Genomic DNA, 286,948 nt, shown 5'->3' on the forward strand with positions numbered 1-286,948 from the left:
AAAGAGTTGGAGTATAATTTCCTATCTGGGGAGGATTTTTATTTTGATTCTTTTTTTTTAAATAATGTCAACGAAAGTCAGTCATGCTTTTTCACCCACTTGTGGCCTGCTATTCTTAAATTATGGAGGATGACAAAACATCTGGAAGGAACTGTTAGGACTAAATGTGAATAAATCATGTTGGGTATAAGGAGCAAAAATTACCAGTATATAGGATTACACACACATGCATGCATGTGTCTGTTTCTTTCTCAATGCACTATTTAGGATGCGATTGAAACTGATATTTATTTTCTCCATTTCCTGCGAGTCATATCAATGTGTATGCTGCGCTGCATGTATGGGTGGGTAGCCTGTCACCTCGCTGTTGACTTCTTGAGCCTGCGTCAAGTGGGAGTGGTTGCCAAAGGCAGCTTTAATTCGAATGTGTCTGTTTGCGTGCCCTCAGTGTGGCAGACACCAAAGGTCCAGATGGTGATTCAATCAACATTAGTAGTAATGAATTCTTGGTATGCTGTAATCCTTTACCACTCATGTAAATCTAATTCTAACTCAGAGAGGACACTTTGCCAAACAGCTAACAGGAAAGTCCATGAAAGAAAATTAAAAATAATGTTTCAATTCAATTTTATTATACAGCCCAACATTACAACAATAGTCATCTCAATGGGCTTCATACCAGTAACTGTATAGTAAACATGAAATTATGAATAACATGAAGTCATAGAATTCAACAGGTGATGGCTAAACATACTAAACTGAGCATCCCTGGCCTTAGACCCTCTTCCTCTGTTAGGAAAAACTCATAAAATAAACCACATTCCGGGGAGAAAAATAAAAGAAACCTCAGGGGTGTCCACATGAAGGAGGGATCCAACCCCAGGACAGGCAAGCGGTGTAACAGAACTCTTAGAGAAGAATTTGCTTATGTAATGTTTCCATTGAAGTTTTTTTTTTTATTACATTCTTGGATGTTTGACCCAAAACCCTTGTTATTCTGTCAGATTACTCAGTTATTGAATTTGTTTAGTCCAGGGGGCTGCAACCTTTATCCTTAGAACCTTTAACTTATCGCCGGGTGATTTTCACCAGAGCACATGTATTTACATGAATTTCAAAATGTGGCGTGTCAAGGAGTCTGTGCCTTGACCAGGAAAGTCTCACATGTCCCAGGAATGAGTGGACCAAAGACCAAAGTTTGTAGGATCATTTTATGATTTTTTAAGAATTTTTTGTTTTCAAATTCCTAATTTTTCAGTTATTTTTTAGCATGTTTTTAGGAACTATGTTTTTCTTTATAATTTTGTCACACATACCACATTTGAAAATAAAAGAAAACCACTCTAATTCATCGTGTGTTGTCATGGTTTGATCTATTCATTAAGACAAGTACTTTTTGTTGAGTATAACATATCGGGTAAGAATTAATCAGCAAAAGTGATGGTGTAACTTTTAATAGGAAAGGGTTCTACGGTTAATGCTAAAAAAGCCATTTGGTCCAATTTATTACTGACCAGAACCAAGCGACAGCCCCAAAATCCCCCTTACCGTTTAGAAAAATACATTTCATTTATGTTTGTGACTATTAAGCCATTCATTTATGAGATGTAGATTTATGTATATATATTTTTATATATTTTTTTTTATATATTAGCCATTTTACATTTTTTCTTTAAATTACACACATACATGTTCCTTTCAAAATAAAATACACCTTGGAGCAAATAAGATCCTGCTGCTGCAAAAGATTTACTTGCATTTTGTACATTTTAGAATTTTGCCTCTGAACAGCAAGAAGACATTATTGTGCATCTGAGGTTAAGAATATGTGCTTTAAACTTATTCCAATAAGCTCTGACATTATGTTAAACTCAGTTATGACGTCTGCATTTTGGAGGTCTGGTAAAACACACAAGGCCTTTTAATTCAGTGTAACATTAGCACTGGGTGGAGTTTATTTTACCATTAAAAAATCACCTCAGGTTAAAAATTTAAACATAAATTCCAAAAAAACAGTAGTTGGCATTTTTCTTCAAAGCCAAAGAGTCACAATGAAATTATAAAAGAGCTGCATGTGGCTCCAGAGGCTGAGGCTGCAGACCCCTGTTTTAGTCAATATGGAGGATTGGGGCTTCAGTTAAAGCTCAAAATATTTAAATTGGCTTTACAAAAACATATAATCAACTGAAATTCTGCTGTGTAAACACATTACAGCGATGGGTAACCACAGCTCCTTCACACGGTTCTGAACAACCGTGAATCTCTAGCGTGCCCTGGGATTTTTGGCCTGCTTCTTGATGAGCCTGTGGAAAAAAAAAAAAAAAACTCCTCTAGGGATTTGCCATGATTGCGTGAAGTGGAGTATCCACATGTGAACAGCGTGCAGAGCACACTCAGTTATAAAAGACTTTTCCATAGTAATTATCTCCATCATTTAAAATGCTTTTTAAGTGTTCATGAGAATAACACTAAGATCAAACATGTTTCTAAGCAGTATATCCATATTTAACAATCATCACTGGAATGATTTTTTCCTCCTTCATGCTCCTCTTTGTAACTCATCTGAACTTTCATCCAAAGTGGAGATAAAAGGCAGATATGAAATATGGTTCATGTGCATAACAAGCTATGTAGGACCAACTTTATTTTGCATGAATTGGGGTTATATAACTGTTTTGTTTTCCCCTCACTAATTAGTGAGGAATAACAGCTGATTTGTTATCACATGCAGATGTCACACTCCCAGACCCAACATGTGCTGTGTGCAACCCGTTTTAGGCTATTAACCAGCAATGACCTGCTGTGGATCCAGTTATTTATTGAAAATGTATCTTAATTGGAGACACTTTAGATCCAAACTCTGCTTACTTCTTACTTATAAAAATGACTCAGTAAATGTGTGAAAAAAGACGCACAATAGTTTGGTAATAATAGAATAAGCAAGAATTCAGTTTTAGTCTTTTAAAAACTGCAGCATTGCTAAAACGTGCACATTTGGGTTTTGTCAGCGTGTTTTTCGTGCTCATCCTCCGAGGTGAGAGATAAATGTGCTTGCGTGCCTCCTTATGGAGTAGATACGTCAGCACTGGAGGAGGCGCCAGAGGGCTGGCTTGGAGAGGCTGCTGGGCAGGGGAGAAGAGTGCGCGATAACAAGAAAATGAACCGAAAGTAGCGTCAAACATTCAGTCTGGAGAGGAGAGGAAGGGAGAAATGCTGGAAAACTGACTGGGATGAAAAACTCCGAGCCAAGACGCTGTGTTTTACTACCAAAGAATAGTTTTTAAATCAGTCTCCACGTCGCACAGAGGAACTGAAATATTCAAATGTTTTAGGTTGTTGACCAAACTCCCGGCGCACCTCTCGCTGTCTGCGCGCAGAGAGAGACTGGATGAGCTTGAAGTGTCAGCTCCAGCACCTGAGGAGAGGACAGCTCCTCACTGTCTGCTTCTTCGGACCTGCTCCTCAGAAACTCTGCGGCTTCTTTTAGTGCTCGCCTTTGCAGCCTGACTCTCTCTGGCTGCTCCAAGTCTGGAAAAAGAAGCAAAAAGATCCGCCTGAGGAGAGACCCGCGGCAGACAGTGTTCTCAATATGTACCAGGGGCATTCACAGGTAAGACCCGGCGTTCCTCTCTCATTTTTGCACGAGGGGTTGGATGTAAACAGAGCTCATGTTTATAATTTACGCACGCGGCTTCAGGCTCGTTTGCTTTGATTCATTCATTGGAGGTGTTAAGTCCATGTAAATGGTTAATGTAAAGGAGTGAGGTTTCAGATCCTGCAAAAAAACAACAACCTTTAAGTCGCATTTGGACTGAACGCATGCGAGAGCGACTATTGCACGTGCAGGTGGATCAAACATGTAAACAAGAGTAAAGCTTGGACAAGAGCTGGCATCACTTCAATTAACGAATTTTAGTCTTTAACGCACTTTTGACGTCATTCAATCTGACGTCAGTTCAAAACATCATCACTAGAAGCAATCAAATTGAAGTATGGGATACAAAGCAACATAAACAGACAGCCCTGGCACATTGCTTCTAATAAAATAAGGGAATTTAATGACTGATCTGACAAAGCTGCATCCATGTGTTTTGCAGAAATTTGTTTTGCAATGTTGCATTCATGTGAGGTACATGAACGCCTCCATATGCATGCAGTGAAATTAATACTATCAGTTAATGGAGACACCTTAGCGCCAAGACAGTGGATTATGTAATATTAGAACGGCTCTTGAGTCAGTACTAGGATGCATTAAAGACTAAAATTTAATATTTCATGATATATTACTCCAGCAGAAAGATTCATTGAAAAGGTGAAAAGGCTGAAGGTGACCAGACGTGTTTTGGCAAGATTTCCACAGTGTTTTTGTTTTTTTGTTTTTTTGCTTTTCTGTTTCAGGGTCAGAGTAAAGCCATGTGTCTTATATTCCTTGTATGTATTTTCCATGTTTCATTTACATTTCAGTTATCACAGACTGTGCACGTTTTTTCCCCCAATGCATGATATCAAGTCATATCACTGAGCAATGGGAAGATCTTGTTTGAAACAGGATACCACCACATCTGAGCCGCTGACTGTGCATGGAGCTAATTTAGCAGCAGCAAATGTTTAATGGGTCTGTTTGTAATCGAACTGATGCGGTCATATTGATGCAGAAATGTTTTTTTCATCTGCATAGGACATTAGCCCAAGCCTTTTTTCTTTAATATTTTACAATATCTGAATACAAGTTGGATAATTTTAATTCATTTGGCAAATTAATTGCTTTTTTTAGTTAAAGGTTTTGTTCAATATGATCAGTACTCTCTTTTAATTTAATGTCTTTTCAGCAGATAAAATAAATGTATTTAAATTGTTTTGTTTTCAATTTGTTGCATTTATTTCACTATAATAAATAGTGATACACATTCAAATGATCTGATCTACAACTTGTGTTTTTCTTCGTTGATGTGACTTATGGATGGAAGTCTGGGGCATCAATAATTGAGAAATGCGGGTCCGTACCGTTTGGAATATTAAATGATGGGATATTTGGGCATCAATAAATGAGTTGCTCACTGTCCTACGCTTTTGTGTTAATATTTATAGCGTCATAATCAGTCAACGGGATTCGTGAATGTTGCAGCTTTGTAGTTATGGGTGTCCAGTTTTCATCTCTAACATTTCTTCTTCTGATGTAGAGGTTAAAACATAGACCATGGGACTTTCTTTCATAGACACAGCCATATGTTATCTAGGAGTCCTATTTAGAGGCAATGATGCGGTACCAGATAGATCAAATGTCTTGGCACGGGCTCTGCCTCATGTATGACGCCAGACGTTGTCCTCCAGGTTGGCTGGTGTGGATTGGGCTTTGCATGTATAATGTGAGAGGTTTGCATGATCAGTGCTAAATGCTAAAGCGATCCTCATTTTGTCAAATCCTTAAAAAGGTGGATGCAGTTATAAAAACAAAAACAAATCAGAGGTGTAAAAGACCTTATTCTTCATGGCAGAATGCAGCTTTGCATACCGTGAGATTGCTGAATAATCTTAATCGAGAAAGAACCGCTTTGTTGGAGGTGGTACATTTTAGAATAGTTGACAGGTTTTAATAATATACAAGGTTTGCCTAAAACACTTTGTAAAAAGACATCTATTTTGTATTTACGTTCACATTGACACTTGATATTGTACCACTTATAATATGTCAATGAAATCCTGGCTTAATGGAAGTGATACCCCAACGCCTTTAGATATTTGCTCTACTAATCACAACATGATTACATAATTTAGTTATCATATTCTAAGTCCTACTGGGAGGATTTGGATGCATGCAAATGTTGATCAGAATTAGATCAAGCCTCTTAAGACCTCAGTCATCCGCATGTTTTTTTTTCCTTTTACATTTGTTATTTATTCTATATTAATTTCTTTATTTTGTCAATTAAAATTTTCCTTATTTTAGTTTAATTTAAATATTTTTTTTTGTAAAGTGCCAGTTGACAGCCTAATGATGTCGTAAACCGCTACACAAAATGCAAAAACATCAGGAAGAGCTTTGTTTATGTTGGTGTTATAACTCTAAATTAGTTTGAAATACTTCAATTAAAACCAGATTGTCTTAAATGTGTGTTAATATGTGTGACTATCACATGAAAATAGAGGTTTTGTGGTGTCATCCCTTGGAAAGATAAAGGCGACAGTGGAGAGGGAAACTTGTTGACTGTATAGGAAAACTGGACTGTGAAACCCCTCCCCCTGGCATTCCAAACAGGAAGTACTTGAGGGCTCCAAGAAGCAAAAATCCTACAGACTGTTAGACATATAAATGGTCATTACTCAGTCATTATATTTGTCAGAATAACCATTCTTGCCCTGACACCTTTTTTAACATGTTCTTGCTAATCATAATTTTTTTTAAATGATATTTTTACTGTGATGCAAGTTATGCAACGTTTGAAAAGACAGATTCTCTGACATATTCTCTTGAACTCACTTTCAAGTAGTTGGGGTTTGGATATTCAACAAGCTCACTCCTGATTGGTGAGAGTGTTTGCCTAGGCATGACGACTCAGACCAATAACTACTGACGATGTCCGTCTCCAACATGGTGAAAAAGTGGCGACTGAATTGACTTTGTTGTGTTGGAGCTGGAACTAAGCCTTATTGAGGCACTAAGAGTGCATGGTGCTAATTTACGGAAGAAAAAAAGGTTTGGTTAATCCATTTGTTTTCCAACAAACGGGCGGGTCAGAAACTGCAGGAATGTGAGAAAATGAGCAAACAAAAATCATTTCAGGCAACTGCTGTAGGACCAAAGACATAAGTTGGAACCAGACAAGCCTTAATTCACCAAACATCTGAGACTGAGTTATGTCAGTAACTGCAACGGATGAAAGAAGACGATGAAGATGGAAGAAGATTTAAATTTTGTACCAAAGCGTTGTAGAGCTTCTTTTTTGTAGGTTTTTGGCTTTTGTGAAACAAATGGTTGGGGCTCTAAATGAACTTTGGAGTCATTTAGATTGCTTACCAAGTGTTTTCCACAAGGTTGTGTTGACCTATTAAAGCTCAGTAGATGTTTGTTCTTGGATGCAGTTGATGAAATGCTAAAGATCATCTCCTGATGATCTGAATACAAAAAGAAAAACAAAACATGTCATTTTGCAAAGAAAAAACTTGAGGAGAGACATCAATTGTAAGAAAAAAAAGAGGCAAAGCTTAAAGTGAGCTGAGTAATCAATCACATAAATCAATGACAGTTAGGGAGGGGACAACGCCTCACAACAACAGCGGGAGTCTTCACAAACACCCTCCAAGCAGCACAGCTTTGTGCTTTTCAGTCATAGTTAATTTGGTTTTTATTCCTTAATCCTGATCTGAGCTTTTTTCCTTGATTTCAAGACCACCATCAGGATTTTACTCACAGCTGTGGTGCTCAGATGTCAGAGACAAAGGCCTCTTGGAAGCTTTTATTGATGCTTGATTATGTGTGAATTTTTAGGTCTAACTATTTTTGGTAAAGTAAATTCAGTCGGGTGGTATTTAGATGGAACTAAAGCTCCACAGACAACAGACCACATGTGAAACAGCTGCATGTTCATATACAAAGCTTTTTCTCAGGGAGCTGAGAAATGAGACAAATTCTTATCTGAATTTCTCTTATCTGACAGGATTTATATGTGCAATAAAAGACTGCCACGACTCACTAAACTGAGAACTAGCCACATTTCTTAGATTAAAATTATAAAATCAGTCCTCTTGTTTGACTACAATGAAGCTGCTTAGCAAAATGTTGAAAGTCCCTCTCTGATCATATTTTGATCCATTTTAAAAATATTTCCAGAGATCTTTTAATTATGATTACTAGGGATGGATTGATCAAATAAATTAATCGATCTAAATCGATCCAAGCATGATAAATCAATAATCGATCCTTGAAAGTAGAGATCAATCATTTATGCCTTTTCTTATCCGGTGACATAACGCATATCAGCAGTAAAGCGGGGGCTTGATGCTAACGTATAATTGAATTTCCCAATGGACGGCTAATGCTAACGCTCATTCGACCTAAACATACATTTCTGACACCCTCAGAACACGCAGAACACAATAATTTCTTCAAGACATATATAGACTGTTATTGTATTTCTATGCCAATATCCCTAAATGTCCAATCCATTTAAATTCAAAATTGAATTAAGTGGATTGTGAATCGAATTGATCCAGGCTCTTGTGAATTGAATTAAATCGATTCTGGAAATGATTGGTCATACCCAATGAAACCTAATGATTATGCCGTTTCAGCCAAACTTTAAAAACCGGTAGTGTTTTATTCAGTAGAACACCAGGAGTTCATTCGAAATTTGCCTCTGAGTTGTCAGCAACCCCTTCTCCCCTTTCCACACCCAAAACTGAGGGCTCTCCATTTACACGCTCTCCTGCTAGCTTACAGGCTCTCAACCCCAACCTAACCTATTACCGGTGCAACAAAAAATGGTGAGCAATGTCGGAGCTATCCAGCCATATAGTTTTGAGCCAGATACCAGCTTGGTTTGGGAAACCGAAGAATCTATTAGTCTGCAAGGAGTTCGCGTGCAGGCCAGCCTATTTTCTAGATGACAAATGTGATCTTTTTCAAACGGCATTTTTTGGTTGTCTCCCGATTCATGATTTCAATTGATATTAAAAAATGCTTAATTTTCTTGTCCTCGTTTATAAAATGTCACCAGAACATGTTAATAGCACCAAAAACACAATTTTCCTCAGACTGGGTCTTTAAACATTGAAAAAGCACTTGCATTAGGACATTTTCAAATGTTGTCTTGTGAGCGCTGTGCTGATATCTAGGAAGATTAACTTCAGAACAATGTAGGAACCTGAGTGTCACAAGGGTTGAAAAAAAGCAACAACACAAAAATAAAAGAAAATATTGAAAGGCAGAGCAGCATGTAACTAATGTGTCGTGAGGAAGAATGTTTTACACCTATTTTCTGGTTCTCACTGCTCCTTTCCAATTATAAGGATGTGTGGGCTTCTGCTGTATTGAATATCTTAATGTAATGTGATACACATCATGAAAGAAACAAATTAACAGACCAAGTAGGAACAAATTTACTGCTCAACACTGTAGGACAGCAGAATTCTGATGCTGTAACCAACTTGCAATTATTGTAAAATCAGTTAAATAAACAACAAAATCATCTGTAAAACAGAAGAAAACCAAACTTTTGCTAAATTGATCTGCCAAGAGTAAAAACGTTTGAACTGAACTAAACATGCATGGGTTTTTTGTAGGCACTCTTGCTTCTTCCCACAGTCCAAAAACATCCTTCATAGGTTAATTGGCGTCTCTAAATTGCCCCTAGAGGTGCATGTGAGTGTGATTGTGTGCAATCAAAGTTCCTTGAAAAACCATAAGTCAATTGTGAAAACTGAATAAAAAGTCAACATTTATAGGTAGATAAAGTTTACAAGATGTGAGCACGGCTGAAAGGTCAAAGACAGGGGAGAAAAGGTTGCTGTTTCTGTCAGTTCATGCCATTATATTTAATATTTATATTCATGCATATTTTAAATGTAGCTGCTAGTCTAGGCTTCAAATGAATCTTTTCATGCAGTTTTACAACCTCTCTGACTAAACTGTTGTTGAAGTTTCTAAAACCCTGACGCCTAACATTTATTTTGCAAAATTATTTTTTATTTCTAAATAAGGGTTTAAGAAGAATAGAAATTTTCAAAGTTGTGCAAATGTTTTGCAAGACAAAGCAATACATTCATTGAGATTAAATTATTTAATGGATCATACATATTAAAAAAGAAAATGCATGATGCAATAGAGTCATTAGAAGATCTTTGAAATGAAAATAAATGGCTGAACTATGCCATAAAAACTAATTGTATGAGGAAGTTGGGAATAATTTGCTTGGTGATCACACAAACACTTTGTAAATTAACAGATCGTTTATTTTGCCTCCAATCAGTCACAGTTCTCTTGTGTTTGTCAGCAGCATCAAACAACATTTGTGTTATTACATAAGTCATTTATTACTAACTTACAAGCACTTAAAGCACTATTTGTGTCTGAAGTTGGGGTTCCATCACTTGTCTTGATTAGTTTGCTCTGAAACAGACCAATGATGACGTCTAACGAAGATGAGGGAAGGCGAGGAGGGAATGAATCTTTGGCAACATAAATGGAAGAAATGCGCTAAAGCTGCCTCATTGCCTGCATGAGAACTGGAATGAGGGAGTGAGTCATCGGCATTAAAAAACGACTTACTTCTGGTTTCCAAATTTAGGTTCATTAATAGTATACAGTATATATAGTATACAATATATATATACAGTAAACAGCAGCAAAATTCATCTCATGGAACATTTGGGAACCCCTGAGGAGGCGTGTATCACATATGCACTAGACATGTACAAAAACTTAAGCCATGGTCACATAAACCCGTATGGGGGATGGTGCAGTGGGCTTTGGGTTGTCTGGGTCTGTGGAAGGTCGTGGAGAAGAGCGGTTGCATCTTAAGGGGAGTGCAGGTGTGGCTTGAAGTTCCCTTGAGGCTCATATGGCCACCTCAAGGATCCTCATAAAAATGGAACATCTGAATTTCATGCACATGGTAGCTATATTCCGAAGTGTTAGTAAGGAGAATGCAAGTTGAACACACTTCTGATGTGCAAGGGATGCTGCTTTACGTTGCCCTTTATGCAGCACTTTAGTCATTAGTAAAGCGCAAGCACTGGCTCTTCAATGACCGTGCCAAATGCTGCACGTGCAGGGTGTGCAGGTGATATTTAAGTGTCCGTAGGATGAAAACTACTCTCCAAATATCGGATTTCTTCATTTCTATCAGTCAGGCTGCGTTTAAGGGGCGCTCATCTATCACTTGAATAGCACAAACGCAACCCTTGGGATGGGAAAGGTATCCAAAAAAATCTATACAACATGCCTGCAACTGAACCACTTCACCCTTACTTCCCTTGCGTAACTGTTCGCTGTGACCTGTCACCGACAGGTCACAGCAAACAGTGTGCATGAACAAATGTACATGAATATTTTCCCTCTACAAACTCACAGAGTGGTCTGCAACAATGATATTTCCTGCGGGCCACCCGTGTGCCCCATATGGATTTGACCACATTTTACCTGCAGACAGCCTGCATATACACCCAAAGGCAGTTTTGAAGAAGGCTTAAATGATATGTGCTCACCGTGGTGAAGGAGCAGCTCAAAAGGCACAGAGTCCAGGCCGTTGTGATTGTTTCATGAATGTCAAGGACAGCTTGAACTGAAGACATAAATCCACACACATACACCCATGAAGCAAATGCCAGGACTAAATGACAACCTCTGTCAGGGAACAAAACTAAAGCATACGTAGTGGAATGGTGTCAATACAAATCAAGTCTTTCTCCCTTGCATCCCCTCTGTTGAGCATCTTTGTGCTTTTCTGTTCTACGTCATCTAACACGGCCCCACGCAAGGATTCCCCCGAGCTACTGTAGGGAGCCATCTTCAGGAAAACTAGGACAGCCTCCACGATCTTTGTCACTACGAGTGGAAGGAACACGGGTAGCTCATCTATCTCTATTGCCCAACCCATTCATAATACTTGTTCTCCAACTGGGAATTAATTTGCTCCAGAAACCAGGCATCTCAGGGCTGACTGCACAAAGCATGTGGTGGGCCCTCCTGGGAAACATGAGCCATCACGGATGAAGGGTGTTGATAAACAAATATGTCCTTTTCAGTGTCAGATGTTACCAGAATGTTCACCTCAGAGGAACTCACATGGTGACTGCACTAATGTCGATGATCAAACTCTCCCGATTTAGGTATTGATATTTTTTTTTTAACTTTATTTTTATGTTGTAATATAGGGTTTTTCTTGAAACTGACTAATCTTTTTAGTCAATCGTTATACTTTGTTTTAAAATTTTATAATATAAATATTGCTTTTCCACTCCAAAAGGGGTCTTCATCCAGTTTTTACAAGCAGATGTTATCATGAAGAATGCTTATAACAGCTCTACAAAAACAATGACTTCAAGTGAGAAAAAGCACCCACAGCATGGTGTAATTGAATAACAGAAGATTAAATTACCAACACATCCCTCCCTGAGAGTTATGGGACATTAAATCTATAAACGTGATTGTGACCAATTTTGTTGTTGTTGTTTTTTTTTGTCTGACTCTACAAGAAAGTGGAGCCAAAGACCTCGGTATGAATTTGGAGTTTATAATAAGACAGTATAAAGAGAAAAATCCCTTTAAAATAGCTTTTTTCTGAGTTGTTCTTTAGTCAAACCAAATCAGGAGCAGACAGAAAAATTATGTTGGATAAAGCATGTAGCTGTAACACAGGTGCTACAATCGGCTGGCCACAAGTTCCCTGCTCTGCTCCACTCCAATCCATGTATGTCTTAATTTTCCTCATCTGAGCTGATATGTGGCTCAAAACTATTTAGTTAGAAAGCTCCAGTATGGCTCGCCATTTTTGCAGCATCTGTAATATTATGTTGAGGTTGTGAAGCTACAGCGGGAGAACATGTAAAAAGATGGATGATAGGAAAGGGGTGCACCTACTCTGTGCCAACGGTCCCGCCCACAACTAATTTTGAATTTTGAATGAACTATGTTTTAGAAAACAACACAGATTTTTGGATTGTGGACAAAAGTGACCCACTGGGAACGCTTTGAAAATAGATCAAAAGATATGAAGTGATTTTGTGCCATTATTTTAAAGAGCAATTATCACTGTTTTAAGTGTGAAACTTTAAAAGTTTTGTGTTGTCAAAAATTATTTTGCACTTGAATATATGAGCTAATACACTAACTTTACTCTTGAAACTTAAAAGTATGTGAAATCAAAACCATTTATGCTTTTGAAACTGAGAAATACATGTCTATGTCTGTGATTAGCTGGCTTTTGTTGTACATTTGTAACATAGTGCCCTGCTCTGTTTCGAGCTCAGAAGAGAAAATTTCTCTTGAGTGAAAGTTAATTTAAGTGCACATTTGAGTGCATTTTTCTGTTTCATCTGCAAAATAATTTTTCGAGCACACACAATTTTAAGAGTTTACTCTCAAAACTGAGTTTTGCGCTTGAAAAAAAAAAAATTGCACAAAAATCACTCCTTAAATAGATGGTTGGAGTGGGACTTTACCGTGTTTTTTAATTCTGTCAGAAAATCGAAGAATCCTCAAGAAAATCTTCTCAGCAGAAACTACAGAATTACAAAGCTTAAAGAAAATAACGTCTTTCTGTAAATGCAGTAAACAGAAAGAAAATCTAGATTTTTCTTGTAAACATACCGAGCACTTAGAATTTTTAAAACCCTCAAAAATGTATCAGCTCCTCAACAGACCTCTAAACTTCTTGTGTTCTTTTAATGGGTTTGTGAAATGCAGAAACTACAGAGAAACCTTACTTAACAAGTTCCAAATAAACCCTGGTTTAAAACCGTCTGAAAACACATAGTATTGGGGATCAAAATGTAATTTGTTTCCAACACTTCACAGCAGTTGTACACTAAATCCAGATGAAGTGCGAGTCGCCTGTTCTGTAACTCTTTGTTTTAATCAGAAACCTGCCAGGCAGGTCTATAAATATCCACAGCTGCAGTTAATGAATTTGTTGGCAGAACTTTGAGCTGTGCTAGAGAGCAGGGGGTTGAGGCGAAGCTGGATGTACAGATGGGATTTGTCTGTGTTCAGCAGCACAATAGCAGAGTCTGACTGTGTGACAGTTTATTCTTACAGGACCGACTCCTCATCTGCAGGAGCTATACGGGCAGCGACGTGACTCAAGCTGGGCTGCGCTTTGTGCTTTTCCCTGTGCTGACACACGTTAATGGATCTGTCCTACTGAGTGGATGTAAATCAGGCCATGATGTATAATTCATATGACACATTCAAACGGAACAGATCAACTAGATGCACAACTTTGGCTTTTTGTTTGATTTTAAAAAAAGATTTAGAAACCCGAAAAAAAACATTTATGCCTCTATTCTGGGTGTTGTGACTTTGTTAAGCCATCAGGCTTTTCCATCATTCTTTTTCCTGTTTCAGCATCTTCCAGCAGTTTGAAGCAGTATGCATAAAGTATTGCAAACACAATCACAACCCACAGAAGAAACTTCCTGTGCTAACCCACCGAGCTCAAGATGTCTATTAGATGCCTAATGTCCATCTATTGTAGATGTCTACTGGACATCTTTGGCAACTCTATTTTATTTCTCTGTTAGAGATCTACACATGTTCCAGAAGCATACAGAGGTCTCCTACACATTTACTTGTGCCCGTCTAATCTTGGGATATTTTTAGATGTTTATTAGTGTAGCTCTTAAATTATTTACTAGACATAAATCAACACTGCGATTTTACATTTAGTTTTATTTGTGATTTCCCTAAAAAAGAACTAATTGACCAATTCTACCATGAGTGACAAGATCTCGGAAACGTTATGTTTGAACAGCATTTTGGTTGTCTCGTCAGTAACCGCCTTGCAGCATGCCTCTGTCATATTAAAGCAGCAAGTCAAATTGACATTTCCAGTCTGACAGGTAGACAGGAGCACTTTATATTTTGCGCAAAAATAAAAAAAAACAAGACCCTTAGCAAAAAAAACATTAAGATTTTCAAAGGTTAAAATATAAATGTACTTTTTATAACTAAAAGTAGCTTCTGTTTCTGACATGACAGAGATCTGATTGTTATCTCACTTTGCTGTGTTCCTTACAGTAGCTATTTAGTTTTTGAAGTGACTCTTTTGTTATTTAGGAAAAACAAAGAAGATGCCCAAAACAGAAAAAAAAGCCCAGAAAAAAGGCATTTTTTTTCCCAGAGCAGCTGGGCTTTGTAATGTTTTACTTGCAAACCCTTTGCAACAAGAAGAACATCGTTCCATTCTGGCTTTTAAATCTCTGTTGCGTCAGTTATCCATCACTGACAAAAGCAGAGAGGGTGCAAGAGTCCTCCTGGATTTGGGACATTGTCTGATCCAAGTAATGTATAGTTCAATTCATGTTTGATTACAATCAGCTGCCATCTTTAGAGTCTAAGCCTATTGGAGCAAAGCTGATAATGATGAAAATATTCAAATATCTTTTCTTTTTGGTCCCATTCTCACAATGACAGTTTCTTTAAATCGATTCTTAAATCATACATCTTATCAATTGATCAGCCATAGAAAAGAAAAACGGGATTCAATCAACCAAATTTTATTCTGTAATCTATCTGACCTCAAAAATTATTATTATTAGTAATATTTTGACAATGTAATGCTTGTAAGTACCAATGTTCTGAACTTTTCTCAACGAATAGCAACAAAGCTAATGTCCAAAAAATTATATACAAGTGTGCTTTTCAATTCAATTCAATTTTATTTATATAGCCCAAAATCACAACAACAGTGGTCTCAATGGGTTATCATTCCTAAATGATAACCCAGGGGTGTCCACATGAAAGATGGACAGGCGATGGGGATCCCGGAGGGGGGTGGGAAAGAGGGCCAGTACATGAATCGCACTGCACCAAACAGAGGCATGAAGAACTGAATGATAAATAAATTATCAAGAATAAAGGAGAGGAGAGTAGAAGTAGATGTGAATAGAGGACAGAACCCCAGTGCACCGTACTTTCCCCAGCTTTCACTTCTAGCAGTCAATCAGGAGCAGATAGAAAAAAATTCCATCAGAAAAAGGTTGTAGTCAATACGTACAAACTATAATCGGCAAGGCACAAGCTCCCTGCTCCGCTCCATTCTGATGCATCTACTTGTAAACAAATAGATCCGTGTACGTCTTCAAGTACGTCTTCATTTTCCTCGTCTGAGCTGGAATCTGGATCTTAGCTGTATGGCTGGATGGGTCCAATATATATCGCCATTTTTATTACAACGGAAATTAAGAAATAATAAGGTGGTAAAAAAAGGTTTTTACTCAAGAAATTCAAAAAGACTCTCATAAAGTCATAGTTCACCCTCACCAAAAGGGTCTTTAGTATTAGTCTTTTACTTTACGAATGGTTAGCGACTATAGTAAGAACATTGTCTGCATAATCTCAACATGTTGTACCCGAACAACAAGTTTTTTATGTCTGTCTTTCTTATTCAAACACTGAATGGCAGGTAACCTTCCAACATGTCCTCAGTCAATCCCCTTCATGAATCCCCTAACCTTAAGAATACCTTAATGTCAATGAAAGCTGTCCTTCGGCCTTCATTAAACCTGTGCAAAGCTCAAAGAGGCTGAGGGAAAAAGGTCAAAATAAGTTCTGTGGAACTTATTTTCCATAGAAGAAAAAACAAACACGTGAGAAGCTGAAGACCTGACAACAGCTCTTCATTATTTTCTCCTCAATTTTTAAAATTTGTAACTTTTTAAAATTCTGGATATTAGTTTCAAAACATCTAAATCTGTCTGATTGAAGGCAGTTTTGCTCTCGTAATTTGATTAGTCTCAAACTTGAAGACATGAATTTCCTTTTTTGTTGCTTTAATACATAGATAGAATTACACTTGTATTTTACCTCAGATCATACTTTTTATGTGGGTAGCTGTTTTGGAAAACGTTTAGCAAGATTTTGCAGCGTATTGTCTATAATAAGGTGTTAAATTGTATATTTTTTATTTATTTATTTATAGATAAATCCACTTCTGTGCTCTGTGCGAAATATGTATTTGGCTCTAAGGAGCTTGAGATTTTTTGTCTTTTTCTCTTTTTTCTTGATGATATTTTTAAGATTGGTCAGAGACTTGACTGCAGGAGGACAATCAAGTACAGGATCATCAAACAGATGATTGCCTCTTCACAGCAGGCTCATTATGTCAGTTGTTCCACTTTGCATACATTTGCAGTATAAACTTCACCAAAGAAAGGGGGAAAAGGAGGGAGAGATTAAAACTCTCCAGCCTGGCAGAGGGTTAAATATGGCCAAAAAAAGGGACTGTATTCCATGATTGCCTTACAGCCTCTTGAGTAATCAGCCCTGCTGCCCACATCTAATCTTGTGTGAAGAGTGCTCCCCCTTCTTTCCCCATTGACCGCCCCCCCTCCCCATCTCCCCATCTCCGTTCTATACACTTACATGTGCTTGCATGCTTTTGGTATTACACAATGCATTTCCTGGCCCCGTACCCTAACCCAACTGATACCCATCTGTGGGCACTAATGTTTTCAATTTAGACTCCTAATAAGAAAAGCACACTCCATCAGGAAAAAGATTTGCCCCAACTGTCACTCTGGAAAAATGACATTAAAACATGACGAAGGCTCTACTGTAGTGCACTCATCTATTATTATATATGGAATTATAAAAAGCTTCATCCCAAAGAAAACAGTGCTTAATCAATTGGTGGGTTGTTGTCCTGATCAGGTAATAAAATTTTTTGTGGGGGAAAGAAAGATAATGATTTAATTCCACTGTTCTAGAAATAAAAATGTCAACAAATCTGAAACCTGGTGAGCAATCTGAGATTCCCAAGTCACTGGATGGGCAGCAAGCCAACTTTTGCAGAGGAATTCAAGCTCTGCATCCTCAGTGAGTATCTGTTTCCAATCAGAGACTGCTGTTCTCACAGAGGTGTCATTCAAATAATAATGAAAGATAACAGAGCTTAAAGACCCACTCCAATAAAAATGGTATTTTTAACATGTTTTGTGGCATTTTTCATGTGTCTTCATCATCATATATTAAAAAAGATTAAATTGCATTTCTGAGTATTTCCTAATTCAAATTGTTGTGAATCGGGAGCAGATAAAAAAATGCTGTTTAAAATAGTTGTGATGTAGAAAATACACTGGGCGGGCTTCAACCTCCATCCTCCGAGCTCTCAGCAACAAGGGAAAGGGGGGCGGGGTTGCTACATATCAACAGTCCCGCCTACAGTTCAGAGGTGAATTTCTGATAAACCACTGACGCTCCCCAGAAACTATAGCCAAATCTGAACTCCTTCGGCTTCTCCCTACCCCTACATTTAGCCCTCCAAGTGGAGAGTTATGCAAAAAATTGTGTCTTCAAATTTGTACGTTACCAACACTTAATGTTGTCATGATCAGTTGCTGGTCATCTGCGTTAGCGCATCGCTGCCGGCACTCGGAAAATACATAAGATGCGTTTTATAACTTTAAAAAGTCATGCAAAAAATCAATACTCACATTTATATGTAAGTCAGAGCATACCCACGTGAAGAAAAGCGTTTCTCTCTCCATCACCCTACGGCGAGGGGATACGCCCTTTAGGGTTCCCCCTTGAAGAACAAGTTCGGACATCATTACAGCTCCAAATGCCCCCACAATTGAACCAATAGGGAGGAGCCAGAGGGGTAGCAAATGAGATCAGATTCGGCCTAAGTCAGAGGAAATGACAACTGGGAACGCTTTGAAAACAGATCAAAAGATGATTGGAGTGGGACAATAATGTCATTTCAGGATCAAAACCTGGGATTCTCTTCCATCATTCATATTAGGATGTAAATGTATAAAACTATTTCTATTTTGTAACTTGTGACGGGGTCCCGCCGAGAAAGGATGCAGAGGAGCCAAGGTGAGGAGGTTCTGTGTTTATTCAAGACAAAGTTGCTTCACGCAGGGCCGCAGCAGCACGCGTCACCTCCGTCAATCCTCATTTCCACTTCCTGTGACACTTCCTTATGAACCTTACGCCCCTCCGACGGGCGGTGCTCTCCATTAGGCCACAGGAAGGTCACAGGAAACATGTTTAAACATAAAATATATACAAATACACAAACAATAAAACACGGTGTGGCCCCCCCTCGTCATCTGACGGTGCCACACCGTCAGATAACTCAAATCCATCATTGATGGATTTGAATGGATGTCAATTTCTGCTTCACACCATTTTTTATGGTGATAGGTGTAAGAAATAAATGGCCTTTAAAATACAACATTTTCAAACATTTATAAATCCATGCAGGATATATTAATGATGACTAAACCAGTGGGTATTGAAATGGAAATAACCAATTGCAGAGTGTCTGCCTTTGCACAGCTGCTCTACATGAACAACCTAAAACCTGGCTTTCTGTTTGGTTTAGTGTTAGCTGATGTCAAGACATCAGTCTTGCTCTGATAAAGAGCTCAGCCTGGTCTAAGATTTGCAGTGTTGAAGACATCTCAGCTGCACACTTTTTATTTCACCTTACTGCTTTTAAAAGAAGTAATGGCCAGAGTGATTCCTATTCAAAGATTGATTTACAACTATGTACTTCAAGATTGATTGCAAATCCCCAAACATGTGATTTTAGAGGAAGTTACCGACAGCATGCCGTCATGTCGCCTCCGAAATTTGATTGAAACTCCTGAGTGGCAGAGATTCATGGTTGTGTATTGAACTGAATGGCATCTCACCTCAAATGAGATCAATGATACTGCGAGAGAGCACACATCATCTGACTGACTTCATGTAATCGTGGGGGACAGGTAATAAGCTTCCTGCTGGAATTTTTATCTCTGTCTATTTTCATTTCTCTTTTAGTATTCTGGAACCCCTACCTAGCCGCTATTTCATCCACATAAACCCTCACGCTGAAGGGCAGACATTTTGCCGTCTGCAAAGGTTTAAACAGTTGAGCAAAAAATACAGAAAAGTTGCAAAACCACTGGAGGGTTACAAATCTTTGTTTGGACTGAAAATAATAAAAGGAATTTCTGTTTAAATATTAGTCTTTAGATTACTGACTGCACTTTTATTTATTTGCAAATGTAGTAGGAAATTCTGCTGTGTAATTCTTCACCGAAATTAACACGAAGAGTGTGGTCACCATCTTCCCTCAGATGAACAGCTTACATCCAGGGGACCTGCTGAACCTGTACAGTAAAGGCTTTTAAGGCATCAGTAGCCACAAATGATTTCCTAAGTGCACAAAGATAGTCCTAATGGCCCCCCTGGATGTGCTTTTACATTACATTTGCTGTGCATGTCAGGCTCTTCCTGACAAACAAAAATTTACAAATCATTTGTGTTTTTTAGCTGATACACAGCTCTGGGATCTGAACAGGAACAATTTGAGATAAAAAAAAAAAACTTTTTCTTGAAATAAAAAATCTATTTTTTTTTGTTCACAATAATGACAATGAATGCTACTCTGACTTGTCAACATTTATTGAACCTTTACAATCCTTATAGGGACAGTTGACTTATTCAAACTGTATTTTTCGATTAACAGTTTTGAATGTCAGGAACAAAACTTTTTACTTGTTACTTTAGTACGGCGAAAGGGTAATGTATGGCGGTTCAGGCAAGGAAAAGTGCCCTGTGTGCTTTAACTTAAAGGATGCTAGCAACTGTAGTCATTGGGGTGATGTCAGGTATGAAGGTACACTGCTAAGTGTTTTATGACATTTCAATTGTCAGGAAAACATTGTGAGTTTTACTGAGCATCACATTAAAAGTTGTTTTAATGAGCCTGCATTCACCCCACCACATTTCAGTGGGTTGCTGTGTCTCATGGCTGTGTTGTTATGACATTGTTTTAAGAGAATTCTGTTAAAGAAACTACAAGGTAGCTTTTAGGATGACATCACAGCAGCGCGTGCTGCTTAACGAGACACAGAAAAGCAAGTAAGAAGCTTTTTCAGCAATTTAAAAATAAATCTTCGAGTTTTAACAGTTAACGGTTAGGCAAGCTTTTTTTCTGTCTGATAACATGACAATCGTTGCTTTGTTTTTGTCCTCGGCTGATCTGGCCATTTTGGTCCAGCTGTTCTGCTCCGAGGACGGTTTGTTTTCAGACTGAGAAATCTCAGAGCGAACCGGAGCTCAGTCCGATTGGAAACAAACCGCGACCACCTCCAAAAATGGGTCATAAAATGGTTTCTGAATGGGGTGATTTCAGACTAAAGATTTGTTCCGAATAATCGGGGAAAACGAACTCTGGTTTCTATTCTATTCTCTATTTACAAGAGTATGGAGCAAAAGGATTTGAAGTAGTTTTAATAAAATTTCTTTATTTCTAGATCTTCTAGATCTAGATTTTTTTTAGAAAAAAATTCTTGACTGTGCTGATTCTGAGAAAAGCTTTTAATGGTGTAGAGCAAAAAGAAGTTAAAATAACTTAGAATCTGGTCAAGTATCTTAAATGTCTAAAAAAAAAACAAGGTTTTAAATATGTGCTAGTTTTAAATAGTTTGCAGTGTAGTAGTTCGATTTTGCAATGAAAACACTAATAAAATAGAATTTCTGTTATTTGTAACTCATCTCAGCTAATGATCCTCTGTGTTAAGAGACTGCATCCAAAAAGCATTCACTTCTTCTGGCAACATAAGCACAAATCCTCAAACAATAAGCCATTACTGGCAGCATGTTGTTTGTGCACAAGCGGACTTGAAAGCCTTCCAGTAAAGAGCGGTGGACAAAAGCCAGCCTCGCTAGCAGCACGGAGGTGCAGGGTTGGATTTCAGGTCCTGGAGGTAGTGTGATACAGAGTGCTGTTGTGCAACTGTGATACCGTTTCACGAGAGCAACACTTGACCTAGAGTTGCCAAGTACCTCGCCATTACTGAAAAGCTGCTTTATTAACATTTATTTATTTAAACAACAAAAAATACACCCTACTCAATTACTTTTACTGCTCTAATAAAGAGATTCTGAGGTTGATTTATGGATTTTCTGTCAGTCTTTTATGTGAGTCGCACATACTTGCAAATAGGAAACTGCTTCATAAGGCAAATCAATGAGTGCTTTCATAAGACTGGATTGGTATGGAGCTTGTCATCGGGCTTAAGAACATGTTATGTTAAAATCATCTGGATGAAGAATTGTTATGCTGCTGATGATTAATGATTCCTTCCTCATTTTCTCCGTTACCATGTCTTTTTCCAGTGTTTTCCTTTCCTGCAGCTGCTGTTTCACAAAGCTCTAATTAACCAAAGTCACTAAAGGTAATAAGGGCCTAACGGGTCTGTGCCTGGACAACCCAGTTTTCTTTGTATGCGTGCAGAGGTTACACAAAAGTACCAGAACAGGGGCACTGAAGTCAACAAGGATGAAGAGTAATTGCATTTGCCTGTAGATTTTTTTTACATCCTCCAAATGCTATTTCATTAAAAGCACACCTTTTTCTTCCTAATTTAATGTACAAACTCACAAAATATAAACCAGAATGGGTATTTATAAACTCCAATACTTGAAAATTTATATGGCATGATAGTATTTAATACCACAAACTATTTTTTTTTGTTTTAAAAGCAATGTATGTGTTGGACAAATTGTGTATTGTGTTGTTCACTAACATTTAATACACAAAAATTCAGCAATAATAATAAATAGTAAAAATACAAGTAAAAAAAGGGATATATGGATCAATTCAAATGGTAACTCAGTGTAAGATATGCAATTTGATCATAAATTTATGACTATGAATGAAAATGTAGAATGTATACAGAGTTAAAGAAGGTCACTGGTAAATACTCAAGCTTTCTGTATCTTTTATTTGTGGGTAAACAAAAAGAAGTCAGTATTTTAAACAGCTTTTCTTTGGTAAAAATTCTTACAATAAATAAAAACAATATGTTTCTGGGTAAAGTGTTGCATTGAAAATGTTTTGACAACAATAAACACAATTTGATTGAAGCGAAAAGTAGTTCAAGATTTGTCTTCCCTTTTGTCCACTCTGGTAATACAATACACTAATATAAAACACATCAAATTTAGTTTATTTTTTAAGAAAATTTACCTTGTCACCATTGATAAAAAGTGACCGACCAGGTGTGTTTGTATTCAAATTATTCTTTCGGGTTTTGCTTTTTTTTCTGTCACTGATTATTAGTGACAGAAATCAAGAACAATCAATCAAGAATCAAGAACACTAGAATAAAACTAAAAGAGAATTTTGTTTGTGATCTTTGGAGGAGGGGGCAGAGAAAAGGGGCACAAACCTTGAGATTCAGGGATGGTAGAATAAAAATATGACCTGCGGTAAGAAAACCACAGCAACAGTACTTACAGAAGGACAGGAGAAGGTGATGCTGGACACAAGGAGTGTTGATGTATTTATGGGCTACTAGAACTTCACTATTTAGTTTGAGGTAATTCTGAGCTTAAAGATCTGCTGGCTCGGGGTTTCTGTTTTCCCTAAATGCCACCTTCTTTGTGCTATCCGTCTCTTTCAGTAAATACTTTCAGGTCTATCTCTGTACCACAGGTACTCAAGACTGACCAGACAAATGAATAAACCTGGACAGAATTGCAAGGTTCTAATTTTTCTAGCTTAAGGCAATTTACTGAAAGGCCAGACTGAGATAAGCTCTTTCTTTGAAGTAGAACAACGTGATTTATTTTCTTCCTGCAGTCCATGTCTCAGCTGGAGCTCCCAGGGGAAAGCAGAATAGGGCAAAGTCATTGTTTTCTAGCAAAAAAAAAAAAAAGCAAACATAAACAACTTTGACTGTATTGTCATAAATAAATCAAAACACATTAGGAAAAATTGTCAGAGAAAGAGGGGGAAAAAGGATAGTTTTGCAATCAAAGCTCAAAGTCCTCATATAAACTGTGTTTGCACACATCTTAAAAAACACTGTAATAAACCTATTTACGGCCAGAAAAACGGTGCAGCTGCCTGAATCTAGGACAGTCACAGACTCTTAGTGAGGCTTACACCTGTTCAAATACTGGAACGTTGTCTTCTACTTGTTTGTAATCAGGTTATGGCCTTTTCAGAGCAAAGAGGTCACTTTGCTTTAGAGGCACAGCAGTACAGACATGCTTGAAATGTGTGCGATGACTTAGCTTAACTTGCATGGTGAACTTAGTAAACGTTACTAAGTCCTTCGCAAATCGTTTCAACAGGCACGGTAGGAACAGGGCTGGAAAACACTTGTGCAATGCAAAAACAGAATAAGCAAAGTTTAATCCGAGATTTTTCTATTGGGTGGAAACTGCCATTTACGCTAAAGTGGAAACAAAGCAACATTTACCAAATGAAGAACTAAACAGCTCCTAATCCTTTTTTTAGCATAAAGTTGGACTTAAAAAAATGGAACCAGGGTTAATTGCTCAATTTATAAAAAATACCTCAAGTGGTCTATTGGACTGGATTATTTGGTAACACATGGCTTCAAAACTCGAATCCGTGTGAGAGGCCATAACCCTTGGGCTATCTTAGATGACCTCAACCTTACGTTGACGTGTTCTCCCTACCATGACAAAGGTGGATAAAGGTGGAGAGGATATCATGTAATCCACGGACACCAGTGAGGATCACAAAACTTTGAAGAAAAAAGGGTTCAGAGCACTGTCTAATGGGTCTAGATGACCCTAATCCCAATGGTAAAGTGCCTAGGATAGCACAAGGGTTAAAGTCCCACTCCAATAATTTTTTTTATCTATTTCAAAAGTTTCCCCAGTTGTCTGTTAATTATGATTATATTTTTTTAGGCAAAATAAAAAACCTGTGTCGTTCTCTAGAAAATAGTTTCAACAACATGCCTCTGATTTGTAGGTGGGACCATTACCCTGCCTATATCCCATGATCCTTTTGTTTTCACTTTTTCTCGATATTATACAGGCCCTTACAACCCCAAGCTAACATTACCGGTGAAATACAAATGGCGAGAAATGTCTGAGCTATCCAGCCGTACAGTTCTGAGCCAGATGCCAGCTCAGATGATGAAAATAAAGACGTTTATGGATCTATTTGTGGATGCATCACAGCTGAGAGCTTTTTCAAAGTGCATTTTTGAATCTGCTTCTAATTCACAATGGTTTGAATAAAGGAATACTTAGAATTCTTTATATAATCTTAATATTTGTGCTCCATTATGAGAAAAAATAATCCTATAACAGCATGATAGAAAAAACACCAAAAACATGACTATGATTAGAGCAGATCTTCAAAGTGAGATGTTTCGGGATAAATCAACACACTAAGCTAAAAGGAACTAAAATCATATAGTTTATTGTCATCATTGGGCAGCCAACAGATTTGAAGACAAAAGAAATCTATTCAGACGACAACTGGGAAGTTTGTATTAAGGTAATGAAAGACAGCCAACAACTTGCAACCAGTAATTATAAGCTGGACTAAAGCAGCTAGATCATCCGATGTGGTTCCTTTACAGTTTCATAAAATGTAATGAATGAAAAAGTAAACCAACCTTGAAACCATCTACACTTTTGTACGCTTATGAACAAATCTTTGATCATTTATGTGATCAGCAAAAATCCGCTGATTCTGTTGTGGTGAAAAACAGTTTTTCACATCAACTTTGCACCGATATGCAACACATTTCTACCACAGTGTTGTATAACGGCACAAAGCCGCTTTTCTCCACGACAAAATCAGCTAATTTGTTAGGTAAGTTCTTCACTGCTATGTAGTGTTGCACATCAGCACAAAGCTGCTTTTCTCTGCTTCAGAAGCCACTGGAATTACTTTAATTGTGTAAACGGTTGAATAGTAACAGTAGTTTAAACGATGTCAACACTGGAACTAAATCTGTGGATAATTACTCAAGTCAGCTTTGTGTCCTGGATATTGTTTTAAATAGAACAAAGGTGCTCTATTTATTATTAGTTTTAGCGAAGAGACTGTAAGGAGGACTAAAATCACCAGTTACCAAAATAATAATCAGTTACTTTTTAAAACCTACTTAGCTATTTACAGAAACGAGAAAGGCATTGCTAAGAAACTAGTTTGAGTCTAATGTACAGAGATGGAGGAATTTAGTTTTGATTTTTGCATATTTAATACACAACAAAAAAATACATTAAAAGCCAAAAGTGCACTGAGAAGCAAATACCTAAAAGGCTTATTTAAGGTCTCTATGTAACTCAAATAGAATATACATAGGGAAAAAAATCTAATGAGTGGTAAGTAACAAGTGTTAAAATAAGTTTGACAATAACAAAGAAACAGTAACAATACATTCAATTAGTTAATATGTGACCAATAAAGTGATGTAATTTTGACAGATGTGTGTTTGTGTATAAAAAGCAAAAACACAATGAGTAATTTCCATTGACATAAAACATGATAAACAGTTATTACACAACAGAAGTGAAATGCTTTAAAGAAATACAGGTATTTGTTACTTGTAAAAAAAATCATTCCACAGTTTACCTGCCCTAAATCTTAATGAATATTGACCTCATCAAGCGAGAAACATAAGAAGATGGAGAAATGAGGAGGTACGAGATGAAGGAGAATGTAACTGAGAATCATCCATGAGTTGATCAGGAAAATTACCCTCCCTAAAAATGATCTTATAGGTAAAAACACATATTTGACAGATATTAACATTATTAATAAAGTCTCTGAAATAATGGAGCAGATGTAGAGTGTAACTCTGACCTGGTTGCAATTCTAACAAAGCGTTTCTGAACAATAAACATTTTATGAACAGTACTTGCCCAAAAAACATTATAATGTGAGAGCTATGGATAAATCAAACTATAACAAAGAATTAAAAGACAATTTGTGTTTATGAGCTGTCTCACCTTCATTATTATGCCAAGAGATTCATGATTTGTCTTACTAACAATATCAGTTTGCTCTCTCCAGTTCAAATTCAACAAAAACGTTGTGCTGGACACCTAAATCACTCCAACTTCTTGTTATGAATCAATTTGGTTGGTTTAGTTGCATTACTGAGGTGACCGCTTCTTGTGAAGAGGACATGTGATTGGTGAGAACATCAGAAGAATGGATGCTTCCTGTTTGGCCTTTAAATGTATTCACCTCTAAACATCAGCTTTTATACTTGCATGTCCAGCTTTAGCCTGTGTCCCTTTTGTGTGATGAAGCAGAAACAATTTCAGCATAAAGTCAGTCTAGAAAAAGATTCTCACTGAAAAAACTGAGAGGCCAACAAAGAATTACATTTTTTTAATATGGAAATTTAGCAAAAACAATCATAAAAGCCAAAGGCTCTAGTCATAGTTGACTGAAAATCATAAAGCGGATAAATTAGCCTTGTGTGGCAGCTGATGGAGAAAAAAAAATCTCATCAAATACTGCAGTTCAATGAGACAGACATTCCTTTGGGACAGTGTTATTAAATCACACAACAAAAAGGCATTCTTTATGCTAAATCTGAAATAACTGGAAAACAGCTGCAAAGAAAACAGTTGTGAGAATGTAGATTTTGAGGACATCAAACGATGAATTTAATGACTTTGTGGACAAAGAAACTGGCAGGATTGCTCTGTTAGCTTTTTATCTGTCCAGCCAAGACCACTCATCTGAGAAGCTGCTCCCTGTCTGTGAGACTGGCAAAACCACAAGGAACAATCAGAAAAGTCTTTCCACAGATGGACTTCCCTTTAAACGCTGCACAATTCAGTCACACTCTTCAGTTAGGAGCCTAAGCAAAGCCTATTATTTTGTTCCCTGATACCTGATAGCACAGTTGTCTCCAGTGACGGCATACAACTTTAAGTGAGGGGGGGCACGCATGTCACAAGGAAGGTAAACAAAGCAAACAGCAACTTTTAGTCCTCTGAGGTTTTGAATTAGCTCAAGCTCAGGAGGGGAATTTGATCAATCCATTTTAGTCTTGTGAAAGAGTGAAAATTTACAGATTAAAAATTATTACTTACTAATAAACATGGAGGACTCTTCAGCAGTTCCTTTAAAAAGACAAATAATTAAGTATATTATTAATTTGTTGATTTTAGTGATCATGCATATTAGTGGTTAAGAAGAATTTTCTTTTTTTTCTTTTATTATATGATTTACTTAAAAAAGTGGTTCTTTCCCTTTAAGTGAGTCAGTCCAGCTAACAATAGCAGGGGGTGGAGCTGTGGGGCCCCAGGACACCAATGCTGACACTTCCCGAGGTGTTTCCTCTCACCGCTTCAGGGTCAATCAGATGGATACGGTGTCTAGCGCGCATGCATATTGATGAGTCAAGCATACATCCTTCGGTGTAGGTTACCACAAACCCCTGAGTCAGGCATCCACAACGCCTTGCCATAAAACTCACATTGTTTAGTGACACGCTTGTGATCTGGAGTAAATATTTTATGAAGGACAACACGTTTTTCATGTTCCAGCTTGGGTCCAGAGTGTCGACACATCACTCTGAATCCGGGGTAAAAAAAGCTTGTTTTGAGGATCATGTTTGAGTTTCTTTAAGGGGTTGATTTGCAGCCTGCGGTTAGTTCTGGACAATTGATGTTCTGTGGGTTTCAGTCTAACAGACAAGGCTTCTCATGTGTGTCTAACACATGTTTATCCCAGCAATTACATTTTTCTTAACCAGCAACTGGGGAGGTAAAATGTCATCTATCCAAACGCATACTTTTTTAAAATAAAATATTCAGGTTACTTTAAACTTGTTCAGATTTTTGCACATTGAAACCAAAAAAGGATTTAAAATTTTAAAGATGTATTTTTCTTTCCTCTTAAGCTATTTGAGACAAATACAAATAATTATCAATATATGCAAAAATGTTTTTTTGCGTCAGGTTTTTAAGTTGCCGCCATCTAAATACCTCCTTGTTTTCTGAATTAATTAGTGGCCAACATGTTAGAATAAGCGAATTAAGGTTTTTCTTTTCCAATTTTTTAAAATTGTGTTATTTTTTATGCATTTCTTAACCTTTTGGGAAGAGGATCTGACAAGTGAAGATCTGAATAAAATTAGCAGCTTTTTTAATTTTGACTCGTTAAAGAAACAAAACCCTTTGACTCGTTCAGTCAGCTTGAATAATACAAATCCTCTCTTTGTATTGACTGTGGTTGAGTTTGCTGTAGTGACAGTTTTTAACATGTCTGCAGGATGCAGAGACACAGTCCAGTGATGGGATGAAGACATTCCTCATATTAGCCTGATTCACTCTCCACAGTTTGACACAGACACATGCAGAGGCTAACAACACACAAGATGATTTATGGATGACTATAATATGATTAATTCTGAATGGTGATTGATGGGGAGCTTATTAGAGACAATTAGGTCATGGAGCCCTCCTTTTGGACTAATGGATGAGCCTGTGATGCTCAGAGTGATTCTTTTCATTCATTTGTCATTATTAGAACAGCTGCACCATTCAATTACAAAGTTTCAGAGGTCAGAAATGACTTAAATATTTCATTTCTATCAAGCTATTGAGGTTTTTATTTAGCTTGTGGACAAAGAAGAACTTTAAAGTCTGAATGTGAATTTAGTTATTTCCTCACATTTTATTCGAAAAAAGTTTTGAAGCAAAATTTCTATGCAGACTTGACTTTTTTTGGAGTAAAAATTGGTGAGTGTTGTAAATAAGGATGGATTTAGCTGCCACCTGTGTCTGACGTGACAGTTATTGGTGAAATGATGCTGCCCTGAAGTGCAAATCACACCAACATATCACTAAATGCAAAACATACTAAAAACCCACGTCAATGAAAATTGTTTTTTTTTTGGTGTTTTTAAAATTTTCTTGTGGCTTTTTTTTTTCATGATGGAGATGACGTATGAAGAAAATTGAGATTAAAATCATATTTGTGTATTTCTTTATTCAAATCTTTATGAATCAGGAACAGACACTAAAAATGCAGTTTGACAAAAATTGTAGATGTGACGTAGAAGCTAGAGTAAGCCACAAGCTCCTTGCTCTGCTCAATTCTGATTGATCTGCTTGTAGATGACTTGTCTGAGCTGGTATGCGGCTCAAAACTGTACTACTGCCTTTTTCTGGTGCCTCTGCCCTGGAGCTCTCTCCAATCTCAACTGAGAGTTCACGACATCCTCTATTTTTACTTCAAAAACGAGCCGTCAGAATTGTACATAAAGCCGGATATCTTGATCATACAAACAATTTATTTCATCAATCTAGACTTTTAAAACTGCTTGACCTTGTTCATTTTTACACTGCACAACTTCTATACAGAGCCAGTGGGAAATCGTTACCATTCAACATCCAAAAACAGTTCTTAGAAAATGAAGGTGGTTACAAACTGAGGGGATGTAGGAACTTCAGGATCAAAGTGATAAGAACCACAAAGAAAAGTTTCTGTGTGTCCGTGTGTAGCACTAAACTTTGGAACGGGTTAAGTAATGAGCTCAAACAATGTTCAAATATCCAAATATTCAAGAAAATGTATAAAGAAACTCGGATTTTTGGATATAAAGATAAGAGGATTTAAGAATCAACAGGTGTTTGAAAAACTCCAAATCATTTCCAAAAATGTGTAAACTTGATTGTGGTGAAATAATCAAAGCTCTTTTAATTACAACCACTGAGTGTTACATTGTAATGTGCAATAATGATTACTGAAATGTTTAAATTACAATCAATAAGGTGTCAACTGTGTTTACTTGATCTGCAATGTGTAGCAATAATTACTGGTTTATTGTGATCATGTGTTCTAATAATAATCAATGATTATTACATGTTGGTTACCGATACTGTTTACTGAAATCATGAATAAATGTTTTTCAAAGATAATAAATCATTTTGTAACTTCAAAATAATCTATCGGATCAGAACAAGATTACAAAAACTGTAAAACTATAAAATGAATTATATCAGTAGGGGTGGGATTATATAAGTTTGCTTCTTCCCACTCCTTTTCAAGCAATAAATCAAGCTCTACTTGATCACTGTATTTACTTAAGCAAAATGTGATTTAAGTGACTTTGTTTTGTTTTACTTTCTTTTTAAACTATGCATTTCAACATTTCTCTAATGAGTTTGATAAATATGTGTAAATTCTTTATTGCTTTGACTACAATGCTTGAAATAAATCAATAAATCAAATCAAATCAAATCAATCAAATCAAATGGTCTGAACTTGCTTCGCTTAGATGATTCTGCTCCTTACTGAGTCACAAAGAAAAAGGGTTTATACTCGAATGCCTGGGTTTCTAACATGGGCCGATGACTAATACACCTTACATCATGCTGGTCACAACTTTTGCGTCCTCCAAATGGCTGTTCACGTATATTCCTATCTAAAATCACAAAGTCACTTTGTTGCAGCTCACTTTTAACTTTTTATTTCATATCATCATTCTGTTTTATATTTTTTTTTATTGTAACTTTATTGATGTGATGAATGCTGCTGACAGCAGCTCACCCTTTAAAAAGAGATCCTCATCTTAAAGGGTCTCACCTGGTGAAGTAAAAGTAAAAAAAAAAAAGCTGCTGGATACCTTCAATATTGCTCGCTATTTTAGTTTCGCCGCTAATGTTAAGTTGCGGGTGTGAGGGTCTGTAAGCTGGCAAGAGGGTGCAAACAGATGAGTTATGGGAAGGGGGTGGGCTTACTTTGCCCCAACAGTCTACACAACTCAAAGGTGAGTTTCCGATGAACTACTGCTGCTCTGCAGAAACTTTATGTCCTAGTAAATGACCGGTTCAGCTAAAACAACACCAACATAATTAAAATACCACGTGGAATGCTTTGAAACTAGATCAAATATGTTTGGGGTGGGATTTTAAAGATCACAACGACACTTAAAATAGCAAAAAGAAATATTTTTTGAAAAAATTACATTTTCAAAACTAAAATAAATTCTAGTTGCCAAAAAAAATTCAGAAAATAAGTTATCCGAAACATTAAAATGAAATGTTAAAAAACAAAACAATAAGGAATCTGAAAATTAAACTATTTTTCTGAAACAAAGCTCCTTTTTACTTTCTTAAGATTCCAGTTTTGTGGTACTGTCGCTATGCAGAAACTATGTCAGAGAAAGCAAGACAAGGTTTTTGATTTCGGCTAAAAATGGCAAATTCATAATCAAAAGATTATTTTGGGAATGCTTCTAAGAGATTAAACGATTATCAGTGTGGGTCTTTAAAATTGCAAAAAAATATAGAGGTGGGTTTAAAGATTTGGACCTCCATCTTATGGCACACACTATAGGCGGTCTGATGCTTTCCCACTGATCGACTTCCCTTTAAACCACATTTGTTTATCTGTCCCACAGGGAGGTTTTTTCACATCTATCCCCATTAAAATAGCATTATAGTCCCCGTTTCTCCCACAGTGTCACTTAGTTGTTTGCGAAGGCTTTGCCATGACACATCTTCTCCATAATGAAATACATCCATCAGCTCTTTACTTAGATTAACTTTATAGGTTTCAGTTTGTAAATCTAATTGTGAAACCAAATCCTGAGGCTTTAGAGTTGAGGAAACTGGAGCCAATTACCTCTCAGCTGATACATTCCCCACAAGAGAGAAAAAGGTCCTGTAGGTAAGCTACCATCGAACCTCGGATTCAGGAACAACAGTGCGGTTTCCGTCCCGGTCGTGGAACAGTGGACCAGCTCTACACCCTATCTAGGGTGCTGGAGGGTTTGTGGGAGTTCCCTCATCCAGTCCATATGTGTTTTGTGGATTTGGAGAAGGCCTTCGACCGCGTCCCCCGTGGCATCCTGTGGGGGGTGCTCTGGGAGTATGGGGTCCGGGGAGCCTTACTGAGGGCTGTCCGGTCTCTGTATGACCGGAGTAGGAGCTTGGTCTGCATAGCCGGCAGTAAGTCAGACCTGTTCCCGGTCCACGTTGGACTCCGGCAGGGCTGCCCTTTATCACCGGTTCTGTTCATAGTTTTTATGGACAGAATTTCTAGGCGCAGCCAGGGGCCGGAAGGGATCTGGTTTGGGGACCACAGGATTTCCTCTCTGCTTTTTGCAGATGATGTTGTCCTGTTGGCTTCATCGAACCGGGACCTCCAGCGTGCATTGGGGCGGTTTGCGGCCGAGTGTGAAGCGGCTGGGATGAGGGTCAGCACCGCTAAATCTGAGGCCATGGTCCTTGTCCGGAGACCGGAGAAAGGTAGTTTGCCATCTCTCGGTGGGTGGAGTGTTCTTGCCCCAGGTGGAGGAGTTTAAATACCTTGGGGTCTTGTTCACGAGTGAGGGAAGATCGGAGCGTGAGATTGACAGGCGGATCGGAGCGGCGTCCGTAGTTATGCGGTCGCTCTATCGATCCGTCGTGGTGAAGAGAGAGCTGAGCCAAAAAGCAAAGCTCTCAATTTACCGGTCGATCTACGTTCCAGTACTCACCTATGGTCATGAGCTATGGGTCATGACCGAAAGAACGAGGTCCCGAATACAAGCGGCTGAAATGAGCTTCCTCCGTAGGGTGGCTGGGCGCTCCCTTAGAGATAGGGTGAAAAGCTCGGTCACCCGCGGAGAGCTCGGAGTAGAACCGCTTCTCCTCCACATCGAAAGGAGCCAGTTGAGGTGGCTCGGGCATCTAGTCCGGATGCCTCCTGGACGCCTCCCTGGAGAGGTGTTCCGGGCATGTCCCACTGGGCGGAGGCCCCGGGGAAGACCCAGGACACGCTGGAGAGACTACGTCTCTCGGCTGGCCAGGGAACGTCTCGGGGTCCCCCCAGAGGAGCTGGAGGAAGTGGCTGGGGTGAGGGAAGTCTGGGCATCTCTGCTCAGTCTGCTGCCCCCGCGACCGGGTCCCGGATAAGCGGAGGAAGATGGATGGATGGATGGATGGATGGATGGATGGAGGTAAGCTACCATGTGAAAAACACTGTTTTTTTCAGCTTCTTCTCATATTGCAGATTTTTATCTAAAACTAATTTAAGTTTTAAACCACTGATAGAGCAGGTCTCTATGGCATATTCTTCCCACAAAGCCACGGTTACACACATTCATTTGGTGTTAAAGACCTCTTATCTGTAAGTGTTCCTTGTTTTCATGCTGAGATACTGCAGGGCTTTTCTTTAAACTCTGCCCTGAAACTCAAATTGCCCAGCTTGCACGCTCTGCTTCAGCTCAGAAATACTGCTCTCAGATTTGCCGCTGTTGTTCTATGGTCCTTTTTCCTATGTTCCTCTCAGGCGTCTGCAGCACACTTACAAAACTTTTGCAGATAGATTTTTCCCTCTAAGCTATAAAAATGTCTGTGATATACTCCTGTCAAAATCCAAGTCAAGAGAACAGCAGATATGACACTTAGCTGCCTTCAGCAGAGCACTGCTTTAAAAAAAAATCCTGCCCAGATGATTGACTGCTGGTTGTCGAAGCTAAAAAAGCAAATGAAGATAGAAAAGGGTGACAAGCTTAGTGTACCGTACTTTCGATAAAAACTACACCTAAAAAGTACACCTATTTAGGGTTGAAAAAAAAAATTTCTTTGGGTGGTTTTGGAAGGTGCTCTAGAAATTAATGAATAAATTAAACATGTGTACAAACAAACAAGTAAAGAAGAATGAATGGTAAATCCATTCACATTTTAGTTTCATAAAGTTCAGCCCACTGTTGTTTTCCCACATAAAAATAATCCAAGGGGAACATAATTAGAACAATCTAACACATTGTGTGGTCGCATGTCTTTGCTAAATTTATAGTCTTTCCACACATTGGACTGGAAAACATATCACATGTGTGTTGTCCACTGTTATGCACTTGGTCGTTTTTATGCTATAGTAAATTAAACCGACCGAAACTCAATCCAAATGGTATTTTCCAATATCGATTTATAATCAACATTTAATTTTGGAAAGTTTTTTTAATGGTAAAGGTCAATCCTATTAACAATTTGCTTCAGACAGATCGACCTTGTTGGATTTGAGGAATATAAATTTATCAATTAATTGTTACACCCCTAATTGTTTCTGTGTCTCATTTTTTGTAGTTTGAGATTTCTCTGTGTCACAAAACAGATGTTTATTTGTACACCTATAAATTCAAAATATTTAAAGAATATGTTTTTTTAATTTACTTTGATATATCCCACAACGGAGAAAATTGATCTCTGCATTTGACCCATCCCCTGGGGGGAGAGGTGAGCTGCAGGCTAGCCACTCTGGGGGGGGGGGGGGGGGGGGGGGGGGGGGGGGGGGGGGGGGGGGGGCAACAGCTGGCTGAGGAGAGTTGGGATCAATCCGCCAACCTTTCGGTTGTTAGATGACCTGCTCTACCGCCTGAGCTAAACTGCCATCCATATTGAAATACATTATGGTCATGAAGGATATTGTTGAGCCAAAATGTAACTCATGATATTTTATCTGAAGCAGTTGGTTTTGTGTCTTTTAGGATTTTCTCTTAAAAGGAAGCTCATTTTACAAAAATGGTTTTCCTTTGTAGCAGTTAGTCATCATTTTGAAGTTCTAAATGATGCCACTTTAAGGTTTTCAGTAAATGATGGTACGGATTCGTGACAGGCTTTAAAAGTGGGCTCTTAATTCAGAAAAATTGGCATCAATTGGCATAAGCTGGCGTCAACAGAAACATGTCCTGTGGAAGTGGTGCACGCTGTGGCACGCTTCAGCGAGTTTTGACAGTGATGTAGATGCAGCTGCATAGAAAACACACAACTGCAATTATTTTTCAAGCACATCTGGTTGTAATTTCCAGTGACTTATTAAGCCGACTGCCAGTCTTCCCCATTCATTATAAGAACCAAGCTCCATAAAGTGCATGTCAGCCAATAAACAGTGACAGAAAATGTCAGAGTGACAGAAAGCAGCCATGAGTCTCTGCAGTTTAAATGGCAGCAGTAGAAGTGGGGAACCACAGTCACATGTACAGGTGTTAACCCACCCATCCAGAGAACTAGCATTAGTGTGGCTTCATTAGTTCATGACGCTCCAGTGTGCCTGTAATCTATAATGTTTTTGGAATTCCTGAGACGTTTGGTGTTTTTGCTATTTTTATCATCAGCATTATTATTATTATCATCATTATTATTATTTTATAGAGAAACTTTGTGCTATTTAGATTTTCTTTGATAAGGCAAACAATATTATTTCTGTATTACCCGGGTGGCAAACCTGATTCATCATTTAGGAAAAAACTAAATACTGCACAGGAGTCTGCACCCTTTAACACTAAAAGAGCAGTTTGGTCTACCGACCAAAACTCAAGTCCCACCTCATTGTTTAGAAAAATACAATGTCCTTCCTATGGTTGCCGTATGGAGTGGGCCCCCCCTCTTTCGGTTTTATTTGCACCTTAGACATGTAGGGTCCTTGGTAGGGGGGGTGCTTGGACATCACTGCCAGCAAGCAGCAGATGTCCTCCTGGCACCCTACCCGCCAATTTTAACCGCACCTTAGACATTTAGGGCCCCTTGGTGGGGAGGGTGAGGGGACATCACTGTGAGTAATCAGGAGATGTCCCCTTAGTGCCCTACTCGCCAATTTTAACTGCACCCCCCTTAGTACACACACCCCTCCCCCTTCAATATATACATTCCAACATAAACACACACACATGCACACACACACCCTTTCAAACACACATACACGCACACACATTTTGCAAGGAAGGTGGGACCTGGGTCCATCTGTCCCCTACCCCTTCCCTGGTGGGGGGTGCAGGCCCCTTGGCGATGGCGGCCGTGTCCCTTGGGTGCCGGCTCCCTGGGCCCGGCGGTGCTCTCTCCGCACGGTGGGGGGGTTCATATTACACCTGAGCCGGGGGTGTTCGTGTCCCTTGGGGGTGGGTCCTGGTCCTTGCCCCTGAGCGCTGGGCCCCGCCAAACTTCCAACATGGCCGAGCCTGGTCGGGCCATATATATAACACCCCTTGTGGGCCCTCTTTTTTCCCCGGGGTTCCCCCCTCCTGGGCGGGGGCGGTGGGCCCCTGCCTTGCTCCTCCCTGGACCAACCGTGGGCCGGGCGGATGGCTACCTGGAGTGCGGAGCGGGTCTCCCTTGGGGGGTCCTGGCTCGTACCTGGGGTAGGGGCGGGGGGATGCCCGGAACTCCTGGGTGGTGGTGGGGTGCTCGTCTGGGGCTGTGGGCGTCCTTCTCCGGTGGGGCCCTGCGTTGGGCGCTCCCGGCGCGGCGGGGGGGCTGCTCTCCTGGTTGGGCTGGGGCGGCGCTCTCTTTCCCTCCGTGCCTCCCTGCTCTCTGGCTCTGGGGGCCTTGCGGCGGTCCTGCTGGCCCTGGCCTGGGTGGCGGGCTTGGTAGCCCGGGCGGCGGTTGTTCCCTGCCGGTTCCCGTGTGGCGTTGGGGGGATTTCGGCTGCCGCTGCTGCTGCGGTGGGGGTCTTGGGGTGGGGATGGCTGGGCACTCTCCCTCCTTCTTGTCACGTTCCACCATCCAATTTAGAAGAACATAAACACTCACCTGAGCACAGGTGTTAGCTCACCTTTGCACTAACAGTTTGCATGATTGAATGACTGAAATATTTCACACTAGTTGGTTTTAAGGTATGCGTGTGAACACTATCTGTTTTGTGTACATGTCGACAGGTGGACATTTTTGCAGCTAGCAGGTGTGTTTATAACATTTGAGTGTGTGTGTGGATAGGCCCCGCCCTTTTTGTACTACATTTGAACCTTACCATAATGATTAACAACCAGTAAACTTGTTGCTTTATGCTGCTTCATGGTCTTACCCCTCTTCCCCTCCTATTATCACCCTCCTACCCCCCCCCCCCCTCTCTAACGTCCCTCTCTCTTCTTCCCCTCTTTCCTTTTCCGTCCGGTCCAACATCAAAGATTTTCAAACATGATTGAAATTAATAAAGTTTGGCCTCAATTACAAAAGGGGTTTATTCAGACATACCTTTGGTTTGTCTGAAGATTAATAACCCCTCTTGTTAAAGTAAAATATGTCCAACACAAGAGGCCCTTAGCTCTCATCTGTCTGCCTAGCTGTTGGACAGGACAAGTAAAAAAAAAAAAAAAAAAAATACAATGTTTGTGGCAATTGTGCCAATTATTTATAAAAAATAAATAGTTGGAGCCAGTTTAGCTCGTGCTGGTTTGCGGCGCCTTCCATTTGGGAAACCTGGGTTCAAATCTGGGCTGCTCTCTATTCCCTTCTCTGCTCCTGTGCCAGTCCCAAGCCCAGATAAATTGAGAGGGTTGCATCAGGAAGGGCATCAGCATTAAACATTGCCAAGTTAACATTGCAACTCATCCTTGAAAGAGAGGTTGCTTCATTGTGAAGCAACCTCCTGATGGGAAAAGCCGAAAGAGAAAGAAGAAGATTTGTAAAAAAAAAGTTGCTTTTAAATATTTGAAATTTAACAGTGTTGTTTTTTTTTATCTTCTTTTGCTTTTGATAGCAGCACATGTAAATTCGTTTTAAATAAAATACTGCGTTAACGTACGATTCTCCTGGTGCAGCAAATCTACTCAAGTTGAAATTAAAATAAAAAGGCTAACATTACATTTTTCATCAAAATGACTTTGTCCACCTTTATCCTTTTCCTGCTTTTAATATTGAATATTATTGTGGATTCCAATTTTGAAAATAAAAATCTATACATTTAACTAGAGTAAAAGAGTAAAGTATATACTTTTAGACTTTTGACTCTGAGCAGCAACTAAACACTGTTGTGCAGCAGATGAGAATATTTGCTTTTAGCTTATTCTTATAACAGTAGATTAAAATTTTTACCATAAAGTTGCTCAGTTTTCTGAAACGATTAATACCTAAACATAAAGGCTTAAACTTAATAAACTAAAACAAATAAACCACAGCTACAAATCTTTCAAATTACTGACATTTTTCTTTAAAGCCAAAGAGCCACCATGGAAGGCCAAAAAGCTCCATGTGGCTGTTTAATGGGGCATGCTTGTACTAGACAAACCTTGAGCATTTAAGGATAAATAATAAAAAAAAAGTGGTTGCCTTGAAAACAACTTTTAATCAGGATTGAGCAAGAACCCTGTGCATCCCCTGTTTCACCACAGTTTCTGGCCATGTCAGAGAAGTTTCCCAGGACTGTTGAAAGGGAACCTTAAGGGATCTGGATCTGGGGGATCTGAGTCATCTACTGTGGGAGCCACACCTTTTCAGAAACACTGACGATGTTCAGATGAGTTTGATGCAGAACAAATTCACGATTGCAATGCAAGAAAGATGAAAAAGAGCAGAAACAGAGTATGGAACAAAAATGTAAAAAAAATTGTCACAAATTTGCGCGCAAAATTACTATTATTTCTTTTTTACTTCTACGGGACAATAAAAATTTACATTCAAAATCTTTGGAACTTGGTTTTTAAACAATATCCTTGCAAGTGTAAAAATGAACAGCTTTATCTAATCATATTTATTTCATTAAAAAACATTTTTTGAATGAGTGGCAGGTTTCTCTTATAAGCCTGGTCAAGAATAAATTATTATTTTTTACAACCATTTTTTTTTTAAAGAAAACACATTCATGTCCAGTTCACACAGTAACAAGTACAAAAAGAATAGCAAGAAACAAGTAATTCAATTGAGAATGTTAGAAAATTCATATTTGGGGGGAATCTTAGTCCTGAAACCACAAATGTGACAAATAGCAAAGGAAAAAACTACCCAAAGAAATAACTGTTGGAGCGTTGGACCTTCGGAGTTTAAAAAAATAATAAAATATCCCTCAAAACCATTAAAAAACTATTAAAGCTCCTAGTGATTGGCATATAAACAGCTTTGACATTGACTGCAGGTATTTTGCTTCCCATACTAGCTCAGAAAAAGTGGAGAGGTGGGATACAAATAAAATATTGTTATTGTGCCAAACTGTCCGAAATAACCTTTGAAAACATAAGACAAATAATAGTAAGTAGTTTATAGTTTTCTCTCAAGTTGGTCTTTGGTGGCAGGATGTTTTCTGAAATAGACTGCAAAGAGGAGATTTTCATAAACTTGTAACTCTTAAACGACTATCTGTATTTTAAGAACTGTATCAAGGTAAACCATTTTTTGCACCTCAATCATTCAGGCTTTTGCAAATAATTTTAATTCTAATGTTTTCTGGAGTTTGTAGCCCATTATGACAGCTATATTGTCCTTTTTTTAAATGGCAGATAGATTGGACAAAAAACCTGATGGCTGCTGGGTGTTTTTAGGCTATTATCAAGCTGACAATTTCAGACGTGGAAAACCTGAAACATGTCAATCAAAAGACGCACTCCCATTTGTGAGCAATTTTGTGGTCAAACTTAAAGTATGGAGGGAATTTTGTTGCATTATTCTAAGAGCAAAACAATTGTTTGCACTTGAAACAGAAAAACGCCCTTGAAACTCAAAACAACGTTGAAGCAAAACAATTTATTCTTGAAACTTAAAAATATATACAATCAAATCAATTTTCGAATCCTGTCCATTTCACAAACATGGACATGAAGGTTGATGTTGATTGGTCAGAAATTCTTCCAGTAAGCTCGTATCAGGTTTGAATTTCTGACTAATCAGCATCAACCTGCATGTCCATGTCTGTGATTGGCTGGCTTTTGTGGCACATTTGTAATGTGGTGCCCTGCTCCGTTTTGAGTTCAGAGGACAGAGAATTTATTTCAAGTGAGAATTGTTTTTATTGCACATTTTTCTTCAAGTGCAAAATCATTTTTAAAGCTAACAAAATTTTAAAAGTTTTACACTGAAAAGCGTGGAATAATGGCACAAAATTCACTCCATAATAAAATGGATTGATGAGGTTTGTAAAATGTTACACCAATGCAGTTGTCATACATTTTACAATCTAGCTACTGAAGCTAAAAGCCATGTTTGAAGCTAAAACTCTATGTTAATGTCTGCTTTATAGTGAGAACATGCTACATGGTTGTAAATCGTGGCTTGGCTGTTGGTGCAACAACCCACCTAGTGGTTGTATATAGAACTGTCCTGGCTCAAGTAATCCAGACGTCAAAGTGTCACATTTTTTTTGCCACATCTTTTGGGAAATAAAAAAAAAAGACCAGTGTAAATGTGGCAGGTTGTAGAAAAATGGAAAGACATTTATTTTAACAGCAGGATTAACTATGTTGTCTTAACTATTGAATCTGCAATGTAAAATGTGAAAAATGTATTAATAGTATAAATATTTTTAAATAAAAAAAATACGGAAAGCGTTTTATCCCTGTGATCTCTTTAATTCTTTGGTGCTTTCTTTGGGTCAAAAACTTAAAGTATTCCTGTTTAAATCCATTCTCATCACTATCTGCTGTCTGCATTGTGTGGTGAGCCTTTTCTCATTGCCATAGTCTTGTGGAAATGTCTTCAGTTGATGTTTCTGTTGTTAGTCAGTTTCCCTTCATAACATGGAAGTCTGTGCTTCACAATCCCCTGGACGGGGACAGAAAGCTGTACGTTGTCAAACTGTCCTGACACAAGTCGTTGTTGATTTTACTGTTGTAGGGGAAAGACTCTAGGGCTGCAGATAAGACTGTTGCCATGGTCCTGAAGGAGATACCCAGTAAAGCATCATCAGAAGGGAAGCCCCTCCTCACAGTGACTACCAAGGTGGGCAGATGCATTTCTGAAAATCCCCAAACTTCACCACCTCACACCTCAAAGTGGATCTTTGTGTTAGTTTCACTGACACATCGGCAAAGCTTGCTGACCTCTGCTGTCTACTAACTCATTACTCGAGCCCTGTGCTGTTTGTATCTTAACTAAGTAACAACTAATGCCCTATGTCCAGCTGCTCTATGGGGTATGAAACCTTTAATTAACATTTAACATCATTTAGTTGACGATTATATGCAAAGTAATTTTCTTTAAACAGGGACTATATTCTGCTGAACTACCGATACCTATAACACATAGTATTAATATTGACCATGTTTCTCAAAAACATGTAAAAGTGTTATATGTATGTATGTAAACTGACAATTCAGTGTTCTTACAACACATTTTCCGCTGCGTAAACTATTGTGAGGGTTCCTATTAGTGTATTCTTTCATCATTGTCCGTACAAGAAAACGTAGTGCTGACTTTTTTTACACCTCATGAGCAGCTAATTCAAACCGTTTACTAAATGCCATGATGTTCAGCATGGCATTACGCTACTGTCTGAGCTTATTCTGTTGTCATTTCTTTATGTAATTGCTGTAGCTGAGCTTTTTACTGCTCTCTTGCTTGTGATGGAGCTGGGTGGAGTTGGTGCTCTCTGTACGACCCAACTGGAACTTTCTTGTTGTGTTCTTGACTGCTTCTGCACAGTGTGTGTGTTTGTGTGTGCTGGTGTTCCTGTGTGTGACCTCTCTTGTATACCTGTCTGTGTCTTAATAACTCGTGGCACGCTTCATGCTTTGTTTGTTTAATTAGCCGGTTATAAAAAATACATGTTTATTAGTAGTAATGACTCAGTATTTTATTGAACATCAGCACAGTCATACCAAAAGGTTTTTAAAAGAAAGAAAGTAAGCACAGTTTATAAGAATTGGTTAATTACTTCATTGCCAGGAAGGTAACCAGGATCTAAAATCTGATGTTTACATGGAAGAAAATCTATGTTAAGCATAATGTTTTTGTAATGGTTTGTTGTCCTCATTCCTTTTACTTACAGCACCCTGTCATAGAAATAGAAAACAAGGACAGTCTCTCAGTCTCTCTCTTTATTGAACTGGTTCCTGTCTTTTCTCTGAGACAGATGTTGTTTATTTATTCCCATTATTATCTGTAAAACACCAAAATAATTTCTTACCACAATGCAGGTCAGCAAGAGGTAGAACAGAAAAAATAATTATCTATAATGTACATTATTATACATTTGAAGAAACGTTTAAAATTATAAAGAAATATTATTTTTAATTTCTTTACTCAAGTTAATTTTTTTATTGATGCTCAGTATGGGAAAATGCAAGTAAGGAAATTGAACTGTTTTTTGACATCATAAAAAATTGAACAACTATTGCATTGCAACCTTTGCATTTTTGTAACTTCACTCAATAAATAAATCCAGGATTACTAATAGGAAACAAATGTTCATTTGCTAAACGGAGCAAAGCCTTCATTTTATCCAAACTAGTTCAGCAATGAAGTCTAACTGGAGCCTGATGCCCCTACCTAAAAAAATAAAATAAAAATCTCCAGATGGGTTACTGATCCATTCCTTTACAAAACCAAGTTCTGGGATTTGTACATTAAAAATATGTAACAATTAAAATCCCTTTCATATGTTAATGTCAGAATATTTCACCAATGACATGCTGCAGCATACAAATAAATTGAAATTATCAGAATGGAAGTTTAAATTATCAAACATCAAACATTTGAATGTAAAGCATCTAAAACCTCATAATCTGCTTTCTTTCGTAAACTAGATTTATAAGAGGCAGATGCAGTCTTGTGACGAGGAAAAAGACAGAAGCTGGAGACTGGAGAAAAAGCTCGAAACCAACTTCAACGCTTTTTGAGTGGAAAACAGGAGGGAAATGAGGACCGGCAGGAAAAAATAACTTTCCACTCAAGGAAAAATATTTTTTTTCTTCTTTTATGTTGTCTGTCAGACAGAACAGTGTCTTCCACAGTTGCCTGTAGGAGATTCATAAACTATCTCACTTGTACAGTCCCTTTTACTAATCATGAGTTCCTCTTATTTCATTGTGCTCATTGACTGTTTGCATTTTTGTATAATATTAAAGGAAATGTCAAAAAGAGTCTTTAAATTCCCTACATCTAAGTTCATGTTGTGAGACAACAGTCTTTTGCGCACAGTTATCATATAAATTGACATCTATTTTAGCTTGTAACTAAAAACATTCTGAAACAGTTTACTATGTTTATGATTGCCCTCCCTGCTTTAGAACATAACACTGATGCATTAAAACTAAACTTTTTTCTTTTTTAGGTTTTGTATATAAAACATGTAATTCATATGTCAAAAAAAAAAAGCTTCTGCTGTTCATTCTTAAAATAAATTGTATTAGAAAAAATACTGAGCTAAAATAAAACGATGAAAGCTGTATTTTAACAAAAAATAAATTTGAGGCAATGTGAGCTTTAGACTTAATTAAAACTTTTATAAAAATCTATTCAACTCATTTTGGTATACCACCCATTTAGCCTCCATGTTCTACCTAAAACCTGCTTTGATTTGTTTTTTAGTGAGCCTTCCCTCATATCCTCCTCTTTTCCACTCACTCCACCTTCTCTATCCTCACTTCATCCCCAACTCCTCCAAGGCTACAAGGAGCCTAACTGGTACACAGCTCCCCTGACAGCAACTTCTGAGAAATCTCTTAGAGTCAAGCCCAAGCGGCACAATTAGAGGAAGTTTTCCATTACATAATTATCAAGATTATTGCTTAAAGCACTTGTAAACAAGATGCTGAAATGATTTGCAGGAAGAAGTGCTGCAAAAAGTGTGCATTCTTGCACACACAAAAAAATGTCTTTTTTTCCCATATCTCTCCAGCTCATTAAGTTATTTTTTTCCTGCTTATTGTAATGTGTATTATGATTCAATTAACTTTTCAAAAGAAACTCCTTCAATCTCAGGATTTGTCTCCCAGAGAGGTGGACAAGAGTTAACTGTCACAGTCCTCAGACAGTGTTATAATAAAGTCAGGAGGTGTATTATCTTGTCTAAATGTGTTTTGTGTATGTTAATTGCCAGTGTTGCAGCAGTTTATCAGAATATTTTCCTATTTTTACAATTGGAGCATTTTTCCTGAAAATGTGCTTTCAATGCCAATATGACACAAAACTGTCAGCAGTTCCTCGTTTATAAAGACACAAAAAACCTTATTCCGCCTGGAATGGGCAGGTTGCAACACCCAATGATTACAGGCCCAGAACATCCCTCATGCCCAGAAAGGAACAATCAAAGGTAATCTACTGGGTCAAGCAAAGCGGATGTTGGTCTGACTGTTGCTGGCAAATGCAGTGAAAGCTTTGAAAGCATCACACAAGGTGTCATTCTGTGACAGATATTCTTTCAGCTCATCATCCACTCCTTTCTCTGAGTTTCTCCATTCGTGAATTTCATTTACATTTTAAGGAGACTCTCAGCTGGGTGGGTTTTTCTGAAAAACTATTGGCATCAGATGACCAAGTCATTCAAGAGGAAGTTTGTAAACAGCAGCAAGCGATGCAGTAATTGGAAAAAAAATGCTTTTTATGACTGCAGAATCAAATTTTTTTGTCATTTAAGGATTTATACTTAAACTATCTCCTAAAAATCGACCAATCATTTATATAATATTAACTTTATTAAAACAGGAGTTTTCCCGACTAATTTGATCATTTTAGAACAAAAATAGTTCAATTTAAATATAATCCAACCCTGTAAAGCCATCCATATCAAAGAATTAATAGAAAATTCAAATTATTGGGAAATATGTTGTTTCTTAAACCTTTTGATGAAATACACACAAAAATATTGTAATATTATTTATGTAATAAGATATAGATAGTATCAATTATGATACTAGATGCATAAATATTAACACAAGCATTCAGAAAAAAAATAGCACCTTATTAATCCACTGTTTCAAATTTAAACCACAAACTCTTAACATGGTGGATCTTTGATATAAATAATTCATTAGCTATAAATTTTGCTTTTTAAATACAGGGAGTCATCATTAAAAAACAACAACAATAGATTAGTTATACGTAACATAAAGTTTTGAAAATCAGCAAAACCTTTCCAGCCAAAAGTTTTTTTTAAGATTTGACGGAAGCAAAAGTTTTGAAATGAGCAGAAAAAAAGCCTGTTTACTGCCCCAAGTGAAATAGTAATGGGCAAAGTTTGGAACAAGCTAATGAGATTGAGGTCTCATTAATGCATGCATCAAATACAATATGATTGGTGAAATAGAGTTAAAACAAACATTCTGATTAAAAGAATTGAACTCAAAAGGGTCAGAGAAAAGAATTTTAGACATACCTACATTATCTAGGTAAAAAAAAAACAACGACAGAAAACAGACCCACCGGAAATGTAATTTGTTATTTTAATCGTAATTCCCTTACCCTTCCCCTTAAAGGAAAGCACAGGAAGCACACAACTGAGAGACCAGCCCTCAGATTTAGTCAGTTTAGTCTGTAATTAAGATATATATATATATATATACTATGTATACTATAGAAACTGAAGCCTGTGTGTCTCGGAAAATACTACAAAATAAAAGTCACCTTTTGTTTGCTAAGCATGGGTACTACACTGAAAATCCTTAGATGTAATCTGCTGGGGATTTATGTAGGCCATTAGATTGAAATAATCTGGCCTAATTTGAAGTTTTTGGATTGAATTGGATTAATCATAATAGATAAATCTCTGTTAATTTCAGCACTTTGTGTAGCGCTTTGTAACAGATTCAGATATAAATTGGTGCCACACAAATAGTCTTAATTGAATTACAGTAAATGAGTGAATTGTAAAAAACTTATTGGGGAAACAACAAAAATGTAGTTTAAGTTTTTGGGTTTATGAAGCCCAACAGGAAATGCAGTCCAGTAAGTTAGGTCAAAAAAACATTGAGCAGAACTTGATTTTTGTGATAAATTTTTCAAATACTAATGCCTGCTGATTTGAACACTTACAGCTGGAGTGGTTAGTCTGTAAAGTGTGAGTTCCTAAAAATGTATAAGTAATACCCTACATCAGTGGTCCACGACCTTTTTCAGGCCACAGAACAATTTAATGTCAGACACTATTTTCATAGGCCAACCTGTACTGGGCTTAAATGGGCATCGGCAATATATCTATATCTATAGAGAGAGATATAGAGATAGATAGATATAAAGAGAGACAGAAAGAGAGAGATGGATGGGCGGATAGAGAGAGAGAGAGAGAGATAGATGGATATTTTTTTCTTTTTTTTAGCCTTCAGTTTTCCTTTTGAGGGTAACATTTGTCTTCATCTTCTGTCAATCATCAGATTTTAAAACATTCGATTTTGTATAGGAATCATTAAATGTGATTTTCCCGCAACCCATAACAGTCAAAGTGGAAGCTAAAAAAGAAAAAAAATCAGACGCCAGGTTCACCCTCGTCTGACTTTTTAAGTGCGACCAAAAAAAAACTTCAACAACCAAAACAGTTGCTAAAACTGGTATTTTTGAAGTGTAATAGATGTAAATCCACTGAAAAACTTTATTAGCAGCAACCTTGTAGGATGCAGCCAGTTAGTGATTTTCAATGCATTATGGTGTGTGGGAACAACCGTCACAATAAATCTATATTTTTGAGTAAAGATTCCTGTTTTTTCTTAAATCCAGCTTTCTATTTGTACTGCTCTTTGTAAAAAGAAAATTTCCAAAATTGGTTTTTGTTTAATTTGCTAGCTTGGAAGTTTTGACTTAGTGATTGGCGCTGCCGCTTTAAGAAAGTGGTGGATGAATTTTTGACACGTGAACGAGCAACTTGACATGCATCAAGAATAAGTCAGATGTGGTGGAGAGAAACCATTCATTTAACAAAAATAAAACTTCCTTCAGAATCAGTTTGAAACAGACAAAAAGTTGGATATGTTTTTTGTTCTTTGGAAGCCCATTACCAACTGTTAAACAGACACCATTATCGGCCAACAGCCTGGGGTTTGGGATCACTACCCTACACTACTTAGTTAAAATTAAAAATGTGTTTCTTTAATTTTGTAATGAGTTACTCAGTAATCGCCATGTATCCACATGATTACCTTACTTTAGCAATGGTCAATTTCTTAATCTTTATTTTAGTTGGTCTATTTTCCGGTTCTGCTTTAGTTGACTGAGAAATATTTTACCAATTAAGACTTTTGACATGACTCTAGTACTCATTAAAAACAGCTGCTTGCTATTCAGATTTTGTAAAGATGCCTCTCTGACATCACTCTCTGCTACAACTGTCTCAGCACTTTCTTGATCTGCACCTAAAACCAGCCTGAGCCAGCAGATGCTGTAAATGACTCAAGTCTGGCTCATCAGTCCATCTACATGCGCTCCCTTCCTATAATTGGTAGAACTCAGCAAAAGGAAGGAAAAGGCAGCTGCTAGAGGTGAAACCAGGTTTCTTTACACCGTGAGACCTCCTTTGAACCCCATCATTGTTCTGACATCAGAACAGTGAGAAGAAAAAAACAAAAAAGTTCTCTGGTTGTTCTGCTGGTTCAGCCTTCTTGCAGCACAAAACAATCTGTCAAACAAAACCAAGTGGGGAACTTTTTAAATAGTGTTCTGCAAAAAAACTCTAAAAGTTTAATTAATGCTTGGTTCTTATTGTTCCCTTCTGACATGCCAATATCTCTTTGGGATATTTGCTGGGAAGCAATAATTATCACATAGAAATATTTATGCATGGAGTGTTAAATAAATCTTGCTGTTTTATGAAATGAATAAAGCCTGTAAATTAGAACATTGACAGTATAGAAGTAAATTCTACTTTGTGATGTTGCAGCTCAGATTCGGTTTTCTTTACAGGTCTGGACTTTGGACAGCCAATAGGACCTACAGCCTTACATTCTTGGTTTAAAATATCAATTTCATAAGATTGCATTTGCAAGTTTTCAATCAAATTATATATTTTCAGGACTTTTTATTTATTGCTGCAAATATCCTGCTTTTACCTATCATTTTTGCCTTAGTTTTCAATAGAATATTATGGATTATTTTCCAAGTGGGTGAGCACTGGTGGTGTCTAACCCCTGGCAAGTCTGAATTTATATTATTCTTTTGAGAAATGAAAGGGACACATCCATTCCTTTTAACTTTTTGTGTAAGCCAACGAGACAAAGTCCTTCAAATCCTTCATTAAAGAGTATATTTAGAAATTGAAACCAATTTAATTTATGTTTTATCTTGTTAAGAAAGTACATGACATTGTGTGCATCATCTCCTTTAATGACCCATTCCTATGAAAATGGCGTTTTTGGTGTTTTTAACATGTTTTTGTGGCAGTTTTCTGATGATGGAGAACATATATTGAGAAATTGAAGCTCAAAATTGCATGTCTGAGTATTCTTTATTCTTTATTCTCAGGAGTAGATGAAAAAAAAGAATTTGGAAAAAGATTGTATCTGTAATGTAGAAAATATGTTGCTCCATGCTGATGCATTCATAGTGGACGACTATATGCATAAATTGCTTTGTTTTCATTTTCTGACGACTCATATAACTCAAAACTGTATGGGTGGATAGCTCTAATATTGCTCGCCATTTTTGCTGCACGGGTAATGTTAGGTTGGGGATGTAAGGGGCTGTAAAGTAATGGGGCAGATTGAAAGCACCAAGGATGGAAAGAGAATGGGGTTACCCCTTGTCAACAGTCCTGTCCACAACTCAAAAGCAAATTTCTAATGAACTACTGCCGCTCTGCAGAAACTATGTCCTAGAAAACAGCTGTTTTTTGTTGTTTGTTTGTTTGTTTTGGCTACAGACGGCATAAATATATTTAAAAGACCACTGGGAACACTTTGGAAATGGTTCAAAGGATGATCAGAGTGGGTCTTTAAAGCTTTCTAGTCTGAAGGCCTGTTCACACCGGGACGAATTTCGCCGGCGATTTTCGCCGACGTTTAACGCCTCGTGACTAAACAAAGGGCACCAACGAGAGTGTGCACACCGACGCGAAAAAACGCCACGCGTTAAAGCGTCAAAAAAAAAAAACGCCTCGGGTTCGTTTTTTTTTTTCGACGCGTCGCGTCGAAATCTACTCGACCAATGAGAACGGCGCTTTTGCTCACGTGTCTGGAGCTTCTGAAGTTACAGTAAAACACAACTTGGGGGCGCTCAAACACAAAACTGCCTTGCTGAGCACACATACCAGCGAAGAAGATAGACGCCAAGTAGCGTCTACACAGCCGCGAAGCAATAATGACGGACATTCTAAAACATCCCCGAACCAAGTACCAGTTGGAGCTACTGGTGCTTGAAATATTCATGTTTTCTTTGTTTGATTCTGACAAGCGTGTAAATACTTGCTCTCTTCTTCTGAGTGAAAAGCGACTTTAAGAAGCGTAAAGTTGCGCAGCGCCACCTTGTGTACAGGAGTATTTCTGTTTTACATTAAGCGCCATCTAATGTCAGGGAATGAAATTGCATGTTCACTCCACTCATCGTCAGCGAAAATCGCCTGGGTGTGAACACAAAAAACGTGGCGAAAAACGCTGGCGAATAACGCCTGGCGAATATTCGTCCCGGTGTGTACGGGCCTTAATGCTATAGCCCCAACCAACACTTATAGATTCTTGTCACATTCACATGTGACAGCCTCCTTAAAGCCCCCAAATTAAAATGATTATCACATCAAGCATGGATAATTGTGCAGCACAAACCTAAACATATCCATTCTTGATATTTTAGCGTATCTTAACTCTAACCAAGAATTTGGAAATGACATTTCTCAGTGTTAAAATTGTCAAAAGACAAAATTAACAAAAAAAAATCCCAGGTAAATTGGCAAACAAGGACGCAGCAAAGTACACTACAAACCATTGATGTATAAGAGAACTGGACTAAGTGAGTCATCCCCCCTCACGTTTCAAATAGGAAGCACCATTGCTTCCTGATCTATGGCAAGTACTGTCGCCATTACCATACGATGACTCAAAACAACTCGGACCAATTACTGTCGATTGGTTTCAAAATGGCGGTAGGATGTTGCCTCATTTCGTGAGAGCTGGAGGTAAGGCATTTCCTATGGGTAACGTCACACCTCAATTCGTCCATCGTCTTTACAGTCAATGGGAAGTACCTGCTGGGTCCAAGAAGCCTAAATTCCATAGACCTCTACTGAGAGGTAAAAAGCTATTACACAGTCATTCTTTTTGTTAGAATATCCATCTTTGCTCCGATACCTTTTTTTTAACATGTTCTTGCTAATCGTAGTTTTTTTCTTTTTTTCTTTATTGCGAGCTATCGAAGCTATAAACCGGCCAATCAGATGCCTCAGTAAAAGCATGTGGTGCCTGCTGGCCCTCACCGTAAACATTCAAAATGTTTGAATGACAGATTTTCCCGAGCCCACTTTCAATGGAAGGGGTGTGGACTTCAAACCAGCTCACTCCTGATTGGCGACAGTTGTTGCCATAGAAGCATTGACTCACACCAACTTGGACCAGTCACTGCTTATTAATCCTGTTTTGTTCTTAATGTCCGTAACGCAGAAAAATGGCAACTGAATTTGTTTCATTTTGCTACAGCGGAAGCTTTGCTTTGCTTTTATTTCCTTTTTCTGCTTTTATTTCCCACATTTAACATCTTCAGTGTTTTTGGCTAAATGAATACCTACAGGGTTGTTTTATAACGTATGCAGCAGACAGACAGATAAATAGAGAGAAAGCATATGTAATGAACACCTGCCACTGCTAATCAGCATATTTATGTGGCCAAAACCCATTCAGCACTTTCCATCAACCATATGGCAGGTTGTGTACAGTCCATTTCATGCTACGTAATTAAACTTTTGCACCTTCATTAAAATTCTGCTTGCGAGCACAGCCTGAAGAGTGACACCAGCAAATGTCATGTTTCCTCCCAACCATTTTCATATCCTCAGACTCTACACAGGCTGCCAGTTGTGGTGGAGGCTTACCTTCATTCATGAGACAAAACTTGTTTTACCTCCAAATTATGAAGCATTACCTGACAAATTGTTTCCAGCTGCAACATGACTACAGAAGCTACAGCGTGCTAATAATTTACCCGAGGTGAACTGTTCTGCAGCTCCATGTGGATGTCTGCTAAAGGATCCCACACTTGCAAAAACAAAAACTCAAATTTTTGGCAATTGGAGTAATAAATGACAACTAATAGCTGATTAAAATATGGTGACATCCATTGAGTAGATATGATTGTTTTAAGCTTGAATATTTTCTAACAATAGTGAAAAAACAAAAAATGAATTGAGTGTGTATAAGCGCAACATCTACCTGCACACCTCCAACTTTAAAATAAAATTATGGTCAAATGAGAAAAATAGATTTCGCTTGAATATTGTTTTTTTTTAACCCACTAAATGCATTAAAAAAAGAAAACTCAAATAGAATAGAAATAGAATAGAAATAAGGTGATGGGCAATTCTATATCTAAGCTTGTCTGCTCCGTTTGTCCTTTCAGCTGGTGAGTGAGCAACAAGAGAGCCGGCCACTTCTCAGCCCTTCCATAGATGATTTCCTCTGTGAGACCAAATGTGATGGAGTTTCCCGACCAGTGACGTCCAACACAGCTGGTATGTTTCTGACCTGCAGCTTAAACTTGAGAATATTTTTTTACACCTTTTAATTGGCTGTTGAGTATTTGTTGTAAATTAATTGAGGAAAAGCCCATTTTGGGCTGCAAAGTGGTGCAGTGGTTAACACTCTGGCTTCATGGTGAGAAGGCCTTGGTTCAAATCTTGGCTGGGACCTTTCTTAACATCTCCCACAGACCAAAAACATGCAGCTTAGGTCAACAGGTGAATCTATATTGTTCTTGGGTGTGAATGTGAGTGTGTGGCTATGTGGAAAGACTTGTATGGGATTCCATTTATGCCAAAAGTATGTTTTTGTCTCAACGATCTATGTCTTTGGTTCATTATCTACTGTTTATGTCTTCTGTCTTCATTAAATCATCCTAATGAACACAGTTAAACTTTTTAAACAATTTCTTATTTTCTACTTCCAACCTGTAAAGAAAAGGGAGAGTTTTTTCTCTTTCTTACCCTTTGGGTCCTTGGTGATGTCAGTATTGTTACAATGTAATTGATGATGATGAAATATTTTAGAAGACTTTTACATAATGCTATTACCAGATTTTTTAAAGCTGTTCTTCAAAAAACTTTTAAAACTTCAACTTCAACAAAAATTATATTTTCCATGTTCTGTGGCAGCAAACTTTGATACAGTTTTGAGCGCAGTCAGCACCAGGCTTGACAAAGAAAAGAACTGTCCCACAGAAGATCTCTAATGACAAAGTACAGAAAACCACCTACAACCATACTAAAGAGTTCTCTGATGACATAGGGAAACAACCCTGGCAACGGTTACCAAGGACTTTTCTGTCGACAACACCTAATGACGTACGGAAATGAGAAGATCAAACCACAAGTACAAAGTTTTATATGGAAAACAAGCACAAACATCACAAAGCAATCATCAAAGGTAGCATGGACATGCTTGAGATATTTCTTAGTCGTATATAAACATGAACAATGTTCAATAAACTTGTTCAGTAGACATTGGACAGTGGACCATAGACAGAAACAATGAACCAAAGACAGACAGTGGACATAAAAAGATTTTTGGCACAAATGGAAGACCATAGAACTGGCGACCTGTGTAGGGTGTACTCCACCTCAAATAGTAGCAAGGACAGGCTCCAGCAGCCCCATGAACCTTAAAGGGATTCAGTGAGTTTGGAGGACAGACGAATAGATGATTTTTAAACTACATCCTACTGAAAACAAACCCATTGATGCCTGATTTTTTTTTTAATATGGATAAAAAATGCAAATATGGAAAAAAATTGCTTATGTTTTGCTTTCAAATAAGCAAGATTAAGTTAGATTTAGAGCAGAGGCAGTTTGATCGATGTCACAGGGTTAAAATTATACAAGACAATGTTTTCAGTCTTGTTCCTTTTGAGTAGTTAAAGAGATCTAAGAGCAGAAACTTTAATCAATTGGGAAATAAAATAAACTGCATATGGAGCTGATGTTATTCTTCATTTGAATTTCATCTACATATCCTCAGGAGATGAAAAATGAAGAGGCCAAACTAATAATTTGTTTCAAACTTGCCTTTTAAAATGTGCATTTGTATACAGCCCACGTTCACAACAACCTTTTTAACTTTGCAAAATAAATGAGCTAAACTTACTTCAACAGATGCCAAATGCCATCTTTCTTTCCACATGGATGGAGACCTGATCAATGAGCTTCACCGTCATTTTCATAACACTTGGCAGAACCTAACTGCAGTCAACATGTGTCTTCTGTGAACTTCCCACCCACTGGGCTGAATCATGAATAAGAGCGAAATAACGGGGGAAACCCCTGCTGCCTGTGCTGACAGTGTCTGTCAGCACAGACACTGCCTGAACACAACTTCTCATAAAAATAAGTTAAATGGAAAATGTTTTTACAAAATGTTTTGTTCTTGCTTAATATTTGGATGAAAATGAGCTGTTTTCTCTGTTCACACTCCAAAAAAAAATCCTAAAAATTCTGATTCAGTGTTTAGAAACTGTAGAAACATTTAACTGAAGCAATATTTTTCCCTTGGTGAAAAGAACGTCTGAATTCCTCCCTAAAAGCTGGATAGTTGGATCCTCTCTAAGGCTGCTTGTCTGAGTCATGGGACTGAGACTCCACATGCAGCTGTTTTGTCATTGTTTTAGCATGGTTGAAAGTCCCCCTATAGTTTATTTGGATTATAACAGTTTACATCTAGAATTTTGTGGTTTATGATGACATTCAATAACTAGAACCCTTGATTGCATAAGGGAACTAGACTGAATCCGACTGGCTCAAGAAGCCAAAATCATACAATCAGTTTTGTTCTGCTACAATTTTTAACATGCTCCTGCTAATCCTTTTTTTTATTATCTTTTTTTTTTCCTTTTTCTTTTTTTTTTTAACTTGTTCTGTCCAACAACTGAGCAAACAGATTAGAGCTGAAGGCCTTTTGTGTTGGATAGGTTTTACTATTACAAAAAGAGGTTATACAGTATATGTTCGGATAGCCAGAGTGTAAATTTGTATAAACCCCTTTTTGTTTTTATTTGTTTTTTATTTATTTGTTTCATTTAGTGTGTGTGGGGAGGGAGAGGGGAAGAATATGGGGGGGGGGGATAAAAGGAAGAGAGTAGGAGAAAGTGGAGGATACAAGCGCTGATTTGAATAAGTTATTATTTTAAGCTGTGTATAATTATACCAGATCTGCTGAAAAGACAAATTTTACATCCAAAGGTGACACGAAGATGAGCAGAATATATCTGTCCATTGATACACTGTGGGTTAGAAGGAGGGATGAAACAGAGAGGGAGCAGTGTGCACGTGGGGGTGGAGATACATGCATGCTGCCGAAGTGAACCCTGTATTCATAAGGGGAACCAGATCCTTCCCAGCCCGCCTACCCACCCAGCCAGGCACGGAGGGGGCCCCCCCACTGTGCAAGGAGGGCCCAACGCAGGGCCCCGCCCCAGAAGAGTGCCAACAGCCCCAGAGGAGAACCTCATCACTACCCAGGAGTTCTGGGCATCCCCCCGCCCCAACCCCAGGTACGAGCCAGGACCCCCCAAGGGAGACCCGCCCCGCGCTCCAGGCAGCCACCCATCCTGCCCATGGTTAGTTCAGGAAGGAGCAAAGCAGGGGCCATCCGCCCCCGCCCAGGAGGAGGGCACCCAGGAGAAGAGGGGGTCCACAAGAGGTGTTGTAAACATGGCCCGACCAGGTTCGCCCACAGTTGGAAATTCGGCGAGGCCCAGAGCTCAGGGGCAAGGACCAGAACCCATACCACAGGGACTCGGACACCCCCCAGCCCAGTTGGGATGTTATCCCCGGTTCTTGGACTTGCCAGAGAGCTCAGGGATCCCTCTCCCTGCGTGGAGAGAGGGCCGCCGGGCCCAGGAAGACAGCACCCAGGGAACACGGCCGCCGTTGCCAAGGGCCCAGTACCCCCTACCAGGGATGGGGTAAGGGACAGATGGTCCAAGGTCCCACCTTGTGAAATGCGTGTGTGAGGGCGTGTGTGTGCATGTGTGGGTTTGTTTATGTTGGAATGCATATTTTGAGGAGTGAAGGGTGTGTGTACTAAGGGGGTGCAGTGAGAGGACATCTCCTGATTACTCACAGTGATGTCCCATCACCCTCCCCACCAAGGGGCCCTAAATGTCTACGGTGCAGTTAAAATTGGCAGGTAGGGCGCTAAAGGACATCTGCTGCTTGCTGGCAGTGATGTCCAAGCAACCCCCTTACCAAGGGCCCTACATGTCTAATGTGCAAATAAAACTGAGGGAGGGGGCCTATTCCATACAGCCACCATCGGAGGGGGACCACTGCCAAGTAGCTCCTCCCTCCAAGGTGCAACGCAGACTACACCAAACAGAGGCATGGAAAACTAAATGATAAATGATGATCAAGAATAGAGAAGAGAGGAAGGGTAGAAGTAGATGAGAAAAGAGGACAGAACCCCAGTGCACCATAGTTACCCCAGCTTCAACTTCTAGCAGCCTTTTAAAACAAATAGTTATTGTTATTAAGTTTAATTTAAACACATTAACATTAAGTTAAATAATCTCTGAATACAAGCTAGTCTGATAATAAGCCTGTCCAAAGAGGAATGTTTTCAGTCTAACTTTGAATGTAGAAACTGAATCGGCCTCTTACATGAGCTGGGAGCTTATTCCATAAAACAGGGGCTTGGTGGACATTTTTGCAGCTAGCAGGTGTGTTGATAACATTTGAGTGTGTGTGAGGACAGGCCCCGCCCTTTTTGTACTACATTTGAACCTTACCGTAATGATAACAACCAGTAAACTTGTTGCTTTATGCTGCTTCATGGTCTTATCCCCCACCCCCTCCTATTATCACCCTCTTAGCCCCCCCCCCCCCCCCCCCCTCTCTAACGTCCCTCTCTCTTCTTCCCTTCTTTCCTTTTCCGTCCAGTCCAACACCAAAGATTTTCAAACATGGTTGAAATGAATAAAGTTTGGCCTCAATTACAAAAGGGGTTTATTCAGTCATGCCTTTGTTTTGTCTGAAGATTAATAACCCCTATTGTTAAAGTAAAATATGTCCAACACAAGAGGCCTTCAGCTCTCATCTGCCTGCCCAGCTGTTGGACAGGAGAAGTTAAAAAAAATAAAAAAGGATTAAAAATGCAACCAACTGTCAATGTGTTCCCACAAGTTGTTTAATAGTATTTTCATAAGAATATGTGACAGTAACATTTTTTTTTTTAGCTATAAGTGTAATAATTTGAGACTTGACTTTGATTTGTCAGAAACGTTGGATTCGACTTGTAATTGAATGCAAAGACTTGCACAGGATGGATGGACTTGTAAGCATCTCTGATGCATTGACTCACTCATCCATATATCCTCAAAGCTTTTAAGGCTCAAATATTTGTCAGTTCAGCACAGAGTCTCGCGTTTATGGTAGAAGAGTGAACCACAGTTTACTATGAAGAGCAACATTTATCAGTCACTTGCTGTAATTGCCAAAAATATGTCTTAATTTTTAATCTGAAAAGTAAAACATTTACTTTATCACTTCATTGCATTACATTATGGGTCCTTGATGAATAATTGTTTAACACAAATTAGGCATCTCCTGTGTATCGACAAGTAAAAGTCTGGGTACAGCTGATTTTCAAAAGCCTCTCCTTAAAAAAAGTCTGCCCAGGGGAACAAAAATAGTACATGTTGTCAAAAAATAATAAATAAATGAAGGACATTCCTAAAACAAATATTACAGACCACAATCATGAAATCTTAAAGATGACCCTGTTGAAGAATTCCTCAGAAGGTAGTTTCTATTGGTGCATATGATGTGGAGCAAAACCACAATGTTGCTTAAAAGCATGTGGCGCTCTCTGCTTTTAATCTGAAGCATTCTAGCATACTGATTTAGGAATTTGAAGTGTATGTCTTTGAGTTTTCAGTACTGTCTGGTCCTCACTTACTCCTTATTTCATTTCTAATAGAATGTACTGTCTAGAATGTGAGTAACAAGACATCTTCTAAATGTTAAGGCTAGACAGACAGGACGAAACGTAGGAGCCAGAAGATACTCAAAGAAAGTAGATCCAATATATTTAATAATTAAAAGTACAACCAACCTGTCCAGAAACCAAAGCAGCAATTTAAAAACGAATTGAAATCTAACCAAAGACACAGATCCAATCATATTTTGATCTATTGTAAAAACATTCACAATGGTCGTTTAATTATGATCATGTCTTTTTTTAGCCAAAAAATCTGAAATCTGCCTCAGAGTTGTGGGCGGGATCATTGGTATGGAGCAAGCCTGCCACCATTTCCCATCATCTCTTTGTGTACACTCTCTCCTGCTAGCTGAAAGCCCCTTATACCCCATTAGCAGTGCAACAAAATTGGCGACTAATATTGGACTATGCAGCCGTTCAGTTTTGATTGAGATTGTCTGCAAATGGATGCATCGGTATAGAGCGAAGCAAGGAGCTTGTGGCCCGCCAATTGTAGCACCTACCTCACTGCTACAAGCTTCTGAATTTTGTTGTCTTCACCAGTTTCGTGATTTGAAAGACATTGTTGTGACTAAAAAAATGTTGTTGACTGAATAGAATCCAAATTTGGCTGTGGTATGAACAATTCAGACTTAACTTAGAATTTAGCTGAATTACTATCGCCATGTACTGCAACATCAGGGTGAAAATGAAAAACAAACTTCCAAAAACACTTATTTCCCATATCTCCCCCAAAATCCTATTATGTCAAGGAGGTGCAGAGTGACAAACACTTATGACATCTGTGCCTTTTCATGTCGAGCCTGTGCTCCTTTCATTGACGTGGAAACTGTTCATTCAAACACCCTCATGAGAGTGCTTCCTTTGATTTGCAATTGTGGATGTCATCTGAAGTGCACAACGCATAGAAGATGAACATATTCTCTTATCATGATGAGTTTCAGTCAACAAACGCTCAGTTGGTTTTCCTGAAGCAGCAGCACGCCAATTATGTCGAAAAGTGCTTGCAGGTTTGAGCGTTCCCAGTCCAAGAAACACAGCAAGGGTCCCTGGAGATGAGTGATCGACTATATGATTTTGTGAGTAATCAGTGTATAATTGAACTGTTTTATCAGAGTTCCAGCACTTAACCTACATTTTCCTGCAACATGTTGTTTTAATACCCATTAAATTCCAGCAAACAAACAGAATTTTTAAAGATTTTTTAAAAACTGGTCATGTTAGATACACTGACAGGATAGTCTTTACCTTCGAGCAACACACTTAAAGATATTAACCTCTAAGGATATTTGTTGTTTTTTATATGAAACTGATACTTAAACTATAGATTGAGGTTTATATTGGCTATTAGGAACGAACATTCCAAAAATACAAAAGCAATTAAGTAAAGCAAGTGTTACTACAGACATAGGTCTGTGAAGACTTTCAATTTAATGCAGTTATGGCCTTTTAATTCCAGTTGCTCTGGAACAGAGCAGAACAGAACATAGCTAGAATCACATAACATCCTTGTAGTTTTTTGCTCAAATGTATGAAAAGCAGTTGCTGACCGTGCATTACACACCTGGGCCTTTAGTAGTGCAACGTTTGAATCACTCAACCCGTCATTATAAAATTTTAAGCCTCTAAATAAACGGTAAACAAATCTCATCAACTACAGCCTGCAAAAAACATTGAAAACAACCACATAAATATGAAATATTATGCATTATGATATTTATCATTTCATTCATCAAAAAATGTGATTATTTGAAAACAAAATCATTTCGATCATCCTGTCATGTAGATTTTCGCACTTCAGTTCCCTCAAGAAGTCCTTTTCTATTGCCATCAAGCCCAGTGCTGAGAGTCGAGTCTGTCCAGTTGTCTTTCTGTGTAGGTTTTCATTCGCTTTAGAGCCGAAAAAGTCCGCTCGACAAACGCAATGGACACAGGGATGGTCACCAGCAAACACACAAATCTGTACGACTGTTTCATGATCTCACACATGATCTCACTCTCCACTGGCTGCCAGTTCATTTGAAAAGTAATTTTTAGGAATTTAGTTTTTACTTTTAGAGCTCTGCATGGTCAAGCTCCTAAAATCTTCTGATGCTTTTGGATCATCAGGTTTGATTGAGGTTTGTGAGGCTTTTAAAACCCACCTGAAGACATTTTTATGTCAGCAGACTTTTAGCTATGTGTAGGTTTATGTTGGCAAGATTTTGTAATGTATTAGTTTTATATTTAACACATTTTTTCTTGTTTTATCCTACTTTTATAAAGTTTATGACCCAGTTGTTAAACACTTGACATTTGTTCTGGGAAAAGAGACCAATAAACTTTGCTTTGCTTTCTTGGACTTGATTTATTGCACAGAGCTTGCTAATCAAATCAAATCAAACTCTATAAAAAGCAATTTTCATGCACAGCTCAAAGTGCTTAAGAACATTAAGATATTTTATTGTTATACTTTTCATAAACAGAGTCATACTGCATATTAACTTTGTATTAGATAAACAGTGTATTTATGCTGGATTTGTCATTACAGTAAGTATCTGCAATGACCTCTTCTTTAATCTGTCTGCAGTTTTGTCTTCAACACTGGATCTGCTGGATCTCAGCGAACCTGGTGAAAGGAAGAACAGCAAAGACAGGAATAGCCTCTTGTCTTCCCGGTGTGACGGGCAGAAGAACAATTCACACAAGAAAAAGACGGATGAGACGGAGCTGATTCAGGTGGAGGTGGAACAAACAGGATCAAGCATGCGAACCACAGAGAGGCGATCGCTGGATTCAGGTGTTTCACCAATTTCTTTCTAATGAAACAACATAATCATAATAATAACAATATTAGCAGGTATTAGCCACACTATAATTACAGGTTAAGCCATTCATCTTAATGGTTTTGTCAGGTAAAATCTTTTCTAAACCCAGTTTTTATGCTCTCCCACCTCATACTTCACTCCATTCTCCAGGAACTGACTGACACAAATGTAAAAAAAAAAACTGTGCCAGCTATATGACTGAGAACAGCAGTGTCTAATTACAAAGATTCAGCCCCTGCATCTTTAAATATAACCATTTTGATTTGATTATTTAACCACTTATGCCTACTGATGCAAATATGCATCAAACCACTTCAGCTCAAATTACGTTAATTTAGCATCTACTTAAACACTTTTTGCTTCTGCATTGGTTATTAAGGTGTAAGTGTTTTGTAGATGACTTTTGTCAAAAGTTAGAGCTCTGTCTCCCCCTTTGGTCACCAGCAGGATCCGTCTCCAGAGTTTAAGTGCACTTCATCTCCCAGCAACCCATGCTACAGTTTCTGGATCCCACACCCCTGACTTTCATTTGCAATCACTCACAGTATAGTTAAGCACTGGACTGAGCCTCACTCAGTGTGAAGGATTGTTTGTGCCACTCTGCATGCACGAGACTCAAGAACTCTCTCTTCCCTCTGCCATCAGACTCCTTAACAGCTGACAGGAGTCTGAAACAACAAACTGCACCTTTGCACATGCTCATTGTTCGCTACTGTTATTATCACATTTGCACATTTGCACTTTTAGAATTGCTACTCGACATCTTATGTTTTTATGTATATGTTGTGTGTGAATTGTTTCAGTTTCCTCTATACTTTTTGGCATTCGGAGCAAACAGCGAAGAAAGAATTTCATTGTGCAGGGAAACCTGTTTCTTTACTGTGCACATGATAATAAACCCTTTGAATCTTTGAATCTTACCGAGCGTTGTAATCTGGTATTCCGATCTTCTGATATCCTGACACTTGTTTTGTCTCTGACTCCGTTTGCCTGACGCCTACCTCGAATATCGCCTGGATCGTGACTCCTGTTTCTTCCCTGATGCTCTCATGACCGTTGCTATGCTCGACCCCTTCCTGCCTGACCCTGATTTAGCTTTGTGGACTTAGAACTGTGCAAATAAACCTGCTGCATTTGGAACCAGACGTCTGCCCCTTCTTGTGACAACTTTCCTGGCATCACTGTCAGAACTTCTTGTGTTTTTGTGGACCGTCTTTCTAACTTTTAATGAAGAAATTATCATAATTATTTCCACTAGTTTTGTATTTTCTCAAAATACCTACTCCAGTAGCACCGTTTTCTTTTAGTGTCATAAAGCACTTTAATTTGTCATCCAGCTGCCTCTACAATTTGCTCCTCATTTAACCCTTGTGCTATCCTAGGCACTTTAACATTGGGAGTTGGGTCATCTAGACCCACTAGACTGTGCGCTGAACCTTTTTTCTTCAATGATTTGTGATCTTCACTGGTGTCCATGGATTACATGAAATCTTTCCACCTTTATCCACCTTTGTCATGGTAGGGAGAACACGTCAATGTAAGGGTGGGGTCATCTAAGATAGCACAAGGGTTAAACCCAAATTAAAAAGTCTATTCCTTTAACTTTGTTTTTCATGAAATACATAAAGCATTACATTAACCAAAAAAAACGCATTTCAGTATGTATGTTTAAAGTTCAGGTTTATGTTTTTTTTTTAATGTAGAGATCCAAAAAAGAAACATTTTCATTCCATGTTTCAATTTTGTAAATCTGGATTTTTCTCTATCATTCATCGTTGTTTCTTTCTTTTGTCACATTATTGTCACCAGTTGGATCATTAGATAAATGGGAAGAGCTGAATCCCATCCCTGAGAAAAATGGCAACAGAAAGTGGAAGTTGGAAAGACGGCGTTCCTCTAAAAATTCCTCTAATGAGTTTCTTTGGTAAGTTCTGACCTTTTATAGAAACCATTTATTTTCATATTATTTGTTATTTTCATCAGTAAAATATTTCTACCAACAGGCTTTGTGTACAACATTTTGTTGTTTTTCTAAAGTACCATTTCTCAGCTTCTTCTCACTCCAGATCTTAAATTATCTTAGTTTATTTCAGTTTATGGTTTTGGCTCAAGGCCCCCCAATGTGCTGTTTCATACTTTAAGTTTCCTGAGATTTTTTTTGTATGGTTTTATTGGACAAAAGACAATTTTCTATTTCCCCAATGCTGCCATTTCATTCCGAAATTCAAAATACAGTGTAAAGATGCAAAAACTGGCATAAAACATTTATCCACAAAATATACCTGTTGAAGTATTTATCAGTAAAGCAGAGCGGAGAAACGATTGGTTCCACTGCAAGTCAATGAATTAGCATTCTATTTTATTTATTTATTTATTTTTCAATTTGTTTATCATCTCAAAGGGAGCTCTATTCCCACTGGTGAACACTTAAAACATATATAAATAACTTTTACGCAATTTAAAAAATATATAACATATATAAGCAATAACATTTTTTACAATTTAGGCTACAAGAACATATTTGAACTTGTAATGAATCACCATTTCATTTATTTTTTGTTCTTTATAGATGGAAATTTTGAAAAAGTCAAAACATGCATCTTTACAGAAATTTGTTTTTATCATGTACATTCAGGCCAATTCCAAATTCTTCCCCCACTGCTTCTCCCTACCCCTCCAATTGTAGGGGCGTTTAATCCGTCTTTTTAGGGCTAACCCTCGCAAGGGTGTTCCGCCTCGCGCTGCTCCTTGGAGAAGCGCTTTTCTTCACATGGGTGTGCTCTGATGCACAGAGGTTTACATTTAGATGGAGGTAAAGATTTTTTGTTGTAGCATGACCTTTTTAAAGTTGTAAAACTATTTTCCGAGCACTAGCAGCTCTACACTAACGCAGCTGACTGTTGATGACGTTATCAAGTGGGAAAAACGTCCAAATTCAAAGACATTATTTTTCCATAACTCTCCATTTGGAGGACTTAATGTAGGGCTAGGGGAAGAATTCGGATTGATTTTTATTGTTTTATGGATAATTTGATGCATTGTATTGTAAGAAAACGTTTCTGTCCTCTCCATAAGGTCCATAGATTGCAAAACCCAAATAGACTCATCAAATAAGAACACCTTGGAAGCGAATGCCAAAGTCGAGCCAGAGTCCGCCCTTGCATCACAAGTAAGTGTTGTTTGTAACAGTATCAGGAGCCGGTAATCCTGGCGTGATCTCTGTCTGCACTTGAAGTCTTTTAAAGTGCAAGAATACATATCTCAAATATGTTTTTCAAGCACTGTGATCAATGGTACCCTAATTATATTAACTCCATTACACTATGACTATAACACCCGCATGTTAATGCTGTCTGAATACTCAAGTTTGTATACCCTGTTGTGTTGTTGTTAACCCACCGTTTTGTCCTAATGCCTACAATTCTTCCATTTCAGCTCAACAGGCAGTATATTAGTGGAAGACATGTAAGCCTCCCTATGCATCCTTTCATATAAGAATGAAAGATTTATACACTTACACCAGCTCAACAGTATCACATCTCACTGATTTTTGTTTCAAATATATAAAAATATTTTCTGCTGAAACCAGAAGACTTAAAGCCCCAAAATGTATCATTTGTGGTGCTTCAAAATTCAAGTTTGAAGTATTTTTCTGCTTTGGTAATGCATATTTGTTGCTCTGCAATTTCGTTTTATTTTAACAAGAACAAACTTAATAAGTAATGGATCTCACCATCCAATATAAGTGTTCATCACCTTTTCATCATTCTAATTTATTATAGATTCTAGATTGAAAGATCACCATCCAAAATGGCAGACAAACACAGGACTTGTCTGTTTCCCCAGCGAGTTAAATAATAACTTGACGACATGTGGCTTATACCACACACAAACACACACCAACACAAAATGCATGCAAAGAGGAGACATGTCTTGCATGATATTTTCATACTGTCGACTAACAGAAACTGGAGTAAAACTTTAAACTTTAAAGGAAAAATCCACCCCAATGATCTGGTAAATTCTCATACCTGACAGAAATGCTACTTACAACTACTTAAAATTTTTATAAATAAAATGTGACCAAAAATTTAGTGGGGTACCATTAGGTAAGATTGAAGGCTATTTTTTAAAAGGTATTATTTAAATCATGACTTTATTAAGACTACGGTAACATGCCACCGCTAGGCGACCTGAGTGCAAGTTTTTCAGCAAAATCGGCAGGCGACAGTAGTATTTTTACACATTGGTCAGTGTTTTTACCCGGGCACATTTGGAGGTTGCGCGGTGGCAGTCCAGCGGCAGGCCGGTGGCAAGAAAACAGCATCGCGATAACTGACTGCAGGGTCTCCAAGGTCACCAAAATCATCTTTTGACTGGCCGATTTCAGACTGCCACCCTCCAGCCCACCCCCACCCCATGCCCCCATGCTGCCATACCACTGCCACCGTTCAGTTGTTAGAAATCGTATGGGGACAGTGTGGGCACTCGACGAGGGATGTTGACATGTTGACATTAATCTGGCGATCCCTGCCACTGTGGGCCCTGCTTTTAGATGGGGAGACGGCATTGATGCTACACAAAACTCATGGCATTCATAGCACCCAGGGATTTTGAGACCTGGGTATTCAAAAGTTGTGGTTGATGCAGAGAAGAATATAAAGAAAACTGAACATTGTGCTTACTGCGCTACTCATAGAAGAAGAGTAACACACAAAAGAAGGGCGAAAAAGAAGAAGTTGTTGGGTGAGGCCGTGGTTGCGGTGCAGTGTTGCTCGGACAGTGTATAGACTGTTTATATTCCACTGTTGCCACCGATACTGGGGGGGTGGCAACTGGTGGCTTCTAATATTTACTGCTGTTATGTTAGATCACCAGAAAAGGAAAGGCATAAGAGATCAATCTCTACTTTAAAGGCCTATTATTGATTTATTGAGCTAAAGCCCGATTCAGATTGATTAATCAGCCCTATGTGTGAATGTAGCATAAGCCCTAAAATGGGTGAAAAGTTTTAGTGGTGCTGCCATAGTTGGTGACTAAAATAGTTGCTTTGATGCAAGGTTTGATTTTCTCTATTAATCTTTTCTTTTAATCTTATTTCAAGTGTCCTTGGGCAAGACACTTCACCCTCCTTGCCTCCAGTGTGGCTCCACTGGTGTGTGAATGCGCATGAATGATCCTGGTGATGGTCAGAGGGGCTGTAGGCGCGAACTGGCAGCCACGCCTCTGTCAGTCTGCCCCAGGGCAGCTGTGGCTACAACCGTAGCTTACCATCACCAAGTATGAATGAGGAGTGAATGAATGATGGACACAATGTAAGCGCTTTGGGTGTCTTGAAAAGCGCAGATAAATCCAATCCATTATTATTATTATTATTATTATTTTGTAATATCCATTATTTTAAAACATTAAATAATTCTGGATTGTAGAAAAGTTCAGGGGTTTCTTTCTTAATAAATACAATTTTCATCAAAAAAAAAATCACAGAGTTTAAGATTTCTTTTTCCTCCTTTTCCTTTTTTTTTACCTCAGGAGTGCATTTGCTTCCCCAGCAGACTTTAAGCATTGGACAATAACTAAGTATTACTATGTACGTACTATTATATTCCAGTCTTTCCTCTTGGATAACAAAAATTTAAAAAATCTCAACTCTAAAGTTACATAAGTCAAAATAATAAATCACCAACAATCAGGGTTGGGATCAACTTTAAAAATCTTCCTGAAAAGCTTCCATAATGAACACTATGATATTTAGTAGAAATCCAAAGGAATTGCTGGAAAAAAAACACAATTTATAAATAAACATTTTTGAAATGGAATGTTTGGGTGGATTTCTCCTTAAAATATAAAAAGTCTGTGGACAGCATCCCAAAACGAGAAAAAGGAGAGAATAAAAAACACTAAAAGCACCAAATGCATTAAATGTTGCAAGATTTGCATCTAACCCTGCATGCATTTTTATTTTATTTTTAAACAAATGTGAGCGCCTGTGGTAAATTGAGGCAATATCTTCCATCTTTTCAGGACCAAATGTGATGTAAATTAATTTTTGAAGCATGATACACATTAATAACAGGAAATCGGTACAGGTAATAGCTTGGCTAACTGCCAAGCAGAGACAGTAACAAACAGAGGATCCTTTGCCTCTGTGATGGGTTTCCTAGTACTAAAAACACAACAATTCTATTGCTGCATGTAAAGGTGCTCAGAAAAAGCCCAGACTCAGGTGAAAAGGAAACTTGGACACAGCAGATCAGCAGCATGCTGTTCAGATGAGAAGCGGGGCTTGCTGGGATTGGGGTAGTGCTTACTGAAGTGATTTTGCCATCCTTCCTGAGCATGTCAAAAGGCTTCAATCGACCTGAGAAAGCAGAGCTGGCTGACCCTGCACACTCTCCCTGCCCGCCTCTTCTTCAAGTGGTGTATGTGTGTCTGATTTGTTGTAGAATGTGAATGTGTGCATTAAGTACAGGTGCATATATTGTGCTTTCTTTTTTTTTACACTGCATGAATGTTCATACTATTAAATGCATGTGTGTGTGACAGGCTCGCCTGACGAAGGAGCACCGCTGGGGGAGCACCCTGCTTTCCAGACATCAGTCACTGGAGGAAGAGTTTGAGCGTGCCAAGGCCGCCGTTGAGGTAAGACGAGTGCAGCTTCGTAAGAAGCCCCCCACATCTGCAGCCTGTCAAACGATGCCCATCTCCACTGCTGATTTCTAATGAGACTTGACAAGAAAGGCCAAGAAGGATTTCAGTCTCCAACAGGTGAAGTTTGCATTAACCATTAAATGTCCTTGTTGAGAATAACTTCTGTAAATATCAGAGTGGTCATTAATGATAATGACACAATTTAGTAACTTTTTCTGACCTTAAATCAGTTTAAACAAGAAGGAACCAATAAAGATTCATCTTTCATGAAATGTAAAAGCAATCTTTAAAAATTGTAATAATAAGAAATAGATTTTTTGCAGCGGATGAAACCCGGTTTTGTAAAAGCAGTTCATTGTCAGCTCAGTCGGCCTTTTTTGTCATTTTGTTCAGATTCTGTCTTTCAGTTTGCTTTGATGCTACAGAATAAATGACACCTTGCACCACAGACTTTCAGAAAATATGCAACAAGCTGAATGGCCAATGCTGTTTGAGAAAATAACGGGGCTTTTTTCTGTGGTTCCACATAAACTTATGAACTGATATTATCTAATCATGAATACTTTGTCATTGTCACATTTAGGGGAGACCAGGGTTGCTTGTCACAGTTGAACTTCTATGGGGACAACCAACCGCACACCCTGTGGGATCAGTATTCCTGATGGTTTTTACTTCTTGTTACAATGACTTCTAAAAGTTAAATAAATATATATCTAAAGCCAAGACCTCAAGCTTTCATTTAATGTAGAAGTTACTGATGAAAGACTTTTTAAAGATGAGCAATGCTAAGAAAATCTTGTGACAATCAATGCCAGTCTCCCCTACAACAAAATTTGTTCTCAGGTCAGTGAATCATTCATGAAAAAAAGAAAGAAAAAAGTAGATCATTTGCAGTTAATAAATAAAAATTGCATCACTTGGTTTGATTTACAGGTAAGAAATAAAAGTGCTTCTAAAATTGGTCCAGGTTATTTTACTGCCAAACAGCAGCCAGCAAAAAGAAGAAAAAAGACCTAAGGCAATTCTTTGTGTCTGGATGTGGGAGTGAACTGACAGTAAGCAGTATTTAAGATCCATACTGAGATGAGACTATAGACGTGGACGCTGAGGGTCAAGGAAAGGTTCAATGCCTGTGTAGGTGAGCTTCCTACTGAGCTGAAAAACAGATTTACTTCATTAGCTCTCTTGAGGGAACAATAAATCTTATTCCTCTTCCTGGTTAAAGCCCGCATTTTGTTTTTTTCAAAATCTGGTCATCTATTTAAAAAATGTTTTACACCTTAATTTTTGGGGGGCATTCTGTGAGGAATGTTCTCCTGGATTTGTTTCCATCAGTTTTGTTTCTTGGTTTTGTTATGTTCAGTTCCGAGTTGTTCCCCAGTCAGACGTTAATGATCACCCACACCGGCTTTAGTGTATTCAAGTGTCTGGTTTTCAGTTCTTCATGGTCAGGTCATCTGCTCTGCTTTGTCACCTTGTCAGTTCTTCATAGGTTTTGTCATGTTTACATTTATTATGCTACATTTACACCCGACATGTGCCGAGTGTTCGAGAACGCACATTCTTGAATGTGTGTTTAGCCCATGGTGTTCACACTGGAAAAGCAGGGTAGGGCTTCTTCTTTTTCTTCAGTTTACTAGAGCTTGTGTGCCACCTGCAGTTGGAAGAGGCCTTGTGCAAAATGTCTAAGGGATGAAATCTCGTGAATCTCACCCCAGATCTATTCTTTCACAGCTCTATTCTGATATGCAAAAGATTTGGTGTCGTAATTCCGGCCGGTCAAAAACCGCAATTATTAATTTCTTTTCCTTGATCAAGTTTCAAAAAGTTGGCATTTCAATAAATTAAAGTGGACTACATTCATACGTCACTATCAAATCAGAGTCTCTGATTGGTCAAATTTGACCTAGTTTGACTTTCAACAAGATATTAATAGCCGTACATTTTGTACGTAGAGGTTGAAAATAGTCTTGGAAACTTGCACAGAGATGCGTTCTGAGTTTTAAACGCGGATGCCCAAAAAGTGCATATACATAGACTTTTCATTGGAATTGGTCACTTGAACACGCGTTATTGAGCAGTGTGAACGTAGCTGTAAATGTTTAGGCTTCTGCCAGAGAGCCTGCTGCATAATGGGTCCTACTTAACCACCAGTTTGACAGATTCTCAGTCTTCAGCTTCGCTCGACCTCATTCTCCCCTCCTTTTTTTTTTATAACAGGCAATTATTATTTGAGGTTTCTTTTTGTCTTTTTCACCAACAAAAACCATTGTGTATTTCATTCCAAGCATTCTCTGTGCTAAATTACATTTGCCACATACACACACTCAAGTTCATGAGGTGGTTGACTCAGAAAAGAAATCTACTCTGGACTCCTAACAATAGGAGAGTAAATGGGTAAGAGATTTTACAGACATGTCAGAATATCACAAAGAGGAACAGTAAAGTTATGGTAACTAGAGTATTTTATCCGTGTTGACCCACTAACTGTGACATGTGTGTTTAGTCAACCATAATCTGGACCAGGGAAATATTTCTGGAAAGGCAGAAGCCTGGGATCCAGCTTTTGTTCCCCTTTGAGCTATGAGGGCTTTCATTGCCTTTACTCTTCAATGTCATTGTTCAATTATTGACCCAATGATGAAATGCATTTTTAAAAAGAGTGATTTTCCAGCAAACCTTTAATGAGTTTTCCCCTCTTACAAAATAGGGCCAGTTACTTTATTTGTTGGGGATTTTAAAGCATGTTTTCGGCTTTATGATTTTCACATTTTTTAGCTGTTTCCATTACACAAAACTTTATTGTAATTCTAGTAATGTCGAAAAAACACAATTTTGCAAATACATTGTTTTTAAATGAAATCATAGTTTTGCAAATAAACAAACCAGCTCAAGCGATAAGTCATTCAAAACATGGTGTCGGATGTAAACAATACATTGATTGACAGCAGATACATTCAAATTCATGGCACAGAACTAGCATTAATCAAAGGAGATGTCTGCATCTTGTTCAGGCCATGGAGCGGCGAACTCCTCCCACGTGAGAGCGGCCAAGGATTAAAGATTTTGGGAAATGATGGTTGGTGATTTTACAGAGGAGCTGTTGATCCAACAATTCTGCATGACACACTCAACTTTTCATGAGCTGTGTGATGCTGTGGGATCTCTGGTGATGCCCGCTCTGCGGCACCCAAGGCAGCCAGTTCCTACCAAGAATCACATTGCCATCTGTTTGTTGGTCGCGTGACTCATTTAATTTAAAAGAAGTGTTTCCATTGCAGTTTTGAGAAATATGTCAATTTCTATAAGACTCAAAAACTGCCTTTTCCAAGTGCAAAAACTTGTTTTCAATAAATGCGATTTTTTTCTAAATCGTCATGTTTGCATTAGGCCAATTTATTATCGCAACTCTAATTTTCACAATTTAATGGAAACAGCTTCTGTTGACATCCTTGTTGTAAGTTACGAAAGAACAAGATGTGGGGGAAAAAAAGAGGATAATGTGAGAATTTTTAGAAAAAGGACAGCTTCAAATGATCAGACAATGCAAACCTAAGTATTTTGTGGCTTAATTAAGGTGTTTACTGTAAATACCTCCACTTCAAATGCAACTTCAAGGCGTTTTGAGGAATGTGGGGTGAGGGCATCCTGCAGCCTCTATCTGGCAGACTCTCAGCTTTAAGTCCATGAGTGACGAAGTAACTACTTTTTTTTTTCCTTTGGAGTGGGCAAATAGGGGCTTCATGGATGTAGTGAACCAGGACATGAAGGTGCAGAGGAAAGGCTTAGATGACCCCTTAAGACAACAGCAGAGACGAAGACGAAGATCAGAAGAGGTAGAGAAACTTGAGCAAATTGATGCCTGGTGCTGGAACAGTGAATGTCTTGTAAATGACAGCTCTTGGAATCTCTCTGATTTTTATGCTTTAACAAAGGGAGGGGAAAAAAAACTCCCCAACATGGAAGAATAAGAATATCAGCAGGCAAAAACGGGGAGCTCAGCTTTTAATTTCTTTACAAGGTGGCTGATAAAGAGATACTTCGGGCAGACAGTGCTCTTTTTCTTTATTAAATAGAAGCTGCAGGGAACAATTCTTAAGTCATATAAGCAGTGAAAATCCCCCGTGGGGGTGATAAAAAAAGATATGAAGATGACTTTGAAGCTTTTTGTTTTATTGAAATAAGAGCTTAAAAGCATTATCTTAGTGAATATTGTCTGATCATTAGTAGTGTAGTTGGAGATCAGAGGAATTATGCTTGAGTACAAACTAAAATTAAAGCTTTGTGATCAAATGGTCAGTAGTCCACTGCACAGGGAAGCCCATAAAATTACATATTTACTTCATTGTGCTATCCTAGACACTTTACCATTGGGAGTTGGGTCATCTAGACCCACTAGACAGTGCGCTGAACCTTTTTCCTTCAATGATTTGTGATCTTCACTGGTGTCCATGGTTTACATGAAATCTTTCCACCTTTATCCACCTTTGTCATGGTAGGGAGAACATGTTAATGTAAGGGTGGGGTCATCTAAGATAGCACAAGGGTTATGCTCCTATGGGAGATTCCATCTGAACATCCCATTTACAATGAACTTTTTCTCATTAACCTTTAGTGAAAATAGAAAGGAACACTGGCAATGATGATAAATAGAAACTAGTTGAAATGAAATGATCATGGATTTAAAACAAAATTTCAACTTTAGTACTTCAAAGCAGAATTCAACACCAATTAGAATTCAGTTTAGCATTTGCTTTATTTTAGCCCATGCATATTACAAAAGTATTAGAAATGATTCAAAGCACCAGTACCAGTCACAGTCTTACTATAGTAGGTAACCATAGTCTGTAAAAATGCATTTGTAGCACTTTGTCCAGCAGAATGTCTTTTACTCCTCTCTGAGTGACAGTATCGGGGCTCCAGCTTTCTATTTTTGTCCTGCTGACCAGCGGGCGGCCCATTAACATTAAAAGACCTGGCTAGCCTCGCTGTGGAAATGAGATTTGTCTTTTTTTCTCTTCGCTGTCTCACCTGAGATAAGAAATCTGTAAAATGTAAGTCCCTCAGTGTAAAGCAGATAAGCTAATAGGTAACATCCGTTCATGTCTCGACATGATCCTCATGTGAATAGTGATGGAGCAAATGTTGAGATATTTAAGTATTACCTAAAATAAAAATCATAAAGAATGATAAGTTAATCTTACAATGCCTTCACAGCTAATTGTTCAGTTTATTAAATAAACACAACTGTAGGTTTGAAATCCGTGTATATAAATGTATGGTGGTCCTGAAGAGCAAAAACACATTGAAGATCTCAAAAGCAATAAAAAGAGCAAAGCAAAATTCCAGAAACCAAATCAATTTGAGGGAAAAAAAAAATATATATATATATCAAACTAAAATGAATTGAATTTTTCTGAGATCAAAATGAAATGTTAAAAAATGAAGCACAAGAAGAAAATGTGAAAGGTAGGTACTATGGAACATCGCTGATTCGATGGTGACGTTTATCCATCATTTTAACCCAAATTTCTTTGGCTACTGTATATGGCAATCCTGGAAATCCTCCATACTAATTGTAAAACGTTTATATACTAAAAGTATGCAGATATTGAAGAGGCATTTGAAAAACTCAAACATTATCAACCAAGTAGTGATGTCCCATCAGACTTAATTTTTCCAATGGCTTTGTTTCTTTATTTTTAACATTTAATTTGGATTTGTTGAAATTACTTTAGTTTTCCGAAACACTTAATTCTTATTTGGTTTCATCTTTTTGGAATTGTGATTTGGTTTCGGAAACTTTGTTTTCAATTTTAAAATGTAATGTTTTATCATTATTTGTTTCGCTTTTTTAATTGTTGTTTTGATCTTTAATGTGATTTTGCGTTGAGGGATTTGTTGGTGTGATTTGTACTTCAGGCTAGCTTATAAAATCAGACCCCAAAGTTAATTTTTCATATTGAGAGAAAACTCTCTTCAAAATAGATGAATGTTTGCAGAGGGGATCCTGCTGATGAGATTTACAGCATGTTACTTTTTCCCCCTCAGATAAAGCATTGCCTCTGTTCTCTGTTAACGGACTATTGTAGTAATTCTCTCTCTCTCCTGTTATCAGTGATTTGACTGAAATAATTCTGTGTTTTCTCCATATTTGGATTGTTGTTTTGTCGTGTTTGAATGTTTTTAAGATAATTTGAAATCACTTTATCTCTGCTGAAGTACTGTCTGCACAACAAATCCATTTTTCCTAAATGCAAATATGTAAAGTGAAAATATAAATCTGTCAGTTGTTGCTCCACATATCAGGCATTTTTTAATTGTTTTCAACATTCAGAACTAATCAAGAGAACAAGAAGAGGTCGCCTTCATAATTAACTGAGGAATTTACTCCACACTGAACTGTGCTAATTCCGAATTTAGCCAACACATCAACCATGGCAGGCTTCCCCTTCAAAAGATTGTCAGTGTACATGCATTCATTTTATATGTATTATAGAGATGGTTTTAAGGGGGCCTAATATAGAAAGTCTTACAGTCACATCAGTGGAAAACATACAAATAAAGTGTATATAATTAACAGAGATTATGCCCTTTCTAATGATGATACCAGTGTTTGTTTGGGGGGGGGGGGCACAAACAACACCGACTGACAGTCTCAATTCTCACAAGTTTCTTTTTCGCCTTAAAGAAACGGTGAAAAGTGACATATTTTGGTTACAAATCGACACTTTTTGAACAAAAACTTCATAAAAACGATTACTTGAACGACCAGACTAAGCACCTTAGAGGAGCAACCAACTGGCGAAGAATGCTGGGTCTGGATCTCCTTATGAAGGCAGTTGAGTTGAGGAGTTGAGTGTTCACAGCTGGTGATGATCGGGGAGTAGAGCAGAAAGGGGAGGGGGAGGAGAGACTGCCAGAGGCACCATGACAACAAAATTGCCAATCTGATTATAGTTTAAAGAAGTGGTGTCAAATATGCGGCCTGTGGGCCGTATCCGGCCCGCCAGCTGGTTTAATCCGACCCACTCATGAAGAGTAAAAAATTAAAGGATTTTTTTTTTTTTTTAAAAAGCACATTTCTAGTCCATTCCTGTGGCGAGTTAAGATTTTTTAAAGAAATAAACGAAGAGCGCAACTCCGCCACTAGGGGAAGCAAAGGAAAAGCAAAACAGGTGAAACAGCACATCTCTGCACGTGCCAAGGCGAAAGCTAAAAGCTCTGCGTCTGGATAAGACGATGAAGCTGTTATTTTGCTTTTATGTCCTGGTCCGGCCCACTTGGGATCAGACGGGTTGAATGTGGCCCCCGAACCAAAATAAGTTTGACACCCCTGGTCTAAAGGGTGCATGATTTCTCTGAAGTGACTTCAAAAGTTGAGGGTAAAGCAACAACCAAATCTACCTCAGTTGTTTTGGAAGAAGACAGTTCTTTGTCTCACAGCAGCTCAAATCCAAATCGTGGTCTACCGTCAGAATTTCTCCTCTCTGCTCCATTATGGGCTCGGGTTTCATCAAATTCAACACTATTAAGAACCATGAATAACTTTTAAATGAAAATATTTGCATACTGTTCAATATTCATTTTCAAACAACATGTCGCTGTGTTGTGGGATTAGAGGCAAATGAGTTGCACACTAAATGAGGGTTTTTCCTGCAAATATTTGACTGTAAGACAGCAATGATGAAACCATGTCATGGTGCAAACCGAGGCCTGCAGCACTCCAAGAAATAATAGAAATCATTATAGCAATATTACATAAATGACAGAAATGGCTGTGTTTTGAAAAGCACTCTCATGAGCACCACAATGAAGATTAAACACAGCTTGGAAGAAATAACGTGCTGAGATATAATTTTGCTGAAGGCTGACGTTGTTTACACGTATTAAAATGTGATAGAAAATGTAGTTTTCTGTATTTTTAACATGTGCTAGTGACATTTTTCTGACAACGAAGGACATGTATTAGGAAAATTAAGCCAGTTATTCAAATCATTGGGAATCGGGACAGAAGGAAATATGCCAAAAGAAAAAAAAGTGTATCTGTTACTTAGAAAATAAACTGAGCAGCCAACAGCTCTCCTTGCACTGTTTCATGCTTTATCCACTTGCAAGGAAATTTGCTAAGCTGGGATCTGGTTGAAAACCAGTACAGCTATCTGGCTGTACAGATAGCTCCAATACTGGTCGCCATTTTTGTTGCATCTGGAATGTTAGGTTTGGGTTGTGAGGGGGTGAAAACTAGGAGGAGAGCGTGACCTGAGTGGGAATTAAATGTTATTGCCATTCAATTATTTTGATGGCATTCATCCAAAAGCCAGCTGTACATCATGTTGAGTGAATGTATATTTACAGTATAACTAAAAGTTCCAATTTTTCCATGTAAACAACAACAATAAATTTAGGTTTTCCCTCCTTGTTCCTGCACCTTCAGCAAGAGGCGTTAGTTAACACACTCCCTCAGGCCTTTTGAGTGATGGTCAGCTGTCTGCAATTACCTGCTGCCTCACACCAGTGAAGGCCACAGCATGACCTTGGTGTCAATCAAAAGGCTCATCTCATGTGAACATATGAAGACCTTTGACACCAACATGCATCGTTACACAGATCCATACCTACACCTTTGACTTGTGTCTACTGCGCCGCTGAGGTCACACCAACACAGAGCCAACACGAACCAATGGCAGAGATTCTGCTCTGTTTGCCATTATTCTGCTCCCTTTGCTTGCCTTTGACAGAAATACAGCCAAGAATTATGGATTCAGTCGAATAAAAAAGGAAAGTTAGAGGCAACGGATGCAAGTTTTACAGTCAAGACATGACATGCACTGGTGGTGACAGTGCATGATCAGAGGGCATTGAGCAAAAACAAAATTACACTTTTTTGAATTGGATTTAGCTAAAACTTATCAACTCTGCACATGTCAGATACTGGTGGTGCAGTAGACAGCTCAATCATAGCTGACGGGAAGGGAGGCCGGGCTTGTAGAAGAAATTAACTTAAACCTGGAAAATAAACTAAGGGAACAATAAAAGAGTGACAAAACAAGTGATCTTACAAGGAGGGACTGAGAACCCATTATATTTATACTGAGGACAGTGAGCAGAAAAGAAAACAGCTGTGGATATTTTGCTTAATTCTTGTGTAGCTCTGACACAGGGAAAAAACAAAATAGACCATGATTAAAAGAAATAAATATTACAGATAAAAAAGCTAACGAAACAAAACACATTTTTCTATTAATTTCAAATCCACTTCATTGTGTTAGCTATGAGCCATTAACCAGTTCGGCAGGAAAAATTCATAATTGACCATCGATCTATCAACTTCCAACAATGTACATATATCCCACAGTTGTAATGTGGACATACATTTGAAAAAGAATTGTATTTAGATGCAGAAAAGAAATGTGCCTTCAGAAATCCATCTTCAACATTAAGGGAATTTTTATTTTGATCATTTTTTAATAGGTGAAAAAGGAATTCTATTCTTTAAAAATTAAGATTTCCAGGACTTCCCCTTCCTTCGCCCACAAGTGGCCGGGATAGGCTCTGGCAGCCCCGTGACCCCGAAAGGGAAAAACGGAATGGAAAATGAATGAATGAAAGAAAAAATTCAGATTTAAAGTTTGGTGTTAACTGATATCTCATCTTTTTATCCATTTGAATGGGTAGAAATGCAAACTGACCAAACAAGGCTTTGAATAAGCTCTAAATTGAAGAGGAACATCAAGATTAAATGGTATAACATGAGATAAATGATACGGTCCAACTTCAGTTATAGTTAAATCCCCTCATAGGGCTTTTTCAGCGCTGTAGCTTCATTTCGCTGTGAAAGAAGCTTAACGGTGCTGTAAAAGCCAAAACGAGCAGAGATTAAACCCTGCTTACGGTAATTCTTTCTGTGTCACCAAAATTTGGTGTGGGTTTCATGTTTCAGTCTTCCTTAAAATAAAATAACAGTGAGAACAGAATTTTATTTGAATAACAATTTAAACGGCAAAAAAATCCATGAAACTTAGATTCTAAGAAAAAAAAAGTTTCGCATTTATTTTTTTAATTTCAGGAGTAAAAGGTTTAGCAAAACAATGAAAATGGATTAAATGCTTATGAAGTTAGAGATCAAGAAGGCACAGAATTAGGATAAATTATATAGCAAAAAACCTCTATAGCTAAAAAAAACAAGATTTAATGTAATTTGTTGGCAAAATTTCCATTTCTAGTTGTTCTCAAATAATAGAAACATATTTCTTTACTAGAAAATGCAAAAAAGGACCTTAAAAATTAAAATATATTGTCAAAATTCCTCTAAATTGAATCATTATGTTTTCTAATTCATTTTAATGTAGAAAAATTCACATAAGATCTATCTATCTATCTATCTATATATAGATATATCTATCTATATATAGATATATCTATCTATATATCTATATATCTATCTATAGATATATAGATAGATATATATGTATATATAGATAGATATATATGTATATATAGATATATATATATATATATATAGATATATATATCTATATATATATAGATATATATATATAGATATATATATATATATATATATATATAGATATATATATATATATATAGATATATATATATATATATATATATATATATATATATATATATATATATATATATATATATATATATATATAGATATATAGATATATATATAGATATATAGATATATATATATATATATAGATATATATATATATATAGATATATATATATATATATATATATATATATATACACACACACACACACACACTTTTAGGGAATATGCAAACTGCTACTTTGACTTTAAACTGCTTCTTTCACTTGATCTTGCTGTACATTTAATTAGACACATTTCCTCCAATCATTCTTCTGCCTTCAGGCTTGCCTGGAACATTATCAACTCAATGAACAAAATCTGCATTCACCCCTAAATAAAAAGCCATTCCAGGTGATTTACACACCTTTTTTGATGAGATTGTAGGGTGGATCAAGCTCATGTTTTGCTTTTTGAGGCTCTCCTGCTATTTTTGGGAACTGCTTTGGAAAAATGAATCTGCATTGATTTTACATGAAATTGTTCTGAGATGCTGAAAGCCTTTTGCTTTTTTGAAACTCTTGCATCATTTACTGGGAATCTGTTTGGTTTTATTGAGACTAAGGATTCAAACCACATTACAAAGCTTCCTTTTATTAAACCCCACGATATAAAATCTTCAGTTGTGATAGAAACTAACTGAATAAATAAGCAGTTTTGCTTTTCTGTCATATGAAAATTGAAAACGTGGCATATAAATCTGACAGTTGACCTGCAACAACCTTTGAGTAATCACTCAGTTAAATAAAGGCAAACAACTAGAAATATAAATGTCAAACTGAGATATTACTCCTGTAGTTTGGCATCGTCTCCTGTGCAGTGACAATTTTGGATAACTTGTTAAATTTCCAATTTTGATGAACATTCATACATTTTGTTTTGATTTTTTGTTTCTCATCATGTAGGATTCAATTTTTAGGAAATGAGTTCACTCGTTCTTTTAGGTGGATTCATCAATAGATTTTCATCATTTTGTTCCTCCAAATTCTGTTTTGCTTTTTTACTGTCAATGTGATGAGTCAGCAGGAGTGTGGCTTCTGCTGCACGATACAATGAACCTGATGGATGTGACATTTCCAACAAGAAGGTGGTGAGAAATGTAAGAAGAGCAGTCGTTCTGCAGCACACTAATCACTCCTCCCCTCCTGTCATCCTCCACTCTTTGTATGTTTATCCACCCCTACCCCCCCCTCCTTGATCTGTCTCCCCTCTCTCCAATGTTGCGCTCCACGTCTGCAGTCGGATACCGAGTTCTGGGATAAGATGCAGGCGGAGTGGGAAGAGCTGGCGCGACGAAACTGGCTGACAGAAAACGAGCAGGCACAGATCCCTTCCTCCGTATCTCCACACGAGAAGGTTACTGGCTTTTAAAGGTTACACTCAGCATGAACACACGGACTCCAACGCTGAAAAATACTCTATTCAAAACCTCTGGTGTAAACACAGACACACATCCTAAGGCAGCTCTTAATTAAATCCAAAATATTATTTAAAAAAGGGACAAGTGACTATATTAAGTGTCTCGTGCACTCTAACAAATAAGAATCATATATTAAAGAATATCAATGCAAATCAGACTTTTTTTTCAGTTGTTTTTGTCTTTGGTTTGAATTTTTCTTTTTTTGTATCACAGAATCGGTTTCAAGTGTTTTATTGCTTAAAGTGACAAGCCTCAGTCACAACTTCTCTTACAGGTGGTTACGGGCTGTTCGTGGGTAAAAAATGGGCAAACCTGAACAGAGTATGCTGGTGGCCTGCACAAAATTTTAAGATCATAGACCGCTCAGTGAGTCTGTAGAGTGGCAATATTCATGCACATTTTTTTCAACAGGGATGCTGAGAGGGACATGTCACAGTGAACACTTAAAGGCATTTGACGTTCAAGAAGGTGCATTTGGCCCATGATGTTCTCACTGGACAAGCAGGGAGGACCTTCTTCTCCTTATTCTAATGTTTACTAGCGCAAGTCTGTCACCTACAGTTGGAAGGCGCTTTGTAGAAATTGTGGAAGCGGTGCAAATCTCTGAATTTGGGCACGATTGCAGTACTTGCAATGGCAAATACGGATTACTGTCATGTCAGGAGACATGGTTTATCTTTGTTTGAAAAACAAATGTAGATGTGGCGGCCGTGGTGCAGCGGTAGGGCGGTCGACCCATGATTGTAATATCGCAGGTTAGATTCCCGCCTTGCACGCCCATGAGTGGAAGTGTCCTTGGGCAAGACACTGAACCCCACCTTGCCTCTGGTGGGAGGTTGGCGCCAGTGTTCGGCAGCGGAGCCGCCATCAGTGTGTGAATGTGTGTGTGCATGGGTGAATGGGATTGTGACTGTAAAGCGCTTTGGGCCTTCGAAAGAGGGTAGAAACGCTATATAAGTATACGCCATTTACCATTTACCATGTAATCAGGCTGTCTGGGTTAACCAGATAAACCAGTTATGCTCCGAGTCACTACCAAATCAGAGTTAAAGTTTGACCCAGTTTAGCTGGTAACGCGTGTTCAATGTCCACACGTTTTGTATTTGGAACCCGAGAATGGTCGTAAAAACTTGCATAGAACACGAGTGTTTTGAGACTAAAACACTCGTTTTGACGCTCATAGAAGTGGCTGCTTGAATACGTGTTGTAGAGGGCGGTGTGTATGTATCTTCAGAAAACACACAGGGGTAAGTAAGGGTGAAGTAGGTGAGACCCAGGCACATCATATGGATTTTTTTTTTTTTAAACCCACCCCCAATTCTGGTCAAGGTGCTCGTTAGTGCTGTTCACGTTACACTTACCACACGCCACACGATAATAGTTTGTTCCATTTTCATGAGCCCCTGAAGTGAGCGTGCGAGCTTCAGGAACTGAAAGACACACCTGGGCTCTCCCTAAGATGCATCAGCTCCTCTGTTTGAGCCTCCACAGACCCGGATAACCAAAAAACCTGCAATACCCAGAAGGGTCAATTCCCATATGGGTGCTTGTGATTAAGGCTTTAGTTTGGGTCACAACCAACTCTAAAGCTGGAACAGCTTCAAAACAAAGCGAGCAGAATCTGACATGCAAGTATTGTGTTCAGCAAGATAAGAAAAGTTTGATGGTAGATCACAAGGTATCTGGGAAGATGAGACTAAATTTAGAAATCACTGAAATATATCACATTAGTGTAGGAGGAATCTTCCTTTTTTTTTACTCAACTTAAACTAACTTAAATGAAGTCACTAAAAACTGACTTCATTTAACTTTAGCATTTGTGAATTATTTTTGTATTAATTTAGAATGATTATGTGTTTTTGTTTCAAATGACTGAATACAAGCTACTATTCGAATAACCACGACAGTAAAAGATGGTTAACTAAAGAGCGGACTCTTCCTTCAGACCAATCATGCAGGTACATTCCTTTTGACTTCCTGATTGATGCCACCTGTCAAAGAAAAATATATTTTAAAGTCACAAAGTCCAAAAGCATGAAACACACCAGGGTAATTTGAGTTTTTGAAAAGGTTAAATTTAACATTTGGAGAGAACAAACGAACCCCAAGGAGCTTGGTCCAGCTTTAATGTCATGCAAAAAGGATCAATTGCTGCTGCTGAAGCTTTGGTTCAAAATACATCAGTGCAGGCAGGTTATGCTGTGAATGATGAGCAGAATGTTCATCGCCCTTGTTCTTCATTTAACTCAACTTTATTATCTTTTTTCCTCCAACAGGGTTACTACTTCCACACAGATAATCCCTATAAAGATTTTCCTAATGCATTTGAGGAGGGACTGAAGAAGTCTCGAGAGGGAGACCTGCCAAATGCTGTGCTTTTGTTGGAAGCGGCCGTCTTGCAGGACCCAAACGACTCAGAGGTGAACTCGTTTGATGCGTGCACATTTTATATGTCTGTGTAATTTCCTTATTTAAACATGAAGACTATCATATTTGCAGAGGCTCAGCCTGGGTCCATGTGCAGCATGGGTTACCAATAAAACCGCTGCACAGACCCACGCAGCTGCACAGTCTCATCTGGGTTTTCAGCGCACAACTAACTCTAAATCCAGCGCCACTCATTCGACCTCACGCTGTGCAAAGCTACAGACCACGGGCCGCGAAGCTGATTCAGCAGGCAGCAGCCACAGGCTTGACGCTGATTGCCTGTTAGAGGACAGGGATCCCCCCCCCCATTCTAAAAATCGTTGTTTCCTGTAAAATACTGAACTTGCCATTGATGAGAATTTCCATTTGCCCATCAAGTTAAATAATGGTTCATTCCACTTGTTCTGTCTCCTTTTATTATCCTCCCAATTTCAAAAGCTGTGACCTCTGCCCGAGCCGAAGAGCAAAGCCTTCATACGAAGTGCTTTCAAAATCCCCTGAAATATACAGAAATGTGCCAGATATTCTGAGGAGAGGATTATCCCATGGTGTATGGAACTAATACGATTCCAGAATTCCTTCCAGGGTGCTTAGTGGCTTATTGGACCAGTGTGAATCATTCAGAAAATAATTTTGTCCTTCATTTGAAAGAGTCAAACAAAACAGCCTCAACCCAGATTAGCCTTTAAAGAGATAACTAAATGTGCCCTTTCAGTTAGGATTCAGAGAGTAGTGATGTGTTATCAAAGTTTTCCGGTTAGCTGGGATGCTTTTGTGACCGTTCTTTTTATGAAAGGAGCCATCCTCATTGAACTAAAGTGCAGTGACTCACAGCTGTTGCTATTGTGGGTCAGTGACAAGACATCCTACATTTATTATTACATGCTGGAATAAAGGTTAAAGAAGATTCTGAAAAGCATTAAATAGATAACATGTAGATAACAAAGCATTTTTGCTTTGTAATACACAGAAATAGATGTCACAGTAATAGGATTACAAAATATTAGGGAAAAAAAGGCTTTAGCCAACTACCATTTCATTAATCTATTATGACAACAATAATCAATTTACGCTGTTAGTTGAAGTTGCAGACAACTGCAATTACAGTTGGAAGCGGGCTGTCTGCAGGTGAAAAATGGGCATATTGGTGTAGGGCCGCAGATGGCCTTTACAAAATTTTAAGATCATGGACCACCCGGTGAGCCCGTATCATATTAGAATCTTACAAGCACTTGTGTCTCACATGCACACTGTGCATACAATATTGCACATGGTCAGTCACGAGCCAATGCACACACATTACTAATGACTGGAGTGCTGCGTAAAGGGTGCCATGCGCCAGCTTTCCCTGTACGCCATTAGTGCGTGTAAATTACTTAATTCTTACAGATGTTTCACGATATGTTTACTGCATGCACGACAATCCTACGTTCCATTTTCTGGAGGTGGAAGCACAAGCCTTAAGGGAACTCCAAGACACTCTTGCACGCCTCATGATGCAGACCCCCCTCTACACAATCTAATAACACGGACAACCCAAAAGCCTTCCACGCCCATATGGGGGTTGACCCAAACGGATGCATGTGACTTTGATGGTTTGTTCAATGGTTTGTTTTTCATCATAATATTTGAATTTCTTTGACTTCCTTTTTTTACAAAACTGATTTGTTTTGTGTAGGGATGTAAAAGATCGAGATGTATCGAAAATTTATCTATTACTTAGAGTAACAGCAGTATCGGTTCAAAACCACAATTACCAACAAAGTTTTGTTGTAAAAAGGTATCAAATCAATTGGGAGATAAACAGTTTCTGGCAAACTTTGTCAGTGCCTCTTGTGCTCTCTACTGCTTTAGACGTTTATGTACATGTGATGCAAACAAATAAACGTTTAATCACAAGCTAGCTTCTACCAAGTCTGGTCATTTACAAGTGGCTGAAAGGGAACCAAACCACAGCGAGGCATAGTGTTATGCACACTAAACATATCATAGCCTTTACTTTATTTTTTACAGCAATGAAACCATACCCGAATAAATTAATATGTCACTTTTTTAACCACATAACAGTCTAAAAAGACCCAGAATGCCAGCTTTTTATGTTTAAAGCTGTTATGTTAAAAGCTACGTTAACAGCTACGCCCTTGGCAACACAGGTTGAAGAGGCCACCTCCAAGGAAAGGTCTATGTCAGTGCTTCTCAATTATTTTTTGCAAGGTCCCCCCTAGGACAAAGAAAATGTTTCGCGACCCACCTAACCCCCACACATACACTCGCTGCGGTGACAATAAATTAGCTTAGTATCCATTAAAATTGTGTAAGTATACCTAAAATCGTATCTTTTAACATTAGCAAAATAAAAAAGCAAAATGAATCCACTTTCAACATATGTTACCTTTATTTTGCCACAAAGAAACCCTGTTAAAGTCTAAAACAGAAAAATAACCTGAAATAAAAAATCTGCCATTCCTTATTTAAACTAGAAACATTTTTTACCAACTGAACCATTTGATGCTGAGAATAGTAATTCAATCAATAAATAATATTATATGTAAATTGATCTGAAACATTAACCCAGCAGCACCAATATATTTAACGTTTTTAGTCTGAAGAAATAGGTAAAAAACATTGTGCTGATTTTGTTTTTCTAAATGATGGATTGTTTATTTATGATCTCATAAAGTGCAGCTGTTTTCCTGCATTACCTGCTGTCTGTATGTCAAATACTGACACCAACTAAACGACCGGCAGGCAAAGAATACATTTATGGAAAATAAGGACACGTCATAAAAACTCTACAAATAGTTAATAAAGAATGACATTAGCATGAGCTGAGTAATGTAAAGGCACAGGGTTATCCTGGTGTTGCGCAATAGAGGCTGCACTGCCTGAGCCCACTACCCCTCCCCTTTCCTTCTATGGCTCGCGTGTGAGACAGGAGCAGCTGCAGGGATGGAAATTCACAGGTTTATGTTATAAACTCTGTGATATAACAGATAAAAAGAAACCAATAGTGGAGCAAATTATTTTCCAAGCACTGCCCCCGCCACCCCCCATTACAATTGCGCCTCGGGCAATTGACCGTATTACCTGTGCCTAAAACCGCTACTACTACCCTGGCATCGGGGCGCGCCCCACTATTTGAGAAGCACTGGTCAATGTAAACACGTGTAAACATGCGTTTCGGGCTTCCGTGTTCACACGCAGTCCCGCAAGTTTTTCGGGCTCTACATGCAAAATGCACGGCCAGTGAACCCTCATTGACTCCTAAACCAGACGTGCCAATGAAAATTGATCATGGAGGAGAAAAAATAAAAATAAAAACTTTCTGCCCGCACAGAATTATTTGTCACCAAATCTTAGAATTAGAATAGACCTGCGAAAGAAAAAACCTAGAGAAAGATTAGCACCACTTTGACATTTTGTACCAAACTTCTTCCAACTGTGGGTGGTGGACATGTATTAGTAAACATTTGAAAAGGAAAAATTATAAAAAGCTTTTCCCTGCTTGTCCGGCATGAACACCATGGGCTAGACGTGCATTCAAGAACCTGCGTTAAGTGCACTCTTTAACATGTGACCTGTGTCCTAAGCTAAAGACATTTTGTTTTGTTGCTTAAAATAACAAGTATTTACATTTGTAGTTTTAAACGACAAAGGAATACATCTAAATTGCATCATTTTGACGGAAGGTAAAAGAATTGGACTGTATTGTATTGTCACAAAGTTAGTTGAATCTTTAACATGTCGAATTGTGTACATTGTACTGTGTATCAAATTATCCATCCATCCATCCATCTTCCTCCATCTATCCTGGACCGGGTCGCGGGGGCAGCAGTCTAAGCAGAGATGCCCAGACTTCCCTCGCCCCAGCCACTTCCTCCAGCTCCTCTGGGGGAACCCCGAGAGGCGTTCGCAGACCAGCCTAGAGACGTAGTCTCTCCAGCGTGTCCTGGGTCTTCCCCGGGGCCTCCGCCCAGTGGGACATGCCCGGAACACCTCTCCAGGGAGGCGTCCAGGAGGCATCCGGACTAGATGCCCAAGCCACCTCAACTGGCTCCTTTCGATGTGGAGGAGAAGCAACTCTACTCCAAGCTCTCCGCGGGTGGCCGAGCTTCTCACCCTATCTCTAAGGGAGCGCCCAGCCACCCTACGGAGGAAGCTCATTTCAGCCGCTTGTATTCAGGACCTCGTTCTTTCAGTCATGACCCAGAGCTCATGACCATAGGTGAGTATTGGAACGAAGATCGACCGGTAAATTGAGAGCTTTGCTTTTCGGCTCACCACAACGGACCGATACAGTGACCGCATAACTACGGACGCCGCTCCGATCCGCCTGTCAATCTCACGCTCCGGTCTTCCCTCACTCGTGAACAAGACCCCCAGATATTTAAACTCCTCCACCTGGGGTAAGGATACTCCACCCACCGAGAGATGGCAAGCTACCTTTCTCCGGTCAAGAACCATGGCCTCGGATTTCGCGGTGCTCACCCTCATCCCAGCCGCTTCACACTCGGCCGCAAACCGCCCCAATGCATGCTGGAGGTCCTGGCTCGATGAAGCCAACAGGACAACATCATCTGCAAAAAGCAGAGAGGAAATCCTGTGGTCCCCAAACCAGATCCCCTCCGGCCCCTGGCTGCGCCTAGAAATTCTGTCCATAAAAACAATTAACAGAACCGGTGATAAAGGGCAGCCCTGCCGGAGTCCAACATGGACCGGGAACAGGTCTGACTTACTGCCGGCTATGCGAACCAAGCTCTTACTCTGGTCATACAGAGACCGGACAGCCCTTAGTAAGGCTCCCCGGACCCCATACTCCCAGAGCACCCCCCACAGGATGCCACGGGGGTCGCGGTCGAATGCCTTCTCCAAATCCACAAAACACATATGGACTGAATGAGCGAACTCCCACAATCCCTCCAGCACCCTAGATAGGGTGAAGAGCTGGTCCACTGTTCCACGACCAGGACAGAAACCGCACTGTTGTTCCTGAATCCGAGGTTCGACTATCGGACGGACTCTCCTCTCCAGTACCCTGGCATAGACTTTCCCAGGGAGGCTGAGGAGTGTAATTCCCCTGTTGGAACACACCCTCCGGTCCCCCTTCTTAAAGAGGGGAACCACCACCCCTGTCTGCCAGTCCAGTGGTACAGTTCCCGACTGCCATGCGATGCTGCAGTGTATCAAATCATATAAAAGGGAAAGCTACAATACTAGGGCTGCACGATATGAGGAAAACTTGCGATATGCGATATTAGTGATCAATATTGCGACAACGATATAACTTGCAGTGTATGAACAAATAGCAAAACAACCAAAAACATCCTTCCCATTTCATTGCAACAGTTTAAAAGGTATACAACAACATCTAACATTAAAGAGCTCCATCCGATTGGTCAACAACGTGAAGGCGTCAATCTGTTTGGTCAAATGCATAAACGGATATATTTGATTTGTTAAATGCTTCAAGCTGCCATAAGATTGTTTTAGCACATTTAGGGTTACCAGTTATTGCAATTTTCACAATCTTTGGCAATATGCATATTGCACAGCTTGATATCGCGATAAAGATAAATTTGCGATTTATTGTGCAGGCCTATACATAATCATAGTTATGTGAGTTTTATCCAGCTTTTTGAGTAAAATGCTGGAATCCAGAATGCCTCCTTAACAAACCCCCAGAGCTCAACTTGTCCAGCTAAGCTAAGCGAAGATGGAAACTGAAACTCCTGGACCCAGAAGGGACAAAATGGGGTTCAAAACAAGCAAATAGCCAAAAGAAGTGCAGTACAGACAGTACAAGTGCAAAGAAAAGAGCAAAGACAAAATGTACAGTTTTTGTCCAGCTGAGTGCTCATGATGCACTTGCTTGTCAGTTTCACAACACCTGCCACATGGAAATAGGAATGTAATAAGACCACCTATTGAGGGACAATTGGACTCTTCCACAAGAGCATATTCTGAGAATGCAGTCGTTAAAAAACAATGGGTTTCAAGATAGTTATTATTTTAATAAAATGTACAGAAATTGTGTCAACTGTCAAAAACATACAATTAATCAAATTAATTTTGAAACCTTAAGTAAGTAAGTTACTCAGTGTTATGTGCTAAATGTATGTTTTGTATTTGCAGCTCTTCCTTTGTTTTCTAAGCATAAAAAAATTTTGAATTTAGCTCATGGTAAATTGCCTGGTTTATTTGTGTTTTTTTTCTTCCACCTGAAGGCTTGGCAAGTGTTGGGAACCACACAAGCTGAAAATGAGAATGAGCAAGCAGCCATCGTGTCCCTCCAAAGGTAAGGCTATGGTTCAAAATATTAGTTCAGGTCCAGGTGATCTAGCTGCTTGGTAAAACATGGTTACTATAGGTTGCATGGCGTTATGATACTGGCTTGTATTTTAAAGACAAACTAAATTTAAATCAGAAAAGAGCCAAGTTCTAATCAGACTCCTCAACAAGAGTTCGCTCACTTTCATTCATTAAACTACTGAAGCCATCTAATGCGATTTTGTTTTTTGGCTTGTGAATTGAAGGCACAAAAAACAAACTATTCCTCCATTTGCTTTCAAATCTGTTCTAATAAAAAACGACATAAATGGCAAGCATCAGTTTTTTCTCAGTTTTTTAACGCATTAGTAAAATAAATGAAACCACAAAGCTTTAAAAAAGAAAAGCATAAAAAATGATTCTGAGAGAAAACTTCCTCCGGCTGTGTGAGTCAGCATATGATTCTGCTCTTAATGGACACATCTCTGTACAGCAGACGCCCATCTGCTTTCTCTGAAGAAAATTATTTTGGATTTTAGTGTTGTAGAGAATATCACGTTCCCAAAGATATAGGTTTATGACATCTTCGTAAAATCAAGAAGTGATTTTAGTGTTACAGAAAACGGAACACTTCACAGAAAAAGAAACATGCTGGTCTCAGATTAGGAGGGCTTTAAGGAAATCTGTGAATAAGCAACAGCAAATCCCGATGAAACACGCCGTTTCTGGCTTTTTTCCCAGAATCCAAGTTGTTTAATGAAGACTTTTTGTACTAATCCCAATTTAAATTTCAAAAGACATTATAGATGTCAGTAGCTTTGGTTCAGGTAATACAACCAATCAATGTCAAATTCCTCAAACACATTTTTTATCTCAGGAGCAAACACAAAGGAAGATTTTGCCTAAATGCAAACAAATTCAAATGTAGTTGTGGGAGGCATACAAACCTTCGTCTCTGCTGCACAGGAATGGCGAAAGAGGTGCAGCTCATCTGAATCATTAGCCTCTGCCTGATGTTTCTGCGCTTTGCCCTGCTCTAATTAATTTGTGTCAAATCTAGATTTCTCTTTGAAGTGCTAACCTTACACCAGCTCTCCTTTTTCTATCCCTGCATTTCGTCTCCATCCAGGTGTTTGGAGCTCCACCCCAACAATCTCTTGGCCCTCATGGCGCTGGCAGTGAGCCTGACCAACACTGGAATGCGTCATGACGCCTGCGAGGCCTTGCTTCGCTGGCTGAGACACAACCCAAAGTACAAAAACCTCCTGAAGAGCAAAGCTCACCTGGTAGGATCCCCAAACTCCCAACGAAGAATGTCCAGTGTTCCCATGGGCAGGCATGACAGGTTAGATATTTATATTGCATATATATCTGCCATATTGAACATATATATCTGCCACATTGAAAACTTAGATCTGTAACACCCCCTGCCTCCATGGAAAAAGGGACCGAGCATAGATTTCTACTCGTAAAGCACCGGTGTATCACATCCAAGTAGAACTGACAACCATCACTTTGTCTGCAGACCCACCTCTAAACGCCGACCTCCGCTGACAAGAAATTCTTTCCTCTGTTTAATTTATGCCACCGAGATTGATGTCTAATTGTTTTTTTTTTTTCAGTTTGGCTGTGACAAATGTTTTTTCCACTAGTTTAATGAAAAGCTTTTTCAAAGTTTGAGCAAAATGCTACAGCCATCATGTCCCTCTCCTCTACATGAAAGCAGCAACACAGCTGGCCTTACCTGACACACTGTGACACCTAGACCAAGTCCTTGTTGCTTCCCTTCTTTACAACCAGAAAAGGTGATGATGGTGTGAAGAATTCAAAGGTTTCTGGTCTTGAGATGAAAGAATACAGGAGACCTAAAATAAAAAAGTAAATAACTCCAGTTTATGTTCATTTTTTGTTTTCCTGACTTGGCATTCTTTTCAAATGTTTCACTTAAGACGTACACAGATGAAAATCATGTTAACATGTTCTGGCCTTTTTCTAATGATGGCAAACATATAAAGAGAAAATTAAGTTCAAATTGTATTTCTAAATATTTCTTTATTCATATTGTTGTGAATCAGGAGCAAACGATTTGTTTAATTTTGATTTTGGCTAAAAATCAGACCATAATCAAAAGAACACTGGGAATTATTTAAAAATAGCTCAAAAGATGGAGTAGATCTTAACTACTGTGACAAAAATATTTGTTTGTTCTTTAAAAAGTTGTCTTCCTATATTTTGTGTGCAAATCACAGTATCCCATTAGTGTATCAAAGAAAAAACCAATAGCCCATAGGGTTATCCATCCATCAGTTAAACCTTTTTTACATTGCTGACTTCATTCCTTTTGGATTATGTTTGTGTAGGTTTCCTTTGTCCAATTCCAACATACTGCTCATTAAAATGAAATAAAAATCTCTAATAAGAATTTTCTCGCAAATATGGTTTAAAATGAGTATACGTACATAGAAGAAAAACACACGCTTCATTGCTTCAAGAAATAATCGCTTCAAGCAATTCAAACATTGGCTGTCTCATATGAAAGCACACTCTCAACATATTACAAAGATGTCTATATTGCTGCAGTGTGACACAATGAGCTGTTAGAGAAAGTATTTAAAAAAAAAAAAAAAAGCCTCCAAAGATGCAGAGCTAGCCATTCCAGAGCATAAGTGACTCATAATCAAGCAATGTATTTGGGTTTTGGGGGGATAGATTTGTAGTACTTTTCAAGTTTACAGGCTGTACATCCCTAATTCTGGACTGGGGTACAGTGGTTATCACTCTTACCCGACGATGTCCTGGTAGAAACCCCATATGGTACCTGTCTGTGTGGAGTTTGCATGTGTGGGTTTTCGCCGGCTTCCTTCTAGAGTCCAAGAATGTGCCTCTTACTGGTGAATCTAAATAGTTTTAAATTGGTAGAACAATGCATAGCCTGCTTCAATGCATAGCCTGCTGTTTTCAACCATTAATCAACAATCGGAGAGTAGTTTTCTTTCCCTTCACCAACAAAGACAAACTGAAAAACAGACAGAGGGTAAATTAGCTACACCATGAACAGCTGTTTATAATTAACTAATAGTTTGATTATAGGAGGAGCCAGAAACAATCTAACTTGAACATATATTCTTTATTTAATCAAGTATTAGTGAATCAAGAAACAATTCTCATTTACGACAGCCAGATAGAAGAAAAACAGCAAAGGAACAAGAAAGCAACACTGCAGTAGAAATGTACTGCAGCCAATAAATAGGATATAATATACAGCCAGGTGTTACAGGGAAGTACAGTGGTTCAGGTGGTTAGAACCACATGCACTGATCTTGGAAAACAGCTTGAAAGTAGTTCTTAAAAGCTAACACTTGTGTGAATGTGCTGAGCCTCAGAGGGATTCTGGTCATTAGCAGCAAAAGAAAAAAAAAAGATGAGCAACGAAAAAAGGCTTTTGGAATGACAAGATGAGCAAACCAAGTAAACTAAAAGAAAGACAGCAATTCTCATTACTTCTTTACAATTTCATTGAAGATTTGGGAAACTCACAAAAGTCAAAGTTTGATTTTTACTTAAATAGGTTTTGCTTTTCAAATAAGGAGATACTTTAAGGTTGTTGTTTTTTTGCTGCTTTTGATGTTACATAAACTTTGTTTTTTTATATATATTTTTTCCTGAAACTTCAGCAATAATCTTTCCTAACTTTTTTTGCCAAGAATATTTGTATAGCTATAAACGTACAAGCTCTTTGTAATTTGTCAGGACAAAAACAGGCCTTGTGAAAATTAAAAAAAATAATAGTTTTATTTAAAGTCCCACTTCGATCACCTTTTGATCTATCTTTTAATTATGAATATTGCTTTTTTTTTGCCCAAAATTGAGAAACCTGTGTTGTTTTCTAGAACATAGTTTCTGCAGAGCGGTAGTAGTTCATTAAAATCTCACCTCTGAGTTGTGGGCGGTACTGTTGATGCAGACCAAGCCCATCCCCGCTTTCCATCATCCTTTTACTGACATAATAGCTAACCCTCACAACCCGAGCCTAACATTACCGGTGCAACAAAAATGCTGTGCAATATTGGAGTTTTGAGCCAGATGCCAGCTTAGACAAGGAAAGCGCAGACATATATGGATCTAGTCGTCCATTGGATGCTTTAGAATCGACTTGAGCAGGGAGCTCGTGGCCTGCCTATTTTAGCTTCTACATCACAACAATAAGCCTTTTCAAACAGTATTTTTGTCTGCTTCAACAATTTGAATAAAGAAGTACAATTTTAAGCTTAATTTTCTTTATATATGTGGCCTCCACCATTGGAAAAATGCCACAAGAACATGTTAAAAGCACAAAAAACTTGGTTTTCATTGGACTCTCCAATCTAGCAAAAATGCTGCATGTCATTCTTAAAGGATCAGTTAGAGTCAAGTTTGTACTTCAGCAAAATATAATCAGTCAGACAAACATAGTTTGGTCTCTCAACTACAGCTGTTATTGGTTTCAGGGATCCAGAGTGCAATGTGGAGCTCATGGATGACTTTTTACACATATCAGATTCAATGGGCCTATTTTTTTTTCTCCTAATGCAAAGTAAAATCATATCTAGTCATTAATCGTCTAGTCAGTGCAGAAAGATACAGGAACAACCCAATTACTGTGCTCTCCCTCTAGACAATGCCCTGTCTTCTTTTTCATTTCCACTGCAGCCCATCACACTTTCTTTATCCTCACAATCTACCTCTGAGCCCCTCAGCCTCCCTTCTCCCTGCCAGCCGTAATTGCTTTACTCTTCATCTCTTCCTTTGACTTCATGGAAAACAACACAAATAGAACTGTCAGCAAAATAACATGTAAAATAGAGGGTAAATATAATTTAATAACCCTAAACCTTCAGCATTTCAACAGTTACTGATTCTACTCAAACTCATATTTAATGGAAATATGACTAAACTCCCACTCACTCAATAACACTCCTCCACCCTCCTGTCATTCTCTTTTTCCTCCTCACTGTCCTCTGCTTTCGGCACTCAATAAATACGAGTTGACTTGCATTACAGTGTACTTCACAGCTCTGCAAACTTAGGAGTGTGCCGTCAGTAGCCTTAAAGATCCACTAATCCTTATCTTTGTGTGTGTCTGTGTGCGTTCTCTTCACAGCTCGCTGCTACCAGAGGTCAAAGAGCTTTTCCTGGAAGCAGTTCAGCAAAACTCGGACAACGTTGACCCGGATTTGCAGACAGGCCTGGGGGTGCTGTACAATCTCAGCGGAGAGTTTAACAAAGCTGTGGAGGCCTTTAATACAGCCCTGTCAGTGCGACCTGAGGTACAGTAGCCCTCACACACACACAGGCAGATTAGTCAGAGTGTTGCCGTGATGATGCTCTCGGCTGATTAAGCCATCAGTAGAGGAAGAACTTGTTCAAATACAAACATTAACATCAAAGATAAAGTAAAATAAAGGCCTAATCTTAGAAATAGATTTTTGTGCTCTGTTAGAGATAGATTATGTGAAGAAAAAAATCCAGATATGCTCATGTATCATTTTAGATCAGGTGTGACATTTGGAGACCTTCTTCCTTATAGTTGCTTGTAATTTTGATGGATCTCCAAAGATATCATAATTTTTCAAACCAGTGGGCTAAATTGTGATTCACTAAAATTCTGAAAGCTAAAATCAATCATTGGACTTTTTTTTTCCTAATTAAAAAAGTATTTTTCTTGATGTGATCTGAGTATTGCCTAAGATTAAGTAAACTTTTTGAGTGGAATTTTTCTTTCAACACTTTGACAACCAAAGAAGAGTAACACTAAAACAATGCAAGTTAAATTAAAAAAAAAAGAAAACAACCTTGTCAATAGAGCAAAAAATAAAATGTGTTTAGTTTTATGACTTGTCATTGTTAGTGGCAGAATAACAGGGACCAACCTTTTACTTAAAAGTAATTTTGCTTGATTTCAGGGCATTATAAGCTTTAGCATATTGTTAATACACATATTGGAAAGAATATTTTTTTGGCATTAAAAAAGGATTATTCCTATTTTGTCTACCGAAATGCCTACAAATATGCATAAAGATAAATAAAGGGAGAGGTGATGAACTTTTCTGCAGCTTATGCTTTGTTGGATAAGTGACTTTGTTTGCATTTCCATGCAGAGAATTGTGGAAAACTGGAAACCAAGCGTATAAAATCCAGACTTTAAGGAATAATTTTTTTAACCCATTTTGTGCATCAACTGGTAAAAATTAAGTCTAAAAAAATCTATGTACTACAACTGGGTCTACAAAGTGATTAATCCGTTTCACCTTAAAGTTACCTGAGGGATTTCTACATCCTAGGATGCATTGTCCTTTAATAAACAAAACAGCTCTTTATGAACCATGTTATGTTCAAATTCCTTGACTACTCACTATAGTTCAATTTAATCTGTTTTATTTATACAGCCCATACAACACAGTTGTCTCAACGGGCTTCACTTATTGTACAAAACATATAATCAGTTATAAAATACAATAACTGATAGCGAAACAAAGAAAGACTAAACCAAACTGGGCATCCCTGTCCTTGGACCCTCCTTCTAGGTTAAGGAAAACTCCTAAAAACAAATTTCAGGGGGAAAAAAGAAGAAGAAACCTCAGGGATGTCCACATGAAGGAGGGATCCTCTCCCAGGACGGACAGGCGATGTACCAGAACTCTGAGAGAAGAATTAGCTTATCCAACTCTACAACTAGATGTTTGAATAGTGTATATTCAATAATAGTAATTATTGACAAACACACCTGTGGCACATGATGAAAATCAGAATAACACAGCTTCCCGTTCCAAAATCCTCCATCAAATGAATCGGAGAGTGCTTACAGCTCACCATGAGCACATGGGATGCATTGCAGGTTACCGTGGAGAGCAAAGATGTCTGACAGCTAGATGGATTAAGCTGGCAGCAAAACATCCCCAATAATGAAAAGTTAAGAAACATTTTGGGCTGATACAAAATATATTTTGATCAACTACAGCAATTTATAGGACTGCTGATTATTTGCAGGATATTGAAAAAAAAATCCAAATAAGTTCAACGAAAAAAGTTTGCAAATAAAAGTTAGAAAGATGATTAAAATGAAAAATCATATTAGTGAATATTAGAAACAATATGTACTCTGCCAGTCAACTCTTTTCATCTTCTGTTTTTTCTTCTAACGAACAGCAGACATGAAGCTCTGAAGCATGGGGGGGAGCTCATGCAAACAGACGCAGTCAGGCACGCCAAACCTTTTCAGCAGCACTTGAAGCAGACAAAATCTGTCCTTGTGAACTGCTGTCTGGCTTACATATGCTCTCAGTCAGGAGGCTGCTTGAGCATTTGAGATTAATGCCTTTTCACTGAAAACAGTCTTTTGCTTCATAGAGTTCTTTTAACTTTTTGACTCACGGACGTCACAGTAAGTAACAAATGAAGATACTGATGTTGGAAAGCCACAAAGTGAGAGTTTAGACGTTAAATATACGGGAAAAGCTTTGATTTGTGCGGTGGTGCCCCAAAGGCACCTGAAGGCAGCACAACTTTAGCTTTACTTCAACCATGCAAATCGGCTTTAGTCCTTCATGCCTTGTCCGAGGGACACTGGCTGCTGTTTAACCCAATGTCCTACATTTGACTTGGAAATATCTGTCCCACCGCAACAGACACAGCTCTGAACACAAAGGGGAGAATTACACCCTTCTGCAGGGATAGACGAGAGATGAAAGATCAAATAATGCATGAGGCTGTTGACCTCTGTGTACCTGCAGGCAGATTAATCAGTAAGAAAAGGCCGTGTCACACAGACACTGTGTACATTCTGTGCATTTTTCACCTGTAAAATTTTGGTCTTTTTGGTATTTCGTGATACATGTGGCATATACATGAATTATGAGTGCTTCTTGCATTCGTCCTTCATCAATGTGTGCAGATATCCGTCAAGCATTTCTGGTGACGGGTCTTCACATGAATTCGAGTTTGAGCTGTTCAAAATTTTTGGTCGGTTGAAAATGATTCAGTTTATGCACAGTTTACGTATTCTATACGCAAATAATTTGTAAATCTTACCAATTGTGGGGGATTTTTGCGAGCTGCAAGCGCAGCTTTGCTGCTTTCCACGACCGTTCCATATGTGGCTAACTGACTTTTCATGCATGAACCACTGATGGATAACTTTAATATCCCATTCAAATTACATAACTGACATTTTTAGCCAGATTTAACTTTCTTAACTTAATTGGTCATATGTATATTCACATATGACCAATTTTTCTCCATGCAATATGCTCAAAATTTAGGCAGTGGGTGTGTGACATGGCCTTAAGCCTGGAAAGTTGTGACTTTGCTCTGCTTAAATAACTCTTCTTGGGTTACTTTATGTGAACTCAATGCTTCCCAAAGCACATCTTTGTGGTTTGGGCTTCATGAGAACAGAAGATTACATTTTGGTGATTACACACTGGCACTTCATGCTGAAAGTGCAGAAACACAGCTGAATAATTCACCTCTATTCCACATGCACACCACTTCTTCGCGTCATTGAACAAAGATGCCTAAACAAGGTCACATTGTACATTTTGTTGAACTTTACAAAATCTCCTTTTTTTGTCACCATCTGGCCCCCCCTGAATCAACTGTGTGCTCAAATCAATTCAGGACTATTTGTTGTGGAATCGCCTGGGAGCCACGCTGGCAAATGGGGACCGGAGCGAGGAAGCAGTGGAGGCTTACACGAGAGCCCTTGAGCTGCATCCAGGGTTTATCAGATCTCGCTACAACCTTGGCATCAGCTGTATTAACCTGGGGGCACACAGGTGAGCGACGTGGAGCTGTGTTTAAATGAAAAAAACAACAACATTCTTGTTTGATGTAGAGGGATCAGGTGTATCTAACTTTCAGGAGTTACATATGTTATAAACCCATGTAATACTTAAAAAAATAAACTTCTTTATATGAAGTTTTATTCAACTAGGAAGAAATTGTTTAAAGACCCACTCCATTCAGCGTTTTAGTTGATTAAAATTGTTCCCAGTGGTCTTTTAATTATAAGTATGCAGTTTTTAGCCAAAATAAAAAAACCTGTGTTGTTTTCTAGCGCATAGTTTCTTCTGAGCGGCAGGAGTTCATAAAAAATGCAGAGTTGGTGCAGAGAAGCCCTGCCCCCTTTTTCCCCTGAGAGCTTTCTGTCTACATAATCTCCCACTAGCTTACAGCCCCTCGCGACCCCAACCTAACATTACCGGTGAAACAAAAGTAGTGAGCAATATTGGAGCTATCCAGCCGCACAGTTTTGAGCCAGATGTTAGCTCGAACGAGGAAAACAAAGACGTCCATGGATCTATTTGTCTGCAATTGGAAGCATCAGAAGAGAGCCTATTTTTTTATATCACAAATATGCTATTTTTACATCTGCTCCTGATTCACAACAATTTAATTAAAGAAATACCCAAAATTGCAATTTAAGCCCAATTTTCACGATATATGTCTTCCATCATGAGAAAATGCCACAAGAACATCTTAAAAACATCAAAAACACCATTTTCATCTAAGTGAAAAAAAAGAAATGCAATATATAATGATTATTATATTATTGGAATTCTGTTCTTTATGTCTGCATTTTTATGCTAACTCAAATCTAACCCCTTTTTTGTGCCCATTGTGAATTGTTTACCTTTTATGTTGCTTCATCAGAGAGGCGGCCAGTAACTTCCTGACTGCCTTAAGTCTGCAAAGGAAAAGCCAGAGTCATCAGCAGTCCCACCAGGTGATGTCTGGAAACATCTGGGCAGCTTTGAGGATAGCTTTGTCAATGATGGACCAGCCGGAACTCTTCCAGGCCGCCAACATCGGAGACCTGGATCTTTTAATGCGGGCTTTTAACTTAGATATCTGAAGAGCGGGAGTCAGCGATGATCTCATCTCCCCTTTAGCCATCCTCCAATCTCAGCCCATTTAGTAAAAGCCCAGGGTGAGCACGTCAGAGTGGACATGTGTTCAAGACAGAAGTGTGTCCTATGCACATCCGAATGAACTACAGTCATTCAAGCTGCCACCTTTTACCCTTTTTTTTTTTTTTTGGTAGCTTGGAGCAGGTTGTAGCGGCCGGTTCTTCCAGCGATTTGGAGTGACTGCTTTGTGATGAAATTTGCACGGCAATTTATGATTTCCCTGAAGAGCACAAGGACGAGCGAAGACTGTATGAGCAATGCCTTAGAGGACACATCAATTAAAAGCTGACTCATCCAGTGGAACAGAGCTGAGACAGGGGCAAGAGCCAGTTTTAAGACTCCCATAGAGGAAGCCTCACTAACTGTTTGCAAGAAAAAGGAGGTTATATGGGGGGGGGGGGGGGGGGGGGGGGGGGGGGTTACTGACTCAAGACTTTTTTTCTAACAAGCAAACCATATTTAGTGAGCAAATTTTAAAGGCTGTATCCCATGGACTGAACCTTTATATACCATTTCTGGCTTATCCTGCTCTCACTCAATGGAGAGTCTAAATACTGCATGAACGAGCATTTTTGAGTATGAACTTAAAAATTAACTTAATGTAAAACTTCTCCCTTTGCACTTAAGACAAATAGAAGATTTCCTCTACCCATGTGGAATGTGCAAGCCAGGATGTAAAGCCTTACCCATATGCATGCAACAAATATTTGTTTATACTATACTTGCTAGACAAAAAAAAAAACACCAAGCCATTTTCTGACTGGTTTCAAAAATATATTTACATAACCACATTTATCTGACCTTGAAAGCTTTCTGTGTCTTCAATTTTTTATGCTTTAAATACTTATTTATTTTCTTTACATAATGTCCCAGCTTATATATGCTCCATTTTTTCTGGACAAACACATGATAATAATTCGGTGGTGTTTATCTGTTTGAACCTTTTTTGTGAAAAAAAATTATTCTTTTTTTCTTTTTTTTTTCATGAATGAAAAAAAAATAATAGTTTGGGAAAAATTGATTTATTCTTCAAAACTTGTGGCATTACTGAAGAAGCCTTTACAACTGATGTACATGTTTCCTATTGTTTTGTTTTGCAATGCAGCATAATACATGAAGCAGCGGCCTGGGATGGGGGGTTTGACGAACATCCAAACACAAACATTTGTACCATTGCTGCACTTCCAGAGGCAGCAAACTGAGTTTACCTCAGCCACTGTGCATCAGTCAAATATTTATGGAAGTTGGGGCAGAAAGTTGCACATCTTAGGTTGTTTGCTTTACCTCCTGAATAGTGCAATTAATATAAATATGCATTTTTGTTTGTATGATTGCATCAAATTCCAGGACCCTCCTCTTTCTGATCCCTTCATCAAAAGCTTATCCGTGAATGTTCTTTGTAGCTAGCTGCCTCCTTTGCACTGTAGCCTCACCATGTCAAGTGAACTCTGTGCTTTTTTTGTGCAATGCAGGAAGTGATAGATAATCTGCTGTACTGTAACGCCCAGCACATTTTGGTGTTTGTCTGGCATGGCCACAGTTGCAGTGTGCTGTTGAAATGGGTTTATTGTCGGCTCCTATGCAAAAGGTCATGTTTCATGTCACCGTTTTGAATGGCCGCCGCGTGTGCATCTCCCTTCCTGGACCAAATGGAGGTGTTGATCCTATGCTCTGAGAGAATGCTATCAGGGAGGCACAGAGAACCGCACGAGGAGCCATTCATCTTCCTAACTGTTCAGATGGGATGCCACGCTCTGTGTGAGGAAATAAGTGTTTCATAAGGAAGCTGAGGGAGAACAAACATCACCCACCTGAAGTGCAGCTTCAGTTTCAAAAATTTGTGGCATAACAATTTTTTTTGCCCTCAAATATTAAAGCGAACAGTTTCCTTTTGCTAAATGTTTTTTTTTTTTTTTTTTTTTTTACAATTTTTATACCAACGAGTAAAGGTTTGGCTAGAAAAACATGCATTAACAAACGACTTTATGAAACTTAAGAATATGATGATTAAAGGAGGGTTTAATCGATGATATTCATTCATTTAATGCAGTCAGGCTAGTTTTTTAGCTCAATGTAAACCTTACAGATAACATAGAAGAAAATGTATGCCACTTTTATGACCAAAATAAAGACTTTAACTGTCAAATTTTAAAGTTTGTAGTTAAAGTTATGGGTAGTACAGTAAACGTAAAAATTCTTTGGTGCCATAAAAACATGATGTATCTAGAATTTTTCTATGCCAAAGTTGAACATGTTTTAAAAACTTTCCTTTGATGGGATTCGTCATCCCTGATTCACAAAAATATATTATGAGCTGCATCAATGTAAAGTAGTTCATTTAATTTCTATTTAAAGTGACACAAATATACTTTTTTCGTTATTACTAGAGATTTGAACTAAAAGTTTGACCGAGCTTGAACTTGTCATCCAATTTTAAGGCTGTGTCACACAGCCACTATGTACTACGGACATTTTTTGCATTTTCCACATATTTCGTGACGCATGATAGACCTAATTCATGAATTTTTCTTGCGTTTGTCAATCCTCAATGTGCAAAAAAATATCCATAGAGAGTTTCGGCCGACAGAATTGGGTTTTGAGCTGTTCAAAAGTTTGGGTCGGTTGAGAATTACGCAGTTTATGCATATTTTATGTGGTTTATACACAATTATGTAAATCCTATGCAATTGTGCATGATTTTTAAGGGATGCATGCACAAATTTGTGGCTTTCCACGACCCTTCCACGTATGTCTAACAGACCTTTCACGCATGAACCACCAATGTGTAACTTTTATATTGAGGATGTGGCGCGCATCACGTTAAAATTACGTAACTGAAGCACGTATTTTGGGCCAGATTTGGTTTTGCTTTAAACTTAGTTCCTTCATGATACATCTGTAACAATGTCGCATTAAGACTTTTTTTTACGTATGACCAATTTTCGTGCGTGCAATAAACGCAAAATGTACATAGTGGCTGTGTGACACGACCATTAAGATTAGTTGTTTTTATTTCAAAACTTCACTTTTTTTTTTGCCGCAAAAAGTTACACTATGTGTATTATTGTTAAGTATGATCACTTTTCTTTTATAACTCCATTATGTTTTTTTTGTTATCCTATACCTTCTCAGGTAAATTGGCCCAGCATGGCGCATGCTCCAGATGATCAGCTTGAGGCTGACCGCATGTTAGATTCCCAACTATGGGGTTCTTTTAACCATCTGCGTTTTTTTTATTTGCTTGCATGTGAGTGCTCTTATTGCTTTTACTCACGTATTCAGATGATGTATACAAAGATGTTCTCCTGCAATATTTCTAATCTTAACATTAAGTGATATATACTGTATATAGTTAGTAATTATACAACATGACATTTCTACTGAACAGGTTAAAGTAAAAGTCAATGACAGTTTTAATTAAACTGAATGAGATACAATTTGGGCTCAAATTGGTAATTTGGGGGGTATTTTGGAATTGTATCTTCTATGGACTCCAAATCACTGTAGTAACCCCAACCTATAAAGCGTAACAGCATCTACCTTCCATCAGACCTGAAATTCATTCTAATTGCAAAAAAAAATAAAACATTTTAACTCTTTAACCTTTTGCAGTTTGCTACCAACAATCCAGATTTATGGCTGGATTGCCTGCAAACATCACTGCTTGGCAAGTATTAAAAATATGCAATGTCTATTTTTATATGTAAAATAATACAGCAGCTGCACTCATATGATCTTAAAATCAGAATTTAAATGGCATAATTTTTAAATAATGACTAAACTTTTCTTACCATCAGACTAAACGATAGCACTAAAGAAAGAAACATTTAAAAATTGAAAAGCACAAAATAACATCCCAAATTATTTGAATACATTTTTTTTTTGTTTCTTCACGTCATAAAATAAATAATATGCACTTTAACTCTGCATAAACAAAGCCTCTTTCCTGTAAAAATGTAATATGGGAGTATTTTTCCAATGTTTAACTGTCAAAAAAGGTGAATCCATAAAGAGGCTTCATAGGTTGGGGTTATAGAATACTCCTACATTTTACACATGGATGAACATATTTGCTCAAACCTTTAAATGTATAAGTTCTTTTCTTTCCTGGTTTTTAAACCCCACATGTATAAAATAAATTATATTTTCATGGATAAAACTAGAAATTATATTATTTCTGTGCAATCATTTATCTGATTAAAGAACAACGATATTGTATATTATTTTATTCTCCCTGTATAACCTTGAGTAAAGCATTAGCACCTTTAATATGAAGATTATGAAAGTAACCTTTTAAAATAAACTGTTGATATAAAGTCTCAGATTTTGTGTCTTTATTTTTCAGATTGAAACAAAAAGATGACACTTTGAGCTGCATTTTTACTCAACAGTAAAAAGGCTGGATCCAAGTCTCTGTTTATTGAGTTATCCGAACAGGATGGAGTGAACAGTGCCAGGGGGTGTACTGTACTTCTCCGATTCACATACATTGAAACCATGTTTGGACTACCTTATTTATACAAGTCAACTTCAAATAATCTAAGGAAAATGGCACAAAATTGTTTTGCAAAAAGGCCAGCAGAGTAAAAACAAGTGGACTGACATTTTCTTAAATGGAAGGTAAAAAAGAGCAAAACCTGCAATAGTACAACTGTTTAATCCAGATAACTGAATGTCAAGGGCTAGTGCACATGTGGACAAACCCAACCAAAAATGGAAGAGAACAAACTGGAAGGAAAGGCTGAAAAAAAAAACTGCAACACGCCACGATGAAAACCGAGAGGATGAGAGAAAACAAGAGTTCTGAACACTTTTATGAAGACTTAAAGGCCATCTCACACAGCCACTACGTACATCTTGCGCTGATTGCATGGATGAACGTACGTGGAAAAAGTCAGAAAAGTTGTGGTCTTTACATGAAATCTTCACAGATGCGTCAAGACCCGTCGGTTGAAACCCTCGACAGACATCTGCGCACATCAACGAATGATGAACGCAACAATCACTCATGAATTACGTCTATCACGCATGTATCACCAAAGACATTTCAAATTTCATACGTGGAAAATGCGCAAAATGTACATAGTGGCCGTGTGACACGGCCTTAAGAGAGACAAGAGCAGGATCATCATTGCTAATGATGACAAGCAGAAACACAAGACTTGCATACAGACAGTATCCCCATTGCATAGAAAGCAAACACTGCAATCATTTAGGTTTAAACTAAGGTTCAACTTTTGAAAACTGCATAACAGTAGTTTTATTCTGCAAAGTAAATACTTATTTGACCTCCACTGCCTTTAAATGTCTAAACAAACATTGCATTACTTTTATTTAAAAACAAAAAACATTTATTTTAATCTGTGACTCACACAACTATGACTTTTCTTTGTCAGGAGTAGATTGCTTTGTCAGCTGGAGTCAAGATAAACCACTTTTCTTTTTTGTTGTTTTTTTTTTTTTTTACGTTTGCCGACAGTGTTTTCTTAGAATGATTGACAGACAGTATGATCACGCAGCAACGTCGTGTTCTAAAACTAAAGTTTGTTTTTATTTTATGTCAAAAATGCAGCAAATAAAACCTTTTAAGGACTGTGATTCGGATATATCTCGATTTTTAGCATGTGACAAACAAAGACATTCTACCGAAATCTTTCTATAATTGAAAGTAGGATACGAGGATGCTGGGTAAATCCAGAGATGTTCATGGTGGCTTCTAAGGCTTTAACGATATGAGGTGGAGATTTAGAGAGCACCGTAACAGATATTATACATTCAACTCTGCACAAGATGTGTTTCTACGTAAAGGGCGGAGGCGTTACAGGTTGCTGTGCAGCTTTCACGATGCTGTTAGTTCAACAGTGGTTCCGGTTGTAGTGCATGCGCCAGATATGAATAAAGGTTCAGGTGCATAAATGAATCGACTGACCTGAAAACTGGCAACAAGTCAAAGAAAAACATTTGTTTTACCTTTTAGGTCACAGTCTGAATCTGTCAAGGTGATAAAGCAACCAAACTACAGCAGGTGCATCTTTGAGTCAATGTATAGCTAGAACGAGAAGTTTTTAATCGGCCAAAATAATAAAATAAACAGATGCATTTTTACAAGATTAAAAAAAAAACTTGCTGTCAAATTAAAAAAAAACATAAATTGAAAGGAGAATATGAAAGCCATATCTAAATAAATTAGATATTATTTAGCCTCTTAAGTCCTGAGCTAATATTTACTCTCTACACACGTAGAGTTAAGCAAAATTAACTAGTGCAGGAATATAATCCAAAATGTGATGTTCAAGCATGTGGACGCCAGGTTTTAGGATGGTTAAAAGCAATATTGGGATTAATAGATTAACATATGTTAAAAAAAAAATAAGAAAAGAAAAAAATAAATAAACTGACATTCAGTTGCTTGTAGTGGTGATTGTATGTTATCATACTCAGTTTTACAGCACCAGGCACAGAATCTCCACTTTTCATAGTGAGAAAGTGGTTGAAAGAAATGAAACGTTTAACTTAACAACTCACCCAGTTCATAATTACACAAAAATGTAATTATTAAAGTTAAAGTTCGAAACTTGCACATTACCCTCATAGTGAATAGGGCAGTGTTACTAGGTAATACTGTACATTCACACTCCAACCTTTTTATCCTTTTACATCTTTTCTATCCCTCTGAAATCTAAATGTGGTAATATTTTCTCTGTATCACACCAAATGTGTTGGATTTATTGTAATGAAAAAGACCCTTTGCGTATGAGTGTAAAACGCACAGCCATCCAGCATTGAAGTGACTTCTTATCTGCTGTTTCTGAGCTTTTTTTATTCATTTTTTTAGGGACTGGCAGTGAAGCACTACTGTTTCAGAGTACATTTATAAAATTCTGCACTTTGAAGGTGCTGCACAGTAGCTCAAGGTAAATAGGAGGAACAATCCTATTTGATATGTTGTGTCATTTGTGTCCAGATTGCTCCAGAAGTAGAAATTGCACGCATCCCTCTTTACCTGCAGTAACAAGAAGCTTCCTTTTTTTTAAACATAAAAATATATACATTTAAAGCAAAAAACATAGTACAAATGCACAAAAAAGCAAACTGCCTTCCCTTTCTGACCAGTTTGTGGTTGCTGCAGAATGACATGATGATAAGGCAAGCAGCTGGTTTGTGAGTTTTCCATGATTTCCACTGCAGTTGTTCTTGTAGTCATCTGCCACTCTTCTGGATGGAAGACAGGTTATATAAAGATTGCAGGGAAGAAGGAAGGAAGGGGGCCGAGACTTTAACTGCTAGACAGTCGATGGTAAAAGTAGATGTAGCCCAAGTCTTTTGGAGGTCTTTCTGACAAACACACTTTGTGGTCATTGTAGATCACCCACCTGCATGAATGAGAACATTTGCAGGAGTTAGACTTCCTTTAAAAAAAAACTTTACTAGTGTTAAAAAATAAAGTTTTGCAAAGGTATTTTATCTTTTGATTAGCTACCATTTTCATGCAACTTAATTTTTCCCTAAACAATGGCTCTACACAGAAACATTATTCAAAGGGCTTATACCATGCTATTCTAAAGCCATTCAGACTAAACTCTATCTATCTGTCTATTGTTGTATTACCTATGGCACACTAAAGAACAACTTTTTATGAAATATGAGGGTGCCGCCCATTTCATGGCATCAGCCTGGAGCCGGACTCGAAAGTTAAAAGAAGTTTATTTCGTAGAACTGGGTTCATTATAAAACTAAGGATTTTCATGCGGTTGTCTGTTTTATTTGGTGTCCATGAGTAACCCCTTTTCCTCAGAGTCGATGAATCAATAAAAGTGTTTTGCAGATCACCGCGAGCTCTGTGGAGAAAGTGGGTGTGTGTGTTAGCCTTGGGGCAATAGTGGCAGCGCACTCTTCCTGGAAGGGGCGGTTCCCCACTATGTGACATTGCAATGTGAGGAGCTACTCTTTTTAGTGGAGTGGGAGGGGCTGGTGCTCAGGGAACAGGTTTTTAGAGGAATACTCAGAAATGTGTGATTGGATCAAAATACAACTTTGGGGATGTTTATAGTGAGGAACGAACAGTATAATACACTTAAAAGCTCAAAAAAGTTGATTTTGCACGTTAAAGGCCTTTTAAGCAAATACTGGTGCAAAAAAACCAAATCCTGGTCATTCGGAAAGTCTGGATTCTAGCAAAACAAGCCTGCCACTTACCTCCCCTCCTTTTTGATATGACAGACATAATGCCCAGACATGGTGGATGCTCCGATGTGGCTGATGAAGGCAAAGAGCTCGTACCCTGAAAAACCACAAAAAGTATGAGTGACAAGCTGATGTGCTTTTGCAGAATGAATTAAAAAAACAAAAGCATTTTTTTTATCACAGTTATGTCATATGCAAACAAACAAATGCAGAAAATTAGTAGAATCAATTTCACAGGGATTTATGTATTCATTTTTCTGAAAAACATTTATGAAACTGGAAATAATGAAGCGTCTGTGAGATATTGCTCCTCATGTTTCATAAATTGGCTACAGCGTTAAAGCACTTTGCCCAAAAAACTATTGGGGGGACCTCAACTATACTCTACTCAAAATCCAATTTCTTCTGCTTAGTGAAGCTTTTGTGAAATCTGTGTTGAAGCAGCATGTTCCCTACTTTCCCCAGGGCCTCAGTAAATGCACCATGATGTAAGTTTAGGGCGGGTTACGAAAAATCTCCCTTTATCTGGGTCTGTGATGTAACAAAGCCCTTCAAATCTGAACACCCCGCTGAGTCTATGTCAGACCAAACACAGCTGTAGTTCTTATGTGTTCATTTTTTACCTTAAAAAAAAACATTCATTTTTGCTTTATTTAAAAAAAAAAAAAAAATGCTTTACTGAATTTATAATGTTCTGCATTAGTCTTATTTCCAGCTTTTCTCCTGATTGTTAAGAATGGTACAGAAAATGTTTAGATTTTATCAGTAAAGTTGTATTTATTTACCAAAGTTTCGATTTTTAAAACTCTTTTTAAAGTATAATGTAAAGCTCAACAGTTACAGCCTTACTATATAAAAATCCACCTCATGTATTAGAGGAATTAAATGATTGTGAGTCATGTTTTGGATGTTGGTTAATCTGATCTGTCAGAGCAGGTTGTGCCCAACAGAACAGGATGCATAGTCATTAGACAGCTTTCAGATGCTGGACTGGCCTTTGGAAGTTCACAACATCCTGGCGAGAATTAAAAAAAAAAAATCAGAGGCAGATTATTTAATCTGTACGATTTTCAGGGCAGTGGGTGTTACTGTAAAAAAAAAAAAACATTGTGGTCAGTTCGGTGTTGAATTTGTTTGTTTTTAAACAATGTTTTCTACTTCTTTTCACATTTATTACCCACTCTGAAAGCCATTTTACATTTGTACCCGAAGATAAGGACCAGCCATATAAACTGGAGACTGTTTTAGGAAGAGACAGCACTCACGTCCAGGTCCGTCTTTGACTCGGGAGCCTGATCCCTCTCTGTCTGGAGATAGCGTGTTGTCACTGTGTGAATTAACGCTGGAGAAGGCGTTGTCATTGGGCTCAGTGTCTGCCATGTCTGAGAGGGCGTCAGTCTCCTCCTCCTCTGGGTGAGTGAAGATCCAATCAAGAGCTCGTTCGAGATTATTATTCTGGAATTTAAATAAAGCAGGACCAAAATAAATTTCTAATTTGTGCAGATGAGGTTAAATAAATATAGCACATTGTTTGATTATTTTTGGTCACAGAACATTTAGTAAACAGCAGTAACTATAGATTTCATCACCGTAAACAAAAACAAATAACTGAATGCGTGTCAGTATAGTTACTGTGTTTTCCTGAAGAGAAATTGAGGCGTAAACCAAACCCACTAATTGAGCTAATTTTGTGGGGGTTTTTTAACTGAGAAGCATCCATCGGTGTTAAATTACTCTTGAAGAAATTTTTAAATCCAAATTAGAAGTGTGATTCCTGGAGAACGCAAGCCTGAAGGAGCGAGCTGTAAAGCAGTGGGGATCTGAGGTCAGTGTGGTTGAAAAGATGCTCCTCACACTAAATACGTGCTGACAGTACACCAGCAGTGAGACCTCTCTCTATTTCACACCTTTATCCCTCTGAGGAATGCGTGTTCTTTGTTTCTTTCCACTCTATCAACATGGTGGCCGGCTGCAAGCTCAGTGGCACTTCTAATGATAAACAAGGAAGCCTGGTGTCTATTTCTGCGTCTTACTAACGGTCTGCAGGGTTATTTTTGCTGAGGGGCTAGACCGAAATGCGACACGTGAAACGTGAGAATCAAAGACCATTTCAGAGTAGGATAACTCCACTGTGCAGCAGCTACATTCTCTTTGCATTAAAAAGGGATCAGAGATGTATCATGTCTTTTTTTGTTTTACGCTTTCAATTTTTGGATAGATGTGATGATAAAAAAAAGTTTAATGTGTCTGTATCACAACTCCTTCATGCCTGACTCTATTTACAATAATGTGAAAAGAACCATCTTCAGTGTTCTTATTGTTCAAGGTGATGCTAATTTAAGTGGATTACATGGTACGTTGCGAATCAGAAATTTATGAAAGGGTTTATAATTCTGTTTGGCCACTCAGACCCATTTATGAAGCTCAGATGTCATCATTCTGGCCTCCTTAGGCCTCCTTGAAGCACCACTTTACTCCACCTAATCCTTAAATACTGTCATTAGCTCTTGGACCATTTGCAATTGAACACAAAGCTCGTTAAAGATTGCTTAAAAAGTTCTTGTAGAAGCAGTGAGTCTCTCTTTGCACAGAAATAAGTCCCACACTGCATTACTGTGCCCTCCGAGGTCCCCTTCATCCCGCCGGGCTTTTCATACTTTCTGTCTATCCATCAGAGACCACGGATTTTGCTCTGAATACAAACTATTCTTTTATCAGGTCAAACTTTATGACTATGTCTGCCCATGCGTGCTGCCCGGGTTCTCTTTTGTTCAGTCAAAATAAACCATTGCCATCTCTTCCACAAACATATCGGAGCAGGATGAAGTCATTTGAGGCAGACAATACACCAAATCTTTAACAGTGACGCATGCACATGTGGAATATTTATTTATGAGGTAAAAAGAGGCATCAGTGGGCAGAGCAGGTGCAAACCTGACCGTTGCTTTAAGGGCGTGGATGCTGTGAGCTCGAGGGAAGCCCATCGATGTTAGGATGGCAATGCTCTCCTCAGGAGGGGAGTTTCCGATGGGGGTGGCGCCTGTTGGGCCGTCACTGGTGGAGGGGCCAGGATCCATCAGGGAGGGCAAAGTAAGAGGTTCTGCAAAGTCTATATGATAAAAGTCAGTTTTACAAGCAGTTCTTCCAGAACCTCATTAAAAAAAAGAATCAGAAAAACTCTCTTTATTGTGCACCCTTATTTAAGAAAAAATGTTTACAGTGTCAATGTGTTGCATGTTTCTATCATTATCTAAGTATTAGAGTACTGTTGATGAATGTGCTCGTCCAAGCATCCAGAACAGGCACGAGCACTCACAGGGTACTAGGGAGCACCTGCCCTTTTGCCTCAAAATAAAAAGTGCCCTAGTCCCCTCTGTTTTGTTTTTGTATTAACATTAATGCATTTCTGTTAGAGAAGCAAGAAAAAAATGTGACCTTAAAATCCCCCGGTTTTCTATCAAACCCGTTTTCTTGTAATCCTGGAGTTTTGAGCTGCTGCTTCTGTCTTTGTTTAAGACTTAAACAGACTTTAAAACTTAAACAGAGAAAAAGCAGTGACATGACAATGTAGAACTAAAAACCAGACACTTCTACTCTCTGATGATAACCACCACTAAAAAACTGCAAAATCCTCTCAGCAACAGTATGAGATCATTAAATATTATTAATCATTTTAGCATTCAGGGGATGAAAGTTGTAGGATATCTGTATTTAAAATAGTACCATCTGGATTAAACTTGATTCATGTTGGTTATGTCTGCAGCACATTGTGCCAATGTGAATAGCCTCCAATGTTTCATTGGTTTGTTGTCTTCCAAGTCTATGACAAAGTGAACTAACTCATGTTGACAATAGTTTGTTTACATAAAAGAAACAACATTTGTATCACTTTCACCTACAGTAGCTGAGTGTTTATCTATAACCAGTTTATTTAAAAATTTTACTTAATGTCCGTATTGTTTAAAGGACAGAATAAATTGTGTTTTTGCTGCCCTATTTCTGACTATAAGCCTCTGCCCCTCTAAAATTCTGTGCACTTCCCTGATGCAGAAAAATAAAACGGTTATTCTGAATCAATTTTTTCCAGTATATACAGAAGTGTTTGTAGAAGGTTGAGTAAAATTTAAAAAGAATTTGATCATGAGACTTGCTCACAATTTTGCACAATTGTGCAAAACTGAACAATTTTTGCAACAAAACACAAATAAAAATGGCAACAACTCAAAGAAACATTGACTCAAATGCATCCTGTTGAAACATTTCCTCAAAGTTTACGGATCTGTGCACAACATGTGCTTGGCGAGGTGCAGTCCCTTTCAACAGTTACTCTGCGACTGACATTTAATCCCCTCATAAATATAAAAAAATACCTTTTTTTTTACAATGAAAAGATTTGTCAAGGTGAAAGATGACAAATAAAAGTTAAACACCTTCCCCAAGTATCTTCCTTTTTAAACAAAAAAACAAAAGGTTCTTGATTCTGTTTCAGCAAATTGAAATGGAAGAAAATGACCCTCAACCTGGGAACAAGGTCACTCCTGCTAGAAATACTCTACCACTGCCCATAAACGAAGCGTTCATTACCATCATTGCCATAAAAATGAAAATGCATGCCTCTTATCTGCTACTCCCTTCCTCCTTGTCTCGTGTCCTCTTGTCTGCTCAAATTCACTATATTTACAACACAGGAGGTAGAAATAAAAGACAATGCCTCTTCATTTGACTCGTTTTGATCCATAGACATTTATTTTCAAAATAATTTTCAAATCATTTCCAAAATCAAAACTTGGACTACAAAAATAAGTCTTATTTATTTGCTTTTCTGAATGCAGCACATTTATTCACCTCAATCAGTCAAATACAGTTCAGTCAGACATACAGTTTGACTGCCTTTGAAATGCTTTAAACAAGAATGATGTTTAGTGGCACAAAAGAAAAGATAGCATCATTTATGCTTTGAATAACTTACAGCTTCACCAATACATGAACTCGTAATGCAATATTTTCTGCAGACTATATATACGTGATGCCCTCTGGTTATCCCTCCCAAAGGGAATGCACTTTATTTTCCATCCTCCCTACAGGAAAGTTAGGATGCATTTTCCTTTCTAACAGTAAATTACGTAAAGTCTACATATTTACGTTTGAATCTTATTCATACAGTACTTAGTTGCAATTAAGACTTTCTTTTGAAGACCCACCATGATTAAAATTGTGTTTTTGGTGTTTTTAACACATTCTTGTGGTATTTTTCTGATGGAGGACATATATAAAGAAAATTTAGCTTAAAATTGCATTTGTGAGTATTTATTTGTTCAACTCATTGTGAATCAGGAGCAGACGGAAAATGCTGTTTGAAAAATAATCCCATTTGTGATGTAGGAAAAACAGAGGGCGGGCCACAAGCTCCTTGCTCTGCTCCATTCTAAAGCATTCACTTGTTGACAACTAGATCCATGTACGTGTTCATGTTCCTCATCTGAGCAGGCATCTGGCTTAAAACTGTACGGCTGGATAGCTCCAATACTGCTAGCCATTTTTGTTGCACTGGTAATGTTAGGTTGGGGTGTGAGGGGCCGTAAGCTAGTGGGAGAGCGTGTAAACAGAGAGCTCTCCGTAATGTGGAGGGAAAGGTGGTGCAGGGTTGCTCAGAAGTGAATTTCTAATGAACTAGTGCCGCTCTGCAGAAACTACAACATAGGTTTTTAGATTTTAGCTAAAAACCGCATAATTATAATTAAAAAACCACTGGAAAAGGTTTTAAAATAAATCAAAAGATGATCGGAGTGCCGTTAGACATTGGTCTTGGAAAGTCACAAATTTGCGTATGCATCGGGCAAAAATCACACGCAACTGCGTAAGATTTACATAATTGCATATAAACTACATAAAATACATGTAAACTGCACAATTATCAACCAACCTAAAATTTTACACTGCTCTAAACCGAATTCACATAAAGACCCACCAGCCGAAACATCTGCAGACATCTGTGCACATCAACAAATGACGAATGCAACAAACACTCATTAATTACACTTATCACGCATGTATCCCCAAAGACCGAAATTTCATGTCTGGAAAATGCGCCAAATGTACATAGTGGCTGTGGGACACGACCTTAAGGGATGTGGTTATCAGTTTGAACAGCAGGTGAAGTTATTCAGAAAAACATAAACCATGAAGGCGAAAATGTTTGTCTGTAGAAACAGAATAAAAAACAAATGTTTTTGTTCTTGTTAACTCTGTGGAAAAGAATACTGACCGGTTGACGAAATTCTTACTTCAGTGAATAAAGTTTTTTTTGTTTACTTTTGGTTTTTAAAATCAAAATTATTCTTTGTTTTTTTCTGTTTGTTCATTTTTGAGTTTTCATAGAATACTAGAATACTCCAGAGGTTTCCTAAGAGTACATTAATTTTTAGACTATTCGCTTTAATATTCATTGATTATTTGTAGTTCAAACAACCTCGGCTACTGTTTTGGTCAAGTCTTTGCATTTTCTAGTGCATAAGGAGTGCATCCTGAACTCTTGTACTTGATATGAACATTTTGTCTTGGCTTTTAATCCAGAAGGGAATCCATTTTAATTATACCGCTCTTTTCTTCCAGGAATAATGTCTTGAGGACCATGAAACCTTTAAAATGAGGTTATTATGATAATAGTGGCATTAAATAAAATTTAAATGACCGTGAAAATAGCTGATATTAATAATGTGATGGCTTTTTAATTTACATTAAAATTGTTCTTTCAGTTATTTCATTTTCTACATCTTTTGCTCTGTGGTGTGTGACAAATGTCCACTTCTTTTTATTACTTTTACATTTTCTGCTCCTATAAGTGATTCATTTGTTGGAATATAAAAAATAAAAGCATGAATACAAATTTTTATCAAAATAAAAGTCACTGGAATAGTAATGGAGGCTGAGTGGTAAGTAAAGTTTGTGCAGTAGACTTGAACAGATTGATGCTCTATATTTAGAATAAGTTTTATTTTGTTGATGAATTACCTCCATTGAAAAACAAACCTCTTTAATACCTGTTCTTCGTAATAGCTCTTGACAGCGAGCAAAGGAAACCAAAGTGGCAGGGAGTAAAAGCCCCTAGCGAACGGCGGAGAGGCTCTCAGAGATTTCATGCAAGTTCCCATAAAGTTTCTAGTGATAATTCATCACACTGAGATGTGCAAAGATAAACACCAGCAGTCAACAAAAGGAAACCAAGTCAGACAATTTCAGCAACACTATATACTGGAGGAAGATGCAATTGGACACGTCTCACTTCATATTACCTTTGTGCTTCAAAAGGTCTCAAATAAATAAAGTCGCTCATCCTTTTTTGTGTTTTGCAATCACCACATTTTGATGTCATCTTACAAATACTGTTGCAGAACTAAACCTGAACAGAATTCTGGGTTTCTTCTTAACATGCAATTACTCCTTAACACAGGAAGTGATGCATATTTTATTTTTATGCCATCAAATTAATTCAAATATACAATGAGGCACCACTTTAAAGCTATAATTTCATATACACAAGGATGCAGAATGACACTTGTAGAATAAAAGAAGAGATTTTGGCTAATTCCATTGGAAAATGCCATCTTCCTCCGCTTATCCGGGACTGGGTCGCGGGGGCAGCAGTCTAAGCAGAAATGCCCAGACTTCCCTCGCCCCAGCTCCTCTGGGGGGACCCCAAGGCGTTCCCAGGCCAACCGACAGACATAGGCTGCATTTACACTGCAGGTCTTGATGCCCAAATCGGATTTTCTGACTATATCCGATTTTTTAGACAACCCGCTTACATCATCTTTTAAAAGTGACCCATATCCGATTTTTGCATTTACACTATGCAATGCTGAAACTATCAAACGTAGACGTTCTGAGGACTAAGTAGCAGCATTTCCGCCTTCCACGGACCTCCTTCGGACTTTTGTGCAATTGCGGTTATCATGGAGGCAATGCTGCGACGGAAGGAGGCGTTGCCTTGGGCGCTCCTGAGGCGATGCGCGGGAGAGGAAAAAGAAGGGCTGCTCGGCCGGCTTATGTGCTCTCTCAGAGTTTTGAACGAGGAAGTGTTTGCAGATGTTGTGCTGTACTAACAGTTTGATCCAAGCAGAGAAGTAAACGGCTTCTAGCCTGTTCCAGAGCAACAGTGTCCCGCTTGATTAGTTACTGTTTGCCTCCCGACCAGGACCGGACCGGAAATAACAGCGGTTTCCGACTACAGTCTGAAGCCTGAGGCTGAAAGGTAACACGCTGATGGGGCTCCAGCTGTCCTCGAACAGCAAAATCAGCACAAAAGCACCTATAATAAGTCATGTGATCTCAGTTGGTGGTGTCCTGAGTTGACGTCACTGACGTACGTCTCGCATTTACTGGGGAATATCCGATCTGTCTCCTTACATGGCACACGCAAATGCACGTATCCAAATCGTATCCGATTTATTTCCACATATGAATGTATGTATATCAATGAATGTATCCGATCTGAGAAAATCGGAATCCATGCGCTTTTTTCCTGCTCACATGTTCACCGGTCATATCCGATCTGTGCAACATGAGAGGAAAAAAAATCGGAATTGGGTCACTTGAACCATGCAGTGTAAATGGTCCATAGTCTCTCCAGCGTGTCCTGGGTCTTCCCCGGGGCCTCCGCCCAGTGGGACATGCCCAGAACACCTCTCCAGGGAGATGGGTTTTTTTTTTTTGAAAAATATACATTCTTATTAAAGACAAGATGCAGCATGTGTTTACTAGATGGCAAACAAGAATTTTGGATACATTGTTGTCAAATAAAAGTAACTTTTCTTTAAAGACCCACTCTGATCATTTTGTTTCAAAGTGTTCTCATTGGCCTTTTAGTTATTTTTATGTCATTTGACATAGTTTCTGCAGAGCGGCAGGAGTTCATTAGAAATTTGCCTCTGACTACACCCCCAGTTTCCCTCGCCATTACTGAGAGCTCTCTGTTTACAGGCTCTTCCGGTATAATATGCAGCCCCTCACACCCTCAACCTAACAATATTGGAGCCATCAAGCCGTACAGTTTTGAGCTCAGACAAGGAAAACAAAGGATTAAGTCAAGGACGATTTAGAGTGGAGCAAAGCAGCGAGCCTGTGGCCCGCCCAATGTCTTCTACGCCTAACAGATACGATCTTTTTCAAACAGCATTTTTTTGTCTGCTCCTAATTTACAATGATTTGAATAAAGAAATACTCAGAAATGCAATTGCGAGCTTAGCTTCGTCTATATATATGTTCGCCATCGGAAGAAAAATGCCAAAACAACAGGTTAAAAACACCCAAAAATTCTGTTTTTGTCAGAGTGGGTCTTTAATTGCTTAAATGGTTAATCAATATTTTCAAATGATCTAGTTATACTAGGCAAACATTAACTGCCCAGAAAGGTAAAGAAAAATAAATCCAAATAAGCTGTGAAGATCCTTAACAAGCATACAGAATGACACTTTTGTAGTTAAATGCAAACAACAAACAATGCAAACAAATGCAAATGTAAATGTCAGCAAGAAAAGTATCCAAGTAAAAAAATATTAAAAATAGATTCTATGTAAAAAGTAGGAGTACATGTGTATTTACTTCATGGCAATCAGACATGTCGAAAGACTGTTGTCAAACAAAAAACTTTTCTTTAAAAGCCATTTTAACACTTCTAACTAGTGCTTTAAACTGCTTTAAAATGAGCCTACCACAATCAGTGATTTGTGAGGTGATGCCGTCTCACCTGGCTCCTCCATGTGTGCTATGATCCAGTTAAAAGCCATTTCAGGTCCCATGTTTCCTGTGTAGTACACCGCCTTCCTGCAGGCCTCCAGTGGAAAGCCCATCTCCGCCAGCTGCATCACTGCCGTCTCATCCATCTCTGGAGCTGGGAACGCGAAAAAGCGACATCAACAGCTAAATATACACCCACTGATTCAACACTACCTCAACCTAAACAAGCAAACAGGATTGCGGAGACTCTCTCTGGGACTCATTACACAAAGAGACCAGAGGAAAATTAGCCTGAGGGCAGCATCTTCATAGAGGGATGATTTATCATTAAAATAAGCAGAAATCCATGGAAGAACAGAGCAGATGCAGCACCTGCTCAGATAGTCAGAGGTTTAGCCTAATAGCATTCATCATTACAGTCTGGAGTCAAAAATACATTTTGCAAGGTTGTAACTTGAATGCGTGAAGATCGTAGCTTAAGTGGAATAAAATACTCACAGTCTGTAGAGCTCATAGAGTTTTCTGAAAGAAAGAAGCAAAAAAAAGTGTCAGAGGTGACAGTGGAATCACTTGTGTCTTCTTTTGCTCATTTACTGCAGTGCCTAGGGAAAAACATAACCCAGGTCAATTCCTCAGGTGTACAAAACAGTTACCAGAGCTGCAGGTTGTTATGCAGCCATGCTGGACACATGTGCGCCATGCCGACTTTTAAAGCTGTTTAGGTCTCTACAGCGAGGATGAGAGTCTGCTAACAAACTCAGCATGAAGCGGAGGAGCAGCACGCCGGCTTTATGAAAATATCCCAAACTCTTGCCATGTACTAATTTTTTAAATTGGCAAAAGTTTCTTCAAGGCTGAAACAAAAAATGGGCACAAGTCAATTGCCAAAAAAATAAATAAAAAAAACTCAACTTCAGATAATCCTATTGGCACAAAAACTCTCACTCTACATGGAAAACACTATGACTGCAAAGACTCGATGAAGATGATTTATTTTCTGCTCTCACCCAGAGAACAACATGTTCTGCAAATGGCTAAGTGGTGGCTCCTATTCTTTGTGTGAGTAATGTCTCACAGATCCTTTTATCTGCACCCAGTTTAAGGAACTGATTAAGTCAGCTCCACATTATGTAATTTTAGGTAATTCATTTCAAAGAAAGGGAAAAGAAGTTGAAAAAGACAAATCACATTACATGTCTTGTTAAACGTGACTTAGTACTTTAATCTGAAAGGATGAGAGGAAGTCAAAGCCTGGAAAAAATGTGTTACTTATTTAAAGTGTGGAATAAGACAATAGTATAGCATTAAAAACAAAACCAATGAGGTGATACAAGTGAACACATTTAAGGGTCTGATGCCTTTGGGTTGATGCCAGATGGGGGAGAACGGACCAATGGGTGATTTGCAACCACGGGAAAAAAGATGCAAAACAATTAAACCTGAGAATGAGATAGAAAAACTACAAATCATTTACCTCCAAGCGCTTTCATTACACAGTTTTATTTGAACAAATAGAGAGACTTTAACCTCATATTAATTGAAACAGAAGCAGCGGATTTGCAATTGAAATTCACCTACAGTGTGACTGAATATAAAATTTAAAAAAACATTTTGACAAGTGTTATTGAATTGAATTTCACTGCAATAATTATTTATGTTTATGTATCGATATGCAGAACAGCTTTGGCCCCACAGTAATGTGTAACCATTGAATGTATTAAGCTACACACCGGGCATGCAACGCATGTTAAAGAACGTATTAAATTGGGGTTCTCGAACACATGTTTAGCTTATGGTGTTCACACTGGACAAGCAGGTAGGGGCATCTTCATTTGCTACAGCGCATGTCTGCCACCTACAGTTGGAAAAGGCTCGGTGAGAAAAGTTGAAGCTGTGCAAAATCTCCGGAATTTTACTTCTGTCTTTTTCTGTTACAGCTCTATTCTGATATCCGAAAGATGTATAATTCCAGGCAAAAACCGCAATTATCAATTTGTCTTCTATGATCAATTTTTAAAAACGGTTAGCACTTCCATGTATTAAAAGAGACGCCATCCACGAGCCACAATCAAATCAGTGTCTTTGATTGTTTAGAGTTCAACTTGGTTTTACTTGCAACACGTGCTTGATGGCACCGCGTTTGGTACACAGAGCCTAAAAACAGTCGTTCAAGAAAAACACATTAGGATTAGCAAAAACATGTTTAAAAAAGGTGGCAGATAAAAATGGTTATTTTGACAAATATAATGCTGTTTTTTCTCAACAGAAGTCTATTTTGGCTTCTTGGAGTCAGGGAGTACTTCCTGTTTGGAAGTCACTCAGGCCAGTTGTCCTAAACAGTCAATGTGTGCAACCCAATAACTTTAAGTGGCTGCTCCACTTAAAATGGCATTCTATGGGTTTGCATTTCTAAGATAGCACACATGACGCATGCTGTTCAGTCCTGAATCAGACACACACTTTCACTAGTTCTTTGTTGTTGCCTTAACTATTTAAAAGCAGAGATTGCCGCCCTGTGGGGCAGAAGTAAAGGCTCTTCTGAGATGTTGTCATCAATATGAAATATTTGGATGACTAAATGTAGCAACAAAGGAAACTGAAGGTTTTTACAATAAGGGACTAAAAAATAAAGGGCATTTAATCTCAAAAAGATTACAAAACAAATGCACCCCATGACAAAGTTTTAAGAACTGTGTTAGTGTTTCTCTATTCTCCAAAACGAGACATTCGTATTAAAGACACTTTCACTGATGAATTGACTCTCAGAAATATTTCACACCTGATGAGAAAAATCTGCAGCAATTTCAACTAAACATGTGCATTTCCTTTTTTCAAAAAGATCTTTGGAGGGACGTATTCTAGAAAACCAAAGCACTGGCGCTCAGGGGAAATGTTGCCCTTTTACCATGACAACAAAACGGAACAATGAATAATGGAGAGATTAAATAAGTAAATAGGAGCCCAGCTTTACATTAGTTCATGTTCAAACATTGTCACTAACAGCACTGAAGGGCCACTGCCAGTCATTCATGGGAGAATAGGAGATTTAAAAAAATAGCCCATGTGGAGCATTAAGCAAAAGAAAGGAGAAAAAGTTTAAAAAATTAGCCTCTGGTGTATTAAAAGTGTCATAAAAGATTAGGAAAACATGGTAAATGAGGGCATTTAATGTGTAGCAGGCACCTCTGGTGTCTTCAGGCAGAACTATGGGAGGCATGAGGTCCGGCAGCTCCTCCTCGTCTGCCTGCAGCCCCGTGGCTCGGAGCCGGCTCAGATCCAAGAAATCTGGAACATCGATGGTTAAATCTGCACAGAGGTAAATAAATATTGTGTGAAACAAAAACCCCTCAAGAAATACTTAATAAGTTATTCTTTTTTTTTCATTTTTTTTTTTTAACTTGTTCTGTCCAACAGCTAGGCAGGCAGATGAGAGCTGAGGGCCTCTTGTGTTGGACATATTTTACTTTAACAAGAGGGGTTATTAATCTTCAGACAAACCAAAGGTGTGACTGAATAAACCCCTTTTGTAATTGAGGCCAAACTTTCTTAATCATTTGTGCGCTTTTGAACAAATCGTCCTACTATGTATGGCGTGACCGTTACCATTGACAGTAATTTTCCGGCATTTGATTTTATTACTACAGTCTAGTAGTGACCTCTGCTGGGTGTTTTCAGTACTACACACACTTCAAAGAGCCTTCAAAGAACCACACAAAATGTATGTATATATATATATATCCCACAGGAATTCCACAGGCAAATGGCAACCTGGAGCAGGCAACAAGGAAAGCTGCAACAGCTAAATACCTCCAACGGGTAAGGCAAGTCCTGAGAAGCCAGCTCAATGGCAAAAATAAGACCCGGGCAATAAACAGCTACGCACTGCCAGTTATCAGATACCCTGCAGGAATAATAAGATGGCCAAAGGAAGAGGTACAGACCACGGATGTTAAGACACGAAAGCTCCTCACCATGCATGGAGGGTTCCATCCCAAATCCAGCACCCTGAGACTGTATGCTAGCCGCAAGGAAGGAGGCCAAGGACTAGTGAGCGTAGAAGCCACTATCCAGGATGAAACATCCAAGATGCATGAGTACATCAAGCTCAAGGCCCCAACTGACAGTGTGCTCAGTGAATGTCTCAGGCAATGGAGAGCAGAGGATACAGTGCTGGAGGACAGATCCTCATGGGAGGACAAACCCCTGCATGGGATGTACCACCGGACCATAACTGAAGTGGCTGATATCAAGAAGTCCTACCAATGGCTAGAGAGGGCTGGCCTACAGGACAGCACTGAGGCACTCATCCTGGCAGCTCAGGAACAAGCCCTGAGAACCAGAGCAATAGAGGCTCAGATCTACCATACCAGACAAGACCCAAGGTGTAGGCTGTGCAAAGAGGCGCCTGAAACAATCCAGCACATAACTGCAGGGTGTAAGATGCTGGCAGGTAAAGCATACATGGAGCGCCACAATCAAGTGGCTGGAATAATATACAGGAACATGTGTGCAGAATATGGACTGGAAACCCCAAGGTCAAAATGGGAAACACCCCCGAAGGTGGTAGAGAATGAAAGGGCAAAAATCTTGTGGGACTTCCAGATCCAGACTGATAGGATGGTAATGGCGAACCAACCAGACATTGTAGTGGTGGATAAAGAACAGAGGAAAGCCGTTGTGGTGGATGTGGCAGTACCAAGCGATGGGAACATCAGGAAGAAGGAACATGAGAAACTGGAGAAATACCAGGGACTCACAGAAGAACTGGAGAAAGCCTGGAAAATGAAGGTGACAGTGGTGCCTGTGGTAATTGGAGCACTCGGGGCAGTAACCCCCAAGCTGGAGGAGTGGCTACAACAGATACCTGGAAAGATCTCAGACATCTCAATCCAGAAAAGCGCAGTGCTAGGAACAGCTAAGATACTGCGCAGAACCCTCAAGTTCCCAGGCCTCTGGTAGAGGACCCGAGCTTGAGTGAGAAACCACCCACGAAAGGGTGAAAGGGGCAAGTTTTTTTTTTTTTTTATATAACTACAGTCTAGTAGTGACCTCTGCTGGGTGTTTTCAGTACTACACACACTTCAAAGAGCCTTCAAAGAACCACACAAAATGTATATATATATATATATATATATATATATATATATATATATATATATATATATATATATATATATATATATATATATATATATATATATATTAGCTTTTAAGTGTTTAATAATTGCCTTTACTCACAAAACACAAAGCCAAAGCTGTATCCATTCATGTATTTCTGAGCATTCCTCTAGCCCCTTCCAGAAAGAGTCTGTGCTGCCAGTGCCAGTGTGCCAACACACACGACCACTTTCTCTGTGGAGCTAGCGGTGATCGGCTAAACGCTATCATTTTCTGTGCACATTATGCACATCCATCTCTGCAAAAGTTCAAATGTTTGTTTTTCGTGGGCGAAAAGGCCGTCTCCAGGTTGCCTCCCTGAAATTAGCAGCACCCACAAGGAGCGAAAGGCGGTGCCTCAGAGATCGAGTCATCTCACTTCCAAGTAGGAGAAATGAGCTGCAAAAATAACTCATATTTCAGAAAAAAAAATCTTTCTTTCGTGGGCCAAAGGTAATATATGATCATAAATATGGATCTAGTTTCCTCTGTAAGGCTTAAGAAAAGCATGATATAGGCCCTTTAAGAGAATTGGTGGATAGTGAAATGCAGACATCATCACTCCAATCATCTTTGCATGAAAACATTAGTTACCGAGCTTCTTCGGCACCCAGTCAACTCCAAATGTGAATTTCTTGATCTGCACAATCAGATATTCCGGAAAAGAGGCAAAACGGGACGTTCTACAAAAACAGAAAAAAAAAAGAGTTTTTACCTCAACAAAGACATGATTATTAAAAAGAAAAAGAAAAAAAAAAAGCATATGCTTACTTGACTCCAGCTGATTTGGCCTGCAGCGCTGAGCTCCAAAAGTCCGGGACATTTTCTGGTTCTGTGAAGGCCTGTAAGCAGGCGGTGAAAGGAATCCGTGCCCGAACTGGTTCAGGAGGAGTCCCCATGTTCTCCTCAGCTTCTTTCCGCTTGGCCTCGTAGGCCAGCAGCTCCTCTGGTTTAAAAAAGGAAACGGTTAAATTTGAAACCTCCTCAAAAACTGGCATGTTGATAATTATTTATTTTTTTAAATCAGCTGAGGCTTTATACTACAGCAGCGCAAAGTGATTATGCTCGCTTCTTCAGCTTTATTTGTTGTCAACCCAAGAAAATAATGAGCAAGGCTGACAGCTCTGGTTCACACCACAATTAATTATCAACACATGACTAAACCATCTGCAACACTTGCATTCAGAGCGATTCTACCAATACTGCAGCAGGTGCCATTCATTCTCATAGCAATTGTTTTATCCACAGCAGGCGTGTTATCAGAGCAGATGCACTGCTGTGGAGATATGTTTCCTCCTTCACCTCGATTGGTCGCTGCCTCGATGGGAGCCGGCAGCTGGATGCAGTAGTCGACTCGCTGGCTGTAACGAACGCGGCGAGTCTGACAGCACTGAATCCGCTCCTCCACCAGGAAACGGAAGCTGTCGCTGGGATTCTCCAAGCCTGTGCTATTCCTCTGCAGAAACAACACAGAATGCAGGCTCTTCATCCAGTATGGTGAGGAGTAAAATACTTACAGTCCAATGAAAGCCCTGTTTTGTGGCATTTTGTAATGATAGAGGACACAGAAAATTAATAAATTTTTTACACGTGTTTTTCTATTTGTGATTCTGGTTGGGGTTACTTTTTTTGCATTATTTCAAAATAGAATACATTTTTCAGATAAGCTCTTTTATCAAATTTCACACAACAAAATGAGGTTGACTTTCTGTGGATCCATGCATGAGCCTCCCTCCCTCCTCTCCCTCCCTCACCTCCACCAGGTTGATGATGTGCAGGAGGAACTCGTGGGCGTCTTGTTGCCGGTTGGAGGAAAACTCCGGGTGTCCTTTGCTCACCAGAGCTTTGAACATTCGAGGAGAGATGCCCCTCTGCTGCTGCTGGAATCAGAATTTAGACATCAGCCTCACAAGAAAACCACCAGTCAACGCTAGACACTGTGAACACAAACTGTTCTTCGAGTTTCTAAAAAAAAAACCTAATCCAAATAAAAATTATTAACATATTTCTGGCTCTAATTACACAGTGTGTCTTGTGTAAACACAGAGGCTGTAAATAGAAAAAAAATATCTATTTTTATTAAACTAAGTTACTCGATTTGTATTTACTAAAAAATATATTTATAAAAATAATACTTTTCTCATTTTGGTTGACCCCAATAGAAGTCATGGTTAAAAAATAAATAAAAATAAAAAATATATATTTATTTGCACTTTTATACATTTTAAAAGACTCTTCATTCATTCATAAATCTTTTAAAGCAATAGTTCCTTTTCGGGGTCACAATGCTGCTGGAGCCTATCCCGGCCACTTGTGGGCGAAGGCTGGGGAGATCCTATGCAGGCCCCCAGACCGTGGCAGGCCCAAGAGCTTGTTTTTGGCCATTATGGGGATTGAACCCAGAACTTTGGCGTTCTTAAGCACCACGCTGTAAACCAGCTGAGCTTACTGGCCTCTAAAAGATCTTAAAAGACTTTAAGATCTTAAATGTAGTTTTTTGAAACCCTTTTTTAGAAAAACTTTGCATTTCCCACTGCACTGATCCCTGTTTTGTGCAGAACATCTTTACATAATAACTGAAATCTACCAGCTGTTTGTTTATAGACAAATAAAAAAACTGTTTGTGTCCTCCCAGAAATGTACATAAAGTACTAAATACACAGAGGTCTCACTAAGTGACTGATTGAAGTCTGAAACAATGCCACTCTGATTTCAGACCAGAGGGGCATTTCCAAAAACCAAGCTGATTTCACTGATTAAACTTGTTTTCTTTATGTAAAGCTGTGTGCAGTCCCTCCATCCTTTTCTGTTTGGATTTACACAGCAGCTCATCGAGTTCTGATATGCATGATTTTTACAGCAGGGTGGGCAAACTACGACCCGGGGGCCATATGCATCCCATCTAACTGTTTAATCTGGCCCGCCATACTGGAATAAATTATATTGATAACCCTTATTGTTTTATTTTCTCTGTAATTTTCAATGTCTCCCCATAGATGGGGCAAATAAATTGCCCTCTGGTAAGGTGCAGAAGGTTATTCTGCATTCTTGCGGTGTTGGAAGAATTGCTGTTTTTCTGATGTTCGGCTTTGTTTTCCTGAGTCAGATGGTCATTTTTCCTATTATTTTAACACCACATAAACGCAGCATTTCTCCAAGTTTGTGTTTTCCCTGAGAACAAAGGTCCCAGTTTTGAAATAGAAATTTCAAAATTTTCTGTTATAAATTATATATTTATATGTATTAATCTTCAATCCAAATAAAATTATGTTTTTAATCCAGATTTAATGGTTTTCTTTCTCTAATGAGGTGGATTACCAAAAGACTCCACACATCCGCTCCTGGTCCGGCCTTTCTGTCAAATTTTTGAATCCTTTCTGGCCCGTGATTGTAAAAGTTTGCCCTTCCCTGTTTGACAGTATCATTCACCCCTTTTTTAGTTTCTCACAGGTGTTAAAAAAATATATTTTCTTTAAACCAACAGAAATCTTACCATGAGCTACTAAAATAAGAACTAGAGACTTTTTTTTAATCGCTGTAGGCTCTCTGTGAGCTCTTTCAGAACCAAATCTTCCACCAGTTTGGGGGATGGTTGTATGGGAAACACAGAGAGAAGATATTTTTCATTTTCATTTAGTCAGTTTGATCAACCATTACACTTTTTAGTAATGGAAGGTAGTTTAACTAAAATCTTAATTTAGCCTATTAAAGAAAAGACAGAAAGTAAAAATATGTTATTATTAGATGTATCGTCTCTTTTTAGAATCTAAAAAAAGGCTTGATGCTGTAACAGTAAAATAAAAAGACATGTCATTATTTTTTAATGGTCATGGGGTAAAGAAGAAACTTCTACCTCCTTTTCAAATGTTACAGTCACTTTGGACCCAATATGAAAGCTTGACATACCCCATTTAATACCTTGTGTTCTTCTTTCATCACCTGTTCAATGAGCTCAGATTTCATGGGGGGTTTGGAGTACTGGCCTGAGAGCAGCCCGTGTCCCAGTTTAGCCCTGTTGGATGAAAACACATACATGGGTTCATTTATACCCACTAGTTAATGATTGTGATTTCAGATTTGCAAAGATTTATTTTTTTAGAATTTGCAGCTTAAAACGCAGAGGGTACACACAATCATTCTGGCTGGTCATCTTCAAAACCAAACTTATGGACGTCGCCATGATAGAAATTACAGAGAAAAAACATTATTATGTAACAAATTAAATGAGAAAATTGGGATAAAATAGTTCTAGCATAAAATGGATAAAAGTATCAAAACATGAAAATGCTTCAAAACAAATAAAATACATCTATTAGATATTTTTATAAAGTGTTTTCTTCAGGATGCTGTGCATCCCCAGCCAACGTTGGGATCATTTTTGTCTTTTTTCAGTGCAGTGTTTACACATTTATTCACAGAAATGAAAATTAATTAAAAATATGAATTTTATATACATCTGGTTTAGTAGGGAGACAATTTTGATGGGAAAATGTACCAACAGATCTCTTGAAAATGCCAGTGAAAAGAAAAATCTCAGGTGGGAAGTAATGGATCTAAAGTTTGGAAGGAAATAAAGGAAACCCTGCTTGCTTCCAAGAGTGTAAACAGAGAACTCGCAGCAAAGAGTAGGAGAAGAGGGGTGGGGTTGCTCCGTGCCAACGGTCCTGAAACTCAGGGGCGAATTTCAAATGACCTCCTGCTGACCTGCAGAAAATATGTCTTAGAAAACAATGCAGGCTTTTTGATTTTGGCTAAAAACGGGATCATCATAATTAAAAGACCACTGGGAATGCTTTGAAAATAAATCAAAAGATGATCAGAGTGGGACTTTAAAGAAGCTTTTAAATTACAAAAACCTTTTCAAAGCTCTATTTTTTGTTCCCAAATCACAAGAACTAGTGGAAATAGTATATAAAAACATTTTTTTTAATTATTTGATTTTGTTTCTCCTAGCTGTAGGATGTCATCATGTATAGAACCTGCACTAAAATTGCAAAGCTTGTTTGAATGTTAAAGCACAAAATCAGAAAACTTAAATTAATAAAACCCAAAGCTGCTCATTTGAACCCTGAGAAATGAAACAGCACATACACAAGTTATAAAAATACAACAAAAAAAACTTTGATTGGTATACTTCCTCTGGATTTCCCGCTACATCACCAGTGTTGTTTTCTAGAGCGCAAAAAAGTGTAAAAGCAACTGAGAACAAGCCTCCTGAGTAGATCTTACAGGGCTTTATAGATTTCTGAGTTTACTTAGAAAACCCTTTAACTAAAATGTCATGTTAAAAAAATAAGCTGTTAAAACGACAAACGTTTCTTCTTGATGACAGCCTCCAAGAAAACCTCCAGAAGAAATAAACATGTTTATGTGGCTGCGTGGTCCAGAATAGGACACAGCCACACAGCTGCTGTTTGCTGACAGTGACCCACAGCACCTGACTAAAGTATTGCGACATATTACTTTAGATGACAAATGACACCACAGTTTCCAATCAGAGAATTAAAAAAAACTCAAACTATTAATTAGTCATTCTATAAATCGACTTGAAAGATTTGATCCCACCATTTAATGTTGACGTAAATGTGTTTAGATTGCAGATCAAAGATAAATATTTAAGAAAGCAGGGGCTGGGGAAACCCCGTAAGCTTCAAGGAGTCACTTACATCTGTGTTGCAAAGTCCTGGGTGGGGTCCAGGGGCGAATAGTCAAATATCCTCTGAAGATTACCCACAAACCTAATAATCAAAACACAAACCACACACTCAGCTCAGCTACAACACATAACACAGACAGAAAAGTATGAAGAGCAGTCCTTTATCTGATTTGATATAGAAATGATTGATTTCTTTGCTGCAAAATACATTAAATATGAAGTTGATTTGTGTTCAAGGATTAAAACAATGAAAATTTAAACCTTAATAAGCCAAAACTAGTTTTTACTCAAACAAACAGAAATGGATCACATGAGTCAGATCTCATCACCGTGTTCAACACTCACATCCTCTGAAAGTCAGGGACGCTGAAGAGGATCTGCATTACTGTGCTCAGGTAGCAGCTGTCTCCTAAGTTCTTGATGCCCGTATACCCAGAACCATACACCATCTTCAGCTTCATCCCAGACTCCTGGATCACCTCCCATTCACTGACCCGCAATCGCGAGTTATTTTCTGTGTGGTGTCCATTCTCTGTCTGAAAAGAGAATGACGGGAAAGCATGAAAAAACAATTACTCTGTTTTTGTTGATCACATGCATGAGCATTTTTATCCAAATGTTTTGATGCTGAGATTAAAAAAAACAACATTTCTTACTCTTTTCTGCATTTGTAGCATATCTATTCCAAAGTGTGATAGGTGCTCTGATATATGTGGGTCCAAAACAGCTTCTTCCTCCTCAAACGAATAAACATCTGAAATCAAACCAGCGGTAAGAAAAATGTTTGATGTGGTGGAGCGGATGTCACAGGAAGAATTCAGAGTAGGTGAGCGAATATTCATAATTAATTATTAACCTTTATTCAACCAGATAAAACCCATTGAGATCAAAATCTCTTTTGCAAGGGTGACCTGGCCAACAGGTCGGCAGGACACATCAAATCATTTTATAATAATATAAAATAAAACAATAGGATTGGAATTGTTAAGATTTACAATTTGAAATGTAAAATTAAGGTACAGCGATGGGACTTAGTGCTTATAAAATGCAACAGATGTAAAACATTCAGATATAGATAAATAAACAGATTTTTTTTTTCTTTAATTTAAACATATGAAGAAAACAAACTATTTTGATAAGAGGCATTTGCTTTTTTTCCATCATTAAATATTTCCAATAAACAATAAAAAAAATGCCTGCATGTAGTTTGCCTTAAAATACATTTATAGGTATTCATATGAGTACGAATGCACAATATGGAATTACATCGAATGCCTTTTTTATGGCAAAAAAAGAACTTTTCTGAATGTTTGGCTTTTAATTTAACAAAGACAGAAAAGCAGATTTGTCTCCAGAAATTGCTTTGTGTCCGGCTCAGATAATCATGTAGAAGACCTGCTCCGTCTGGGGTAATGGTGTCCAGTTTGACTGCCAGCGGGTAGTTGGTTTCTTTGTAGTGCTCCAGAGCATGGCCATTGCCCCCGCTCCCATCAAAGAACCACTTCCCACACAGCACCGCCCCGTCTTTCAGGTTGAGCCACAGGTTTTCTCTCATCTCGCATTTCTGACACTTCCAGCCACTAACAGAAAAAAATAAAAATAAAAAATAAAAACACACAGACTTTAGAAGGTAGCTTTGAAATGCATTTTTATCTTTTTACTCTTTTTACCAAAGTAATTTTACTTTACCTGATTGTTTACACTGTGGACAAAATAATTTAAAAAAATATGGCAAAAGTTTGTTTTAAAATACATAATCTAAAAAGCAGAACTAACAATTTATACATAATAGAAATGTACACATATGTACTTAGGGTCTAGCAGTCCTATTTCTACACTGTCCACAAATGCATTAGTTACACCTACACCTGCAGTTATCACATATATAAATACTAGACCTCAAATCTTTACTTTGTTACATGAATTTTTAAAAGCAACAAGCTTCTCTAATAAAAAATAAAGAAAAGCAACTTTATGAAGGCTGCTTTTCCCTACAGCAAAATGTATTAAACCACCAAAATTTAAGCAACAGGCATGTTCCAAGCATTTAGAGTGTCTGTAGAGAAAACATTTTTATTTATAATATTTCAAGAAAAATAAAAAGGTAGAAAATTATGGTTCATCTGCATTCCAGCAGTATTCACTGTCTAAGCCACACGCTGCGTCAAGAACTAAATATGTTTCACAAGAGAGGATAAATTGTGATTATTTTTTTCTAAAATTATTCAACTTTTGTGGAATTCGTTTTAACCATTAAAAGAGACATTTTCTCAATCCTCTCTCATTTTCCTGCAAAAACATTTTATTTGCAAAAGCCGCAGAAGTTGCTGTTTCCATAGAAAATACAATAGGCTTCAATTAGGTCTTACCTGGGAGGGATCCGCACCCCATTATTCAGCTGTCTCAGGCTTCGGGCGTGTCTGGAGACCTGGATCTCCTCCTCCCACGACTCGGGCTCCTGCTTCTTGTAAGCTGATGGCGCGTTGAGAACTGCATCACAAGCAATAGTCACCTGGACATTGACAAAAAAAAAAAGAATTGGCAGGTGTATGGTTTTGCTGTGCTTTATCTTAATATACAAAGGTTTAATTCTATGTAAGAGGTGCAAAAATAGGAAAATAACCATGCAGAAATGTGTAATTTAAAGTGTAAAGTCGTGTTTATGCAACCTTAGAAAGAGAGGAAACCCTAAGAAACACAAAAGCACCCACAATTCACCAAGTGTTCCTCAATAAATTAAAAAAAAGCAACTGCAGTCATGCCAAAATCCAATTAGAATCATGCAAAAAAAGAAGAAAAAAAAACAACAGCATGCTAGATCCAAGCACAAAAGTTGTTCAGGAGCTCCTTCTTAGCTGCTGAACTGCCTGTTCTGTGGACAGGACACCACTGCGTGCACCATCCCCATCTGCATGCACAAACGTATTGCCGGCACTCACTGACCAGAGCGGGTAACTCCTCAATATTTGGTAAAGGGATCTCGAAGTGGTCTGGAAAAATGACGAGCTTGGCCTCATCCTCATATTCAAAGTCCTCACCATTAAAATCACGGTTAAGCTCTAAATCTTTAAAGGGAGGAAAGCAAAACAACGTGTCAATCGTAGAAGGACACCAACTTGTTATACATATCAATGCCTGATAATTACATTTTCATGATTAGCATTTCTAAAAAGGTTCATTTTTTTGGCTTTAATGTTTTTGCTTTTTAGCCTAGTTTTAGATTCATTACATGGAGAGTGTGGAAATGTGATTTTTTTTAGGCAGCCAAGTCATCTGTCTCTCCTTCATTAGATCAGAACCAAACAGATGACCTGGCATCAGCCGTTTGTCAAAAGAAGAGTCATGACTCATCATTGAATTGGACTTTCATTGAGTCATCCCTAACTGCTGCTCCTTATCCAACTGTGACCCATTTTAAATGTTTACATCAACTCAGCTCTGGTTTTAGGTGCGCTTTCAAACGTCAAATCATCTTCATGACAGTTTTTTTTCTTGAATTTTTTGTTCCATTCAGATCTTTCTGTTAACCGCCATTTTCCTTGGCTGACGACTATATTCATCTTTTTACAAGCTTTAAAATCTTTTTTTCCATCACATTTTTAACCTGTTAATTACAATTTGAAAAGCAAAACAAAAAAACAACATTACGTCATAGATATCAAAACAAAATTCCAGAAACCAAAATGTACAAAAATAAAATGTAAAAATGCTTAAAAAATAAATTATCAAAAATAACAAAACCTTAATTACAAGTTATTCACATTATAAGCCGACCAATCCGATGCCTCAGTAACATTTGATTGGCAGATCCATAGCCTGCTTTCAAGTGGAAGAGGTGTGACCTTCCAACACGCTCACTCCAGATTGACGAGAGTTGATGCCATTGTAAAAACGACTCAGACCAATTCGGACCAATCACCGCTTACTGGCATCCTTTTGCTCCAAAAAGGCGCCAACCATATAGCGAAAAACTGCACCTGAATTGACTTCATTTGGTTGGAGCCAGAAGTTGAATTGACTTCATTTGGTTGGAGCCAGAAGTAAGTCATTTTACAATGGCAACGTCACACTTACTTCATGCTCGCTGAAATAACCACTAAATAATCCAAATCAGACTACAACTACAAAAATTGACTACATCTGCTGTTGTTTTTCACCTTTCAACTTTCACAGGTTCGCACAGTTACAGTGGTGGACAAAATTGTTGGTACCCCTTTAGTTAAAGAAACAAAGTCCACAATGCTCACTGAAATGACTTAAAACGTTCAAAAGTAACAATAAATTAAAATTTATTGAAACTTAAATCATCAAAATCACCCATTCCTTTTGAATTGTTGATTAACAGAATTATTTAAAAAAACAAACTAATGAAATAGAGCTGGACAAAAATGATGGTACCCATAACTTAATATTTTGTTGCATAACCTTTTGAGGCAATCACTGCAATTAAACCGTTTCTGTATTCATCAATGAGCCTTCTGCACCTGTCCACAGGTATTTTGGCCCACTCCCCATGAACAAACTGCTCCAGTTGTCTCAAGTTTGACTGGTGTCTTCTCCAAATGGCATGTTTCAGCTCCTTCCACAGATGTTCAATGGGATTCAGATCTGGGCTCATGGAAGGCCACTTCAGAATAGTCCAACGCTTTTCTCTTAGCCATTCTTGGGTGTTTTTGGCTGTGTGTTTTGGATCGTTGTCCTGTTGGAAGACCCATGACCTGCAACTGAGACCAAGCTTTCTGACACTAGGCAGCACATTTCTACCCAGAATGCCTTGATAATCTGGAGATTTCGTTTTACCTTGCACAACTTCAAGACACCCTGTGCCAGATGCAGCAAAGCAGCCCCAAAACAGAACTGAGCCTCCTCCATGTTTCACAGTATGAACAGTGTTCTTTTTAGTTGTATGCTTCATTTTTGAGTCTACGAACATAGAGCTGATGTGCTGATGTTACCAAAAAGCTCCAGTTTTGTCTCATCTGTCCAAAGGACATTTTCCCAGAAGCTTTGTGACTTGTCAACATGCATTTTTGCAAATTCCAGTCTGGCTTTTTTATGATTTCATTTCAACAGTGGTGTCCTCCTTGGTCGTCTCCCATGAAGTCCACTCTGGCTCAAACAACGATGAATGGTGCGTTCTGACACTGATGTACCTTGATCTAGGAGTTCACCTTTAATGTCTTTGGAGGTTGTTCTGGGCTCTTTAGATACAGTTCCAACTATCCGTCTCCTCAATTTGTCTTCAATTTTCCTCTTCCGGCCACGTCCAGGGAGGTTGGCTACTGTCCCGTGGGTCTTAAACTTCTGAATAATATGTGCCACTGTCATCACAGGAACTTCAAGCTGCTTAGAGATGGTTTTATAGCATTTACCTTTACGATGTTTGTCTATAATTTTGTTTCTAATGTCCTGGGACAATTCTCTCCTTGGCTTTCTGTTGTCCGTGTTCAGTGTGGTTCACACCTTTTCACCAAACAGCAATGTGACTATTTGTGTCCCCTTAAATAGGCAGACTGACTGATTATGGGTTTGAAAACAGCTGTGATGTCAATTAAAGGACATACCTGAGTTCATCATGACCCCCTGGGCAATTAGTTCTCAGTCTTTTATGGAGGTACCATCATTTTTGCCCAGCCCTATTTCATTAGTTTGTTTTTTTTAATAACTCTGTTAATCAACAACTCAAAAGTAATGGCTGATTTTGATTATTTAATTTTCAATAAATTTTAATTTGTTACTTTTGAACGTTTCAAGTCATTTCAGTGAGCATTGTGGACTTTCTTTCTTTAACTGAGGGGTACCAACAATTTTGTCCACCACTGTAATTTGGCAGAGTTGTGTCTTTGCGGAAACAACCCTGGATTTTATTGGGGCTGGGGTCCGGCACAGGGGGACAAGATTTGCATCCCCCACCTTGGCTACATAGTTAGGCAGTAGCGCAAGGGGGTCTTGTCCAAGCTCAAGAGTACAGCTAAACTGTAATAATTAAAGTAATTGTTAATAGCACACTTATGTTAATTGTAAAATTCTAAACTTGTCAACTAAGTTTGAAAAAAAAAAGCTTGGATGGTATCAATGACCTTTTATTTTAGCTGCTGCCCGGATGTTTTAGTATAACATCGTAGAACTAGTTTAGGGCTCATTTAGATTAAATTTTTTACTTAAATATTAGACTCAAACATTTCCAACTATAAAGCATGATAAAGGGGCTGATGGGAAAGACTGCCGGTCAGTAGCTGACCGCTTAAGGCACAGAACCGCACCAAAACTGTGACATCAATCACACGGAGCCTGCGTGGAAGTCACTGCTCCATCAGGCACCTGGTTCTCTGCGACCAGCGTCATCGCAGAATTAGACAAGCGTCAGCCTCGCCTGGACGCTGACAGCTGGTGGCAGCTGAGGGGCCAGTGACTGACAACAGGCAGCCCAGTGCGTTAATCAACCGCCCTCTCCCCACCCCGAAGAGGAGTCGGAAGGGGTTGGCAAGGCTTTGATTTAGAACAGTTACCAGCTATACATACAAATAAATCAGTTATATTTAGAATACAGGAAGAGAAGAGGGTTAGTCCTAGGAAATATCTGACACTTTTGGTAAAAGCAAGCCAGAGGAGTAGCTGACGGAAAGCAAACAATAACACAGTGTAAGGAAGGAGCTAACCTGAAACCAACAGCACAGTTAGAAACTGCAAAAGCTGTATGTTTCACAAATGTTGCAACTACCTTGTTTAATGTTCAGACACAAAGGGAATAGTGTATATCTGTAAGATTAAAAAGCAGTTTGTATTTACACTACTCACAAGAAGTTAGCTTCTCTTATTTTATCTGAATTTTAGTGAAATATGTCAAAGTTCCCTTTGATATCACTAATAATGAATGAGAAAAAACGCTATTTTCACATTTATTATCCAAAAAGTTAAGATAATATTAAATACAGCCCAAATAACAAACTTCCACTATTTGCTGCAATGACAGTTTGACAGCGACATCTCCCGCTCCTTACTAGCCCCATGATGTTGCTCTGAGGCGTCCCATCTGCTACACGGGCCTGCAGCTGTGTGGCGTTTACTAAACCACGTCTGAGTGCACAGGTCCTTAGGTACTGGTCATGGTTGCGGTCTGTCTCTCATCCACTCTTTGCTCTGTCACAAACTCAGCCATTAGTTCTGTGTCTTGATGCAAGTCTGCTTTGAGTCAAAGTCCACCTGCAACATCTGACTGCCTACTACCAACCCGAAGGGTCGCTATGGCCAAGTGGCGCTGCTCATCCGTTAAGCGACACCGTGAGTTCATGTCTGTTTGAACATTGAACTTGGAATGACTTACTGACAAAATCTGATTTTTAGACCCACAGGATGTTGAAATTGATGTCACATTGAAAAGGTTTTTCTTTTAGAATTTTTTTGTTTTTGGCTCCAAAAAGTCCAAAACATGTTTGATAGGTTAACTGATGACTCTAATTGTCCCTTGGTGGGACTGTATGTGGGATGGATGGGCTTCAATCAGTAAAGGACACGGTACTCAGTTTTTGTGAGTGGTGTGTGTAGCACATTTCAATCCACCTCCTTTTTTCACTCGCAGTTTAAAGAACCTGCAACATTTTATATCTTTTGTCTTACCAACCATGTCTAACATTTCCACTTTCACTAACTCACTTAAGATTCTTTTATTGCTGTATACAAATCTTAATCAAATTGAACCTTCTTCTTTTTTTTCTTTCAAATCAGGATTTCTTTTAGTTTATGAGCCTCCGAGAGCTCTCAGGTCATCAGGTGCAGGTCTGCTGGTGGTCCCCAGGGTCGGAAACAAAAACCCAAAGCGAGGCCACATTCCAGGACCGTGGAGCTCCCCTGTGGAACAGCCTGTCTGAGGATGTGAAGGTTTTATCTACTGTGGAGGTTTTTAAGGTAAAATACTTTAAACTTATCTATGCAGATTATATTTTAAGTAGCTTTTACACTTTCCTCATGTTTTAATTTATTTCAAAGACAGTTTTTTCTCTGTTTTTATTCAATTCAATTGTGAGTTAGGGTCTTTTTAAAATTATTATTTATTTTATTTATTTATTTATTTTATATAAAACATTTTTAGGTGTTCTGCAACAAATAAAAGTGCTCTATAAATAAGGTTGATTTGAAATCTTTTCCAACTAAAGTAGAACAAACCCACATAAAGTTGCTCTGGATTATATGGGCTTAAAGAATAGGTGAAGTTTTAAAGCAAACAGTCAAGGCTGAACTGAAAGGGTCCAAGAAGGGAGACTGACTGACTGACTGACTAATGGACTTGAACATGTCTGAAAACGTTTAAAGAAGAAAAACTGCGGCTGCCTTGTTCATCACAATGTGGGTCTCACACAGGCTCGACACCAATAAGATGGATCTCAACAAGCAAATGAGGTTCTGATGATGTTTTGAAAGTTAACCAAAACATTGAAAGTCCATCACAAAAGGTCTTTCTGAACTCTTCAGGATTTCTTTTATGAGCTCAAAAAATTTCTGCTCTAAAATACCACTTAAACTCGTTACTTTTGTAAAGTCCTTTTTGACTGTTTTATCTAAAAGGTCATATTTATTTAAAAAAATTAATAAGGTATCAGAAATAAGTACATTTGACATACCTAGAAATACTTTTCCATTTCTTCGTCTGGGGATGGCACCGCCTGCAGCTCCTGTGGTTTTCTGCATGAAAAACAAGAAGGAAAAAAACATAAACTGAATAAAAGAGGCTTCTGAAATTTTTCAATAAGTTTTTTGTCATAATCCAACCATGGAAATTTGTGCATATTAATATGTATATTTAGTGCCTAAGTGTAACTTTATCAAATCAAACTTTATTTATAAAAAAGCTCTTCTAATGCATTTTGTGCAGCTCGAAGCGCTTTAACATTAAAAACAGAAAACACAATATTACAGAAAAAACCCAACCCACCCTTCCCACTCCCCTCTGTTAAAACATATGACCCATGACCCCCACGTACAATGAATAATGACTATGTAACTGTAAAAATGAATAAAGAAATAAACAATAAATAAAGAAACCAGGAGCCAGCCTGGCCATGGGAGCATCGAAACAGTGCCCACCCAGACTGGGACAGCAACAGAGTCCACTTCACAGCCGTAAAGCTGCAAAGTTTAACTCCAGCTGCCCCAGCAAGGGAGACAACTGCAGCAACAACCACAGACCAAGCCGGCAAGCCCTGGCAGAAAAGATCCCCACAAGAAACACTGGGGCTAAAATCATGATAAGATACTAAAATTAAAGACATAAGATGTATATAAAAACATAAAATTGAGAATAAGGTGCATAAAATGAAATTAAATACATAAAATAGCCTATACTAAAACTAATAGAATAAATTTGCAGTTAAAATCAACTAAAAGCTAAATTAAAAAGGTGGGTCTTGAGCCTCTTCTTAAAAATCTCTACAGTCTCTGCTGCTCTGAGGTTCTCCAGCAGGCTGTTCCACAGGCGAGGACCGTAATGGCAGAACGAAGCCTCCCCCTCCCCTAAGTTTTGGTCCTCACCTTAGGAACAACTAAGAGGCCAGTACCTGAAGACCTCAGGGTCCGCGAGGGCTCATACTTTAAAACAATATCATTTAAATAAGAAGGCCCAAGACCATTAAAACATTTATAAACCATTAAAAGAATTTTCTTCTTTTATAGTAGATGTTTCATTGCTCACTTTGCTTAAATTGTCAAACACGATTAAAAAACACGAGTATAAAAATATCTACTGACTTAAAGATTTTATCTTTTATTTATAAATCAGTCAATTTGCAGAAAACGAGGTATTGAATTATCAATGTAGACAATAAAACCCATATTTGTGCGAATTTTCATGAAACTCACTGGATTTATTTGATACTAGCGGTGTCCAGGCAGAGCTAGAAGACTGTGAATGCTGACACACTGAAGTCTGAGAGGACTCACATGAAAGAAAAACAGCAGACATAGAGGCAGCAGAATGCGAGCAGCTGTTTCTGACCTGCTCCAGGCATGGAACCACCAGCTCTTTACCAAAACAGCTGATCCAAGCACATTTAGAGCCAATGAGAAATCACAGCAACAAGATATTTACTGTAAGATGGTCAGAATTCTACCATGATGATCATTGTTCAAGTCAAGATCTCGTGAAACGGCAAAAGTTTCCATAAAAAGTCGTGTTTTATATAGTAGTATTTCCCTACCGGTCACTTAAAAGCTCTTTTTTTTAATCGTTTAATGAATGATGTTTGCATCCTGTGCATTTCCGCCCAGCAATATACAGCAGTTTACCAAAGTGTTTGCATTTTTTCTAAGCTCCACTGCAAATGTAACTGATAGTCGCACATTTGTCCCAGCTATATGACCACCAAAAATCCAATAATTATTTGATTTTCTGAGTAATCAGATTATTCAGCGAGTCTATAAATAGCCTCATTTGATATACTTCTTTCGAAAACACCACCCATTATAATGTGATTATTTATTTTATGTCAACCTTTTTGTCTCATCTATTTTAACATGCAAGAACAAGTTAAAGAAACAAAATGGCAGTGGCATAGCTGCAAAATGTCTGGCAAAAATAAATAAATGTATGTATACATGTATATAGTGAGCATGTGTCCAAATTGCTTTTATAATCCTGGGTACTAGTTCGTCCTTTACTATTTAACTATAGTTTTATAGGGTTTAGAGAGTCATGAGTAAACTCCCTCCCATTTTTTCTCCTAAGAAAAACAAATAGCAGCAAACGTATTTAGACTTCTTTATACTTTTATAATCTCTTGGACTACTTTAAACACTTAGGAAAGGCGAACTTTCACAATTTAAGACCAAATCTTTGAAAAAAACACCGGAAATCTAATGTAGCATAGTGTCTTTGTGAGTTCATAAACTCTTAAACATGTCATGTTCTCATACTTCCAAAGTGGATTTAAACACGTCAGATTAATGTATTACAATAAAATGAACAAATATAAGATTTCTTGAGATATTAGTTTTATAGGCTTAGGTGTAAACAGAATATTTTAAGTTTTTATCTGATTTAACTATTATTTGATTAAAATTTCAATTAACATATCTTAATATTTTATTTATCAAAACATAATTCTAAATTTACATTCTATATTTATGTGTCTCTTCTAATCAGATGTATAATAACATCCATATATGTAAAAGAAACAATGGAAACAGCAGAACCATTTCAGTTTCACTCCATTCATCTTTTGATTTATTTTCAAAGCATTTCAAGTAATCTTTAAATGATAATTATGCCATTTTCAGCCCAAACTGTTTTTTTAACGTGTTATTTTCTAGGACATATGTTCTGCAGAGCGGCAAAGGTTATTCAAAAATTTGCCTCCGAGTTGAGGGGGGGACTGAAATATAATTTTAAGCTTAGGTTTCTTAATACATTTCCTCCATTATGAGAAGATGTAGCAGTAATATGTTAAAAACACCAAAAACATGATTTTCATCAGAGAGGGTACTTAGAGAAACTGAGGACCATTAGTTCTTAGACATTTAAATTAAGGATAAATTATTTGTTGTTTCTGGTGTTTTCTATGCAGTAAAGTTCTGAAAGTAAGGCAATACGTCAACAAATAGACAATTAAATTCAGTTCTACTTTAGAGTGTAATTTAATAGTGAAAGAGCAAAGCAGCTCAGGGGATTGGAGCTCAACTTTCTTTTTCCATCATTAATTGTTTCAACTGGTAAAATCTTTTGTTGACTTTAAAATGTTTTGTATTTTTTGTATATTCACTGAAAACCTTTCAAATCAACAGCATCTTTGGTGCTGTGAGAGAGTAGTTCTCTTTCTCATTGCTTTAAAATCATTTGGATTTTGTTCTTCAAGTGAAAGAAAGTAAAACATTGAACAGGGAAGCAGGAAAACGTACCTCTTTGACGTGACGTTTCAGGTGCATGTAAACACTCTGCCCAGTTTTGCGATAATGCCTCTCTACGTGCTCCCGACCAAAGCCCAGGAATGTGTTCATGCACACATAGAGGCCTCCCTCAGACTCCTACATACCAAAACAAACAGGAACACTGAGCAAGAGCACATGGTGGGAAATTATTTCATTCCTTAAATCAAAAAAATCTAAGTTAAAACATGAGATGAGTTAACATTTGTGCTAGTATTTTTTTAAAAATACGTGGACATCGAAGAGAAGGTAAACACTGTTGATAATGTGCAAATCATGCAGGATTACAAAGGGTAAATATAAAATGTAATGTGTGAAATATAAGACCAATAAACATTGTTTACTGGTTTGACATAAAGCTTATACTTCTCTCACAACAATAGCACAATGTGGATGTTTCATTTACTTTGGGAAACATTTAAAGTTAAAGGAGGATCAATCAAACTTGCAGAATTCTCATGAGTCAAGTATTAGAAAAAAGGTTCTGTCACTTTTCTCAAGTAATAATATACGGGGGGAAAATTGTTTTCCAAAAATTAATAAAAACATAAAAATGTATGTTTATTTAGGTTTGTTTTTTTGCATAAAAATAAGATATAGCCTTAAATGTCACGATGTTTGCAGCAGAACATAAATGCAGAACTGAAGGCTCAGATTATCCCTAAAACCTTTGTTTTTAGGGCTCAAGGTTTTGTTCTATATAGTCCTATAAAGTTTGTTCAAGTTTAAAAACAAACTATAGGTATCTTAATTTCCTAAACAGACCCACATGTTGAAACAAGATAGAGTGGTTTTTGATTTTTGCTGCATTCACAGGCTCATGTAACCAAACAATCAACTTCTGGGTTTTCAGAAATTTACATTTTTGTAAGATAAACAATAATAACCTTCTCTTCCTCCACACATGTGGACTGCCAGACAACAAAGAACTAGAAAGCAACCTTTCAAATTAAATTTAACTTAAATCTGCAATCAGTGTCGTTATAAAACCCTGTGTTAAACCTTTAAGTGGCCCAGAGTGACATCTGAGCTTCAACAGTACAAAGACAAAAATAAACCAGTCCTCAGGCCAACATGATGAACTCCAGACAGCTGAGTCACCTTTAAAAATGGCTCCAGTGGGGAAAGTATTGGAGGAATTAAGCTTCATGACCCAAAATGTCTTTTTGATCTCCAATTAATTCGTTTACCTTTAAATTACAAAAAGTAGTGTTTAAACTTTATATGTTGTACTTAATTATGAGTAAAGTGTTAAAAGTAAAATACAAATATATTTTTTAATGTGGAGGAATAAAATTAACAATTTATTGGCAATAAACATAAATGGGGGGAACAAACACTCTAAAACATGGATTTTTAAAGTGCAATTGTTTTGGACCAATAAAACCATATATTGTTTACTATAAAGCCACAACATAAAGACAATAATCTCAGTGAAGGCCACGACAAGCAAAAATGAACAACAATTAATATTTCTATTCAGCTATTTGTATGAATAATTTCATTTTGAGGAGCACCGCGGATCAAAAACGCCCCAGCTGAACTGAAATGATGTTTGTTTGGTGGCGCGCGTGCAGCTGCTACACCGATTTCTTGTTTAGTTTTCCTTCTTCGTTCACGAGGGAAATGGGACATCATGGACAAGCGCGCATCTGCTTCACGTGTGTTGATCAGCAGACTCACTGACGGAGGCGCACATTCCCCTCCACAAACAAACAATACGCGCGCGCCGTGTGGCATTTCAGACACTTACGGGGGAGTCGAACGAAAAGGCGCACTCGCTCTTGAAGACCCTGTCTCCGGTTCTGGGGACTCGGATGGTGGGCATGTAGGGGACCAACAGCTCTCCCAAGTCTGCAGCCATCTTCGCATTCCCCCTCCTCGCAGCTCAGTGCTGCGGAGTCTGCGGAGCTGCGCTGTCAGAGGAGAGGATGCTATTTTTAAAGCGCTCCGTCGCTACATTCCTCGCGCCAAGGGGATGTGACGCGCAAAATTAAAATGCCAGAGGGTCGCCCGGGCAGGAACCGGGTGACAACGAAGGTGAGGGCACGGGGGGGAAATTCGGCCTGTTGTTGTGGGGTTTTTTTCCCACCTAAATTGTGCGTAGAAATTACAGAGCTGCGATGACGCCGCGCTGCTCACGCGAGTAGTTTACCAGGAAGGCCCCGCCCACCTCCAATAAGGATTCAAAAACTCAGCAGACATGCTCCTGCACGGTTCTCGATCCATCTATCCGGAAAAAATTATATTTTTTATAATTTTGTGTACTGACATTTATGGAAACGTACATCATTCAATAAACAACGGGTGGTTTTTCTTTTATTTTTTCAACTGAATGCAATACGCTTCCATAAATATTAGCCAATATCTATGTTGAAATAGAAAATAAATATTTTGCCTTATAAAAAATGTAATTTTTACGACAAAAAAAGCACTTTATGTTTGCCTACCGCACGGTGCTGCCACCTGCTGGACAACTATCTTCATTACCAAAACACGATCAGAGCAAGGGTCTGCAACCTGAGGCTCTGGAGCCACATGATTCTCTTTTATCCCTCAATCTCTGGCTTTAAAATACCACATGTTTGAATAAATTATAAATTATTTCGATTTTTAAACTAAGGTAAACCTATATTTGTAAAATCCCTTGTTTTTCTTCTTTTACAGAACTCAGGAGAAAAAGGATGACCATACACGAAAGTCATCATAAAATGCCATGTTTGACTTTCCTGCATTTTTGGTTCAAGTAAATCTTCTGCAACAGCAGGATCTTTTTTTAAATGGGGTGTATTTTATTTGTCCTACCATTTAAAGTAAAATAAATTAAATCTGTTTATACAGAAAAGTTAAACACTGTAGTAACTGAATTGTTGTAAATATTTCAAAGCTACATTTTATAAATAAATTGCTTACAAAGACAAAGTGTATTTTTCTTAAGTGAGGTGGGATTTTGCAGCTCTCACTGGGTTTTGATCAGTGAGAAACTGCAAAAAATGCAAAGGTTGTAGATTTCTGGTTTAGAAAAACCTACATTAGCGATTATGTAAGTTTTAAGGTTGTCAACATAATACTCAATATTTAAAATGTTAACCAGTAAAGTCCCTTATATATGTTGCAAGTGTTGAATACTATAGTTAAAAAAGGTGTTTACTAAATTTTCAGTATTTATAATTATTTTAATTGCTTCTTCCTGGTTTTGCTTGCAAAATAACATTAACTAACAAAGCTCATTTAATGTATAAACTGCATTTTTAACCAAACAAAATACTATTTAGATCAAATAACCAGCTAAAATGATTAAAAAAAAGTGGATAGGTCTAAAACTTTTATTTGGTTTTAGGAAGTAACGAGAAATATTTGTAAAGTAAAAGAGCCTCTGACTTGTAAATGTTTGGTGTCTTTAATGTTACACAAATATTGCAAACAACACTTATTTTCCTTAAGAAAACCTAAATGTTCTCATCAGGAAACAATTTTCCTATTGCGCCTTTGTCTACTCTGGAGTTATTTTTATTTTAATCTGTTCTAAATAAATAAAATACACTCAAATACAACATGTAAAACAAGTGTATCCAAATAATGGAGTTAAAGGAAAGGAAAACAACAGTCTACTTAGAGATATTTTATTTACGCAGAGAAAAATGTACAGTGAAGTTGATCAAATCTTGAAAAGGCGTCTTCATTAATTGTCAGGTGATGCCTTTGGACTGTTGTCAATGAGGTCCTTGTTGAGGGTGGGGATCTGGAACCAAGGACCATCTCCACTCTCCCTCATGTGGCGACGTACCTCCATCTGTGTCAGTCTGTTGATGCCACCAGGAAGTGAATTATTAAACATTTCACACATTAAACCTTTGGGCAGGTTAGTGATTTTTTTTTTCTTAGCAGAAAACATTTTACCCAAAAAAATCAGAGGTAAAATATTTCTGCTCGTGAAAAGTGAATTACCCGTTTCTAATTTAGATTTTCTATATTTTGGAAGAGCAGCTGGTAAAACTTCCATCACACACTGACTGCATTATTTTTTGCTTGGCTGCTGAAGTTGCTTTTGTCTATGAAACGCCACATACAATGACGAGTTAATTGGATATTTCTAATATATGTCAAATATGACAGATTCACAAGCATTTTCCATTTTGCACACAACAGGCTTTAAAAACACTCATGTTTATGATAGTTATCATCCAATGAGTGGATTCAGATCATCAAGACATCGGTACTCGCCTCATATCTGCCTTTTCTTTTTCGATCTGAATTGCAGCCATCATCTTTTCATAGTCCTTCACTGGGGAGTCGTACAAATTTCTTGAAATCCACCTGGTGATGGGGTGCTTCGATGACAGAACAGCAGGAGTCTGTTAGAAAGCTGCTAATAACAAGGCGAAGAGACAAAAAGAGAAAGCTACAAACCTTGTAGTACTCCCAGTGCTCGGGTTCATAGCCCTCAGGAATCTCAGCCAGCTCTGCTTCACCTACAGAAGACAGTACAGCCTAAGTCTTACCATTTTTAAGTTATTTTCTCTTTTTTCAGTCCAAGTGGTTATGAATCACAGTTAAACAAATGATGTGAAAGCCCAAAGCAAGATTATGAGAACAAAAAGACATCTGTACTTACCGATGAAGAGATTGACCCCTGTGACAATGATGGCTACCGGGATCCCAGTCAGAAGGACATAATATTGCTGAGGAAGAAAAAAAATTAGATCGAGGACAGGATGAACTAAAGTTAGCAATAGGAGTGAAAGAAAAACATTTTTAAAAAAACTCAGGATTCTTTACATCTAACATTCAGCTTGCTTTAAGAAGTAATGTAGCTTTTATTTTGAAAGTAATGTTTGAAACGAAAACTAGTTTTGGTGTATTGTTTTTTTGTAAAGGCAGCATTTATAGAATTTTTTAATATTTAAAAACACTTATTTCTGTAAAGGTTAGTGTTTACTTAGAACAGAGGGAATGCAGGGCTCAATGTTTTATAAATAAGAAAAAAGGGGGGGGTTGTCATTAACATGTAGGGGTTTAATGACCTCACAAAGTTGAACAGCATCAGAAAAGCAACAAAAAATGAGAACCATATTTTTTTATTCATAAGTACCATTCTTGAGAATTTTGTATAAGAAGTGTGATGTGTTCCGCATTATTTCCTAATGAATAAATTGCTGTTATGATTCCTGCAGCCTGTAAATGACATGAAGTGCTGACCAATAAACGCAGAAATCTCCTGTCGTAGTAGTCAGAGGGTTTGATGACAAACATTTTCTTTCCATGGCCCCAGCGAATGGCAGCTGTAAAACAGAGAAATGCTGTCAATCAGTAAACACTAAACAGAAATACAAACAGACTGTGGGGGGAAAACAGCATAGATTTGGAGGATACCATTTTTTAAGTAAATAAACATGTAAACAGTACCACTAAAAGTACTTCTTCGTGGTTTGTTGACTGAGCCTCTGAGGCAGTAAAGTGTGTGGTGGTAACTCAACCGACAAATGTGCTTAAGACCAAACGTTTTAGCTGCATTACATAACTGCATGAATTCTTATTTCAAATTTGATTTGAAATAATCCAGTTTTTATCCCTCCTGCAACGGGGCCACCTAACAAGCTAACTCAAGCTAGCACGCTAGTGAGTCCCGGTGCAAGGTCAGGACAGAAACAGGCAGACTTTATGGAGAAACGCCTCGTTTTTCTAATCACGAGGGGATTCCTTACCTTTGTCTGTTCGAGGAATTGCTCGAGTGAGTAGATTTGCCGGAGAACTCCCTGGTTTAAGTGGGGTCAGTCTGGCTGCAAAGGCAGCAGCCGACCTGAGAACGCTCATCCCCACCATTACTACTGTTGGACGACAGGGCAACAACGCGGACGCTGATTCGTCCATCAGGAGATGAAGCTGGAGCCGCCATATTTGGTAAGGGCAAACTATTCTTCCTTTTTAGTTCAAACCCTTTGTCAATTTTATACTGTACTTGTGCATATTTTTTAAACGTTTAACAACTTTACAACCCGAAGCAGAAAGAACGTTTTTGTGCTGATTTTCAAAAAAAAAAAAAAATAAAGAAAAGAAAAGGGAAAAACAACAACAAAAGAAACGCCGAATTGATAGAAAAAAATATTATGGATATTTATGAAGAATTTGTTTTGTTTTCTTTCTTTTTCATTTAAACCTGTTGGCAATTTTGAAATTTGTATTGCATTTTACTTACTTAAAATATGTAGCTTGACTTATACAAATTAGCTTTTCTTAACAAAAAGAACCTTCGGGTTGACAAACAGAGATTCCAATTATTATTTATATTTACAAAGGCTCAAAAAACAAGAAAAAACATTTTCTGTTGTCTTTTACATTTTCCTCCACACAGAGGCGCTAGCGCGCAACAATCTTTTTTGCCAGTTTCATATAGAAAGAAGAAGAACGACGAAAGGCAATACTACTAAAAGATGGCGGCGTCCTCATCCGTAGGACGCGTTTTGACTCTTTGCAGGCGCTTTCAGAATGTGTGCTCGTTGTCTTCATCGATTGGAACACAGAGGTGCGCGTTCAGTCTGACAAAGTATCAGGGCAATCTCAACAGGTAGGACTTAATTGCTCTTTTAATTTCGTTTTAGTCAATATTGATTGTTTTTGGGTCGTTTTTTTGCTAACACACAATGACAATTTGACTCTCAGCAAAATTATAAACTCGTTTCTTTTAAATAATCTTAATAATGGAGATGCATAAAGCCCAAAGATTTGTTTACAATGTGTCATATGGACTCAAAAACAATGTGAATTGCCATCATATCATCTTAATGAAAACAAAAACTATTTACTAGATGTATTTTTTTAAATCTGATTGATTGTTTTATAGCTAAAACTATTGGCACTTAGAACATCTCGACTACAAAAACTCTTCTTTTTTTTCAATAAAGCAAAACTTGGGATATGTTACCATGTTAGTTACCATGCAAATGTGTTTTGGACCCAGCAGGAGCACGTCTTCCCAGCTCCTCTCATGTAGCACCATCTTCATGCCTCTGGGTCAGCACCAATCTGTCCACACGACCATCAGCAGGAGAGGTCTGGAGGAATTCTTCGACTCTCCTGAGAACTGGGGAGAGAGCACAGTGAAGTCAGGTAGGATATGGCTCTACTCTAAAGTGTTTTTTTTTGCTTTTGTTTGTGGAGGTCTTGTACCGACAGTGCATTGCAGTGTTTCTGGTCATTTTTTTTTCTTCCTGTGTCTAGTGGTGTAAAATATTCATTTTCTTGTAGGTGCACCATGGACTGCCAAACAACTGAGAGCGAAAAGCAACGAGGACTTACATAAACTCTGGTGAGCAATAGACAGATGACAGTGGGATGGATCTTTGTAAGAACTAACTACAACCCTTAAATCTGATCTCAGGTATGTGCTGCTAAAAGAGAGGAACATGCTACTCACACTTGAGCAGGAAGCAAAAAGGCAAAGGGTTCCAATGCCAAGTCCTGAAAGACTGAGGAAGGTTGGTGTGATGATCAACAGATGTAGGGGTGTAGTTTAAGTGGGATATGCATGATAGTTTTTTTTTTATATAATTAAGGGCAGTGTTGGATAAGGAATCTAGCTACGGTTAATTCATCTGCATTCTGACAGGTGGAAAGATCCATGACAAGACTGGACACGGCAGTGTGGGAGAGAGAGACTGCACTGCGGCTGCTGCAGACAGGTCAGGAGAAAGGCCGACCGGGAGCCTGGAGGAGAAACATGTTTGGACAGGTCTACTGGTGAGTAGACTACCTGTAGACATCACCTAGTAGAAAATACCCAGACCTAATGTATTGTTGGAACATCCACTCACCCAAAGAAGTGGATGGGTTAGTCTGCAATAAAGCAAACATGAGCTGGACCTTGAAGCTGTCAGACTTTAAATGTGTCAGAATTTGTTCATAGTTCTTGTGCAGATCAGTAATTCTGTCATTTCTTACCTCCAGGTATCGATTCAAAGAGTACGCAATTCCGTGGCACTTGAACAAAAGATACAAGCGCAAGAAGTTCTTCACACCATCATTTGTCGAGCCTCATGTCAGGTGAGACGCATTCAACACCCTGCACTTTTCAAAGAACTTTTTGTATAAAACTGCTAAATAAAAAATCGTATAAATGCTTTGTTTCTGCAGGTTGCGTATAGAGAAGTACCTCCGGGAAAAGGCCAGAAAAATGAATCGACAGAATCGACGTCTGCTCAAATTAAAGGAGAAGCTTCCAAAGTCGCTTTCTGCATGATGAAACTTTTTATAGTTGAGTTTCATACAGCTAATATAAATAAGTGCTTAAAGTGCATTTTTACTATTATTGAATTTGTGAGAAAATATACAAAAATTCAAATGCCATCTTTGTTCTTGTCCGTATCACAATTTAATGTTTGTATTTGTTTTAATGTTACAAAACTTTGTGACAAATAAAAAATATCAGCCAGCTCCTACAAACACAAAACATGGGTAAACAAAAGTTTTATTTTAAAAGACCATATGGAACAAATGTGAAAATTAAATACGGATTCATTTGAGTTGACCCAAGACTAAGACCAGGTGAGACCGGAATAACCTCAACCAAAACTTTGGTTCAATTGCTAAACGCAGAAACGAGCACATCACCAAAGCAAACAGTCATGCACTCCCAAACAATGGTCCTCCGAGCTTCATTCTCCATCACAAATGGTTTTTTATGGTGCCTTTGACAGCGCAAAATGTCATCAGATCTTGACTTTAATGCAGGGTATCTAAAAGCAGATCATTGTGTTAAAAACAAAAGGTCAGACTTCTTTCATTCCCGGGCATTAAATTGTACTGAGTGGAATAAAAACAACAAAGTGATAGCAGGTTGTTCCTGAGTCCTGGCTGGAGGCAAATGTTTCATTATGTCAACATTGTGCCAAAGACTGTAGGGGAGTATGAAGGATCTTGGTGACAAATCAAGGACACTTCCTGTCCACACATTGCTTTCCTCCCTCTTCGTACTCCTGTTTCGAGATCCACATCTGTTGGAAGGTTCCCTAGGGACAAAAAACCGGAAAACAATCAGAGCATGAACATGCTTACTGTGCCATGATGTCAAAGAAATGCTTCAATAATTCCAAATCAGTGATCAGGAGTCCTTACAAGTGATGCCAGGATAGAGCCGCCTATCCAGGCGCTGAACCGACGCTCCACCGTGGTGCTGTTAGCGATCAGCTTCAGTCTCATGCTCTGAAAATGACAAACATGAGCAGAAAAGTACACATCAGAAAAACATTAGCATTTGTATCGATGGCTGCACTTTATGGCGTTGGCCGTTTCTCACCGGTGGAGTTTTCTGAGAGAGCTCCCTGTTCAGCCGATCAGTGAAGCCTTGAATGAGAGTGTTTCCTCCAGTCACCACCACGCTGCCATACAGACCCTTACAAACGCATCAGCAGTCACAAAATGATCATCTCAAAACTTCACAGTAGAACAAATAATAAAACATTAAACATTGGAGGAGTTGTGATTTCAAAAAACACTCACATAGATTAAAACTGTAAACATAAATCTTACTTTTACATTTTATTAATTGCTTCATGACCATCTCACAATTTTAAATGATAAAAATACAATTATTTTTTTAGTTAAAGTCCCACACTTTTTTACATCTAAGGGTTTCCTGACCTTTTTTTTCTTCTAAATGTAGGTCACAACTATATTTTTGTCCTTCAAACTTGTTTATATACCCACTCCAGTAAAAATCCTCTTTTTGGTGCATTGTTTTGTTGACAGAGGACAAACATAAAGAAAACAAAGCTCAAAATCGCATTTCTGAGTGTTTCTATATTCAAATGGTTGGGAATCAGGAGCAGACAAAAAGTGGAGCTGGGCACGCCACAAGCTCATAGGCTCCGCCCCATTCTGAACCATCCATCTGTAGACAAATAGATCCATGCAGATCTTCGTTTTCTTGGTCTGAGCTGGCATCCGGATCAGAACTGTGTAGCTGTCCGGCTGGAAAGCTCTGATATTGCTCCTCATTTTTGTTGCAGTGGTAATGTTTAGCTGGAGGTGGGAGGGGCTGTAAGCTACCAAGGGGGCGCGTAAATAGAGGGCTCTCAGTTTTGGTTGGCGCTGAAGGGAGGGCAGGGTTGTTATCCACCAATAGTTACACCCACAGCTTGGGTGAATTTCTGATAAACCACTGCTGCTCTGCAGAAAATATGTCCCAGAAACAACACAGATTTTCTTTTTTGCCTTTTTTTTTGGCTAAAAACAGCCTAATCATGATTAAAAGACCAAAAGGTGACCAGAGTGGGACTTTAACTAAAAAAATATTTGTAAGCATTTTATTTTCTGCTTGATTTCTTAGTTATTGTGTTTTCCCCCTAATGTAGGAATATTTTAAGTTATTCATAAAATAAAGGTTCACATTCCCAAAACTAAAATCTGTAATCAACAATAACATTGAAGAGTGAGTTTCTGATACTCACAGGTCGTATATCAATGTCACACATTCCCACGCTGGTGGTTACCACGTGACCAACTCCTAACATGGTGTTTCCTGACAGGCCCTGGAAGTGTCACAACAAGCAGAAAACATGATTGGCTTCCTTTACACAAGACATTTTCTTAATAACTAAATTAATGAAGGCTTTTCTTTCATTGTTAGAAGAACCGAGGCTGGGATTGTTTAAACAAACAATTCTGACAATTATTGAAACAAGACTGAACTTGTTGCTGCTTTTTCAACCAGGTTCTGTTTATATTCAGAGTAAATTTAACAAAAACGTTAAGGAAAAGATTAGCAGTTAAAAAGTAATATGTCTGATAGAATGTAAAAAGCCAAAAATGAACAGTTTGGGGGGGGGGGGGGGGGGGGGGGGTGTAAATAACTCACTGTTCCTAGTGTGGCCAGTGGGTCTTTTAATTTGAAAGGATGGTGTGTTTGCATTCACCTTGGCATTTGATGGATCAAACAGCCCCTCTGGGATCTTTAGCCTTTCGGCTCCGAAGTCACAGTTGTAGCCGTTGGGCAGCTCGTAATGCATGGTGGGCATCTGGGCAGCAACTCTGATTAAACAGAAATTTGGATTTGGAAGATGATAGTTATTATTTTTAAACGGTTACAAATCCCCTTTAAATGAAAGAAAAAAGAAAGAGAGAGGATACAATTAAAGCCCAAAGTGCAACCTTTAGCAGTAGAATCTAATGTCACTGATAAATTCAATTAAAATCAGACAAAACAAAACTTAGGAGTAACGCTTAAATGTGGGAAAACACAACAATCAGGTTCTATTTCAATTACTGGAAAGCATTTCATTTTGACTGTAAAGTAGAAAAATACAGAACAACCATGAACTATCAGAAACTGGGTAACATAAATAAATAATAATAATATGCACAAATTGTGTTGAAGGTCGGTAAAACATCTGAGTTTGCATTTTTATTAGAAGATAATCTCCTATTATAAAAACAGAGAGTTGAAATGAACCACTTGTGTATCTAGTACTGATTTCATCTCCCCACCGAATGATTGAAACACCCACAAAGCATAAATGATAGGAAAATAATAACATAAAAAGTATTAGAAATATTTAAAAAATCCAAATTTTACTTAGTTACCAGCACTTAGTTCTTTCAGGTTCGATTCTAAAAATATGATCATGAAACACGTGCTAAGTGCTAGTTAAACTGACAAACTGTTTGCATCTGTCTGGAAACATCCTCCCAACTACCAGAGGAGAAAAAAAAGTATTTTATTTTAATCCACCAAAACTACAATTCCCAGAGCCCCACCCCTTCACATCGGCAAAACTGACAAGCTCCAAACGTCCTCTGTAGATTCCAGGAGGAAATGACTCAGTAGCATGCAGTGCTTGGGAGATGTTCAGGTTCAGAAATGTCCTCAACAGAAAACTAATTCACATTACTGGTTAACAGGAGGATATGAGCCATGAAGTTGTAAGATTTTATGACTGTTATTTATGATACAACTTTATAGACCTACAGGTAAATTTGGGAATAGTTTTCTTACTGTTCATCGTACGGAGAATCTGACACCTGCAGCACAGATGCTTGGAAGTCTTGAATTACACACTAGAGGGAAAAAGGCCCAGAAAATGTTAGATTAGATTTACACACAACAAAAGAGTGACTTGTGTTCTAAAGATATTTACATTACACATGTAGTTGTGCCAAGACCGGGTGACTTGAGGTAGTTTCTCTTTTTTCTTCCAGCTGGCTGGGGATCCCTCTCGTACTGGGTCCTGTCATAGAGCCCACATCATGATTATACAGCAAAGGTAACCAATAAAGTAAAAAAAAAAAACTATTTACTTTTGATGCAATCATGTATGGAGGGATTATTTCAACATTTAGCTCTTGGAATAGCTCTCTACACTGCATGCTCATGAAGTCCCCAGCCAGCGGAGATTTGACGATACCTGGCAGAAAACGAAGGACACGTCAAATAAAATCCAAGAGTTTTGAGAATATTTAGAAAATTGTTATCAGTTTATATTTAAAACCATAAAAAATAAAAGTAACAGCATTATGTAGTTTGAGTTCCCTTCTTTAAAATACCGCAATGCCTTAAATTAGAGCCAGAGAACAACAAAAATGTTTGGTTTCTTTGTGCCACTAATTATCATATCACTGCAGCTTTTCCACAACCACAATTAGATCACATTTAATTCTGTTCAAAAAAAGATTTAGTTTAACCAATTGGCAAAAAGGGCAGAACTGAATAAAGGATTAAACCTCAACAAGTTAGTAAAAAGATTCATTTTTAGCAACAAGAGAAGCAGCGACACAAAACTGCAGTATCTAAACATTTGTAGGAACAGAATTTGGCAAGAACATTTGCTCCATCCAGCAGATGGCAACAAAATGCAACAGAGGCACTTAACTGCATCTATAGTAGCGCCCCCCCTTACCTTGCTGCAAGACATAGCCATCATGCACTGGAATCGCAGTGGTGTGAGTGGCACCGCTGTCCAAGACTAGGCCTGTAGACCGTCCATTAGCAAACCTTGAAAGCTCACAGTAAAGGAAGTACTCAACACACACAGGGCAATGTGTCATTTCAGGGACGTCTCTAAGTATTCTGGGTAAACGAAACAAGTGCTGTCGTGTGTTAAGAGATGAAATGAAACAGTGAAGGATACGCAGACAGGACTGCTGATTTACAGAGGAAGAAAGCAGGAATGTTGTAATGCTCAAACATCAGCTCCGTCAGTTTTTCCCGTTTTGCCCGAGTGTTCCACTGAAAACACAGAACAGACATTTCTCACAGGTCTCCACGTAGTGATAGGAAAATATACTTCTTCCCTAAATATTTACATGGCCGCACCTCTATTCACGCTCAAACATAAAAAAATCTTTAAAAATTAAATAAACGCCGGCCTTGGTGTGGTTTTGAAACGTGAACTTACTGATGCTTCTGACATGAGAACAGGATGTAGGCTGGGTTCAGACTTGAAGTGCATTTTGTATGTGTGATCTAGAATTGCCTGGAAGCTGTCCCAGTCCTCAACTGTAAAGAGAAGACAATAACACAATCAAAAATACACCACAAAAAATAAAAAAAATAAAAGCTGATTCTGGATTTTTAGGAAATGCTGAAAATTAATAAACATTCCTCAAGCTCTTTACAGCACTTTATACTTAAAGTAATTTCAATTAAGCCTTTTTTGGGGGGATTACGGGCAGTTATAACATGCGCAGTTAATTACCAAAATATAATTGCACTAGGGGTGTAATGATCAACTGATTTCTATTCCTGCAATCCAATTAGATCAATCTGTCTGAGGCAAGTTGTTAATCAAATCGCCGTATACAATTATAAAATAGTTTCAAAATGAAATCAATCGATTATATCACTATTGAAAAAATACAACTTAGATTGAGCCATGGTAGTTTTTATAGGTACTTTATTTTAGGTACTTTATTTACCCCACAATGGGGAAATTCTTCTCTGCATTTGACCCATCCCCCGGGGGGAGCGGTGAGCTGCACCTGAACTGCGCTCGGGAGGCAGTAGCGTTAAGGGTCTTGCCTAAGGACCCTCACTGGGTGATGTTAATTGCTCGCCATTGATATGGTACCAGTACCATTGTTTATCCCCCTCCGGGAATCGAATCCTGAATTCCTGCATGGTAGCCTCTCACCTTACCAACCGAGGTACCCAGCCGCTTATTATTTGTTATTTTACTATAACAAAAAAAAAACGACCAAGTGCATCACAGCGGATAACACGCATGTCATGACAGCAAGAAAGGATCAGTCCATCATTCTGGTCCAATGTGTGGAAACACTTTGAATTTAGCAAAAACATGTGACCATACAGTGTGCTAGAATGTTATAATATGGCTTATTTTGACTTAAAAAAACAACGGTGGACTTAACTTTATGAAACTAAAACATGAATAGATTTGCCATTAATTCTTGTTTAATTGTTTGTTTGAACACATGTTTAATTTACACTTAATTATCTTGTAAGAAAAACAAGAAATCTGGGAAACTTCCCCTGCACTGTTCAGTTCCAGGTATTTCTCTCCGAGTCACACTGGTTGAAGTTTTGGCTAAAGACGTCCTGGATCCATTTTAGGATTGAACCAACATCGGCCATGAATCGTATCGTCAACCACAAACTAGGATATGAATCGAATTGTTGGTAAAATAAATCATTCCACCCCTAAATTGTACAATTAATTACTTCCATATAAATCTACATTTACAAAAGTAACGTTAACATATACTGTATTATTAATGATCATGAAAAATGTGGCACCAAAAATCAGCATCACAGCAATGGTTTTTATGACTGGGTCAGCTGGCAAAGAAAGTAGAGCAATGAGGAGTTTTTTTAGATAACAATTTCAGCACAAGGCACTGATGTTCCAGGTCAGACCTCTAATGGAGCTTCTAATCCCACTGGGCTGTTCTGCTGCAAATCAGGATGGGTGTCACACTCCACTCTAAATAGCTTCACCGCCAAACTCTACTGGAAAAGATTATGATGATGATCAGAAGCTAGGTCACTGCATTGGAGTGTCAGTCATCTCTGTTTTGTGTGAGGAGTCAGCTAATGAGATTTAAATAATTTCTAAATATTATAATGAATTATGTTTTAAACCTTTCAGTCAATTATTAAATCCATTATAAACTAAACTACTGAAATGGACTGTTTAACGTTTGTCCTTTCCTGGCAAACTGTCACAACTGTCAGGATATCGTTGGACAAATCTATACACCTTTTTTCTTCCCGTCACAACATGCGGCGGGTTAAAGAAATCAATTTTGGGCTCTGGGTCCAGCAGGAATGCAGATTAGATCTGCAGCAGAGTCACCTCTGGACGCCTGATGTGCATTTGACTTTGGATGTCTGACTCATTCCCCACACTTGACAAGCATTTGAAGATAGGCGGCTCTAGACCCAGCATGGAGAAGGGCTTGGCTTTTTTTTCTCTAATGGACACTAAACGATTAAGATCATGAAAATGACTGGGATTGAGCTTCAAATAACCCCATCAATATTCATGATCATGTATACGTCATCCAGCCTTGTGACAAGCTCACCTACGTCAGCAGTCACACCGAAACACTCACAAAAAAAAAGTCTATAGACGAGGCTAATTTAAAAATGCTGTTTGCATCAGAGAACATGATCTAACAGCCCATTTATTTTAACTTTATATTTAACACCGACCCTTTGTTAATTTGATGTTTGCATACCAAATAACCAGAATAAAAGTTCATATTCTAGACATGGAAAAATAATGAATTCAGTGTAAACATAAAACTCTATAGTTTTATGTTTACATGTTTTCTTTGTGCATGCCTGGGCTTCCTCCATTAAACTCCTGCTTATCCCACAGTCCAAAAACATACATCGTAGGTTGATTAGTGCCTCAAAGTTGCCCCTAGATGTTTGTGGGACGTGTTCAGAGTGTACCCCACCTTCACCCTTCAGCAGTTGTACATGACCCGGCAGCCCAAAAACCCCCAAAGGGTTAAGGAGACGGATGTGGTTTTTTTTGCCTTCAAGATCAAAGCTTGCTTATTTGTGTTCAGGTCAGCTACAAGATTTTGGACAAGTTTAAAGAGCTTCCAAAACGTACAGTAGAAAAGTGAAATCGTTTTTTATAATAATAATAATACATTTAATTTGTTAGGTGCCTTTCTAGGAAGCCACAGTCGCCGTTCATAATAGTGAAAGATAAAAGGAATAAAATGTACAGTAAGAATGTCAAGTTATGGGGAGAAATATGCAAGTTGGAAAAGGTGGGTTTTTAGTTTCTAGGTAAATTGTGAGAGAGAGCCAATGTGTCAGAGGTCAGGAGGTAGTGAGTTCCAGAGCCGGGGGCAGAGTAGCTGAATGCTCTGCTCCCCATAGTGATGAGGCGAGCAGTGGGGACAACCAGATGAAAGGAGGAGGAGGATCTGAGGGTACGGCTGGGTGTGGTGACGTGAAAAAGACCAGACAGGTATCAGAGGACAAGGTAGTGGATGGATTTAGAAGTCAGGAGAAGTATTTTGTATGCAATTCGGTGTGTGATCGGTAGCCAATGGAGCTGCTGCAGAACAGGTGAGACGTGTTGGATGGATGGTGTTTGATGGATAATTCTGGCAGCTGATTTTTACTGACAATTTCATCTGAAAACGACAGATAAGATTGCATTTTGGGAGAAATAAAGCGTCTTTTTCTCAAGTCCATTTTTTTAAAAGGAGAATGTGCTGATTCATATTGTTCAGGACACTTATTGACCACCTCCCCAAGTCTAACCCTGCCATCCAGCATGCAAAGGTCACTAAAAAAACGTTTTAACTTTTAAAACGTTATAGCTTTAAAGCTATAACGTTTTAACTTTTAAAACGTTATAGCTTTAAAGCTATAATGAGCATTGTTACCAATACAGGACAAATGAAACCCCAAGCAGTGATTCCAGTGAGTAAACACAGAAAAACTAGAACTTTAGGGCTTCTAAACATGAACTTCAAAGTTTACAACCTGTAAACACAATTTTATTGATTCCAAACATCCTTAAATTTCAGGAGACAACTAAGAAACTGTAATAACCATTTACCATCAACTATATATTTAGTATTATTGCAAACAGGGCACAAATCTTTTTCTAATAATCTTCCAGGGATTTTTAATTTATTATCGAACTTATTTACCAATATTATTCACAAAACTTTTATGTTTGTGAAAAAGTGCTCTGTCACATTTTGCTTCATTTTTTCTGGCTGCTCCTGGCGGTGCAGGTTCTCGAGAAGAATAGTTCTTCAACGGGAACAGATCTTCGTGGAGGCAGAGGGGCCCTGTCATTGTGTTTTTGTCTTGCCCAATTGCTGGGATACAAACTCCTGACCAAACGAGTGAAAGACTCGACTGACCTACAGCCATTCCCCAAGCCAACAGTCAGTTAATGGAAAAATTTGCAGTCAGTCAGAACTATAACTACAAATAAAAGTATTTTAATTCCAGAATATTCAGACAAAAATGGACCTTTATTACACCAGATTTGTTTTTTCTGACTTCTAATCAGAAAAGCATGTTTGGAAAATGTGCAAATTCAGGATGAAATTAAAATATTGGTGTGGACGTAAACCAGGGCTCCAGACTGCGACCAATTGGTCGCATTTTGCGACCAAAATTTGAGAGTGTGCGACTAAATTTTACATCCAGTCGCACATGTGCTACCAGTAAATTTGCCTCCCCCACGTTTAATACATCAAACGTAGAAGGGGCACGTCAATGAGCAATGAAATAATCAATGAGACGAATGAAGGACAACAGGAAGTTGGAGTTGTCCTTACCATTCAATTTAGTTTTAATATTCCTCTCTCCCTCAGTATGATCTGTGTTATTATATATTTTATACTTATTTTAATGTTTTGTAATGTGTGTAGCCTTTTTTTAATCAGTTGGTATTTTAAATTATTTTGATTGATCACTGAACTACAAAAACCATCAGGACACATGTCCCATAATGCATTGTTTTGTAGTCATCAGGGCAGCTTTCAGTCAGTTCAGTACTAAATTTCCAGCTGCGTTCGGTAGGTTGGGGCCTTGCTCCCGCCCCTTTCTCTGATATTTTTGTTTTGATTGACAGCAGATGTTGGAGCAAAAACAAAAATATACGTCTCACACCAGGTGATCTGTGCAGCGTTGCGTCCACCTGGGTGATCTCAAACATGCTTATTGCGCATCTTGGCTGCACTTATTTGGTGTCACCAAGATACATTTCCATCCGTTTTCTTTACTTATTTGTACTGTCATGACAGCGATGGTGCTGTCAGTTTACCTTGTAGTTGCATCTTCAAAAGTGCAGATTAAAATGTGACACTGAATTAGAAACAGCACATTGTAATCTCTGCATCAATTATTAAAGTATTTATTACTAATACAGTGGAAATGAGTAGATTTGGTTAGCATGTTGATTTACAATTTTCTGGTTGTGCCCCTAAAATTTTCAGTTGGGGGCCACTGTGCTCCTAGTGAAAAAAGTTAGTCTGGAGCCCTGTAAACAGTCACTTTTTTTCTAACTCATGACCTTTTCCCTTTTCACTTTTAACAGAATTAAATATAACAGCAAAAGGATGTGGTTTACACTCACTCATGCCGTTCTTGAGTGGAGACATAACCTCCATGCTCTCCCTGGGTACCCTCAGCTGATTGGTATCAATATAGTAGGTGGTGCCACTTTGCTTGGTTTTGTCACCATCCGTCTCCATGGGGGTGCTGCCATCGTCTCGGTCAAGAGTCACACCTATCACCGTTGGGAAGTCCGCCTAAACCAAGACAAATTGAAATGCAAAACAAATCAAACCAAATTTTCCTATTTTAGCTAAATGAATGCCAACTGTCCTCTTCTGATTCATGGAAAAAATAATGCAGGAGTTTGCACAAACCGACAGGATATAAAATAAAGTAACAGCAATGGAGCTAGGCAAAAAGGTATAGTCCTGTTTCTCTTAAGGGAATAAACAAATGGCATGAAAGCACACCGAAATATTTGTTTATTTGTAGCAGAATAATGCATGTAATTATGATTCCAATCTTACAACTGCGTCTTACAGAAGAAAAAACTTAAATAAGATATGATCTTACTACATTGCTGACTTTTATGTGAGAACAACCAGTTCTGACGCCTTTAATATTTCAGCGATATGACTAATAGCAAGAAAAACGTCTTGAAATTATAGCTCACTCTTACAAAACAGTGTATTGTGTACTAATAACACAGTAAAAGCAAAGAATTGTGCATTGCAATGCTTTATTTCAGTCATACAATTAGTCTCCACCTACATAACAAAAAAGCTCTAAAACAAGAGTTTTATAATGATCTGAACCCAATTTATTCTGTTTGCCTCCTGGGTGACTGCTTCCATTTCTGGTGAACCTCCAGAGGGCCATTAGAGACCCACAGGAAGAGGAAAAGACACATAGTTAATCAGGTCATTTCAATGATCTACTTACCTTAGGACAATCTTCTCCTGCATAGCCAGCTCTTACTGAATAAGAGCCAATGTCAAAAACCAAAGCTCCCACCTCATCTGTAGAAATGCATAGAATTATTTTCATTGTGTTAATAATACAATAACATGTATCTAAAGTCTTTAAAAAGTTACCTTTGTAAAATGTCTATAAGTGTATTCTTTCAAATTTACAGACAGAACACAGATATTTATTTGGTTTTGTTTACTGCAATCCCTCTGGCAAAGGCTGATCAAAAAATCTCCAAAATGCCTTTTTGTAACTTACTTTGTTCAATTTATTTCCAGTTAGTTTATTACTATTTACATTTTTTAAAAAGGGATTACTTGCATGTCACATGACTACATTTATATTCTTTAAGTAAACAAACAGGCCAGTGTTACCAATAATCCACTTGTGGGCGAAGGCAGGGGACACCCTGAACTGTTCGCCAGTCTGTCGCAGGCCCACAATCACACACCCATTCACTCTCACACTCACACCTAGGGACAATTTAGAGTTGAAGCATGTTTTTGGACGGTGGGAGGAAGCAGGAGACCCCGGAGAGAACCCACACATGCACGGGGAGAACATGCAAACTCCACACAGAAAGGCTGGGTCTTCTGTTCCAGGTCCCCAAGCCGGGGACTTGAACCAGGGGCCTTCTTGCTGTGAGGCAAGAGCGTTAACCACTGCTTCTTTTGTAAAATTAAGATCAGGATGTTTCTTAATTAATCATTATTGTAATAACAAATTGCACTGAAGAAACCACAATCCACGCAGACATTTCCTGACATCTTAAACCAAAATGCTGTAAAAGCATTTTATTAAAATTTCAGAGGAAAAAAACATTTTATTTTTCGGTTCAACGTCTTGTTCAAAATTTCACTTCAAGCTATAGCCTATCTATGGGGTAATAAACAAAATACGTTTGTTTGGATGCGCTGGTTCGACTCACTTCGGGACCCCATTTATTTCATTCATTTCCTTTTACGTAACCGTTACTGGTACTGACGAATGTAACGTTAATTGCACACAGATTGACCAACGACATTAAAACTGGGGTACAATCTAAAATAGTATATTACAACACTTGCTCCAACAATAATTTATATTTTGCCCCCGTGGAGCTACGGTTTAGCATAGCTAGCATAGCTAAATACAATGATAGCTAAAGCTACAGAACAACGTGGACAACAGTTTCGTTTATTTATATCATGAAGGCTCGCTTACCTCCTCCATACACTCCCCCACTCATAGTCTAAAATACGGTAACCGCAACCTTCTCCCAAACGAAGATTTTAGCCAGGAAACAACCGCTAAACGGTTACTCAAAACAAAGGAAACCCGCTAGCATGGATCAATCTAACAAAGCGGGCGCCACAGCACGTCTGGACGTTCGTCCAATCAGAATGCAGAACAGCAGAAGTACTTCCGGTGTGTTCGCTCAAGTACATCCCTGTTCTCAAGTGAACGTGGCCTGTCGCCTTCATTCTCACGTGAGTTTAACGCTTTGATAAACAGCTTATAGAATACTTTTAAATGTAAAATGCCTCTGTATCGATCGGGCTCGTGGAGTATTTTTTGGAACAGACAGTACTAACTTAAAAACCTTGGATTTATCCTCGTTAATCCCCTCAACCTGCTGCAAAGTAGCAACATTAGCAAACGAATGCTGCTGAAATGTCCTGGCTGCTAGTGTAAATTTCACCTTAGTTAAAGTTAGGACAAATACATTTTTTCAATTACAGCGTTCTCATAAAAAGGTCAAGCAACTGCTAGTAGTACAGTATGTGCAGCTTTGCATTTGTCTAAATTTAGTTCTTGCGCAAACTCAAACTTTGAGAGTAGTTGAGCAAACAGGTATGTGGTTATTATATAATCTGGACTGGAGCACCATTTTGGAGTTCATGCGTGCTTTTTCAAATGAAAGCATGCGACTTTACAATTCAAGGTTTTACATATTTTCTTAGTTGTTAAAACGTAATTTTAAACAGAGAGAGAAATTAGCTGACATGATTTTTTGTAATACTCCATGAAAGGTAAGGAAGAATGGGTGTCCCATTAAATCAGGACAAGGTCTACATTTGTCTGTACACTTTAAATTTAGCAGACGTGTGACCACACAGTGTGGTAGAATGCTCTAATAATGTTCCCTTTGGATTATTTTGATTGAAAAAAACAGTGGACTGAACTTTAGGAAACTAAAATGTGAATGGATTTGACAATCATTCTTGTTTACTTGTTTGTACACATTTAATTTACACTTTATTATCTTGCAAGAAATACAAGCAATCTGGAAAACTTCACCTGCACTGTTCAGTACCCGGTATTTCTCTCTGAGTCGCATTGGTTGAAGTTTTTGCTAAAGATCTTCTGGATCCGTTTTAGGTCAGTGAATCGGATCGCTCAAAATGAACCGATAACAACTATAAATAATACCAGCAACCAAAAACTACGATATTGATCAAATCATCCTTGAAATTTCATTTTGAAACAGTTTTTGTAATGGTGTTGGTCAATTTAATTATCAACTTGCTGATCTTGCTAGATTGAAGGAATAGAAATCAATTCATTGATTAATCGTTGCACTCCTACTTTTTCTCTGTCAGTCAGTAGGAACCAATTTAAAATGTTGGTTAATTAGTTACCAGCCAGGAGGAGAAAGTTTAACCCAGGCTGATGTTTGGACAAAAACATTTGAGCTTCTTAAAAACGTTATATTTTTACACTTCCATTCGATCCTGAAGTTTACAGTTTAGTAAATGAAGATTTCTCAATTTGTTTTTTCCTTAGATGAATAAATATTATTACACATGGTACACCTTCAGCCCTGTATTTGCATAAAAAATCTGATCAAGCATTATTATCATACATTTTTGCCGAACTTAGCTTTGAAGAAGTTTATTTTCTGAATAATTTTGTTTAAATACTTTATTCAGTTTTTTTGTTTCTGTTTGTTTGCAGCACCCATGCAGCGCTGCTTGACTCTGACCCTTGGCCGTTACAAGAGGCTCCTCTTACAGAAAAGAATTTCTTCTTTCCACTGTCAACAATCGGCAACAATGTCAAGTCTGCTCATCAACCAGCCCAAATATTCATGGCTGAAGGAACTTGGTTTGTCAGAGGACAACCCTGGAGTTTACAATGGAAGCTGGGGGGGTAGTGGGGAGGTCATCACATCTTATTGTCCTGCCAATAACGAGCCGATTGCCAGAGTTACTCAGGCTACTTTGGCAGAATATGAAGAAACTGTCCAAAAGGCAAAAGAGGCCTGGAAGTTATGGGCAGATATTCCAGCCCCAAAACGAGGCGAGGTTGTACGGCAGATTGGAGATGCATTAAGAAAGAAAATTAAAGTACTTGGAAGCCTGGTGTCGCTGGAAATGGGCAAGATCTATGTTGAGGGAGTGGGGGAAGTTCAGGAATATGTTGACGTCTGTGATTATGCTGTTGGCCTCTCGAGGATGATTGGTGGGCCAATGCTTCCTTCAGAACGACCGGGACACGTTCTCATTGAGCAGTGGAATCCAGTTGGTCTTGTCGGCATCATCACTGCCTTTAATTTCCCCGTCGCCGTCTACGGCTGGAACAACGCCATTGCCCTGATCTGTGGCAACGTCTGCCTTTGGAAAGGTGCCCCGACCACGCCGCTGACCAGTGTTGCTGTAACAAAGATTGTAGCTGAAGTGCTGGAGCAAAACAATCTTCCTGGGGCTATCTGCTCCATGACATGTGGGGGTGCCGATGTTGGCACAGCCATGGCGAAAGATGAGCGGGTAGATCTGTTGTCTTTCACTGGTAGCACCCATGTTGGGAAGATGGTGGCCATGACGGTGCAAGAGAGATTCGGACGGAAGCTGCTGGAGCTCGGTGGAAACAACGCCATCATTGCGTTTGAGGATGCAGATTTGAACCTTGTAGTACCTTCTGCTGTCTTCGCTTCTGTTGGAACTGCCGGCCAGCGCTGCACAACAACAAGGAGGCTGATGCTGCATGAGAGTCTCCATGACACTGTGGTTGAGAGGATTGCAAAGGCTTACAAGCAAGTTCGCATCGGAGACCCCTGGGACCCCAATACTCTCTACGGTCCTCTGCACACAAAGCAGGCCGTGGAACAGTATCTGGCAGCAGTAGAGCAGGCCAAGCAGCAGGGTGGCACCATCGTCTGTGGAGGAAAAGTGATGGATCGTCCTGGAAATTATGTAGAACCCACAATCATCACTGGTTTGCCTCACAATGCACCCATCGTCCATACTGAAACATTTGTCCCCATCCTCTACGTCCTGAAGTTCAAGACGGAAGAGGAGGCATTTGCGTGGAACAATGAGGTACAGCAAGGTCTGTCCAGCAGCATCTTCACCAAAGATATGGGTCGAGTCTTTCGCTGGCTCGGGCCCAAAGGGTCCGACTGTGGCATAGTCAATGTCAACATTCCCACTAGTGGAGCTGAGATTGGAGGAGCCTTCGGTGGGGAGAAGCACACAGGAGGTGGAAGGGAGTCGGGCAGCGACTCTTGGAAGCAGTACATGAGGCGCTCGACGTGCACGATCAACTACAGCAAAGATCTCCCTCTGGCTCAGGGCATCAAGTTTGAATGAAGCCTTCAAGCGTTTTATTTTTCAAACTTTGACCACGAAGGACAAAAGTCAATATTCTGAATAGCAAAGAGTGGATGCTAAACGTTTGTCGTTGTCATTCAGTGTGGTCAGATAAGATAATTTGAGTTGTGCTTTTGGTTGTAGCAGTAGATGCTAATCTTAGGTTTGAATTGAATTGCTTCAGCGTTTGAAATTATGTGATTTCTTTATTTCCCTGCAGGTCTAGTTGTCATCCCCTTAAAAATGTTAGCGTGCACTTTTCTACTAGCACTTCAACTAAACTCAAAACAGAGACGACTGTATTTGATAATCTATACTGTTGAAATAAATGAATAAAATGGTCAATAGTATCAGACCTTTTTTTTTCTTTTTTTTTTGTTAATTGATAGTGGACGGATTTATCTACAACTTCTTTAATGCAATGTTTTGGTCAGACTACAGGATTTAGGGTTAAACCGCCTAAAGAAAATATTCATAGTATTCAACATTTTTAGATCAAAAATTGCCACAACTTTTTTTCCACAGAAATGTACTTTACATCTTTAAATGGGATCTGAATAAATGGTTTGACATGAAAATGGAGTTGACGATATCAGAATTTGTACGTCAGGTGGGACTCAAAGGAAAGACCATTATGCTTACAGAGGTCATTGTGATCTGTAGTGGGAGAAGGTGGAACATCTAGAGGTGGTTTGCTCTGGAAAGGAGAGGAATGAAGGTCAGCTGCGACTATCGGTGAGAAAATGAGAGAGGAATTCAAGCAAAAAGGTGACGAAGACCAAGGACTTTGGCTACTGACGGGGAAAGGTGTGTGAAAGTAGATTGAAATGGGTGGAGAAGGGTTGCTGTGGCAACCTGTGAAGGTAGCAGCCAGGAAGACAAAGATGTTTAGACAAACAGAATAGTGAAAATTACAAGTTTATCTAAATGTTAGGCTTAAAGTTCTCATGTACTGTATTTCCATTCTAAAGTCAATGTTGTTTGTTAATGATCAATATTTTATTCATAAACAAAATTTATTATTTAAAAAATCTTTATTACTCTGACAACAAGGCCATTGCTTGACTGTTGCAAAAGGAAACATTCTACTATAACCACAAAAACAAAGTTGAAAAAAAATGAATACAATCATAAAATAATCTGATTTTGTTATAGCAATGGACTGATTAAGCAAAGTTAGTACTTTTATAACAAAAGCTTCTTTATGTCAATTGTTCACCACCTCTGCACATCCCTTCAGGAGTCGCCACAGCAAATCAGCTTTCACCTTTTCTTTGGCTGAGACTTTTACACTGGATGCCCTTCCTGTCCCGGTATTTTATCCAGACTGGCACAGAGAGTGGCTACGTATTTAGGCAGTAGTGTGATGGAGTCTTGCCTAAGGACCCACACTGGATGAAGCTCATTGCGCCCCCTGAGAAATGAAACCCGCCTTTCCAGGCACCAGTCCTGCATGCAGCCAAAGGAGCCATCCAGCTGCTGTTTTGTCAAGAGTAAAAATTGCTATACAAGGAAATTATTTTTTTTTAACACAGCCTGCTATAAAACAATTAAAGCTCCAAGTTATCTGTAGAAACCTTCAAGTGTTGTTTAGTGTCAGATAAATTAAATGTAGACTAAATCTGAGAATGATTGTGCATTGTTGTTTGTTTTCTGCTAGGCCATGTGATGGACTGATGTGTCCAGTCCATTCCCTGCTTCTCACCCTAACTTCTCCACCAAAGAATGCATAGAAAATGCTTGGATTTTTACTTAGTTGCTAAGCACAGTGAATTTTCAGCATTGTCACCGGAAAAGCCAAAAGAAAGATGTAATGCAGGAAGCATGTTGCGTTTCAGTAAAATTAGGCAGTCAACTGACCTCAATTTTTTAGACCACCTTTTCCTGAAACTACCCAGATCAGCCAACCTAGATCAAAACACTCTCAGAGACGTGCATTTGCAAGGTGAATGTATCATCGTTTCTAATGTTTCTCTTTTCCTTTGTTGCATGAAAACACGACACCTGTAAAATTTCACTTCTGTGGAGCATGCAAATGCTCTGACTTTTAAGTTTTGAATATTATCACGACAACCGAATTTCCTCAGAGCTAATTTAACTTCTTTCAAAGGTATAAGGCATATTTATAACTTTTTGTGAACATCATTCTTCCTCAAATATAACAGTTAACCACTCTCCATTAAAATTGTGCTCTTGCATTGGACAAAATAGATAGTTTTACTCATTTACCTAATTCTGTCATGTGGTTTAGTAAAACAAATAACCATTTTATCTGAAATAAAGTCTCACTGTTTGTCTTCTGCAACCACATTAATCATACACTACTTGGTTAAAGGTTTTTAAATTAATAACTTCATGGGATAGGATTATTTATCTGTTCATTACTGTTGTAATTACTTGCACTTTTACACAAGCTTCAAAAACAGAATCTAAGTTTATTATTCTGAGACAGGTGTTACATGGTGTGGACTTTCTAAAATATTTTGGTTTTTGTATATTTCAAGAGTTTGACATAATATAAAATCTTGCTGGATCCATTTAGTGTGGATGCAATTTTAAGGGTTTAGTGTTGAGATTATTTACTTAACAGTTATGTCTCATAAAACGTTTTTTAAGAATGTTATATATATAATATATGTACATATACATATATATATATATATATATATATATATATATATATATATATATATATATATATATATATATATATATATATATATATATATATATATATATATATATATATATATATATATATATATATATGGTCTTTTTATTAGAGAAAAAGGCTCTGCTTCTTCAATCAAAATACTACTTCATCTCACATCCTCTTTGCACACACACACACACACACACACATACTACCAATATGTTCTCCCTCCCACTTTGCCGCTTTCACCTCATACTCCAGCTCTGCCTTTCTCTCCATTTACTGTTTCTCCTGACAGCATCTACACTCACTGCTGAAAGGAAGAACTGAAACCACAGCGCTGTGTGCGACTCGTAATCCATGCCGTTTAGGACACATGCAGAAAACGCCCATTTCCTCTGCTACTCATCTGCACTGGAAAAAGGTAGAAAATCTTTCATTTCTAAAAAGAATTTGTTTTTTTCTCTATAGTAGAATGTATTTCATTTATTTCTGAAACGCAAAGAGTTGCACCTGTAAGATTAAAGCAATAACATAACGTAAAAGTGCAAACATGTTAAGAATAAGAGTGTTTTAACATCTGATCTGGAGTATTAACATAACGGGAAATAAAATTGAGTTCCAGAGTCAAAATGGATGCAATAATTGAGGAAGTAATGGCATTTGTGGTATTTTAGCTTCGCTTGTTAAATTGATTTGTTTATGTCATGCAGACTTTGTGTTTGGTTTCAAGCAACTAGGAGGTAAGACTTGGTCTGATCTAATAAAACCTGCGGTGCACCAAAATGTCAGGTAAAAATAATTATGGGCTCAAGATAATAAATTAATGATCATCTGGCATGGTAGTGGCGCAGCTGTGATGGGAGGCATTTGAGAGGGGTGGCATTAGCACACCAGGGTTGTTCCTCACTTCCTTTATTCCCCCACCCTGCTCCCCATGCACAACTTGTGCTAGTCACTTCTCAAGAAACTCAGAGGATGTTAAATCATGCATTGCACTGCATCTTGCACCCTTGACTTACAATAATCTATGGGATTTCCCTAGGCTGTCACAAAGTCACTTCTTCACTTTGCTTATTTCCTCTGCAGCTCCTACAAAATTGAAAGCTCAACACCCTACCATTCCTTTATTTATATGTAAAAAAAAAAAAACTTTATCAAATACTTTTTCTTTTCAGAAACTAAGTAGAAGTTAGGTAAAGTGCCAATGTGAATTTAAAAAAATGTAATTTTTGTCAAGTCTTTTACTTTGTATATTTTGGATATCTGTTGGAGTTGTCTTTTACAACAAAAGGTTTTTACACAATTTAGAATTTTTCCCGAAACTATTCTTCATCTTACTCACAGAAAATACCTTTAATTAAAGGTACATATATCTGGCTTTTTGTAAAAGTTGTTCATAAAAATTTACGTTTTTGACTGTTTTGATTTGACAGAGAGACTCCTTGACTTTGTTATTCTGAAAATTGTGTAACTTCCATGTATTCGATGGAAAAGAAATGTTCAAAAGCAGTGTTTGACTCTAGATGGACAATTTCACCGGGATCAGCCACTCTCAAGCTCTGCCAGTCAGCAAGTAAAACCCAGAAAACTGTCAACTTCTATTTTTCTCATCACATGTGAGGGAGGGGGTTGAAGTGGTAGGGAGCTCAGCTAGGCACGCATATTTTAAGTCATTTGCACAAGAGGGCTCTTTTTCAATAATCCATTATGCATAGCAGCTCTGGCTCTCCCTGGTATTTCTCCTACCTTCTTGACGTCAGTTGCCATTTGTGAGGGTTGCCTTGGAAACGGCCAGCCTCCCCATGAGATGTCTGGTGGATAAGACATCCCTGATAAAGCCTTTTAAGGTTCTATTGTTGCCACTTTTTAAAAAAATTGCCATTGATAACAGGGAGATAACACACAGAGTTGTTGCATGTTGTTGTAAAATAAATGGGAACAAGTAGCATCGGGTTGATGTCCTGCTATCACAGCTTGATTTGATTACCAATACAGTGGGATGATCATAGAGAAGCACATCAAAACTGAACCCACTGCAATAAATCCAATTTTCACCACATTTCTGTTTTATCTTGAGGTGTTAAAAACAAAATGGTTCATTGGAATTGAATATTGTAACCAAAAGTGACTTTATTAAATACAAATCATCCTGTGCAGTAATAAAATCATATGAAAATATGAGATTAATAGGGTATTTATGAAAATGAATTTGTCCGAAATTCTTCTCTGGTTTGCAAACTTGTCCAGAGTTTCATACGGTCTGCTTTACATTTCATGTAATATGTAAACCAAATGGTAAATTAATCAACAAGATAAAGCTGAATAAAGGAATGTATAACACTCTATTGATGATTATGAGACAAATTTCAATAGAATTATGAGAAGATGTTTCATGTCAGTCTTTAAAATCAAACTATCCTAGTTTAGTTGTCATAGGCATTGCATATGTACTGTCAAATGTGTGGGCAGCAATACAGTTGTGTTACTGTACAATACACTGGGCTCCAAGGAACTATTTATAGCCTTACTGACATGACTGACTTTTTTTTTTTAGAGACTGAGCTATTGATGTGCTATTTTTAAAGTGTAAATTTGCTCCCTCCCTTTGCCTGTGTGTTGCTAAGCAATAAACAAGAGGACCTGATTGGTCAGGATCACGCTTGTAGACGCGCTGAGTGTGACTCGAAGTTGGCTAATGAATTTGCTTTATGCTCAAAGTAGGCAAAAATTGCAATAGTTGACACCTTCTTGTGATATTTATTTTTGCACCATATAATTCATCTCTTGCACAGACAGTTTCACCACTCAAATATAAAATATTTAACAATTAGTTGTAGCAACATTTATGTTTACTGATTCATTGAAGAGTTTTTGAAAAAAAAAATTTAAGATGACATATTGTTAGGAAATGTGGGCCCAAATGTTTGAATACACAGTCACGCTATGGTGTGCAAATCAATTCTGGGTAATATCATCCGCAGAAAATGTACCTGTCTGAAAATCGAAAGAAATATTTTACATTGCAACGACTGTCCTTTATAAGGTGGAACAGGTAATTCCAGTTGCACTAATGACCAATAAGCTGTTTGTCTCTGCCATCATGTTAATAGTAATCCTCATAATCTGTTTAGGGGGAAATTGGTGTGACACACCCAAACTACTGCTGTGTAAGTGAATTCAATTAGAAATATAATCTGACCCCATGCCTCTCCAAAAGGAAACCAAGGGCTGGGAAACTTTCATCCTCCCTGCATTGATTATAGCTCGTACAGAGATATGGAAAAGCCTTTCCCACTGCTCCCTTTCATTGGCTTCATTAAAAATGTATCCTGATCTAATGGAGATAAATTATTTTTTAAAAGAGCCAACTGGATGTCTCATCCATGTGCCATGTCTTATCCAACTGTGGATGAGACATGGCACATCTGTCTCCTGGTACAAAACGTTTTATAGTTTTACTTGTTGTGTATAGTGTTTTCATTTTTGTACATAATTTATTCAAGTTTGGTCATTTAACATTTTTTTTTAACATTTTAGAAAAAATATTCAATTCTTTATTTTTGTTTTTAGTTTGACTAGAACTGGCTAGACTTTAGACTTTTACAACCTCCAAAAGAACTTAATACATTTTAAAATTCAGATTTCTTCATTTTTTGTGGCTAATAGAACACATTTCTGCAGGAATTTTCTATAAAGAATTTTGAGGTTTTAAACTATAATACTTCAGAGTGAAAAAGGGGATACAACTCTGAGGACCCAGAAGGAATTGTTTTTATTGCTTTAATTTGCAATTGAACTTTAAAAAGTGCATTTTTTTTATTTTTTGTTTTAAAAAATTTGGATTTGACTTTTTATTTTATTTTACTTTTGCTGTCCATTTTGTATACAAAATATTTATTTAAAAAAAAAGGATGGAAGCACTTACATTTCTGTAGATTCTGCATCTGGGTTGCTCTACAATAAATTTTTTATGATGAGCTCTTAAGTCTTATCCTCCTTTTAATCATTATTTTTTAAGGCTTCTTTACAACATGGCTTCCTAAAGTTTTGTTGCATTTATTTTGTAGTTCTGTGCGTCTATATCGATATTTAGTGTGTTAGATTTATAAGTAACAGCCGAATCACAGCTACAATAATGACTCTGGTAACTACTTTCTCTGTCATAACAGGTCTTAAATTTGTTTCCTGTATTCCATTTGGTTTCTTTCTGTGGGGGGCTGGCGGTTGATACCATTCTTAGCGTAGGGGAGTTTAAGTGTAATCCGGACATTTACATAAGTACATAAGCATGTTTATAAAACGTTTATTGCTAAAAAGAATGTAAATGTATGATTTAAAATGTGCTATTTACGGCGTTTTTGTTTTAAAGTCATCATACTAATAATACTGAATGTAGTTACGCATTGAACACCTCCCCCGTCTCTGGTAGGTTGTTGCCATGTTCCCACTTTCATGGGTGTGGTGATTAGCTTGTTTGGAGGAAATTTTAGTCTAATCCTTCCCGAGTAGCATTCGCCTTGAACCGATATCAGGGACCAAATAGTTCGGGTTTTTTTAGTTTTTATTTTATTTTTTTATTTAAATGGATACGTTTGTACTTTTCCTTCCAGCTGATACCATGGTCTTCGCGTAAAGGGGATTGGTGTGACACTGATCGGAAAGACAGACCGAGCCAACATCCCACTTCAGGTTGGAGAATCTTCTTCATTATATGTTGACGGCTTTGTTAAAGGGGATTTCCGGGTATTCTTGAAGCGATTTTGTATCCCTGCTATCGGGTATGAGATGCGTAAGGGTGCATTGGCTTGTTTCCCCCTGAAGAGACAGCGAGGCTGTTGAACACCGCTGACTGTTTCTGTGGTATTTTCCCGTCTTATGCAAAGCTCTTCGTTGTTTGAAAGCAACAGTTATCCAAAGCGGCCTCTCTCTCTGTCGAGCTGTCAAATGACTGTCAAGCGGAACTACCAACATTAACCAGTATGTGTTGTAGGCTTACACTCGTGTCCCCCCCCCCCCCCCCCCATTTTAGACATTCATTTTTCTTTTTTCTTTTTTTTACTCGTTGCACAATACGCTGCGTGTCCGTATTCCCCTCTTTTCTATTAAATATAAATGAAAGCCCGCCCTTATGCTAGCATCAACTGGTGACGGCGCGCGCTCCTCCTGCAATTTTGCTTCCTTGCATCACGAGCGCATATTTAACTTAACGTTCGGTTTTATGAGCTGACGCTAATTTCGCGCTGCCTGTTAATATGATGTAACCTCTGGTTTCCTGTTTATGGTCGACAATCAGTGTTTGAAGTTTAGCTAGAAGGTACAGTAGTTATTATTCTAAGATGTTACTGGAGGTGTGAGGAGTTTTATTTTGGGGTCATGATGATGAAGGTTTCTGGTAAGCTACCAAAACAACGTGAAGGGGATGAGCAACCTGATATTTTCTGTCTAAACGTAAACATTTTTGAATAGTTGTCAGCCAGTTAAACATTAAATGCGGGTCTTAACACTTCCAACTGTTCCAAAAGGTCAGGATTTTATGTTTTCTCTTTTCACGTCACTGTAAATGACAACACTTAAATCTTTTAGATATCTAAAAATAGTTTCCCTGTACTATTTTTATATTTTTGACTTTATTATGCAAATTAGGAATTCTGATGTTGTTTTTTACTTATTTAAAGTGAAATTTAGACCATGTCATTAAACAAAAATTGGTTTCACATATTGATTATTAAAAAACTTAACAGTTTATTTAAAAATAAAAGCTATTATCAGTGTAGTTTGCACAAAATAGATTAAAACAAGTAATAAATAGTTAATTAATAGTTGAAACAGTTAATTTATTGTCACACTGGAAGGTTTTGTAAAGGTTTATTTAAAATGGACTTCATGGCTTCTTCCTTGTCCAGCTGATATTGTATGCAAACATTAGTGTGTGAATGTGTGTGTGACTGTAAAGCGCTTTGGGCCTTGTAGGTAGAAAAGCGGCATATAAGTATACGCCATTACAATTTAAAGCTTTTGGCATAAAAACCCGAGAGCTTGGAGTGGAGCTCAGCTCAGCCTTTGTGTTTTAGTTTAGAACTTGAGAAAGAATGCTGAAAGAGTGAAAAACAGCTAATTATTTGGTTTCGAATTGCTTTTTATGCTTCAGTTTTGGCATTAATTGACGATTTGTGTTTCCTGTCATAGGATAACAATGGAAGAACTAAAACTAAAGGTGTTGCCCTGACATTCAAGAAAACTCTAAAGCATTTCCTTCATTCTCTAGATGTTTGAAATAGTCTTGGAGTCAGCAGAGAACATTCTCATCTGATGTAGCTGCCTGTCTGTGTTTTCCCACAGCCAATTCGAATGGGTCTGTTGATGCAGCCTCCCTGGAAAAAAACATAAGCTTGGATAATTTTTTATCCTTTTATTATCTTATTAGATATGCTTAATTAATCACTAATCAGCTCTTCCATATTTGTTTTAAATGTCAACATTTGAAAGCCACTCAAAAGAAAAAGAAACTATTTCAGCATGTTATTCTGATGAGGGTGTTGAAGCTGTGGTTTAATTCATGCAGTGATACCCTCAAACTCTTAAATCTACCTTGATCAATTGTGTTTTTATAAACTTCTTACTCCGTTTTTTACCTCTCATTTCTTATTTGCTTGTCTTTTACTCCAGAATAGTGAAACAGGTTTGTGAGGCCTCTATTGAGGAAGTGGCCTAGAAGAATCTCTTGTTTTCAATTCATGGCATGAACATTTTTTTCATTGTAGATCTGATTGCTCGTCTTTTCAGGTCTTCCTGTTCCTCGTGTTTCTCTGGGTTACTCATGATGCTTTTTGCAAAAGTTCCTTTTATGAATCAGCATATTTAGCCATAGGAGAGTTTTTTTTTTCCTTAGTAACCCCAAATCAAAATAAAAAATGCAGAGGAAAGTCTGCATGCCTTAAATGCCTATAAAATTAATGCACGTAAATCTTGGTTGATGGTTGATGATGTCGAACCGTAAAATCTCAAGGGTTTATGTCTCCATCATGAGATGTTTTTCTTGAATATGTATATTTTGTTGGCTGTGTTTTGTCTCAGCATTTACAACAGTGGCTCCCTACGTTCTGCAGCAGAGCCCCAGTTATGGCTGTGCCAAGCATCTCAGTCTAACGTAGCTGGTAGTCTCATCGTAAACAATAGGCAACTACAGCACACGGCTCCACTTTTGTTGCCCTGATTCTATGTTACACTCTCAGTCTTTGTTGGCTGATTGCGTGACTGTTTACAGAACTGTGGGAAAGACACAAGAAGCTTTAGATCTGTATTTATTTTAAAGGTAATCTACTACCAGGAATCAGTATTGTAATTTATTTATTTTTTGAGTTTTCTGCTTCGACTTTTCCGCATTTTGAAAGTTTTTGCCATGCTCACTAAATATGAGACCTGCCTGTTTTAAACACCCTGGTAATGAGAGGCTGGGTTATCTTTTCTTAAATTCTGACTCACTTCATATTTTGATATACTTTAAAAGTATGTCCATTGGTATTTTAATTGTGATTATGCTGTTTTTAGCCAAAATCCGAAAACCTTTGTCGTTATCTGGGACATAGTTTCTGCAGAGCAGCATAGTTCATTAGAAATTTGCCTCAGAGTTGTGGGCAACAATGTTGGTGCAGAGTAAGTCAACCCCCATTTTCCATCATCTGTCTGTTTACACATTCTCTGCTAGCTTACAGCCTCTTACATTTCCAACCTCACATTACCAGTGCAACAGAAAAAGGGCGAGCAATGTTGAGCCCTATTCCAGCTTGATTAGAAAAACAAAGATGTACACGCATCTATTTATCCACAAGTGGATGCAGCATAATGGAGCTAGTGGCCCACAGACTGTAGCTTCTACCTCACAGTTACAATCTTTTACAAACTGCCTTTTTTTATCTGGCCCTGATGTGTCACAATTTGAAAAAAAATAAAATTCTCAGAAATGTAATTTTAAGCTTAATTTTCTTCATACACGCCCTTCATCATGAGAAAATACCACAAGAAAGAAAATTTTTTAAACATGAGTTTCATTAGACTGGGTCTTTAATGATGTCTATCATGAATTAATCAAAACTTTAGTCTTTGTCATTTTACATCACAAGCCATGAGCTTTACACAAATGAGTGTTGAGGACCGTATGAAATACAGTGAGGGACCATGGGTGGCAGATTTAGGAGGCATAGAAAATAGCATAACAGCAAAGCTTAAAACAAGAGCCTCTCCCCGGCTTGTTTGCGTCAGCTGGATGAGACGGTGACGTCACTCCTGGATTGGATTGTCCATTTTAGGTCTTTATTCTCCTGGTGGAGAGGAATGAGCCTACATCAACTGCTTCATTTTTGTTGAATGGAGGGCTCTAAACTAACCCGAGCTAAGAAATGTCTCCAAAAATTGATTTAAATTGAGACCAAAGCGTGAGTTTTGCTTCTTAATTTAATATTTTTTACATTTGGTTTGCTGTACTGTAGAAAGTGAAACTGAAAATGTAATCTCAGCCTTTACAGTGTGTGTGTGTGTGTGAGTGTGTGTGGAGGGGGGTTAAATACTTCAGAAACAACTAAGTTGTCTGTGACACACGCCTGGGCTCCCCAATGATAAATCTGGTGGCCGTCTGCTCAGTCACGCACATCACGTCTTGCATTTAAAACGCATTTACCACAAAAAAAGGTTTGCATGATTTACACACTCAAAATGGCAGCAGAAATGCCCCCCCCCCCTCTTCTGTTTCACTAGACATGATATCTTCTGGACCATGTAGATTTGCCCTAAGTTCATGGCAGCCCCTCTTGTAGCACACAGAGCAAATAGTGCAAAGCAGCGACACAAAAGGCTGATTGAGTGAAGAAAGGTCAGGGCCCAGTTCAGATGGCCTTTTGAACCACACTGAAGCTGTTTGAAGAGCTAGCCCACCCTCCAGGCTGCCATCCAGATCCTCTTTTCCCCTGGTGGGTCTGGGTAGCAGCATAGTCCAATTGCATCACCCCCCCCCTCTCTTTTTTCCCCCTCCCCAGAGCCCAAACAGGATATTTATGTTTGTCTGAGGGAGAAGTTCCCATCCTTTGCTATCTGCCTGTTGATCTTATAATATTTTTGTCGCTTTGTTGCAGGTGTCAGCTGCTGGTCTGTGTGTGTGTGTGTGTAGGGGGTGTGTAAGAGTGGGTGCGTGTGGGACTGTGTGTGTTTATAGCAAAGCGTGGCCTGAACACATCTCACAGGCACAATGAGCGAGCTGGAACAGTTACGGCTGGAAGCTGAGCAACTACGCAATCAGATCCGGGTATGCCAACTTCTTTTTGTTTGTGTGCTTATGTGCAAGCATGTGTTATTTATGCAGTTGTATGACGTTATAATTATGTGTCTGCATGACATGTCGGTCACCAACACCATCATTTATTTAATTTCCAACAAAACAATGATGAATGATGAATGAATTATCAGGTTGCTTTTCTGTAAAAATGGATTTCAGAAAGGGATCCATCAGTCTGTCTTTTTGAGGATTACATTTTCTGTGTTTTGGCCAAATAAATAAATAATAATTCACGAATAATAGCAAAATTTGAAGTTATGTTATTGTGTCATTTATCGCAGTTATTTATCAACAAGCTGAGCGTAGAATAGTTGTTAATGTTTCCGTCTTGTTGCAGGATGCCAGGAAAGCCTGCTGCGACTCCACGCTGTCACAGGTTAGAGGCGCTCTCTAATTGAAAATAAGCAATTTTTTTTCTTTTCTCATTGGTTATTCCTTTTTTTCCCCTATGAAGTGAGTGTGTTGTTATGGTCTGCAGTTTCATTCAAGTTTCCCTTTTCTCCCCAGATCACTGCTGGTCTGGACTCTGTGGGCCGAATACAGATGCGGACACGCCGCACTCTCAGGGGCCACCTGGCCAAGATCTATGCAATGCACTGGGGGAGTGATTCCAGGTAAAGCTGTCATCATACTGACTCTCATTAGCTTCCTTTAAGTCATGTCAAGTTCTCCCCATTTACAAAAACGTGGCAGAGAATTAACAGAAAATGACAAAGCACTCTATATTCCAGCATTTTTTAAAGGCTTATTATAAAATGTACGTTATTTTATTTTTATTTTTTACAAATCTTGTTTCTTTTTCTTTTTTTGCCTTTTAACACTGTAGTTTTTCTTATTGTGAAATATTGTTTGGCTTCTGTTTGAAAAGATCTTTTTGTGGACTTGTGTTGTGCTCGTACAGCTTGTGGGGTGTTGATCAGCCCACAAAATAAGAATTTTATGATGAGCTTTAAATCAAACGTGTCAGAAGCAGACCTCCCTACAGGAAGAGGTCACTTGAGGCCCAGTCATGCAGCATGCAGGACGCAGCATCAGCTGCTGTAAATAGGGTTCCAGTCACTGGGCGTGGTCACGGAATCGCGGTGGCTGAAAGGCGGTCAAGACACAGCAGCACTTAAGCAGCGATTTACAACAACAAATCTATTTTGCTATAAAGCTAGCTAGCTTAGATTTGATCTACATTTTGCTACAATTCAATTAAATCGTTAGTTTTTATTTATTTAAATCAAATAACTATTTTATTTGCTTATCTAAAAGTACTTTCCACATAATTAAAGCTTTATACCGATCAAAAATGGAACAATTAGTAACTTTTTAAATCAAACTAAAATCTGTTGTTTTTTTTTGCCTGTAAAATGTATTGTATTTCATAAATCAATATTATGTTTTCTTAATTAGATTAAATCCTTTCAACTGAAAGTTCTGAAATGTATAAGAAGACGTTTTGTATGATTAGGAGATGAAATATAATTGAGTGCCAAATATTAATATGCAGAAAAACGAACAGCACATTTATGCTGTTTTTGAATCCAAAATGCAGAAAAAGGGGTTTTCAGCTGTGTGTCGGCCCCATGACGTGTTTTGAAACCACTTTTTCTTTTGATGTATTTGTTTCTCTATCTTTCTTTCTTTCTGTCCTCCTTTTTGTCTCCATAATACAATGCACTTGGGTCAGTGAGGACGGTCTCAGGTGTGGAGTTAAACTTCCATCAGTGCTACTAAAACCACTCAATTTTACTAATACGACTAATACCACTCTATCGCCACCTTTTTTATCTTTAGATATTGAAACACGTGCACTGTTTTACAATCTAACTTTGAGCAGATTGCAGATTGTTTTGCCAGGCTCAGAAGCAGAAAACATCTGCTCCATAGACAGCCTTCTGTCCTTGCAAGAGCTGTTTGTAAGATCGCTGTTTTTGTCAAATCCTTTTGCAAATGATTGCTCACTTTCATGTATGTAAATTGGACATTTAATAGAAATGGTGTTACAAACTGCTCTTTCTGAACTAACTCCAGTGAAATATGAGAGCAATGCAGATCATGTAAGAAGAGTCTGCATGCTATGATCCACATCTAATAAATAAGGATTTTCCTGCGATTTTTTTTTTTCTTTTGTAATTTTTCCTTTTTCAAGAATCATTGTTCTATTTTGTGTAAACTTGTTTTTGTCTTAACAATCACAAGACCCTCTTCTTGTGTGTGATGGAGCTACTGAGTTTTTTTTGTTTTGTTTTTTAATTCCTATTAACTGTAGATGTGAATGTAAAGATGTGCCCTCTGTGCGACCACACCGCAGGACGCCTTTTTTTTTCCCTATACAGCAACTGGCATTTGAGTTTGTTGGTGCTTCTCTTGAATGAAGCGCAACATTATCAATCTATTTCTGGTCCCTAAGGAGATGGAAAGACTGTGTTAGGATGGGAGGGAAAGCTTCCAGCTGCTTATTCATCTGCACTCACATCTTTCCTCTAATGTTCCTCTTCATACTTACTTTTTGGTCATTTTTGGGGTTACAGCTTTTTAATACCTGCAAGAGAGACTTCTTTTAAAATGAATATTACATAGGGAGGTGCTTTAAAAGTGACTCCTCACTAGGAGGAGGGGGGGATCATGGTAGGAACATGGAGTGGAGATGTTGTTCTGGATGCTTTTTGACAGAGCTTCTGGTAATGAGTCCTGGCAGTCCTGTCATTGCTTTTAAGTGCATGAACATTTTAGATTGTGAACGTTTTGATAGATGTGAGCTGAGTGTCATGCTGCTTTACCTCTTTCAGATTACTTGTTAGTGCCTCCCAGGATGGGAAGTTAATCATTTGGGACAGCTACACAACAAACAAGGTAAGGTGCCACAAATCTGTGGCGCTTTAACTTACAAACTCTATTTTTCAGTGGCTAAAAGTACATTTTAGTTTAGTTTTGGGAAACAATTTTATTGATATAGCTGTCTTGGGGAACTATTAACTGTAAAGTCTGGAGAAAAGTCTGAACAAGAACTCCTATTTAGATCTAGTCTAAAGTAATGTTGACATTGTTTTGCCTTTTCATTGGAATGTTTTATTGTAAATGGACATGTTCTGAATCCGGGTGACTCAACTGTGAGATTAGCTAATTCTGCAATAATAAATCCCTAATCCCACCAGACAAATCCTGGTAAAGTGTGTTTGAGTACTATGTCCTGCTTTCACCCATCCCCGCCGTATTTACATTAATATGCAGGGCGACGTTGACAGCATTGTTTAATGTTTCAGTTCAATACTGGAGTGGAAAGATTTCATTTGCGTTATTTGGAACATAATAAAAGAAAAACCTTAGTTTGAATGGGTCTTGTATGCATTTGTGATCATCTTTTGGATGTTGTGTAGTTGTAGCATAAATATGACTCTCCCTCTAATCAGATGCATGCCATCCCGCTGCGCTCCTCCTGGGTGATGACATGCGCATACGCCCCTTCTGGGAATTATGTGGCCTGCGGGGGTCTGGACAACATCTGCTCCATATACAGCCTGAAAACCCGGGAGGGGAACGTGCGCGTCACTCGAGAGCTACCTGGACACACAGGTAGGCCGGCCACAGATGAATCCAAACACAGGAGAACTTAAGAATATTTTAGTTTTTTTTTCTTATGTCCATTTAATATTGTTGAACTACCTGATAATTGGAATTACTGTCATAAAATGTTTAAGTGTGTGTGCTTGCATCTATATAATGTATTTTCTTCATTAAGAATGATCGTTTTTCAACTTCCTAATCTCTAATTTTTACTTTTAAATTATCACTGAAACTTTAATTTTTCTAGATGGAACCAAGAAAACGTTTAGCCTAAAAAATTTATCGTTAAAGACGTCAGGTTTATTTTTCAAGGCCGTAAAATGGATTCGATGACACGTCTTTTCATCTGAGATGTATTTTCTGTTGGTCTCAAGGTTATCTGTCCTGCTGTCGCTTCTTGGACGACAGCCAGATCCTAACTAGCTCTGGAGACACCACCTGGTGAGCAGCCACTCAAATTAAATCATTTAACATTTGGAAATATGCACATTCTTAAAGCATTAAATGACTAGAATTCCCCCCTCATCCATCTTGTTGTCACGGTGTTTCCCTGAGACTTACAGACAAGTAAAAACCACTAAATACATCAGATTTTGTTCCGATCATTTGGATTTATTTTGTCTTCTACAGTACAGACCAAAAGTTTGGACACACCTTCCCATTCAAATGAATGGGAAGGTGTGTCCAAACTTTTGGTCTGTACTGTACAAGTTTCAGGTTGTCCTTAAAAGGCAGAATAACCTGTGGTGTGCTGTAAATCCACAAAACCCTTTTTTTTTGTTGTGCAGTGCGCTCTGGGACATAGAGACGGGCCAGCAGTCCACCAGCTTCACGGGCCACACTGGTGATGTTATGAGTCTGTCCCTGAGCCCCGACTTCAGGACCTTTGTGTCTGGAGCCTGCGACGCCACCTCCAAGTTATGGGACGTCCGCGACGGCCTGTGCAGACAATCTTTCACCGGGCACGTGTCCGACATCAATGCCGTCTGCGTGAGTTTTGAGACATATAAATATCACAGAATAAAAACCCTTCACATCTAGCTTGAGATTAAAAAGGTTTCTTTGGTCCCCTCCTAGTTTTTCCCCAACGGGAACGCGTTTGGCACCGGCTCCGATGACGCCACCTGCAGGCTGTTTGACCTACGCGCCGACCAGGAGCTAATGGTGTACAGTCACGATAACATCATCTGCGGCATCACCTCCGTGGCCTTTTCCAAGAGCGGCCGCCTCCTCCTGGCAGGTTACGATGACTTTAACTGCAACGTCTGGGACACTCTGAAAGGGGATCGTGCAGGCATGTGACATATTTTTTCTTCCTTTTTTTTGTTTTGTTTTTTTAGCTCCGGGTAGGCCTGTAAAATATATCATAAGCTTATCGTTATCGTGAGATCAAGCTGTGCAATATGCATATCGCAAAAGACTGTGAAAATTGCAATAAATGGTTACTTTAAATGTGCTAAAACAATGTTATTGCAGGTTGAAGTATTTAACGAATCAAATAAATCCCTTTATGCATTTGACCAATTGGATGGAGCCCTTTTATGTTAGATGCTCGCCATTTGGGGTATAATTTTTAAACTGTTTCAGGGAAATGGAAATGATGTTTTTGGTTGTTTTGCTATTTGTTCATGTACCGCAAGTTATATCGTCATCGCAAATCGCAGAATTTCCTCTTATTGTGCAGGCCTAGCGTCTGTGTTTGATCTACTGTAACTCTTAAAACCGTTTATGCAATACGTAAACGCAGCTCCAGTGGATTCTGAAGCGGAGAAAAGCAGCTTTGCACAGATATGCTTACTCAATCAACGTAAGTCAGCTGATGCCGATATGCAGAGCTGTTTTTCTCCTTGCCACAATCAGCTTGATTTATATTGATCATAGCGACCATAAAGGGTTAATTTGGCTTTTCTTTTTTAACAGTCAGTCAACTTTCTCATATTACAAATTATCCTCTATTTTTTTGTTGCACTATTTTCACTTAAAGAAACGCTCAGTTTAGGTGTTAAACAATTAATAAACAAAAAATAAAATAAAACTGGATCTGTTTATTACATTTTTTTAAAAGTGTTATACAAGTTTCATATTAGGACGTGGTATAATTCCAAATCAAATCAATCGTAGAAGTTGGATGAGGCTGAAGTTGGCGTCCAATTTTAATTTATTTTATTTTTTTACTGGGTTAAGGGCAAAACTATAGCATATTTTAATGGTTTCTACATAGAATCTAGTGTACAAATAAAGTTTTTTATCCAGCTGCAGATATTTTACAAAGGATGAAGAAAGTAGAGACTGAAAAAGAAAAACCTCGGACGCCCACTGCCACCTCGCGCAGGCCGGTCCGTAAAAACATTGTCTGACATTAAAGCGCCTAAATCCTGCTTGAGAACGACCTTTCTATGAAATATGAGTTACTTTTCTCAGCGCTTTTTCCTACCCGACTCCATTTCTGAGGCTCTGCCTTTCGCATCATGTGGGCGCCGCCCATTTCATGACGTCAACCTAGAGTCAGCCTCGGTCAACTGCGTGTTTGCGTTTCATCCATAAAAACAGACAACATCCGAGGTCTGGCATAGATGGAGGCATATAAAATGAAAGCATTCAGCCAATTGCCGGAGAAAGTGTGTGGGTGTGTTAGCCTGGGGGCGGGGCTAGCAGCGCAGACTCTTCCTTAAGAAGCTGTTCCTCATTTGTCTGCATCACAATGTGAGAACCTGCTCGTTTTCATGGCTTAAAATACCGCTTTGAGGTTGCTTTTTGTGAGGAATGAACATGTTAATACACGTAAAAGCTCAAAAAGTTGATTTTGCACAATATAGGCCCTTTAAACCGCTGCATGGCCTAAAGAAGTTCGGAGAACACTGCTTTGAACTATAGAATCAGCCTGAAATTGTTCTATCATGTACTTTATTCTACTCCAGAACACAGTGGTGGTTTTGGTCCAAACTCTTTTTGCTCTCTCTCAGGCGTTTTGGCGGGCCACGACAACAGGGTGAGCTGCTTAGGAGTGACGTCGGACGGCATGGCTGTAGCCACCGGCTCCTGGGACAGTTTCCTCCGGATCTGGAACTAAACCAACCTCTCTGGCCGGATTCATCTAATCACTGCCCGCCACCTTAGATTTGAAGTCCCTCCCTTTGTATTCCGACTAAGGGGTGCACTTTGTGTCAACTGAAACCTTTTTAACTCCTCCCAGCTGTCTTCATCGCTGGTGACCTATCCACCTGTGAGAACAATTTCTACTTACTTTTCTTTTTTCATTTTTAGGTCTTAGCCACCCATGTTTTACACGGCAACCAAAATTAAAAAGCGTTCAGTGGAGTTGTCCAATCAGACTTAAGGAAAGCATAAAATAGTTGGGAGAATAGATTTTTTTTTCCTGGGAGGGGCGCAAAAAAAGTGCATCTCTTGCCATTAGTAACAAACAGGATTATTGTCTGTGTATAAAATAAATGTATATATATAAAGACAGTATATGTGTATAGCATTATGTGTGTATGCATCCTATATGCATATATAATGTGTTATGTATATATTTTTGTAGTTTACGTTACACCTTAACGTTTTTCTTTCTTTCTTTCTTTAATAATATTTTAATACATTTAAAATATCATATTTACACCATTTTCACACAACTCCAGTTAATTAAACTGGGATAAAAGATTAAAAAAGTGTTGGATAAATGTTCCTAAAAGTACCAATATAGGATCTTAATTTGGCCTGAAAATAGTTTTGTTTTGTTTTGGATGTGTGTTTTAAGGTAAGGCAGTGGGTAACTTTTTTGTTTTTTGTTTTTACGCCATCACTCCCCATCGTTTTTTCACCACATGCTCTTATTTTGAATGGAAACTCCACAGGAAATTCTTTCCAAGATTTTTCCACGGATTGAGCTTTCCAAAGTAATAGAAAAAAAGCATTTACGTTTAGGGAGATTCTGTTTTTTTTGGGAATGCTTTGGCTTCGACTAATGCGGGCTAAGGTATCAAATCATCTGAAATCAGAGGACTGCTTCCATCCAATCGTCTGCAGTGTGGTGTGGCTGTGAGGAGCTCATTATATCCCTACTTCCTGTGGCCTAAAGACATGTTCTTTTCTTCTTAAAGTTGAGATGAACTCCCCCTGTTGCCCTAGATTGACACTGTAGAAGGAAAGGACAACAAAAACGTGAGGCAGAGGCTGTTCCCGCCATTGGACTGTGCAATAGTGGAAGCCAGAAGGAGCAGGAGCGAGTCTTTTAAAAGCTTCATGTCAGGACCCGAACGGATATGTCTGCATCTTCTGAGGCTCTGACAGAAGATGATGCCCGAGCTCCACTCGTGTTCTTTTTTATTTTTTATTGTTGTTTTCCCTCAATGAAGAATCAATGGGTTGCTGTCGTCGGTGTGTAAAATGAGTGACTGTGCTGCCCAAAATCAAAATAGAACCAATATAGGTCTATTTAAAAATTAAAAAAAACAGGAAAAAAAATAACACTGTAATTTTTATCACCAAAACACATTTTAAACTGTTTGTTCCTCGTGAAGCGAGTTCACCCTGTAGACAGAATGTACACTTAGAGAACTAGAATTGCACTCAGACGGTAGTACAAACTTAAAAAATGACACACTTTAGAAGTCAGACTTCTGGTTAAGAGCATTTCTTCATCGCCCATCTCTTTTTCCTCCTCAAAAGGCTTTACATACAGTAATCCACACACAGTGTGAGTTGTCCCAGGTGCCTAAGAACACAAGTCTGCCCCCCCCCCCCCCCCCATGCTGGAGGAAGGACAGTTTTTGCCTCTCTATGATGTGGCAGCGCCTCTGCCTTACATTATCATTCAGAAGAAATGCTCATTTTGCCAAAGGTGACTCAAAGAAACGTAACGCACGGATCAATAGTAGAGTGCCATTTCTTTCTTCCAGATGGAAGCACATTCTGATGTACACTAAGACAACACACAGCTGTGACTGCAAATTCATGGAATTCTGCTTTCTATGTAATATTTTTCCAGGGTTAGTCTGTTTTTTTTTTTTCCAGTTTCTTTGGCTTTAATAACTAATCCATCCCGAGAGAGTTGCTAAAAATAGCAGTGATAGTATTTAGCCTGAGAATATCTGCTGTGTGTGGGATGTGATGCGTCTCATCCTCATTTGTGCCAATGTTATCCGCAGGCTCTGATGAGCTGTGAACTGAAAAGTCGTCCGTGTCAACAACAAAACAAAAAAAAGAGAAAAAACTGCTTGTGTTTTTCAAGTGCCAATCTTCTCCGTGTTAAGAAAACGGTCTCATCTGTGTTTCAGTTTGAAACCAACGTGTTGCCTAAACAAAAATTGTGGTTTGCCCCCCGATCCCCATCCAGGCAGTGCTTGCTCCGTACATTTCCTCTTTCAGTGGGAGGACAGCAGATGTTCCTGTCCTAACAGGTTCAGATGACAAAAAAGGTGCAGTGGGATGGTTTGTAATGGAACATTACATCATTTTGGGACGCATTCACTTCCTGATGGAAGATTCCCAAAGAAACATTGAGTTAAAAAAAAAAGTTTTAAAAAAAGAGGTGTTGATTTTTTGATTTGCTTGGCATCATAAAATTTGACCATAAAAAATACATTTTTTTTGCATTTTAAATTGGAGCTGTATACCACCCTGATGCCAGAATTACAACCCCACCCCAGAATGCTGAATATACTATTTGAAAAAAAGCGTACTGTTGATGTTTATAAAACACTTCAAGCTGGATTAAATTTGAGTTTGTAATGAGGTTATTGCTTAGAAGACTTTGTCATCTGCACATGTTGGAAATTCCCACATTGCTTTAGTTTGTCAGGGGCTCCTTTATGATCTCATTCAAGAAAATTCTGCACCAAAATTCTTTTGTTTCATCAGTAACTGCATCCTATTTCAAAACATTTGACTCTTGTAAATAAAAAAGGAAGTTTTAGCCGCTACCACACCTAAATTCATAACTTAAGGATTGTATCCTTTAACACTGAAATGTTCCTAAAATGTTGAACTGTTCCACTGAACCCAGCCTTTTCCAGCTTCCATGTTTGCAGAACTTTGTGAAAAACCCACAAAACACCGTAGTCCTTAAGAGAAGGAGAGGGAGACCGTGATGTTTAGCAGGCTAACATGTCGCTCTGTGTAAATCAGCCGCTGGAGCCTGGAATAGAAACACATGTGCCTGTGCAGTTCACTAACGCAAGTAAACTCTAAAATCAAAGAGAGGTGCTTTGACGAAGGTGTTTCCTTCACCTTGTTGCTCCACCAGTTCTTGTTGTTTTTCTCTAAAATCAGTCAGATCAATTGATTTTAGTGACAGTTTAAGTGAATGTGGATCAGTAAAGATGACTGGATTGGTGGTTGCTGCTTGGTTTCTGCAGTTTACTGTGACTTTCTCCATCCTCGAGTTAAACCTGAACGCTCGCTGTGAACCGCACGGCTGCCATCACAGAACTGTCGTCTTTTGCCTCCTACAACTTACTGTTCTGTTTTTATTTTTAGTGTCTTTTTGCCAGTAAAGACCAGGGACTTTGGTGCCATATAATTCTTTTACAGTGCTATTGTGTGAAATTATAATCACTTGGTATGGAATAATTTTTATAGTCCTTTTCACACCAAACCCTTTTTTTGTATTTGTACAGTGGCTTGGTGATACTGGTATGTTGCCATGAGTTATTGTGACCAATAAACAAAAAAAACTTTAACAAAGAGTTTTCATGCCTGTTGGTATTATTTAGAATCTGAAAGCGTGCAGAAAATGCATGACACGTTTTACAGGTGTAATATGCGGCTTGATGGATTTGCATCCAACACACAACTCCCTTTTGTGTTTTTTCAGGAAGTCAGAGGCGTTTAACACGAGCACGGTGGGCTGGAACGTTCATATGAAGGCACGCACTTTGTTTGAGAACCATTTATTACATTCTGGGAGTATTTCCACATTTGTTCAAGAGAAGAAAAAAAAAAGATTACAAAATAATCGGGCCCAACTGTTGTACTATAGAACATATAAATATAATATTACAAAATATTTGAAAGGTTGTTAAAAATGCAGCATCAGATTTGATTGCTAAACCTAAAATCTATTTGGGGGTTTTCTAATAAATGCTTTTATTGTGAAATTCTGTTCAGGCAGTTGATGTTTGGAGGCAAATACTTGAGCAAACATGCCATCTTAATGTGTTCTTTAACAGGTAATCTGAAAGAACCATACTGAAAATGAGTGCCAGAGCATGTTAACGTGAAAATACAGCATCGCAGTTTCATGACTGAGGGGCTGAGAAACACATCAAATTAAGATTCTTTTAATCAACATTACAGATTATTTGTATTTTATTGAAATGGAAAAGAAAAAAAAAAAAACAGAAACAATTGAAACCAGACTTATCATATTTAGGGATTGTAGTTTTGTTTTTCTGCATTCCAATGTGTAGAAATGTTTTTTTGTTGTTGAGTTTTCTGGTGTTGTAGTTTTTTTTTTGTAAAAGATTTGTAAGCGGGGCTCTGATCTGAGGAATGAGGAGCTCCATGAGAGCCAAAGAGCCGAGGGAGGAGATGGAGCATCTTCACTCCTGTGGCTGCAGGTACTGCTGTGTAAATTCCTCCAGTTGTCTCTCCAGCTCTGTCGCTTTATGCCTGCAATGCAAAAGAAAACAAAAACAAAATTGACCCAGTTTAATCAAAGGATCATTATAGTCATCTATACCATGGTATGGGTGAATAGAAAGTAATCATGGATACCCATAAAGAAGTAGCCTGAATGCTCTACATAACTAAGCTGGTATAAGCACCAGCTGGTTAAGGGACCAACGGAAACTCACAACACGAGTGGACATTCGTTGTTCCAGTTTATCCCAACAGCAATGTTGCCTTTAAATCAAGTCATTTGTTGTCTGTCTTGATTCAGAGTGAACCCATGTTTATAAATTAGTTCATTATTAATTACTAAAAGAATGTTGTTATTCATTTTATCAGAGTTAATGGGGGATATTTCTTGCAGTAAAAGCGATCAAGGAAACTGCTTGTGAACTTTGTTTGCTTCATCATCGGGTAATAACAAGCATTCTGAGCCAAAGTTTCCCTCTGAAATGATGCTTGTATCACTCGTAAGAGCCACTCTGATGAAAATGGTGTTTTATCGTGTTGTTGTGGAGCGGATGAAAAAATGCTGTTTGAAAAAGATGATGTTGGTTATTTAGGAACTACTTTGGCAGGCCACATCCAACTGCAGACAAATAGATCCATGGCCGTCTTTGTTTTCCTCGTCTGAGTTGGTTTCTGGCTCAAAACTGTACGGCCGGATAGCTCCTCGCCATTTTTGTGCCTCCGGTAATGTTAGGTTGGGGGTTTGAGGGGCTGTAAGTTAGCGGGAGAGCATGTAAACAGATGGATGACAGTAAGGGGGCGGGGTTACTCTGTGCCAACAGTCCCGCCCATATCTCAGATGCGCATTTTTAATAAAGTCCTGCCGCTCTGTGTAAATGATGTCCTAGAAAACGACAAGCTTTTGGATTAAAAACAGTTTAACCCTAAAACCACTGGGGGGCACTTTGAAAATAGATCAAAAGATGATCAGAGTGGGTCTTTAACATGAGATTTATCTTACATACTACTTTACTTCCTAGGTTAGTCTTTATACACCTGCTGCGGCAGAGTGAGGTTGGTGCAGGCTCTGTAGTCGTTACCATGACAACACGTCACATCACATATCAAATAGTCCCCCTATTGTGAAAAGGGATTTCTTTCATAAGTGACCATGGTATAAACGGGATGCTGTCCTTCGAGGTGTCCATCAGAAATTCATGGACATCGGACGGTTGCTTCCGCAAAGTCCATGAATTTCAGTAAATGGATACTTTGTCTGGCATTATGACTCACTTATGATCCAAGGCATAAAATATTGTGAGAATTCCCACAACAGATTGTAGAGATCCTTCAGTGACTTAAGGAGTTGTACTGACCGCAGGCTCTTTGAGCGACTCTGGACCTTCTCCATCTGATCTATCTTGTCTGTCAGTTGACGGATGTCTGCCTCCAGCTCTTTCTGTGTCTGGTCCACCTGCTGACAGAGCCGAGCAAAGGTCGTAGCCATCTCCCTGGCAACACAGAAGGCACATTGTCATTCTACTTATTTATTTAGCTCGGATACAGAAGAGAGGGACGGCAGGGGATGAGCTTTGTGCGCATGCGTGTGTGTTTGTGTGTGTGTGTGTGAAGGTTTGCATCGATATGTAACAAAGACTCAAGTGACTGGAATTAAAATCCAAACAAAATAATGAAATCAATAATAACATAATCCTATAAAGATACCCTAAAACACGGGTATAAACGGGTAAAAAATGATCAGGAATCGTAAAGTAGCAAAAAAAATGACAAATATGATTAAAATTACATTAAAAAGTAAAGATTTTCCATTTAAAACCAAACTATTTGTTACACTGAATTGTGGGGAAAAGGAGTCATTGCATCACCGCTGTATATGTTTACATATGTTTATATTGAAAGTGTCAAACACGTGAATATGCCAAATTTAACGCTGTTACATCAGCCTTAGTACAACTGGAAGGTGTTACTTGCTTATAAGCGTATTAAATAAATTGACTTTTCAACATGTTTTTTTTTTTTTTTGTAATTTACAAAATCCCATTTCAAACTGAAACAAAACCTTGATGTTAAAACAAAAATGATGATAATCGAGGTTTGAGCCGAATCGTGGGGAGAGTGAATTGTTGCATGCCGACTGAAAAGCATCATGTCCCGAGAAGCCAAAGCCGTGTGGAAACTTACTGCTGGACCTGGTGACTGCAGTTAGCACTTGTGAAGCTCACGATGAGCTGCAGCTTCTCGGTTGCGTAATCCACAAACTGCCGCTTCAGAGCTCGCTCCTTCGCCTTCGTGGTCCACGTGAGTCTCTCGTACAGGTACAGCACGCCGTAAAGAGAAGCCGACAGAGCGATGAGCCTCCAGCCCACCGTTTTCCACACCTGAGGGGGAAACGCAACAAAAAATATTCATCTGTCAAAAAATGTAAGACTAAAGAAACAAACGCAACGTATCACGCAAATATTTTCACACAAATCAGGGACGACACAGTCATTTAAAACACTTAGATTTTTAAGTAATAACAGCTTAGAGTAGTCTCAATAGCTTATCATTACTGACAAAATAATGTTTATATTTTACTTTATTGTTTTATGTTGGGTTGATTGTTGTTTTATACTTTGATTTTTTTTGAAGAATATGTACAGATATATATTTGTGTACTACACTCTATATATTGTAGTATATTTTGAAATTTTGTCACATTAAAATGAAAAAAATAATACAAATCTATTCAGTCGCCATTTTGTCATATACCAACGCCACCGTGTTGGGATCAGACGTTATCACAAAGCAGTGATTGGTCCGAGTCGATCTGAGTCATTTCTTTGGCAACCACTCGAGCCAATCAATAGTGAGCTTCTTGGGAGGCCACACCCCTACCAATTGACAGAATCTGTCAATTAAACGGTTAGATTGTTCGACGCGAGACCATCTACTTTTATTGAGGCATCCCAGTGGGCAGTTTATAACTTGAATAACTTGCAATAAAGAAAAATATATGAAACAAAAATAGGATTATTAAGAACATGAGGGTTTCAGAGCAAAAATGGTTATTCTGACCAATAGAATGAGTAATAGCTGTTCATTTCTCAATGAAATTCTATAGGGTTTTGGCTTCTTGGAGTCAGCAGGTACTTCCTGTTTGGAAGGCCAGAGGGGAGGAGTCACCCAGTCCAGTTCTTATATACAGTCAATGGTTTAGAAGCAGAGAGCAAAGTGTTGAAAATAGGTCACATATTTGTGCTTGTGAAAACCACATACCACTCCTCCAGCAATGATAACAGTCATGGAAGTGCGTGAAGTTAGGGATGCCACGTTGTTGGCCAGTGCTATCATCAGCTCTTCCTGGCTCATGAGCGCGGCCTCATTGTTGGCGGGGGCTGCGATGGAAGGCGGGCCCGAGGATGGCGTTTGAGCCACGGGCAGCGCTGATCGGGACGTCTGTAGAATCCAGACAGAGTTTAGTGGGACGGCTCAAAAACGCCACGTTTCTATGATGGCTTCAAAAACAAAGAGCAGAGCAAAGGTTACCTGATCTACCAGTTTGAGAGCCCTCTGCGCATTGACAGAGCCCAGGAAGCGGTGGACTAAAGCTTGCCATCCCAGCGAGAACCTGAACTCAATGTCCTCTTGAAAGTCGCTGCAAAGTGTGCTGCAGTTGAGGTCGTAGCTCAGGTCAAGCGTTCGGTTGGGAACCAGCATGCAAATTTGACTCTGGGCCGCGGCAGGAAGAAGAGGCTGCATGCTCTCTGAGGAGGAACAGTACAGAAGTTGCTAACGGGTTTATTTTTTATTTTTTTAACTCAACTTTATAATGAATCATTTTTTAACCAAATTGTCTTTTCACCTCTCATTTAACCCAGAACAGAATGGAAAAGGAGTAGAAAAAGTAAATGTTATAGCAGCAGCTAAACCTTTTACATCATTAAACACATGAACATCATTAAACACATCAACATCAGTGAGGACAGCCTGCTTGTGTGCCTGTCACACTGACGCATTTGAGGCATAATGAGGCATGGGACCAGGCAGTCAGAGAAGGGGGTAAATATAGCCATGCCCTGAGAGTTACAGAATGCTGGTGAGTACTCGTGAGCTTCTGACTAACTTCAGCAGCTTTCTCAGAGTTTTCTCAATGGAAACTAAAGTCTTGAAGTAGGAACGGTTCCGAGAAACGGAAAAAACAATAAAATAAACACGTTCCTTTACCTATCATGTATTTCTGAGTGGACTGCACAGAAGCATTGACGGCATTGGTGCAGCGGAAGGCCAGGTTCTTGCCCATACCCTCCTCCACATGGGACAGGAGATCCTATCAACAGCAAGGGTTTGCACAAGTTAACCCTTTAATAACAACATTGCAAAAAAGCATTTAGCAGAAAGACAATAAATAAATAAAGGAAAAAATAAACTGAAACATAAAAATGATCCATGTGAGTGTAAATTTAGATGAGCAGATGTCCACAGGCTGCTATATTTGACTATTTAGTAACATCTTTACATTTCTAAATGATAAACTGCTGCAGAGCATTCACTTATTCCTATATGTAAAGAACAGTTTATTTTTCTTATTTGATTGAGTTCAGGGGGACTGAAGAGTTTCCTCTGATATCATCAAAAGTTCTTATTTCCCTGTTTTGTTTAGCAACAAAAACATTTTTATTGAAATTATTTCTATCACAATTTATGTATTAAATGTGCCAATTTTAATAGCCATTTGGCCAGGTGAAGTTTGCAAATAAGAACTTGTTCTTTAACATGTTCATATTGCTTGATTGGATAAACAAAATATTTTTTAAAAATCTTACTAGTAGCATTTAAAAAGAGGCAAGTAGAGCTAGCAATTCAGACAAAACAAAGAAAAGCTTTGATTGAAGAATCAATCGTACGTCTTTTAATGACCAAATGAAAAGCAGAAATGGTTTAATTTTTTATAAAATCTACTAAAGAGTAATTTGTAATGTTAGCAGATGCATGAGGCGACACTAAACATAAAAAGACTTTATTTTGGTCAATCATAATCTCTCACACAGGCTACTTTGCTTTCATTGTCATTTTCATCTAAGAAAAGATACAGATCAGTGTGTTTTCTAGTATCTTTGTGTCTCTTAAATGATATTTGAGGATTTAGTAGGTAAAGGGACAGAGTGCTAAACAAAACTGAAGCCTTTCTTAATCCAGATTAATCCAGCTACTGGATTTTTAACAATGCCTGCCTGGCGATGCACTAGAACCATTGACACTATAGTGAAATCATCAAAAGACTTTGTTTCAGTACAATCAATTATTTTTACAGACAGAATTCAAAGAAAACATGTGCATCAATTAGATTTGATTTTCATTTGTACTCTTGCATGCAATACATGAGCTAAACAGTTCTGTGTTTATTTTTGAGTGAAGGCTTCACTTACAGACTTGTAGATCTTAAGAACTTGAGGTGAAGGATGGAAGTCGGCGTGAAACTCATCCACAATAACATGAAGACGACAGATCTCCTCTCCCATGGCAATGGACACCTGGGTGAAACACAACAAGGTTCAGTTTGAGCAGGAGACAGACTCTGTAAATCCTACTTTTCTGACTAAATAAAAACATAAATTCCGATTTGCTTCAACACTAGGATCCGCTGACATAAGCAGTCAGGTTTCTGAGTCAGGGGGGAGGCTGCTTCTGCTCAGTGATACCTTGGACTCCACATCCTCGCTGATAGCTTTGATCTTCTTCTTAATTTCAGCGATCAGCAGGTTGAGCTGATTCTTGACAAACTCCAGTCGGTCCGTTTGGTTCTCTCTGGCCTCCAAAGCTGCAACTCTGAAACACCACACCCCCCCCCCCCAAGGAAGAAACTCATTCACAAATTGATCAACTGAATGGATTTGGGAAAATGTTTAAAAATCCTCGGAAAGTTTACCATTATTTGACTAGTTTAGCTTTTTTTTATATCAAAATTTATTTAATCTTTGGTTAACTGTACCTGCATAAAACTTACTGACTTTGACAAAAAAAAGACAATTTTAGTAAAACTCTTAAAGTCCCACTCCGATCATCCTTTGATCTATTTTCAAAGCGCTCCCAGTGGTCGTTTAGTTATCATTATGCCGTTTTTAGCCAAAACCTGGGTCGTTTTCTAGGACGTAGTTTCTGCAGAGCAGCAGGAGTTCATTACACAGTCGCCCCTGAGGGCAGAACCGTTGGCGTGGAGTAAGACCGCCCCGAACTAACATTACCAGTAAAAGAAAAATAGTGAGCAGTGCTGGAGCCAGTGCAGTTTAGATCCAGATGCCAGCTTTGACGGGGAAAAACCAAGACGTAACATGGATCTAGTCATCTACGAGTGCAGAGCAGGGAGCTTGTGGCCTGCCGATTGCAGCTTCTATGTCACATCTACACATTTTCTTTAGATTCACAACAATTTGAATGAAGAAATACTCACAAATGCAATTTGAAGCTTAATTTTCTTTACATACGTCCTCCATCATGAGAAAAATGCCACAAGAACAACCCAAAAGAATGGTTTTCATCAGAGTGGGGCTTTAAATCAGTTCATCCTATCAACTAAAAACTCAGAGGTGGAAGAAATATGTTCAGCCAGCTGCTCACCGCTTCTCCGCCGCCTCAATGTGGATGTCGTCCATGATGCTCTTGACTTTCTCAGTGATCTGCTTGGCCCTGATAGTGTGCTGCTCAAACTTTGTTTTCACTGCTGACTGCGAGATACACTCCTGCGAGGCCATAACACACAAGTTACTGTGACGGCTTTAGCGGCTTTAGACGCCCCCATGTTTGTGCGCCGTCTGGGGAGGGGGGGGTAACACCAGACAAGATAGACACCTGCTACTTTTAACTTAAAAGAAAACAGAACAGAAGTGAAAACAGGTGGGAAAATGGCAGCAGCAGCAGAGTGTGTATCTTGTGTCCCACAGCCGTATTTTTGCACCGTCACAGTTTTGTGAGGCGAAATTATAAAAAATGAGAACACAGACAACACTGCAAATCAAACAAACTCTATGGATAACTTATAAAGACAAGCACATTGTGTCATTGACATTTCCTTCCATCTCTGACACAATGCAGGTTTTCCCTGAAGCCGCCTTTGTACACAACATAAACACAAAATGAAAGCAGCTGAGACGCCATCACAAAAGTGAAATAAACTGTAACGGATGCCCTCAACCAGAGTGAATCTAGATTTCAGCAATGAAGACGCAGGTTGATGGAAAGGCACAGTGATTGGTTGAAGGAGCCCCTGTGGGTGTCGGCTTTGACTTAAAGGCCTGCCAAAAACCCTCAGCAGCAGTTCTGCTCCACACTGGCAGACATTTGTTTGTTGTTGCTTTCGTTTTTAGCACATACCTGCTTGTGTCACAACAATCATCCAACGCACACCCCTTCACAAACACACACAGACAACATTGTTTCTACAACAGCGGAATTTCTTGAAGTTACCATTTCTAGAACGTCCAAAAATAATCGTATTTGTTGGCCATGTTGGACTGGTGCATACATTTACATTAAATAAATAATACCTATAAATCAATTGCTTTTCAAAAGCCCACATGTGCACAAACCTCAAATCTTCTCTCAAAGCTTTGAAACTCTTTCAGCCTCTCTTGGAAGCCTTCAGCCAGAGCGCCACCTGTTGGAGAAATGCACCACATCAGAAGGATCAAATAAAAAAAATGACAAAATATAGCCAGTCATAATAATTTAGTTTTAAATTTTCAATGACAACAATCACCACTTCTGTTTATACTTATTTGCATAGAAACATTTTAACATTTTTTTTCTTTATTAAATAAAAGACAATTGGAACAAAGCAAAGAACTAAACATGAAAAATCCCGTCTGAATAGAGACCACAAACATGTGGCTTGTACATGTACTGTACAACACAGGGGTTGTGTTCATCTGGAGACACGCGTCCAGGAATGTTTTAACACCCACCGGTCTCAGGCATGCCCTGGGCGCGCTGCATGCGCGAGTTCAACACTTCTTTTGCAGAGATGAAGAAAATGCGATTGGGCGCCTGTTCCCGGTCCACAACTTTCAGCTCCTCCACCAAGAAGTTAACACAACGGTCCGTGTGCTGCTTCCTCACCTGTGATGGGAAAGGCCACATTTTTGACTGAGAAACACTCACTATCAATCCAAAAATCAATGTTTCTGCATGAAAATAGAAAGAAAGTGTTTGGATTTTTCATTAAACTGATGACACTAAAGAAGGTTTTATGTATTTTTCTGACATGACACTAACTTACATCCTCCATGTATTCAGGTTCGTTTGCTGAAGCATCCCAGCGATTGTTGAGGATGAAGATGTTCGGCTTTGACAGGCGCTCATTGACTTTGTGGAAAAAATGTTTTTCCTGTAAAATAGGGAAGAAGGACAGGTCATGATTAAGGCTGCGCCGAGCAGCTTAGATCAGCAAAACAACATACTTTATTTCATTTTATATAGTGTTCCCTTGCTATATCGTGGTTCACATTTCACAGCCTCGTTGTATTATTTGAATGCTTTTTTACAGTGCATTGTGTTCTGCATCCCCATTGACTGTACTTCATTGTCAATCAATCTCCTCTGTGCCGTATCTCCTGTACAGAAAGTGTTCATTTTTCCAAATTCACATCTTCGATGGGAATCAGGTCTTTGTTTTCATTCTATTATCCTGGACTTTACAAAGGCTTGAACTTTGAGAGTTTAAACAAGAGAGAAAAGGTTGAAAATGGTTTGTCTGTCTGAGAAACTTGTATAGAATAGTAAAAAGCTTTACAGCCTTAAAACATCATGATTAATTCTTAAAAATAAAGATCACTACTTTAGAACATAACCCCCACAATAAACGGGGGACCACATTATACATATGCTTATTATTTAGAGTGTGGTTTATTTTCACACACAAAAAAACAAAAACAAAGAGGCAGACTAAACGTGAGAGTGCTTTTCCTTTCCTTCCACTACTGGAGCTCTGTCAGTGGATGACTTTAGCATGACTATGCATGAATGCCTGAGTGGTCAAGAACAAGTGAAACCTGTCTGTCCATGTGAAACCACAAACGGGCTCAGAGGAAGACATTTACCAAAAATCTGAAAGTGACATCCCTGCAAGGGTGCTGTACTTGCTGCTGAGACTGTTTGGTGTTAGTCAAGTAAGGGTTAATGGCTGACGAAGTGTGCATTATCGGAAATTAACGCACGCGGTGGAAGGCTGAACCATCCGATGCGAAGTGCATTAATTTCTGATAATGCACACTTTGAAAGCCATTAACACGCTTATACCATGGTCACTTACAAAAAAAAATAAACCAGTTTTTAGTACTTTATTCTTGTTTTTTTTCCTCGTGTGGGTTGCTTTAACAACAAGCGGTCGTTACTGGTACAACACGTTGTCACGGTAACAACGCACCAGCCTCATTTGCAGCGGCAAAGGAAAGCGATATGCAGTCATAACCATAAATATTTGGACACAGACACATTCTTTCTAATTTAGTTTCTGTACATTACCACAGTGAATTTTAAATAAAAAAAAAAACTCAGATGCCATTGAAGTGCAGACTTTCAGCTTTTATTCCATGGGTTGAACAAAAAGATTGCATAAAAATGTGAAAAACGTATTTTTTAAACACAATCCCTTCATTTCATGGGACAAATTCACTGTGATAAAGTACAGAAACAAAATTAGAAAGAATGAGTCTCTGTCCAAATATTTATAGTCTTGTCTGTATATGCTGATCATCACAATGGGTAAAATAAGCCTCAGCTATTTAAATGTTCAGATAATCCTGCAGAAACACAATGATATGAAACAGAGCTGTTTATTGTTTTCTATTTCTTTCATAATGTAAAATGTATGTGTTAACCTCCATACAGGAATAAAAAAAGCATTTATCTAATCATATTTTAAAATCAGAAACAGCTTTTTTTTAACTGTTAATTCAATAAAAAAAAGAGTGTTCTATATAATTACTTTGTCTGAATTGACAAATTGAAATGAAATATGAAGGTTTGTTTTCTCTAAGTATTACAAAACTGGCTGAGAGTTGAGGAAACTTTTGAAACCAAAGTTTTGTAGTTATTCTCACTTTAAAACAGTGAAAATGTCACAAGATCAAAACTTAACAACAAACCAACATTTCAGGGGGGGAGGCACAATTTTCCATCATTTATTAGTTCAGAAGTCATCCAGCTAGCCTGTTTCTGGCTGAAGGAATTCTCTAACCTTGAATGTTTCCTTAACCCCTAAAGCAAATGGACTACAATGGTTAACCCAGATCCCCACATATTCTGTAAATCCTTTAGGATGTTGACTAAACATAAACTTGTGTGGGTGACAGTCATTACCGTGTTCATGAGAGTGGACTCTGAGTTGGCCACCAGCACGAAGACGTCAGCATCAAGGCAAAACTTGTCAATCCAGCTGTCCAGTTGTGTCGTTACATCTGTCCCAGGACTAAAGAACGAGTGACAGGAAGAGGCAGAAAATATATACATTCAATTTGACATTTGTAAAAAAAAATTATTAACACGTTTGGGAATTGCAAAATATAATGCAGAACACTTTAAAACCAAATGACTGATCCTGTCACCTGTCTACTAGAACCAGGTCATCTCGAAGTAGCGCACACTTGGTTTTTGGCCAGAACACACGGACCAGACAGCCTGCGTCCAGACTCTCATCCATATGGAGCGCATGGGCCATCTGGTTTACAGTCTGTGGAGGAATTGTGAGTTAAATTAGATTGATGACTAAAAGGTTTCAAGAAAATTACACAAAATGCCAACGTTCTCTTCAATTTAGATCAAAACAGTTTAAAAGCAGGAAATGTAAAAACCAAAGTACCAAAATGTACCTTAATACTCTTCTCCTCATCAGAACCCTCTGTTTTCAGATAAGACCTGTCATCATCTGTGCCCTCCACACTCAAAAAGCAGTTGGTAGTGTGGCCAATTCCACTGGGCAGCACGCGGTCCCTCAGCATCGCATTGATCACTGTGCTTTTCCCATTGCTAGTTCTAAAAGCAAAGAACACACAAGTAAACTAATTTTTTGTGCTGGAGTGTCATCTCAAGCCCTTAAACTTAAATCTATTATTATTTTTTACCTTAAAAGCAGGTTTTATTTAATGGTTTTTTTTATTGCGATATTTGAATTGTTTATGATTTTTGTGTGAAAATGCTGTAAAAATAACATGTCCTTGCTTGTTAAAGTACGATACTTACGACACATCCCCCAAAAATCTCAGGTAATGTATAGAAGTCAACAATTCTGTGGAACATGAACTCACCTGCCAAAAAATGCTACCTTCATGTGCCTCCGAGCAAGCACCTCCTTAATGACTGCAAGTTTGTCCGCATAGGCCTGGATCTCAGACTTTTGATCCGGGGTGGCAACGTTCTCCAAAGCTGTATTCCCACTGATGTCTGTCAGCACAGAAAAAAAAAAAAAGAATAACATAAACAGGTAAACATGGCGTTCATTTTCACATATCATTAAATAGTGACATTCAGGAAAACGACCACCTTCCACAAACTCTGAGGTCTCTTTCACATAGTTGAGCAGTTGTTCAAACACATCGCTAATCTTTTTCTTGGCCACAACAAAGTGCTTTAGAGGGGAGAACTCCCCCCGGGATGAGTCTGTCCGCCGGAGTTGGGGGGCTGCAGACATGGTGCCAAACTGTGGAGAGACAGAGGGACTCGATGTAGGTAAAGTCCAAATCAGCAGAAATGCTATTTAGACTGAGCCTGTTTACAGCTGTAGCATGAGTAAAATATTGCGGACACACGTGGGAAAGCTGACCCGCCTGACAAGTCAAACACACATGTGCAGTTACCAAAGAAAAACAGCATAATTTACGCGTGACACACAAGGACGACCTGCAGTATCACATGCAGATGACAGAAATCGGTCACTCAAAGGAAGTGTACTTTTCCTTTTTTTTAACATTAGTTATAACACTGAACACACAAAACCAAAATATGGTAAGTCCCCAAACCGTGAGTGTATAACAAATTAAGCTAGCAAACTAGCGCAAACACATAGTTAGCATTAGCAAAAAGTGAATTTTGTTTTATTTTCCTTACCACAGTCCTAAAACAGTTGATATTGTCTTCTCATTACATAAACACTACAAATCCATGTAGGCAGTACAGAAAACTTCCATCACTATAAAAAAAAGTCCTGCTTTGAACCTGGCTAACCTTCTGTTTGTACCCAGCAAAGGCATAGACGGCAATTTATTACGAACTTAAAGACAACTTCCGGTACAGACCTTCAAAATAAAAACTTTCTCAGTGTGACATTGTCACAAAAATATATGACTGCTGATTGTTCGGGAAGTTTACGAGTATCCCTTGGTAATTTTTTATATATTTATTTTTTATGTATAATTAGTATATTTCACAATGCCGACTTACTTGAAAGTAAATTTGAAATCTGTGTGATCATGTTTCTTTATTTTGAAACTGTATGTATCAGTGTTTCCGTTTCCCTTCTCTGCAGATGAAGGCTTTTTCAAGCAAAAGTCCGGTGGGCGGAGTTAAGGATCGGAATGCAAACAGAGCCAATAGGCGCCCAGAAAAATGCATAACTCCTTTAAAGAGACCTCTGCTGTTAAAGTTGTCAGCATTTGTTCATTTACTGATTGTAAGTCAAATAAATTAGTATAAATAAATAACCATTATCATTAAGATTTTGTATTCCATATAGCATAATAAACGAATAACTACCATGGTCTCATGCTTTTCCGTTTCATAACATAATAAATCCTTTTCAAACTATTATTTTTACACTGCACCTTGGAAGGAAATCATACGGACTAATACATTAGAAAAAAAACTCGTAAAACTAAATGACTGAACTGATTACAAATACAAAAAGACTGACATCTTTGGTGCATGGTTGGATGTTTACCATATGTATCCTAATGTTAACATTTACAAAACCTTTGTGTAACGCAAACCTTGATGTCAAATATTGTGATATAGGTGAAATGTTATTGTTGTGAATTGTATGACAATTGCGTGTTTCAAACATGTGTTATTGCAGCCTGTTAACATGGTAGCCAGTCGTCATCATCTGTAGAGCAGAAAAATGTAGATCGTTGGCTATACCATTGATGATTAAAAGCATTAAAATAAAAAGCTACAATCCAAATAATGTCAAGAACACAAACAGATTTCACCTTTGGATCTCAGGGTGGCTCACAAAAAGGTGCCTTGAACGTTTGAATTTTCACCAATATTTTCAAAATTAGCTAGAAAAAAAAACCAACAAGGTGAATTATACGTAATTTAGACACCACCAGCAGATGCTTTTATTCTACATGAATCTTGTAAAAGAACAATTACAAAAGTTGTACTTGCACTGATATAATTTAATTTTTTTTGTAAATTAATGAGATTTTTTAAATTAACTCATATTTTGGTTTAATTCGTTTTTTGTAACATTGCTGTTCACTTGCCTGTTGACCAAAATGGCATTCCATAGAAAATGTGCTATTGTGTGTTTGTGTGAATGTGCATGTGTGTGTACTTATAATTGTACCTCAAACATGAACAGCTGTGACAGACTGCTTTAGTTTGGAGCAGCCAACAGTGAACAACCTCCAGCCTCTTGTCTGGTTAAGCGACACCACGCGACGGCTTGCCCACACAGAAACACAGGACCAACCCTTTTCTTCTTTTTACAACTTTCTGTTTTTCTGTGGTTTGTGCAGATTAGTGATGGAGGATTAAAATGGTGAGGAAGAAAAAACGTCCACTTTCTGAGTAAGTATTCCTTTGACTTTTATTTAGTTGAGTTTGCATCAACAATTCTATGTACAGAACGGTTGTCTGACTAAACTTATTTTTAATTGCATCCTGATAGCTGAATAATGCTGATAAATTGATTAATAAAACAAAGCTTTTTAATGCAGGACTTACTTTGACATCATAGATTATTAATGAGGCGGTTATGCTTGCTCCCCTCCTGGGCAGATATAGATTTCAGTCCATCCAAGTGGAACTTTAATCCAAAACCGACTCTTACTTCTATAGATTTCACATTTACATGCATCACTTCCATCAAGTTTATTTTGAAAGATCACAGAGATTCTCATAAAATAAAAGTGGTGCTAAACTTTTCTTTGTAAAACGACCTGAGCTCAAACTATTTTTCTGTTAGCTTCCACATTGTGTTGTTGCTATTGTAGCAGCACGGGGGGCACAAGAGCCTGTGTGTGTATTGTCAATGTGTAGGCGGGTGCTTTTTGTGTGTGAGTGTTTGTGCTTGAGTGCATAGCTCACCTTTACATTGCACTCTTATCTAGAATTTTCTGTCTCAGGGAAATGAGTCATTTTACTTCTGATTTTTTTCCTTATTTTAAAGCGCATGTGTCAAACTGAAGGCCCGGGGGCCAAATGTGGCCCTCCATGTCCTTTTATATGGCCCGCGAGAGCATAAACATTTTTAATGGACGAAACTATGGACACAAATTGGTGTGTATTTATTTATATCTAGGGGGAATCTGACTTGAAATATTGGATTGAGCAACTATACATTAAGACTTAAACACTGTCCATATAACCTAACCAGACAGAATCAAATCAAACATAAAGGAGTAGTTACATTTGTTTTTCAATACATTTAGTTACATGTATAAGTTATATCTGGCCCTTTGAGGACAACCACTATGCTAATGTGGCCCTCAGTGAAAATGAGTTTGACACCCCTGTTTTAAAGAGTAAATTAGTATAAAATTGTTAGATGTATTGATTAGTTATTGTTCAAGCTTAGTTTAATTTTGTTTTTTCCCAGAATCTGCAGAAGCATGATGTGGGATGGATAAACAACAACCAAACTCTGCTGTAAGTTTTTATAAACAAATTGTGCAGAATTGTTGCAAAGCTTGGTTTACTTAAATTAGGACTTTTATTTTGATATTCGAATGATCAAAATAACCAAATCGACCTCTTTTGTTAATTTGTGTGATCTATGTACTGAACGTTTGTAAAAAAATAAACATGCAACTGTTTTTGTGGATTTCTGTGTCAGATGGCCTCTAATGACCCTGACCTTCCTGACCCCTCCGATGACCCCCAGCCTGGTGACCTCATTGAGATCTTCAGACCAGCTTATCAGCACTGGGCTCTCTACCTGGGAGATGGTTACATCATCAACTTGACTCCTGTTGGTTAGTGCAGGATGGGAAACCAATTTCTTTACATCCTAAAACTCACACTTTTTCAAATTTTTATTTTATTTCCAAAAAGCATTAGCCTTTCCAGTTTTTTGAGCATTTCACAACATTTGCATTTTTGAAATTAGAATGTAAAAGTGAGTTTTAGATCTTTCCATTGCAACGTTTTTCATGTTTATCAGCCCTTAATGCATTACTTTTTTCTTAATTTGTTTGACACTGCTTTACCAAAACACCTATTTGTCTGGAAACTGAAGCAGCTTTGATTTTCCTCAAACCAGAACAAAGCTATTCCCCAGTTTGAGGTCAGAGCTGTCCTGAGCTGTCAAATGGTGCAGAAGGATCAAAAACAGTTCCTGTTTACAAGAACTGCCTCACACCCACTTCCTCCTCTTCAGACTTCCTTTGCGAGCCCTTGTCAGTGCTACATGTAGAAATCACACGAGCTTGCACTGACACATCTGGAAAAACTCAAGAACTTTTTAAAATAGAATAGTCCCTGAAAAGCTGCATGACTTTATCTATTGGAATATTTTTTTTGGAGAAAAAACACACAAAAAACGTTTGATTTTTGACTCTGAATGACCAATTGTATCATGTCTGCATATTTCTGAGACCCGTATCTCATTAGCATAATCCAAACTTTCCTTAAAAATCTATTTTCTAAGCAATGACTTGCTTTCTGCTCTGTAGTTTATAATCATTCCACTAGGGGCAGCAGAGGGACTTTTCCTAGTTATTACAAACTGGCTGCTTCCGTGTAATCTCTAAAACCCTTTTGGTGGGAAAACCTTTATGGCCAGAATAACTCATCTGTTGTTATTCAGTATTTTAAAGGACTACTTGCTATCTCAAAAGAATGCAAAAGTTGTTCATAATGAATTCTATATAATACAGTTCCATCATGTTAAAAATGCATGAATCAAAGTTGCGGGTAAATAAGGTGCTTTTTTTCTGAATCTCAATCTTTTTGCATCTTAGCCTTGTAAACTTCACTATATTAAAAATAAACAATAAAAAATGTAATTAAGATGTTTTTGTAAACTCTTTATTGAAATCCACAAAAAATTGCACTTTCCTTTTTTATTGAGATAAAGATAGTATCAATTGTGATATGTTGGGTGATTTGGTGAATTTGTGCTTACAAATATTGACGTGAGTGTTCACTGTTTCAAATTTTGTTAACATGTTAACAAAATGAAAACATTGTTGACATGAAGTAACTGTTTTATAAACAATTAATATCAAAAAATGTGGCATTCTTTTATTACAGCACTTAAAAAATGAATAACATTAGATGAGTTATTCTCACTATAAAGTTTTCTTACCTTACTGACAGGTCTTTCTGTCTTAGAAAGGGTCCTCGCTCATCCAAGTGTTACCCCCTGCAGTAGGGGGTCCCTCAGGGGTCGGTTCTGGGCCCATTGTTTTTTTCTATTTACTTGTTGCCACTTGGAATGCTGTTTTGGCACCATAAGGTGAACTTTCACCTTTATGTTGACGACTGCCAAATTTATGTCCCTATGTCTAAGGGACCCAACCTAAAGATTAACTCAATAACTGACTGCCTTGCTGAAGTTCTCCATGTGTACAGACCTTTGGGCTTTCTTGGCCGGTGGTGGAAGATGCTTTATAAATAAGTAAATTATAATGATGACATGATGATGATGAAAGTTTTGAAAATTAACAAAACTTTTCCCACTGAAAATATTTTTGAGATTTCGTGGAAGCAGGCTTTTTGAAATGATCAGGAAAAGTCCTTCTACTGCCCCTAGTGGAATGGTGAAGAACTACAGGGCAGAAAACATGGACCAAGTTAGACACGGTGTGTTTTCAAAAAGATCTTGGATCATACTTAAGACATAGGTCTCAGAAATATGTGCATGAAATATGATACGAATGGTTATATAGAATTAAACTAACATTGTTGTGAGCAAAAAATCACCAAATCAACCAACATATTAAGCTGCTTCCATCTATATGTTTATAAATAATTTATATTGTAAAATGTTTTTTGTGGATTTCACTTAAATGGTTTAAAAACATCCTAACCCCCCCCCCCCCCCAAAAAAAAAATAAAATTAATAAAAGTATTTTTTTTCTTCTTCAATTCTTTGATGTTGTGAGGTTTACGGGGTTAAATCCCCCTTTTTTGAGTGGATTCCAATAATATATTAAGAATTAAAATGGTGGAAAAGAAAAAAAACAAACAGGGAAAACAACTCTAAAAGCTTTTAATAAACATGTCAGATCCTCTTTTCAGGCATGGACCACAACTTTATCAGACAATAATCTGTTAGTTGGAAAATATGTTTTGTTTAATGTAAAAATGTTAAGAATAATAGAAAATCTATGGTTGACACCCTCAACCGCCAAAAAAAATTTAAATCTTAGGTTCGGCAAATATAGACACAGATTCCTGCAGCTGGAAATACTGTTTTCAATGACAAAGAAACAATGACGTTATTTTTGTGTGTGCTGCACAGTGCCATAATGGTTAAGGCCCTGGTTCAAATCCTAACTGGGACCCTTCTGTTCTCCTCGTGCATGCGTGGGTTTTCACTGGTTTCCCCAAACAGACCTTAACTGGTGACTCGAAATTGCTCCTAGGTGTCACCCCACACAAGCTGGGTTTCACTCCAGCAACCCCATCACTCCAAAAGGAATTCAGGGAGTGCAGAAGTTGGCTGAAATTTATTTATTTAAATTTTCTTTTGCTCATTTGGATTGAATTGAACTTTCATTATCTCATAGGGAGAAACTCACTTGTCCTGTCAGCTCGAAGGAAAAAAATCAATTCAATTTACAACAACAATGGTTGTCTCAATGGTAACTGTTTAATGAACATGAAGTCGTACTGTGCAATTGCAAAAAAACAAGTGATAATACAAATTACAGCTCACCAAATATACGTGCAAACAAAAAAGTAAATAGATGAACTGAGCAAATAACAGTTTAAATAAATATGTATGTGATTTTAACTGACATTGTCTCACTTATGCTCTTCCCTCCTCCAGATGAGAGCCAGGCCGCCGCCATGTCCAGTGTGAAGTCCGTCTTCAGCAGGAAGGCCGTGGTGCGCATGCAGCTGCTGAAGGAGGTGGTGGGCAGCGACTCGTACCGCGTCAACAACAAATACGACGACAACCACACTCCCCTCCCCATCTGTGAGATCATCGAGCGAGCTCAAGTCCTCATTGACCAGGAGGTGTCTTATGACTTGCTGGGGAGCAACTGCGAGCACTTTGTTACCCTTCTGCGCTATGGACAGGCGGTGTCCGAACAGGTCTCCCACTGTCTGCTTTGTTTTATGTGTCTCCAGTGGAAAATAACAATCTGTAGATCAAGGAAAACTGTTCAATGTGTGGCTACTTTCTAAATGAAGAATACTATTTAAGGTCCCAATAGACCACAGAGCAAAGGATTGGTCACTTTCCCAAACCATCTTCTGCTGTCAACCTCCTGGTGGCATCTGAAAATGACCAATAAAGAAGTCCAATAAATAATGTTTTTACACTATCATATTAGGAGCTGCACTTTATTATTGATGGGCGGTATAAAACGAATGTGTACGTTGGAGCTCTAGCCTCATTGGTTTGATCATCCCTGGTTCATTTTCTGTGCTCCACAGGCTTCACGAGCCATTGGAGCCATCAGCGTGGTGACGGCTGCAGCCAGCGCCTTCTCTGTCCTGGGGCTGATCAACACGCGTTCCAGAAACAGACCTTTCTGACGGAGGCAAACCTCACCCGAGGCTGTCGTCTCTCAACGATCATGCAGCTGTTATTGAAAGCAAAACCAATAAAGTATTCATCAGAATGGAACTGACTTTGTTGTTTAAGGATTAAAAACTACACTGCCTGTATTCCGTGTACTTAAATACATAAATTTATGTTTTTAGGTTATTCACTTAAAAAGAGAGGAATTAAAACTGATGACCATATTAGACCGTACGGTCTAATGTTCTGCTTTACACACGTTTCACGCAACACAACGTCAAGTTGCAAGATGCTTTGCGAACAGCAGGTGGCGGTAAACACTATATACAGATTCAACATCTAGGGATGTTGACAGAGAAGAAGACAAGTTCGTGACGTACAATTTCTGCGCCGGGACGTAAACACGTGTTTTAGTTTTTTACCTGTTCGTGGATTCTTGCTGGGGAAGAAAACAATCCCGCGATAAATATGGGGAAGAAACTAAAAGTTGGAAAAACTAGAAAAGATAAATTTTACCATTTGGCAAAGGAAACAGGTATATTTATTTGGTATACGTAACGGGCTTAATGTTAGCCCTCGTACGTAGCAGTCTGGCTATTTAAACAGAAACTGTGTTCTAACTGAGTCTGTTAAATAACCTTTTACTTAACGATTTATTTACAGGTTATCGCTCTCGTTCATCCTTTAAACTCATTCAGCTCAATCGTAAGTTCCAGTTTTTGCAGAAAGCAAGAGCTTTGGTCGACCTGTGCGCTGCTCCAGGTGGATGGTTAGTAAGCTCAGGATTTCATTTACTTGTGTCTTGTCTTTTTTTTCCTCACCATTAATTTCACACTTAAAAAAAATCACCGCGGTGATTTTCGTCTGGTCTGGAACTTAGCAATAACAGATAACACGATTATAACAGCTTCTATTTCTTTGCTCGGTAACTAACTACTGGACGCAAAAAATAAATGAAAGGTTTTAGCAGACATTAAGTCCATTTGTGTTATAAACAAAAACGAACAGAGGTAAAAAAAAAAAAAACATTCAATAAAATGCTCACAAATAAGAGTTTGTCTACCAGACCGTAGGGACTTCAAATTAAAAAGGTTGATTCTGTGCTGTTTTCAAAAGGTTTATCACTACATTTTATCATTTTATTCTAAAATCAAAAATTTCTTAATCGTGATGGTGATGATTACAAAGAAAAAGAATCAAATTTACAGTAAAACGTACATTTTTTTATTCTAATTCGTATAATAATGTATTTCTGTTCACTAGGTTACAGGTTGCATCCAAGTTTATGCCTGTTTCAAGTCTCATCATTGGTGAGTGGGTCATGATCAGCACAAACGGCGGTTTTGAGTCTGAGCTCACTGAACTGTTCCAAAGATGATGTGATCCTCTGTGTTTTTCTCAGGTGTGGACCTGGTTCCTATTAGACCCATTCCCAGTGTAGTGACACTGCAGGAGGACATCACCACTGAGAAGTGCAAACAGGTGCTGCAAACATACTGCTCTCATTTCCACGGATAGAACTGATTTGATTGGTTTATGTCGAGCGTTACAAATTATGGAATAATACAATAAAAAAAAAAACAGATATATCCCACTCATTTTCAGTTGTTAAATATTGAATTAATTAGTAAAGAAAAAAATCAACAGAAAACTGATGATTCCGCTTTTGAAAACTCCCAGTGTGGCATGAATGCATCTTCTCCACTTACAGGCTCTACGAAAGGAGCTTCAAACGTGGAAAGTGGACGTCGTGTTAAATGATGGAGCCCCAAATGTGGGAGCGAACTGGCAACACGACGCCTTCTCCCAAGGTAAAACGAGGCCGGAATATACATGTTTTTTAAGTGAAATTCATTTTAATAGCCAAACATTCGTTCATACATGAGATATTGCTCTACTTTTTACATTTTATTGGCTTTTTATGTTCTTATTCACTTATTAATGAAATTAGTTTTTAACAGTTTTTATTATGTTTAGCTTTTAATGTGAAGTGCTGTCTTCAATTTTAAATTGTGTTGAGGATGATTTGCATTTATTTCTCTAGTTTTATGTGATCAATATTTTCCAGACATAAAAAATATTTATTTTTTAAAAATTCTAACATGTGCAAACCCGTATCTGCAGCATCACATCCTGACAAGTTTGTCGGCTCACTTCAATCTTTTTAAACTCTGATCTGTTTCTTGTTTGTTTACTTTCAGCTCACTTGACTCTCATGGCTTTAAAGTTGGCCTGTGAGTTTTTGAACAAAGGTGGCACTTTTGTCACCAAGGTCTTCCGGTCTAAAGACTATCAGCCCCTCCTCTGGATCTTCCAGCAGTTCTTCAAGAAGGTGCAGTCCACTAAGCCACAGGCGTCGAGAAACGAGTCCGCTGAGATCTTTGTCGTCTGTCAGGGTCAGTGTCTGCTGCACAGCTTTTTTCCACTGGAGGACTTCCTGTTTTTATTGTGCATTTGCAGAGAACATCCATGCTTTTTGTTTCCTTCCAGGATTTCTAGCTCCAGACAAAATAGACGGTAAGTTCTTTGACCCCAAACATGCCTTCAAAGAGGTGGAGGTGCAAGCCAAAACTGTGAGGGATCTGATTACCGTCAAGAAACCAAAGGCAAGTTCCCGGAAGAGTGTCTGTTGATTTAATTATTAAAGCAAATTCTGTAAAGTTGTAAAGACATTCTGGATTTATCATGGAAGCGTTGTTTCATGGGACTTCCGCTGCAGAAGTCATGCTCGTTCATTACTTATCAGACCGCTGTTGTTGTTGTTGTTGTAGGCAGAGGGATACACAGATGGGGATTTGACGCTTTACCACAGTTTCACCGTGACATCTTTCCTGAAAGCGGAAAATCCGGTAGACTTTCTGGGAAAAGCTAGCGAGGTGAGCGCCCTGAAGGCAACACTTAATTCATCTGTCAGTTAAAAATTACACTTTTAAAGACACCAGCTGAGATGTTAAACAGTCCATAACCTGACACTTGAGTCTGTTTTTTCTTTTATTAATGTCAGACTGAGAAGGATTTCTCTTTTTTCTAAAGCTAATTCCTCCTCTGTCCTCCCAGATCAAATTTGACAGTCCCGACCTGGAGTCCCACTCTTCCACCAGCAGCGAAATAAAGGAATGCTGTCGTGACATCAAAGTGTTGGGCCGCAAAGAACTGCGGTAAACTTTCCTTTAGTCCCGTCTTTGAGTTTCAGAAACTTTGGGACGAAACTGTTGAGCTGGAATGTCAGAAACTGATTTGATTTTCAAACACAAAATAAAAATCAGGATAAACAGAAAGTGATTAAGTGCTTGAAAAAGGAGTGGGTAGAAAAATAAGTCTTACTATATTTTATACATACAAGTTTACGTGTTGAACATTTCATAATTATTCACAAAGAATTGAGAAAAAAAGCATCAAAGTATAATATTCATAATATTCTACTTTAAGAAATGTTCCTATGACTCGTTTTTGTAGTGTGCATAGTGGCTGTAGGGCGTTTTTGTAGCTGTTTCCACATAAGTCAATAGTAGAGATGCGACTATACTAGAGCACAATATGCATCTAATTTGTAAAATATTCAACCTTGCTTAGTTTCCCTTTACTCTTCAACAATTAAATGTGCTCCCTGATGAGATTTCAAAGACTTTGGTTGTCTTTGAATTCCTTCACTGCTCATTACTTTTTTTTTTTTTTTTGAAGAGTTGAACAGAACAAGACTTCAGTGAATCAGCCAATAGTAATTGGAGTCTGAAGTAACAAACAGAACAGACGACGAGAAAACACAAATCTGGCAACACAAGGCTTATTTTAAGGTTATTTCACTAGTGGCTACATAGTGCACTATGTGAGTTCATCATTTTCTAGGTGTGTCCCAATCTACAATTCCAATAAACAAGTGTCCCAGAAATTTCTCCAGAAGTCTCTGTAAAAAAACAGTGGGCATCGATGCTCACTAGACTGGCAAAATATAGACCACAATGCATTATGTTGGAACGATTTATCATGTAAACATAACGCATCTTCTTTTTCTTATAGATCATCCAACTTTTTATCATCAGAACACAGTGGATTCATAAATAGTTTCATAAAATGTTCACCTTTCTGAGGTTTTTACTGCAGGAAATCGGTGTTGAATTGGGTTAACATCTAGATGGTCTCGCACTACATTGGTTTTCTAGTCGTTTGGGAGGGAATTCGGACCTAACCTATGTCTAAACTCGATGCAGATCCTGATTCTGTTTATGTGCTTGTTCATCTGCAGCCTCCTGCTGAACTGGAGGGCCAAGCTGAGAAGATACCTGGCAAAAAAACTGAAGGAGGAAGCCAAGCAGCTCGGCCAGGAGATCAGGTTCACCTTCACAAGCAAAAAAATATTCCTTTAATGTATCCTGGAGGAGGTGTCGTGGAAGTAACAAATAACAAACATTTTGTTTATAGTTTAAGTTCTGATGAAGAGGACAATTCTGAAGATGAACCAGAAGAAAAGAAAGAGGACAAAGTGGAAGAAGGGGAAGACGAGGATGAAGAGGAGAAGGAAATGGAGAAAAAATTAGCTGAACTCAAAGCCGAAGAAGTGGCCGAACTCAGACGGTACGACACACTCTTCGTTATTTTCTCTTCACAACTGTTTAGGTTTTTTTTTCAGTTGCTTTTGAATGTTTTGCTTCATCAGGAAGAAGAGGAAGCTGTTGAAAGAGAGGAGGAAGCAGAGGGAGAGAGTGGCGCTGAAGATGGACCTGCCGGGTGTGTCCATCGCCAACACAGACGACACGTCTTTGTTCTCCTTGGCCGTCATCAAAAAGAAAAAGGTAAGTGCCGCACACACACACAAACACACACACACACAAACAAAGAGAAAACGATGGACATGTCAAAGCTGGTCTCAACTGTCCTTCAGGTGCTGTCTGACATCACAAAGGGGGACATGCAGGCGGCTGACAGTCTAGTAGGAGGAGAAGATGACCTTCACCTCTCAGATGAAGAGGAAGATGACGCAGATGAAATGTCCCTAGCATCTGATTTAGATGAAGAGGACTTGGAAGAGGTGGAACAGAGACAGAAAGAGCTTGACAGGAAAAAAACAAAGAAGAAGTAAGTCTTTGTTAGTTTTTGTTAAAAAGATGGAATCAAATTGATTTAATGTCAGACTCAGCAAGGTTTAATAAGGTGTGATTTTGTCCATTTTCCATCCAAAAACAAATTTTGTTTGGTTCACACAAACCGTTTTCCTGTAAAAAGGGACTTAAACTGAACAACAGTGGATCTTTCATTATGAAAATGACATTTTCCCACAATAAAAACCTTCAGAGAAGCCGTTTGGTGACAAACAAATTACAAATGCAAAAGAAATGGAGCTTTAAAAAATCTGTATGAATGTAGTTCATCAAACTACAGCACAGAAAGACGGAATAAGAATTTCAGGTAGAACTGCATAAAACAACTGCAATAAAATTCTACTTCCTTCACCCATCCAGCTCAGTAGCCCGGTGGTAGAGTGTCCGCCCTAGGGGACTTTAACTTATTTCTTTGTTCAGTTGTAAAGAACTCAAAGTAAGAAAATGTGGTTTAAGTTTTATAGTACGGTAGTTTGCGAGGTTAAAACCCCACAGACACTAAATAACTATTTTGATTTTAGAAAAAAAAAGGAAGCGATTTTCTCTGATATTAGTCTTAGTGGTACATAACTTAACATAAATAGTCTTTAAATTGTGATTTTTTTTTTTCTTCTTCATAAAGCATATTTAAAAAAACTGATCATTGTTTAAGTGGTTGGGGAAAAAAGCAGTTTTAAGTAAACTAAAATGACCTTAAATGACCTTTTGAATTGACAGTTTTGATGAAGTAAACGATACCTCAGAAGAGTTTTTCAGATCAACACTTTACAAGATACAAAAAACATGTCTGTGTTTTCCAGAGTGATGTTCACAGAGGAGGCAGAAGATGAAGAACAGGAAGGGGGTTTGCTGGTGGAACTAGAAGAAAAGGATGAGAAGAAGGAACGGGAGACCAACTTATGGTTCAGCAAGGTCTGTCGGCGCATCCGCCTGCTTCAGATGCACAGCTCTCGATAGCCTGGTTTACCTGAGCGGTATGGTCTGGTCCGGTGCGGCCAACACCATGGAGGTCATCCAGCAGTCTTTTTTTCCCCGCTTTGCTTTTGGTTTTTCGTTTCTTCAAAGCATTTAAGGTTGTTTGAGAGAAGATTGTGGGCTTTATGTCGTAATGACCTTCAGTCTACTGGTTTCAACAGTACCTCTGCACTAACCGGTCCGTTCCATTTTTCTATGAACCTACAACCAATGGGGGCCCAAAAATGGCATAATTTTGCTTGGCTTAATGGGTCAATTTTATAATGGGAATGCTCAAAATACCTGATTGGACCAGACCGCACCGCCTAGAGGAAACAAGGCATCTGTTCCTCGGTGTACCAACAGGGTTTGTTTTTTCTTTTGCATCATGACTGATGTGAAAGTGTTTGTCTTTTTGTTTAACCTGTAGGGTATTTTTTCTGAAATTGATCTGGAAGGAGATGCTGAAGGTGAGCTCATGCAGACCGAGTGGCTTCACAACAAACCCAAAGGTAGGTCCGCCTTTTTCAGTCTCGTCTTTCTGTCCTGTACGTTTTTGGCTCGGCTAATCCGTCTGTCTGAAATATTTCTTCAGCTAAAGGTAAAAAAAGGAAAGTTGATCAGGTGGAAAAGGAGCTAGAGGAGGAGGAGAGGAAAGAGGAAGCTTCTGCTCCCGACGAGGAAAAGCCAGGACCTTCACGTGAAGCTGTACAAGACAGTGACAGTGACTCTGACGACAGCAGTGATGAGGAGAAGTAAGAGCTCATGTCACGTGTCTACTTGTTGGTTGATTTTGTTTGTAGTAGAGTAAAGGAAATGTTTTTGCCAAACTAATTGTAAAAATTAAAATGTGTTTTTGTGCAAAAAATTGTAAAGAACAGTTGGATTCATGAGATCCTAGAACCTTCTCAGTCGGGGTTCAGGCCTGGACATAGTACAGAGACTGCACTGTAAAACGTTTTTAATGCCGTTTTGTTTGCAACAGACAAAAGTGAGTTGGTTATGTAAGGGTTAATGGCTGACGAAGTGTGCATTGTTATTTTTTAACGCACGCCGTGGAAGCCCAAACCGTCCGACAGTGCTTTAAAAAGTGATAATGCAGACTTCAAAGACCATTAACCCGCTTATATCATGGTCACTTACAAAAGAAAGAAATATTAACCAGTTTTTAGTCCTTAATTCTTGTTTTTTTTTTTTGATTTAGATCGCTTTTCTCACAAAAAGCAGATTTGGCGATATGAACCTCTATAAATATATATATAGATATATATATATATCTATATATATATATATATAGATATATATATGCTGATCTTTCCGATGGGTTGAATAAAGCATCAGTTCAGAGAGAAAGTTCACCTCTTACTACTTGATTTTGTCCAAATGATGAAGCAAAAGGTTTTAAAGAAGCGGGTGCAGTGATACAAAACATTTAAGCTAGGTGACCGGAAGCTCTTTTTCACCATGCGGTTATCCTGTGGTATATCAATTTTTAATGCACACCCAGCAGAAAATAAGAATCGAGTAGTCACCCGGACCATGGTATAAGATTTTATTATTAGACCTAATGTCAGCTTAGGTTAACTGTTCCTCCACTCCTGTGCTTTGCTGACCTTTTATTATGCTTTTAATCTTTTTATTAATTATCTTTTTTTTTTTTTAGGTTTTATCATTATGTCCCTTAATCTTGTCTGATTTTCTTTTTTTTTTTTTTTTTTTACTATTTATTGATGTAATATTGTGCACAGCCCTTTGGGCCTCCTTGAATGTTGGTGAAAGGTGCTCTAGGAATAGTAATAATATGAATAGATGAAAATGAAGGATATGTTTACTCTAAAGACGTTACCCAATAAACATTTAGGATAAATGTTAGCTTTATAAACCCTGTCCGGGCTCTTCCACTGTTTCTATTCAGATCTTCGTTTGTTGCTGCTCTGCAAGTGTTTGAAGCGGTTTGGGTTTGAAGTTTGGACTGCGTGTTGCATAGTAGTAAATGTGGGAGAGTGTGCAAAACTCTGCCTTTATTTAGTTGACTCTGTCGTAACAGGGAGATACACAGACTGAAGAAAGCCAAAGGTGCTGGTGGGATGTCAGAAGATCCGGATGAAGATGATTTTCAGGTCGTCCCAGTGGAAAGTACCAGTGAGTAGCAGAAGCTTTGTTATTGTCCTACTCATTGCATCTGAGAATGGGACGCTTGCTGCTGTAATTTTTTTTTCCATACAAACAAAAAAGTTGGTCAATAAGGACTCTTCTGTGCATGTCATCTAACCCAATTTTTTATGCTTGTTTTTGTTTTTTTAGGTAAGAAAGCTAGGATTCTGAACGCAGAAGGCCTGGCTTTGGGTTGCCAGATCGCCACTTCCAAGAAAAAAACAAGAGATTTGGTGGATAATTCTTTCCACAGGTGTGTCTACCACCAAACATTTTTTTTATTTAACATTAAATGACCCAAGTACCGTTTAAAAAAAAAAAAAATGAATGACAAACAAAACTATTACTAACCTCCAAAATTTAGTATTTCACAAAAAAACGGGGCAAAACTAATTTCCTCATCTTTATTTCTCATTTTTATCTAAGAAGTGCCGCGGTCTGCCTTCCAAATGGGATCACAAATGTTCATATTAGTGCACATGAGTCAGAAACGGTTAAGCTGGTTGTGATTTCTCCAGAAAATATTCTTTAAAATAGAATTGCTGCCACTTTAGAAGAACAAAAGTACGGTAAATAAAAGTCTTCTTAAAAAGGAAATAATAAAACTAACATAAATTGTGTTAATAAAAAAAATATAATATTTACAGATAGTTTTTCATTTAAACTTGAATGAACTAAAATATGAATGAAAATGTAAAAATATAAGAAAATATGGTTAATGGTCAATCTTAAAAATGCTACAAATTTGGTCTGTTTTTATGCATTTCTCTGTTTAGTTCTAAAGAATTGAAAGTAAGAAAAGATGGTTTCATTTTTAAAGTACCGTAAATTCCGGACTACAAAGCGCACCGATTACTAGCCGCACCCACCCATTTTCACGTGTTTAACTACTTTTATACATACACAAGCCGCGTCGGAGTACAAGCCGCATGTACTAGGCAACATTGTCATCCTGACAATCCACATCCTGATTCCCAGAATAAGTGTAAGTCGTTAGCACACTGTGGGTGGAGTCAGCTTTTCCTCAGGATCATGTATTTGAGTACACCTACATCTGCCAAACAGCATGGACCTCTATTCTGTTCACAAGTTCCTCAGTTATGGTTTTTTTCAATTATTATTATTATTTTTTTACTTATTGACAATCTAGGTATCATACATAAAATTACAAACAGTAACCATATAATCAACATTACATCCCTCAGTTATGATGAGGAAATTTACATCCGCAATTCCCCATTTCCCATGAGTCTTAGGGGCTAAAGGCGGGGCCAACGCCCGGCTCGCAGCACTGTTGTACGTGTTTAAGAATGAGCAAGTATCAGCAGTGCATGGTGAGGTGAACGGGAACAGCTCCCCTTCCGCTCCACTCCCATAACGCTCCTTCCGGCAGCGTTATGGGAGTAACAGCGCCTCTGCGCGGCGCGCGTGTCAGAAGTTTCCTTCCACAACAAACACTGTTGCTCCGCGGACGCCTCATGTGTCTCCCCTTCCTATTTTCTCCGACACCCCTGGCCAGGGTGGCTCCAGCGCTTCGTCCCTAATGCGCCGGTGGACGGAGCAAATCGTGTCTGTGCAGAGCAATCGGACTTAATACTGAACGTTTTGTAAATGAGGGGCGGATGCGTTGTTACGTGTGGGAGCCTTAAGACTGCCATCGGCCCCGCAGCTCTATGTGAACGAGCAGCAGAACATCTATCCAGCTCACACGGCGGCTGTGGGTCGGTGTGAGCTTTTCAATGCAAAATTTCGCTCAGTCCTTAGAAACCGTAAAAACGATCAAGTCGATTTGTGTTTCCAGTCGTGTCCCGACAAAATAAAGGCTGATGTTATTCCCACATATTTACATGCAGCCAGCCGAGTCACTTTGACTCAGAGGTAAATTCACTCCGGAGCATGCGCTGTTCTCTCCGTCACGCAGCTAACCGGCTTTTCCGAGCCCGTTGGTGATGGTGGATTTTTTCACGCTGCTTTTAACGATTGCTTTTAACTTGAAAGCTTCATCATATTGTAGCGGCGATCACGTGCACGTTGGGTCTAATGGCCCCAAAGGATTCTGGGATGCAGCTGGGCATGCGTATTTCGTTTTGTTGAACCATGACTGAAGTGTCTAAGACCTGAAGTGTTTGGTGTTAGATAGAGAATTCAAACCAATCACTGAGTCCGAAAATACGTACATGGCGGCCGCCAATTAAATCCATAAATTGGCCGCGTCACTGAATAAGCCGCAGGGCTGTAAGCGCAGGAAAAAAGTAGCGGCTTGTAGTCCGGAAATTACGGTAGTTTACAAATTTCCAGTATTTATCTTATCTTATTTAATGCTGTTTTATTCAAACAAGAACGTGCTAAAATTACATTAGAATTTTTACCCTAATCGTGTGAGAAAATGTAGTGTTTTCAAATCAATGCTAGTTCTACTCTTTGAAGATGAAAATTGAGTCTATAACATGTTCTTATGGCTCTCTCGGATAATGGAGGACATTTAAAAAGACTCAAATGTGTGAGTATGTTTTATTCAAATTGCTGTGAATCAGGAGCAGAAGAACAAATTCCATTTGCAAAAGATCGTATTTGTTATGTAAAGACCTTCCTGCTCCGAGCTCTCAGTAACACGGAGGGAAATGGAGGGCTTTGCATTGAAAGTCCTGCCCACAAGTCAGAGGCAAATTTCTAATGATCTACTGCAGCTCTGCAGAAACTATTTCCTAGAAAACAACAACTTCAGTGTTTTCAATTTTGCCTAAAAATGACATCATCATCATAATATCTCTCATATATTTGGAAAGATTATTTGTAAATTCTGTACAATTTGTTTTGTGGCACACATTGCATAGAATCTCATGAAACATTTTAAGCCAGTTAAATGACGCTGTGCAAAAATCCACCCTGGTCCTGTGCACCACCAAGACTAAAATATACCTTAAAATAAGACACTAAGTGAACCCCACTGCGTTTGCCTGCAGGTATGCCCACTCTGAGGACACATGGGAAGTACCGGAGTGGTTCCTGGATGATGAGCGTAAACACAGGCAGAGACCAGTGGAGGTCACCAAGGAGATGGTGGAGGAGTACAAACAAAAATGGAAGGAAATCAACGCCCGGCCCATCAAACGGGTTGCTGAAGCCAAGGCACGGAAGAAGAGGAGGGTAAGATGATTGTTTTAACATCCCTGTCTAATGTAATACATGTCTGTAAAATGATCTATTACTTTTAAGAAATGTGTGAAGGAATGGTCAGAAAGGAAACCTTTTGTGACTCCTTTAGATGTTAAAAAAGACGGAGCAGGCCAAGAAGAAAGCAGAGGCTGTCGTCAACACTGTGGACATCTCTGAACGCGAGAAGATGGCTCAGCTGAAGAGGTACTTTTTTTTTTTGAGACCACAGAACAATGTTTTCATGTCACCAATAAATCATATGTTTGTTATAACTGTTGTTTTTTTTCTGTCAGTATCTACAAGAAAGCTGGTTTGGGGAAGGAAAAAAGAGAAGTGACGTACGTCGTAACCAAAAAAGGAGCAGGGAAGAAAGTGAGAAGACCTCCTGGAGTCAAAGGAGTCTTTAAGGTGGTGGATGGTCGCATGAAGAAGGACATGCGAGGAATGCAGAGAAAGGAACAACACGCTAAAGGAGGCAAAGGAAAAGGAAGACATTCCAAGGGCGGCAAAGGAGGAGTGAAGGGCGGTAAAGGGAGAAAAGGAAAATGAACAGGAAGCCTTTCTGTTCAAACATGACTCCTCTCAGCCTTCTTTCTAGAGAATCTGCATTGTGGGTTTCAGATCTAAAATTCTCCTCTGCCTTGAGCAAAAATGAACTTTGACCTATATCTGTGTTTTCCAGAATTTGGGTCATTTTCTTCAGGTTTTGAGGCCTTATTGTCTGCATTTTTCTAAAGATGGATTTTGTTTTCCTTTAACTTCTAATACGAAGTGCTTTCACTCAAATTATACACAATGTTTTGCAAAAACTTTTACTTTGTAAATATTAAATGCACATATTTGCAATAAATAATTTACTGGAATAAATGTTAAAGCAATTTCTGTGGTTTTTTGTCAAGGTTGTTCACCTAATTCATTATATCAACTGTTATTAAGCATAAATTGAGTTTCGAAAACATTATTTTATTCAAAAAAATGAAGGATAGCTCTTTCTGTATCTGTTTTAAACAATTTTAGTTTATTAATTATCCCCAGTGTGTGAGAAAAAGCAGTGTAAAAGGTAAAAAGAACGATGTCCTTTTATAGAAGGAAATCAATGCAGACTATGATTTGAACAAAAGGTGGTTAATTCTATCTATAAAATCCTAGAGAAAATGCAGTTCCAATCTACACTCGCACACAAATTTCTAATCAGCCAATCACATGGCAGCAACTCAAAGCATCTAGGCATGTAGACATGGTCAAGATGATCTGCTGCAGTTCAAAGTCAACATCAGAATGAGGAAGAAAGGTGACTGAAGTGACTTTGAATGTTGCATAGTTGCTGGTGCCAGACGAACTGATATGAGTGTTTCAGAAATGGTAAATGGCATATACTTATCTAGCGCCTTTCTTCCTACAAGGACGAAGCGCTTTACAGTCACGGACCCATTCACCCAGTCACACACACATTCACACACTGGTGGCGGCTCCGCTGCCAAACACAGGCGCCCGCCTATCACCAGAAACTGCTGATCTACTGGGATTTTCACCCACAACCATCTCTAGGGTTTACAAAGAAAGGTCAGAAAAAAAAATATCCTTTGAGCGGCAGTTCTGTAGACAGAAATGCGTTGTTGAGGTCAGAGGAGAATAGTCACATTGGTTCCAGCTGATAGAAAGGTAACAGGAACTCGAATACCCAATGGTTCCAACCGAGGTCTGCAGAAGAAGATCTCTGAACGCACAACACGTCAAACGTCGAGGCAGATGAGCAACAGCAGCCGAAGACCACACCAGGTGCCACTCCTGTCAGCTAAGAACAGGAAACTGAGGCTACAACTCTCACCAAAACTGAACAATAGAAGACATTCTGTAGGGTCAGAATTCTACAACATAAAAGCATGGATCCATCCTGCCTTGTATCAACGGTTCAGGCTGGTGGTGGTAGTGTAATGGTGCGGGGGATCTTTTCTTGGCGCGCTTTGGGTCCTTTAGTATTGATTGAGCTCATGGCACTGTGCAGGCAGTTTTCCAGCATGGCATTCTGGCACCTTTTCGACGTCCTCAAAGGGAGACACTTCATTCAGGTATTCAGCAACCTCAGCCAAATCCAAGGTAACTGTGTTCAAATAATCTACTGATGTTAATTTTTGCTTTGCACTACTGAAACTATTTTAGCAATGATTTAATAAAAATTGTAAAATATTGTTTTTCCAAAAAGTCGTTGCTTTTAAATTTAAAGTTGAATTTAAAATATGCTTTTTCATTTTAGGGGGGTGGGGGCTTAATATGAATAATTGAATCGTGGCTCTAATGTTTAAATTGCTTTCTAACATTTATTAATAAAGTGTAATCAAGTGAATTGTATTTTTTATAGATCCTTAGGGAGCTTTGTTTATGGCAAATAAATATTGGTTTTAAAAACTGAAGTGGAGTTCATCTCTTCACCTTCTTAACCCGCTATATCCCTGCAGGGATGCTGGAGGGTGTCCCAGCTACTATTCAGCAAAGGCGGCTTATACCCTGGACAGGATGCCAGTGTCTCAGATTTCACAGTCACTCCCACACACATACCTAGGGACACTTTTTATTGTATGAAGCATGTTTTGACTGTGGGAGGAGCGCCCAGAGAAAACCCATGCATGCATGGGGAGAACATGCTAACTCCACACATAAAGGTCCCTGCTAGGATTTGAACCAGGGCTTTCTCGCTGTGAGGAGAGAGTCCTAACCACTCCACCATGCAACCCTAAAGAGAATTTAAAAATATTAAATCATTTCTGAGCTCCAAAATAAATGTTTTTGATAATGTCCAAGATAAGGCAAACATATAATGTCCTTTTAATTTTGAAATACAAAAATATTTTGAAATTATATGTGCTATTACATATGTTATATGCTTTGTTACAGACTGTATTTATTTTAAGAAGTTGTTCTAAACAAAATGGTGCTCATGGATGGTGGTAATTTATTTGAGTTGCTGGTTGAATCTGTTTTTTGCGTGTGTTGAATTGGAATTGGAGAGGATGCAGAATAACCAGATTGTATTTAAAACAGGTGAACATTTCTATCTATTCTATCATATGTGGTATACCAGTTCCACAAGTCTAGTGCTAAGGTCAATATATTTTTTATAGTCCTATAGTTGCACTTTGGAGCAATCAACATTAAACTGCACGTGTTTCTGTTGTCTGTCTGATCTAGTTTTGGGTTTTACTCAAACCAAATTCAATATTGGGTGGATTTCTTTTTATGACACTCACAAATTCCTATTCTATTCTATTCTTTTCCAATTTATTCTATTCTATTCACACACTATTTTTTTCGGCAATTTGTAGGTGTAAGCAACAACTCCTACTAAGTGAATTATTTTACGCTTAATTTCAGCTTAATTGGGAAATATCCCTGTAACTACATTACCCGTGAGGCTTTTCGGAGTACATAGTTTGTGTTTACTTTTTAAAATAATTATTATGATTTTTTATAAATATTTATTGTGATCAAGATAGGTCAAGAGAAATGTTAGCAGGATATTTTAAAGTTAAAACAAATGAACAAACCTTAGAGGTGTTCTGCTGTTAAAAAAAGAGAAGAGGAAATTTCGGCTTCCGTAGTTTTCTTCTTCCCGCAGTAGCTAGCTAGTTCCAACCAGAAGTGTATAATTTTAAAAGCATAAAATATTATTTTTGCAAAGCAAAACCTTTTTTTTAAACTATTAACCTTTTTTCTTCTTTAGACGGAATTAAAAAAAAAGTTCAGATAAGTAAGCATCTCTTATACTCAGAAGCCAAACTCGGACGGCATACTTAGCTTATTAAGCCTTATGCTGTTCTTTTTTGTTTGCTTGAAATAGCCAGGCATATGCTAGCTCGCCACCATCCATCGTTTTTAGGAAATTAATCATTAAATTAATGGTCTCCAGAGAAGATGCTCTGGTTGGTTTTGTTGTCCTGCAGTCTGGTTCTGTCCAATATGGGACAGCCAGTTAACCGCGAGTGGGTCGACCCGTTCGACATGCTAAACTACGACCCGAGCACCAAAACAATGAAGAACTCTGAGGTTGGTGGTGGACGTGGGATGTTCGTAAAGAAATCCAATTTCTTTGAAACGACTTAAGGTTTTTGATATTTAGTTCATCTTATTTGCCCCACAGTCACAAACCAATGGTGCTGCTGATCCCCAGCAAAGGGAGAAGGCAAACCAGCCTGTGCCCCACTGTAACCAACAGGTCACAGATCTACAGAAACAGGTTCGTGTTTGAGCTTTCATACATGAATCAAAGGAGCAGCTTTACCCTGTTTGGTTCTGGTTCCAGGTTCTGCCAATAGAACAGATTGCCTTCTTCAGACCTTCAGTTAAAAGTGCTAAGAATTTATACCACAAGTAGATCTAATAAGTGTGTTTCCCCCAGTGCTGAACGAGTTAGAAATGAGTCATGTTATATAATCTATGGCCTTGTTCTTCCTGGTTCTTGTTTTTCAAACCTTTTTGAGTGTATGCACACTTTTTCCTTCATAAAAATCACCAATTGAAAATGTTATATAAATGTAAGTCTGTGGTCTGTATAGTTCATAGTGTCTGTATTACTTCTTGGTTCTTCTGTTATCAGAAATGGATTGTTGTTTTTCACATACCTGACATGTTCCGACGGACGTCTTCGTTGGAGTTGTCATCCGATGGTAGTGTGCGGAGTCGCTTTGGCAGCCTCAGTCACAATCAACTGTGTATATATATGTCACACACTGCCATCTGATGACGACTCTGACGAAGACGGAAAATGTCCATCGAAACATGTCGGGTATGTAAAAAGACAACCGTGTCTGATAACAGAAGAACCAATAAGTCTGCAGTCTATTAACTACGTACAGTTATTCTTATAAGTCCCACTCTAATCATGTTTAGATATCTTTTCACAGTGGTCTTTTAATTATGATGATGCTGTCTTTAGGCCAAATCCAAAAACCTGAGTCGTTTTCTAGGTCATAGTTTCTCCAGAGTGGCAGGAGTTCATCAGGAATTTGTCTCTTAGTTGTGGGTGGGACTGTTGGTGTGGTAGTGAGCCATCACTCAGTTCCCGTCATCCCTTTGCTTACACTCTCGCCCTCTTGCTTACTGCCCCTTTACAACCCCAACCTAACATTACTGGCCACAGAATAAGCCAAATTTTATTTTAGGTGCATCTGTATTAAACTCATTTTAAATGTCTTTTAGATTGGAAAGCAAAAGAATCAAATCAAGATCATGTCCCAGCAACTTTCATGCACATCCGTCTTCAAGAGGTTCCTAAACAGACTCCTAAATGAAGTAAACAGGTTTGGTGGGGTGAGTCTGTGATCTCAAGCATTCGATGCACGACGATGACTTTGTTCTGTCAATCTTTCTCTTGTAATCCACTAAAAACATTCAATAATTGAATAAATTAAAAAATTTTATGCTTTCTAACAGGTATTTTCCATTTTCCCTTTAGGCTTCTCAGCCTGAAGATGGTACATATGATGCCAGCATTAAGTTATCCAAACAAGCCATAACAGAGATCAAGTTATTTTTGGACACTGAAGACCAGTGGAGAACTGGGGCTCTGGACAATGCTTTAAGCCAGATTCTGGTGGATCTTAGACCTCAGAATTATGAAGCCTGGATTTGGCGTTTTGAGGACACCTTTGGTGTAGAGCTTGACACTGTACTAAAGGTGACTCCATCCATTTGCCAGAATGTTTTTGCTTTATCTTCTGAAAACCTAGACTTTGCAGTTCACACCTAATGTCATGTTTTCTGCAAACAACTGCAGTAAAAACACAAAAGCAAAGTGAAGGTCAACTCTGCATTGATTTATCAGAGCAAAAACACTGATTGTTTATTTTAATAAAATAAAACTTTAAATGCCAAAAACTGATATCGTTTTTTAAAGATTGTTATTCTTCTGGTCAAAATTCAATCATTCGATTCACAAATTCTTCATTCGATTTGAAGTGATTTAACTTTATAATAATTTAATTTTCAAATTTCCACTTAAAACCAGTCTTGTTTTGTAATTTAAAGCTTTTTCTTTTAAATAATAGCAGGAATTCAACAAAGGTGGAACTTATATAAAATAATAGTCAATTTTAAAATATAAAATTAACCTAATATTTAAAAAACAAAACAAAACAATATTTTAAAGGAAAGTCAATTCATGACTTTTACGATCAATCTGATTACAATTAATAGTTTAAAAAGCACCCAAGTAAGTAAATGTTTTTTTATTATTATTATTATGTGCACATAGTGATGAATGTCTCTCTCTTTCAGATTGGAGGATTTATTTTGATCGTGATAGCAATCATCTGTACAGAGATGTGGTCAGTCGTCTCCTGGTTTTTACAGGTTACAAGAATGTTTATGATCTGCTTTTTTGTCAGCATTATCTGGAACTGGTTCTATCTTTATAAGGTAAGAGCGACTCCCTCCATTCTGGGTTGAGTTTTTTTTTAAACGGCATGTGAATGAGACGTCTTGTTGTTTGTCTAGATTGCCTTTGCTAAGCACAAAAACAATTTAGTGAAGATGGACAAAGACTATGCGAAATGCAGTGGACTCAAGGAGATTACCTGGATTGACAGCGTGAAAGGTAAATAAATGTACATTAAAGAACAGCTTTCACTTTATTAAAGTCTTATATTTATTGACAAAATTCCTATTCCAATTCAACTTTATTTATAAGGAACTTGTTGCAGAACATCTAAAAGTGCTTTACATAAAATACATAAATAATAATGGTAAACAACAGTATATTTTACCATTATATTATAATAAAAGCCCCCTCACAGACATGAAAAAGTCTATAAATCAAGTTTAAACTTGAGGAAATAAGAACCAATTAATCTAAGCCAAAAAGACGAGTCTTGAGTTTGTCCACAGTGCTGGAATGAGGCATCGCCGTGGGTTTTGGTTCTGACCTTGGGGACCACCAGCATATCTGCATCTGAGCAACTGAGGGCTGTGGGAGGGTCATAAACTAAAAGCAATTCTGATCAAAAGTAAATAAGCAAATATTTAAACATGACTTAGAGGTGGATGAAGCTGTTAGATGATGATCTCCATTCATGTCTGTAGCTAATTTCATATTAACTGTAGATATGTTGGGAAATGTAAGTTATTTTTCAAACAGCAGGTTGGATACTTAAGGAGTGTGTTGCTGTGTACCGTAATTTTGCTTTTTCAGCAACAATTGTGAATTTGTGTCAACAAAAATGGCTCCATCAAAACATTTGTACAAAAACAAGTTAGAAATTGATTAAAAGAGCTATAGTGATTCAAAATGTGCCTAAAAATAAACAAGCATTTTCTGCTCCTTGGGCAAATATATTTCAGAAACAAAGTCACCCTAATCCTCCTCTTGACCCATACATACCTTAGTGTATTATCGAAATGTATTGTGTGTTTCTTTTTGGACATTTGTAGATGATTCTGCATTTACCCACAGAGTGGTACAGAAGCACATGGACTCTTCAGGATGATCCCTGTAAGGAATACCACGAGGTTCTCATGGTCAACCCCATCCTGCTGGTTCCTCCAATGAAGGTGAGTTACTGTTCTCATTGGTGCCTGTGAGTGTCTACTCTGGCTGAGCAGGAATGTGAAGCGTTTACCCCCCCAAATTGTGAGTTAAAGAGGTGCTTTGTGGTAATTTTAGTCTTCCTATTTTTTCAGATAAAAAACAGTTTTACCATCTTGCCACAAGGGGGCACTCACAAGACGTTTTCTATAAAAACCCTACTTTAACTCAGTGTTGGTAACTAGTCTTTTGTAAATAATTAAATGCATGCAGTTTATTTTTATAGTCTCGATTGCGTGTTTGTATGTAAAGTTACATGTTACAAAAAACATTCCTTTTTTATTTTCATTTCTTTTAGGCAATCACTATGACAATTACAACCTTCATCACAGAACCTTTGAAGCACTTTGGTCAGGGAATCAGTGAGTTTCTTCGAGCCCTCCTGAAAGATCTGCCAGTTACTCTGCAGATACCAGTCCTCATCGTCATCACTCTCTCCATTTTGGTAAGGATAACATTCAATAATGCTCATGAAAAGTGACAAATCTACACATATGTGATATGCATGTGGCTGTCTCCCAGGTGTTGGTGTATGGCACTGTGCAGGCAGTTTTCCGGCATGGCATTCTGGCACCTTTTAGACGTCCTCAAAGGGAGACGCCTCATCCAGTGATTGAGCAACCACAGCTAAATCCAAGGAGGATTGAAGATCAAGCTAACGATGAAGTTAGGGCTCAACCTCCACTTAGGTTTGACCCAAGGGATCGAGCCAACAATGCCAGAGTGGAAAGGAACCATATTCATCAGAGGCGAGGACCAGTTTCTGTGGAGACACTAAGATCTGCTAGAACTGAGGTGGACTCTCCTCCGGCTGGAGCCATTCTTGAAGAAGAGCGAACGTCTGCTGTGACGGAGCCTGAAAACCAGCAGTCAGAACCAGCAAAGGACGTGGAAGCAGGCGGAGACGCTGCTGACACAGCTCAGTCAAAACCCAAGAAAAACCAATCAAATTCAGAGCAGTCAAAAAGTCCACAGTTGAAGGATTTTTCTGGAATGAATCCCAATGAGGAAGACGCAGCTGACAATTCTGAGGCGACAGAAAGGCAGCCTGCAGAGCATGAAGTTCAGGTGAGTTCTTTAAAACAGCTTAAAACACTAAATGTTCAGTATAAAGTACTATTTTACCTACATTTTTTCGTACATACATAGTGAACCATGAATATGTAATATAGAATTAATACATTTACTGGTTGTTTTTAATTGAATATGAAACTCTAAAATAGGTTTGATGCCAAAGCTTTTTTAGGTTTGTATATTTTGCTTTTGTTACTAAATGTCTTTTAAAATCTGACCCTGCAGGATGCTGGAGCTCCAGCAGACGATGCCACCACCTCTGCTTTGCTGAGACAAATTGAGACGGTGGGGACTCCGGTTGAGGACGTGCGTCCAACAGACGGACTGTAGACTTCTGTGAGAAACGGTCCTGAAAGTTTTTTTTAAAGACATTATCAAGGAAAGGAATTGGGGGGGGGGGAGAATTTGGTCATCAGAGAATCATCAAATACTTTTGTGGTTCGTTTTTTAAAAGTGAGTTGGGTTCAAAATATTATATATTGTTACTAATAGCTGCTTTGCAGTAACTGGAAATATTTTGAAATTAAAAAAATAAATAAAAAGGGTTAAAATATTATTTTTAATCAAATCAATACTTTTGATTTTAAAGCTAAATTGAAATTATTGGGTTTTTTCAGAGTGCGGTATATGAATAATAAATGATAATAAAAAATGTGTCTTTAATGTTCAAAATATCTTTCAGTTCAAGCGATCAAGTGAATTGTGCTTTTCACAATATTTAGGGGATTTTTATAAAATTCCAAATAAATGGTTTTTGAAACTGAAAAGGAATTTAAAATGTTATAACATTTATGATATTTTTTTGTAAATTTCAAAGTTAAGCATACAAATTATGTTCTTGTAAATTTGAAATGTTGAAATATTTGTAAATAATACGCATTAAAGCATATTCCTGCAGTCCAGCCCACACCATAACTGCATCATCAAGTTGGTGACGACACCACAGTGGTTGGACTCATCCCCAGAGGTGATGAGTCTGCCTACAGAGAGGAGGTCCTGAAGCTGACAACCTGGTCTTCAGAGAACAATCTTACTCTAAACACCAGCAAAATCAGGGAGATCATCAGGAAGCATGGCACCGACCCAGCCCCCCTCCATATCCATGGGGAGCATGAAGAGAGGATCTGCACAACAGTTTGGTTTGGCAGCTGCACCGTCCTGGATAAGGAAAGCCTGCAGAGGGTCGTAGAGACAGCTCAGAAGATCATTGGACGCCCTCCCCTCTCCCTGACTGACATCTACTCCCACGCTGCCTCAGCAGGAGCTGGAACATCATCAAGGGCAGATCACACCCTGGCTCGGACTTGTTTGACCTGTTGCCCTCTGGGAGGCACTACTGAGGCAACAAACTGACTCACCTACTGTGAATTTCACAATGCACCACCCCTTCCCAGTTAGATTGACACAGATGCATGTCTCGTCTTGTTATTAAAGTCCCTGAAAACAGCTGCAGTCTCTTGGCATATTAGGCAAATTCAGTTGTTTCATATTCATTCATTTATCTTCTAAACCTTTTTTTTCTCTTTCGGGGTCACAGGGCTGCTGAGCCTATAGGCAGGGGATATGCTGGACAGGTCACCAGTCTGTCACAGGGCCACAATCACACCCCCATGCACACTCATTATGGACAAGTTAGAGTAACCAATTAACCTTGTTTTATATTTCACAGAAAAATACTCCAACTTCCACTTGTTGTGTCAACTTTAATTTTTTTGACAGTTGACATTTTGGAAATGAGCCAGAAGGTGTCACAAAAGGATTACTCTGTGGTGTTGCCACCATAGACTTTTACAATTATATAAATTAAAATGTAATGAAATAAAAAAAAAATCTACTCCTTTAAGAAGGAAAAAACAACACTTTTTACGCACGATTTTCCTAATGAGCCAAACCATTGGTTTAACTCTGGAACCTGCGTCATTTTGCGTGTTTTGCCCTCCCTCACCGCACAGACACCGTGAAGCTGCTTCTTTGAAAGCGTGTCACCCCGCAGCTGTCCCGCAGAAAGCGCACCGCCTGAAAGTCATTTCCTGATTGGCTGCCGGGAAGCTTCGTGATCGCTCAGAAACTAAGCAGCCAGCTTTCCGTCCGTCACGTCAAAATACTCGATTATTTAAAATATTAACAACGAACTGGCTCGTTTTTATAAATGCAGTCATGGAGCTGCTGGTCCGTTATCTGGAAAGAAGCAACTCGTTCAGGTAAGCGTGTTTTTCTACATCAGAAGCGCTGGAGTGTTGTTTAGTCTTAAAACTCGCTTTCTTTTTGCGTTAATCTGCTGCTTTAAAGTTTCTAAAACAGCCTCGGTGTGGCTATAATTACATCACACTTCAATCTGTAAACTATTGTTCACATTTATTAACTTCAAAGGAGGATTTCTTTCTTCGTTCTGTCTGGTTGACAGTTGGGGAAATATTGAGCCACAGACAGAGACCTTGGACTTGAATCCAGCAGCCTGAATGAAGGCTCTGTGCTACACTTCAGCATTCTGTATTAAAAACAAACAAACGAGGGAGTAAAAACGGTGTTGAGGTTGCTTAATTCCTCTTGACAGCTGGATGACAGTAAAAAGAGCAGAAACAGGAAGTTAGGAGAGCAGTTTTTGACTGATGTTTCTTCATTTGCTGCAGCTCTGCTCTGACTCCAGAGGTCATCAGAGAAGAGAGGCTGCGAGATGACCTGAAGTATTACTTCATGAGCCCCTGTGAGAAGTACAGAGCCCGACGACACATTCCCTGGAAGATGGGAGTCCAGATCCTAAAAATCGTCATGATCACCACACAAGTATGTCTGAAATTGCTCCTGGGATTTGTGGAATCTGCTTCATATCTTCAGAATTTCACTTTTTAAATTCATTTTATGTTTTAGAGCTGAATTCAAAGCAGATTTACTTTCATTATGGGCTGCAGCAGTCCTGACCACAAGGACTGTAGTTTTTGCAATTCTTCTTTCTTGTTGTGCACTTGATGCAAAACTTGACCCCCGCCACATCCTTAAAAAATTCAGCAACACTTGCACAACCAACCCTCCCAAAAATGATGACTTGACAGCAGCAGAAACCATCAAAAATAGTTTAAAATCAGTGAATGAAGCCAAAACTCACGTGTCAGGACTATGAGAAGATTTTGAAATTATTATGGGATGGCCATAGGACCAATGGCTTGGCGTCCATTTTTTTTTTGTGGTAAAATTTGAAATTTGGCTTTTTTTTTCTTTTCACACTTTTGCACCATTTTGGAAAAGAAAACTTTAGTTTCGAGCAATCTTCACAAAACTTCACATACGTCATTAGGTTAGGTCTAAAACCATAATGAAAGGCTATTTGACCTTTGACCTTTTGGAAGAGGCCGCCATTTTGAAATATTAGAAAAAAATTCCCTTAGCAATGTCTAATTTCCCTTCCTACTCCATAAATACTAGAAGGCTTTGTCGTATTCTGGAATTTAAAAGCAATTTTGACATCATGCTCACTTTGTTTTTTAATGGCAAATATGACATCACTAATTTACCAAAGAAACTTAATTTAATAAACATTTTATGAAGACTGTTTGTGAATCCACTGTGTTCTTATGATGAAAACTTGGATGATTTAGAAAAAACAACTTTTTTTCAGATAAAAATTCTTTCAAACGCAATGCATTGTGGTCTATATTGACCAATATATGGAATATCGATCTTCACTGGTTTTCCGCAGAGACTTCTGGGATATTCCTTTTTTTAATTTTAATTTTTTTATTTTCTCCTCTTCAACTTGTTCTGTCCAACAACTGAGCGAACAGATGAGAGCTGAAGGCCTTTTGTGTTGGACAGGTTTTACTATTATTAAAGAGGTTATGTATCCAGGGTGTAAATTTGTGTAAACCCCTTTTTGTTTTCTTTTATTTTTTATTTAATTTAATATTTATAATTACTTCTGGGATACTTTTAAAGGCACTTGATTTGGAGATTGTGGATTCGGACAGCTTTACAAGCTGAATACCTGAATACCTTCAACAAAATTTAAATTTGGATCTATCGCCTCATAACCTCTGGAGCGTCATCGGGCGGTACTCTTAAAAAAATGTTAGAATTTAGAAGTTGTAGATTTGAAACTGCGTCAGCATGTCTAGTTCACAATAGTGGCGTTCCCCTGTAGCTCGCACATTTTTCACTGGAATAATGTGAAAATGTAATGCACGAATCCCTGGCTCAAGCTGAACGGAACAAAATAACATACAATAGGAACACATTAGGAATGTGGGCCAAGGAAATCCAAAGGTTTCACTTTTGCAGACACCTGTTTGTCACCCCCAGGAGACAAAAAGAATAAATAATGTGGTTGTTATGGAGAGAAAACCAACAGAAAAGCCACCATTTTGAAAAAAAGTATTTTGTTTTTCATGAACATGTTCTGCACATTTCTGAACAGGGTGGCAGGGGTTGAAGGGGTGGGTGAAAGCTGTTTATCAGTCTCAAAGCCAGTAAGGGCGTGTCAGGAGGGGACCAATGGGGCGGGCAGCTCCTGCAAGGGAAAGATGCAGCTCATGCCTTTAATTATCTTTACATTTTTCTCCAAAATGTTATCATAATTACAAATTGTATCAGATTAAAAAAAAAATAAAACATTTAAAAAGGACCGAACTTTAAACAGAAAGTAGTTTTATGACTCAAAAGTGAGAGATGTCTCTTATTTCACAGCTTGTCTTTTTTGGCCTCAACAACCAGCTGGTGGTGTCCTATAAAGAAGAAAACACAATGGCTCTGAAAAACCTTTTTATAAAGGGCTACAGTGGGGTGGATGAGGATGACTTCTCCATAGCTGTCTACACACAGAGGGATGTCTATGACAGCCTATTTTATGTTCTTGATCAGGCAAGTCAACCTACTGGAATCTCATCCCTTTATTGAAAGCTGTAGAAAATGATTGTGAAAGAATGCAGAGACTCAGTTGTTTCTAAGATGGTCACCACTGACTCTAATTACAGTTGTGTAACCCCCGTTCTCTGCTGAAATACAGGAAGGTTTTACACCTGCTGGGATAAAGTCTCCTGACTTTTTCATTTGCTTTTATGGTATAATTGACTGATGTTACCTTCATGAAAACATTTAGGGCTGGAAATGTTTGCAGGAGAGTCTGTAGAAAACCTATTTAAGTGGCACTGATTTTAAAGTGTTCTGTTTGTATGTACAAACCAGTTCAGTTGAAGAATTTAGTTTAGCACAGATTAGAACCACATTAGATCTTTTAACGTTTGGCTGACAGATAATAAATCTGATACACTTTACCAGTTTTGATCCAAGCCATTGCATTTCTGAATGAGGCCTGTCCAAATCATGCTCTGATGTTTACAGTACAGCCAGCTGGGTGAACTCTCTGTGGGCGCCATCAGCTATGCTGAAGATGAAGATGGCCTTCTTCTGCCCTTAACCGTCTGTAAGGAGTACTACAAGCGGGGCAGTTTGAAGCCATCAGATGAGGCTTATGATATTGATGCCCAGTTAGAGACACGTATGTTCTTTTTTTTTTTTTTTTTTTTTAACCTTATTGTAAATTTTAAACTACCTGCTTTGTAAGTGAAAGTATTGAATTATTCCAGAAGTATTAAAGAATTCAAGGTACTTTCAGTCAAAAGGTCACAGAAAAATAAGTTATGAACATCAGCACACTTTAAAGACCCACTCCAATCATCTTTTGATCTACTGTACAAGCGTTCCCAGTGATTCATTATTTATTTTTATTTTTTTTGGATAGGTTTTTCATTTTTTCGGCATATAGAAAATCGGTGCATTGTGGTCAGGACTGTTGGTGCGGCGTAAACCTGGCCTGACTTCCCATGACCCCTTTGTTTACAGTCTCTCCCTGTAGCTTAAAGCCCCTCACACCGCAAACCTAACATTAGCGGTTCAACAAAAATGGTGAGCGATATCAGAGCTATCCAGCCGTACAGTTTGGAGCCAGCTCAGATGAGGAAAACAAAGATGTATGTGGATCTATTTGTCTGCAAGTGGATGCATCAGAATGGAGCGGATCAGGGAGCTTGTGACCTGCCTGGTGTAGTTTCTATGTAAAAAATCTGCTCTTTTCCAAGTAGCATTTTTAACATCTGATTTTTGATTCATCACGATTTAAATAAAGAAATACTCAGAAATAAAAATGTAATCTTAATTTTATTTTTATGTCTTACATTCTGAGAAAAATTCTACGATAACAATTTAAAAGCACCAAAAACTCAATTTTGATCGGAGTGGGTCTTTAAATAAAATACTCTGATGTTATGTTGATAATAAATTCTTTTTTAATACTGCTTCTTTTAGTTTGCATGGAACATGATCCAAGGACTGCAAATCAGTGGAGGAAGCAGAACTCCTCCTTTTTTGATCTGGACTTTTATAGGTAATATTGTTTTTCTTCATCTGTTGATACATCTGTAAAGTCATTATTTAACATACTTTTATTTTTTTAGGCTTGTTAACATCAAAGTGACCTTTAATTTGAAAGGAATCAACCTTCAGACAGTTCGTTCCCGGGAGCTGCCTGACTGCTACTCCTTCTATGTTATGGTATAGATTGACTTCAGTGTACTGATGGACTTGTAAAACTGACAAAACTGCATCCATTATGCCGCTATTCCTTTTTATTTTATCCTTAGATCACTTTTGATAACGAGTCTCATAGTGGAAAAGTGAAACTCTACCTGGACATAGATGCCGAGAGCAGTGCATGTCAAGACTGGAAGATATCTGGCACAGGTAAGAAATATTTCTACAAGTACAAAATGAAATATTTATGATAAAATGATAAGAAAACACAGAGAAATCCAAACACACTTTGGTTTCTTTGCATGTGTGAGTTAAAAAACAGACTTAAACTAAGTCTTATATACATTAGAGACAAAAATGCTCCTTTACCCACTTTACATCAGTTTGTACGTATTTTCTTTTTGCCAAAAATGGGGCGTTTTCTCCTGTGCTTGGTTTATCTGTAGTCTGTCTGAGTTGTGGGACAGATAAAACCCTCTTTCTGAAGTCTTTGCGTTTTTCTGTTTCAGCTCAGAAGAACACACATTATCTGCTGGTGTTTGATGGCTTTGTCATCCTGGTTTGCATCATATCAACCACGCTGTGCACGCGCTCTATCATCCTGGCAGTCAGGTTGCTTCAGGTCAGTTATTCTGTTGCACACATATGATGCAAAACTTAAATAGAGTGCATCTTCCCCTCTTTTATTTTTTTAAGTTCAATATTTTCTGAACTAGTTTAAACTTTGTTGGAATGTAAGATATTGATTTTCTTATTTCCATGCACAATAATGAAGTCTGCATTTTTTTTTCTTGTCATCCAGCGGTTCTCACAGTTCTTCCAAGAACACTTTGACCGTAAAGTGTGTGAGGACGACCAAAAAGAGTTTCTGAATGGCTGGTATGTGCTGGTCATTGTCAGTGACGTATTGACTATTATTGGCTCCATACTGAAGATGGAAATACAAGCAAAGGTATGCTGACCGCCCAGTTTGTTTTATTACTTTTTATGCGAACCAAATTTTAAAATTTTAAAACCCGATGTTTTTTTCTTTTCTTTCTCAAAACCAACACATGATTTAACAATGCATTTAAGGGATTTGGTTGACATATTACAAGTAATTTGTCTAATTTTACAACGTCAACTCAGAGAAGCCTTAAAATTATGCAACCGCTTTGAACAAAGTCCTTCTGGAAAGCACACATTCAGTAAAGGAAGGTGGTGTCTTAGTCACACAGCATGTACTTCAGTTACAATGCAATAAACACACAAAACGGACAGATTTGTAGGTCCTTTTTCATAACACTGTACTTGAAACTGAAGATGCTTAAACCAGAATTCATTTATCCATTAAAGATGATCCAAAGGGACAGGAAAACATGACTCAAATGCTCAAAACCCTGTTTAGAGTCACAGGAGTATTTGGATTCTTTGGTACTTAAAGAAGATCCATAGCACTTTGTCTTAGTTACAACACCATAAACACACAAGATGGCCAGATTTTTGAACTTTTCTCCCAGTGTGGCCCAGTCAGAATTACCCAAAGCTGTGTAAAACTACACTGCTTCCTTTTCTCAGAGACGAGACAAGTGTAGTTTTCACATGTAAGCATGAAGGGAGGGAGAATTAAGCATTTAGTTGTTCATTGAAATTAGAAAATTAGGCCCTTTTCCAGCAACATTGTACCTAAAACTGATTATGCTTAGGTCAGAATTCAAATGTACAGCAATGATAACCCAAAAGAACAGGAAAATATGACTCAAAACCCTGTTTAGGGCCACAGGAGTATTTGGATTTGTTGATTCTTAAAGGAGATCCATATAAAGAAAGCAGGATTTTAAAATCAGAAGTCAGTTATTTATTAATGAAAGTTGTAATAAACTCATGCATACTGCAGCTGTTAAACAATCTTTACTGTTTGCCCTTTGGAAGCAAAGGACTGGATTACGTAAAGACCTGTTTGCACTCTATATCCATCAAGTAAAATGTTTTTTAAAATGACGCTTTTTACTTTCAATATCTGAAGGATTTATATTTATCGTCATTTCACCACAGGGATAAAACCAAATTTGCGACTCTGGTCCTGGACAGGCAGTTGAAAGTACAAGTATGACAGGAAATATATGATGTATCAATGTAATATACAAATGCAACTTTAACCTATTATGATTCCTTTGGAGTATTGGACTGTTCCTATGATTGTTGCACAGATTTAGCTCTAGTCACTCTAACCTGACAACTTTCTGCAAAAGATGAGAAGTAATCAAATATGGAAAGAGGAAGAAATCAAGTATTTATGGCTTATTGGTCCATCATTAACAACAGTTTTGTGATTACTTGTTTTTTGCAATTCCTTATTTGCTTTCTAGAACATTGTTAGAAGTCATAGTTTAAAATTACCATTTAGATCTGTAATAGAAATAATAACTTGTACTCTGTACATATCTATCTTTATAATCTTTCCCCTTTTCTTTAGAGTCTTACAAGTTATGATGTGTGCAGCATTTTCCTGGGCACATCTACGTTGTTGGTATGGGTTGGAGTTATTAGATACCTGGGATACTTTCAGAAATATAATGTGAGTATCATTTATTTTTCATAATTACCTAATCCAAATTTATTTGAAAATTGCATAAATTGCAGATGCAAGTTGTGGAAATAAATGCCAAATTTAATAGCATTATTTTATAGCATCACATGTAATAATCCTTCCACCCTGTTGCATTAAAATGATCATATCTGTGACATATTCATTGTTTTAGGTCCTGATTTTAACCATGAAAGCAGCATTCCCCAAAGTTTTACGTTTCTGCTGCTGTGCTGGCATGATCTACCTCGGCTACACATTCTGCGGATGGATTGTACTGGGCCCGTATCACGAGAAGGTAACACTAGCAGAACTATGGAGGGCAGGAACATAGTGGAAAAGTGCTTGAGTGTTCATGATACAATCATGAAAAGTAAAAAATAGTGCAACAGTTACATTTTTGAGGTGATATTTATGCAAATATAGACAAAATCAAGAAAATCCCTAAAACTTACAATTTTAGAATCATACTGTGTGTGTAATAAAGTTTGAGTTTGACATGTTATAATTCTTCTTTTCGAAGATGTTATGCTGCTGTAACTCCACAATATCTCCACCAGGTGTCAGTGGCTGTTTTCCTTGTGGTTCTTTGGCTTTAGTTGCATGACCAAAGAAAATTTGTGTAAATGACCACGAAAAGAAAAGGTTAACAATAAATAACTAATATTCTGGGCTGGACATGATCATTAAATGAAGGTTTGTGAACCGTGTGAAGGACTTCAGTGAAAACCAACCTTAAGACTAAAATCAGGAGAACAACCAGCTCCATGGATGAAAATACCCATTGTTAAATTGGAACCCTCTTTTGAGGTTGCTGTATTGTCACCAGGGGTGTAACGATTCATCGGTAAATGGATTTATCCAACTAGATTGATCTGAGGCAAGTTGTTAATTGTTGTATTGTTAATTGAATTCACCTATACCATTATAAAATAATTTCAAATTAAGTAAATCGATTCATAATCAATATTGGAAAATACCATTTGGATTAGGCACAGTAGGTTTATTTTACTATAATGTAAAAACAACCAAGTGCATCACAGTGGACAACACACACGATGACAGAAAAAAATGATCAGTCCATCATTCCAGTCCAATGTGTGGAAACACTTTGAATTTAGCAAAGACATGCAACCACACAGTGTGGCAGAAGGTTCCCTTTTGATTATTTTGATGTGGAAAAACAACAGTGGGGTGAACTTTATGAAACTAAAATGTGAATGGATTTACCCTTAATTCTTGTTTACTTGTTTGCTTGTTCACGTAGTTAATTTACACATGATTCTTCTTCTTTCTCTTTCGGCTTTTCCCATCAGGGGTCGCCACAGCGAATCATCCTTTTCCACCTCACTCTATCATTTAATTTACACATGATTACCTTGAGGAAATACAAGGAATGTGGAAAACTTCACCTGCACTATTTAGTATCCAGGTATTTCTCTCTGAGTCACACTGGTTAAAGTTTTGTTGTTCTGGATAGATTTTTCTATCCGTGAATCGGATTGTTCAAAATGAACCGACATCTACTCTGAATCATATCATCAACTACAAATTATGGTATGAATCGACTAGTTCTTGAAATGAATCGTGACACCCCTACTGGTCGCCTATTGGTATCGACACTGAGTCATTTCGCGGTGCTTTTTTAGTTTTGTTTTGACTTTTGAAAACCTTGTTTGACTGACAGTACAGCTTTCCTGGAAGCAGTTTTGAAAAACCATTTCAGTTCCTAGCAGCTGCAGTCAGATATCCAAACTCAGGATATTTACCTTTAGGTGGTTGGGGTAGTCCCTCACAGTTTAGTGTCAGCTCTTTCAGGATGCTCTGAGTGTTTACTAAAAGAATAAACAGAGGATGTTATAGGACTCGCCTCTCCACACATCGTTAAGTGCTGTCTTTTGGATCTGCAGGAGGATGTGGTTTTTACATGCTATCAAGTTCTAAAGTGACTGTTAAGTTGTCATAATGCACAGGTCTAAAGCTTTCAAGCTCTCCTTACTGTTCATCTCTTATTCATGGCACCTTTTTTTCTTCTTCTAGCTCCTATTTACTGTTTAAATTCTTTTTTTTTTTTAATCCACCTTGTAACTTTGTTCTTGTAAAAACTCATGTTTTGGTATTTGCGGCAGGGCCTAAACATGCCCAAACACAGTCTTTAGTACCCAGTTAGGTTTCTGGGAACACATTAAATGGAGGTTGTGATTTCAGGGTGTTATTAGGGGGGAAGGAATCGTTAAAACATGCTAAAATACTTTCAAAATAATTTGCCAAACTATATTATTTACTTTTACATACGTAGATAACTTATACATTTTTAAAGTTCTGTGAGATTCACATGACTTTTCGTCTGTTTTTATGTTTTAGTTCGAGGGTTTGAGCCGTGTGGCGGAGTGCCTGTTTTCTCTCCTGAACGGTGATGACATGTTCACCACCTTCGCCCAGCTCAAGGACAAAAACATTTTAGTGTGGCTTTTCAGTCGGGCGTACCTCTACTCCTTCATCTCCCTCTTCATCTACATGGTGTTGTCTCTCTTCATTGCCCTCATCACTGACTCATATGAAACCATCAAGGTAAGAAAGCAGAGCTGAGTGAGATGAACAGTCCTGTCTTTCCTTTCACATTCCTCTCTCACACTTCAAACGGACACCGTTAAAGACACACATCATCTTGTGACCGTTCACTTTCATTGTTAGTCCACAGTCAATGCTAGTAAGTCACATTTCTTTGTCTTTTTGGTCATCAAAACTTCAGGGGTCTGCTAAACTTTAGTGGAGCTATAGGGTGAATAAGTAAGGGATAATGCCTGGCGAGGTGACCACTGTGAAAGGAATAAGCGTGCAACATCAGTCGGAGGGTTCAGGCTTCTACGGCGTGGGTTAATTTCTGATAATGCACACCTTGAAGGCCACAAACCCGCTTATACCATGGTCACTTAAAAAATAAATAAATATTCCATCCATCTGTAGTGCTTTATTCTTGATTTTTTTTTTTTCCTGGTTTAGATAGCTTTTTTTCCCACAAAAAGGTAACTTTTTGTTACGTGGTGTGGCGTGTTGTCATGTTTCCATGAGCCAGCACCAACCTGCAGCTGCAAAGGAAAGTGATATCCATGCTGATCGTCACGATAGGTTAAATAAAGCATTAAAGCATCAGTTCAGAGAGAAAGTTCACCTCTTACCGTTTTTTTTTTGTACAGTTGATGAAGCAAAAGCTTGTTTTAAAGAAGCCAGCTCAGTGATGCAGAACACTTAAGCTATGTGAGCGGAACCTCTTTTTTAGGTGAGTATTATCACTGTGGGTTATCACTTCTTTAATGCATACCCAGCAGGCAAACAGAATAGAGTATTCTTATAATGGTCACCTTGCCAGGCATTATCCCGCATCCACCATGGTCACTTATGAAGGACATAAATATTCAATCAAATATGAATACTTTAAAATCCCACTCATATCCTCTTTTGATCACTTGTAAAATCGTTTCCAGTACTCTCTTAAAGGGCCTGTATCATGCTTTTCTTGAGCTTTTCAGAGTAAACTATATCCACATATATGTGATGTATTACCTTTGACACACTAAAGAACAACTTTCTTATAAAATATGATTTATTTTCGCTGTTCATTTTCCTACCAGGAAGTAAGACTACTCGATCTCTGAGGCTCCGCCTTTCATTTCTTGTGGGTGCCGCCCATTTCATGACATCAACCTAGAGCAGACCTAAGCAGAGTGGCTGCGTTTCATGCATGATAACATCTGAATTTTCTCCAAAGATGGATGTCCATATTGTGCATAAAAAAGGGAAAGCTTTTAGCTGATCACCGCTAGCTCCGTGGAGAAAGTGGGTGTTTGTGTTAATTAATGTTAAAATTACTCATAAATTCACTGTGTTTCAAGCATAAAGTTAGCAAGACAAGTAACAAACTACTTAAAATTAAAGGAATCTTTGCTGTTGATGGGAAAATCCGAGAAATACTGGCATGTCCATCACATGGAAGGACAGAGGACTTTTCTACTGACTTGCTGTTGTGACAATTTTTAGAACAAATGTCCGTTTATGTTGTTCCGGTTACTAACTGGCATTTAGGCCAGTGCAATGTGAACTGGAACTTCTGTTTTGGGGGTATGTTGTCATTTTTTAATGGACACCCTGCAGCTAATCAGAATTGATTATTCTATCATATAAATGAGAACTTTTTTTTGTCCCTCTTTCAAGTTAAGAAGTATGATCTCTGGCTCAAACATGGCCTGAAGGGTCATGCCTAACAACTTTGAACATGCTGCTTTTCCTTCTCCTTGCTTACAGAAATACCAAAGTGATGGTTTCCCGCTGACAGACCTGCAAAAGTTCCTCAGAGAACACAAAGATTTTCCTGTTGTTGACGACTTCAGCGAGAAAGACGTTGAGCCAAAATGCTCCACGTTTTGCTGCTGCAAACGGTACGACAGCTCTCCCTCTGATTTGATCAAGCTTTAAAAATATTTGTGTCTATCGTGTTGTAAATGCTGGTGTTGGCGTGCAGTGGAGGGTTATTGCGCTGTCAAAATTTCACTATAGTCGTCACTTGTGGCTAAACTTGGAGGCTACACGAACAGCCACCGTAGTTTTTCTCAATCTGACAAAAAAAAACGAACAGACATCTGTGCGGTAAAGTGGCAACTTCTTTTTCAGAGGAATTCAAAAAGGGAAGTTGGTTAAAAATCTTGCTCTAGCAGTCAGTGATATTAAAGCATGTGACGCTTCTTGGAGCATGACTTAGAAATCCAAGGTTGAAAGCTGTGATAAAACTGAATGCTTTGTTCCTGCAAGAGCTGCTGGAACCTGTATGAATTACCTGGAAGAGCATTAGGCTGATATAAAGAGGCTGTAATCTTATGCCGCTGCCTTTATGGCAGCCCTGAGGTGGACTTTTTTTTTTTTTTGTTTTCATTTCCAAGAAAGCAAAGAGTCATTGTGTGAAAAGCCTGGAAACTGCACAGAGGGTTTATTAAAATTCTCCCACAGAAAAATTTGGGTGCAATTAAATGAATCCCCAATTAGCTTGATCTAGATTGGGGTGTAAACTATTTGGCTTAGCTTGCACCTTGTGTGTACCACAAAATACACTATTATTTTGGTGTTTGTCAGTGTTTTCTGTGCATTCCTTTTGCGTGAGCGAATCCCTATCATCAGCAGGCAGTGAGGTTTCCTCCACGCTGTGGTTTGGCTTAGTCTTACCCAGTGTCACAGCAATGAAATTAGTGGTGGGAGCTATGCAGACACACCCAGTGATGGGCTGATTACAGAGAAGCTGGAGGCTGAACACTGGGAAGAGCCCCCCCCCCCCCAAAACACAAAACAACAACCACCACCTTCCCCTTCTCTCCCTCTGCCCCCTATCTGCTGTATCTTCCAGATAAACAAGTCGAGCTAGACACTTGTGAGGAATCACAGGAGCTTTGTAACGGTATACCGGTTTAGTGGGAGAAGGAAAATCTGCAAGCATTTTAACTTGAATTGTAATTGTAGTTTTCCTTCTGTCATCGTTTGGATGAAACTTTAAAAGAGTACTGACTGATGTGAGTCAATTCACCCTTTCCTGTCTTCACCAATTTATAATTTTGTTAGAAACTAAAGGAAATCTAAAGTGTCCATTTGGCTCAACTTACGTGATTCAAAATGATGAAAATGACAAACGGTAATTCTATTCTTTAATTTAAAAAGTGTCTATGACTCATATGCTGAGTAGATTTGTGCATCCGCTCCCTTCTCGCTGCTGAGGTGTCACTTTCTTGTAAACGATGCACAAAACATTAAGTCATGTTGTGAGCATGAGCCACAAATTTCAACACAATTTCCTTTGTTTTGGTTTATTTTTTTTTGAATGTGCAGCAGGATTTTTTTAAATAAATAAAAAATCTGTTCTTCCCTTTAAAGAAGGATCCCATCACTGTATCGTTTTCTTTTCTTTTTTCTTTTTACCAGACCGTAACGCCTGGGTTCTCTTGAGTCTTTCCTTGTGCCATTATCTGTCTTTGGATAATCTGTAATTCACTCCTCTAGATGCTAAAGTGCTTTAGGAAGTGAAGTTTCAGTTACATGCTCATTATGTAATGCTGTGATGAACAAAAACCTCTCGTAGCCTATTAGATGGATACATTGTCATTAGTAGTCCTGTGATGATTTACAGAGTGAAAATACACAAATGTTGCATTGCACTTGTTTTTATTTATTAATTTGTATTACTATCTATGTCCTCCGTGTTCAACACACAATTGCCAGCTTTTTTCTAATAAAAGTTCTCTCTGTTAACACTAAAAAATATACTTAAACCTCTATTCTGAAGCCAAATCAGCACTTGACGCTCTCATTGCTTTATTTATCATTTGCAGCCAATTTATGATATTTGCCCACTAATCTTGTTTATTGGATAGATATGTTAGTGGTACAACTAATTTGAAAACACATTTCAGATTAATTAAATGTGAAACAAAGTGATTTACAATCAACCCACCATACTGCAGACTAATGCTCATAAATGGAGTAAATATGGGAAAATGGGTAAGAAGTAGTGGGGTAAAGATAAAGCCATTACTGTGGTAAAACTATGATTGGCCCCTTAATAGTAAAAAAGGAAATAGAATAATTGGTTAAAGGATATGTAAAGCAATAAATGCTAACACTTGCATTCTTATACTGTCTGTACTGATGCAGGTTTTTGTGGCTGAAAGCAGCTTTGCCACATGTGTTTTTTGCTTTTGTGAAAGTAACAATCGGTTTTTTCTGTGCAGGACTTTTAGGAAGTGAGAAGGAGGAAACAAAAGTCCTGACTAAAAGGGGTGCAAATTTGTTTCGCACTTTTATAAAATGACATAAAATGGGTAACAACATGAGAGTATGGTTTACATTAAAAAAGGTTCTTGGAAAAATAAAAAGTTACTTTAAATAATCCTTTTTTTAATAAATGGAACTCAATTTTGAAAGGGATATTACTAAGTTTTACTCACTGAGACATTTAAATGTGAAGGGTGTAAATGTAGTTCATACAGCTTGTTTAAAATGGCGTGTAATAAATTAGTCCAGTATCAATAAGACAAAAGTTGCAGGACAGTAGTGTCAATGTTCATAACATTGTTGTGTATATTTACATCCTTATAATGCTCATGTGGTGAAGGAAGTGAAATTTTAGAGAAAAATAATTAAATGGGCACAGCTGGTATTTGAACTATATGGTAAAAGTTTAAAGGCATTAATGCACAACAAAACCAGCTGAACTGTTTTCTGGAACAAACTTAAAATGTAATATTGTAGCAGGTTTGAGATTTAAGTGTTAATGTCCACTTACATTCACAAAGTACTGTTTAATACAAATACGCAATCACAAATATGCAAAATGTTAATATTCTATTAAAGCAGATGAAATTTAGTAGCAAAGTTGCCAAATAGGAAGTGATGTATTGATGCCTTTTTTTTCCTGCACAACACCAAAGTGGTAGCTAGTTCTTAAAGAAATCAGTAAAAAAAACAAACATTATGTTTAAAAGTCCAAGTACCTTAAATGTTGCTGAAAGTAAAATTAAATATTGGTATTCCAATATTAAAGTCTGAGCATACAGATGCTTCAAAAATGATTCTTCGCAATGGCTTTGACTTCAGTGTGCATTCATGTTGCTTTATTTTTAAATGTTGTCTTTGTTGTTTCAGTTTTCCAGTAAATGACGACATCATACTCATAAGCTGACAGAGATGAGGTGTTTGGTGGAGGACGAAGTTAGGATCTGACTCTGATATTGACTTAACTCGACTTCAGTGCAAGACGTTGGAAAATGTCAATATACACTCGTAGATCAATGAAGAAGAGGACGACTTTCCTCAGGGACATGAAACTGGACCTCAAGTTTCAGAGATGGACATGAGTCCAAGCTGGGGAAAAAAGAAGATGATATAAAAACTAGAAATAAAGGTAATATTCAGACATTTTTAAAGAATTTAAATGCCAGAAAACTGAAGTGTTGTTCTACTCTTCAAGTGCTATAGCATCTGATATAACTTGTAAACTGAAGTAAAGATTGCAGTAAAACCTACATTTGTGTCTTTCATTTACAGTAACATTTTTGAGTTGGGGGGGTGTTCAGAAGAAAACCTCAGATTCACAGGAGCAATTAAGTTTATCACAAAATCTGTCAACATGTGAACAAGCTGGAACAGGGAATCCTACATTGACAACAGCAGACAATGGAAAATGTGTTTAATGTAAGACCTGTTATCTCCCCGTCAACACTGCTGTTACCTAAAGCTCTGAAGAATAAGTGCTCTCCATAAATTTACTTTAGAAGCAGCACCGCAAAAATGTTGCCATTTAGTTGCCCAGTTTAAGGCCCAATCGATCAGATTGTGAGTCAACCATCATTATTTACACTTTATTTTATAGGGATTTGATCCAGTGTTTTATGCATGTAGTGATTGAAACTTTAAATGTGGAAAATTATAAACTCTTACATTAAAAAGTAACAGAAAAGCCCAAAAGTTGTTTTAAAATAAACTTGGATCATGAAAAGATCTATTGATCTAAAAATGTTCCCAGTGGTCTTTTCATGATAATTATCCCATTTTTAAGTAAAATTCAAAAAATTGTTTTCTAGTTTCTATTTTCTGCAAAGCAGCACTAGAAACTTCCCTCAGAGTTGTGAGTTGGACCGTTGGTGCAAAATAAGCCTAATTTCCCATTATCCCTTTGTTTACACTCTCCTGCTACCTTACAGCCCCTCACACCCCTCACCTAACATTTAGTTGTGAAACAAAAATGACGATATCAGCTCTATCCAGTGTAAAGTTTTTGCCAGATGCCAGCTTAAACGAGAAAAAAAGACGTACATGGATCTATTTGTCTGCAAGTGGATGCATCAGAATGGAGCGGAGCACGGAGCTTGTGGCCCAACGACTGTACAGACTTTTTCCAACTGCATTTTTTCATCTGCTCGCCATTCACAACGATTTTAATAAAGAAATACTCAAATGCAATTTAAAGCTTAATTTTCCCCATATAGGTCTATTATTATGAAGAAAAAAAAATGCCACAAGAGAATGTTAATAACACCAAAAACACAATTTTCGTTGGAGTGGGTATTCAAAGTGTGTTTTGGTAAATAGGGAAATTTGATTGAAATAAGTTGTTTCTTTTAAATCCTACCCAATTTTATAGCAGTGATTGTGATCTAAAGCAATAATTCCATTTTAAATAGTCCTAAGTTTGAAATTGGATCAAAGTTGTTGTGAAATCAAGGATTTTTCTAGTGAAAGAAAAGGAATTTGATTTAAAAGAAAGTAACTTTTATTATTGCTTTTTTGTGAGTTGTTTTTTGATAAATAACGGTATCAACAAGTGAACCAATTTGTAGTACAATAATAGAAAATATATATTATCCTTAAGTTTATTGTTACAGAGTTTAAAAAATAATCTAATTTGACGTTGAAACATTGAGAAATTTGCAATTTCACTGAGTTGCGGGGCTTCGGGAGTGACGTATGTCAGTGGGCGTGGCCCACGCCCCACTCTGTGTCAGCGCCGGTCCAACCTTCCAAGGGAGCGCTTCACTCCTTCACTGCTTCACTGCTTGACTGCTCCTCCTCAGACCGGCTGCCGGGACTCCACTCCTCCGTTGGCAGTTCGTCACGGTGCTGCAATGGTTTGTTCGTCAACGAGGAGGATTTCGCAACTTTACTTCTGCTAACACACATAAAAAAACCCCGAAGCTCAGGTAACTCACCTGTCCAAATGTTCTCCTTTATTCTTTTCTATTCTTCTTTAAGTATTCATTCCTGTCTTTTTTTCACCATTTCTTCAGTTGACAAATCAGTTTGACGGGTAAGCAACCTTGAAGTTACGGTACACTTGCAAAGTGGCCTTGGGACACACCTGTCTGTAGTTCTCACGTTGTGTAGAGACTGTAATGTTAACCTTTGTGTGCCTTCTTTGTGGTTTAAAGGAATTCAGTGAAATGACACTTTTTATACACTTGAAGTTTTCTAAATTTCTTGGATTTTTCCCTCTCTTCTTTTAAGATCAAATGTCTCGTTTTTAAGAGTATTTAAAAGAAAAATCAAAAGTGTTTGTTATGTCAAACCCTTTCTTGTTTGAATCAATCAATAAAAAATAGCAAAGAATTTTACATTTCTATGATAAAATCCATAGAAAATATTTCAGAACAGAGGTGGTTTTTGATTTGAACGTTTTCAAATGCTGTTTTTGTTTTTTTCAGACTGTCAAAATGGACCAGCAGAACCAAAACCTAAGCTGTCATTATGACAAGATCATGGATTTCTTCTACAACAACAGCAACAGAAACCAAAGTAAAACTGATGATTCATGGGACAATACCCAGCTCATTCTGGTCCAGGTGGTGGGCTGCTTGTTCTGCTGCTTCATCTTGTTCGCCAACGCTTTGGTCATCACCGCCGTCATCACCAACCGGAGGTTCCATTTCCCCTTCTACTATCTTCTGTCCAACCTCGCTGCCTCGGACTTCCTCGCAGGCATAGCCTACGTGTACCTCATGTTTAACACCGGGAGTGTCTCCCGGCAGCTTACAGTGAATGGATACTTCTTCCGCCAAGGTCTTCTGGACATCAGCCTCTCGGCCTCACTGTCCAACCTGCTTGTCATCGCTCTGGAGCGATACGTCTCCATCATGAGCTTTAAGGTCCACAGCAACCTGACCAAGAGGAGAGTGACTCTGCTGATCTTTCTGGTGTGGGCTGTCTCCATCCTCATGGGAGCCGTGCCCAGCATGGGCTGGAACTGTATTTGTGATCTTGACACGTGCTCGAAGCTGGCTCCCATCTTCAGCACGAGCTACGTGATCTTCTGGTCGGTCTCAAACTTGGTGATGTTTCTAGTCATGGTGGCCATTTACATTCGGATCTACATGTATGTCAAGAAGAAGACAGCGGGGATGAAGCAGCACACCAACAACTCCATCAATCGCAAGAAGACTCCCATCAAGCTTATCAAGACGGTGATGGTTGTACTTGGTAAGTAAAGTGTCAGAGCGGTGTTACTAATCATGCAAATGTCAGTAGTGGTCTAGTGTTGTGTCTTTAGTTAATGCTTTCTGCAGAAGCCTCATCTAGAGCTGTCTTTGCTGAACACACTGGTCTGTAAATCTGGTTTATCAACTTTATTAAAATATATTGCTCAGTTTTTTTCCATTTTAGGTGATGCTATATTAAGTGTAATCCTGCATTAATTGGTATGTTGCGCATTAGCAACATACAGTGTTAAAATGAGCAAAAACTCATAAACATCATGCTAATAAAAGTGTCCCACTTTAGTCTGACAGGAAACTGTGAGTGCAACATCATTTTAAAGTTTAAAAATAATCTCAGTATTAATCTCTACAACTTTAATCGGATGATATTTCCTGCCCTTCTAAACAGGAAAAACTTTGTTTGCATTTCATTTAAAATAATATTGCAAGAAACTAGTTAAAGGCAGTCAGTGGAGCAATCGAGCAGCACATTTTCTTTGCTGTCAGCATCTGCAGGGCCAACTTTAAAAGCGTTCCCAGTGGTCTTTTTAAGTATGATTATGCCATTTTTAGCAGAATTTTAAATGGAGTGGGTCTTTGAGAATGGTCGAGCTTTCATGGCAAGAATACTGCCAGTGGAGGATCTGAAATGCCACACCTCTAATTCAGAAATGCAAGCTTTTTTGTCTGAGAGCAGATTCTGAAGCAATGATATCTCAATTTTCCCACCCTATGATTACACTGTCCTTTTTATATAAGAAAACAAAACTGGCTATGGCATCCAGGCATTATATTCTCTTTTTTTTTTGTTTAGGATTTGTAACATGATATCGCTTACGATTTTAAACTATGCCCTGAGCTTTACTTTTTAAGATCAAACAAACAACGAGACTACCAAATACATGTCTTTAAAGTGATGTTTACTTGTTTTGTATACTTGTATTGCTACAAAATGTGAATAATAAGCTTTAAAATGCATTTGGGTGATTTTTAAATAAGAGCAGGCATGAGAAAGTTTCATTGTAATCACGCTGGAACATGCTCTCTAATTGTGGGCAGCCAGCTCATTCATCCACATGGGTTTCTACCAAAGCATGGGAGGCATTTGCCTATGTACACACTTTAATCCTAGCTGCTGTGTAATTATCTCATCCTGCAAGGTCACCGTTGCTCAGCCTTTGAGGCGTACCATGCAGCTGAGAGGTCTGGCCTTCAGTGAATGTCTCCACCTCTCCTCCCTTGTATGAATAACTGTTCATGAGGACTTTGTCCATTTTGCATGCACTTCTTTAAATTATGTTGCTACAGGATCGTCATCAGCCATCTAAAGCTCCCTAAAAGTACTTAAGTTTTTCTATGGTTGCTACATTTGCATTTTGCAAATCTATGTTACAAACATAGTTTTGCAATGCTACAGTATTTTTAGACACTGCCTTTCTGTCGAAGAATTAAAAATACCAATATGAATGCAGGAAGCAGGGTCTTATCTTGGAGAAATCTTAAGATTTTCAGGTTCAGAAGCATGAATCCAAAGGACTGATCATCCAGAAACTGCAACTGGATAAGCAAGTTCAGTCACCTGCAGAAAACATTGTGCACAAATACAGAAAGGTTGAAACTGGATGAAGATGTTCTGGGTATACCTTGAGAGTTACACCAATATTTTAAAAAGCCTGACTTTTTTCTTTTCTTTTCAATTTTAACATATAAACAAAAAAATGTGCTAGTTCTTTATATTTTCTAAATGAAATCAAATTCACGCTTGGTTGTAAAAAGAAAATAAGATGGTCGTGTGAATTTAGGTCAATTTTTATTGAATTTTGATGTATTTCATAACATCTGGAAGAGCAAAAAAACCAAAAGCAGCAAACGTTTAGTAAAATGTCGCTGCCTTTTTGACTCTTGGTTTAAATCCTCAACAGTAATATGAACAATGTTATCAGTCAGCCTTTGTGCCACAGAAATGAAAACAAAACAGTGAACTGTTGAAAAGCATGTTGCGCCAAAAAAAAAGGGCTGCTGGATGTGCAAGACAAGCTGCCACTTGTAGCTTCCTTTCAGTCCCAGAAATTCTTTCTGCACAAACACGCTGTAGGGAGATGGATAATTGGCTTCTTGAGCGCCCATGTGACCTACCTTGCTTAGCAAACACAAAGGTTGAGAAAGACTGTTGATTTTAGACTGCCAGTCAAACAAAAAGCACCTCCCATCAGTGCAGATGTTAAGTCCTAATAAATTACTAGAAGTTCGACACAAAGCCAATTGCATAGGGGACAACTAGAAGTGAAATAACTGAGAAAAAAACAAGTTTAACGACAAATGTAATTTTCTGCACTTTACGTTACGAACTCTCTAAAAGCAAATCGAGACACGCCCACTTGCGCCTCCAGATCAGTGCCATAAATGGCACTGTAGTTTCAAAAATCGTTAAAATCTGCAGACAAAATAGTTTTATAGCATTTGTTTATATGGAATTCTTATGTGGTTGCCTTTTTAGTTTAAATAAAGCCCTTTTAAGAAAAAAAAACAATTTGAAGTCTATGAAAAACTAGAAATGTATTTCTATTTAGCTGCAGAAGGAATGTACTGCTTATGGCTGTCATGGACTGTTGCATCTACTCCTACAAGGATGAGAAATATTTCCTTTTAGTATCTATTTTTTTCTCCTGTAGTACTCAGATTCCTTTCTGCACAGATATTTATTGACAGATGTGCAGCTTTCGATTTTGACTTCAAAAGTAAAAAGTCAATAAGTCTTGTATTAGTTTGAAATCAGATTTTATTTTCTTTTTCAGTCCAATGTGCAACATTTTCTATTGTTATTCCTAGAATTAAAAATTACTAACAGTTTTCTCCTTTCCTTCCCGCAGGGGCTTTTGTGATCTGTTGGACCCCCGGTCTGTTGGTTCTGTTGGTGGACGGCGTGTGCGAGAGCTGTAAAGTCACCAAATTCAAGCGCTGGCTGCTGCTTATGGCTGTTGCTAACTCTGTCATGAACCCGTGCATCTACTCCTACAAGGATCAGGAAATGTGGAGAACTATTAAAAACCTCCTGCGCTGCATCGGCAATGGTACGCGTCGACAGCGGTCCTCAAAGGCCAACGCCAGACATTTGCACTCTGGTCAAGATACGGGAAACAGTCCGCTACCATCAGATGAAATGGAGTGACAAAGGCAAAATACAACATAAAGAAGGGAGATCTTGTGGTGAATTTGTGTGAACATGTTGACTTGAAAGAGAGACTAAGAGATCAGTTAATTCTCTTCAGCATCCTCAGTGGGCTGTTTGGCCCCACATGGAGCTTTTTTTTTTAGGAGGCAGCTCACCAACTTCTTAGAAAGGTACAGTTGCAGCGAGACAGAGGTGATCACGCACAATCTCTGTGATGGTTGGACAAGCATTTCAATGGGATTTTATGTTTTTTTTCAATTCTTTCTTGAAGATCAGTTTGCTGCAGATGTTTTGTTTCTTTCTACTTTCCATTAGACCGTTTCTTTGGAGACGACGCTGCACTGTTTTCTGACAAACGTTTGTAGATGCTTTTATTTTGAAATTCGAAAAGCAGTTTTACATTTTGCCGATCACAAAGTTTGTGTTTGTCGTTTTGCGTTGAAATTACCTTTAAAAATTTGTCTTTATCTTAAAAAAAAACATAGGAAGTATAATTTAAAAAAACAAGCGTCATTGGCTCTAAACTACAGCAAACGCCTTTTATTTAAAGATTGTGTCACCCTTTTTAAAAGTCAGCTTTGCCACATTACGTTCCCTTCTTTGGTTTTCTTTTCTTTTTGTTAACCAAAGTTCAAACTCATTTGTAACACTTGATCAAAAGAAATTCCTTACTACAGTTATTGTTTTCACACCTACTTTTTTATTTTATTTTGAAAAACATCCGCTGTTCAGATAAAGCTGCATACCTAATAGCGAAACCACGTTGCATCACACTGGATTATCTCAATGCCGCACACTGAGCACGAGCAGTCAAGAACAGCAATTATCTCCAGCGCTAAATGCTGCTCTCCGCTCTGACATCTCTACTGATCAATAATTGATAGGATTTATTTGACTTTGAATCACCTGTACTGTTGCTAAGGACTTTGAATGTTATCAACGTTGTTTTCTTTCTGTTTTGGGAGAACAGTGATTAGAAGACATTTTTGGTCCTTTGCCATGTTTTAGTTAAACTGAGATTGCTGGTTATCATTCTGACTGTTGGACTTTTGACAGATTTTATGTTCCTTTGAACATTTGTATTTTATAACATCATATATTGTCATGTATTTCGGTTCATTGTTTATGTACTAACACAATAAACTGCAAATCCCTCCCAATAATTTATATAAATATGTTTTTAAACTTTTCCTTTTGTACGTTCTTTTTTTTTTTGTATCACTCAGGTTCCTGACTGCACAGAGTTTCATTTACAAATGTGCAGCCTTTCAGTTTTAACCTCTGAGGTAACGACTTGTTGCCAGTTTGCAGTTTATTATTATTTTTTGTTTTTGAGAAAAGCAGGGCATGGGAAATGGCAGAAATAAAAAAAAAGGAAAGCTAACTGTGTGAGCATGTGTTTACTATTGTTGCTTTGCCCTATAAAATGGGCCAAGAGGTTTGTTTGTATCAGAAAATAATTGAAGAAAACCACTAGAAATGTAACATGACTTATTGGAAATGCTTAGTTGGGTTTCTTTTCTTTCTTTCTTCTAAAGTAGTTACCTGACAGCCATGATTTATTCTTTTAAAATGAAGTAAAACAAAGAAAGAAAAAAATCGGATCTTGTTCTGTGTAGGTGGCAACCTTGAATTAAACGTAAAAATTGGACTCCAGAGTAATCTGAGGGCTTTTTTTCTGCAGGCGAAACTTTATACTTCATTACTAACTAGTACCTAATGCAACAGTAAACAAAACTATGTTTATTGATTATTGATGCATTTAGTAGCACCATGAATAAAAGAGGGAATGCAAGAAAAGCACTATATCTTTATGTTTTATAGTGTAAAACATTAAACAGAATGCAAAACGGGGAATTTTATATATTTTGTGAGCAAATGTTTATTGGTGACACCCCTTGTTTAAGGTTATTGGGAGCCAAAAAATGTAATCATTACCATTCTTAAGACAGCATTTGGAATAGAATCTAATAATGGTTTTACTTTCAGGTAAATAAAAAGCAACCAGTTAATCTGATTTCCGTTCTTTTTTTTTTATTTGACACTCGTCTCACATTTTCTCCTGAGAAATGCTAATGTTGTTTGGTGCTTCTTATCCACATAAGTAAACATGGTGGACATGCAGGCCTGCACATCGCATCAATTTACAAGCCCTCTGTGATTTTATTTACCCTCAAAGTAAACACGGCAATTGTAGGGAACGCCATGCTAAATCCTTTTGCTTGTCATTCTGTCAAACAATGTTAGCTAAAAAATCAAGAGGAAAGGTATATTTGTCTGAATCGAATGTATTTATACTTGTTTACTGTAGATTTATGGTTGTTCGAAACGATGTACATGTTTTGGTAAATAATGCATTCTAAAAGTAAATACCCAATGATGGCTTTTGTTAGTAATGCTCCAAATGTAGTATAATCCTGAAAACTGTATTTCCAACTTACCACTTTGCATGAGTAATTTAATGATGCATGTAAATAGAATGACAGATAAGAATGTATCTCCTGAAAAGTGCACATCTATAGGAAATTAAACAGCAAAGGAACTGAGTTTTCTTCTCTGAAATTAATCAATAATGTATGTTTTTTTTAATACATTTGACATGTTTCTGATATAATTAATTATCTTAAAATGTAAAAATGCTCACATTTAACAAGGGCTTTTGAGGATTTTCCAGTTTTGAATCTTAGAATTGATTTTTTTCTAGTTTCTTTCTATTTACAAAAAATGCTGAAAAAGCTTAAAAGTTTACATGTAAAGTAATATACAACATGAAAAAAGCAGCAGAATTGAATTCATATTTTACAAGTTCTTCACCAAAACATGCAACACCTGGCAGTTTTGGCAAGTGAACCAACAGAATGACTGAAAATCAAATTAATGGAGTAGTTTCATGGTCTGGTCAAAGTCCAGGCCGCAGAATCTCTATTGAGCCAAACGTTAATGAATGATCACACATGTTCATAGACCACAGCAACAAGAAAAGACCACCACTTCTTTAGGAACAATTCACATCATCATGCGGAAAATAAACTTTTCAAAAGGTAAATCATGTTTTGCATTTTTATTAGATAACTCTGCTTTCACAAGACGCACAAAGCAAAAGGGGGGAGGATGTGTTCTAACAAAGAGCAGTTTCTGTTGGAGAAGGGGGTGTTGGATATATATTGACAGGAATCTTGCATCAGTTTCTACCGGAGCCACATATTCTTTTTCTTTACACAAAAAATGTGATCAAAAAAACACAAAAAAAAGTCTTTATGAAGGCAGACGTTTTATGGGCAAATTCAGAAAACACAATTGGTGCCAAAGTTAAAATAGACATTTGGTTAAAACGTAGTTGATGTCGCTAACAGATGACTAATCTACTGTAGTCTGATTTACAAGTGTAATTTGAAGCAAAGTTTCCCGTCTACATCCTGTCACTGAATCATGTTGTTGCACAGCACGGAAAACACCTAATTTCAGGTTGATGACAAAATCTGTGAGGATGCAATAATATGCAGCTGCTGTCCCACAGGTTCAAACTCTGTTATTAGGGTATTAAAGGTTTTTGCTTTTTTGTTTTGCCTGTTTCAGTATAACGCATGAAGCTTTCTATATTTAAACAATTCCATCTCCTCTCAGCTTTACAAGCAAGGGCTCATGTGTCCCACATACTACATTACTGCTCTAATAACTTTTTCCCTGATTCAAGATCCAAGACCAACTTTATTAATCCCCGAAGGGAAATTTGTTTTTTTACACAATTAATTTCATGACATTGAGAAGAAATAATTAAAAAAGCAAATAGTTTCTAATCATTTTAATAAATGGGCTTAATGTTCCACTAAGCTTCAAAATTTAAACCAAAAAAATACAAAAATACATTTTGTAGACTCAAAGTTTGCAGAACATATGTCATGTTTAGAAATAAGATCTGTCTAGGAGCAGCTGTAAACTTGCGGATTGCTGCTTTCCACAGTTTTTGCTTTGCTGGAAAAAGAAGGAGTAAAATATATGGTGTGTCAGCTTTATTCGTACTGCTCTGCTGTAATTATGCTCCTCTGAATGGCCAATTAAAGTGAACAAATGTGCAGAAATGGCATGTATGTTTAGGTTTTTTTCCTGACTTCTTGTACAATAAAGATGGGTGCCACTCATTTGAACTTTGACTTCAAATTTTTTTATTTCCGAAATCCAGTTTTTTTCATAAAGGATCTTCAGGCTGCGCTCTGGATCCTGATTATAATGATGTGGGTCTACAGACTGTTCTCGACTTCTTATGCAGGGAATACCTTGAACAATAGTTGAAAAAAAGACTATGACTAACATGACAATCTTTATGATATTGTAATTGCTCTATTGGATGTTAATATTTATATCTTGTTCTTTTTCATCAGACATTATCAGATACTTTTTATTTCTTAAAATTTTTAGTGTGGCCCAATCTTTGGACCTCAGAAATCATTTTTGTTTCAATATTTTGGAAAGACTGAGTGACTATAAAGTTGATTTCAACACTATGTTTATATTTTGTGGAAAATGTTATGTGTAAAAAGCACAGCCAACTAAGTTGTAGAATTGAAGATTAATTGTTTGTGCGGAATCATCCTTCGGTACCGTAAAGGCTTGATTTTGGTGCATTTTTTTGATGCAGATAGATCCATTAAAGTGAGTCTGGGTCTTTTTAGGATGCTGCACAATGAACCATTGTTGCACTTCAAAGTGAACATGTGAAAAACACAATAACTGAGGAGAAGAAGCAGCTTTGTTCAGGGCATGGATCATTGTGGGCGACTTAAACATTGAAGTAAATCAAGAAATACTATATACTGCTCCATGCATAACCAGTGAATGTCTTAACTAAAAGACACCTGCAAAGATAGTGCCTGTCTAACCAGAACATTAACTCCGCTTCTATTTGTTTTCTTAGATTTCCATATAATTAGACCTCAGTTCTTACTATTTCCAGTTGAATCTACCTTTAAAAAATGAAAAATCGTATTGTAAATTGAACTTGTTGATGTTTAATTTCCCTAATTTATACAACGCATTCGTAAAATACATTCTTTATTTTTTTATTTTTTTTTTTTTACTTGTTCTGTCCAACAACTGAGCAAACAGATGAGCGCTGAAGGCCTTTTATGTTGGACAGGTTTTACTATTACAAAAAGGGGTTGTGAATCTTTGGATAGCCAGGGTGTAAATTTGTATGAACCCCTTTCTGTTTTTTTAATTATTTTTATTTATGTGTTGCATTTTGTGTTTTAAGTATATATACATATTATTTTTATTAAAGGGGTGGGAGAGGGGGGAAGTGTGTGTGTGTGTGTGGGGGGGGGGGGTAGAAGAAAAGGAAATAAAGAGAGAGGGGGAGAAAGTGAGGGGTTACAATTACTTACAAGCCCATGAAATGAAGGGATTGTGTTTAAAAAATGCTTTAGTTTTTCACATTTTTATGCAATCTTTTTGTCCAACCCATGGAATTAAAGCTGAAAGTCGGCACTTCAATGGCATCTGAGTTGTTTTATTTAAAAAAATAAAAAAAATAAAAAAAAAAATAAAAAAAATAAAAAAAAAAAATAAAATAAAATTCACTGTGGTAATGTACAGAAATAAAATTAGAAAGAATGTGTCTCTGTCCAAATACTTATGGTCCTGACTGTACATTCTTAATCTCCAGAAATGGTTTCCATTTTCCTTGAAATCATTCCGGGAAGACTTAATTTACAAGGAAGTAGTACGTTTTGTTAAAACATGATATAGGAGGAAGGAGCAATAGATAAATACAGGGGAGTAAATTAAAACAAACTGAGCTGTAAATAAATACTGCAAATATAGAAAAGTAAACAGTTCTACATTTCCGCGTTTAAGTACCATTCAAAGTAAATGTACTTTTGGACATTTCTGATGTCAGATGGTGTTTCAGTTTATTCTACAGCAGTTTTTTTAAGATCCTATTCAAAGAATGATGTTTTTATTATGACCACATTTGCCTAAAAGATTTTCAAATATCTGTGCTATTTAAATTCACCCATATATTGAAAAAACAAGGAAACAAATGATCAAAATGTAAATGAAAGTTTACTTTCAACGAGTCTCACATGATTTTTCAGTACTGTTTACCTTTTTGCTCTAATTCAAATAATAAGTATTTGAGTGGCCTTTGTGTGACCCCTGGAATTGTAAAAGAGTGAAAAGTTCAGCAAGCGAGGGAACGGCTAATGAAGATCTTAATGTCTTTTTTTAAGAGACAGCCGGATGTTCCACCACACAACAAGCCATTAATAAAAAAAAATTTAAGTACCTATTAAGAAGTCTTGCATTCTCTGTAATTTGTTATCTTTGTCTATATATCAAATTTATTCATCCATTTTTTTCCTTCTTGCTCCAAAAGCAAAGATCACGGGAGGTTTTTCCTCAGCTTACACATCCTAGAACACACTTATTTTACTGTTCTATTACATGATAAAAGACGCATAAATAAGATGATCGTCTGATTGTTTTTTTTTTTTTATTGTTTTCAAAATTTGAACAATTTGAACACAAAAACATTTGAACAGTTTAAGCATCAAGTATCGAAAATATGTCAGCCCCCCCACACCACCCTTCAACTTAAGACAGCCATACAAGTAAAATAATTAAAAATAATAATAAAAAAGATTAAAACTAAGTAAAGACAAAAATTAAATAAAAAGGTATACAGGCAGTTAATACATACAAGGATGTGAACTTTTTTTTTTTCCACAGGTGTTACAGTCCACTGACCAGTTTGTTTATGAACAAGGCATTAAAGAAGATTGCTTAATGTTTTGTCCCTGTAAAAGTAGACCCTTCAAGTCGGCAGGCAGATGGTTTAAAAATGGAGACCATGTTGTGAGAAACATCTCCTCCCTTCCTTCCATAACTGCATGTCACCTCTCATGAGGAAGTGTACTGAACACCTCTCTGTACCAGAGAGTGACAGTGGGAGGGGACTCCTTTATCCAATGTATCAAGAGACATTTCCGAGCGATTAAAAGCAGTTTCTCCAGAAGCTTATGATGTGCAGTAGGAATCTGTAATTTCCTCGAGGGAAGGCCCAACAGGAAGACACCTGGATCCTTCTTGATTTTTAATTTGAAGATCTCACTGATCACAGATGAAATATGATTCCAGAATCTAGAACATTTTTCCTACATTCCCAAAAACAGTGAAAATATGTTCCTCTCTCCAAATTACATTTCAAGCACAAATGAGACAGAGAATGATTAATTTTGTGTAAAATAACAGGAGTTATGTGGCGTCTGTGGATTATTCTATACTGAGTCTCTCTTAGTCTGTTGCACGTGAACGTAGATTTAATCAAGCAGAGTGCTGTTTGCCAATCATCTTCTATATATTGAGAGTCTAAGTTTATTTCCCATTTACGGAAAATATCTGGAAGGAGGCATATGCCTGAAGAGTTAAGGAGAGAATGAAATGATCCAATCATGTGCCTCCTGTCTGTGCGATCCCCCAAGAACTTTTCTACAACATTAACAGCGGAGGTGGAAATAACATGAGAAGAAATAAAATGTCTCAGTTGGAGATATGCAAGAAAATGTTTTTGAGGAACATGAAATGTGGTTTGTAATTGTTGAAAGGACATACCAGTGTCGTTTTTAATTAAATTGCCAATTACATTAATTCCTAAATTACGCCAGGAGGAGAACACAGATGGGCCAACACCAGCAGGAAAATCAGGATTTTGAGTTATTGGGGAAAGCAAAGACTTAATTTTTGTCTTTCCCAGGTGTTTTAACACATCACGCCAAACTCTAATACCATTATAAATAATAGGATTTTTTCTAACAGTTAGTGGGATTTTGGCCACTTCACAGGTGATCAATCCCCAGGGAGAATGAGGAGAGCATGCCCATAAGTCAATGCAGTTCTCCCTGTTTAGATATGTATGTAGCCACAGCCAGTAATGATGGGCGTGGCAGGCCCAGTTATAGAAAATTATATTTGGTACTGAGAGACCACCCATATCGGGATGCAACTGCAAAATCTTAAGTTTCTGTCTTGGCTTCTTCCCGATCCATATAAAGTTGGTAAAGGCCTTTTCCAGATCTCTGTTAGTTTTCTTTGATATGTATAGAGGGAGCATCTGCAGAGGATACAAGAGACGTGGCAGAACATTCATTTTGATTAAACTAATTCGACCCAACATCAACAGTGGGAGTTTATGCCATCGCTGTAGATCCTTCTTTATCTGTGTGCAGATGGGGGAGAAGTTCAGTTTTAACATATCGTTCAGATCTGGGGACATTTTCACGCCGAGATACAGCAAACCGCCAACAGTCGATTTGAATGGGAAATCATTGGGAACGTCAGCCTTACTCAGGCCTCCCAACAGCATAGCTTCTGATTTTGCGAAATTAATTTTGTAACCAGATATAGAACTAAATTTGTTAAAGGCTTTTAGAGTAGAGGGAAGAGTAGAGGGGTGTTAGCTCACCTTTGCACTAATAGCTTGCAAGACTGAATGACTGAAATATTTCACACTAGTTGGTTTTAAGGCATAAGTATGAGTGTGAACACTATCTGTTTTGTGTACATGTCGACAGGTGGACATTTTTGCAGCTAGCAGGTGTGTTTATAACATTTGAGTGTGTGTGTGGACGGGCCCCGCCCTTTTTGTACTGCATTTGAACCTTACCATAATGATTAACAACCAGTAAACTTGTTGCTGTATGCTGCTTCATGGTCTTATCCCCCTTCCCCTCCTATTATCACCCCCTACCCCCCCTCTCTCTAGCGTCCCTCTCTCTTCTTCCCCTCTTTCCTTTTCCGTCCGGTCCAACACCAAAGATTTTCAGACATGTTTGAAATTAATAAAGTTTGGCCTCAATTACAAAAGGGGTTTATTCAGACATACCTTTGGTTTGTCTGAAGATTAATAACCCCTCTTGTTAAAGCAAAATATGTCCAACACAAGAGGCCCTCAGCTCTCATCTGTCTGCCCAGCTGTTGGACAGGACAAGTTAAAAAAAAAAAAAGAGTAGAGGGAATTGATTGTTTAAGTAATGTTAAGAATAGAATGATGTCATCAGCATACAAAGCAATCTTATGCTCCATGTTCCCCAGCGATATTCCCTTAACCTCAGCTTGCATGCGTATAGTTTCAGCTAGTGGCTCCAATGCTAAGGCAAAAATAAGTGGGCTAAGAGGACAACCTTGGCGCACGCCTCTCCCTAATGCAAAGGGTTCAGAGCAGCGACCATTAGTCAACACAGAGGCTGTAGGTGAATGGTATATGGCTTGTATCCATCTAAGAAAGCTACCCCCAAGTCCGAATCTATGGAGAACGTCAAAAAGATACTCCCACTCTATCCGATCAAAAGCTTTTTCAGCATCGAGAGAGACAGCCAGGGCTTTCTGCTTCCTTTCAGAGGAGAACTGTATAATATTCAGCAGCCTTCTCACATTGCTGTGGGACAACCGTCCCGGCACAAACCCTGACTGGTCTGGGTGAACAAGGGTTGGGAGAAAGTTCTGCAGCCTGCAAGCAAGAAGTTTAGAGAACACCTTACTGTCAACAGAAATAAGGCTGATGGGTCGATAAGACCCACATAAGTCAGCTGGTTTGTCTTTTTTTAAGATCACAGACACATGTGCATGACTTAATGTGGGGGGAAGGAAGCCTTTCTCAAATGAATCTACAAACATATCTGTTTGTGGACCAACCAGCATGTAACAAAATGTTTTATAAAATTCAGGTCCAAAGCCATCTGGTTCTGGAGCTTTGCCTCCCTTCAGTGCAGATATGGCCTCAGAGACTTCCTCTTTGCTTATGAATTATTTAGAATTTTTTTCTGTTCATCAGACAGAGTAGGAAATTTTATTTTGTCAAGAAAATCTGCTCTGTTGTCAGCAGAGGATTCACATTGAGAGCTCTAGAGGTCTTGGTAATATAATGTCATGATTTTGTTTATATCTGTGGACTTGTTTTGCCTCTTTCCATCCCTATCTGCAAGAGCAGGGATTATGTTGACTTCCATCTTACTTTGAGCCAGTCTCGCAAGCAACCTGCCAGGTTTATTCCCAGATTCAAATAATCTATGTTTAGCATAAAAAATTTGTGTCTGCGCTTTCTTTGTTAATAGATGGTTTAGGGCAGAGCGAGCTGCTTCCAGTTGCTTTGCTAAAGAGTCACTAGGATGCTGCCTGAACTGAACCTCCAGCCCTGCTATACTTTTTTCTAGGTCTAATTGTGATTTCAGAGCTTTCTTCTTCTGAGCTGATGTATATGATATGATTGACTTCCGTATGTATGCCTTACCAGATTCCCATAGTGTAGAAGGGCTTATCTCTGGAGTTTTATTACTTGCAATAAAACCTTCCCATTCTTTTGTAATATAATCTACAAAATCCTGGCTGCTCAATAAGGTTGGGTTTAGTCTCCAGCGTCTTCAGGCTGGGTCTAGGTAGGGAGGTGAGAGAACTATGCTAACCGGAGCATGATCAGATGAATTTAGTGCCAATTGTACAGTTTTTTATCCTGTCTAGAACAAATTGAGATGAAAAAAAAAAATAGTCTATCCGGGTGAAAACTTGATGTGGGATTGAAAAAAATTAGTAATCTTTATCTGTTGGATGCATAATTCGCCACACATCATGTAGGTTCAGGTCACTAAGAAATTCTAACATTTTCTCAGATTTCTCGAGGCGGTCTGAACGTGGGGGAGACATGTCTGCTTTTGGGTCTAATACACAATTGAAGTCACCTCCTAAAACTACATATGAGGATGAGAAGGATGTCAGGTCTGAGATAAGTTGAGGGAGAAAAGAAGGATCGTTAACATTAGGTGCATAAACACATCCAAAGACGACTTGCTCCCCATACAGGTGACCAGATAGGAGTATATAACGCCATTGGCTGTCTTTTACCTCTTTTTCAAAGGTGAAAGGTAAACTACGGTGAAGGAGAATAGCAACTCCTCTGCCTTTTGAATTAAAAGATGAATAAAACACCTGTCCCACCCAGCTTCTACTCAGTTTGACATGTTCTGTATCTGACAGATGAGTTTCCTGGAGCATGGCCATCTCACATTTCCCCTTGCTGAGAAAGGATAAGATTTTCTGGTGTTTGATAACATGGTTGATGCCTTTTACATTAAGTGAGATCATCTTTAAATCAGTCATCTGTTGCTGTTAGAGTTGCTGTTAGTTTTTAAGGAGTAATATTTAGCATTTTGAAAACCAACGGTTTCTTTCGTCTGATTTTTTGTTTGGTTTTTGATTAAAATGTCTCATCAGACTGGAAGTCTGTGGTGTTAGAAGTTGTTATTTAAATAAGTGGGATGTATACCCCCAAAACTTTGAAGAACCTACTATAAAATCCGGGAGCATAGTCAGTGGGATCAAAGGTTTTGCTCACCTGCAGCTTCTTGAGAGTAAAATGTAAATGGAATAAAAATGAATACAAATATAGAATAAAATATCTAACAAAATGTAACAAAAAAATGTATAGCGTATTCTACTTCACCAAAAACTGTTTTTTTTTTCTTTTAGGATTTCCTTGAAATGCATGATGCAAGCATTTAAAAGCGTTTAAAGGCTTTCCTATTTATTTTTTTGATGCTTAAGTTCAAAATACTTATGAGAGATACCTATTGCAAAAATCTTCAGTTTAAAGCAGAACATTGTTCAGAGCATCGCCAGTTAATGACTAAAATATTAAACTATTTGATTTATGTCCTACTATTCTGGTAAATTTGCTTGTCTATGATGCAAGAAGAGTGACTTTATCTATGCATTTCATCATTTCTGTGATGAGTTTGATAAATCAGTGTAAATTCTTTATTGCTTGAAATAAATACATAGATAAATCAAATTAAAAACTTTAATATACTTTCAAATCTTACTATTTTTCTGCAAAATATAGTACTGACACAAGAATGACTTGGTTTCCTTTAAATTGTGTTGATAGACACATTGGAAGAATTTGGGCAACAAAGTTTATTCAGGGTTTTTTTCTGAGTTTTTAACAAGTCATAAACAACAAATAGCTTATACGTTCGAAAATAAACTTTGTGTAAACAAACTGTGAATCTATGAGATAGTTAGACTGTCATTTTAAGGGTTAGCTTCCTACAAAATGTAGGCCAGTTATAAAAAGGGGGGGGGGGGGGGGGGGGGTTGGGAAATAGATGAGAAATATATTGAGGTATTGATATATTGAGGGGTAAATGAGGGTTATTACTTTGATAATTCTTCCCTTTAAAACCCATTTGGTAAGCAAAAGCTCCTAACGATATTTTCTGTTGTGTGAATCTTACTGCCATCTGGTGGAGTGAATATATTTGATTTTGGTTTTTTTGATTTATTTCAGCCATTGTAGTCAAGCAGTAAAGAATTTACACATACAGTAAACCCTTGTTTTTCGTGGGGGTTACGTTCCAAAAAGACCCCGTGATAGGCAAAATCCGTGAAGTACAAACCTTTATTTTTTTTAAACTATTATTAAACAATTAAATCCTCTATTATACATTGAAAAGAAAGAACAAACCAATTTGCAGGCTCAAGCATTTGTTTCACAAATAGAAGTACTTTAGAAACCTTTTTTTCAACAAATAACTCTGTACTGTACTGTCAAATAATAATTTTAATGAATGTGAACAGAAGGCTTCAAATCGCGGAGATTAGCCCCGCCCACCGCGACCCGAGTATTGGACTAAACGGGAGAAAATTTAAAAATGATTATGAAAAAAATACAAAGTACAGTTGGACAAATAGTGACTCAGGTGTATTTCACTGCTCTACAGACTGAGCCGCTGCATCCTGACTCCGCTCTGCAGTGTTTTCTTCTGTTGAAGCCCGCGGTGCAGCTGTGTTTGTTCGGGAGAAGAGCAGTTGTTGTCGCTCTTTTTTCTGCTTTGCAAAAAGATCCTTATACACCGACATGCCACCATCAAGAGAATTTGTACATAATAGTGAAAATTTGGCAAGCTGATTTACGTACGTGCACATATTAAACTGCAACGTTATTGACGCACAGGTTGAGAGGAAGCGGAGTGACTTTTTAGCCAATCAGAATGCAGAACACAATGCACGATGCAAATCCGTGAAGTAGCGAAACCGTGAAAAGCAAACCGCGTTATAGCAAGGGATCACTGTATTTATCAAACTCATTACAGAAATGTTGAAATGTATAGTTTAAAAAGACAGAAAATAAAACAAAACAAAAACGTCACTTAAATCACATTTTCTTAATTAAATACAGTGATCATTAACTAAAGTATAAGTAGAGTTTGATTTATTGCTTGAAAAGGAGTGGGAAGAAGCAAGCTTATATAATCCCACCCCTACTGAGTTAAATCATTTGATAGTTTTACAGTGTTTTAAATCCGGTTCTGATCAAATAAGATTCTCTTCAAGTAACAAAATCCAGTGCCTAGTAATGATAGATGATCTTCAGAAAATATTCATTCATGATTTCAGTAAACAGTAACGGTACCGATATGTAATAATCATTGATTATCATTAGAACACATGATCACAATGAACAATTAATTATTGCTACACATTGCAGATCAAGTTAACAAAATCAATAGCGTATTGATTGTAATTAAAACATTTCAGTAATCATTAATGCACATTACAATGTAATAGTCATTGGTTTTAATTAAAAGAGCTTTGATTATTTCACCACAATCAAGTTCACACATGTATTTGTGTTGGAATTATTCAAACACCTGTTGATCCTTAACTCCTCTTATCTTCATATCCTGAAATCAGAGTTTCTTTATACATTTTCTTGAATATTTGGATATTTGAACATTGTTTGAGCTCATTACTTAACCCGTTCCAAAGTTTAGTGCTACACGACTCACAGAAACTTTTCTCTGTGGTTCTTATCAGTTTGATCTTGAAGTTCCTACATCCCCTCAGTTTGTAACCACCTTCATTTTCTAGGAACTGTTTTTGGATATTGAATGGTAACGATTTCCCACTGGCTCTGTATAGAAGTTGCGCAGTGTAAACATCCACAAGGTCATGCAGTTTTAAAAGTCTAGATTGATAAAATAATTTGTTTGTATGATCAAGATATCCGGCTTTATGGACAATTCTGACGGCTCGTTTTTGAAGTAAAAAGAGAGGATGTAGTGAGCTCTTGTAATTATTCCCCCAAATTTCTATACAGTAGGTGAAAAATGGTAGTATTAAGGAGCAGTACAATAAATATCTACCGTTGTATTCTAATATATGTTTAGATTTATTTACGATTGAAATACTTTTGGAGACTTTAGTTTGTATGTATCCAGGAGCCAGTTTAGCTCGTGCTGGTTTGCAGCGCCTTCCGTCCGTGAAACCAGGGTTTGAATCCGGGCTGCTCCCTATTCCCTTCTCTGCTTCTGTGCCAGTCCCAAGCCCGGATAAATTGAGAGGGTTGCATCAGGAAGGGTATCCAGCGTAAAACATTGCCAAGTTAACCATGTGACTCATCCTCAACAGAGAGGTTGTTTCGCTGTGGCGACCCCTGATGGGAAAAAGCCAAAAGAAGAAGGAGTTTGTATGTGTCTGATGTGTGGCTTCCAACTTAGTTTGTCATCGATAAAAACCCATACGAATTTGATTTCTGTAACACTTTCAATTAACACATTATTTATTTCAATTGAGAGCTTTTTACACAAGCAAAAAGACTGGTATTACGGATAGATTTTTCCATTCCCTCTGTCTTTTAAGAGACTGTTCCACCGTCTCAAGGGAGGAAACTCATTTAGTTCTTACAGCTGTCAGGATATAAGGATAACCGGAGATCTCTGGCTTCCATCAGTTCTAATGGCTTCATCAAAAATTGAAAGGTTGAAATGTTTTCCGAGAAAATTAACTCACTCTCTCTGCTCAACAAATGAAATTTGTTATAATGCAACCTGAGATGCCAGTCAGAAGTCTAAAATGGGAATGGGAACAATGATATAAATGCAAACACAATAAAAGGTAAGTAAAAGCAAATGTATTTATATTTATTCATAATAAATCGGACTGTTTTGTGGCACAACGTTAAAATTAGGCATACATATGATAGATTTTGTTGTTTACAAAGCAGCTCCTATATCTGACTTGTCTTATTTTTTAAGCCTTGAATAATACATTTTTTCCCTCACTGCTAAAACATATGATTTCACTTCCTTAAATCTGTCTACTCTGCAAAAGTATTTGGATTCTAATTTATAAACAGCTTTTGGAAGTGCTATGTTGCTCACTGCATTCTGAAAAAATTTGTATTTAATTTTGTTCTTCTAAATAATAAACTTAAAGGTTTTTTATATGTTTGTCTGTAAAATGTTTTTAGAAATATTAGTTTTAATTCTGCTGTGACGACAACAGAAGCCTGCCGCTGGACCAGCAGCCAATCAGATTGAGCCATGTTTGGTTGCTAGACAACGGGTGTGCCAATAGGAGCTGTGTTTGGATTATATGCTGCTGTGTCTCGCGGACGATTCTTAGATGAGCTTGTTTTCAAGCATATTTTAAAATCAGCCCACAGCGTGAATAAAACTCTGAGGTAAGTGTTTTAAAATCTTGTTATTTAGTTGTGTATAAAGAAAAGGATTTGAAAATATTTATGTTTTAGCCGCTAAACTTGTTCCGGGTCATTCATCAGCTTCAATGACAGGCTATGATAATTTGGAGGTCTGAGGTCGGATTTGAATTTAGGAAATAAAAGTTGAAATCTAGGTGTGAATTCTCCAGATTTTTTTTAAAGTACTGCTTTTATCCCACTTTTAAACGCTTGTAGAGAAAGAGAAAGAAAAGCTAAAAGTTAGCTGTTTGTCTTGTAACTATTAAAAAAAAAGGCTTTGACTAAACTGCTATTACTAGTAAAATAATCCATTATATGTTCCCATCATTTTTCAAAGTGCGCTTGTTTTCACAATATATTTTTGTTTTCTTTCTTTATGTAAAATGAAAGTCTGAATAAAAATAAATAATAATAGTATTATTATTATATAATTTCATATTATAGCGTTTATCTCAGTTCCTGTCTTAATTTACTATTTACAGTACCCTCTAGTGTAATAAAAAATAGTAATTGTATACAATTATTTTGGCTGTCTAAATAATAACAAACTTGATTGAAAGAATTAATGTACTAATTCAAATTAAAACTGACATTAAAAACCACTTTAGACCAGACTGATTGGTTTAAATTAGTTTAGGAGTTAAAGGTTCAGACTAAGCCAGATCCTGGCTTGTTAAAGCCTTTGATCTGGGGAAGACCTGCCATCTGTTTTACCAGCCTGCATGTAAGCATCACTGACAGCTATTTAAACCTCTTCCGAATTGCATGTTAGCCTTTTGAAACTTTTAATTTTTGTGTGGGGAAACTGAATAATGTTGACTGTGGACATGTTTTGCTTATTGTACTCACATTTTCCTTTTAGGAGCTTGTTTCTATCTTTTTCTGCTAGCAGCACTAAACAAACTTCTGTGTGAGATTAAGCCATTCAGAGGATTACTGCTGAATGACAGAGCCTTTTAACAATGAGACACTACTGTACTCTATTTCTGAATACATCAACATAAAAACTCTTGAAGTTTAGAATATGCTTACACATTATAAACACACACACACACACACACACACTTTAATTGTTTGCTATCAAGTTTGCTGCATGGTTTTATCCACTCCACATGTTCTCCATGTGCTGTGTAATCCACAGTGGAAAATGGCTGTTGCTAATCTGACCTTCTATTTCAGGAGCACGTAGGAGGGTCTTGTTGTCAGATTCTGTCATCTGCACATGCAGTGCATGATCCAGACCCACAGCCTGGCGGCACGCAGCTTGTAATGATGCCTGAATCCTCCCTGGGTGAGTAAACATTTTTGATTTCTTTTGGATGCAGACAAATAGTGAACATGTGTTTGATTGGGTGACTATTCACCATAAGTAGTTTTAAATGCTTTAACGTGTTACATTTTTGTAAAATGAGAATTTTAGAGCATACATTTATTTTCTTTTAAACCAGTCAAGGATCATTATGGGATCTCTGTTAAATGTGGAGCACCCCTCTTGAGGCACTTTAACCAGTCCTCACTTCCACTGCACGGAAATACCAACGCACAAAGTGCCTTTTGCACGCAGCAAAATGTGCCGGAATGTTTGTCCCACATCAATCAGGTCAGTGTTCTTTTATGTTTTCTAGAAGTAATCTTGATTTCTTTCTACTTCTAAGTGTGTCCCACACAAGACAATGACTTCTTAGAAAAAATGTTGGTCTTTAAATAAAATCAAATAGCTAAGACAAGCTTTTATGGAACCTAATTTATGAATCCCTTTCTTACTTTAAAGGAGGTGTCATCACTCGGCCTCCGTACGATTTGGACGGAGTTGGATGAAAGCTCAGACCTGAATGTTGTGACAGTGCTGAACTGCATGCATGACCTGATTCAGCTGCACCGCAGGAGTCTCAGAACTCTGGAAAACATGGAAGTGGAGCAGCTAAAGTCCAGCAGCAAGTTGGACTACCTGCAGCTGTCTACCACCCGGCTAAAGGTATCTAAGTACATTTTGATGGAGGACACCTTGTGGTTGTATTTAGAAATAAATGTCTTAAAGATCCACTCCTAGATTTAGTTTCAAAGTGTTCCCAGTGGTCTTTTAATTATGAATATGCTGTTTGTAGCCAAAATAAAAAAAAACTGTGTAGGACATAGTTTCTGCAGAGCGGCAGGAGTTCATTAGAAATTTTGTCTCTGAGTTATGGGTGGGATCGAAGGCTGGAGCAACCCCACCCTCGCTTCACCTCCCAGTTGCTGAGATTCTCTGTTCACACTCTCTCCCACTAGCTTACAGCCACTCACAACCCCAACCTAACATTACCAGTGCTACAAAAATGGCGAGCAATATCGGAGAAATCCAGCTGTACAGTTTTGAGCCAGATGCCAGCTCGGATGCGGAAAACAAAGACTTATATAGATCGTATATAGACGTATATGGATCTATTTACTGCAAGTGGATGCATTGGAATGGAGCACTTTTGACCTACTGATTCCATTTTCTATGCACAAATGTGATTTTTTCAAACGCCATTTTTTTTATGTTGGCTCTTGATCCTAAATAATTTGAATAAAGAAATCCTTAGCTTACTTTGAGAAATACTCTACGCTTAATTTTTCTTTATATATTTCCTCCATCATCAGAAAAATGCCACAAGAACCACCACACATGGTATACCAATTTCATCGGAGTGTGTAAAGTTAGAATTGAGGCTTAAGAAAAATATGTCGGCATCTACAGCTTCAGTTTGATTCTTTGAAGTTGTCTTTCTTACAAAAACCTTTATTTCTTTAGAAAATAATGCCCAAACTAAATTTTTTAAGAGCTTGGATGATTTGTTTCATTGTCTTTTGCAGGAGCAGCTCGAATGTTCTAAAAGGGAAAATACAGGACTTCTCGAAAGAGAACGGCAGCTCCAGCAGAAAGTAAAAAGTTTGCAGAACTGCCTAAAAAATGAAAAAGAAGAGGTTAATATTTAGAGTTCTTATGTATGCAGAATTACTCCATGGTCCGATCCCAGCTTTTTCAATACCATAACTCTTCTGCAGATGCAAAAGCTTCAAAACATGATAGCAAGCCGTGCCACTCAGTACAACCATGACATGAAAAGGAAGGAGAGAGATTTGAACAAACTGAAGGAGCGATTGAGTCAGCTACTTGTTGATAAAAAGGAGAGAAAACAAGGTAAGACAGATATTTCTATGGCCATAGTTCTATAAAAATAAAACAGAAATTAACAATGTTTTGTGATGCCTACCCTTTAAATACAAGTGGTGGCTTGGTCAATAATCGTGAACCTGCAGCCCAAAAACTGTTTGCAGGGAGATTCAAGCTAATATTGGAGTTCTTTTACACATAGTTTCGATTTTATTTCTTTTCTGTCTCCTAGCCATTGATGTATTAAACAACATCGGAAGAGCTGATGGGAAGAGAAGTGTTTGGAAAACAGAGAAGACAGAGGCAAAGTAAGTATATTTGACTTGTGTGTTATTGTATTGGTAAAACTCAGTTAGCTTGACAATACAGGAGAAAGGATTGTCATTGAAAATGCTTCAGCAAAGCAGCCATGGAGTTTGAAATAAGTAACACCCACTTCTCTGACCCAGAAGTTATTTTTAGAAGAAGGAAAAATCATCCGAAGTCCATTGATCTTAAAAAAAGAGTGTGTGATTCAGTATAACTTTATAAATGTTAGATTATAAACCGAGAACATGTTTGTTGTCCCAAGGCACGAAGGGGAGATGTACAAGACTCTGCTGAGTGACTATGACGCCAGGCAGAGGGACCTCGTGTTGGAAAATGCAGAGTTAAGGAGAGTGCTGCACCAGGTGAAAAACGACATGGTGTCTCTACTCCGTCTAAAAAAACTGACCCAAAAAGGAGTCCAGAATGAACGCGACGGTACACAGGTTGTTCCCTCACTTTGTTTAAAAGCCTTGTGACTGCTCTCTTTAAATATGTCCTACTTGATATTAATTTGATGTATTTATGTACGTATTCACGTTCTCATTTCAGGCTAACTCTGAGGAAGAGCAGGAGGAGGAGGGGTTTGAGCCGGGTAAAGAGCTGTTTAGTGTTCATGCCAGTGAAAAACTGACCAACAGCATTCGCCTGCAGTGGAGAAGACTAAAGAGCCACGTTGAGCAGTTGGACAGCCAAGGTATTTCATCAGTGTTTGAATTTGACAACAGTATCATAAAAAAACAGTCATAAAACAGTCTTCTAAATAGTTTTCTTTCTTGTTTATTTCTATCAAAAATAAGAGGTACAACACTAGAATGTTTTTAACCCTTAGTAGTCCAAGGCCCCCTTCCTTTTTTTTAACTACTTTCTTCAAAACAGTTTTTTGTGTTAATGCTTTATATATTACACAAAGATTCCATAATGGACCATGAAACTGTCTAAAATTCTCTATTTCTAATGGCAAACTTTGTAATTTGTTTAAGAGCAAAAATGTAATGTGTGATTTGTAAAAGAAAAAAATTAACATAAAAGTGTATAAAAATCCCAAAACAGAGGTCAAAACAATGTGAAAAATGTACATAAACTAGGCAAAGCTCCACTAAACTTTATAGAATGTTCCAAGGATTTATACCAAAGGGTGTCACAATATGTCATACCTCTTATTTTTGATAGATAGATAGATAGATAGATAGATAGATAGATAGATAGATAGATAGATAGATAGATAGATAGATAGATAGATAGATAGATAGATAGATAGATAGATAGATAGATAGATAGATAGATAGATAGATAGATAGATAAGACTTTATTTATCCCACGATGGGGAAATTCTTTTGTCTGCAGCAGCAAAAGAGACATTCAAACAGCTAAGTAACATTCAGAGCAGTGAAACATTATAAAAGAACAGAAGAACATCTGTAACTTGCATGACGAAGAAAAATTAAATTAAAATTAAAATGACATTTTTTGTCGTAAACCAAAAATGTAGAATCTTTAATCTTTAGAATTTAAAATCCTTTTGAAACATTTTTGTTATGTTTGTATGCCATTCTAAACAGCCGATGTGATTGGGTCATCAACCATTGAGTTCAGAGATTAACCCTCAGGTTAATTTCACTCTGTGTATTGTTCACGAGTTGACTTGTCGTTATAAGAATACAAAAGTATACAAAGATCATATCGTCTATGTGCGCTTATGACTTTAAATAAACAAAGTGATAAAGGAAGGGAATTCTTTGCACTGTTTGTTTAGTATCCCTGGCTCAGGTGAATGCCGGGAAGAGCAGTGAGACGACTCCACGTGAAACTCAGGAGGAGGAAGTGGACAAACTAAAGCTGGAAATTCAAGAATATAAAGATTTAATTCAAACACAACAGCATCTCCTGCAGGTGAAACTGAGTTTAGCAACCCTTTCAATTGTTTGCTTCCTTACACTTTGCCATCAGTACAAAATTGTTTCCTCATTTAATTATTACTAAGATAGTCGGTTGCTGAATCATATGTTTGTGCAGCATCAGCTGAGCTCTTCCTGTGATGAGATCACATCCCTGCGGAACGACGGTTACATGCTTCAGGAGAAAGAACGCCTCAGAGGAGAATGGAAGACCCTGGAAGGGCAGAGGAGCATATTTGAAAGGGAAAGGAAGAACTTCACTGAAGCAGCTATCAGGCTGAGTCACGAGGTGTTTCTACACACATGGTCACAGGCCAGCAGAATTAACTACTGTAGCAATAAAGCTCAAAATGGGATGTTTACGCATGTGGATCCCAGGTCTCAAGAGGTTAATAATAAAAAAAAGTTTTATGCTATAAATACATTTAATAGTAAATATTTTATGTGTGCCAATCATTATTAATGCTTAGCTTATTTGCACAACTAAACATTGGTTTTCCCACCAGAGAAAGGCCTTTGAAGAAGATCGGGCAACTTGGCTGAAACACCAGTTTTTAAGTTTGAGTCCATGTGGAGACCCCAAGAAACTCATGCTCTCAAATCCTACAGGTGCGTCTTCTACAGGTGTGTGTCTCTTTCTTCAGAGGCCTGCCGTAGATAGGATCATTTAGTATCTATTCTAGTTTTCAATTTAGTATTTCTACTTCTACAGTCTCCTGAGGTAAAATCACACAAATCCCAAGACATAGACCAATTTACTGTCACATCAAATGTTATCAAAACTACATTAGAAACGTCTCTCACACAAACATGTTACTACAATTGGAAAAACAAACAGATAGAATCAACCAGCTATAAAACTCAAGAGTCTTTACAAACCATCTACCAAAACGCACTGAGTACTACTAATATCCTTTGATGTCATTTAAGTAGAGCAAAATTTTTGAGAGTCACTATATTTTTCTTTTTTGCAGGTGAAACTGAATTGAATCTACAGTTGACTCAAGAGAAACTCTCTGAATTTCTATCAGACTCTGCCTCTACACCAAAATACCGCTCGTCCAGTTCACTTTCAACAGTGGACCTACATCATGCACTTCACGCGACGCCAGAAAATCTGTAAACTGTCATTTTCTTGCAGTCATAAAATAATTACTTTCATATTATATATGCTAATGCAGTAATTTGCATTAAACCCCATACATTTTATTTTTTCTAAATCCAGTTTAATTAAACCAAAGGTAAAGACCACAAACACTGAAGAATCAAGAAACCTTTGGGAAGATTTTCCAATACTGCAGGAACTGTCGGAACCATGAGAAAAATCCCAGCCATCAATCATCCACACAGTACAAGAACAATTTTTACAAAGTTTCTTTCTTCCTTTTGAATTATTGTTACTTTTATTGTCCAAAACCTATTTATATTGGAAAATTGATTGGGAAATGCCAGTTATTTGAACATTGATGATAGTGAAAGCCATATGGATTCATTCAGTGTTACAGTTTCTTTATAATAGGTCAGTTTTACATGTATCTATTCATCATTGTGTTGCTGTGAAGCTTGTTTTAAAGTCATCTTTTCATAATATTTTAATATAGTATTTTTAAGAAGGTTTGCAGCAAAAATAACAGAGACGAGCTGTTTATCTGCTGCTCTTTCTGACTGATGGTGCCCGTTATGATGCCTAAGTTGAGACCTTTGATGTTTTTAAAGTTGATTGAAAAAAGCTAATTAGATGAGAGTATTTTAGAATGTGAGATTGTACTTACTTTTTTTAGTTCAGTAAAGCAGAAAAATAAGATGATGAGACTTTTGTTTTAGATCACAACTTACCGTAATTTGTTGTAGCATCCATTTGGTGAAGTTTTTAAGGCTGTATTGGTACTGTGTCAGTGTAAACATGAAGGAAGTAAACATGATTTTTTTTAAATAATTATTTTATGTATTTATTTTTTTCTTTTTCCATATCCTCCTCACATATTTATTAGGAGTAAATCTGGTTTTACAGACTTGAACTAGAAACAGTAAAGTGACGACAGATTATGCGTCCCTGAGAAACTGAAGCTGAGCCAAATATTGCTAAAATAAACATTACATCATGTTGGACAAATTACATTTTCAAATTATGAGCATAAAATGAAATATTTTGCCCAATATTCCTCAATGACCTTTACTTAAAATAAAATAAGGTCAGGCAAAGCTAAATCTAGTCATTCTTTTGCCTTTTATTCTGACCTGAGATTTTTTTAAATGTATCATTATATTCTTATTCCTTTTATTATTATCATTATTAAATTAACCTTTTTTTAAGTTAATCTGCAAATCCAGAAAGAAAATCTGAACTACCTTAAACCCTGGTGAGGACCTCTTGCCTTAAGGGGGCGCTCGTGAACAGTCAGATGCTAGCTGTCGCCATTTTGAAAAGGAGAGGAGGAAGAAAAGAGAAGAAAAGAAATACTACCTAGCGCCATTGAATTAGCTTAAGTTTTCTATCTTTATCAGAAGAAAAAAAAAGAGTTGAAATAAGCAAGTTCTAAAACAACTTTTTTCTTTGGCTGCTGTAGCCAAAAGACAGAGGTACTTTTAAAATACCAGAACAGAGGTAAAGGATAACTATGTTTTTTCTTAAAGAATATTAGAGCACTTTGTAGGGCACCCTGGGCAACTGACTTCATCATGTACTAATTATGGAGGTAGGACAAAAATGGTTTTAGATTAGAAAAGTAAAAGATTATAAAAAGATAAAAAGTAATTTTAGGAATTGAAAACCTAATTTTGAATGTTATTTTCTTGTTTTTCTTTGAGTCTAAAAATAGGCATTGATTGTCAGTGTCACCAACTAAAAGCTCTAATCTTATACGTTTTACCCTGAATCCAAAAATAATTTTGTACTGTGCTTTTGCATCTAATTTGACAATTGTTTCAAAACAAAACAAGTTGATCTATAATATACACTGACCAAAAATATAAATGCAACACTTTTGATATTGCTCCCATTTTTTATGGTATGAACTCAAAGATGTGAAACATTTTCCACATACACAAAGTAACCAGTTCTCTGAAATATTGTTCACAAATCTGTCTAAATCTGTGATAGTGAGCACTTCTCCATTGCCAAGACAATCCATCACACCTAACAGGTGTGCCATATCAAGATGCTGATTAGACAGCATGATTATTGCACAGGTGTGCCTTAGACTGGCCACAAGAAAAGGCCACTCTGAAATCTTCAGTTTTGTTTTATTGAGGGAGTCAGGGGACTCAGACAACCAGTCAGTATCTGGTGTGACCACCATTTGCCTCATGAAGTGCGACACATCTCCTTCGCATAGAGTTGATCAGGTTGTCTATTGTGGCCTGTGGAATGTTGGTCCACTCTTCTTCAATGGCTGTGCGAAGTTGCTGGATATTGGCAGGAACTGGAACACGCTGTATTATACGCCAACCCAGAGCAACCCAAACATGCTCAATGGGTGACATGTCTGGTGAATATGCTGGCCATGCAAGAACTGGGATGTTTTCAGCTTCCAAGAATTGTGTACAGATCCTTGCAAAACGGGGCCGTGCATTATCATGCTGCAACATGAGGTGATGTTGTTGGATGTACGGCACAACAATGGGCCCCAGGATCTTGTCACGGTGAATGCATGTGAACACATTTTTTCCATAATGCCAGTTCATCGTGCGGGTTTCAACTGCCAAAATCAGATAAATGAGTCCATGAAGGAGGAAGGTATATAATTTCACAGGTAAGTATTTTAATTTTTTTTCTTTTAAGGCTGCAGGGGCTTCATTAATAGAACAAATGTTGACATGCATGATGCTGCAGGGCTATTATCAACATGCTGCATGATGTACATTTATTTTGCTGTCAATATAAATGTACATTTTATTTTGCTAAACCTGTATACAGCATACTAGGCTATTTATACAGATTTATACATTTCTGACTCAGTGACTGAGTCAGGTTTCCAATGGACTCAGACTTCAGGAAAAAGTGGATCTTGGCTATCAAAAGAGTTAACCCAGATGGATCACTGTGGTACCAACTAGAAATACAGTCTGGCTGTTCAAAACATTTGTGGAAACAGATTTTGATAAGAGGCCAGACTGTTTTTTTTTAGGGTAAATCTATTGTTCGCTTTTGGACTTCTTTTGATTATTATTATTATGATTATTATTAACAACAATAATAATAATGTAATTATTTTTATTATTATTTATTGACTTATTTTTTATTTATTGTTTGTATTGACTTACTATTGATTTATTAATACTATTATTATTATTATCATTATTATTATTATTATTATTGACTTATTGTTGGGTTTTTCTAAAAAATTTAAATTGCATGTCAAAGAGGTCTAAAACTTCTAAATGTTTAGAAATTAATTTTAAAAATTCTTTCTAATAATTTTTTTATTTGTAAGAAGTCCTGCAACACTGCATTTTCATTAGACTTTGAGCTTTTAAGGCTGACTGTTTCTATTCTTTAACAACAACAAATGATGTATCTATATATATATATATTATATACATAAAATATAATATATTTATATATATGTATAAATATATTTAAATCTAAAAATATATACAGTTTATAAAAGCTACTTAGACACCACTAAAATCAATGGAAATCAATGTCATGTGGGCGTCGTCGACCTCACCAAGATGGCGTCGCGCTCCGCCACCGTCGGCCAGGCTTCTAAAGTGGGCGTGTCTCCTCTAGTGATATAACTCATTGGTAGAAACCGAAAGGATCGCTAGCATACACGCACTTCATTTGTCAGTGGAGTTGCTGCATACGACTCACTTCAGAGGTTGCCATAAACTAACCATTGAAACTTGAAAAATAGTGGAAAAATACCAAAATGTTGAATAAAAAGACCAGGTTGTAACACGGACAACCATCAGGTTCATTTTTGGTTGTCCTCCGTGAAATCTGGTTGTCCGTCTCTGTTACGCCCCCTTGTGCGTCTAGGGGCGACGAGGGGGCATAACATAAAAAAGTAAAGGTTTGGCAACCAAAGTTAAATTAACACACACCAAAACGAATGTCTCCAAACAAAAAATATCAAATTTATTTACAAATTAACAAACAATCAATACGAACTAAAAGTGAAGCAAAGGCTTCAGGGTGAACCCAGGCCAAAATAACAAACAAAACCCCAACTAACTGAAACATGTATTCTTACCTGCAAATGAAAGAAAAGGGAAATCAAAGACAAAACTCTAACCTCCTTAATCTAACAAAAACAGGAGAAAACATGTACTAAAGAAAATGGCAGTTCACCCCTACAGCTTCACTTAACAAATAACTATAAACCAAAAGACTAATCAGAGTGGGCACAGACAAAACCACAAACTACAAAGAACTACAAAGTACAAAACAAAATGCAACACAAACTAAACAAGCGGTGAAATACAAAACAATATGGAGAAGAGGGCCAAGCTGCAGTGGAGGCTATTGCAGTGGAGGCTATTGCAGTGGAGGCTACTGCAGTGGAGGCTACTGCAGTGGAGGCTACTGCAGTGGAGGCTACTGCAGTGGAGGCTATTGCAGTGGAGGCTATTGCAGTGGAGGCTATTGCAGTGGAGGCTATTGCAGTGGAGGCTATTGCAGTGGAGGCTATTGCAGTGGAGGCTATTGCAGTGGAGGCTCCCCTCCCATGGTGTGGATGTCCACATGGTGGCTTTAAAGGCTGCCTCCACCAGCTGGTCCAATGGGAGGCCACACCCTTTCCACCACACCTGAAAATAATCAGACAAAAACAGACACACAAAGATCCACAAAAAACACAAGTCCCACTCTGATATAGAAATAATACACAAAACACAGAGCAAACAGAACCAAAAAAAAAAACAAATACGGCCACAGCCGTAACAGTTTCGGACAACAGAATAACCGATTATTTTGAACGCTGATATTGAAAATTACCAATTTATTTTACCAAGGTCTATTTTACACTAACAAAAAAAAAAAAACGACCAAGAAATTGCATCAAGGCGGCCAACACAAACGTGATGGCAGCAAAAAATTTTGACATTAGCAAAGAAGTGACCATGCAGTGTGTTAGTGTTCAGTTTGTTTTAATTTTATGTGGGAAAACAACAGTGTAAATATGTGGGAATTATATCAACCCTTATTTTGTCTTGACAGCACTGGAAACACAAATTCATATGATGGTTGAGATTTTCTCAGATCTGCGTAGCAGCACTTCCGTATTCAGGGATCTGGAGCTTCCGATCAACGGGGGTTCGCACTCCACTATGCGAAGGCGGCTGCCGGTCTAAGACAAAGCTTGTCCGGGGGGAAGTTTCGATGAACCGCGGTGCGTCCGAAGGAGGAAGGCGGAAATGATGCTACGCAGTCCTGAGAAGCTATGTACAATCATCACGGGAGCACAAACGTCTCAAAGCCCTCTCCTCTGCCGCAAACACAAAGCTACACTGCTCCTAGCATGTCTTGCTTAGCCAATGAGTTTTATCCAATTGGTTATATCGCTAGAGGAGACACGTCCACTTGTGCTCAGTGGTCCACATGGCTTTATTAGGCCGTGCATGAAAGAAGCAAAGCAAGTTGGTTCTATATCTTTCGTATCTTACTGCTATAAAACTATACAATGAATGTTTATTCTAGACTACATTAAATTTACAAGTTCATAGTGTATTTGTATGTGTGAGAAAGATGAGTGTAAATTTGCATTCTACCGAGTGAATAGTGTAAAATATTATCTTTTTAATTTTTTTTGAAGCATAAATTTAATATTGGAGGAGTCTGTGTCTCAGCAGACTGAACGTCATTTGTCCTTAATGAGTTCCTCTTGTAGATTATACAGCATTTTTTGGAAAGAATTGGGCTAGAACATGTTTAAAACTTGTGTAATAAGTTTATGGTCCTTTTTGGAATCTTTTCTTCCATGGAGTTTTTTGACTTATCAAACTGCTACAGTTTTGTTATTAAACATTTTAGTCTGCAAACTGATAGTTGCAGTAATTGCTTTGGAATAGAGGCAATAAAGAGTGATTGAAAACATGGTAATGCTTATTTGAAGCAATAACTACTTAAAGAATTTAGGGACCTTTGAAGTTTTTTTCTAAATAATAATTTCAGTTTCCATTTTTGTTTCTTATTTTATGCAATCAATTTGATTATGTTAAATCTCAATCTCTTGCTTTAACCAATTTTACAACTATATAACTAAACTGGTTTTGGGCAATGAATAATTCTAATCACATCCACACAAAAATGAAAGGAAAAGAAATAAATTCTTTCAAGATGCATTTATTTAAAGTTACCGTCGAAACATACACATGTGACTAACAGAGAACTCTTTTTTAAGAACACTGAGCAGAGCAACTGCAGGCAAGGTGAGCCTCTGTAGAGTCCCTCAGGTCCACACTTTCATTGAAGATGTTACTAAGATCCCTAGAAGAATCTGGAAAATGAGGAAAACAGAGATAATTAAAATTATTACAATTTATTTAAATTACTTTTTGTGTATGTCCTTTATCCACAACACTCACCAGCAGCAAAGCACTTGAAGCCAACATTGACAGAGGTGGTTTTGACTGGAGAGCAGCCAGGCAGACAGCGCAGCACAGGTTCAACAGAGAAGCATGTGGAGTCCTGACCATGGACATTAACCTTCTTCTCCAGCTGGATGGATTCATACTTCATGCGGCACTCTGCATGAAAAAGAAATGGATTCATACATTTCTCATAGGTGGATAAGAAACTAGTATCTCAGTATAAAAATGAATACATTTATTTTTAACAAGAAACTTAGTTTAGATATATTTCAGCCTCACCAGAGTTGTCTTTGCAGCTTTCTGCTGGTAAAATCCAGGAAAGAGCGAAGCTGACAGAGTTTCTGGCCAGGCGTCCATTGGGTGCACGATAATCTTGTCTGACTTCCCCATCAGCATTTCCACAGAGCCCACAGGTCTTTCCTTTCATCCAGTCAGCGATTTTAATCTAGTTTGCCCAATCAGACAACACCTTCAGTGATCATCAAATATACCTTCCACTAATTTATAACCACAATTTGCTCTGCTGTTTTCTCCTCACTGACAAATTAATTGAGGTGAGCTTACCCTCCATGAGGTCTTGTTAACATAGACTTCATGAAGCCCATGGCTGGATGCAAACACAGAAACTCCCTCCTCATTTTCTCTGATCTCAATGGAAGCTGTAGAACAAGTTAAATGAGCAACATTTTAGGATCACATTCATGTTCTAAAAAACAAATAAATTACTTTTATTATAAAAACTGAGTGGAAACCTGTTGGATGCTGGTATGGCAGGCTGGTGAGAGGTATTACCATTCCATTGACCTTAACATGCACCTCACTGTCCTTGGGGTACAGATCAATGTCTCTGTAAGAAGAAAGACACACATCTTTGTCAAATGGACATATTTTTAAATGAAAGCAAGTCTTTCTGGGGTTGCTTTGTCAATTAACTCACATGTCAGCAATCTTGACATTAAGATGGTTCTGTTTGGTGGCGTAATACATTTGCAGGACCATGAATTTCAGCTCCTCAGTACAATCTTGTGCAAGAACCTGGTAGCAAGACTCTGGTATCTTGTTCTTGTACCTCCTGTTGTTAAATGTTTTGATTGTATTGTTGGACAAACTGCATTCAGCTGGGGAAAAAAAGTGTATTTATTCATATATATATATATATTTAAATAAATTTTCCTTTATTTAATTAAATCAATCTTAAGTAATGCCTCTATTCAGCAGTCCTCACCTGCAACAGCCTTGGCAAAGACGTAGTGGACTTTATCAGTAACCTCCTCAAAGGGGGTAAGGCTTTTGATCTCTTGCAGTGGAAGGGTAATGGGAAGATGTAAAGTCATGTTGTAATAAGTGCGCTGTAGACATAGAAATATCTTATTTAGTTCAAAGGCATTATTATATTGAAATAAGTCAAATGTGCCAAATAACATCACATACCCTCGGTGTTTTTGCAATAAGCTCAATGGACTTTTCAGATTCTGCAACAACAGTGAAAGAGAGCTGCCTGGTGCTGTTTGCACTCTTTGATTTGATCAAGTCAGCCAGCATTTTGTTGGGCATGTAGTCATAAACCCTGTAATAAAATCCATGTGTGAGATCTGAAATTGAGTATTTCAGTTGTGATGGTAAGAAAGAGTTTTCTTACTTCTCTGCAGAGCGCTTAACGTAAGAGGGTAGTTTCTCCCAGGACATTCTGAGTCGAGCTGCAGGGTTTGAACTGACTAAACCAGTTTCCCCAGTGATCATGGTGCTGTACTGTTTACATTCAGCTCCCCAAGCAATCTTAGCCTATAATAAAACAGGAGATTTGACAAAAATACAATTGAGTCTTAGTACAATGCTTTTAATATAAGTTCAAAAGATAAACTGTATCTCACCGTGACTTTGTGCTTGCTCAACAAAACTCCATCAGCACACAACTTCCAGTTGCTTCCAGACAGAGGGAATAAGATGATCTGAAGTCTGGCATTTGGTTTGTCAACATAAACAGCAACCTGGTATCCTTGGTCTTCCTTATTGGCTTTTACAGCACGGACAGTGACAACAACAGCAACACTCCTTTCGTCAAGGAGTTCGTTCTATTGGGAAAAGTTCAGTAAATTTTTTTCAAAACACACATTTGATTGATGAACAGAATTCAACTTGAAACATCTTACTAGTTTTAGTTTACTTATTTTTATATAAATTCCTTTACCTTTGAGTAAATGGCCTCAAAACTGGAGTCGCTGCTTCTGCTTCTAGAACGCTCTTCTGACGCCAAAGTCTGCAGCAATGATATGCTTAGTTTAGGGGACACCAAGATAAAACAACAAAAAAGCTCCACATGTTTTCTTATTATATGATTTCTGGTTTATGCTTTCAGGATCTACAAAAAATACCTGGTTCTTATGTGCCTTCCTGAATCTGTGAGAATTGACTTTTTGCTGTGAAAAAACAAACGTCGGTTTCAACATTGGTTAATGGCTATGTTTATGTATAAAGGTTCTTTCTTTGTAATGGAATCGTTTTTAAATTTCTACCATTGAACGACGAGCACTGTCACGAGAAGAACTTGATTCAGCACTAAAGAGTGAAGCAAGGCTTGATGCAGAGCTTGATCTGGATGAATTGCTGAAGGATCTTGAGGAGCTCAATCTGCTGCTGCTACTGCTGCTGCTTCTTCTGCTGCTACTGCTGCTGCTGCTTCTGCTACTGCTACTGCTGCTGCTGTTACTACTGCTGCTACTGCCACTGGGGCGAGAGGAAGAGCTAGATGATGAAGATGAGGATTTGGAGGAATGCTTAGAGGAAGAACTGCTGCTGGAACTTGAGGAGGAGGACGAAGTGCGATTCAGATTTGAGGTCAGGATTTTGTTGAGCTTGGACAGCACTGTTCCCGCACTATCCTTCATGTTTATTTGTTTAATGATCTTCTCTGCTGCCTTTGCTCCAACTTTCACTTCCATCTCCAGTCTCTCCACTTCTTCACCTTCAACTAAGCATGAACATATGATCATTAATAGGCTTTTACATTTGCTCCCACACCATACATAAAACATTTATATTTTCAGCTCTTACTTGGTTTGATAGAGAAAGAAGCATTGTGGCTTCCAATCATTCTGTAGAATGCAGTGTCACGGATGAAAGCAGCGTTTTCAGTGGCAACCTTGAAACAGGCTTTGAGTCCAATGGCACGGTACTTGGCACAGTATCTTTTGGCTAAGAATGGAACCTTGCGTTTGACATCTTCTTCAATGATTTCAGAGGAAATCTATAAAAAGGAAAAACATTTTATTAAACAATTGTGAATTAAAATCTATCAGTATAAAATGAAATACAACAGTGACCAGACTAACTTCAGCAGAAGAAGAATCTTCGCTAGATACAATCTGGCTTGAGATGGATGGTAAAACTTTGTTAGGTAAGATTGGTGTGATTTTCTCAGCTGTTGGCTCCTCTATGTTCCTTGTCACTGCATAGATCTCAAAACTATGGAGGAAACATGGAATAATAATCATCGTCTTAAAAAAATTATAGGAAGTGTAATAATGTTTTAGATGCTTACCTTCCAGCTGTGATGTTTTCAGGAGCAGTAACAGGAAGTGCTTCTATCTTGAAGTCACCCTCTTTAATGTCAAGTCTTGCAGAGATTTTGGCAGGCAGAGTTGAGTTAAATTTAGCTCTTGAAACCATGAAAGCCTGGAAAACGGGAGTGTTAACTCCCATTAAAGCATAGGTGTCCATAGCATAACTGTAGGAAGAGAAGATTTTTTTTGTTAGGCATATTTGTATCAACAAATGATTGATCCTTTTGTTGGGAAGCAGTTGATGTCCACAGTCTACCTGGGTCTAATCTCAGTCTCAAGCTTGATTTCTGTTTCCAGAAGGCGTGGGAGAGGAAAGTCTTCAGGCAGACGTGGTGACAGAGTTGGTTTAACTAAAAGGAAGCAAAGATCTATATTATCTTTTTTCACCCCTTAATAGATTTTCTGTTTTAATCAAACATTTAAACTTTTCTTTAAACTTTGAATAATGAAAGCATTTTATTTTTGCATAGATTACTTACTTTCTACAGCGGCTACAGCCACAGCAGCAGAGTAAAGACTCAGTTCCACTGGAATTCCAGCAGCAGTTGGCAATATGCGTCGCACCTCACTAAACAGCACAGGCATTGCATGGTGGAAATTGACACCAGAAAGGAGCAGAGTTTTCAAAGCTTTTAAACCATAAGCCTGAACAGAGGGACCACTGGCAAGCTGTAGGACAAGAAAATAATTACACAATATGTGGCTTGCAATCCTATAGTAGTGAAGTTTATAAATTGAACTGTGTCGCACCTCAATAGCCCGTTCAATCATGGGTTTGTCAATGTTGGCAAAGGCAATCTCTTGTCCAAAAAGCTTGACATAGCAGGAAACTAAGGGTTTGTTGTTGGGCAAGGATCTCCACTGAGAAAGCTGTGGAAAAGGATAGAATGCTTGTCACACTGATACACTAAACAAGGAACTTATGAATTTGTGACTTTGAGCTTACAGCCTTGATGACACGTTTCATTTTTGTTATCCTGTCAGCACTGTCAGAAATTGAAGGGTTTTTCAGAAGGGTCTCTTGCAGTCCATCAGTTCTCACTCCAATCTAAAAAATTTAATGTTCAATGTAGTTTTTTCCCCCCTCACTCTGAGAAGCTTTGTAGGTTTCATCTTTGTTTTACCTCCAGAACATCAGCAGCAGCTCCAACAAAGAAGGCTTTGGTCTTGGCAACAACAGATCTTGGCAGGAAGGTAGCAGCATCGTTGATGTAGAAAGCGGTAGCAGCAGCACCAAGCATTAAAGAGCCTGATGAAGTGTTTTAAACAGGTTTTGTTAAAATAAAAAGATGTAAAAAATGAATGTATCTTATCTTTCCATAAAAGCAATCTTACTGCTATAGGCTTCCCCATAGACAGCTTTGCTGTAACGTAAGCTCAGTCTGTCCAGCTTTGGACTCAGGATCTTCATGGCAACATTACAAGCTGCAGCTCTGTTAGAAGAGAGACAACTGATAAACATCGGTCCCAACATGTAAATAGACTTCTAAAAAATCAAGATTAGGAATAGGAATCAAGATTCTTACACTGATGGATGAATCATGGAAGCGCTCCTGCTCAGGGACTTCATGTGAGAGTATGTGAAGCTGGCAACCTGCAAATTCTCCTCTGACTTAACAGCATTGGCAAGGGTGGAAATCAGCGCCATTGAAGGATTGGTCTCAAACAGCACAATGCATGAAAGCATACGAAGCTCTGGGTCAAGAGCCTTGTCCATGTAGAGCTGAAGAGCCAGTTCCTGAACCTGTTACCATAAAGAAATGAAACCATGAATTAGCTTTGAGATAAGGGGATGAGGGGGATATTTTAAAATAGTAGGTAATGCCCTTGAATTCACCATTCTTGGTTCTTTCTTTGCAATGTTCCTCAGAGCCATGATGGCTTCAATATGGACTGTGATTGGCAGAGATGCAGCAGCAGTGCCGTGAATGGGCATAATCTTTGTGATTGACTTGAGGCTACTAGGGTGTCCTGCATTTCCCAAAACCTTCAAATACAAAATGATGTCTTCTGTTTCGCCCTTAGAAACTGCCTCTGAGAGACGCTTCTGAATTGGCTGTAGGGGAAAAAGGAAGATAGGGGTATTTCAGCACACACAAACACATTTATTAATCCTAAATAAAAAAATTGACAATTGAGATTACTTTTATATATTCGACAGGACAGACATCTGACTCTTCACAATATTTGGAAATCATTGTGCCGTATCCGAGGAAGACGATCTCACGTAGAACTGGGTTGGCATCGATTTTGTTGTCTTCGGTGAGGGTCTGAAACAGTGAAGACATTAGACATGTTTCAATTTGTGTGTTTTTATTAAATCCTTTCATGTATAGTGTACAAACCTCAAAGAGCTTGATGGATTCAGGATTTGCTTTAACCATGTGAACAGCTGCAACCAAGGTTCTAACTGCCTCAGCAACACTTAAGTCTTCAGCCTGAAATTTCTCCTTGATGAATCTGACAGCAGCAGAGGTTCCAATGGCGGGAATAGCCTCTAAGAGCCAAAATCTAAGAAAACATGTATTAAAAGTTAACAACAGGCACATTTTCAGAATTGTCCTCTCTGACTGAAAAAAGAAGTTGAATATTCAATAAGAGATAAGTTACCTGTGAGAAGGCATATTTCTGTACTTGCTCCAGAGTACTTCTAGGTCTTCATAGCGGGCAAGACGTAAAAACTGAATCAATTCCAAATACTTCAGAGGAGCATGATCATTGACCTTTTCGGCATTGTGGGTAACTAGATGATTCAGAAGCTCCTCGGTCTAAATATTTAAGAGATGAAAATGGATGTCAACTATTACCAGGCAGTCCCATATTTGTTTCTGCCTTTACTTATCTGATTTATGGAAGTATTTTCAAACAGTACCTGGGCGCGTTCATCAGTAACTTTGACAAGTTGAAGTGGTGAGAGCTCAAACTCTTTTGAGAACTCATACTTGAGAGATCCACGATGATGATACTCAGCAGAGACGGGTGCAATAGGGGATTTCTGAATCTCAAGGAAGACCAAGGTTTGTCTTTTTTTAAATAAAAAAATAAATAGAATAAGACAGTTAAAGTAAAGTGAAAGCTAATAGAACCTTTTTTACCTCTTAGGTTTATTTTGACATACCTGGTCTCTGTTTGAGCAGCTCCGTAACGCTCAGACACAGGTGAAAACTGGATTAGCTCATTTACATCTGCCTCCAGGATCATAATGCCGCTGGGAACTGGCTTCAAGATGTATCTGTATGATGTAGAACCTCTCAGATTCTTGGATTCCTTTGAACACAATGCATAGTTGATGGCTTTTGCAGATCACTTTTTTAAGGATGTACATATGTAAGATAATTTATTTGAACTTACCTTCTGGCACTCGTCACATTTCTCAGTGTATGCCAACCCAATTTCTCTAGAGATCCTTTCGTGACAGTGGTTCATGTCCCTGGTTTTAGTCAGGAGGATGCGGTCAGCCTTTACATCTTCATTGACAGAATAGAGGGTCTTGCAGACACCTTGAGTTCCAGCCTAATGAATACAATTCATTATTCAAGCAATAAAAGTCGTTGCTCCAGTTTAATAAAAGAGAGTCTTTCGCTGTTTAGACAAACCTCCTGCAGATCATAGACGTTATGTGTCTTCTTGATGTTAAGCTGAAGGATGTTAAGGAAACCTCTGTAGAAGTTCAGGACCAAATCTGAGACTCCTTCGGGGGCAAACACTTTTCCTACAACACCATTGCTGTATTCAAACTTGATGGGAATGTTGAGCTCTGGTGTCATAGCAGCAGTCAGCTTGCCAACTGGCTCTGGATGATCCTTTGGCCAAATACCATTGTACTCATTGATAATAAGTTCTAAAGGCTAGAATAAAAAAAAAATCATTTCAATAGGTAAATTGTCTTAAAAAGTTAAAAACATGTTTTTTCTTCTAAAACTACATCCTTACCTTCAACATGTATGTATTTTCATGTACAGCACTAATGAGGATTTTGCTGGAGACGTTGAGTCCAGCTCTTGCCAAACCCTCATCAGGCAAACCGCTCATGATGGACGCCTCATACTTGTACACATAGGTTTTGCCAGCAGAAAAATCCGGAGCTGGAAGCACAGTTATGTTAATGTCAAGGCTGTATTGTTCCAAAAAGCATTCTGAAAATTTTTTGCCTAATTTTCCTTTTAATTTTAGAATGTAAATGTTGAATAAAAAAATTGTGAACCCACCAAAGTTGGGATGTTGTCCAGCTGAAATGTATAGCAAGAAACCTTTAAGTTAACTGAAATCTTTATGTAGTTTTTTCATTTTTCTCTAAAAAAAAGGCTATTCCATTTTATGGATCTGTTCAATCATTGACAGGAATTTATAATAACAATGGAGAGTAACCTATAATTATGAAATACATGTAAAATTAGACTTTAATTAAGCCCAAAAAACAACAGTAAAATTATAATTGCAAAAGCTTGTGGTGAAATTTTGCTATACTTGAATTTCTAAAACAATATTACAAACTTTTAGGGTACATTAAAGAATACGTAGATGGTGTCTTGCAAATATAACAACTTATAAAAGATTTAAGTTAATTTTATTTAAAAAAATAAAGACAAATATTAGTAGTAATTTAAAAATATACATAAAGGATCCACAAAAGCAGCAACAGACTTACCCACAAGGGCCAGAGTCAGGGCAAGCACAACCGCTTTCATGGCTGAATGGGGTTGTGAGGATCAGTTGTGGCCCTACAGCCTTTTTAAAGGCAAGTGCTGTGCTAAAAAAATTAGGTAATACAGACAAAGTGTAAATCATTGCAAAACTGACTGCTGCATTTGACATGACAAATGACCCACCAATATGTGAAAAAGTTACGGTGAGCTTCATAAGTCAGGGTCACCTAAACTTGTTCTCAAAGTCAAGCTATTTCTGCCAAGTTAAACTTGAACAAGCCGGTCAAAATGTTTATTCTGTTTCTTCATCTAGTTTTTTTGAATGTCGTCTAAAATTGCTTTATCACTGCGTATTCTTTGACAGCGACAGGTTATATTGTTTCATTTGGTCAAAACTTAGTCTAAAGGTTAATGAAAATGAATAAGCTTTTTAAAATTGAAATCCAACTACAAGCAATCTTTTATGGACCTAATGTACTGCAGATATGTGCTTGATTAAATTTCACCCTATTTCAAAATATATTTATAAATTACAACCTAACTTTATTTTCTTATAGTACAAATTCCATACATAAACAAATCTCTTATTATCTATAGAGCAACAATTCATTAAAAGATAAATATATGGAATTTGTTTTGCAAACTACTTTTTCAAAGTACAAAGTAAAAAACCCAAAAGTATACATGACAACTGAGGTGGTCATAACTGGATAAAATGTAGCAAGGCTGATTGGTATCAGAATCAGAATCATTTATTGTCATATGCACAGCTTTTACACTGGTAAATCACACTGTTTGTGTGTCCTCAGTCCTGATATGGGACTGTTGAATGCTTTTAACTGAAACGCTAGATGAATCCTGTCTGACAATGAGAAAAGTATAATTTTATACATTTTCTTTGGGGTTTGTGCCCTCTGTTGACTGCACTACACTGCAGTGATTAATATTTATCTTAATGTTTATTATTGACAACAAAAAAAAGTAAATGTTATGTCTCTTCACATCCGCTTTACATTACAAAACTTCTTTGCAATCCTTTTAATTTTAAAGTTAATATAACTACATGTTTTCTGCTAAATCCATCAATCCCCTTTAGCTCTGTGGTACGTAGGGCTAAATTTATATATTTCAAAATATTGTTCTTCATTTGAGTCTTTTGCCAGACATAAGGTAATTGCCACTTTTTGCCAACCTCTTGGATCGACAAAAGCAAAACTGAAATAACTTAGCCGTGACAAAAGCAAAACAACAAAAATTTACTTCAACTTTTCTTTTTTCTGTAACAAAACAGTAAATTGTAAAAATGTACTTATAATGGACAAATGAAAATCAGACATTTATTTTGAATTCTTCTTTAGTGAGGTCAACTTGATAAAACAAACTAATAAAACAGACCTAAACACAATGATGGTACTTTGAACTTTTATCAGACCGCTTTTTTTGCAGTTGACTTCTGTTTGGAGGATTGCTTTGCCCGCCTGTGTATTGATGTGTCCTTGGGCTGGGAACTCCATATTGTTCCCTTGTGGCCACAAGTTGGCGCCAAATATTCCAGCAGAGCCGCCATCAGAGAATGAATGTGTGTTTGCATGGGTGAATGGGATTGTAACTAGAGTGCTTTGTGCCTTAATCAAGGTGACTGATATGACCAAAAAGTAAATTCTATTTTTTGATTCCAAATTAGATTTTTGATTTTAATACATTTTTTCTCCCTGCTTTTCCTTTCTTTAACAAAAATTAAAATTGGTGGGATGTATAAAATCATCCCCCCAGCACAGGCAAAGGGACCACCCCCCCAAGCCAAGCCAGACCACCATGTTTTATATATATTTTAATTTTATTCCTTTTACATTTTATTACACTCCAGTGTTTCCCTCTGAGGGATCCTCCACATCAGTGACTGACCCTTCTCAGTGAGCGGGGTCGCTGCAGTGGGATCTCCTGGGTCTGACTCTTTTGATCGGATCTGGGGGGTTCTGTGGTGGTGTACTCCGTGAACATGACAAAGCCAGGTCTCTACATTCTATCATTCTATCACTTTTTTTATTTATTTATTCATTTATTGATGTGTGTGTGTGTGGGTGTGTGTGTGTGTGTGTTTTTGCGGCGGGGGGGGGGGGGGGGTTGTCGCACGGTTTGTCTTGTCATCTTGTTTTTAAATTTTATTGTATTTTATGCACAGCACTTTGAGTGACATCTGTTGTCGAAAAAGTGCTATATAAATAAAGGTTGATTTGATTTGATTTGATGTATTGAACAAAAACTATTATTCTAACATCTCCTTTGAAAATTGTCCCAAACACAAAGTGAGACTAAATACAAGCTGCAAAAAATGATTGGAGAACAATGCAGCAGCTGTTTTGTGAGCTACTGCTAGCTTGAGCTTTCATAAAGAGAAATCCTAGAATGCACTCAGCAGAGCACTTTGGTAGCAACAGCTTGGAATGGAATTTGCTGAGTGTAGTTTGATGCTCCCCTATTGAAGCAACAACCCCAGTGACCAAAGTCTAATGTTTGAGTCACCAGCCAAGTTGGCGGAAAGATTACAAAAAAAATCTAACTGCCAATTATTCCATTATTTTACAAATAAAAACTACAGGTTTTATTTAAAAAAAAAGATATGTTGAATGGAAACTGAGAGGAAGTCACAACATAATGAAACATCAGATAAAAAAAAGTTATTTATTTCTAAGGAACTCCTGTTGATTTTTAACTAATCTTTGCCCTCTGCTTTAGTCTATAAAATGTTTTATTTTCAATCAATTGTGAGTTATTTCTGTTTTCTTGCTGAAAAACATCCCATGAGAAGATGGGTTTCGGTCACCTGTAGTCCGAACCAACTGTAAAGTCAAATTAAGCCATGCTGATAAAAGTAGTGACTAAAAGGGAGCAGACTGCCAGAAAAGGCACTTTGCGGAAGTAACCATGCTTTGCTTGCTGCCGTCTTCACACCGCTTTGCAAGAGACCGGTGGACCTTTTGGCATGTGAGCTACTTTTGAGTTGACAATGTCTTGAAGATCTAC

At 38.0% G+C, this 286,948-nt stretch overlaps 15 protein-coding genes and 1 long non-coding RNA gene across 37 annotated transcripts; 11 read left to right on the forward strand and 5 right to left on the reverse strand.

Annotated features, from left to right (window-relative positions):
- Positions 1–3,018: 3,018 nt before the first annotated feature.
- pex5l (peroxisomal biogenesis factor 5 like) lies at positions 3,019–97,744 on the forward strand. 3 transcript variants are annotated; one of them, XM_023954138.1, is made up of 15 exons: positions 3,019–3,610; positions 40,988–41,092; positions 51,617–51,728; positions 59,774–59,983; positions 61,821–61,935; positions 63,087–63,180; positions 63,447–63,476; positions 66,558–66,653; positions 78,526–78,642; positions 80,983–81,126; positions 87,358–87,428; positions 88,530–88,745; positions 92,541–92,706; positions 96,056–96,213; positions 97,091–97,744. In XM_023954138.1, the coding sequence occupies exons 1-15, from the start codon at positions 3,590–3,592 to the stop codon at positions 97,290–97,292; spliced, it is 1,857 nt and encodes a 618-aa protein (XP_023809906.1). In that variant the 5' UTR covers positions 3,019–3,589; the 3' UTR covers positions 97,293–97,744. The 3 variants fall into 3 exon arrangements, with proteins under 3 accessions (XP_023809906.1, XP_023809908.1, XP_023809907.1); XM_023954140.1 differs by lacking the exon at positions 40,988–41,092; XM_023954139.1 differs by lacking the exon at positions 63,447–63,476 and having other exon boundaries at positions 3,020–3,610.
- A 3,980-nt stretch (positions 97,745–101,724) lies between these two features.
- usp13 (ubiquitin specific peptidase 13) lies at positions 101,725–139,972 on the reverse strand. 6 transcript variants are annotated; one of them, XM_020702284.2, is made up of 21 exons: positions 139,746–139,972; positions 137,966–138,091; positions 134,698–134,758; positions 129,023–129,144; positions 128,449–128,591; positions 127,475–127,659; positions 126,736–126,833; positions 126,425–126,615; positions 126,090–126,161; positions 124,363–124,435; positions 122,178–122,300; positions 121,726–121,879; positions 121,195–121,369; positions 121,018–121,106; positions 118,450–118,572; positions 115,765–115,788; positions 115,277–115,420; positions 108,471–108,640; positions 106,797–106,986; positions 105,544–105,628; positions 101,725–104,720 (listed from the first exon to the last, which is right to left on the reverse strand). In XM_020702284.2, the coding sequence occupies exons 1-21, from the start codon at positions 139,854–139,856 to the stop codon at positions 104,624–104,626; spliced, it is 2,556 nt and encodes an 851-aa protein (XP_020557943.1). In that variant the 5' UTR covers positions 139,857–139,972; the 3' UTR covers positions 101,725–104,623. The 6 variants fall into 6 exon arrangements, with proteins under 6 accessions (XP_020557943.1, XP_020557942.1, XP_020557941.1 ...); XM_020702283.2 differs by having other exon boundaries at positions 122,178–122,303; XM_020702282.2 differs by having other exon boundaries at positions 124,342–124,435.
- LOC110014929 lies at positions 139,937–140,705 on the forward strand. The gene is made up of 2 exons (XR_002289954.1): positions 139,937–140,032; positions 140,660–140,705. It is a non-coding gene; the product is annotated as an uncharacterized LOC110014929 (long non-coding RNA).
- An 894-nt stretch (positions 140,706–141,599) lies between these two features.
- On the reverse strand, positions 141,600–143,845 carry ndufb5 (NADH:ubiquinone oxidoreductase subunit B5). The gene is made up of 6 exons (XM_004067721.4): positions 143,698–143,845; positions 143,192–143,274; positions 142,608–142,674; positions 142,403–142,464; positions 142,217–142,323; positions 141,600–141,795 (listed from the first exon to the last, which is right to left on the reverse strand). Exons 1-6 carry the CDS (start codon positions 143,813–143,815, stop codon positions 141,675–141,677), a joined length of 558 nt encoding a protein of 185 aa, XP_004067769.1. The 5' UTR covers positions 143,816–143,845; the 3' UTR covers positions 141,600–141,674.
- A 540-nt stretch (positions 143,846–144,385) lies between these two features.
- Positions 144,386–146,693, forward strand: mrpl47 (mitochondrial ribosomal protein L47). 2 transcript variants are annotated; one of them, XM_011473879.3, is made up of 7 exons: positions 144,386–144,557; positions 144,951–145,099; positions 145,238–145,298; positions 145,371–145,467; positions 145,599–145,729; positions 145,937–146,032; positions 146,123–146,693. In XM_011473879.3, exons 1-7 carry the CDS (start codon positions 144,424–144,426, stop codon positions 146,226–146,228), a joined length of 774 nt encoding a protein of 257 aa, XP_011472181.1. In that variant the 5' UTR covers positions 144,386–144,423; the 3' UTR covers positions 146,229–146,693. The 2 variants fall into 2 exon arrangements, with proteins under 2 accessions (XP_011472181.1, XP_004067772.1); XM_004067724.4 differs by having other exon boundaries at positions 144,954–145,099.
- Positions 146,338–158,849, reverse strand: actl6a (actin like 6A). The gene is made up of 14 exons (XM_004067722.3): positions 158,664–158,849; positions 157,434–157,510; positions 156,571–156,745; positions 151,381–151,481; positions 151,114–151,211; positions 150,883–150,977; positions 150,284–150,390; positions 150,124–150,213; positions 149,982–150,043; positions 148,903–149,017; positions 148,438–148,518; positions 147,285–147,380; positions 147,104–147,190; positions 146,338–146,997 (listed from the first exon to the last, which is right to left on the reverse strand). Exons 1-14 carry the CDS (start codon positions 158,686–158,688, stop codon positions 146,917–146,919), a joined length of 1,290 nt encoding a protein of 429 aa, XP_004067770.1. The 5' UTR covers positions 158,689–158,849; the 3' UTR covers positions 146,338–146,916.
- Positions 158,850–158,852: 3 nt separating this feature from the next.
- Positions 158,853–162,381, forward strand: aldh7a1 (aldehyde dehydrogenase 7 family member A1). Of its 3 annotated transcripts, none has more exons than XM_004067725.4 (2): positions 158,853–158,929; positions 160,398–162,378. In XM_004067725.4, exon 2 carries the CDS (start codon positions 160,403–160,405, stop codon positions 162,029–162,031), a length of 1,629 nt encoding a protein of 542 aa, XP_004067773.1. In that variant the 5' UTR covers positions 158,853–158,929; positions 160,398–160,402; the 3' UTR covers positions 162,032–162,378. The 3 variants fall into 3 exon arrangements, with proteins under 3 accessions (XP_004067773.1, XP_020557944.1, XP_020557945.1); XM_020702285.2 differs by lacking the exon at positions 158,853–158,929 and adding an exon at positions 159,349–159,472 and having other exon boundaries at positions 160,398–162,381; XM_020702286.2 differs by lacking the exon at positions 158,853–158,929 and adding an exon at positions 159,798–159,821 and having other exon boundaries at positions 160,398–162,381.
- Positions 162,382–164,974: 2,593 nt separating this feature from the next.
- On the forward strand, positions 164,975–184,250 carry gnb4 (G protein subunit beta 4). 3 transcript variants are annotated; one of them, XM_020702287.2, is made up of 11 exons: positions 164,975–165,108; positions 169,298–169,376; positions 173,813–173,982; positions 174,350–174,388; positions 174,520–174,626; positions 176,790–176,853; positions 177,411–177,573; positions 177,939–178,005; positions 178,353–178,554; positions 178,642–178,858; positions 180,528–184,250. In XM_020702287.2, the coding sequence occupies exons 3-11, from the start codon at positions 173,926–173,928 to the stop codon at positions 180,632–180,634; spliced, it is 1,023 nt and encodes a 340-aa protein (XP_020557946.1). In that variant the 5' UTR covers positions 164,975–165,108; positions 169,298–169,376; positions 173,813–173,925; the 3' UTR covers positions 180,635–184,250. The 3 variants fall into 3 exon arrangements, with proteins under 3 accessions (XP_020557946.1, XP_004067774.1, XP_020557947.1); XM_004067726.4 differs by lacking the exon at positions 164,975–165,108 and having other exon boundaries at positions 169,139–169,376; XM_020702288.2 differs by lacking the exons at positions 164,975–165,108; positions 169,298–169,376 and adding an exon at positions 169,904–170,001.
- A 188-nt stretch (positions 184,251–184,438) lies between these two features.
- Positions 184,439–197,381, reverse strand: mfn1 (mitofusin 1). Its single transcript, XM_004067727.4, has 18 exons — positions 197,224–197,381; positions 196,660–196,816; positions 196,425–196,560; positions 195,990–196,152; positions 195,726–195,850; positions 195,481–195,589; positions 193,400–193,507; positions 193,086–193,239; positions 192,711–192,778; positions 191,743–191,864; positions 190,827–190,953; positions 190,554–190,658; positions 189,352–189,454; positions 188,674–188,891; positions 188,404–188,583; positions 187,327–187,523; positions 186,501–186,635; positions 184,439–185,175 (listed from the first exon to the last, which is right to left on the reverse strand). Exons 2-18 carry the CDS (start codon positions 196,805–196,807, stop codon positions 185,106–185,108), a joined length of 2,268 nt encoding a protein of 755 aa, XP_004067775.1. The 5' UTR covers positions 196,808–196,816; positions 197,224–197,381; the 3' UTR covers positions 184,439–185,105.
- A 1,326-nt stretch (positions 197,382–198,707) lies between these two features.
- On the forward strand, positions 198,708–204,186 carry LOC101158264 (phospholipid-metabolizing enzyme A-C1-like). The gene is made up of 6 exons (XM_011473881.3): positions 198,708–198,761; positions 198,858–198,909; positions 199,940–199,989; positions 200,177–200,315; positions 203,339–203,607; positions 203,953–204,186. Exons 3-6 carry the CDS (start codon positions 199,963–199,965, stop codon positions 204,052–204,054), a joined length of 537 nt encoding a protein of 178 aa, XP_011472183.1. The 5' UTR covers positions 198,708–198,761; positions 198,858–198,909; positions 199,940–199,962; the 3' UTR covers positions 204,055–204,186.
- A 216-nt stretch (positions 204,187–204,402) lies between these two features.
- Positions 204,403–216,278, forward strand: ftsj3 (FtsJ RNA methyltransferase homolog 3). The gene is made up of 21 exons (XM_004067730.4): positions 204,403–204,575; positions 204,704–204,809; positions 205,304–205,350; positions 205,443–205,522; positions 205,752–205,851; positions 206,242–206,436; positions 206,531–206,646; positions 206,812–206,916; positions 207,098–207,198; positions 208,284–208,370; positions 208,460–208,612; positions 208,695–208,830; positions 208,920–209,113; positions 209,937–210,048; positions 210,521–210,602; positions 210,686–210,845; positions 212,138–212,232; positions 212,395–212,497; positions 215,208–215,391; positions 215,510–215,604; positions 215,694–216,278. Exons 1-21 carry the CDS (start codon positions 204,509–204,511, stop codon positions 215,947–215,949), a joined length of 2,574 nt encoding a protein of 857 aa, XP_004067778.1. The 5' UTR covers positions 204,403–204,508; the 3' UTR covers positions 215,950–216,278.
- A 2,704-nt stretch (positions 216,279–218,982) lies between these two features.
- Positions 218,983–225,497, forward strand: clcc1 (chloride channel CLIC like 1). Its single transcript, XM_004067862.4, has 10 exons — positions 218,983–219,441; positions 219,536–219,631; positions 220,594–220,704; positions 220,850–221,071; positions 221,671–221,811; positions 221,890–221,989; positions 222,845–222,942; positions 223,275–223,421; positions 223,499–224,044; positions 224,276–225,497. The coding sequence occupies exons 1-10, from the start codon at positions 219,310–219,312 to the stop codon at positions 224,378–224,380; spliced, it is 1,698 nt and encodes a 565-aa protein (XP_004067910.1). The 5' UTR covers positions 218,983–219,309; the 3' UTR covers positions 224,381–225,497.
- A 518-nt stretch (positions 225,498–226,015) lies between these two features.
- Positions 226,016–241,195, forward strand: mcoln2 (mucolipin 2). 2 transcript variants are annotated; one of them, XM_004067731.4, is made up of 14 exons: positions 226,016–226,251; positions 226,681–226,834; positions 228,728–228,901; positions 229,382–229,538; positions 230,345–230,423; positions 230,494–230,590; positions 230,680–230,779; positions 231,079–231,191; positions 231,372–231,521; positions 233,025–233,126; positions 233,311–233,433; positions 235,500–235,706; positions 237,438–237,571; positions 240,816–241,195. In XM_004067731.4, exons 1-14 carry the CDS (start codon positions 226,208–226,210, stop codon positions 240,850–240,852), a joined length of 1,671 nt encoding a protein of 556 aa, XP_004067779.1. In that variant the 5' UTR covers positions 226,016–226,207; the 3' UTR covers positions 240,853–241,195. The 2 variants fall into 2 exon arrangements, with proteins under 2 accessions (XP_004067779.1, XP_020557949.1); XM_020702290.2 differs by lacking the exon at positions 228,728–228,901.
- A 1,485-nt stretch (positions 241,196–242,680) lies between these two features.
- Positions 242,681–249,327, forward strand: lpar3 (lysophosphatidic acid receptor 3). Of its 3 annotated transcripts, none has more exons than XM_011473392.3 (3): positions 242,681–242,869; positions 243,371–244,142; positions 247,009–249,327. In XM_011473392.3, exons 2-3 carry the CDS (start codon positions 243,380–243,382, stop codon positions 247,305–247,307), a joined length of 1,062 nt encoding a protein of 353 aa, XP_011471694.1. In that variant the 5' UTR covers positions 242,681–242,869; positions 243,371–243,379; the 3' UTR covers positions 247,308–249,327. The 3 variants fall into 3 exon arrangements, with proteins under 3 accessions (XP_011471694.1, XP_011471699.1, NP_001279990.1); XM_011473397.3 differs by lacking the exon at positions 242,681–242,869 and adding an exon at positions 242,887–242,976; NM_001293061.1 differs by lacking the exon at positions 242,681–242,869 and having other exon boundaries at positions 243,380–244,142; positions 247,009–247,307.
- An 823-nt stretch (positions 249,328–250,150) lies between these two features.
- LOC101172889 (afadin- and alpha-actinin-binding protein-like) lies at positions 250,151–270,121 on the forward strand. 6 transcript variants are annotated; one of them, XM_020702292.2, is made up of 14 exons: positions 250,151–250,351; positions 264,022–264,133; positions 264,291–264,442; positions 264,614–264,817; positions 265,678–265,788; positions 265,870–266,005; positions 266,211–266,286; positions 266,550–266,730; positions 266,837–266,981; positions 268,041–268,177; positions 268,301–268,570; positions 268,689–268,806; positions 269,157–269,301; positions 269,408–270,121. In XM_020702292.2, exons 2-14 carry the CDS (start codon positions 264,112–264,114, stop codon positions 269,499–269,501), a joined length of 1,791 nt encoding a protein of 596 aa, XP_020557951.1. In that variant the 5' UTR covers positions 250,151–250,351; positions 264,022–264,111; the 3' UTR covers positions 269,502–270,121. The 6 variants fall into 6 exon arrangements, with proteins under 6 accessions (XP_020557951.1, XP_011472185.1, XP_020557952.1 ...); XM_011473883.3 differs by lacking the exon at positions 250,151–250,351 and adding an exon at positions 261,916–262,824; XM_011473884.3 differs by lacking the exon at positions 250,151–250,351 and adding an exon at positions 261,919–262,824 and having other exon boundaries at positions 268,689–268,791.
- A 5,331-nt stretch (positions 270,122–275,452) lies between these two features.
- On the reverse strand, positions 275,453–284,013 carry ol-vit1 (vitellogenin 1). Of its 2 annotated transcripts, NM_001104677.1 has the most exon segments (34): positions 275,524–275,624; positions 275,713–275,874; positions 275,998–276,163; positions 276,283–276,377; positions 276,471–276,565; positions 276,656–276,836; positions 276,944–277,067; positions 277,150–277,285; positions 277,358–277,500; positions 277,590–277,790; positions 277,907–277,975; positions 278,091–278,135; positions 278,232–278,686; positions 278,770–278,962; positions 279,048–279,180; positions 279,257–279,442; positions 279,535–279,628; positions 279,758–279,947; positions 280,029–280,148; positions 280,225–280,326; positions 280,403–280,527; positions 280,614–280,711; positions 280,805–281,022; positions 281,116–281,334; positions 281,423–281,548; positions 281,624–281,789; positions 281,889–282,046; positions 282,151–282,301; positions 282,397–282,545; positions 282,630–282,791; positions 282,875–283,126; positions 283,212–283,363; positions 283,487–283,507; positions 283,927–283,966. In NM_001104677.1, coding segments are annotated over 34 exon segments (5,028 nt in total).
- Positions 284,014–286,948: the final 2,935 nt, after the last annotated feature.

Source organism: Oryzias latipes, chromosome 4 (genome assembly GCF_002234675.1).
Source record: "Oryzias latipes chromosome 4, ASM223467v1".
Taxonomy (NCBI): Eukaryota; Metazoa; Chordata; class Actinopteri; order Beloniformes; family Adrianichthyidae; genus Oryzias; species Oryzias latipes.

Bases quoted from the DNA above. Each gene is read 5' to 3' on its own strand.
- pex5l (XM_023954138.1), top strand. From the start codon at position 3,590: ATGTACCAGGGGCATTCACAG. The intron at 92,707-96,055 runs GTACAGTAGCCC...AAATCAATTCAG, and splicing joins CCCTGTCAGTGCGACCTGAG to GACTATTTGTTGTGGAATCG. The intron at 96,214-97,090 runs GTGAGCGACGTG...TTGCTTCATCAG, and splicing joins ATTAACCTGGGGGCACACAG to AGAGGCGGCCAGTAACTTCC.
- usp13 (XM_011473877.3), bottom strand. From the start codon at position 139,856: ATGGCTGCAGACTTGGGAGAGCTGTTGGTCCCCTACATGCCCACCATC. The intron at 128,592-129,022 runs GTCAGTGAGTGC...GTCAATGTCCAG, and splicing joins TTGAGGAGTTACCCGCTCTG to GTGACTATTGCTTGTGATGC. The intron at 118,573-121,017 runs GTAACTAATGTT...ACCTCTGTGCAG, and splicing joins CTGGGTGCCGAAGAAGCTCG to ATTTAACCATCGATGTTCCA.
- ndufb5 (XM_004067721.4), bottom strand. From the start codon at position 143,815: ATGGTGGGGATGAGCGTTCTCAGGTCGGCTGCTGCCTTTGCAGCCAGA. The intron at 142,324-142,402 runs GTTTGTAGCTTT...CTGTCATCGAAG, and splicing joins AGCACTGGGAGTACTACAAG to CACCCCATCACCAGGTGGAT. The intron at 141,796-142,216 runs GCGAGTACCGAT...TGGCATCAACAG, and splicing joins AAAGAAAAGGCAGATATGAG to ACTGACACAGATGGAGGTAC.
- mrpl47 (XM_011473879.3), top strand. From the start codon at position 144,424: ATGGCGGCGTCCTCATCCGTAGGACGCGTTTTGACTCTTTGCAGGCGC. The intron at 144,558-144,950 runs GTAGGACTTAAT...TTTTGGACCCAG, and splicing joins TATCAGGGCAATCTCAACAG to CAGGAGCACGTCTTCCCAGC. The intron at 145,468-145,598 runs GTTGGTGTGATG...GCATTCTGACAG, and splicing joins GTCCTGAAAGACTGAGGAAG to GTGGAAAGATCCATGACAAG.
- actl6a (XM_004067722.3), bottom strand. From the start codon at position 158,688: ATGAGTGGGGGAGTGTATGGAGGAG. The intron at 156,746-157,433 runs GTAAGTAGATCA...GTCTTGGTTTAG, and splicing joins CAGGAGAAGATTGTCCTAAG to GCGGACTTCCCAACGGTGAT. The intron at 150,214-150,283 runs GTAAATAGTTTT...GCTCTATGACAG, and splicing joins CATACATGATTGCATCAAAA to GACCCAGTACGAGAGGGATC.
- gnb4 (XM_020702287.2), top strand. From the start codon at position 173,926: ATGAGCGAGCTGGAACAGTTACGGCTGGAAGCTGAGCAACTACGCAAT. The intron at 173,983-174,349 runs GTATGCCAACTT...GTCTTGTTGCAG, and splicing joins AACTACGCAATCAGATCCGG to GATGCCAGGAAAGCCTGCTG. The intron at 177,574-177,938 runs GTAGGCCGGCCA...GTTGGTCTCAAG, and splicing joins AGAGCTACCTGGACACACAG to GTTATCTGTCCTGCTGTCGC.
- mfn1 (XM_004067727.4), bottom strand. From the start codon at position 196,807: ATGTCTGCAGCCCCCCAACTCCGGCGGACAGACTCATCCCGGGGGGAG. The intron at 190,659-190,826 runs GTATCACTGAGC...TGTTTCACCCAG, and splicing joins GCGAGGATGTGGAGTCCAAG to GTGTCCATTGCCATGGGAGA. The intron at 185,176-186,500 runs GTCAGTACAACT...TTTGCATTGCAG, and splicing joins AGTCGCTCAAAGAGCCTGCG to GCATAAAGCGACAGAGCTGG.
- LOC101158264 (XM_011473881.3), top strand. From the start codon at position 199,963: ATGGATAAACAACAACCAAACTCTGCT. The intron at 199,990-200,176 runs GTAAGTTTTTAT...TTTCTGTGTCAG, and splicing joins AACAACAACCAAACTCTGCT to ATGGCCTCTAATGACCCTGA. The intron at 200,316-203,338 runs GTTAGTGCAGGA...TCCCTCCTCCAG, and splicing joins CATCAACTTGACTCCTGTTG to ATGAGAGCCAGGCCGCCGCC.
- ftsj3 (XM_004067730.4), top strand. From the start codon at position 204,509: ATGGGGAAGAAACTAAAAGTTGGAAAAACTAGAAAAGATAAATTTTAC. The intron at 208,371-208,459 runs GTTCACCTTCAC...TTTTGTTTATAG, and splicing joins CAGCTCGGCCAGGAGATCAG to TTTAAGTTCTGATGAAGAGG. The intron at 212,498-215,207 runs GTGTGTCTACCA...GTTTGCCTGCAG, and splicing joins GTGGATAATTCTTTCCACAG to GTATGCCCACTCTGAGGACA.
- clcc1 (XM_004067862.4), top strand. From the start codon at position 219,310: ATGCTCTGGTTGGTTTTGTTGTCCTGCAGTCTGGTTCTGTCCAATATG. The intron at 221,072-221,670 runs GTGACTCCATCC...TCTCTCTTTCAG, and splicing joins AGCTTGACACTGTACTAAAG to ATTGGAGGATTTATTTTGAT. The intron at 223,422-223,498 runs GTAAGGATAACA...GCTGTCTCCCAG, and splicing joins TCATCACTCTCTCCATTTTG to GTGTTGGTGTATGGCACTGT.
- mcoln2 (XM_004067731.4), top strand. From the start codon at position 226,208: ATGGAGCTGCTGGTCCGTTATCTGGAAAGAAGCAACTCGTTCAG. The intron at 229,539-230,344 runs GTATGTTCTTTT...TGCTTCTTTTAG, and splicing joins TGATGCCCAGTTAGAGACAC to TTTGCATGGAACATGATCCA. The intron at 231,522-233,024 runs GTATGCTGACCG...CCTTTTCTTTAG, and splicing joins AGATGGAAATACAAGCAAAG to AGTCTTACAAGTTATGATGT.
- lpar3 (XM_011473392.3), top strand. From the start codon at position 243,380: ATGGACCAGCAGAACCAAAACCTAAGCTGTCATTATGACAAGATCATG. The intron at 244,143-247,008 runs GTAAGTAAAGTG...TCCTTCCCGCAG, and splicing joins GACGGTGATGGTTGTACTTG to GGGCTTTTGTGATCTGTTGG.
- LOC101172889 (XM_020702292.2), top strand. From the start codon at position 264,112: ATGATGCCTGAATCCTCCCTGG. The intron at 266,006-266,210 runs GTAAGACAGATA...TCTGTCTCCTAG, and splicing joins TAAAAAGGAGAGAAAACAAG to CCATTGATGTATTAAACAAC. The intron at 269,302-269,407 runs GTAAACTGTCAT...TTCTAAATCCAG, and splicing joins CACGCGACGCCAGAAAATCT to TTTAATTAAACCAAAGGTAA.
- ol-vit1 (XM_020701372.2), bottom strand. From the start codon at position 283,966: ATGAAAGCGGTTGTGCTTGCCCTGACTCTGGCCCTTGTGG. The intron at 281,790-281,888 runs GTAACTTATCTC...ATGTTTTCTTAG, and splicing joins AGAAATATGCCTTCTCACAG to ATTTTGGCTCTTAGAGGCTA. The intron at 280,327-280,402 runs GTAAAACAAAGA...TAAATTTTTTAG, and splicing joins CTGCTGCTGATGTTCTGGAG to ATTGGAGTGAGAACTGATGG.